The sequence below is a fragment of the Scyliorhinus torazame genome, chromosome 11, assembly GCF_047496885.1.
Source record: "Scyliorhinus torazame isolate Kashiwa2021f chromosome 11, sScyTor2.1, whole genome shotgun sequence".
Classification (NCBI taxonomy): Eukaryota; Metazoa; Chordata; class Chondrichthyes; order Carcharhiniformes; family Scyliorhinidae; genus Scyliorhinus; species Scyliorhinus torazame.
The window spans coordinates 58,566,219-58,854,576 of NC_092717.1; the positions used below are offsets into that span (position 1 = coordinate 58,566,219).

Consider the following 288,358-nt stretch of genomic DNA (forward strand, 5'->3'; position numbering starts at 1 on the left):
TTTATTGCTGATGATCATTACCTGGTAGTTATTTTGGGAAGAATCTTCCAATCCTGCCAGCAGCAGGAAAGGGGAGCATGCTTGGTCCTCACGATCTCACTCCAATCAGGTTCACATGGTTCACACCACTGCACATAAGTTGTGTGAACCTAGCAGGGTGGACATCTTCCATGATTAACATGAGTTGATACTGCACTGCCTTAGAATACCTAAAGTGGCGAAGGAGGCCATTCGGCCCATCAAATCTGCATTGGCCCTCCAAAAGAGCACCATAACTAGACCCACACCTCTAGCCTATCCCCGTAATCCTAATTAACCTTTTGCACAAAGGGGTAATTTTAGCATGGTCAATCCACCTCCCTTGCACATCTTTGGACTGTGGGAGGAAACCGGAGCACCCAGACGAAACCCACGCAAACACCGGGAGAATGTGCCACACAACTCCACACAGTTACCCAAGGTCGGAATCGAACTTGAGTCGGAGAAAGGTTAAAGGGATAGTGCCGGCTGTCTGGGTGTCCTTTACATGTGGAGCCCAGACCTTTGGCACCATGAGGTAATGGCGGGAATGGCATCTTTCTGCCTGCCCTCACCGCAAAATTCAGTGAGCTCCTCGCGGATGCATATGTAATGAGCTGAACAGCGCAAGATTACGCATGATCTTCCATTCCAGCCCCTCACCAGGAATCACTCCCATTCCCATCACTGAACTCCAGAACAGAAGATTCCAGCTTTTATGTGAATGTTACCCGTCACTTATCAGCCCAATCCTAGATGTTTTCCAGTCTCTGCTGGCAATTGGCATGAGCTGCCTCATGTTGAGATGATTGTACATGGAGCTAAATTGTTCACCCCACTTCCAACTTTATGATTTAAAAAGAGGTGGTTGAGGAAATATCTGAAGGGGGATGAGCAGAATGTTTGCCCTGAGAAATTGTTGCAACAATAACAATTAGCCTCCAGCTTTGTCTCAGCTTGATTCTAGTCATTGGATAGTTTTCTCCATCATTGTCTTGAGTTTGGCAGTGGGCCTTGCTGGCATATTCAGTTGATTGGTTTTGAAAGTAGCTACTCCCTCATATAACAAAATCATTCAGCTCTTGTCTATGTCTAAATTAAGGCTGCAATGAAATCTGGTGGTTCCAACAAACACAAATTGAGCATCGCTGATTTTAATACCCTGACTCTTCTTTCATTGCATCAGTGAATCAATGGTGCCATGATTTGATAATGTGTGTCGCTGTACAGGAAACATGCAAAGTTACCATGCAAGTACTACAAGAAATTGGGAAGAAAAGTGGTTTTGGCCTTTATTGTGCAAAAGTTGGAGTTCAAGAGTAAGAAGGTCCTGCTGCAATTGTACATCAGTGAGACCAGACCTGTAGAGGTGTGTAGGGTTTGGGCCTCCATACGCTTGATCATTCCTGATTTTCCACCACTGGAGGTCCTGCCTGAGTCCCTTCTGAGTCCTGAAGCTCTGGAATTCCCTCCCTAAACCACTCACTATTTCTTTAAGCCATTCCCTCAAACCTATCTCTTTGAGCAACCCATGGCCTTTCCTATCTCCTGCTGTGGCTAAGTGTCAAATGGTGTTTGATAACACTTGTGAAGGGCCCTGGAATATTTTGCTTGCTTTAAAAGTGCTCTATAAATGTAATTAGTTACTGATGTTGTATAGGATCTGCCCAACAGTCCAAAGATGTCAGGAAATTATGAAGAAACTATCATTTCCAACACTGATGTCGAAAACATGTTCATGAAATCATCTGTGGTCCTCTGAATGGCAACATTTAGAGGTTCTCTCAGTAGGAAGCATACCACTTTGCCAGTAATTGAAAAGGAAAGATCCAAGATTTCTAAAGATCCTAAGTATATTTAACATCTGAAGGTTGTTGCATGTTGTAACTGAAAGCAAGTGATGAGAATGTTTCATTTCCTTCATTTCCATTCTCTTAACGCCTGACAAGTTCATTCAATTTCACAGGATGGTTTAATTTTGAAGATTTCAAAATATGCTGCATTGGAATTCATTAAGATTCAATGTGAGTAATGCCAGTGGGTCACTGCCAATTGATCAATTACACACCCGTTGAACCCTATAATGATTTCACTGCCATTGATCAATTACCCAATGACTGAAATCATTTAGTCATTTCATCTCTATTAATAAATTGCAAATCCATTGAACCTGTTTAATGATTTCACTGCCCTGGTTCAATTATATGCCTATTTACTGTCATTTCTGCATGTTTTTTTCTCAGCCACCCAGCATTTTGGATGATGGACTAAGCACACACCACATGTGAAGGGTGAAGTACTGATTAAAGGTAAGTTAGAGAGGCAATTGCATGGTCATTTATGAAATTGAGGCATAAACAGAAAGCACTGCATATGAAGGTCAGTGCACCAGTCTTTAAGTTTAATGTGTTGGACCAACAATGGAATATACCTGGCTGTTTGGCCAGCTGTAGAGTAGCATGGAACAGAAATTGAAAGCAATGAAAGGATCCAAAGGATGAGACAAGATGCTCAATTTCTGCATGGACTTCATTGCCTTAGATACAGGGTGACTGAAAGAATAAAGGACTACCCAGCAATACATTCCAGAGAAAATGAATGGCATTGGAGGCAGGGGTGCAACATCACTTTTAGTAACTTATAAACAGAAATAGGTAGAAATTGGGCCTTGTTGCAGCCAGCTTACTGGAGTGAAATAGTTACAGCTAGGACTAATCTCCCACCTGTTCAGTGTAAGAGGCCCAGGAATGCCATATTAACATCGGCAGACACCTGTGGTGCTGACCTGAGACTGGCATTTGGCACCTTAAGGATGTAAGTGAGGGGCCTAATGTCCATTTTTGGACCTCTGCACTGAATTTATGATAGATGTATGGAGCAGAATTCTTCAGTTATTGCTGTGACCTATGCGATGAGGGCCTAAAGGTAAACATTTTAGCGCTTCTCCCAACACCAGGGTGTTTCTGAAGGCTTCTGCAGCTCTCTTTCCATTCCCTCTCCTAAGGACTTACCTGAGGAATGATGACAGTAAGGCAGGCAATGCAAAATTGGACCATGGCCCCACCTCTGGCTTCCAGATAACTATACGGTTGATTATGCACCCAAAACTGGCTTCAGGGCTGATGTCCAGCACCCTGCCTTCAACCAAGAACTAAAATACAGCACAAAATATACTTGTGACATTACCTCCTCTACATTCACCAGTTTATGATAATGATGTCTGCCTCTTCTATATAGTTTCATCCTTCAGAGCACAGAATGGCCTGAATTTTTTGGATGACGGGATCTGCCTTCCGAAGATTCCCCGCCAACTCTGAATGCCCCACAGCCATTTCATGGTTGAATGAGCTTTAAGTGGCTCCAGGCAGGACTTCCACCCCTCACTGGGTGGATGACCCGCCGTGGAGATCTGCTGGCCAATCAGATTGGCTGGCAGTTCTCTCGTCCCTGCAGCGACAAGACTGCAGTGGACTGAAAAGTCCCGGGAATAGAGGATAAAGTAGGTTTAAGGGATCCCAGGGCAGGGAAGGTAGGGAAGGCTTGAGGAGATGCAGAGCGGATGGTTGGGGGTAAGGTTCGGGAAGGCGGAGATCCAGTGGCCATCAAACCTTAAGGTGGGGACCCGACAATCAGAAGGGAGCTTCTGATGGAGGCAATTCTCCCCAGTCCGTCTCTCCACTCAAGATCTAAGCCCATCTTTTTCTAGCTTCCCCCACACTAGGTAAACCTTCCTGCTAGAAATCGAGGCAGGGCAGCAAACGGACCTTACCTGGATATTATTGGGCCACTTAAGTGCTTAATTGGAGTAAGGGCGGGCTTCCGGTCCACGTCCTTGCCTGCTCCAGCGTTAAATTGCTGCACGGTCGGTGGGGATGGGAAACCAGAGGGAGTTCCGTTTCTTCAATTTTACTACCCCCCTCCTAAAGTCCCGCTGGCGGGGGAGCATAACATGCTGGCAATGTGCCTACTGCTGAAAGCATAAGGAATAAGATTAGGTCATTCAGCCCCATCATTCAATAAGGTCATAGCTGACCTGATTGTGGCCTAAACTCCACTTTCCTGCTTGCCCCCGACCAGCCCCCATGAACTTGGCTCCCTTGTAAATTAAACATTTGTCTCACTCAGTCTTAAATATCTTCAACGATCTAGCCTCCATTATACCCGGGGAGGAGAATTCCAAAGATTAAGGACCCTGTGAGAGAAGAATACCTCCTCATTTCCGTCCCTTATTCTTAAACTGTCCCCTAGTTCTAAATTTCCCCATAAGAGGGGAATCCTCTCCGCATCCACCACGTCAGGCCTCCTCAGGTTATGTTTCAATAAGATCACTTCTCATTCTTCTAAACCCCAATAAGTATAGACTTAACCTGTCCTCATAAGACAAACTGTTCCTCCCAGGAATCAGTCGAGTGAATGGAACTGCTCCCAATGCAAGTATATCCCACCTGAAGTATGCAGACCAAAACTGTACAGAGTACTCTAGGTGTGGTCTCACCAATGCCCTGTAGCAAGACTGGTTCTAGCAACATTTCCCCAATTTTATACTCCATAAAACCATAGGAGCAGAATTAGGCCATTCGGTCCATAGATTCTTCTCCACCATTCGATTATGGCTGATACGTTTCTAAACCCCATTCTCCTGCCTTCGCCCCATAACCCCATATCCCATTGTTAATCAAGAGCTCTGTCTTAAAGATACTCAGTGACTTGGCCTCCACAGCCTTCTACGGCAATGGGTTGCACAGATTCACCCCCTCAGGCTGAAGAAATTCCTTTTTATCTCAGATGTAACGGAACATCCCTTCAGTCAGACTTTGCCCTCGGGTTCTAGTCTGTCCTACTCGTGGAAACATCTTCTCCATGCCCACTCTATCTAGGCCTTTCAGTGTGCTGTCTGTTTCAATCAGATCACCCCCTCATCCTTCTAAACTCCATTGAGTGCAGACTCAGACTCCATACTTATAATAAAGGCCATTTATCTTACTACTTATGTGCTGTACCTGCATGGTAATTTTTTGTGATTCCCACCAAAGTGGACAAATTCACAATTTCTCACATTACACTCCATCTGCCAATATTTAGTACATTCACTTAACTTATCTACATCTCATTGTGGACATTCGCATCTACCTATCTATCTTAGTATCAGCAGCAAATTTGCCTACAATGCAATCAGTCCCTTCATCCAAGTCATTATATAGATTGTAAATAGTTGAGGCCCCAGTGACTTCCGGTGGTGGCCATGGAGTGAGTGGTCGCACACAGGGAAGCTCCGGCTTGAAGGCGTAGGTTTGATAATTACCCCGTTAGTGGGGTAGCTCCGGCAGGAAAGGGGTGCAGTAGGTGTAGAGGGAGAGGTTCTCCCCAAAATTGGCATGTTTACTGGCTAGCAGACCTGGCAAAAACAGTCAAAGAACTGACTAAGGACATTGGAGGGGACCTGCGGCGGAGCAACAATTGCGAGAATGGCAGAGGGGGAAAGGTCGTCGCCAATGGAAAAGGCCCAGATGGAGCAGTTGATGGCCTACATCAAAGATGAATTTTGACAGCAGAGGAAGGAGATGCATGGGGACTGGTCGACGGCCGTCGAGGGAGCAGTAGCACCGCTGCGAGTGTCGATCGGCCGAGTGGAGAAGTGCCTCGAGGCACAGGAGGCGAAGATACAAGAGGTGTAGATGGTGTCTGACCAGAGCGACCGGATTGTGTCTCTGGAGGTGGAGGTGGGGGCCGTGGGGGATCTATGCAAGTCGCTGAGGGTGAAGGTGGAGGAGCAAGAAAACAGGTCCAGGCGATGGAACCTATGGATTGTGGGGCTGCCAGAAGGTGTGGAAGGGACGAGCGCCACAAAATATGTGTCAAGGTTGTTGGCCAGGCTGATGGAGCACAGAGTGTTGGACAAGGCCCCAGAGGTGGACAGCGCCAATTGGCCTGTAAGGCAGAGGCCCAGAGCGGGGGAGCCGCCGCAGACGGTGATTGTGCGAATGCACAAATTCGCGGAGAAGGAAAAGATCTTGCGATGGGCCAGGGAGAAGCGAGACTGTGAATGGGAGGGGAACCGTGCCCAAATATATCCGGATGTGATGCGGAGCTGGCGAAGAGGCGTGCAGGATTTAACAGGGTCAAGGCGGTGTTGTAAGGAAGATTGGGTCTGGGGTGCTGTACCTGGCATAGCTGTGGGTCAAATTCGAAGGCTGGGAGTACTGTTTCGAAATGCCAGTAAAGGCGAATGATTTTATAGGAGACCATATAGGAGACGTGGGGCAGCACGGTAGCATTGTGGATAGCACAATTGCTTCACAGCTCCAGGGTCCTAGGTTCGATTCCGGCTTGGGTCGCTGTCTGTGCGGAGTCTGCACGTTCTCCCCGTGTATGCGTGGGTTTCCTCCGGGTGCTCTGGTTTCCTCCCACAGTCCAAAGATGTGCAGGTTAGGTAGATTGGCCGTGATAAATTGCCCTTAGTGTCCAAAATTGCCCTTCGTGTTGGGTGGGGTTACAGGGTTTTGGGGATAGGGTGGAGGTGTTGACCTTGGGTAGGGTGCTCTTTCCAAGAGCCGGTGCAGACTCGATGGGCCGAATGGCCTCCTTCTGCACTGTAAATTCTATGATAATCTATGATAAACTGGGGGAGAACTGAAAGTCGGTGGGAGATGGAGGAGCTGCATCTGTAAAGGTTGGAGTTTATGGTTGCTGCATGTTGCCGGAGGGTGGTTTTTTTTTGTCCTTTTGTTGGTACTATTGTACTTTCGGGGGTTATAAGTTTTTAATTTTGTACGATGGTAGCTGCCCCAATCCTCATCCTCCTGCCGCCTGTGATGTTTGGTTGTTTTTTTTATCTGTGGGAGGGGGTGCAGGGGGGGCCTTCGAGTGGGAGCTGCTATGCTGGCAGACAATGCAGGTGAACGGAGGTGAGGAGGCAAGGAGAGAGGTGGACAGGTGGGGAGAGGGGTAGATGGGAGGGGCAGGGAGGGGGCATTGCAACGTGGCAGAGCTGGAGACTGAGCGCGATCATGGATGAAGAGGGGAGCCATCTTGGATGGGCCTGGCTTAGGGTGCTATTAGAAGGAATGATGGCGGAGGGTAGATGGGAGTGGAGGCATAAGCTTCCGGTTAAGAGTTCCCGGATTTATGCGCACCTGAGGTGTTTGAAGGCGGGGGTAGTCTTCTTACAGGAGACGCACCTCTGAGTGAAGGGCCAGGTTAGGTTGAGGAAGGGATGGGTGGGAAAAGTATTCCACTCCGGTTTTATTCAAAGTCGCGGGGGTCACCATTTTGTTGAACAAAAGAACGGGGTTTGTGGGGGCCAAAGAAGTACGGGACCCGGGGGTGCTGGAGGGGAATTTGGTTATGATATATGTATGCGCCAAATTGGGATGATGTGGGATTGTGAGGGGTTTGCTACGAGCAATCCTGGATTTGGATGCACAGCGATTGATTATGAGTGGAGATTTTAACTCTATGATGGCACCAAGGGTGGACATGTCGAGCCCCGAGTCAATGGGGAGGTTGAGCATGTCAAAGAAATTGGGAGGGTTTATGGAGTAAATGGGAATGGTTGCCTGTGGAGGTTGAAGAACCTGGGGGGAGGGGGGGGGGGGGGGGGGGGGGAGGGGGGGGGGGGCAGGAAGGAGTACTCCTTCTCACTCGTGTATAAGGAGTACTCGACAATTGATTTCTTCGTGGTGAGCCAGGTGGTGTGTTTGGGGATGGTGGAGGCAGAGTCTGCAGGAATTGTAATATCCGATCATGCACTGCATTGACTGGAGATGAGGCTCAGCTAAGGCAAGTGCAGAGGCCAGGATGGAGGCTAAATTCGGGTTTGTTGACGGACAAGTGGTTCTGTGAAAATCAATGTGTGGAAATCCATCGGATCGTGGAGGTGTCGGCAGCCACATTCTGGGAGGCGTTGAAGGCGGAGGTCCAAGGGGAATCATCTCATTTAAGGCACACAAGAGAAGGAGGGAGGAGCATGGACAGCTATTGGATGAGATAGTTTGAGGTGAACAGGTGCTTTGCAGGGGCCCCCAATAAAGAGTTGCTGGTGAAGTGGAAGAGGTTGCAGGGGCAGTTCGATAGGTTGACGACGTGGAAGGCAGTGGGGCAGTTCAGGAAGGCAAGTGGGGTTCAATAAGAATATGGCAATATGGGGGAGGTAGTGTCAGAGCCAGGGCAGATAAATGGTGTTCCGGGGGTACCATGAGAGGTTATATAGGGCGGAGCCGGGTGACGAGGAAGGGGATATGGGACGGTTTCTGGTTGGATTGGAGTTTCCAAGGTTGGAGGAAGAGAGGAGGCAGGCATTGATGAGCCACTGGGGCTGGGGGAGGTGATTGATAGCATTAGGGGGATGAAGTCGGGGAAGGATTCTAGGGCTGGATGGCTTTCCGGCGGAGTTCCAGAAGACGTTTGCAACAGAGTTGGCACCGCATTTGCTGGGGATGTTTAGTGAGGCATTGGAGAAGGGGGAGCTGCCAGAGACACTGACGCAGGCGTCGATTACGCTAATCCCGAAGAAGGGGAAGGGCCCATTGGAGTGTGGGTCATATAGGCCCATCTCGTTATTGAACACTGATGTGAAGGTGCTGACTAAGTTGGTGGTGGGAAGGATGGAGGGGTGTGTGCCAGAGGACCAAACGGGTTTTGTAAAGGGTAGACAGCTCTTCACTAATATCAGGAGGCTGTTGAATGTAGTAATGACGCTGTTGTGGGGGGGGATCAGGTGCGGAAGGTTGATGTATCCATGGATGCAGAGAAGGCTTTTGATCGGATGGAGTGGAGGTATCTATTTGAGATCTTGGGTAGGTTTGTGTTTCGCAAAGTTCATGGCATGGATGCGCTTGTTATATGCAGCTCTGGTGGCACGTGTAGTCATGAATGAAATGAGTTCACAGAGTTTTGGGCTGCACAGAGGTAGAGATGGGGTGTCCGCTGTCACCTAGCGATTGAGCTCTTGGTGGTGGCAGGGGATTGTGAGGTGGAGCAGGGAGCACCGGGTGTCACTGTATGCGATGATCTGTTGGTGTTTGTATCAGACCTGCTGGAGAGTATGGGTAGGATCATGGGAATATTGGAGAGGTTTGGAGCCTTCTCTGGGAAGAGCGAGGTGTTTCCGGTGAATGCAGCAGGATGGGGGGGACAATCTTGGGGTATTGACATTTAAGGTGGCTAGGGAAAGGTTCAGATATTTAGGAATCCAGGTGACGAGGGAATGGGCTACGATGAACAAGTGGGGCACACTACACCTGACATTGGCAGGTAGGGTGCAGGATATGAAAATGAGCATGCTGCCTAGGTTCCTCTTTGTTTTTCAGGCCCCCCTGATCTTTCTCCCGAAGTCTTTCTTTTGTGAACTAGAGATGGTGATCTTCGGGCTTGCATGGGCAAGGAAGATGCCGAGGGTAACGAGGCCCTGCTACAGAGGCAGAGGCACAAAGTGGGGTTGGCGCTCCCGAACCTGCTACACTATTTTTGGGCAGCAATTGTGCAGAAGATGAGGCAATGACAGGGTGGCTGGGTGGGGGTGCTGAGTGGGTCAGGATGGAGGAGGAGTCCTATCGGGGATCCAGTTCAAGGGCCATGGTGACGGCTCTGCTGCCGTTACCTCCGGGGAAGTACACGGAGAGCTCGGTGGTGCAGTCGACGGTCATGGTGCGGAGTCAGCTGAGGAGGCACTTTAAGTTGGAGGAGATGTCGGTGATGACGCCATTGTTTGGGAATCACGGGCGAGGTTCTCCGACCCCCCCGCCGGGTCGGAGAATCGCCGGGGGTTGGCGTGAATCCCGCCCCCGCCGGTTGCCGAATTCGCCACCACCGGATATTCGGCGGGGGCGGGAATGGCGCCGCGGCGGTTGGCGGCCCCCTGCCCCGCGATTCTCCGGCCCGGATGGGCCGAAGTCCCGCCGCTAAAATTCCTGTCCCGTCGGCGTAGATTAAACCACCTACCTTACCGGCGGGACAAGGCGGAGCGGGCGGGCTCCGGGGTCCTGGGGGGGGCGCGGGGCGATCTGGCCCCGGGGGGTGTCCCCACGGTGGCCTGGCCCGCGATCGGGGCCCACCGTCCGAGGGCGGGCCTGAGCCGTGGGGGCACTCTTTCCCTTCCGCCTTCGCCACGGTCTCCACCATGGCAGAGGCAGAAGAGACTCCCTCCACTGCACATGCCGGGAATGCCGTCAGCGGCCGCTGACGGCATTCCCGCGCATGCGCCGCCTGGAGATGTCATTTCCGCGCCAGCTGGCGGGGCACCAAAGGCCTTTTCCACCAGCTGGCGGTGCGGAAATTCATCCGGCGCGGGCCTAGCACCTTAAGGTTGGGGCTCGGCCCCCAAAGATGCGGAGGATTCCACACCTTTGGGGTGGCGCGATGCCCGACTGATTTGCGCCGTTTTGGGCGCCAGTCGGCAGACAACGCGCCGTTTCCGGAGAATTTCACCCCACATGTTTAAGCTGGAGGAGATGGATGGGATGTATGGAAGTGGAGGAGGCAGGGCTGGAGAGGGTCAGGGGCTTGTATCCGGAAGGGCAGTTTGCGGCTCTGGATGAGTTGCAGGAGATGTTGGAGTTGCCGAGGGGGAGTGATTTAGGTATGTGCAGGTGTGGGACTTCGCAAGAAAGGAGTGGAAGGCATTTCCCAGGCTGTTGGGGTGTACCCTACTGGACCAATTACTGCTCCCGGACCAGTCGGGAGAGGGTAGGATCAATTCCCGTACCGGCCTCCCCGAACAGGAGCCGGAATGTGGCTACTAGGGACTTTTCACAGTAACTTTGGGCAGAACGGTAGCACAAGTGGCTAGCACTGTGGCTTCACAGCGCCAGGGTACCAGGTTCGATTCCCCGCTGGGTCACAGTCTGTGCGGAGTCTGCATGTTCTCCCCATATCTGCCTGGGTTTCCTCCGGGTGCTCTGGTTTCCTCCCACAGTCCAAAAACATGCAGGTTAGGTGAATTGGCCATGCTAAATTGCCCTTAGTGTCCAAAAAGGTTGGGAGGGGTTATTGGGTTACGGGGATAGGGTGAAAGTGAGGGCTTAAGTGGGTCGGTGCAGAGTCGATGGACCGAATGGCCTCCTTCTGCACTGTATGTTCTATGTTCATTGAAGCCTATTTGTGACAATAAGCGATTATTATTATTATGGGTGGTTGGGGGAGCAAGGTGAGGATTAAATGCAAGTGGGAGGACGAGCTGGAGGGGGAATAGACTGGAGTTTGTGGTGTGAGGTGATGTGCAGGATGAATTCAACTTCCTCCTGTGCACAGATGAGCTTGATTCAGTTCAAGGTAGTGCATAGGGTGCATATGACTCGGGCGAGGATGAGTGGGCGGGGGCCAGTGCATCACGCACAAGTGTTCTGGGGTTGTGAGAAGCAGCAGAGATACTGGGAAGTGGTGTTTGGGACTTTGTCCAAAATAGTGGGGGTGGAGGTCAGGCTGGACTCAATGGTGGCGATTTTTGGGGAATCGGAAATGCCAGAGCTGATGGAGGGGAAGGGGGGGGCGATGTTGTGGCCTTCATCACTGATTGCCCAGCGAAGGATCTTGCTAAATTGGAGGTCGGATACGCCACTGAGAGTGGCGGCCTGGCTGGGTGATCTGTATGACTTTCTACGAGTGGAAAAGATCAAATTTGAGTTGAGGGGGTCAGATGAGGGCTTTGAGGCATGGCGGGGATTGTTCATGACAATGTTTGAGGAATTGTTCGTCCTGAAGGATGGGGTTGGAGGGAGGGTAGGAGGAAAAAGGGGTAAAAATTGTACAAACTGTAGATTGTGTGGTTGTTGAGTGTGTTGTTGCAGTGTTAATGTAAGCCTACTTGTGACAATGAAGATTATTATAGTATTATGTTACTGTTTTTACATGTTTGCAAAAAAATACATTCTGTAAATAGTTGAGGCCCCAGCACTGATCTCTTAGGCACTCCACTAGTTACAGTTTGCCAACCTGAAAATAACCCATTCATCCCAACTCTTTGCTTCCTGCTAGTTTGTCAATCCTATATCCTTTCAATATGTCATTCCCAACACCAGGAGCTCTTTGAAGTGGATTATAGTCCTCACCTCTTTTTGGAACAATTCCAGATCATGCATACTCTTTGGATGATCACTCACTTCTCACTTGAGAAAGACAAGCCTCACAGGCACTTAAATGGATCTGAAGAACTGATCCAACACCTCCCGAAGGAAAGGAACCACCAGAGAATATTACTGTCCCCCAGATAGCCTTTTTAACAAGTTTTAGCTAGATTATAACAACCCAGATATTACAAGGATCCGGGTACCTCTCTTCAACAATGTACCTCTCTAAAAAAGTGTACAAAGATTGTTTTTTGAGTTTAAATACAGAAGACTATATGAGACAATATATTTCCTAAATTATATAAGAATTTATTAAATAACTGAACATGCAATTCACTTTTGATGATAATTCAATCGCAACATTAACAGTTCTAGGAAAAGTAAGTTTAATTTTTTTCTAATAGAGAGCGAAGACCATATGAATGCTATAGAGGGATATTTAAAATATCCATATATATTTAAAGTAATATTTACCTTAAATCCCCAAATAGAAAACTACCGTGTCAACAAAGGATAGCTCCATATCAATTAAGGGGAGAACTACCATCATTACACTACAGCTGTATATTTTTACCTGGCAGATGCTAAAGTAAATCCAATGAATCGAAAAATCCTACTGTGTACTTCCAATAATACACCCTAAAGGAGCTAAGCCATACAGGAAGCCTGCTCAACATTCTTACTGGCCAACATCCTTTGTTCACATCAATATCCAGCAATCAAACAGGATAGTAAGAGGTGCAGATAGTGATCATTTCCTTGCAACACCCAGTTTCCAGGATTCAGTTAACAAGTTACTAGGTTCATCCTTAAGGGTATCCATTGTTAGATTGAAGTAACTTACAATTTATCAATGTCTTGCTGAGATGATTTAAAGGCCAGTGGCGGGATTCTCGCAGCCCGGGGCCGGGCCGGAGAATCCCCGCCACAGGGCCACGCCGCCCCGACGGGATTCTCCGCTCTGCGGAGAATTGCCGCCATTGGTACCGGCGCGTTTGGCGCGGCGCCGGTCGCGGGCCGCCGTACGCGGCCGGGCTGCTGATTCTCGGCCCAGGATGGGCCGAGCGGCCGCTCTAAAAAGACCGAGTCTCGCCGACGCCGGCCACACCTGGTCGCAGCCGGAGGTAACTCTGCGCACAGGGTCAGGGGGCGTCCTGTGGGGGGGGGGCTCCGATGGGGCCTGGCCCGCGATCGGGGCCCACCGATCGGTGGGCCGGCCTCTCGCTCCCCGGGCCTATTTTCTTCCGCGCCAGCCCCTGAAATCCCGCGCCATGTTGTGTCGGGGCCGGCGTGTTGAGGGAGACCACCGCGCATGTGCAGGTTGGCGCCGGCACCACTGCGCATGCGCGGATCCCGCGGAGCACTGTTCGCGCCAGGATGGGAGGCTGGAGCGGCGTGAACCGCTCCAGTGCCGTGCTGGCCCCCTGTAGGGGCCAGAATCGGTACTCCCACCGGGCCGTTCACGACGGCGTTTCCGACGGCGCGGACACTCTGCCGCCGAATGGGAGAATCCCACCCCAGGTTCCTTTTTTCAAAACTGTCTTGTGTTAATAGATATGTCTCAGGATATTGTATAATTATACCCAGGCATGTTTAAAAATGTTTTAACCTTTTGGGAGAATCACTCTTATTAATCTTATAACTCCATAATTATAGCTGAATTCTCTTATAACATTGTAGTTTTAGCTGCATTCCTTTACATCGTGTGCAGTAACCTTTGAATTGGCACCCTTTCAATTGGTATCCAGATATACTACATCTACTGGTTTCCCTTCATCCGCCCTGCTTTTTAATATCTTCAAAGGACACTAATAATTTTATCAAACATGATTTCCCTTCCAAAAAACCATGTTGACACTGTCTGATTGTATTATGATTTTCTAAATGTCCTGCTACTATTCCCTTAATAATGGATTTTAGCATTTTTCCAATGACATGTCAGTCCACCTGACCTATAGTTACCTGCTGTTGATCTCCTTTCTTGAATAGAGGTGTTAGATTTGCAGTTTTCAAATGCACTGGGGTCCTTGCAGATTCCAGGAAATTTTAGAGGTTTGCAACCAATCCATCCACTATCTCGTCAGCTACTTCCTTTAACACACCAGGATGTAGACCGATAAACTTCAATGCCTTTAGATTTCTCAGTATTTTTCTACAGTGTTAGTGATCATTTTAAGATCCTCCCAACCCTTTACCTCTGGATTTTCAATGCTCTTTTGTGTCTTCTAACATGAAGCCAGATACTTGAGTGCAATTGAACAGCCACATTGCGCCTGAAAGGCAGTGCGCCGCGGCACAACATAGCCGATAGAAACCGGGAGGCCCCGCTCACTTTAATATGCAGTTCCCCAAAGTGTTGGGATCTATCCCCTCCGCCTCAGAGACCACGGGCGAGCAGTGTTCAATGGGGACCATACAGAACAGCACTCATGGGAGTCTCCCAGGGGAATGGACGCCCCCAGGTGCATGCCCTCTGGGCAGGGTAGCACTCTGGCACTGCCAGGGTACCAGGTTGGCACTGCCAAGGCACCAAGCTGCACTTGGTGCCTGTTGGCAATCGGGTCGGGGGCGCCCTGAGGGTGCTGGGGGAGGGCCCGGGGGCCCCCACGTAGAGAGTTGAGGCTTTGGGGACGGTTGGGAGTTGCGTCGGTGGCTCTAGAGTCACAAATTAATAGTGCAGAAGAGGCCCTTCGGTCCATCGAGACTGCACCAACACATTAAAAACACCTGACCTGTCTACCTAATTTCATTTGCTAGCCCATTGCCTTGAATATTATGCACTTGGCCCATAGCCTTGAATGTTATGGCGTGCCAAGTGCTCATCCAGGTACTTTTTAAAGGATGTGAGGCAACCCGCCTTTACCACCCTCCCAGGCACCCCATTCCAGACCGTCACCACCCTCTGGGTAAAAAAGATTTTCCACAAATCCCCCTTAAACCTCCTGCTTCTCACCTTGAACTTGTGTCAAGGAGACCCTTTAACTAAGGGGAACAGCTGCTCCCTACCCACCCTGTCCATGCCCCTCATAATCTTGTGCACCTCGAGCAGGTTGTCCCTCAGTCTACCTATAGATGATTTTACTGTCTATTTTATATTTCTTTCTACGTTACTCACATACTCTTAATTTTTCCCTCTTTATTATTCTTCTAGTCATTCTTTTCTGGTTTCTAAATGTTTCCCAATCTTCTGGCCCACCACCAATCTTCGCAGCATTGTACTCCTTTAAAAAAAAATTGATGCCATCCTTAACTTTCTCAGATAGCCGTGAATTGTGCACCTTTCCCATATTCTTCCTTTCTCAATAGCTTTGCTGAGAGTTATGAATTATCTCCCCAGATCGTGGGCCGAAGGGCCTGTTCTGTGCTGTATTTTTCTATGTTCTATGTCTGCCACTGCTTCTCTACTGCCTTGTTTATTGACCCATTTTCTCAGTTGACTTTGGCCAACTGTGTTTTCATGCCCTTATCACTACCTTTATTTAAGTTCAGTGTGCATTGTTTACAAGTGAAGTTTTAAACCCTTACAATCAGCTGATTAAAAATAACCACCAACCAGTTCTCTACCTGGTGGCACTTTGTACCTTTCCAGCATTTGAAATTCCTTGTGGACGTTAAGAGCAATAGAAATGAAAAATGAAATGAAAATCGCTTATTGTCACAAGTAGCCTTCAAATGAAGTTACTGTGAAAAGCCCCTAGTCGCCACATTCCGGCGCCTGTTCAGGGAGGCTGGTACGGGAATCTAACCATGCTGCTGGCCTGCCTTGGTCTGCTTTCAAAGCCAGCGATTTAGCCCTGAGCTAAACAGCCTGTTAAAGCTGAACTGGATCAAAGACAGTATGTATTTTCAAGCCCAATGTAAAAGTTTGCCCTCTGCCTGCCACCGATTATCTTGGCATGACCAACCAGTAGCAGGTATTAGGGGAAGCAAGTCGGCAGTCACACCACTGTGATGACTAATTAACTGCAATTTATAAATGGCTCAACCCCAAAGCTCTAGGGCACACTTGGATCAGCTGAGGAGCTAAATGAAAGAATACATTAGTTGAGTAAAATATCAACTCAACAATGGTTACAATTTAAAAAAAACAAAAGCTTTCTCGACAGTAAATTTCATTTTATTTCCAAACGGACAAGAAAACATATTTGTCTTAAAAAAAAAGACACACTGCAATCATCATCGGTTCTCTGAAGTGAAATATCTACAGAATTATAACACATTGTATGCCATACAGTGACCATGATGAACTCATGCACCTGGTATCCAACCCTCAGAAAACGTTTCTTGATTATCCGACAAATACACATAAAACCTAATCTGAAGCAAGAATACAGTAGCTGCTTAAATCAAGAAAAGCCCCTAGAACAAATAAATGCCAGCACTCCAGAAGACTGAAAGCTGATCTTGTGCATGTTAAGCTAGTTGTTCCTATTTGTTGTGTATTTTTAAAACTCTGAACAGTTTAGACCCTAAATCAGGCTGTCGTATTTGATAATAGGGGCCGGTTTAGCACAGTGGGCTAAACAGCTGGCTTGTAATGCAGAACAATGCCAGCAGCACGGTTCAATTCCCGTACCGGCCTCCCCGAACAGGCGCCGGAATGTGGCGACTAGGGGCTTTTCACAGTAACTTCATTGAAACCTACTTGTGACAATAAGCGATTATTATTATTATAACATTGACGTCTAAAGTTTGGTGCGTTAAAATGCAACACATGAAATGTTTTGGCTGGAATTTAACAGTAGGACATTTCCGTTCCCATAAAGATACCCCACTGACATCAGCGTAATTTAGGTGATTAGCTTAAGAAAGGCCTCCTTTGGGGAGACGGGCTGAGAGGTGGCACTGAACATCAGGACCTCCATGACGAAACAGGCCACAGCAAGCTCACTACAGTATCAGAATTCCAGCTGCCTCTTAGCTGTTTTAAAAAGGCCAAAAAACATTTTAAGAAAAACAAATTCCAGCTTGTGCTTGTTTCCTCTAAAAGTTTTTTTTAAATTCATTCATGGGATTAGGGCCAGCATTTACTGCCCATCCCTAATTGCCATTGAACTGAGTGGCTTGCTAGGCCATATTAGAGGGCATTTAAGAGTCAACCACACTGCTGTAGATCTGGAGTCATATGTAGACCAGACCAGGTAAGGATGGCAGATTTCCTTCCCTGCGGGACATTAGTTATCATTCTTTTTGAGTATCACCAGCAATAAAGAAAGGCCGACCAAGAAGCCTTCGTCGTCAGCTCTAAAGGAGGGTGAATTCTTGATATCATTGTGTAAACAGGATGGGTGAAATGTGGCCCATGGTCACAGTGGTCTCTGGAAACTGTGTATTTGGGGGCGGGAGAGAAACTTTGCGGAATTCTTTTTGCATTGACTTATTTTTGGCGTGAACATGACAATAATTTTAATGGGGTTCGTGGTATGGGGTATTGGAGGTCATGATGCTTGTGGGATTGATTTGATGGAATATGTTTTTAATCCATAATTTTCATATGTTGCTTAAATGCCCTGAAATATAATCGAGGCTGCATTTACCTAGTTTAAATATTTTTCAAATGCTTCCTAGTCCATATGGTTGGACCTGTTTTTCCTGGAAGAGACCAATTTCAACTCATGCATTCCTCAGATGGGCTGGGAGAGATCTTCCCTCCGATCGCTATGACCAATGTTCATAAAGTACGACTATACAAAATTACAGAATTACCACAATCACATCAAAAAGGAGTGCAATTGTTTTATATATAACGCTTATTTATTTTGGCTACTCCAGATACATTCATTTCGGAATGTGGGAAAATCAAATGCCTGCAGCCATTTGAGCCATTACAGGAAGTTGGAACATGTCGGAGTTTCAGCCCAAGGATCGACTCTCTATGTTGCAGGGTTCCGAATCCCCTGACGACGGCAGTGCCTGAAATGTTGTCCGATGTTCATACTTACTTCCCGCTGCAAGTTGTGGGTATTCCTTTTGGCTGCTGATCGAATCCAAGAGTGGTGGAGGACCTGCTGTGCGGTGTACCGGTTTCTGGGATTCACAACCAGAAGCTTGCGGACAAGATCCTTGGCACCTAACCAAACAGACCACAAAACAAATAAGCATCTAAATTGTGTCACCCACCATTGAGGCACTAACACGAAGCCACATGAAACAGCGGCAATGCTACACGTATTACTGCTAACTGCAGAGATCAATGACCGCTTGGTTTTCTGTTCATTTTTCAGCCAAGACTTCCGATCTCGGCTCGAACAACAAAGACTCGGAGCAGCAATCCATGGAGAAGACAGGTAAAGTGCAGCAGCACAGAGGACACACCCCTTTTTACAATAGCAGCTGCCATATTCAGCTAAGTGTTTGAAGTCTTTCATTGGACTTAAGAAGTTGGATTGTGAGTGAGTGGATGGATGTGTGAGTGGGTGGGAGGGGATCAGAATGGGTTGGTGACTGAGTGGGTCTTAGTGGGTGAGCGCCTGAATGGGCAGGTGAGTATCTGAGTGGGTGGGTGTCTGAGTGAGGGGGGAAGTCTGTCTGATTGGGGAGGGGGGGGAAGACTATCTGACTTGATGGGAGAGTGTCTGAGTGGGTGGGAGAGTGTCTGACGGGGTGGGAGAGTGTCTGACTGGGTTAGAGAGTATCTGACTGGGTGGGAGTGTGTCTGACTGGGTGGGAGAGTGTCTGACGGGGTGGGAGAGTGTCTGACGGGGTGGGAGAGTGTCTGACGGGGTGGGAGAGTGTCTGACTGGGGGGGGGAAGAGTGTCTGACGGGGTGGGAGAGTGTCTGACTGGGTGGGAGAGTGTCTGACTGGGTGGGAGAGTGTCTAAAGGGGTGGGTGTCCGAGTGGAAGAGGGAGTTGTTGGATGGATGAATACTTGGGATGGGGTTATGTAGTCAGGCCGGGACTTATAGTGAGATCAGGGGATGGGTGAGTGGTTCTGGAAGAGTGGGTGGTCGGGTCAGGTGTACGCAACTACACTAGGATTCTAGCAAGCCATGAATGTACACAACTACACTAGGACCTGGTCAACACGGACTGAAAACAACTGGAACCGGATACTGGTCAGCACTGAATGTACACAATTACACTATGATACTGGTCAGCACTAACTTAACACGACTACACCAGGATACTGCTCAGCACTAACTGAACACGACGACACTAGGATACTGTTCAGCATTTACTGTGTACAACTACACTAGGATACTGGCCAGCACTGACTGAACAAAACTACATTAGGATACTGGTCAGCACTGACAGTCCACAATTACACTAAGATACTGGTGAGCACTGACTGTACACAACTACACTAGGTCACTGACCAGCACAGACTATACACAACAGCACTAGGATACTGGTCAGCACTGACTGTACACGACTACACTAGGATACTGGCCAGCACTGACTGAACACGACTACACCAGGATATTGGCCAGCACTGACTGGACACCACTACACTATGATACTGGCCAGCACTGACTGAACACAACTACACTAGGATACTGGCCAGCACTGACTGTACACAACTGCACGAGGATACTGGTCAGCACTGACTGTACACAACTACACTAGGATACTTACCAGCACTGACTGTACACAACTACATTAAGATACTGGTCAGCACTGACTGTACACAACTGCACGAGGATACTGGTCAGCACTGACTATACACAACTACACTAGGATACTTACCAGCACTGACTGTACACAACTACACTAGGATACTTACCAGCACTGACTGTACACAACTACATTAAGATACTGGCCAGTACTGACTGTACACAACTACATTAGGATACTGGCCAGCACTGACTATACACAACTACACTAGGATACTGGCCAGCACTGACTGTACACAACTACACTAGGATACTGGCCAGCACGGACTGTACACAACTACACTAGGATACTGGCCAGCACTGACTGTACACAACTACACTAGGATACTGGTCAGCACTGACTATATACAACTACACTAGGATACTGGCCAGCACTGACTGTACACAACTACACTAGGATATTGGCCAGCACTGACTGTACACAACTACACAAGGATACTGGCCAGCACTGACTGTACATAACGACACGAGGATACTGGTCAGCACCAACTGTACACAACTACACTAGGATACTGGCAAGCACTGACTGTACACAACTACACTAGGATACTGGCCAGCACTAACTGTACACAACTACACGAGGATACTGGTCAGCACTGACTGTACACAACTACACTAGGATACTTACCAGCACTGACTGTACACAACTAAACTAGGATACTGGCCAGCACTGACTGTACACAACTACACTAGGATACTTACCAGCACTGACTGTACACAACTACACTAGGATACTGGTCAGCACTGACTGAACACAACTGCACTAGGATACTGGCCAGCACTGACTGTACACAACTACAATAGGATAATGGCCAGCACTGACTGTACACAACTACACTAGGATACTTGCCAGCACTGACTGTACATAACTACACGAGGATACTTACCAGCACTGACTGTACACAACTACACTAGGATACTGGCCAGCACTGACTGTACACAACTACACTAGGATACTGGCCAGCACTGACTGAACACAGCTACACTAGGATACTGGCCAGCACTGACTGTACACAACTGCACTAGGATACTTACCAGCACTGACTGTACATAACTACACTAGGATACTGGCCAGCACTGACTGTACACAACTGCACGAGGATACTGGTCAGCATTGACTGTACACAACTACACTAGGATACTTACCAGCACTGACTGTACACAACTACACTAGGATACTGGCCAGCACTGACTGAACACGACCACTAGTATACTGGCTAGCACTGACTGTTCACAACTACACTCTGATACTGTTCAGCATTAACTGAACACAAACACACTAGGATACTGGTGAGCACTGACTGAACACAGCTACACTAGGATACTGGTGAGCACTGACTATTGACTGAACACAACTGACTGGGATAATGGTCAGCACTGACTGTACACAACTACACTAGGATACTGGTCAGCACTGACTGTACACAACTACACTAGGATACTTACCAGCACTGACTGTACACAACTACACTAGGATACTTACCAGCACTGACTGTACACAACTACACTAGGATACTGGCCAGCACTGACTGTACACAACTACATTAGGATACTGGCCAGCACTGACTGTACATGACTACACTACAATACTGGCCAGCACTGACTGTTCACAACTACACTAGGATACTGGTCAGCACTGACTGATCACAACTACACTTGTATACTGGTCAGCATTAATTGAACACGACTACACTAAGATACTAGTCAGCATTAATTGAACACAACTACACCAGGATAATGGTCAGCATGGGCAGTACACAACTACACTAGGATACTGGCCAGCAAGGGCAGTACACAACTACACGAGGATACTGGTCAGGACTTACTGAACACAACGACACTAGGATACTGGTCAGCACTGACTGAACACAACTACACTAGGATATTGGTTAGCACTGACAGTACACAACTACACGAGGATACTGGTCAGCACTGACTGAACACAACTACACTAGCATATTGGTTAGCACTGACAGTACACAACTACACGAGGATACTGGTCAGCACTGACTGAACACAACTACACTATGATATTGGTCAGCACTGACTGTACGCAACTACACTAGGATACTGGCCAGCACTGACTGTACACAACTACACTAGGATACTGGCCAGCACTGCTGGAATACGACTACACTAGGTTACTCGCCCGCACTAATTCAACACGACTATACTAGGATACTGGTCAGCAATGACTGTACACAACTACATGAGGATACTGGTCAGCACGGACTGTACACAACTACACTAGGACACTGGTCAGCACTGACTGTACACGATTACATTAGGATGCTGGTCAGCACAGACTATACACAACTACACTAGGATACTTACCAGTACTGACTGTACACAACTACACGAGGATACTGGCCAGCACAGACTGTACACAACTACACTAGGATACTTACCAGCAATGACTGTACACAACTACACGAGGATAGTGGCCAGTACTGACTATACACAACTACACGAGGATACTGGTCAGCACTGACTGTACACAACTACACTAGGATACTGGTCAGCACTGACTGTACACAACTACACTAGGATACTGGCCAGCACTGACTGTACACATCTACACTAGGACAATGGTCAGCACTAACTGTACACAACTACACGAGGATACTGGTCAGCACTGACTGTACACAACTACACTAGGATACTGGCCAGCACTGACTGTACACAACTACATTAGGATACTTACCAGCACTGACTGTACACAACTACACTAGGATACTTACCAGCACTAACTGTACACAACTACACTAGGATACTGTCCAGCACTGACTGTACACAACTACACTAGGATACTGGTCAGCACTGACTGTACACAACTACACTAGGACACTGGTCAGCACTGACTGTACACAACTACACTAGGATACTGGCCAGCACTGACTGTACACAACTACACTAGGATACTTACCAGCACTAACTGTACACAACTACACTAGGATACTGTCCAGCACTGACTGTACACAACTACACTAGGATACTGGTCAGCACTGACTGTACACAACTACACTAGGACACTGGTCAGCACTGACTGTACACAACTACACTAGGATACTGGCCAGCACTGACTGTACACAACTACACTAGGATACTGGTCAGCACTGACTGTACACAACTACACTAGGATACTGGCCAGCACTGACTGTACACAACTACACTAGGATACTGGCCAGCACTGACTGTACACAACTAGACTAGGATACTTACCAGCACTAACTGTACACAACTACACTAGGATACTGTCCAGCACTGACTGTACACAACTACACTAGGATACTGGTCAGCACTGACTGTACACAACTACACTAGGACACTGGTCAGCACTGACTGTACACAACTACACTAGGATACTGGCCAGCACTGACTGTACACAACTACACTAGGATACTGGTCAGCACTGACTGTACACAACTACACTAGGATACTGGCCAGCACTGACTGTACACAACTACACTAGGATACTGGCCAGCACTGACTGTACACAACTACACTAGGATACTGGCCAGCACTGACTGTACACAACAACACGAGGATACTGGCCAGCACTGACTGTACACAACTACACTAGGATACTGGCCAGCACTGACTGTACACAACTACACTAGGATACTGGCCAGCACTGACTGTACACAACTACACTAGGATACTGGCCAGCACTGACTGTACACAACTACACTAGGATACTGGCCAGCACTGACTGTACACAACTACACTAGGATACTGGCCAGCACTCACTGTACACAACTACACTAAGCCACTGGTCAGCACTGACTGTACACAACTACATGAGGATACTGGTCAGCACTGACTGTACACAACTACACGAGGATACTGGCCAGCACTTACTGTACACAACTACACTAGGATACTGGTCAGCACTGACTGTACACAACTACACTAGGATACTTACCAGCACTGACTGTACACAACTACACTAGGATACTGGCCAGCACTGACTGTACACAACTACACTAGGATACTTACCAGCACTGACTGTACACAACTACACTAGGATACTGGCCAGCACCGGCTGTACACAACTACACTAGGATACTGGCCAGCACTGACTGTACATAACTACACGAGGATACTATCCAGCACTGACTGTACATAACTACACGAGGATACTGGTCAGCACTGACTGTACACAACTACACTAGGATACTGGTCAGCACTGACTGAACACAACTACTCTAGGATACTGGTCGGCACTGACTGTACACAACTACACTAGGATACTTACCAGCACTGACTGAACACATACACACTAGGATACTGGTCAGCACTGACTGTACACAACTACACTAGGATACTGGTCAGCACTGACTGTACACAACTACACTAGGATACTGGTCAGCACTGACTGTACACAACTACACTAGGATACTGGCCAGCACTGACTGTACATAACTACACTAGGATACTGGTCAGCACTGACTGTACACAACTACACTAGGATACTGGTCAGCACTGACTGTACACAACTACACTAGGATACTGGTCAGCACTGACTGTACACAACTACACTAGGATACTTGCCAGCACTGACTGTACACAACTACACTAGGATACTGGCCAGCACTGACTGAACACAGGTACACTAGGATGCTGGTCAGCACCGACTGTACACAACTACACTAGGATACTGGCCAGCACTGACTATACACAACTACACGAGGATACTTACCAGCACTGACTGTACACAACTAAACTAGGATACTTACCAGCACTGACTGTACACAACTACACTAGCATAGTGGTCAGCACTGGCTGTACATAACTACACTAGGATACTGGCCAGCACTGACTGAACACAACTACACGAGGATACTGATCAGCACCGACTGAACACAACTACACTAGGATATTGGTCAGCACTGACAGTACACGATTACATTACGATGCTGGTCAGCACCGACTGTACACAACTACACTAGGACACTGGTCAGCACTGACTGTACACAACTACACTAGGATACTGGCCAGCACTGACTGTACACAACTACACTAGGATACTGGTCAGCACTGACTGTACACAACTACACTAGGATACTGGTCAGCACTGACTGTACACAACTACACTAGGATACTTACCAGCACTGACTGTACACAACTACACTAGGATACTTACCAGCACTAACTGTACACAACTACACTAGGATACTGTCCAGCACTGACTGTACACAACTACACTAGGATACTGGTCAGCACTGACTGTACACAACTACACTAGGACACTGGTCAGCACTGACTGTACACAACTACACTAGGATACTGGCCAGCACTGACTGTACACAACTACACTAGGATACTGGTCAGCACTGACTGTACACAACTACACTAGGATACTGGCCAGCACTGACTGTACACAACTACACTAGGATACTGGCCAGCACTGACTGTACACAACTAGACTAGGATACTTACCAGCACTAACTTACACAACTACACTAGGATACTGTCCAGCACTGACTGTACACAACTACACTAGGATACTGGTCAGCACTGACTGTACACAACTACACTAGGACACTGGTCAGCACTGACTGTACACAACTACACTAGGATACTGGCCAGCACTGACTGTACACAACTACACTAGGATACTGGTCAGCACTGACTGTACACAACTACACTAGGATACTGGCCAGCACTGACTGTACACAACTACACTAGGATACTGGCCAGCACTGACTGTACACAACTACACTAGGATACTGGCCAGCACTGACTGTACACAACAACACGAGGATACTGGCCAGCACTTACTGTACACAACTACACTAGGATACTGGCCAGCACTGACTGTACACAACTACACTAGGATACTGGCCAGCACTGACTGTACACAACTACACTAGGATACTGGCCAGCACTGACTGTACACAACTACACTAGGATACTGGCCAGCACTGACTGTACACAACAACACGAGGATACTGGCCAGCACTCACTGTACACAACTACACTAAGCCACTGGTCAGCACTGACTGTACACAACTACATGAGGATACTGGTCAGCACTGACTGTACACAACTACACGAGGATACTGGCCAGCACTTACTGTACACAACTACACTAGGATACTGGTCAGCACTGACTGTACACAACTACACTAGGATACTTACCAGCACTGACTGTACACAACTACACTAGGATACTGGCCAGCACTGACTGTACACAACTACACTAGGATACTTACCAGCACTGACTGTACACAACTACACTAGGATACTGGCCAGCACCGGCTGTACACAACTACACTAGGATACTGGCCAGCACTGACTGTACATAACTACACGAGGATACTGGTCAGCACTGACTGTACACAACTACACTAGGATACTGGTCAGCACTGACTGTACACAACTACACTAGGATACTTGCCAGCACTGACTGTACACAACTACACTAGGATACTGGCCAGCACTGACTGAACACAGGTACACTAGGATGCTGGTCAGCACCGACTGTACACAACTACACTAGGATACTGGCCAGCACTGACTATACACAACTACACGAGGATACTTACCAGCACTAACTGTACACAACTAAACTAGGATACTGGCCAGCACTGACTGCACATAACTACACGAGGATACTGGTCAGCACTGACTGTACACAACTACACTAGGATACTGGTCAGCACTGACTGTACACAACTACACTAGGATACTTGCCAGCACTGACTGTACACAACTACACTAGGATACTGGCCAGCACTGACTGAACACAGGTACACTAGGATGCTGGTCAGCACCGACTGTACACAACTACACTAGGATACTGGCCAGCACTGACTATACACAACTACACGAGGATACTTACCAGCACTGACTGTACACAACTAAACTAGGATACTTACCAGCACTGACTGTACACAACTACACTAGCATAGTGGTCAGCACTGGCTGTACATAACTACACTAGGATACTGGCCAGCACTGACTGAACACAACTACACGAGGATACTGATCAGCACCGACTGAACACAACTAGACTAGGATATTGGTCAGCACTGACAGTACACGATTACATTACGATGCTGGTCAGCACCGACTGTACACAACTACACTAGGATACTGGTCAGCAATGACTGTACATGACTACACTACAATACTGGTCAGCACTGACTGTTCACAACTACACTAGGATACTGGTCAGCACTGACTGATCACAACTACACTTGTATACTGGTCAGCATTAATTGAACACGACTACATTAAGATACTAGTCAGCATTGACTAAACACAACTACAGCAGGATAATGGTCAGCTTTGACTGTACAAAACTACACCAGGACACTGGCCAGCATGGGCAGTACATAATTACACGAGGATACTGGTCAGCACTTACTGAACACAACTACACTAGGATACTGGTCAGCACTGACAGTACATGGTTACACTAGGATACTGGACAGCACTAATTGTACACGACTACACTACAATACTGGTCAGCACTGACTGGACACGACTACACTAGGAAACTGGCAAGCACTGACTGAACACGACTACACCAGGATATTGGCCAGCACTGAGTGGACACCACTACACTACGGTACTGGTCAGCACTGACTGTTCACAACTACACTAGGATACTGGTCAGCTTTGACTGTACAAAACTACACCAGGATACTGGCCAGCATGGGCAGTACACAATTACACGAGGATACTGGTCAGCACTTACTGAACACAACTACACTAGGATACTGGTCAGCACTTACTGAACACAACTACACTAGGATACTGGTCAGCATTGACTGTACACAACTACACTAGGATACTGGTCAGCACTGACAGTACATGATTACACTAGGATACTGGACAGCACTAATTGTACACGACCACATTAGGATACTGGCCAGCACTTGCTCTTCACAGCCACACTAGGATACTGGTCAGCACACATTGAATACGGCCACTAGTATACTGGTCAGCACTGACTGTTCACAACTACACTCGGATACTGGTCAGTATTAACTGAACACAACTATACTAGGATTCTGGTGAGCACTGACTGAACACAGCTACACTAGGATACTGGTGAGCACTGACTACTGACTGAACACAACTAACTGGGATAATGGTCGGCATTGACTGAACACGGCTACATTAGGATATTGGTCAGCACTGACTGCACACGACTGCACTAGGATACTTACCAGCACTGACTGTACACAACTACACTAGGATACTGGGCAGCACAGACTGTACACAACTACACTAGGATACTGGTCAGCACTTAATTTTCACAACTGGGCTCGGATACTGGTCAGCACTGACTGAATAAGGGGCTGGTTTAGCTCAGGGCTAAAGAGCTGGCTTTGAAAGCAAACTAAGGCAGGCCAGCAGCGCGGTTCAATTCCTATACCAGCCTCCTCGAACAGGCGCTGGAAAGTGGCTACAAGGAGCTTTTCACAGTAACTTCATTGAAGCCTACTTGTGACAATAAGCGATTTTCATTTTAGGGCAGCACGGCAGCATTGTGGATAGCACAATCGCTTCACAGCTCCAGGGTCCCAGGTTCGATTCCAGCTTGGGTCACTGTCTGTGCGGAGTCTGCACATATTCCCCGTGTCTGCGTGGGTTTCCTACGGGTGCTCCGGTTTCCTCCCACAGTCCAAAGATGTGCAGGTTAGGTGGATTGGCCATGAGAAATTGCCCTTAGTGTCCAAAATTGCCTTAGTGTTGGGTGGGGCTGCTAGTTTTGGGGATAGGGTGGAGGTGTTGACCTTGGGTAGGGTGCTCTTTCCAAGAGCCAGTGCAGACTTGATGGGCCAAATAGCGTCCTTCTGCACGGTAAATTCTATGATAATCTATGAACACGACACTAGGATACTGGCCAGCACTGACTGTACACGACTACACCAGGATATTGGCCAGCACTGACTGCACACAACTACGCTAGGACACTGGTCAGCACTAACTGTACACAACTACACTAGGATACTGGCCAGCACTAACAGTACACAACTACACTATAATACTGGTCAGCACTAACTGAGCACAACTACACTAGGACACTGGTCAGCACTAACTGTACACAACTACACTATAATACTGGTCAGCACTGACTGAACACAACTGCACTAGGATATTGGTCAGCACTGACTGAACACAACTGCACTAGGATACTGGCCAGCACGGTCTGTACACAAATACACTAGGATACTGCTCAGCAGTGACTTTACATGACTACATTAGGATACAGGCCAGCACCAGTGACCCCTCCAGAATCTAGTTGCAAGTGACCCCTCCAGAATCCTGTACCAGTGACCCCTGTTAAGTAATGGGTTCAGAGACATTCCAATTAGTTGTCTGATTTATGTTAAGTATCCAATAATTGACACTGATTTGTAAAGGGGCTTCAGGAGGGCTTTGTGTCAGGTGATGTGATGTTAGAGTTTTGTGCAGAGGCTGTTAAAGTGAAATAAAGATGTTGGTGAAAAGGGGCAGAACCTTTGACTCTTTATACAACAGCAGCTAAACGTCTAACAAATGGTAGCAGATGATGGTTGCTGTGCAAATGTGAAGGGTTGAAAGATACAACTTTTCCAGACCAAACTAAGGAGTGAGTGGGAAGAAAAAAAAAATCAAAGATATATGGCTGAACCTAGGATAAAGATGGCCAGATATGACTGTCCCTCATTATTTTCTGAAAGGGGATCATATGACCAATGGAGAAGTGCAGTTCTTATGTGGACCAAGGTAACTGCCTTGGGAAAGAGAAAACAAGGTATGGCATTGGCTCTTTCTCTACCTTATGACAGTAAAATCCGGAGCAAAGTGTTTTCTGAGCTGGAATTGGAAGAGTAAGACTCAGAAAAAGGTCTGCAGACTCTATTCTGTTATATGGATAAGATTTATAAGAAGGATGATGTGTTAAGTGCGTATGAAGCATGGCGGATTTTGATAGGTTCCGGAAAATAGAGGATTTCTCCATTGAAGACTATATAATGGAATTTGGCAGACTATATAAAATGCTGCAGAAACACAACACTTCTGATGAATTAGAACAGGCCATTTTTCCAAAAGGACAACTGCCAAACGTTGGTACAAAAGTTACATAATTGCCTGAAGGATCTAGTCAATGGAAGGATGCAACTGTTATTAGTAGAGCAGGGAAGGCCACTGGAAAGTATAAACATTGGTTGAATGTACAGCATTCAGGGGAAGGAGTCAAGACAATGGATTGGGAACACGAAGTTCAAAAATGGAAGGCACAAAAACACAGTGCTAGTTCAGATAGTACATCAGACAGTGAACAGGTCTGCAGGAAAAGGTTGAGAACTATTGAAAGAACATCCCACAGCAGAAGGGAAAGTTCAAGCAGTAGCAGTACAGAACAAGATACCAGGCGAGAGAGGGGACATAGTTTATCAAGGTCTCGGAACATGAGTACGACTACGAATACTAATAGGAGTAGAAGCCCACATTCACGTGAGATTTTGGTGGCTTCCAATAAATTAGGTGAAAAAATTAACAAAGATGCCAAACAGCAAGAACTGCATAGTTGGAGTGAATTTGGGGTATATACGGAAGTACCAGATAGGGGACAAAGTGCTCTATCCCACAGATGGATTTGCATAGAAAAGGTTCTTCCGGGTGGAACTTATAAGGTTTGTGGCAAGGGGATTTGAAGAAAACTTAGATCAGGATTGAAGGGTAGATTCACCTACAGCAGGAAAGATTATTTTAAAGATCTTCTTGGCTCTATTAGCCACAAAGACATGGGAATGCAAATCTATAGATATAAAAGCTGCCTTCTTGCAGGGGCATCAGCTCCAGAGAGACATTTTTCTTCGTCCTCCTAAAGAGGCAGCTAACACAGAAGGGGTACTCTGGAAGTTGAACAAATGTGTATATGGATTAAATGATGTGTCGAGAACAATGTTCTTCAAACTCAGGGGCGCGACCCGTGAGTGGGTCGCGGGCGGGAGTCGGGAGGGTCACGGAGCCGTCCTTCACGGCCCTCCCGACCGCACAAATCCCCGCGCATCAGCCGGCTTTTAATAACGCCGGCTGCAAGCGGCCATTAAAATGGCCACGGACATGTAAAACAAATTTGGTCGCATTGCACATGATCATCGGCGCATATGTGCAAAACTATGCGCATGCGCACCGATGATCGGGCGCGCATGCGCAGTGCGGCCACTATTTTTTTTAAACGGTCGCAGCTTAATCGCTCACTTGTGCATGCACAATTTATCATTTCACTTCATTGTTCCTTGATTACCTGGAGTAATTTTAAAAGGTGCAATGAAGTAAGTAGTTTGTGTGTGTAATGTTCCTGTCTCCATCTATATGAGAATAAAAGGAATGCAAATCATGATTAGTCATACTCATTCTTGCATTACCTTTTTCACAATGATATTTCCATGCTAATCTGTGTACTGTTCCTCTGTAACCAGGGTTTTTTAATTCATTTATTAATTTTTTTTTTTTTTCATTTATTTTATTCATTTTATTTTTTATTTATTTTTACAAGTTCGGGGGGGGGGGGGTTTATTTAATAAAATGTTACGGAAGAAATGCAGAACTTTGGACAGATGGAGACTCCATACTTTCCGACACCGGAAGGCTTCACCCTCATCCAACAGGTTCCATTGGAGGAGCGTGTACGAGGGCCAAAGGGACCGAAAACCATTTCCTCCATTTTTATCAGCAGCAAACAAGGTAAGAGAAAATGGCGGGACGCTCAGGTCGGCCGGCGTGGGTCACGAAGGTCAGCTGGCGTGGGTCGCGAAGGTCGGCCGGGTTGGGTCCCGAAGGTCAGCCGGGTTGGGTCCCGAAGGTTGGCCGGTTGGTAAAAATGGGTCCCTGGAAAAAAAGTTTGAAGAACACTGGTCTAGAATCTGGTATTTTTCGGTAAGGTCGGTTTTGTTAAAGTTAGGCTGTTGCCAGTTGAAAGCAGATCCGGCAATGTTTTACTGGCACTATAAAGAAAATCTTTCTGGCATCTTTATGATGCATGTCGATGATTTTTTGTGGGTTGGGACTAGTGATTTCGAAGCTATTGTATTTTCTGGTTTGAAGAAAGAATTCAGGGTTGGAAGTCAGGATTCCGGTGCATTTAAATATATTGGACTGGAAATTGGACAGACTAAGTTAGGGGCAACTTTACGTCAGCAATCTTATTTGGAAAGCATCAGCCCAATAGCAATTAGTCATGGCCGGGTTTTACAAAAAGACGCAATGGTTCCAAAGATGGAAAATGAGCAACTGCGAAGTTTAATTAGGCAACTGAATTGGTTAGGTAGACAGACTAGACCGGACATGAGTTTTGATGTCTTAGAGTTGAGTACAAAAATGAATGATCCCAAAGTGGAAGACATAATAAGAGCAAATAAGGCGTTGGTCAAACTAAAAATGCAGGAGTGTGTTTTGAGGTTCCCAGTTCTAGGTGACCTTAGACACTTGAAACTCATAGTTTGCAAATTTATGTGATGGGGGTTCAAGCGCAGGAGGTTTTATAATTTTCCTTTTGGGGAACAATGGTAAATGTTGCTCTCTTGTGTGGGAAACAAAGAAAATAAGGAGAGTGGTCAAAAGCACTTTGGCTGCTGAGACGTTAGGCCTTGTAGAGGCGGTGGATATGGCCTTTTATATATCTCAGATATTGACAGAAATTTTGGGATTAGGGGATTTGGGTAATATACCTATTGAATGGCACATTGACAATAAATCCCTGTGGGAAAATGTGCACTCTACAAAAAGTGTCAATGAAAAAAGGTTAAGGATAGACCGCAAGTTTGAAGCAGATGTTGGACAGAGGGGAAATAGCAAAAATTAAATGGGTCGACAGTAGCTATCAATTGTCAGATTGTTTTACAAAAAGAGGGGCTAGCTCACAGAAACTTTTGGATATTGTTAATGAAGGGCGCCTGTTTCTGTGACTGTTTTTTTTTCTTCCAAAAATGAAAAAAAAAAAGGGGGGGGAAATTGCATGTGTGTTTTTGAGTTTCTTGTAATTTTGTTTTCAACTAATTATTTTTTTTCTCCAAGGAAGGGGAGACTGTTAAGTAATGGGTTCAGAGACATTCCAATTAGTTGTCTCATTGATGTTAAGTATCCAATAATTGACACTGCTATGTAAAGGGGCTTCAGATGGCCTTTGTGTCAGGTGATGTGATGTTAGAGTTTTGTGCAGAGTCGGTGGAAGTGAAATAAAGGTGTTCGTAAAAAGGAGAACCGTTGACTCTTTATACAACAGCAGCTAAACGTCTAACAACCGCTCCAGAATCCAGCTACCACTAACGCCTCCAGAATCTAGCTACCACTGTCAGCTCCAGAATGCATCTACCACTGACCCCTCCAGAATCCAGCGACCACTGACCCCTCCAGAATCCAGCGACCACTGACCCCTCCAGAATCCAGCTACCACTGACCCCTCCAGAATGCATCTATCACTGACCCCTCCAGAATCCAGCTACCACTGTCCCCTCCAGAATGCATCTATCACTGACCCCTCCAGAATCCAGCTACCACTGACCCCTCCAGAATCCAGCTACCACTGTCCCCTCCAGCATCCAGCTACCACTGACCCCTCCAGCATCCAGCTACCACTGACCCCTCCAGCATCCAGCTACCACTGACCCCTCCAGCATCCAGCGACCACTGACCCCTCCAGCATCCAGCGACCACTGACCCCTCCAGAATCCAGCTACCACTGACCCCTCCAGAATCCAGCTACCTCTGTCCCCTCCAGAATCCAGCTACCACTGACCCCTCCAGCATCCAGCGACCACTGACCTCTCCAGCATCCAGCGACCACTGACCCCTCCAGCATCCAGCGACCACTGACCCCTCCAGCATCCAGCTACCACTGACCCCTCCAGAATCCAGCTACCACTGACCCCTCCAGAATCTGCTACCACTGACCCCTCCAGAATCCAGCTACCACTGAACCCTCCAGAATCCAGCTACCACTGTCCCCTCCAGAATCTGCTACCACTGACCCCTCCAGAATCCAGCTAACACTGTCCCCTCCAGAATCCAGCTACCACTGTCCCCTCCAGAATCCAGCTACCACTGACCCCTCCAGAATCCAGCTAACACTGTCCCCTCCAGAATGCATCTACTACTGACCCCTCCAGAATCCAGCTACCACTGACCCCTCCAGAATCCAGCTACCACTGACCCCTCCAGAATCCAGCTACCACTGACCCCTCCAGAATCCAGCTACCACTGACCCCTCCAGAATCCAGCTACCACTGACCGCTCCAGAATCCAGCTACCACTGACCCCTCCAGAATCCAGCTACCACTGTCCCCTCCAGAATCCAGCTAATGCTGACCCCTCCAGAATCCAGCTACCACTGTCCCGTCCAGAATCCAGCTAATGCTGACCCCTCCAGAATCCAGCCACCACTGACCCCTCCAGCATCCAGCTACCACTGACACCTCCAGCATCCAGCTAATGCTGACCCCTCCAGAATCCAGCTACCACTGACCCCTCCAGAATCCAGCTACCAGTGTCCCCTCCAGAATGCATCTACCACTGACCCCTCCAGAATCCAGTTACCACTGACCCCTCCAGAATGCATCTACCACTGACCCCTCCAGAATGCATCTACCACTGACCCCTTTAGAATCCAGCTACCACTGACCCCTCCAGAATGCATCTACCACTGACCCCTCCAGAATCCAGCTACCACAGACCCCTCCAGAATGCATCTACCACTGACCGCTCCAGAATCCAGCTACCACTGACCCCTCCAGAATCCAGCTACCACTGACCCCTCCAGAATCCAGCTACCACTGACCCCTCCAGAATCCAGCTACCACTGACCCCTCCAGAATCCAGCTACCACTGTCCCCTACAGAATCCAGCTAATGCTGACCCCTCCAGAATCCAGCTACCACTGTCCCCTCCAGAATCCAGCTAATGCTGACCCCTCCAGAATCCAGCCACCACTGACCTCTCCAGCATCCAGCTACCACTGACACCTCCAGCATCCAGCTAATGCTAACCCCTCCAGAATCCAGCTACCAGTGTCCCCTCCAGAATGCATCTACCACTGACCCCTCCAGAATCCAGTTACCACTGACCCCTCCAGAATGCATCTATCACTGACCCCTTTAGAATCCGGCTACCACTGACCCCTCCAGAATGCATATACCACTGACCCCTCCAGAATCCAGCTACCACGGACCCCTCCAGAATGCATCTACCACTGACCCCTCCAGAATCCAGCTACCACTGACCCCTCCAGAATCCAGCTACCACTGACCCCTGCAGAATCCAGCGACCACTGTACCCTCCAGAATCCAGCTACCACTGACCCCTCCAGAATGCATCGATCACTGATCCCTCCAGAATCCAGCTACCACTGACCCCTGCAGAATCCAGCTACCACTGTACCCTCCATAATCCAGCTACCACTGACCCCTCCAGAATGCATCTACCACGGACCCCTCCAGAATGCATCTACCACTGACCCCTCCAGAATCCAGCTACCACTGACCCCTCCAGAATCCAGCTACCACTGACCCCTCCAGATTCCAGATACCACTGACCCCTCCAGAATCCAACTACCACTGACCCCTCCAGAATGCATCGATCACTGACCCCTCCAGAATCCAGCTACCACTGACCCCTCCAGAATCCAGCTACCACTGTACCCTCCAGAAACCAGCTATCACTGACCCCTCCAGAATCCAGCTACCACTGACCCCTCCAGAATCCAACTACCACTGTACCCTCCAGCATCCAGCTACCACTGACCCCTCCAGCATCCAGCGACCACTGACCCCTCCAGAATCCAGCTACCACTGACCCCTCCAGAATGCATCTATCACTGACCCCTCCAGAATCCAGCTACCACTGTCCCCTCCAGCATCCAGCTACCACTGTCCCCTTCAGCATCCAGCTACCACTGACCCCTCCAGAATGCATCTATCACTGACCCCTCCAGAATCCAGCTACCACTGTCCCCTTCAGCATCCAGCTACCACTGACCCCTCCAGAATCCAGCTACCACTGACCCCTCCAGAATCCAGCTACCACTGACCCCTCCAGAATCCAGCTACCACTGACCCCTCCAGAATCCAGCTACCACTGTCCCCTCCAGAATCCGCTACCACTGACCCCTCCAGAATCCAGCTAACACTGTCCCCTCCAGAATCCATCTACCACTGTCCCCTCCAGAATCCAGCTACCACTGACCCCTCCAGAATCCAGCAAACACTGTCCCCTCCAGAATGCATCTACCACTGACCCCTCCAGAATCCAGCTACCACTGACTCCTCCAGAATCCAGCTACCACTGACCCCTCCAGAATCCAGCTACCACTGACCCCTCCAGAATCCTGCTACCACTGTCCCCTCCAGAATCCAGCTAATGCTGACCCCTCCAGAATCCAGCTACCACTGTCCCCTCCAGAATCCAGCCACCGCTGACACCTCCAGAATCCAGCCACCGCTGACCCCTCCAGAATCCAGCCACCACTGACCCCTCCAGCATCCAGCTACCACTGACCCCTCCAGCATCCAGGTACCGCTGACCCCTCCAGAATCCAGCTACCACTGACCCCTCCAGAATCCAGCTAACACTGTCCCCTCCAGAATCCAGCTACCACTGTCCCCTCCAGAATCCAGCTACCACTGACCCCTCCAGAATCCAGCCAACACTGTCCCCTCCAGAATGCATCTACTACTGACCCCTCCAGAATCCAGCTACCACTGACCCCTCCAGAATCCAGCTACCACTGACCCCTCCAGAATCCAGCTACCACTGACCCCTCCAGAATCCAGCTACCACTGACCCCTCCAGAATCGAGCTACCACTGACCCCTCCAGAATCCAGCTACCACTGTCCCCTCCAGAATCCAGCTAATGCTGACCCCTCCAGAATCCAGCTACCACTGTCCCGTCCAGAATCCAGCTAATGCTGACCCCTCCAGAATCCAGCCACCACTGACCCCTCCAGCATCCAGCTACCACTGACACCTCCAGCATCCAGCTAATGCTGACCCCTCCAGAATCCAGCTACCACTGACCCCTCCAGAATCCAGCTACCAGTGTCCCCTCCAGAATGCATCTACCACTGACCCCTCCAGAATCCAGTTACCACTGACCCCTCCAGAATGCATCTACCACTGACCCCTCCAGAATGCATCTACCACTGACCCCTTTAGAATCCAGCTACCACTGACCCCTCCAGAATGCATCTACCACTGACCCCTCCAGAATCCAGCTACCACGGACCCCTCCAGAATGCATCTACCACTGACCCCTCCAGAATCCAGCTACCACTGACCCCTCCAGAATCCAGCTACCACTGACCCCTCCAGAATCCAGCTACCACTGACCACTCCAGAATCCAGCTACCACTGACCCCTCCAGAATCCAGCTACCACTGACCCCTCCAGAATCCAGCTACCACTGACCACTCCAGAATCCAGCTACCACTGACCACTCCAGAATCCAGCTACCACTGACCCCTCCAGCATCCAGCTACCACTGACCCCTCCAGAATCCAACTACCACTGACCCCTCCAGAATCCAGCTACCACTGACCCCTCCAGAATCCAGCTACCACTGACCACTCCAGAATCCAGCTACCACTGACCCCTCCAGAATCCAGCTACCACTGTCCCCTCCAGCATCCAGCTACCACTGTCCCCTCCAGAATCCAGCTACCACTGTCCCCTTCAGCATCCAGCTACCACTGACCTCTCCAGAATCCAGCTACCACTGACCCCTCCAGAATGCATCTATCACTGACCCCTCCAGAATCCAGCTACCACTGTCCCCTCCAGCATCCAGCTACCACTGTCCCCTCCAGAATCCAGCTACCACTGTCCCCTTCAGCATCCAGCTACCACTGACCTCTCCAGAATCCAGCTACCACTGACCACTCCAGAATCCAGCTACCACTGACCACTCCAGAATCCAGCTACCACTGACCCCTCCAGCATCCAGCTACCACTGACCCCTCCAGAATGCATCTATCACTGACCCCTCCAGAATCCAGCTACCACTGTCCCCTCCAGCATCCAGCTACCACTGTCCCCTCCAGAATCCAGCTACCACTGTCCCCTCCAGCATCCAGCTACCACTGACCTCTCCAGAATCCAGCTACCACTGACCCCTCCAGAATCCAGCTACCACTGTCCCCTTCAGCATCCAGCTACCACTGACCCCTCCAGAATCCAGCTACCACTGTCCCCTCCAGAATCCGCTACCACTGACCCCTCCAGAATCCAGCTAACACTGTCCCCTCCAGAATCCATCTACCACTGTCCCCTCCAGAATCCAGCTACCACTGACCCCTCCAGAATCCAGCTAACACTGTCCCCTCCAGAATGCATCTACTACTGACCCCTCCAGAATCCAGCTACCACAACCCTTCCAGAATCCAGCTACCACTGACCCCTCCAGAATCCTGCTACCACTGTCCCCTTCAGAATCCAGCTAATGCTGACCCCTCCAGAATCCAGCTACCACTGTCCCCTCCAGAATCCAGCCACCGCTGACCCCTCCAGAATCCAGCCACCGCTGACCCCTCCAGAATCCAGCCACCACTGACCCCTCCAGCATCCAGCTACCACTGACCCCTCCAGCATCCAGGTACCGCTGACCCCTCCAGAATCCAGCGACCACTGACCCCTCCAGAATCCAGTTAACACTGTCCCCTCCAGAATCCAGCTACCACTAACCCCTCCAGAATCCAGCTAACACTGTCCCCTCCAGAATGCATCTACTACTGACCCCTCCAGAATCCAGCTACCACTGACCCCTCCAGAATCCAGCTACCACTGACCCCTCCAGAATCCAGCTACCACTGACCCCTCCAGAATGCATCTATCACTGACCCCTCCAGAATCCAGCTACCACTGTCCCCTCCAGCATCCAGCTACCACTGACCTCTCCAGAATCCAGCTACCACTGACCCCTCCAGAATCCAGCTACCACTGTCCCCTCCAGAATCCGCTACCACTGACCCCTCCAGAATCCAGCTAACACTGTCCCCTCCAGAATCCATCTACCACTGTCCCCTCCAGAATCCAGCTACCACTGACCCCTCCAGAATCCAGCTAACACTGTCCCCTCCAGAATGCATCTACTACTGACCCCTCCAGAATCCAGCTACCACGACCCTTCCAGAATCCAGCTACCACTGACCCCTCCAGAATCCTGCTACCACTGTCCCCTCCAGAATCCAGCTAATGCTGACCCCTCCAGAATCCAGCTACCACTGTCCCCTCCAGAATCCAGCCACCGCTGACCCCTCCAGAATCCATCCACCGCTGACCCCTCCAGAATCCAGCCACCACTGACCCCTCCAGCATCCAGCTACCACTGACCCCTCCAGCATCCAGGTACCGCTGACCCCTCCAGAATCCAGCTACCACTGACCCCTCCAGAATCCAGTTAACACTGTCCCCTCCAGAATCCAGCTACCACTAACCCCTCCAGAATCCAGCTAACACTGTCCCCTCCAGAATGCATCTACTACTGACCCCTCCAGAATCCAGCCACCACTGACCCCTCCAGCATCCAGCTACCACTGACCCCTCCAGCATCCAGGTACCGCTGACCCCTCCAGAATCCAGCTACCACTGACCCCTCCAGAATCCAGCTAACACTGTCCCCTCCAGAATCCAGCTACCACTGACCCCTCCAGAATGCAGCTAACACTGTCCCCTCCAGAATGCATCTACTACTGACCCCTCCAGAATCCAGCTACCACTGACCCCTCCAGAATCCAGCTACCACTGACCCCTCCAGAATCCAGCTACCACTGACCCCTCCAGAATCCAGCTACCACTGACCCCTCCAGAATCGAGCTACCACTGACCCCTCCAGAATCCAGCTACCACTGTCCCCTCCAGAATCCAGCTAATGCTGACCCCTCCAGAATCCAGCTACCACTGTCCCGTCCAGAATCCAGCTAATGCTGACCCCTCCAGAATCCAGCCACCACTGACCCCTCCAGCATCCAGCTACCACTGACACCTCCAGCATCCAGCTAATGCTGACCCCTCCAGAATCCAGCTACCACTGACCCCTCCAGAATCCAGCTACCACTGACCCCTCCAGAATCCAGCTACCAGTGTCTCCTCCAGAATGCATCTACTACTGACCCCTCCAGAATCCAGTTACCACTGACCCCTCCAGAATGCATCTACCACTGACCCCTCCAGAATGCATCTACCACTGACCCCTTTAGAATCCAGCTACCACTGACCCCTCCAGAATGCATCTACCACTGACCCCTCCAGAATCCAGCTACCACGGACCCCTCCAGAATGCATCTACCACTGACCCCTCCAGAATCCAGCTAGCACTGAACCCTCCAGAATCCAGCTACCACTGACCCCTCCAGAATCCAGCTACCACTGACCCCTCCAGAATCCAGCTACCACTGACCCCTCCAGAATCCAGCTACCACTGTCCCCTCCAGAATCCAGCTAATGCTGACCCCTCCAGAATCCAGCCACCACTGACCTCTCCAGCATCCAGCTAATGCTGACCCCTCCAGAATCCAGCTACCAATGACCCCTCCAGAATCCAGCTACCAGTGTCCCCTCCAGAATGCATCTACCACTGACCCCTTTAGAATCCAGCTACCACTGACCCCTCCAGAATCCAGCTACCACTGACCCCTGCAGAATCCAGCTACCACTGTACCCTCCAGAATCCAGCTACCACTGACCCCTCCAGAATGCATCGATCACTGATCCCTCCAGAATCCAGCTACCACTGTCCCCTCCAGAATCCAGCTACCACTGATCCCTCCAGAATCCAGCTACCACTGACCCCTGCAGAATCCAGCTACCACTGTACCCTCCAGAATCCAGCTACCACTGACCCCTCCAGAATGCATCGATCACTGACCCCTCCAGAATCCAGCTACCACTGACCCCTCCAGAAACCAGCTTCCACTGACCCCTCCAGAATCCAGATACCACTGACCCCTCCAGAATCCAACTACCACTGACCCCTCCAGAATGCATCGATCACTGACCCCTCCAGAATCCAGCTACCACTGACCCCTCCAGAATCCAGCTACCACTGTCCCCTCCAGAAACCAGCTATCACTGACCCCTCCAGAATCCAGCTACCACTGACCCCTCCAGAATCCAACTACCACTGTACCCTCCAGCATCCAGCTACCACTGACCCCTCCAGAATCCGCTACCACTGACCCCTCCAGCATCCAGCTACCACTGACCCCTCCAGAATCCAGCTACCACTGACCCCTCCAGAATGCATCTATCACTGACCCCTCCAGAATCCAGCTACCACTGTCCCCTCCAGAATGCATCTATCACTCACCCCTCCAGAATCCAGCTACCACTGTCCCCTCCAGCATCCAGCTACCACTGACCTCTCCAGAATCCAGCTACCACTGACCCCTCCAGAATCCAGCTACCACTGTCCCCTTCAGCATCCAGCTACCACTGACCCCTCCAGCATCCAGCTACCACTGACCCCTCCAGAATCCAGCTACCACTGACCCCTCCAGAATCCAGCTACCACTGACCCCTCCAGAATCCAGCTACCACTGTCCCCTCCAGAATCCGCTACCACTGACCCCTCCAGAATCCAGCTAACACTGTCCCCTCCAGAATCCATCTACCACTGTCCCCTCCAGAATCCAGCTACCACTGACCCCTCCAGAATCCAGCTAACACTGTCCCCTCCAGAATGCATCTACCACTGACCCCTCCAGAATCCAGCTACCACTGACCCCTCCAGAATCCAGCTACCACTGACCCCTCCAGAATCCAGCAACCACTGACCCCTCCAGAATCCTGCTACCACTGACCCCTCCAGAATCCAGCTACCACTGTCCCCTCCAGAATCCAGCTAATGCTGACCCCTCCAGAATCCAGCTACCACTGTCCCCTCCAGAATCCAGCCACCGCTGACCCCTCCAGAATCCAGCCACCGCTGACCCCTCCAGAATCCAGCCACCACTGACCCCTCCAGCATCCAGCTACCACTGACCCCTCCAGCATCCAGGTACCGCTGACCCCTCCAGATTCCAGCTACCACTGACCCCTCCAGCATCCAGCTAATGCTGACCCCTCCAGAATCAAGCTACCACTGACCCCTCCAGAATCCAGCTACCAGTGTCCCCTCCAGAATGCATCTACCACTGACCCGTCCAGAATCCAGTTACCACTGACCCCTCCAGAATGCATCTACCACTGACCCCTCCAGAATCCAGTTACCACTGACCCCTCCAGAATGCATCTACCACTGACCCCTTTAGAATCCAGCTACCACTGACCGCTCCAGAATGCATCTACCACTGACCCCTCCAGAATCCAGCTACCACTGACCCCTCCAGAATCCAGCTACCACTGACCCCTCCAGAATGCATCTACCACTGACCCCTCCAGATTCCAGCTACCACTGTCCCCTCCAGAATCCAGCTAACACTGACCCCTCCAGAATCCAGCGACCACTGTCCCCTCCAGAATGCATCTACCACTGACCCCTCCAGAATCCAGCTACCACTGACCCCTCCAGAATCCAGCTACCACTGACCACTCCAGAATCCAGCTCTCACTGACCCCTCCAGAATCCAGCTACCACTGACCCCTCCAGAATCCAGCTACCACTGACCCCTCCAGAATCCAGCTACCACTGACCCCTCCAGAATCCAGCTACCACTGACCACTCCAGAATCCAGCTCTCACTGACCCCTCCAGAATCCAGCTACCACTGACCCCTCCAGAATCCAGCTACCACTGACCCCTCCAGAATGCATCTACCACTGACCCCTCCAGATTCTAGCTACCACTGTACCCTCCAGAATCCAGCTAACACTGACCCCTCCAGAATCCAGCTATCACTGACCCCTCCAGAATCCAGCGACCACTGTCCCCTCCAGAATGCATCTACCACTGACCCCTCCAGAATCCAGCTACCACTGACCCCTCCAGAATCCAGCTACCACTGACCACTCCAGAATCCAGCTCTCACTGACCCCTCCAGAATCCAGCTACCACTGACCCCTCCAGAATCCAGCTACCACTGTCCCCTCCAGAATCCAGCTACCACTGACCCCTCCAGAATCCAGCCACCACTGACCCCTCCAGCATCCAGCTACCACTGACCCCTCCAGCATCCAGCTACCACTGACCCCTCCAGAATCCAGCTACCACTATCCCCTCCAGAATCCAGCTACCACTGACCCCTCCAGAATCCAGCTACCACTGACCCCTCCAGAATCCAGCTACCACTGACCCCTCCAGCATCCAGCTAATGCTGACCCCTCCAGAATCCAGCTACCACTGTCCCCTCCAGAATCCAGCTACCACTGACCCCTCCAGAATCCAGCTACCACTGTCCCCTCCAGAATGCATCTACCACTGACCCCTCCAGCATCCAGCTACCACTGACCCCTCCAGAATCCAGCTACCACTGACCCCTCCAGCATCCAGCTAATGCTGACCCCTCCAGCATCCAGCTACCACTGACCCCTCCAGCATTCAGCTAATGCTGACCCCTCCAGAATCCAGCTACCACTGACCCCTCCAGCATCCAGCTAATGCTGACCCCTCCAGAATCCAGCTAACACTGTCCCCTCCAGAATGCATCTACCACTGTCCCCTCCAGAATGCATCTACCACTGACCCCTCCAGAATCCAGCTACCACTGACCCCTCCAGCATCCAGCTACCACTGACCCCTCCAGCATCCAGCTAATGCTGACCCCTCCAGAATCCAGCTACCACTGACCCCTCCAGCATCCAGCTACCACTGACCCCTCCAGCATTCAGCTAATGCTGACCCCTCCAGAATCCAGCTACCACTGACCCCTCCAGCATCCAGCTAATGCTGACCCCTCCAGAATCCAGCTAACACTGTCCCCTCCAGAATCCAGCTAATGCTGACCACTCCAGAATCAAGCTACCACTGACCCCTCCAGAATCCAACTACTACTGACCCCTCCAGCATCCAGCTATGAAACAGTATATCTGACAGTGCAGTGCTTCCTCAGTTACCGCGCTGAAATGTTGGACAAGGTTATATGCTTAAATATCCAGAGCATGGAATGAACCCATGACGTACATATGAACATATGAATACAAGCAGAAGGCCACTCGGCCCAATGAGATGCTGTGCCATTCAATATTGAAGCTGACCTGAGTTTACCTCAACTCCACATTCCCGCCAACTCCTGAATCTTTCCCTCCCTTGCTTATCACAAGTCTACCTACCTCTGCCTTGAATATATTGAAAGACTCTCATTCCACGGCCTTTTGAGGAAGTGAGTTCCAAAGATTCTGAACGAAAAATATTTCTCCTTATCTCCGTTTTAAATGGGCGACTTTTATTTTGAAACAGTGACTCCTAGTTCTAGATTCGTCCACAAGTGGAAACATCATCTCCACACCCACCCTGTCAAGAACCATCAGGATCTAATGGGCACGATGTAACAGGAAATAATGAGTCCAGTTTTGGAAGGGTTTAGCAGGTTACAAGCGCCGAGAACAACCCCGTTATCAAATGGGACTCCTTTTTCTGGCCTTGGCGGGGAATGTCCCACCACGGCCGCACTTACCTTAATTTTCGACACTAACGAATTCAGCTCATCAACACAGGAAGAGATCGGGGCGACATTTTTAAATGCTGCCCCAATCTCTCAACGTGGTCTCCAGACCCCACCACCAAATTCCCAACTTTTTTCTTAGGCGGTCTTCGAGCCCCCCTCGCCCCGTCTCATAAGGGCAGAGCACCCCTGGCCCGATCCCCGCACTGGTAACCTACCACCCAGGCACCAACCTGGCAGTGCCAAACTGGCACCCTGGCAACCTGGGCACCCATGTAGTGCTAGGGTGCCCATGTGGCAGTGTTAAGGTGCTCGGGTGGCAGCGGGAGTGCCAGAGTACTACCCCGACCAGAGCCCAACCAACCAGGTTCCTTCACGCCTCGTTCATATTTGTAGAGACCAGTGTTAAATGGCGCCACTGCAAGGTCTCCCAGGCAACGGCGTTCCATCCTGGGCCTTGGGATACTCCAGCACAGACATATTTAAGAAAGGCTGACTGCTCACTTAAATATGCAAATCTGGATCCCGCCCAGTGAGGATGACATTCAGATCGCGATGTCTCGCAAGATCTCATTAGACCTCACAAGACGTCCCGAGCACCCAGAGATCCTTCAGTGATTTAGACAAGTTGAGTGAGTGGGCAAATTAATGGCAGATACAATATACTTTGGAGAATTGTGAGGTTATCCACTTTGGTAGCAAAAATGAGACGACAATTATCTGAATGGCCAAAAATTAGGAGAAGGGAATGTGCAACGAGACCTGGTTATTCTGGTACACCAGTCACTGAAGGTAAACATGCAGGTACAGCTGGTGGTAAAAAAGGCAAATGGTATGTTGGCCTTCACTGCGAGAGGGTTCAAGTACAGGAGCATGGATGGCTTGCTGTAATTATACAGGACCTTGTTGAGGCCACACCTGTGCAGTTTTGGTTTCCTTTTCTGAGGTAGGATGTTCTTGCTGTAGAGGGAGTGCAGCGAAGGTTTACCAGACTGATTCCTGGGATGGCAGGAGTGACGTACAAGGAGACATTGAATCGGATAGGATTGTATTCGCTGGAGTTCAGAAGAATGTGGGGTGATCTCATAGAAACATACAAAATTGTAACAGGACGAGACGGGGTAGATGCAGGAAGGATGTTCCCGACGGTGGGTGCATCCAGAACCAGGGGTCACAGTCTGAGGATACAGGGTCAACCATTTAGGACACAGATGGGGAGAAATGTCTTCACCCAGAGAGTGGTAAGCCTGTGGAATTCATTATCACAGGAAGTAGTTGAGGCCAAAACATTGTCAGTGAAATTCTCCATCGGCGGGATCCTCCAGTCCGCCAGCAGGGCACCCACACCGGTGGGTTTCCCAACGGCGTGGGGTAGCCACAATGGGAAATCCCATTGACAGGCTGCGGGAACGGTGAATCCCGCTGTGGTGGGGGCGCGCTGCGCAGGAAAACGTGGCTGGCAGACCGAAGAATCCTGCCCTGTATGTTTTCAAAAAGTAGTTAGATATAGCACTTAGGGCGAAGGGGATCAAAGTATATGGGGGTGGAATGCGGAATAAGGCTATTGAGTTGGGTGATCAGCCATGATCATAATGAATGGCGGAGCAGGCTCGAAGGGCCGAATGACTTCCCCCTGCTCCTATTTTCGATGTAAACTTTCCTCAGAAGGCAACACACCCATTTCAGGTATTCGTGTAATGAGCCTTCTCTGAACTGCTTCCAATGCATTTACATCCTTTGTGAAATATGGAGACAAATACTGTCCACAATACTCCAGATGTGGTATCACCAATTCCCTGAATAACTGAAGTGTAACCGCACTACTCTTAGATTCAATTGCCCTCATAATAAACAATACCATTCTATTAGATTTCCTAATCACTTGCTGTACCTGCATACTAAACTTTTGTGATTCGTGCACTAGGACACACCGATCCCTCTGCATCTCCGAGCTCTGCAATCTCTCACCATTAAGATAAGTAGCTTCTTTTTTATTCTTCCTGTGAAAATGGACAATTTCACATTTTCCCACATTATACTTCATTTGCCAGATCTTTGCCCACTCATTTAATCTGTCAATATCCCTTTGTAGCCTTTTTCTGTCCTCTTCACAACTTACTTTCCTACTTATCTTTGTGTTATCAGCACAGTTAGCACCAAATTTTTGGTCCTTCATCCAAGTCATTCATATAAATTGTAAAATGTTGCAGCCCCTACTCTGATCCCTGTGGCAGACCATTTGTTACATCTTGCCAACCAGCCAATGGACCATTTATGCCTACTCTTGGTTTCCTTTAGCTGGTCAATCTTCTATCCGTGTCAATGTTACTCCTCCTTTCTGCAATAATGTTTGATGTGACACCTTATCAAATACCTTCTGGAAATCTAAGCATAGTACATCCACCAGTTCCCCTTTATCTACTCTATTACTTCTTCAAAGAACTCCAATAAGTAGGTTAAACATAATGATAACCCTCCTCATCTTGATTCTTTCTAAATAATAGCGTCCACTATTTCCCCCACGACAGATGTTAAGCTAACTGGCCTGCACACCCTGGCTTCTTGTCTCTTTCCCTTTTTGTATAAAGGAGTTACATTCACTATTTCCCAATGTAATGGATCTTTCACTGAATCGATAGAATCAAGTTGCCTTTAGTAACGGAGAACCAAAAATGCTAACATTAAACCAAGGTTGAAGTCTGAAGGTTTGGAAAGGGCTCTTGCCAAAATTGAATTCATCCACTTGAGGTCCTATATGTTCTACACTCCCCCAACAAAGTTTGCCAACCCTGTACAATGAAACAGAACTCCAAATCCTGCTGAGGGAGGGGAAAGAGTAAAACTCCATCTTCTCACACAGCTAAGTGCAGTGATAATCATGAAAGTCTCTACACCATTTTCTGATTCAAATGAAAAGCTCCAATGAAGTAATTAGAAAAAAATAATATAAAGGCACATCTCATCAGTAATCTGGGCAACATCTCGAAGGGAGCGCGGATCTGTGAACTCATTACCTTTCCGATGATTACACTGACAAGTCACAGCTTGAAATAAAATGAAGCTCACCATCAGAAATACTGTCCCAATACGGAGAGAGGAATTCATATTCTCCAAGCTGGATCATTTCAAATAATTCCTCTTGGTCTCGCTCTAGACTCCGGAATGGAGGAAAGCCACAGAGCAGGATGTACAGGATTACACCAGTGGCCCACATATCCACCTCTAGCCCATAGCCTAGCAAAGAAAATATGACCAAATATTAGTGTCAATATGGGCTGGCAATGCTCACTGTTCAACAGTATCACAAATACTAATTGTAGTTGAAAGCTAGTGCAGTAATCTATTGAACTAGACGTCACAAAAAAGGAGGTGGAGGATAAAGGGACAGGCTCCTTCTCTTCAGTATTTTAATGTAACGGCAACTGTATGTAATCAAATGTGAACAAAGCACATTTAACTCACTGCCTCAAAATGATGTCTGTAACTTAAAATTATAACCTTGCATAAAGTTGTGTATATCGTACATAATAAATGATTAAATGCACTCACTGGTGAAAGTCAACACTCTCCTGAATGCTAATGCACTGGCACAAAGAATAATCAAAATCAAAAGTTCAAACTATCCGACATCCAATCCAGAGATCTGGATTTAAGTCAGTGATGTACATTGGGACCCTGCGGGAAGTCCTGATTGTCCAGGAAGGTTAAGCTTCCAATGGGCTGATTTGTGCTGTCTGGGAGCCTCTGCGAATGACTCTAATTTCAGTCGGGTGGATGCGTGGGACTTACCTGGATAATTATACAGTTTAATCTCGGACAGATTCTCACCACCGTAACTGAAACGACCACCGCAAGTAATATTCCCCAATCACCAACTGTAATCATCCATTTTGGTCGGAGAAATAGAAAGGCAACTTATTATTTAATGGGGAGAGACTTTGGAGTGCTCCAGTCCATAGGGATCTGGGCATCCTGTGCATGAATCGCAGAAAACTAGCATGTAGGTACTGCAGGTAGTAAAGAAAGCAAATGGAATCTTGGCATTTATAGCTAAAGGAATTGACTATAAAGGTAAGAAAGTGTTGTTGCGACTATACAAGGCATTGGTGAGACCGCCCCTGGAGTATTGTGCACAGATTTGGTCCCATTATTTGAGGAACGATGTAGTGGCATTGGAGGCAATTCAGAGGAGGTTCTTTAAGTTGATTCCAGAGATGAAGAGTCTGTCGTATGAAGAGAGATTGAGCAGTTTAAGCCTATACTCTCAAGTTTTAAAAGAATGAGGGGAGATCAAGTTGAGGTATATAAGATGATAAAAGGTATGGATAAAGTAGACGTGGAGCGGATGTTTCCTCTTGTGGGGCATTCTAGAACGAGAGGTCATGGTCTCAGAATAAAGGGTAGTAAATTTAAAATGGAGTTGAGGAGAATCTAGTTCTCCCAAAGGATTGTGAATCTGTGGAATTTGCTACTCCAGAGTAGGTGGATGCCTGGATAATGAGTACATTTAAGAAGGAGTTCAACTGATTTTTAATTAAGAATGGGTTGAAGGGTTACGATGAATGGGCAGGATGGTGGAGTTGAGGCCAGGATGGGATCAGCCATGATTGTATTGAATGGTGGTGCAGGCTCGAGGGGCTAAATCGCCTATTCCTGCTCATAGTACATAGTACATAGTACATAGAAAATACAGCACAGAACAGGCCCTTCAGCCCACGATGTTGTGCCGAACCTTTGTCCTAGATTAATCATAGATTATCATTGAATTTACAGTGCAGAAGGAGGCCATTCGGCCCTTTGAGTGCACCGGCTCTTGGAAAGAGCACCCTACCCAAACTCAACACCTCCACCCAACACCAAGGGCAATTTGGACATTAACGGCAATTTATCATTGGCCAATTCACCTAACCCGCACATCTTTGGACCGTGGGAGGAAACCGGAGCACCCGGAGGAAACCCACGCAGACACGGGGAGGACGTGCAGACTCCGCACAGGCAGTGACCCAAGCCGGAATCGAACCTGGGACCCTGGAGCTGTGAAGCAATTGTGCTATCCACAATGCTACCGTGCTGCCCTTGAGAACAAATAAATCTACACTATATCATTTTACCGTAATCCATGTACCTATCCAATAGCTGCTTGAAGGTCCCTAATGTTTCCGACTCAACTACTTCCACAGGCAGTGCATTCCATGCCCCCACTACTCTCTGGGTAAAGAACCTACCTCTGATATCCCTCCTATATCTTCCACCTTTCACCTTAAATTTATGTCCCCTTGTAATGGTTTGTTCCACCCGGGGAAAAAGTCTCTGACTGTCTACTCTATCTATTCCCCTGATCATCTTATAAACCTCTATCAAGTCGCCCCTCATCCTTCTCCGTTCTAATGAGAAAAGGCCTAGCACCCTCAACCTTTCCTCGTAAGACCTACTCTCCATTCCAGGCAACATCCTGGTAAATCTTCTTTGCACCTTTTCCAAAGCTTCCACATCCTTCCTAAAATGAGGCGATCAGAATTGTACACAGTACTCCAAATGTGGCCTTACCAAAGTTTTGTACAGCTGCATCATCACCTCACGGCTCTTAAATTCAATCCCTCTGTTAATGAACGCGAGCACACCATAGGCCTTCTTCACAGCTCTATCTACTTGAGTGGCAACTTTCAAAGATGTATGAACATAGACCCCAAGATCTCTCTGCTCCTCCACATTGCCAAGAACTCTACCGTTAACCCTGTATTCCGCATTCATATTTGTCCTTCCAAAATGGACAACCTCACACTTTTCAGGGTTAAACTCCATCTGCCACTTCTCAGCCCAGCTCTGCATCCTATCTATGTCTCTTTGCAGCCGACAACAGCCCTCCTTACTATCCACAACTCCACCAATCTTCGTATCGTCTGCAAATTTACTGACCCACCCTTCAACTCCCTCATCCAAGTCATTAATGAAAATCACAAACAGCAGAGGACCCAGAACTGATCCCTGCGGTACGCCACTGGTAACTGGGATCCAGGCTGAATATTTGCCATCCACCACCACTCTCTGACTTCTATCGGTTAGCCAGTTCGTTATCCAACTGGCCAAATTTCCCACTATCCCATGCCTCCTTACTTTCTGCATAAGCCTACCATGGGGAACCTTATCAAATGCCTTACTAAAATCCATGTACACTACATCCACTGCTTTACCTTCATCCACATGCTTGGTCACCTCCTCAAAGAATTCAATAAGATTTGTAAGGCAAGACCTACCCCTCACAAATCCGTGCTGACTATCCCTAATCAAGCAGTGTCTTTCCAGATGCTCAGAAATCCTATCCTTCAGTACCCTTTCCATTACTTTGCCTACCACCGAAGTAAGACTAACTGGCCTGTAATTCCCAGGGTTATCCCTAGTCCCTTTTTTGAACAGGGGCACGACATTCGCCACTCTCCAATCCCCTGGTACCACCCCTGTTGACAGTGAGGACGAAAAGATCATTGCCAACGGCTCTGAAATTTCACCTCTTGCTTCCCATAGAATCCTTGGATATATCGCGTCAGGCCCGGGGGACTTGTCTATCCTCAAGTTTTTCAAAATGCCCAACACATCTTCCTTCCTACCAAGTATTTCCTCGAGCTTACCAATCTGTTTCACACTGTTCTCTCCAACAATATCGCCCCTCTCATTTGTAAATACAGAAGAAAAGTACTCGTTCAAGACCTTTCCTATCTCTTCAGACTCAATACACAATCTCCTGCTACTGTCCTTGATCGGACCTACCCTCGCTCTAGTCATTCTCATATTTCTCACATATGTGTAAAAGGCCTTGGGGTTTCCCTTGATCCTACCCGCCAAAGATTGTTCATGCCCTCTCTTAGCTCTCCTAATCCCTTTCTTCAGTTCCCTCCTGGCTATCTTGTATCCCTCCAATGCCCTGTCTGAACCTTATGTAAGTACTTATGTTCTAAGAAATAACTATTCTGTCTAATTCCACCTTCCAGCTCTTGGTCTTTAGCTCTGAAGGTAACAGCACCTCAAGCACACATCTGGTGTTCTTGATTAATAAGGGGATCAGGGGTTATGGGGAGAAGGCAGGAGAATGTGGATGAGGAATATATCAGCATGATCGCATTGCGGGGCACACTCAATATGCCGAATGGTCTAATTCTCCTCCTATATCTTCTGGACTCCCCCTGACCAGACTACTGGGGTTTTTTCCTATTTATTCCTTTATTTCTCCTTCCTTCTATTTTTACCGCTATCATTTTTGATCCATGGATGAATAATGGGAATGTAACTTTAAGTTAAACAGCAGAGAGAATGAGGAATTCATAAGTTGCAGGAAAGAGCACTCTATTAGTTTCTGCTAGTTTGAACAGAGCTTCAGATTTTTCGGCACCAGAGAGAGAGATGGGGTGGGATTCAGTTTGATTGAATAGTTGGTGGCCAATGAATTGGCCAAAAAGCCGTACTCTGCCCAGTAACAGGTGGCGATTGGATCCTATCCCAGTGGGATGGTTCTCAGAGACCTGAGGGCGCAGTTGAGTCCTAGAAACAGAAAGACAAGGACCTGCTTTCTCTCCCTCTCCAGAAAGGCAGAAAGGCAGAGATGAGGAGAAATATCTTCAGCCAGAGAGTGGTGGGTCTGTGGAATTCATTGCCACAGAGGGCGGTGGAGGCCGGGACGTTGAGTGTCTTTAAGACAGAAGTTGATAAATTCTTGATTTCTCGAGGAATTAAGGGCTACGGAGAGAGAGCGGGTAAATGGAGTTGAAATCAGCCATGATTGAATGGTGGAGTGGACTCGATGGGCCGAATGGCCTTACTTCCACTCCTATGTCTTATGGTCTTATGGTCTTATGCTACATTTCTGAAACTACAGAGACCTGAATGAATCTACAATAAAACCTCGAATTGAGGAAGAGTAAGGCGCTAACAACCACCGTGTGAAATAAAGACTTTGAATTTTTACCCTTCCCTCCCCTGTGTGGTCTCTCGTGCGTGTGTCGAGGGTAGTGGACAAGTTAAAGCGGGAATCTGGAATTAGACAATAGTTAAGGCTTTTGATAAGGTCTCACATGGGAGACTGATCGTGAAGGTAAGAACCCATGGGATCCATGGAAATTTGGCAAATTGGATCCAGAATTGGTTGAGTGGCAGGATGCAGAGGGTGATGGTCGAGGAGTGTTGTTCTGACACAAAGCCTGCGTCCAGTGGGGTCCCACAGAGATCAGTGTTGGGGCCATTGCTGTTTGTGATTTATATAAATGATTTAGACTTGAATGCAAGAGGGTTGATCAGTAAATTCACTGATGATACAAACATTGGTGGGGTGGTAAATAGTGAGGAGGATAGCCGTAGATTACAGAAGAATATAGATGGACTGGTCAGATGGGCTGATCCTTAACAAATGGAATTCAATCCGGATAATGAGATGATGCACTTGGGCAGGGCAAACAAGGCAAGGGAATACATAAAGAACGTTAGAACCTTGGGAAGCACCGAGGATCAGAGGGACCTTCGTGTGCATGTATACCGGTCCCTTAAGGTAACAGGGCAGGTGTATAAAGTGGTTAAGAAGCCACATGACATACTTGCCTTTGTTAGCCGGGGCATGGAGTTCAGGAGCAGGGAAGTTATGCTGGAACTGCATAAAACGTTGGCTAGGCTACAGCTAGAGTATTGTGTGCAGTTCTGGGATCCACATTATAGGAGGGATGTGATAGCACTGGGAAGGGTGCAGAGGAAATGTACAAGAAAGATTGGATAGAGTGGGGTTGTTTTCCTTGGAGCAGAGGAGACTGAGGGGGGAACAAGTTTGAGATGTATAAAATTATGAGGGGCATAGATAGAGCAGCCAGGAAGACACTTTTCCCCTTGGTGGGGGGGATAATTTAATCTTATCTTATGATAAGATTAAATTATCTTATCATATATTTAAGATAAGGAGCAGGAGGTTTATAGGGGATCTGAGGAAAAACCTTTTCCCCCCAGAGGGTGGTGTTTGCCTGGAACTCACTGCCTGAAAGGGTGGTGGAGTCAGAGACCCTCAACGTTTAAGTAGTATTGAGATGTGCTCTTGCTATGTGAAATGAAAATGAAAATCGCTTATTGTCACAAGTAGGCTTCAAATGAAGTTACTGTGAAAAGTCCCTAGTCGCCACATTCCGGCGCCTGTTCAGGGAGGCTGGTACGGGAAGTGAACCGTGCTGCTGGCCTGCCTTGGTCTGCTTTCAAAGCCAGCGATTTAGCCCTGTGTGCTAAACCGGCCCCATGTCAAGGCTATGGGTCAAGTGCTGGAAAATGAGGTAAGTGTTAGATGTTTTTTTTTAAACCAGCGCAGACATGATGGGCCGATGGGCCTTTTCTGTGCTGTAGACTGCTCTGGCTCTAAAGTAAGTGCTGGAACCTCATGAAGGATATACTGCCCCTGGAAGATGTACAGAGCAGATTCACCAGAACGGTACTTATAGAGTTAAATTGGGCAGTCAGATTGCATGAAACTGGCTTCTATTCCCTTCAATTTAGGACATTGAGGGGAATTCCCATTGGGGTGTTTAAATGTAAAGAGGTTTGGTAGAGTATATACAGAGAAATTGTTCCCTCTGGTGGAGGAATACAGAACGAGAGTACCTAGTCTTAAAATTAGAGTTTAAATCAAGTCATTTAGCAGTGAAATTGAGAAGCACTATTTCCCACAATGGGTACTTGGAAGCCTAGACCTCTCTCCCTGCAAAATCTGTGAATACTGGATCAAGTGAAATTTTCACGGCATATATTAAAAGATTTTTATTAGCCAAGGGTATAAGGTATATATTGATGAAATGGAATTGAGATACAGACCAGCCATGATCTGACTGAATTTCAGGACAGGCAGAATAGAGTTGACTGGCTTACTCCTGTTCCTACATTCCTATACCTGAACATTGCATGTGTTGAAGTAAATTTCAATTGGGCAGCATCAATGTGAGAAAGGAGAATAAAGGGAATTGGGACCAGGATCGGCCTGTGAATTTTGGAATTCCACTCTTAGGGGGAATTAACTCCAACTTGGATTGGTTGGGCCGGGAATCCTGTTTTCACATTAAATTTTCTATATAATTTTGACTCAATGTAATGCAAGCACTTGTTTGGGGCATGAAATATTGTACAACACCAAGGAGGATGCTTAATGCATACAATCAGGAAAGATGGTCCAAAATCAGAGATTTGCCAATCTGAGGTGAGGAGGGCTAGAGAGATATTTTCAATTTACAAGCATTCTTCCCAATAGCATTAGCATAAAAATATCTTGGTGTCCTTATACCTTTCTCATTGAAGGTGATGCTAAATTAAACCAATTAGTTGGGAATATGAAAATGATTAAAATCAGGTTAGGTGGATTGGCCATGATAAATTGCCCTTTGTGTCCAAAATTGCCCTTGGTGTTGGTGTTGGGTGGGGTTAGTGGGTTATGGGGATAGGGTGGAGGTGTTGACCTTGGGTACGGTGCTCTTTCCAAGAGCTGGTGCAGACTCGATGGGCCGAATGGCCTCCTTCGGCACTGTAAATTCTATGATGAGGATAATGATTAACACGATTGCTCAGTGAACTAATACTTTCTATTCCTGACATAAGGGTACAATTTTCCTTTGTCTTTAATACCTGTCTCAGAGAGGATTTCAGGAGCCACATATGTTGGTGTCCCACAGACGGTAAATATGGGGTTGGTCCCTTTCAGAGCGAGGCCAAAGTCAGCCAGTTTTAATACTGTGCTTCCATCCGCTTTGTGCTGGACCTATAGTTGGAGCATAAACCACCCAAAACCATTAGAATGATACAGTTCATAGTCACAGACAATTATTGTAAATATTGTTGAGTGTTCAATGTACAATTTGGTGGTATTAGGGAAAAAACACTTGCCATTTCAGACAGAATCAAATAGATGCTGATCAGGGAGTATACTTGGATGCAATGTATAACTCACTCCACATTGCGCTAACATGCCACAAATCCTAGTCTATTAGTGTGATTTTTCTGTTCCCTGAAGCAGCTACCTCTAGTCACTACAAGAGAGATTACTGATAATGTGCGAAAATTAGAAGCACTGGGCAAAATTCTCCATTTGGGAGACGATGGGCTGGATTCTCCAATTTTGCGGTTAAGTGGGGACGCCGGTGTGGGGACTGTGGTGTTTTACGACAGAAAAAACAGCGCAACAGCTGCACCGATTCAGCTTCTTAAATGGGCTAGCACAATCGCCACATGGAACGCAATCAATTCCATGGAGAACGGCGTCGGATTCGCCGGATCCGTGATTGGCGCACATGAGGCTCACACGCCGCTGCTGCACTTAAACGATCCATCCCCCCACACGCACCGTCCCAGCCAACAAGATGTCTGGAAGGAGAGCAGCACCACGGTTCAGGGACGCTGAGCTGGACAGCCTCATGGAGGCGAGGTGGATGACCGTGTACCCAGGCCCGGGAGGAAGGCCTCCAGGCGCCGCCATTCACCATATCTGGGCGCAGGTGGCAGAGGCGGTCAGCGCCATTGGCAACGTCCCCGTACTGGCATGCAGTGCTGAAAGAAACTTCACAACCTCCTCAGGGCAGTCAGGGTGAGTTGGCTGCTATATGCCCCAAGCACTAACCCCGCCGCCCCCACACATCTGTAACCCGGTCCCTCCCCCTGTGGGGACGGCCGAACCTCCACCCTGCCCCACATGCCAGCACCCATGCCAGCCGTCATGGCTGGATGCCCTGGCCACTGAGGCCACCATTTACCCAACCCCTGGGCAGCATGCGTCGAACTGTCTAACGGTGACGTTGTATGTGTTTCCCGGCCCCCAGGAGGAGGCCATGTGTAACCACCAGGAACGGGAGAAGACCGGAGGGGGACCAGCAGAACTGCGGCCCCTCACCATGCCCGTGCAGAGGGCACTGAACGTGGTCGGCGGCCGAGAGAAAAGGGAGGTTGCCGAAGCGGAGTTTGGCAGCGGGCAAGGAAGTGAGACCTTGCTTCGTTGCGGATCCCCATGACACACGTGTCCCCTGCCCCCAGCCAGTGCCAGAGCCGGTGCCCACCAAACGGCCAGCAACTGATGGGGAGAGCAGCCCGAACACCAGCCTTCCGCCCGAGACCCAGGATACCCGGAGTTCGAGTCGGAGAAGAACAAGGGGCGGGATTCTCCGAGCCCCGCGCCGGGCCGGAGAATTGCCGCAACCGCGCCCCGCCGTCACAATGCTAGCACCCGGTTCTCCGAGGAGCGGCGAATCAGCGCCATTGGCGCCAGCGCGATTGGCGCGGCGCCGGCCCCGGGTGGCTGTCCGCGGCTGGGCCGCCGATTCTCCGGCCTTAATGGGCTGAGCAGCCACGCAGAAAAGACAAGAGTCCCACCGGCGCCATCCACACCTGCTCGCAGCCGGCGGGAACTCTGCGCACAGGGTCGGAGGGCGGCCTGTGGCCGGGGGGGGGGTCTCCTTCACCGGGGGGGGGCCTCCGATGGGGTCTGGCCCGCGATCAAGGCCCACTGATCGGCGGGCCGGCCTCTCCAGCCCCGGGCCTATATTGTTATGCGGCTGGCCCCTGAACCCCTGCGCCATGTTGCGTCTGGGCCGGCGCGTTGAGGAAGTCCCCCGCGCATTTGCGGGTTGGCGCGGTGCGACTGTGCATGCGCATGTTGGCGCGGCACCCAGTTACCGCCAGGAAGGGAGGCTGGTGCGGCATGAACCACTCCAGCACCGTGCTGGCCCCATGTGGCGTTCACGACGGCACGGACACTCTGCCTCCATTACGGAGAATCCCGCCCACGAACTTTCAAACAACAAAGAAAAGTACAGCACAGGAACAGGCCCTTCGGCCCTCCACGCCTGTGCCGACCATGCTGCCCGTCTAAACTAAAATCTTCTCCACTTCCTGGGTCCGTATCCCTCTATTCCCATCCTATTCATGTATTTGTCAAGATGCCCATTAAATAAGAACATAATAAGAACAGAAGAACTAGGAGCAGGAGTAGGCCATCTGGCCCCTTGAGCCTGCTCCGCCATCCAATGAGATCATGGCTGATCTTTTGTGGACTCAGCTCCACTTTCCGGCCCGAACACCATAACCCTTAATCCCTTTATTCTTCAAAAAACTATCTATCTTTATCTTAAAAACATTTAATGAAGGAGCCTCTACTGCTTCACTGGGCAAGGAATTCCATAGATTCACAACCCTTTGGGTGAAGAAGTTCCTCCTAAACTCAGTCCTAAATCTACTTCCCCTTATTTTGAGGCTATGCCCCCTAGTTCTGCTTTCACCCGCCAGTGGAAACAACCTGCCCTATCCTATCTATTCCCTTCATAATCTTATATGTTTCTATAAGATCCCCCCTCATCCTTCTAAATTCCAACGAGTACAGTCCCAGTCTACTCAACCTCTCCTCGTAATCCAACCCCTTCAGCTCTGGGATTAACCTAGTGAATCTCCTCTGCACACCCTCCAATGCCAGTACGTCCTTTCTCAAGTAAGGAGACCAAAACTGAACACAATACTCCAGGTGTGGCCTCACTAACACCTTATACAATTGCAGCATAACCTCCCTAGTCTTAAACTCCATCCCTCTAGCAATGAAGGACAAAATTCCATTTGCCTTCTTAATCATTTGTTGCACCTGAAAACCAACTTTCTGCGACTCATGCACTAGCACACCCAGATCTCTCTGCACAGCAGCATGTTTTAATTTTTTATCATTTAAATAATAATCCCTTTTGCCGTTATTCTTACCAAAATGGATAACCTCACATTTGTCAACATTGTATTCTATCTGCCAGACCCTAGCCCATTCACTTAGCCTGTCCAAATCCCTCTGCAGACTTCCAGTATCCTCTGCACTTTTTGCTTTACCACTTATCTTAGTGTCGTCTGCAAACTTGGACACATTGCCCTTGGTCCCCAACTCCAAATCATCTATGTAAATTGTGAACAGTTGTGGGCCCAACACTGATCCCTGAGGGACACCACTAGCTACTGATTCCCAACCAGAGAAACACCCATTAATCCCCACTCTTTGCTTTCTATTAATTAACCAATCCTCTATCCATGCTCCTACTTTCCCCTTAATGCCATGCATCTTTATCTTTTGCAACAACCTTTTGTGTGGCACCTTGTCAAAGGCTTTCTGGAAATCCAGATATACCACATCCATTGGCTCCCCGTTATCTACCGCACTGTTAATGTCCTCAAAAAATTCCACTAAATTAGTTAGGCACGATCTGCCCTTTATGAACCCATGCTGCGTCTGTCCAATGGGACAATTTCCATCCAGATGCCTCGCTATTTCTTCCTTGATGATAGATTCCAGCATCTTCCCTACTACCAAAGTTAAGCTAACTGCCCTATAATTACCCACTTTCTGCCTACCTCCTTTTTTAAACAGTGGTGTCACGTTTGCTAATTTCCAATCCGCTGGGACCACCCCAGAGTCTAGTGAATTTTGGTAAATTATCACTAGTGCATTTGCAATTTCCCTAGCCATCTCTTTTAGCACTCTGGGATGCATTCCATCAGGGCCAGGAGACTTGTCTACCTTTAGCCCCATTAGCTTGCCCATCACTACCTCCTTGGTGATATCAATCCTCTCAAGGTCCTCAACTGTCATAGCCTCATTTCCATCAGTCACTGGCATGTTATTTGTGTCTTCCACTGTGAAGACTGACCCAAAAAACCTGTTCAGTTCCTCAGCCATTTCCTCATCTCCCATTATTAAATCTCCCTTCTCATCCTCTAAAGGACCAATATTTACCTTAGCCACTCTTTTTTGTTTTATATATTTGTAGAAACTTTTACTGTCTGTTTTTATATTCTGAGCAAATTTACTCTCATAATCTATCTTACTTTTCTTTATAGCTTTTTTAGTAGTTTTCTGTTGCCCCCTAAAGATTTCCCAGTCCTCTAGTCTCCCACTAATATTTGCCACTTTTTCCTTCAATTTGATACTCTCCCTTATTTCCTTAGATATCCACGGTCGATTTTCCCTCTTTCTACCGTCCTTCCTTTTTGTTGGTATAACCCTTTGCTGAGCACTGTGAAAAATCACTTGGAAGGTTCTCCACTGTTCCTCAATTGTTTCACCATAAAGTATTTGCTCCCAGTCTACCTTAGCTAGCTCTTCTCTCATCCCATTGTAATCTCCTTTGTTTAAGCACAAAACACTAGTGTTTGACTTTTTTCTTCTCACCCTCCATCTGTATTTTAAATTCCACCATGTTATGATCGCTCCTTCCAACAGGATCCCTAACTATGAGATCATTAATCAATCCTATCTCATTACACAGGACTAGATCTAGGACCGCTTGTTTCCTCGTAGGTTCCATTACATACTGTTCTAGGGAACTATCATGGATACATTCTATAAACTCCTCCTTAAGGCTGCCTTGACCGACCTGGGAAACCAATCGACATGTAGATTAAAATTCCCCATGATAACTGCTGTACCATTTCTACATGCATCAGTTATTTCCTTCTTTATTGCCTGCCCCACCATAATGTTACTATTTGGTGGCCTATGGACTACTCCTATCAGTGACTTTTTTGCCTTACTATTCCTGATTTCCTCCCAAATGGATTCAACCTTATCCTCCATAGCACCGATGTCATCCCTTACTATTGCCCGGATGTCATCCTTAAATAACAGAGTGTGGTGCACAAAGACTCCGTGAGACGAATAGAGTGAAGTCGATGAGGCTTTATTAAGCGTGTCTGTTCCCCAGCAGCCCGATAGTAAACTGGCCTGCGGGGGAAGGCACCGGCTTCTTATACTTCGCCTTCAGGGCGGAGTATGAGGTCAACGGCCAACCAGGACCCGGGATCTGTCAGCCAATGACATTAGGGCTTCCAGTCCCACATGACCCCCAATACATACTACCACATTCACCCCTTGTCAAAAGTGAACCCGGCGGGGTGATGCTTCGTATGGTGGTAAGGGTTTACAGGGCTGGTCCTGGGAGGATAGAACAGTTACATGGTAGTACAGTATTGGACAGTATCGTCCTCTTACAACTATTTACAGAGGGTATAGGAAAAACAAAATGTTCATTGGACAGTCCATCTTTGTTTTACATCGACGCCACGAGTCGGTCGGGCGGTCTGGTCGTCCGTGTCGATCGCCACGGCCCCGGCGGTGGTGGTGGTGCTTGTACCAGCGTTGTCGCCTCCGGGAGCCGCACGGTTTCAGCTGTCGGTGCAAAGGGGAGGGGGACTGATCCTCCTGGGAAGGGGGCGGTCGCGGGGTGCGGCGGTGGCAGGAAGGGGGGGGGGTTGGGTTGATGGTGTCAGGGGGGTGTGCGTGTTGCCGGCGGGCGCCAGGTCCCGCAGGGAGACCGTGTCCTGTCGGCCGTCGGGGTACTCCACGTAGGCGTACTGGGGGTTTGCGTGGAGGAGGTGAACCCTTTCGACCAACGGGTCCGCCTTATGTGCCCGCACGTGCTTTCGGAGCAGGATATTTATCCTTCTTCCGCACAGGAACATGCCGGTCCTGAATTCCTTTCAACTGACATTTGAAAGCCTCCCACGTGTCAGATGTTGATTTACCCTCAAACATCTGCCCCAATCTAGGTTCTTCAGTTCCCGCCTAATATTGTTATAATTAGCCTTCCCCCAATTTAGCACATTCACCCTAGGACCACTCTTATCCTTGTCCACCAGCACTTTAAAACTTACTGAATTGTGGTCACTGTTCCCAAAATGCTCCCCTACTGAAACTTCTACCATCTGGCCGGGCTCATTCCCTAATACCAGGTCCAGTACAGCCCCTTCCCTAGTTAGACTATCTACATATTGTTTTAAGAAGCTCTCCTGGATTCTCCTTACAAACTCTGCCCCGTCTAAGCCCCTAACACTAAGTGAGTCCCAGTCAATATTGGGGAAGTTGAAGTCTCCCATCACCACAACCCGCTGGCTGTTGGGAGGCCTGTAGTAAACCTCCAAAATTGTGACTGCACCCTTCTTATTCCTGATCTCTACCCATATTGCCTCGCTGCCCTCTGAGGTGCCCTCCCGTAGTACAGCTGTGATATTCTCCCTAACCAGTAGCGCAACTCCGCCACCCCTTTTCCATCCCCCTCAATCCAGCCTGAAACATCTAAATCCTGGAACGTTTAGCTGCTAATCCTGTCCTTCCCTCAACCAGGTCTCTGTAATGGCAACAACATCATAGTTCCAAGTACTAATCCAAGCTCTAAGTTCATCTGCCTTACCCATAATACTTCTTGCATTAAAACATATGCACTTCGGGCCACCAGACCCCTATTTTCAGCAACATCTCCCTGTCTGCTCTTCCTCAGAGCTATACTGGCCCTATTCCCTAGTTCTCCCTCAATGCTTTCACCTTCTGATCTATTGCTCCGGTATCCACCCCCCTGCCATACTAGTTTAAACCGTCCTGTGTGACACTAGCAAACCTCGTGGCCAGAATATTTATGCCTCTCCAGTTTAGATGCAACCGGTCCTTCTTATACAGGCCCCGGAAGAGCTCCCAGTGGTCCAGATAACGGAAACCCTCCCTCCTACACCAGCTGTTTAGCTGCTCTATCTTCCTATTTCTAGCCTCACTGGCACGTGGTACAGGGAGTAATCCCGAGATTACAACCCTAGAGGTCCTGTCTTTTATCTTTCTGCCTAGCTCCCTGAACTCCTGCTGCAGGACCTCATGCCCCTTCCTGCCTATGTCATTAGTACCAATATGTACAACGACCTCTACCTGTTTGCCCTCCCCCTTCAGGATGCCCGCTACCCGTTCTGAGACATCCTGGACCCTGGCACCAGGCAGGCAACATACCATCATGGAGTCTCTTTCACGTCCACAGAAGCACCTATCTGTGCCCCCGACTATAGAGTCCCCTATGACTATTGCTCTTCTGCACTTTGACCCTCCCTGCTGAGCATCAGAGCCAGCCATTGTGCCACTGCTCTGGCTGCTGCTGTTTTCCCCTGATAGGCTATCCCCCCCGACAGTATCCAAAGGGGTATACCTGTTCGAGAGGGGGACAACCACAGGGGATTCCTGCACTGACTGCCTGCCCCTTCTGGTGGTCACCCATTTCTCTGCCTGCACCTTGGGTGTGACCACATTTTCTAACTGCTGTCTATGACGCTTTCCGCCACCTGCATGCTCCTAAGTGCATCCAACTGCTGCTCCAACCGAACCATGCGGTCTGTGAGGAGCTCCAGTTGGGTGCACTTTCTGCATATGAAGCCATCCGGGATGCTGGAAGCCTCCCGGACCTGCCACATCTCACAGTCAGAGCACTGCACCCCTCTAATTGACATTGCGTTAATTAATTAGTAAATTAAATTAAAAACATTTATTTTTAAAGTTCCTGTTAACTATATGTTTCCTAGCACTAGATTACTATTATAAATGTGAAAGCTAAATACAGTACACTCCGATCTCTGGCTTAGATACCCCTCTAAATTATAATTAAGTAATTATGTTTAATTAGTTTAACAATGCTTAATTTTTAATTTAGTGTAGATTCCCAACCAATCAGGTCACAGCTTTACTTGTGATGTCACTTCAGTTTCCCCCCCCCCACACACAATCTGAAACGATAATAAAAATCATTTACCTTCCCAGGATGCTCTCTGGTTCTCTCCCTGCAGATCAACAGTTACAGGCCAGAAGAAAGAGAACAAAACGGTAGGGAAAAAATACCTTCTCCCACTCGGCACTGAATTACCTCACTGCACCAAATTATCAAGTTCCAATTCCCACCCTGGATGTGTCTCACTCACTCAGGATGTGTCTCCTTCACCTGCGTCATCCCAGGGACTATCACCTCAATTGGGCACATTAGTGAAGAGGCTCCTGGGACACTATCTGGTGCGCACCACACATCGCATCCGGCACAGGTGGAGGTAGGAGCAGCCGGCGGTTAGAGAGCAAGCCGGCTCCAGGAACCAGCTGCCACCCAGACAGGTCCCAGGCTCCTGTGCCAGCCACAGTGCAGATGCAAGCAGAGACACAGGGACCGCAAGAGGGGATGATGGCCAGCATCCAGCACCTGCAGGCGCACGTGGAGGAGTCCATCCGCGTGCAGAAGCAAGGGTTGGTGCCGGTCATCTGTGCCACCCAGGCCAACACTGCATGGGTGGTGTACGCGGTGGAGGCATTGGGGGCAATGATTTTGGCTATGGTTTCGGCTATGGGTCAAGGCCTGGGGCATTCTGTGCAGGCAGTGGCCGAGGCAAGGGACAGGGCTGCCCTCTCACAGGCAGCCATGTGCCAGAGCCACCTGGACATTGCAGCGGCTCACCTCAGCATGGCCCAGTCACAGCAGGCCATAGCTGGGAACCTCGGTGGCATTGTTCAGGCACTGGCTGGGGTTGCGCAGACACTGGGCAGGGTGGCCCAGTCCCAGACGGAGGTGGCCCAGATCAAGATGGAGGTGGTCCAGACCCACAGGGTGGTGGCACAGTCACAGCGTGATGTGATGCCGTCCCAGACGGAGATGGTCCACTCCCTGTGCTCCATGGCCTGGTCAACACCAGAGCGGGCGTCCAGGACTGGAGGGGGAGGGGGGGGGGCCTCAAGGGTTGGCTCCGCTTGCACCCCTGTCCCATGGAATACTCCGGGGCCCATCGGGCACCCCGAGGGAGGAGGAGGTGACGGGGCCCATACCGGTGAGTCCCGCAGAGGGGCCGGGACACCGCAGCACCTCAGACTCCCCCCCTCCCCTTTGTCGCTGGTGCATCTGGTGGGCAGTGGGCAGAACAGAGCGGCACTGCCCCACCCGGGAAGCCCGAGCAGTGGCCGGGCCCATCCAGGCCAGGTTGCCCCAGGAGATGCACGCCAACGGGCCTTGTCGCGGGGCAGAAGTCACAGCAGGCCGCCTACACTCCTGCTGTACCATCTGGGGAACTACCTCGGCATAGTGTTAGGGCCCGTAAGGCCAGAAAGTTAGACACCAGTTAGGCTAGCACGGGTGCAGGGCACAGTTTAGTTATAAGGGCTAGGGCACAGACTGCATATATTTCCACACAAAAAACACCCATTAACACCGTTAAAACCTGCCTCAGTGCTCTGTCTGATGGGTCTGGGCTGGTCCGGGCTGGCCGGTGGGAGGGGGGGGCCAGTGTAGGCCCTGTGGAGGGACCCTTCTCCCCCCCCCCCCCCCCCCCCCGTTCACCTACCCCCCCTGTGCCCCAACCGTTTCCAGCACCCGCACCCCAGGGATTCAACGGGGCGTGTGATGGACTGGCCGGCTCGCATGCAGAGATCACCCAGGTGGAAGATGCTAATGTGGGCATGAGTCAGACATTGTCATACGATGTGGAGCACCAGAGCTCTTCACACAGCGGGTAGTCATCATCCTCCAACCCATGGACCAGACCAGCTGACACTGCCAACCCAGGGCCAACGGAGGGATGTGCAAGCGGGTGGTTTGGCAGTGTGGGAAGTGCGACGGTGTGGGACTGGGATGTGGTGTCCATGCCCCTGGCCAGCAGCCCCCCCTCCACCCTCTCCCTCCTAGTCGGTGAACCTGGAGGCGATCAGAGCGGCCCATGCACGCTGACCCTGGCAATAACGTTGTGCGGCCTCCCCTGCCTGCCCAGGCCCCATGTCCTGCTCACCATCCCCTTCCCCCGCATCCTCCTCGTCGGACCAGGTCAGCTCTTCCTCCTCATCCTCCTCCTCCAGCACATCACCTCTCTGCTGCACGATGTTGTGGAGGATGCAGCAGGCCACCACGATGCAGGCGACCCTCTCAGCCTTGTACTGGAGGACCCCTCCAGTGCGGTCCAGGCACCTGAAGCGCAGCTTCTGGATGCCGAAGCACTGCTTGATCTCACTCCTGGTGGCTGTAAGGGAGTTGTAGCGGGTCTCCACGTCGGTCGCCTTCGGATTGGTGTCATCGGCCGCAGCGGCTAATCCCTGTCACCCAGGAGCCAACCCCTCAGCCGGGGGGCGGGGGGGGGGGGTGCCCCTCGAACATGTCAGGGATCACCGAGTGTGCCCGAATGAAGGAGTCGGGCACACTGCCCGGGTATCGGGCACAAAGGTGCACGATGCACAGCTGATGGTCAAAGACCAGCTGGATGTTCATCGAGCGATACCCCCCTTCGGTTAGTGTTGAGTGGCCTGTTATCCGCAGATGCCCGTAGGGCCACATGCATCCCATCTATCACCCCCTGGACCCAGGGCATCCCTTCACTGCCCAGGCATCCTGGTGAGCTCGGCCTACGTGGAACTGGATTTATTGAGGAGTCTGGGCATATAGGGCCTCCACGTCAGCGCGGATGCACCTGTGCACTGAGGTCTGTGAGACCCCGGACAGGTCCCACTCGGCGACTGGAAGGACCCCATCGCATGGACGTTCCAGACGACCGTCACCTTGACAGTCACCAGGAGCGGGTGTCCTCCCCCATACCATCGTAGTGCCAGGTGTGCCATCATCTGGCAGATGTGTTACACTGTCTCTCTGCTCAGCCGGAGTCTCCGATGGCATTAGACGACCTGCCGGACCGGGCATGGCAGACAGCACCGGTACACATAAGGCCTCATGCAGCGCCTCCTTGGCACCTCCTCCTCGGCCTGTTGGGCGGGCGGCCCTCCAGCCTGTGCGGCCGCAACCTGCCCCTCCGCAGCCCGGTCCTCCGCAGCCCGGTCCTCTGCAGCACTTTCCGCTGCTGCCTGCTCCACTGCTGCAGCTTCCCCCTCATCTCCGGGCAGCTGCCGCTCATGCGATCACAGGACATCTCATAGAGCTGCGACCAGCCTTGCTGTAATTGTCTGCAGGGGGTGAAAAGCCAACATGTTAGCATGGTGCATACTCCCATGCCCAGCCAGGTTCCATGGGCTACACTGTGGCCCCAGTTGGCACTGCGGGACCCGCACACGCATGTACCTCCCCCATCCCCCGCACTCCTGCCCCGTCAGTACCCAGCAATATGGCCACCGTAATGGCCACCGTAATGGTGCCTGGGCACCGCCCAAGTCCTGTGGGGGGTCACCCCGGCTGCTCAGCATGCCGTCCCCCGGCTCTGGCAGGGGGCCCCCACTGCAGCCAGCACGGTCTGTGTCCGGGTCGGCACCTACAGTCACTCCACGTCATTTCCTACTTCCTCTCTCTCTCGCTCAGCAGCCACGATGCCTACTCCGATTTTGGCATCGGAGGTTATTCTGCGCTCAATCACGTTTTGCGATTTTAGCGTCAGCAAGCGGAGAATCCCGCCCTACGTTCTCCTACCGGAGCTGTGTTGCACCTGATTTACGCTAAATCATGCATAGCAAGGAATTTTCGAGGGAATCCCGCTATTGGGCCATCATTTTGAGTGGGCGGCCTGATAGCGAGATCCTGTGGCTGGGTGCTTTCCGCTCACCTCCCTTCATGGTTGAGTGATTTTGAAGTGGTCAGCTAGAAATTGACAGCACTGTTTGAAGTGATCCAGGAGCTGTCAATCAAAGCTTGATGTTTATAAACATTACGATGAGAGTATTTCAGAGTTACTCAACCGTGAAGGAAGCTGAATGGAACAATGCTGACAACTGGGTTGTGTGGAAGCTGTCAATCACAGCCTAGTAAAATAAATATCAAAGAGAAATAAATGAATGGTTGACAGATCAAAGGTCTGAAGGGGTTGAAAAACAACTGACTGGCTTTCTCTTTGCAGGAATTGACAGGTGCTGCTTCCTGTGTCTGAGCCAGCAGGTTGCAAGAGTCCTTCCTGTTGATTCCCTTATTTCCCCTTTATTTACTTTTGCCATTAACATTTTTGATCCTTGGGTGCTTTATGGACATGTATACAAAGCAGCTGAGAGATTGAGGAATTCAAAACTTATAACATAGTACACTCTACGAGCTTTGGACAACAGGTTGCAGACTTTGTGTCACTCGGCAGATGGGGAGGGACTCAGTTTGATTGGTTGGCTGGAGGCCAATGAATTGGCCAAAAGTCCGTGTTCTGCCCGGTAACAGTTGGTAATTGGACCTTGCCTAAGTGCGATGATTTTCAGAGACCTAAGAAAAGCAGAGTTAAGACTTGGACACACACTGCTCTCTCTCCCTCGTATTTTCTTCATAAATGCTGTGAGCTGCTGTATTTCTGAAACTGCAGAGATGAATGAATCTACAGTGAAAACCATTACAGACTGGAAAGCAGAAATCTCAACCTGAAAGCCTGGTTTGAAGGACAGTGTACTAAAGAAAACCGTCTTTTTTCTTTTACTTATTTTATTCACCCCTCTCTTCTTCTCTGTTTGTGTGTCGTGTGTGTGTGTGTGTATATATAGAGGGGGAGCAAGTTAAAATGGGAGATTAGGAATTAGATGATAGTAAACCGATAGTATTTGCTATATCATTATAGTTCTTGTTATAAATAAAAAGTATTTGTGTTTATTACAAACTTGGTGACTCTAATGATTAGGCAGCCAAAGATGTTGGGTGTTTTTCTGAGAATTATTTGTTAATTCAATTGTGTTGCGACTTTGGTTCAATAGGGGCTGGAATTAACCACACCTTAGCCCAGGGTGTGGTAACAAGGTGTATTGCCCAGGTGAGTGTTAAAGCAGCAATTTCTTTCACTGCCTCAGTCTGAACTGCCTCTAGTTTCCTGACAGGGGTCTCTCTTCTGTGGGCTCTCTGAAAGGATCTTCTTATTTAGGGGATCTCTTTATTTAGGGGGTCTCAGGGGGCGTTCCTTATGTAGGAGGTCTCAGGGGGTTAGCACTGCTGCCTCACAGCTCCTGGGTCCCAGGTTCAATTCCAGCCGCGGGTCGCTGTCTGTGTGGTGTTTGCACTTTCTCCCCATGTCTGCGTGGGTTTCCTCTGGGTGCTCTGGTTTTCTCCCACAGTCCAAAGATGTGCAGTTTAGGTAGATTGGCCATGATAAATTACCCCTTAGTATCCAAAATATTAGGTGGTGTTACTGCGATAGGGTGGAGGCGTGGTTTTCAGTAGGGTGCTCTTTCCAAGAGTGGTGCAGACCTGATGGGCCGAATAGCCTCCTTCTGAACTGTAAATTCTATGATTCTATGACTTGTTGGGGTTCCTTATTTAGTGAGTCTAAGGGGAGGTTCCTTATTTAGGCGGTCTCTGGTAGGAGAAGCGGTGTGGGGGGGACGGGGGGCGGGGGGGGGGACGGGGGGACGGGACAGGCATTGCATTCTGGGGGGGTAGCCCTAAGATGGACTTTGGGCGCAACTCCCTTAAAGAGTTACCGCCTTGGCCCACCGCGAGGTCCACTGCATCAGGGCCATGCTAGTCAGGACCAGTGATTCTCACCCACGTGATTCCCAGCCCAGAGGACCCAGGGAATATGATGCCTGGCCCATTGGCACAGTGGTTAGCACTGCTGCCTCACTGCACCAGGCACCCTGGTTCAATTCTGACCTTGGGTGGTTGTATGTGTGGTGTTTGCACTTTCTCCCCACGCTGGGTGTTCCAGTTTCCTCCCACAGTCCAAATATGCGCAGGTTAGGTGGGTGATAGATTACTGATTTATTGGTTCACTGATTTATTGATTCATTAATTTGTTTGGTGCCTTTCAGAATTGATGCAGTACATTTCTTAATTCAGTGCATAGACAGAGAAGGGAATATCCTATGCAGAAAGATAGTCATTGTTCAGATAATGAATAAGAATTGCAGGAATATAACAATGTTTCATGAAATGTTGCATCAAAGCCCCTTGTGATAAATAAACCATTGTCCTTCAATACATTTAGTGATGAAAATGTATCACAGCCTCAGCAACAGCAACATTTAGTAATCAAATATTTTCTTCCTAATTTCTCGAATCATCTATTTCTTATACTTTTATGTTTAACGCTATATTCTGACCTTTTATGTATAATTTGATCTAAGTTGTGATTTAGATAATATGCAAATGTATTAAAGAGAATAATTAGCAATAAAGTTGTACCTTTGGACACATCCAATTAACCGGACCTTGGGCTCTTATTTGAAGATAAAATAAGAGATCATACAGTGGGATTACAGGGGTAGGGTGGGGGAGTGGGCCTAGGTAGGATGTTCTTTCAAAGGAGGTTAGTGAAGACATGATGGGCCTCTGCACTGGAGGGATTCTATGAAGTGGATGCAAATGAGCCTTAACGACCCATTTGTATCCACCCGCTGGCAGCGGTCACGAACCTCGAACTAGCGGGGGATGACTGGAGCATTGCAAACGGATCGGTGCCGTTTTCTTCACGATGTTGGATTTTCCGCCTCAATGGTAACTCTGCTACTGGCGCCGGAAGGCAGAGAATTTCGCCCACTGTTCTGTCGTGAGGTCATTCCTATTAGGAACTGGGTTGAGGTTACCCAAACTCATTTCATGTAGAAACTTTAAAGATGCTAGGAAGTGGAGGTTATTGGAAAAAGAGGCATACTATCAAAGTTTTCCGTCTTGTACTCATCAGGATAGCTTGCAGGAAATGACCAAACTGTAACAGGGAACGACAATTTATACTGCAGGGTAAGAGAGTGCTGGCCCATTTGCAAGTGGACTATAATTGGTGGAGGTGTTAGCATGCAACAATACCTCCCTTCAGCTTGCAACAGGTGAAGTGCTGGCCATACTCAGCTTGCAAAACTCAAAACATCGGATGTAATTCTTCAGCCCTTCCCACCGGCAGGATCTTCTGGTGCTGCCGAAGATGACCTCAATGGCAAGCTGCGCCTGACGTGAGAAAACCCGTCATGGAAGGATGGGGGTGGGGGAGGAGAGTGGGCTGGAGAATTCCTCCCTTTGTGTCCAACATTAGATGTGATTCCACGATTGGATAACACCTGTTGTCCAATCCTGATTGTGCTACGAAATTACACTGAAAACCAATCTAAGATTGACAATTGGGCTCACAATGAGGCTCTCTTGTGCGTATTAGAAGACACATATTTTCATGCACAGGGCCCTGTCCTTTGTACATAAAATCACAGAATGTTTACAGTGCAAGAGGAGGCCATTTGGCCCATCGAGTCTACACTTGCTCTCTGAAGGAGCATTCTACCTAGTCCCACTTCCCTACCTTATCCACGTAACTTTGCACATTCTTTCTTTTCAGATAGTAATCCAATTCCCTTTAGAACACCTCAATCGAACCTGCCTCCACCACCCCATCAGGAAGTTTTTTCAGACTCCAAACAACGTTTGAATGAAAGATTTTTCCCCTGACATCACTTCTATTCCTTTTGCCCATTATTTTGAATCTGTGCCCTCTAGTTATTGATTTACTTTTGAGAGGGAACATTTTCTCACTATTTACCATCATACCCCTCAGGATCTTGACTACCTCTACCAAGTCTCCTCTCAGTCCTCTTTTCTCCACGAAAACAGAGCGAACCTCTGCAATCTATCCACATTGCTACAAATCTTTATCCCTGGGATCATTCTAGTGAATCTCCTCTGTATTCTCTCCAATGGCTTTACATTCTTCCTCAAGTATAGTGCCCAAAACTGACACAGGCATGCACACACTTTGCACATTTTTCATCTGAACAAAAGCATCGGAAGAGCCATCCCCTGGTTTATTCCACTGGGCCATACTTTGAGCAATCAGAGTGGACCTGCCCAGTTTGAATTTGAGTAAACCTTGGCAGCTAACTGCTCCATGCTGCATTCTAGCATGGCAAAACCTCCACCAATAAGAGTCCACTTGCCAACCACTCTCTTCTCATGCGCTATAAATTGTTGTTCCCCAAACCCCCCATTCCAATTTGTTAATTATTGTAAGCTATCCTGCAAGATGAAAAGCTTTGATAACATGTCTATTTTCTCAGCAGTAGGTAGGTTATGTGGTTCTGTACAACTAAACGGCGACAGAAAGAGGAGACTTTAATCTTATCCGTCTAAGCTCAATGTGAACTTTAACCCATCTGTGAATGGTCCACTGCACGATTCATTTCTTTTTTCAAAATTGCTAAATGATTGGGCGGAATTCTCCCAATCTGCCGCAGCGGGTTTTGTGGTGGGTGGGTGCAGAGAATCTGGAGGGACGCAAAAATCTGGAAACTCAGCAGTGTAAAATTATGTTCCAATTATCCTGTTGGCAGGTTAATGGCTGGTTGATCATCCCGCCAGCAGGCACAAATGCTATTCGCATTCGTTTACGTCTCGTGAATGCTCATTAAAACAGCTCTCCACTGGCATCCCATCAGGCCTTTCAGTCTTGCCTCATGCCAGCGGGAAATCACATCGGCGTCAAATCAGAGTGGAAGGCACAAGGAGTCCCCAGTTGGCAAGAGACTTCGAGGTGAGTGCAACAAAGCTTTCTGCCTTAGTGCTGAGCTGTTCCTAGCGCGTGCTCCACCACCCTGCCAGGGTCGACCAGTGCCTGCCCTCCACCGCCATGACGAGCTGGTCTTCATAGACAGCACCGTGATGCTGGACTACTGGACCCTCCTGTGTCACTTTCTCGGTTCTGTACAGCACATGGGGTTGGGATCTCCTCCCCCCCACTGGTGGCACACACTTGTTGCCCATCTCAAATTGCCCTTGTACTGAGTGCATTGCTAGTCCATTTCAAGGCCACTAACAAGTCAACCATATTGATGGATTCACATGTGGCCACAACACATAAGGAGGGCAGATGTCTTTCCACAGAGAACTAGATGGGTTTCTATGACAACTGATTATAGTTTCATGGTCACCATTACCAAAACGACCTTTTCTCATTTCCAGATTTTATCAATTGAATTTAAATTCAACCAGCTGATGTGGTAGGGATTTGAACCCTTGTTCGGGATTTTGCACTCCCATTCCCAATGGCCGTGAGTGGCAGCAGGAGCGCAAAAGCTAGAGAGAGGCCCAAATCACGTTGTACATCGATGGGAAGTCCCGTCGCTATTACAACAACTGGTCTTGCTTACATCTTGCTTACCGTCCCCCCACCAGTGGTGTCAGGGGATTTCCAACACTGAACGTTGGGAAGGCCATTAGAATAAATTTAAATCTAATTATCAAGCCTTGACAGTGAATAATCCACCCCCTTGTTAAATTATCCGTTCACCTCGGTGTGAGGGCATGTCAACATGAATTGTGACCGGTCTCCCCCAGTGTACACCTGCAGACAGACACTCTGCAGAAAAGTGGACAAAATTCCACCCCTTGTTTCCAGAGCATTTGCCTGGGCCTCTGGATTACCAGCAACGCAACATGAACATTACACCACCTTCTCCCCAGAGCTATGGGAATGGCATGTAGGAAATGTGATCAACACTACAGAATTAGGTATATTAATGATAATAATCTTAATTATCATCACAAGTAGGCTTACATTAACACTGCAATGACGTTACTGTGAAAATCCCCCAGTCGCCACATTCCGCCGCCTGTTCGGGTACACGGAGGGAGAATTCACAATATCCAAATTACCTAACAACCATGCCTTTCGGGACTTTGGGAGGAAACCGGAGCACCCGGAGGAAACCCACGCAGACACGGGGAGAATGTGTAGACTCCACACAGACAGTGATCCAAGCTAGGAATCGAACCCGGGACCCTGGCGCTGTGAGTAGCTAGTGGTGTCCCTCAGGGATCAGTGTTCAGTAGCTAGTGGTGTCCCTCAGGGATCAGTGTTGGGCCCACAATTGTTCACAATTTACATTGATGATTTGGAGTTGGGGACCAAGGGCAATGTGTCCAAGTTTGCAGACGACACTAAGATGAGTGGTAAAGCAAAAAGTGCAGAGGATACTGGGAGTCTGCAGAAGGATTTGGATAGATTAGGTGAATGGGCTAGGGTTTGGCAGATGGAATACAATGTTGTCAAATGTGAGGTTATCCATTTTGGTAGGAATAACAGCAAAAGAGATTATTATTTAAATTATAAAATATTAAAACATGCTGCTGTGCAGAGAGACCTGGGTGTGCTAGTGCATGAGTCGCAAAAAGTTGGTTTACAGGTGCAACAGGTGATTAAGAAGGCAAATGGAATTTTGTCCTTCATTGCTAGAGGGATGGAGTTTAAGACTAGGGAGGTTATGCTGCAATTGTATAAGGTGTTAGTGAGGCCACACCTGGAGTATTGTGTTCAGTTTTGGTCTCCTTACCTGAGAAAGGACGTACTGGTGCTGGAGGGTGTGCAGGGGAGATTCACTAGGTTAATCCCAGAGCTGAAGGGGTTGGATTACGAGGAGAGGTTGAGTAGACTGGAACTGTACTTCGTTGGAATTTAGAAGGATGAGGGGGGATCTTATAGAAACATATAAAATTATGAAGGTGACAAATCCCAAATTTCTTTACCCGTCAGTCTGGCCTCAATAAAAGTCGAGATGGATTTGCAGGTACAGCATTAGTTATTTTATTTGACTTGCAAGCCTGACTCAGTTCACAGTGGTACAAAACACATCTTGCTTCGTACACCTCTGGAATCAAGTGAGTCTGTAGAACAAAGAAGTCTCTACTGATACATTCAAATGGCATCAAGTTTCACATACACGATTCCCATAGGTCATCCTATACCCCTCCTGACCTATCCATACACTCTAATTGGCTCACTTCCAATCCCTTCCTCTGGCCCCTATTACCCAGCATCCTTTTCTCCTCCTTTGGTGGACACACCTCTTCCTTTGCTTTGCCATGCGGTCTGAAATCCTTTGTCTGTGAACTCACCAGGATTAGATTGGCCTATCTCTACATTACATTAACTAATATCTCTAAAGTAACTATTTTATATCACATTCGTCATTCCCTCCTATTATCATTCCATGATAACCGAATTATCCAATCCATAGCTACGGTCCCTCATCTAAAAAGATCCGTCGCTGCATTTCCAATTCCTGGCGTAGCCCCCCTTCATCTGCTGCACCCTCATGGATTTTGACAGCTAAGATTTTAGGGGCGTTGATGTGTTCCAGTGTACCCCGCATTCTACCCATCACACATTTAAGGATGGCTGGGCCCACAAAGATGCAGCCAATAGCCACTGCTAAATACATGGCCATATTTATCAACCAGTCCTTCCAACCTCCAAATTCCCAGTTACCCCAAGAGCCAGGATCCTGCATTCCGTCCAGGTGATCCCGTATGTGATCCATAAATTTAGTGATGTTAGCGGTTAAGTCTTGAACTCCCATGAGACACTTGCCCTGTACTATGGCGCATACCCAACCCTCACGGGCCAGAAGATAGTCAAGAGCATACGGGTTCTGCATTGCAAACAACCACAGCTGAGACAATTCCTTGGTTATTGCCCCGAGGGCTCCCAAGGTTTCATTTCCCAAGATGGTAAGGCCACAAATAAAATAATTTGTATCACTGACAGCCAAGGAACCCCCATACCTCCCAGTGTCAAGACGCTCCGCACCAAATGACAAATCCCAAATTTCTTTACCCGTCAGTCTGGCCTCAATAAAAGTCGAGATGGATTTGCAGGTACAGCATTAGTTATTTTATTTGACTTGCAAGCCTGACTCAGTTCACAGTGGTACAAAACACATCTTGCTTCGTACACCTCTGGAATCAAGTGAGTCTGTAGAACAAAGAAGTCTCTACTGATACATTCAAATGGCATCAAGTTTCACATACACGATTCCCATAGGTCATCCTATACCCCTCCTGACCTATCCATACACTCTAATTGGCTCACTTCCAATCCCTTCCTCTGGCCCCTATTACCCAGCATCCTTTTCTCCTCCTTTGGTGGACACACCTCTTCCTTTGCTTTGCCATGCGGTCTGAAATCCTTTGTCTGTGAACTCACCAGGATTAGATTGGCCTATCTCTACATTACATTAACTAATATCTCTAAAGTAACTATTTTATATCACATTCGTCAAAGGGAATAGATAGGATAGATGCGGGCAGGTTGTTTCCACTGGCGGGTGAAAGCAGAACTAGGGGGCATAGCCTCAAAATAATGGGAAGTAGATTTAGGACTGAGTTTAGGAGGAACTTCTTCACCCAAAGGGTTGTGAATCTATGGAATTCCTTGCCCAGTGAAGCAGTAGAGACTCCTTCATTAAATGTTTTTAAGATAAAGATAGATAGTTTTTTTGAAGAATAAAGGGATTAAGGGTTACGGTGTTCGGGCTGGAAAGTGGAGCTGAGACCACAAAAGATCAGCCATGATCTCATTGAATAGGGAGCAGGCTCGAGGGGCCAGATGGCCTACTCCTGCTCCTAGTTCTTATGTTCTTATGTGAGGCAACAGTGCTAACCACTGTGCTACCGTGTGCCCCAAAGGACACGTTTTAAAAGTAATGGCTCTCCCATTTAAGATGGAGATGGGAAGGAAGTATTTCTCTGTGGTAAATGTTTGGAACCCTCTTTCCCTGAGACTGGTGGAGGCAGGTTCAATTAATATTTTGAAGGCAATTGTTGATATATTCTTGACTAACAAGGGAGTCAAAGGTTATTGGGGGTGGTCAGAATGTGGAATTGAGACCACAATGAGATCAGCCATGATCTTCATAAATGGCACAGCATGCTCTAGGGGCTGAATGGCCTCCTCCTGCTTCTAATCCGTTCGTACGTATGTATCTTAAAGGAGAGATGGAGAGGTTTGAAGTGGAAATTCAAGAGCTTAAGAGCTAAACCATTTGAGGTAGCAACTACCAATTGTGGGGGTGAAGGAAATTGTGGATTTAACACCGCAGAGTTCACTGGTCACAGATAAATTAAGAAGAAGGCAACATTGAGAAGACGTTTTCTATAATGTAAAAGCTTGTTTGTACTTACAAGAAGATTTTCTGGTTTCAAATCTCTATGTACGATGTTCTTGCTATGGATGTATGCTAAAGCATCACAAAGGTTGTTCATCATCAGGGCAGCATTGTTTTCAGTAAATTTAACACTATCTGTAATTGCATCAAACAGGTCTCCTCCATGAATGTACTCCATAATCAGATATATCTCCTCTTCTGTCTCAAACTCTTCAATGAACCTCACAATATTAGGATGAGAAAGGCTCCTTACGATTGCAATTTCATTTTCAATCATAATCTCTTTTCCTTTTAACTTTGATTTATCAATGATTTTCACTGCATACTCATATTCTGTATTCTTAAGCCGACATTCCTTTACTAAAGCAAAGTTCCCATCTCCAATAGTCCTGCCAATTTCATAATACCGTTCAATTTCTCTGTGAGGTTTTGCTTGTTGATGTCTCGACAAAAGAAGCTCCGATTCTCTAGTGTGAATGCTATTGTCTTTTCTGATTAGAAGTTGCTCCATTCTGATAGTTTTCACAGGAATTTCTTCCACTCCTTTACCACCCCATATTTGTCCTTCCTCATTCTTTGCTGTTTCATGACCACAGTGACATTTTCTCGGGTCCTCTTGCTTTGTATTTTTACAGACTTCATATCTTACACTAGGCAGTTTATTTTCTGTATCCCATTGATGGTCCTCTATTTGTCCTTGTTTCCTTTCAGACTTTACTTTCTCCGAGTGATCCAATCCTTTTTCCTCTTTAATTTTCTTCTGTCCACTCCTTATATTTTTCACTGGCTGCTCTCCTCCAATATCTATGTACGATTTATCTTCTTTCCATCTACTTATCTTTCTTGCTTCCTCTCTCCTTTCCATTTCCTTAACCCCACAAGCCATTTTTTGTTTACCAGAGGCTTCTTCGCACTCAGATCCTCCTGTCTGCAACACCTTTATTTCTTCTGTTCCTTTCCATTCCTGTTCACCCTTTCCTACATCCTTCTTCATTTCTCGGTTATTCTCTTTTTGTTTATGCCGCTTCTCATTTTTGTTGGTTTGCCATTTCTCCATTTCGTCATCTTCCCTGTCAAAGCTTCTCTCCTCCTGTTGCCTTGCTTTCTCCTCCAGCTCTCTGTTCTCTCTTTCCCACCTCTCCTGCTCCCATTTACGAGCTTTCTCTCTTTCTTGTTGTCCCACTCTGGTTCTGACCTCGTCCATCTTTTTTGTAATTTGTCTTTCAGAAGGGGCAAGCTCGCTATACTCAAACTCAGTAGTTGCTTTTAATCCCATCTCGTAGTATCTGTGATGTTTCTCCGAATGACACCAGTGTCGCTGGATCAAACTTTGGGCATATGGATTGTTGGGGTAGAGTTCTCCTAAGACTTTCTGTATATCGTTCAGAGTGAGCTGCCCTCTCCCAGCAGCAAGAAATACATCATCGCCTCTGTAGAAGTCAGAAATACTTCTCACTTCTTTCCCTTTCAAAGTGTAGAGTTTCTTCACACATTCCCTTTTGCCACGGAGGTGCCCCAAAGCTTCTGCAATATCACTAACAAGTTGCTCGAATGTCTGTGTGCAGCGTCTATTCAAAAGAATGGTCACCTTCTTATGTGATTGCCCATCTGCTTTTATTACCGTCATTATCCTAGGCTTTGCAGGGCTGGGCTTAGAATGGACAGCGTGACAGCAGCTCCTTTTATGAATGACTGTATTGCAATTAGTTGCATCGGACAATGACTGTCCAAAGGTTCCTCGCCCTATGGGTGGATAGGTGGCTTGCAGGTTAACTTCCCGGTGCTCCCTGCTTAAGTCACTAAACAAGGCTTGTTTCTCTGGAAAAGAGAAGATTAAAAAATTTAGTCTTGAATATTACACCATCCGTTTTCAAAATTTAGAATCAGAGGAACTCTACAAATGAACACGCCCTTGCATGACTGTACGATATAGAAGTCCCTTACATATGAATGAAATTTTCCTTTTTCTGTGCTCATCGTCTGTGGATGGGAAGAAAGGTTACGCGATAGCTGTTTAGAGTTTTAGTTCATCCATTTGTCATCAAATGCAATTTATAAATTAACCTCAAGTGTCACACCAGCAATCATTCATGGAATTTAACGCACAGTTCTGAATCTTAAGCAAGCCTCTTTATCTTAGCAGTAGAAATTTTGCACCAACTCAGAAGCTTAAAGTGACCGATTTTTGATTACAATTGCTGGGAACTGCAGCCTTACCACAAGGCCAATGGTATCAATGGGAGGCCAGATCGATTTTCATAACTGGGCTTCAAGTAAACACCGGAGGCAAGGTTATCCTTCATTGCCATTTATAGGCTCACTTGAGAGGGTGAGAAATCGTGTGGACTGGCTGTTTCTTAAACCCAGTTATCAGCTCTTCAAGATGAGGGAGAATTCTCTGTGACGGTGAGGAGGCAGTGTCACTGCGACAGCAGGAAGAATGATGATTGATTGATTAATTGATTGATTTATTGTCACATGTGCGTCACGTACAGTGAAAAGCATTTTTCTGCGGTCAAGGGAATGTACACAGTATGTACACAATAGACAAAAAGAATAATCGACAAAGTACATCGACAAATAGTGATTGGAACAAGGAACAAACAAAGCAAATACATGAGCAAGAGCAGCATAGGGCGTTGTGAATAGTGTTCTTACAGGGAACAGATCAGTCCGAGGGGGAGTCGTTGAGAAGTCTAGTAACTGGGGAAGAAGCTGTTCCTATGTCTCAATGTGCGGGTCTTCAGACTTCTGTATCTTCTGCCTGATGGAAGGGTCTGGAAGAGGGCAAAGCCTGGGTGGGAGGGGTCTCTGACAACGCTGTCTGCCTTCCTGAGGCAGCGGGAGGTGTAGACAGAATCAATGGTAGGGTGGCAAGCTTGTTGATGCATTGCGCTGAGTTCATCACACTCTGGTTTCTTGCGATGTGGGTCGAGCAGTTGCCACTAGACAACCACTAGACTCAGATTATCAGATTCTGCTGAGGAAGTTATCATGTAGATAATAAGGACCAGGAAGGAAGCAATGTTTCCTTTAGATGGACAATGGGTAAGTTAACCAGCATTAATGGAGGGAGGTGCCTGGACATATCAACACCATCTGGAAGAAACTTATGATCATACCAGGATTATTGAGGCGAGTCCTCTCCACATCTTCCTTGCTTTGTGGACAATTCTACAAACATCAGACTTTGGCCCCATCACAAGCAATGCCTGCCTCCTTTGCCTAACTAATCTCCCCTTCATTCATAGTGGAAAAATTCATTACACCTCCTTCAGGCTCCACTCAAACGCAACACCTGCCCTCACAATAGCTTCTCATTCTTCCTTTCATTTGTTACATCTTTTCTTCTAAACATGTACACAGTGGGAAATGGTTCAACATTGCACACACCAACTGACTCACTGTTCTTGCAGAAGAAGCTGGCACAGAATCAGAGTGTCCTTAGAATAGGAAGTGGTCCTGCCTCTTTGCAAGCTTTGACCCTAATGGAGTAAGCAGCCATCAACATCATTGGCAGACAGGGCCTGTCACATTGTGTAGACTGCAAGCTTTGAGATATTCCACAACAGGGTATTTGGGGATTAATGCTTCCTCTTCTCTTTCAATTTAACTCTCTAGCTTACATATTGTTGGACTCGAAAAAGTAGTCAAGGATCAGGCGTAGGTAGTTCTGTTCACGAGCTTAATTGAAGATCTTATACAGCCAGGAGAGGAGACTGCCTATCCTTAACTCAAGGAGTTGGTCAGTCTCGTCATACAAGTGCAAAACCAGAGGTTATATACATTTAAGACCTTTATTAAATCATAGAATTTACAGTGCAGAAGGAGGCCATTCGGCCCATCGAGTTTGCACCGGCTCTTGGAAAGAGCACCCTACCTAAGCCCACACCTCCACCCGATCCCCGTAACCCAGCAACCCCATCTAACCTAAGGGCAATTTAGCATGGCCAATCCACCAAACGTGCACATCTTTGGACTGTGGGAGGAAACCAGAGCACCCGGTGGAAACTCACGCAGACACGGAGAGAACATGCAGATTCCGCACAGACAATGACCCAAGCGGGAATCGAACCTGGGACCCTGGTGCTGTGAAGCCACAGTGCTAACCACTATGCTACCGTGCTGCCATTACCCCTCCCACTGTCCTGTATCCCATTTTTTCATTAACATTGGCCGATGACGTTATTCTTCCAAATATTCAAGGAGGCTTTGTAACTTATAGGAATGATAAAAGGTCACGTATGCCAGACACCTCTGTTAGCCTGTCAGTCCTTTGAAACTTCGAAGACATTTATGGCTCCTAACCCCTTAAATGGCTGAAGCTAGCTGCCTAGGTTCCAGAAAACAGGATACAACAGTGTCTCGTTCCCTACTCAGTTATCTCGCTATGTGGATGTTGGAAATTGGAATCAGTCACTTCACATTTAAAACAGAATACTACACAATACCAATACAGAAAGACTAAAATGCAAATTGTACTTAAATCTTTGTAGTGAGTATAATATAAGCCAGAGCAATAGGCACTGCTTAAAATGCATACATAATGTGGAACAATAATGATATAAAGAATTGTACTATTTCGAATTAATCACATCCTGTTCCACATTTAGTTCTAATACAAAGTTAAAAGGTAATTGCTTCTGCTTAGCATTTATGGAGTAAACTGTGGTGTTGGGTGCTCTGAGGTACAGATGAACCAACACGGTTGCGATTGGTACAACGCAGTTTTATTCCAGCTAGTTATTTACACATCTGTCTTGGTACTCAGCACGTGGTGACTGTATAAGTGTCTTGTTAATGAGGTCCTGGCCTTGTCCTGTCTCCAGATGGACTGGCCACCAGGTGTCGTGTTTCTTGTCTTATACTGTGTCTGCTCTTGTCTGTGATTGGCTGTCGTGTTATGTGTGCTAATTGGTCTGTTGGTCTGTCTATCATGATGTGTGTGTTGTGATGTGTGTTTGAATATCATGACATCCCCCCTTTTTTACAAGATTATGTGCCTACGTGGTTATAAATATGAATGTGTCCTGAGTGCAGCTAAAGGTGTGTGTGCGTGATATTTATAGCATGTACATGTGGCGTAACTATATACAAGGGGCGATGTCAGGTGTGGCATGCTAACGAGGTTGTACCATAACAAAAGAAGAAAAACGTTGAAATGTGGTCCAATCAAACGAGACCTGGAACGATAAAACAGTGACATGTTACAATACAGTAGTTGCTAAAACTTGACGTGTGAACAGTCTCATAAGTCCAGTCTAGTAGGTGGGCGATGAATTTGGGTTGACCGCCTCAAGGGTGGGTCGAGAACCACCGGCTGAGGTGCGAGCCTGGCCACGGGCGGCGACAGAAGGAGCATGGTATATGGCAGCTCCACGAAGTCGCTATCAGGAACCAGTGGAGGACACGGCGTCTGTGTATGGTTCCGTTGAGAGCGTGGAAGTAGGCGAAGGGCTCGCCGATTGCGCCTACGCACAGATCCATCCGGCATGCGTACCAGGAACGAGCGGGGAGAACTTCGGCAGGTGCTGACCAGCCACCGTCTGGTAGATGAATGCGGATGTTGTCTCCAGGGGCCAGGGAGGGAAGATCAGTTGCCCTTGTGTCGTACGATCTCTTCTGGCGATCGCGCTGCAGTTGCATCTTATGCAGTACCAGAGCATGGTCTATTGTTGGTGCCAGGATGGAAGGCACAGTGGTTCTGAGGGCGCGACCCATCAGCAGCTGTGCTGGCGAGAGACTCGTGGCTAGTGGGGCCGAGCAATAGGCCAGCAGGGCGAGGTGAAAGTCCGATCCGGCAGCAGCAGCCTTGCAGAGGAGCCGCTTGGCAATGTGAACACCTTTCTCCGCCTTTCCATTGGACTGGGGATGCAGAGGGCTGGACGTCACGTGTGTGAAGACATATGAGGCTGCAAAGGACGACCATTCATGGCTGGCAAAACAGGGCCCATTGTCTGACATGACAGTCATCGGAATGCCGTGGCGAGCAAAGGTGTCTTTGCAGGCCCTGATGACAGCAGACGACGTCAGATCGTGCAGGCGTATGACTTCTGGGTATTTGGAGAAGTAGTCCATGATGATGACATAGTCCATGCCAAGCGCGTGAAATAGGTCGACACCCACCTTCGCCCAGGGGGATGTCACCAGCTCATGGGGCAGAAGCGTCTCAGGAGGTTGCGCCGGCTGAAACCTTTGGCAGGTTGTACAGTTGATCACCATGTTGGCAATATCGTCACTGATGCCCGGCCAGTATACCGCCCTCGGGCCCTCCGTCTGCACTTCTCGACCCCCAAGTGGCCTTCGTGTATTTGATCGAGAACCAGCTGGCGCATACTGTGCGGAATCACAATCCGGTCCAGCTTCAGAAGGATCCCATCAATGATGGCTAGGTCGTCTCGTACATTATAGAACTGCGGGCACTGCCCTTTGAGCCATCCACCCGTCATGTGGCGCATCACTTGCTGTAAAAGGGGGTCGGCCGCTGTCTCTCGGCGTATGCGGGCCAGACTGGAGCCGTCAGCCGGCAGATTTGCCGCTGTCAAGGCCACCTGTGCCTCGACCTGACATACGAACCCCTCCGCATCTGGTGGCGTGCTCACTGCTCTGGATAGGGCATCCGCCACGATGAGGTCCTTCCCTGGAGTGTAGACCAGTTGGAAGTCATACCTCCTGAGTTTAAGTAGGATGCGCTGGAGGCGAGGGGTCATCTCGTTCAGGTCCCTGTTTATTATGCTGACCAGGGGGCGGTGGTCAGTTTCGACCGTGAACCGTGGAAGACCATAGACATAATCGTGGAACTTGTTTAAACCGGTTAGCAAGCCCAGGCATTCTTTTTCGATTTGCGCGTAGCGCTGCTCTGTGGGGGTCATAGCCCGCGATGCATAGGCAACCGGGGCCCATGACGACGTGTCATCCCTCTGCAGGAGCACTGCTCCAATGCCGGATTGGCTGGCATCAGTTGAGATTTTGGTGGGACGAGACGTGTCGAAGAACGCCAACACTGGTGCCGTGGTGAGTTTGCGTTTGAGCTCCTCCCATTCCAGCTGGTGTGTGTGTTGCCACTGGAACTCTGTAGATTTTTTGACGAGGTGGCGCAGAGTCGTTGTGTGGGAGGCAAGGTTGGGAATGAATTTCCCTAGGAAGTTGACCATGCCAAGGAATCGTAGGACAGCCTTCTTGTCGGCCGGCTGCGGCATGGCTGTGATGGCGCTCACCTTGTCTGCATCTGAACGGACCCCTGACCGGGAGATGTGGTCCCCCAGGAACTTCAATTCGGTCTAACCAAAGGCGCACTTGGCTCGGTTGAGGCGCAGGCCGTTTTCCCGTATGCGGTCAAAAACGCGTTGGAGACGATGTATGTGCTCCTGCGGTGTGGTGGACCAGATGATGACATCGTCCACATATATGTGCACCCCTTCGATGCCTTCCATCATCTGCTCCATGATTCTGTGGAAGACCTTGGATGCCGAGATGATGCCAAATGGCATCCGGTTGTAGCAGAATCTGCCGAAAGGGGTGTTGAAGGTACATAGCTTTCGGCTGGACAGGTCCAGTTGGATTTGCCAAAATCCTTTAGAAGCATCCAGTTTCGTGAATATCTTCGCTTGGGCCATTTCACTGGTGATCTCCTCCCGTTTGGGTATGGGATAATGTTCCCGCATAATGTTATTATTGAGGTCTTTGGGGTCTATACAGATGCGGAGCTCGCCAGAGGGCTTCTTGACACACACCATGGAGCTGACCCATGGCGTGGGCTCCGTGACCCTGGATAGGACCCCTTGGTCCTGGAGATCCTGCAGCTGCAGCTTGAGGCAGTCTTTAAGTGGCGCAGGAACCCTGTGAGGTGCATGAACGACCAGGATGGCATCCGGTTTGAGGTGAATTCGGTAGGTGTATGGCAGTGTTCCCATGCCTTCGTATGTCTCCTGGTTGTGGGCGAGGAGCGATTGGAGCTGTGCGTTGAACTCTGCATCCGGGAAGTCAGACATGCCGTCTGGAGAGAGAGAGAAAATTTGTTGCACAAGGTGGAGAGCCTTACATGCCTGTGCGCCCAGCAGGGAGTCCTTCAATGAGCCAACTATCTCGAACGAGAGTGTGGCCGTGTGTGTTTTGTGTGTCACCTGGAGCTGGCAGGATCCCATGGCCGGGATAACGTTCCCGTTGTAGTCGACCATCTTGCACCGGGATGGCTGGATTGGTGGTCTGACCTTCATGGCATAGAATGCTGACCATGCTATGAGGTTGGCGTATGCGCCAGTGTCCAGGCGGAAAGTGATCGGCGATCGGTTGACCGTCAGGGTGGCACTCTATTCATCGGCCGGATTGATGGTGTTGACCCGGTTCACATCAATGACTGCAACCCGGAAGGCGTCTTGGTCATCTGTGTCGTCGGTTTGGATGTCCTGATGTGGAAGCTGGATGGTCCGCACGTGTCTGCGAGGTTGTCGGAGATGTGGAAGATCCACAGGTTGAGCCACTCGACAGTAGGCAGCGTAGTGGCCCATCTTGCCACAGCGTAGGCATTGTCGGGTTTTTGCAGGACATTGCCCTTTTAAATGTGCAGCTCCACAGTTGCCGCACGTCATGACGTCATGGCGTTCGTTATGCCACTGCGCATGCGCAGTTCGGTCTTGCGTCGGGCGCGCCTGCGCAGTGCGTCCCTCAATGTTGCCGTTGGTTTTGGTGCGCACAAACGCGGGAGGCCTCAAAAAGCGCGCGAAACGGCTGCCCTCGTCCGGGCCGAGGGCCGGGAGAAACTCGATTGCCTGGATGCGTTCGGCCTCGTCGGCGGCCTGGCTTGCCGATTCGATCGCTTGGGACCCCCTCCGTGCCGATTCAGTCGCCTGAAATTGGGCATAGCGGCTGGTCGCATTTTCATGCAGGACACAGGCTTCCACTGCAGATGCTAAGGTCAGGCCTTTAATTTTTAGAAGCTGCTGTCGTAGGCCACTGGAGGCAACGCCAAAAACAATCTGGTCCTGGATCATAGACTCTGAGGTGGTGCCGTAACCGCAGGACTGCGCGAGTATGCGGAGGTGCGTCAGGAAGGGCTGAAAGAGCTCGTCCTTACCTTGGAGGCGCTGCTGAAAGATATACCTCTCAAAGCTTTCATTGACCTCAACGTTGAAGTGATGGTCGAGCTTGAGGAACAGTTCGAATCGCTGCTTGAAGAGCTTCCAGTTGGTGCCCAGGTTCCCAGCGACTTGCAACGGCTGCGGTTTGTTGTGGGTGTCCATGGCTCAGGATGGCAGATTTGCCGGTAAGTATCGATTTATTCACTGGTACCATGTGGTGTTGGGTGCTCTGAGGTACAGACGAACCAACACGGTTGCGATTGGTACAACGCAGTTTTATTCCAGCTAGTTATTTACACATCTGTCTTGGTACTCAGCACGTGGTGACTGTATAAGTGTCTTGTTAATGAGGTCCTGGCCTTGTCCTGTCTCCAGATGGACTGGCCACCAGGTGTCGTGTTTCTTGTCTTATACTGTGTCTGCTCTTGTCTGTGATTGGCTGTCGTGTTATGTGTGCTAATTGGTCTGTTGGTCTGTCTATCATGATGTGTGTGTTGTGATGTGTGTTTGAATATCATGACATCCCCCCTTTTTTACAAGATTATGTGCCTACGTGGTTATAAATATGAATGTGTCCTGAGTGCAGCTAAAGGTGTGTGTGCGTGATATTTATAGCATGTACATGTGGCGTAACTATATACAAGGGGCGATGTCAGGTGTGGCATGCTAACGAGGTTGTACCATAACAAAAGAAGAAAAACGTTGAAATGTGGTCCAATCAAACGAGACCTGGAACGATAAAACAGTGACATGTTACAATACAGTAGTTGCTAAAACTTGACGTGTGAACAGTCTCATAAGTCCAGTCTAGTAGGTGGGCGATGAATTTGGGTTGACCGCCTCAAGGGTGGGTCGAGAACCACCGGCTGAGGTGCGAGCCTGGCCACGGGCGGCGACAGAAGGAGCATGGTATATGGCAGCTCCACGAAGTCGCTATCAGGAACCAGTGGAGGACACGGCGTCTGTGTATGGTTCCGTTGAGAGCGTGGAAGTAGGCGAAGGGCTCGCCGATTGCGCCTACGCACAGATCCATCCGGCATGCGTACCAGGAACGAGCGGGGAGAACTTCGGCAGGTGCTGACCAGCCACCGTCTGGTAGATGAATGCGGATGTTGTCTCCAGGGGCCAGGGAGGGAAGATCAGTTGCCCTTGTGTCGTACGATCTCTTCTGGCGATCGCGCTGCAGTTGCATCTTATGCAGTACCAGAGCATGGTCTATTGTTGGTGCCAGTATGGAAGGCACAGTGGTTCTGAGGGCGCGACCCATCAGCAGCTGTGCTGGCGAGAGACTCGTGGCTAGTGGGGCCGAGCAATAGGCCAGCAGGGCGAGGTGAAAGTCCGATCCGGCAGCAGCAGCCTTGCAGAGGAGCCGCTTGGCAATGTGAACACCTTTCTCCGCCTTTCCATTGGACTGGGGATGCAGAGGGCTGGACGTCACGTGTGTGAAGACATATGAGGCTGCAAAGGACGACCATTCATGGCTGGCAAAACAGGGCCCATTGTCTGACATGACAGTCATCGGAATGCCGTGGCGAGCAAAGGTGTCTTTGCAGGCCCTGATGACAGCAGACGACGTCAGATCGTGCAGGCGTATGACTTCTGGGTATTTGGAGAAGTAGTCCATGATGATGACATAGTCCATGCCAAGCGCGTGAAATAGGTCGACACCCACCTTCGCCCGGGGGGATGTCACCAGCTCATGGGGCAGAAGCGTCTCAGGAGGTTGCGCCGGCTGAAACCTTTGGCAGGTTGTACAGTTGATCACCATGTTGGCAATATCGTCACTGATGCCCGGCCAGTATACCGCCTCTCGGGCCCTCCGTCTGCACTTCTCGACCCCCAAGTGGCCTTCGTGTATTTGATCGAGAACCAGCTGGCGCATACTGTGCGGAATCACAATCCGGTCCAGCTTCAGAAGGATCCCATCAATGATGGCTAGGTCGTCTCGTACATTATAGAACTGCGGGCACTGCCCTTTGAGCCATCCACCCGTCATGTGGCGCATCACTTGCTGTAAAAGGGGGTCGGCCGCTGTCTCTCGGCGTATGCGGGCCAGACTGGAGCCGTCAGCCGGCAGATTTGCCGCTGTCAAGGCCACCTGTGCCTTGACCTGACATACGAACCCCTCCGCATCTGGTGGCGTGCTCACTGCTCTGGATAGGGCATCCGCCACGATGAGGTCCTTCCCTGGAGTGTAGACCAGTTGGAAGTCATACCTCCTGAGTTTAAGTAGGATGCGCTGGAGGCGAGGGGTCATCTCGTTCAGGTCCCTGTTTATTATGCTGACCAGGGGGCGGTGGTCAGTTTCGACCGTGAACCGTGGAAGACCATAGACATAATCGTGGAACTTGTTTAAACCGGTTAGCAAGCCCAGGCATTCTTTTTCGATTTGCGCGTAGCGCTGCTCTGTGGGGGTCATAGCCCGCGATGCATAGGCAACCGGGGCCCATGACGACGTGTCATCCCTCTGCAGGAGCACTGCTCCAATGCCGGATTGGCTGGCATCAGTTGAGATTTTGGTGGGACGAGACGTGTCGAAGAACGCCAACACTGGTGCCGTGGTGAGTTTGCGTTTGAGCTCCTCCCATTCCAGCTGGTGTGTGTGTTGCCACTGGAACTCTGTAGATTTTTTGACGAGGTGGCGCAGAGTCGTTGTGTGGGAGGCAAGGTTGGGAATGAATTTCCCTAGGAAGTTGACCATGCCAAGGAATCGTAGGACAGCCTTCTTGTCGGCCGGCTGCGGCATGGCTGTGATGGCGCTCACCTTGTCTGCATCTGAACGGACCCCTGACCGGGAGATGTGGTCCCCCAGGAACTTCAATTCGGTCTAACCAAAGGCGCACTTGGCTCGGTTGAGGCGCAGGCCGTTTTCCCGTATGCGGTCAAAAACGCGTTGGAGACGATGTATGTGCTCCTGCGGTGTGGTGGACCAGATGATGACATCGTCCACATATATGTGCACCCCTTCGATGCCTTCCATCATCTGCTCCATGATTCTGTGGAAGACCTTGGATGCCGAGATGATGCCAAATGGCATCCGGTTGTGGCAGAATCTGCCGAAAGGGGTGTTGAAGGTACATAGCTTTCGGCTGGACAGGTCCAGTTGGATTTGCCAAAATCCTTTAGAAGCATCCAGTTTCGTGAATATCTTCGCTTGGGCCATTTCACTGGTGATCTCCTCCCGTTTGGGTATGGGATAATGTTCCCGCATAATGTTATTATTGAGGTCTTTGGGGTCTATACAGATGCGGAGCTCGCCAGAGGGCTTCTTGACACACACCATGGAGCTGACCCATGGCGTGGGCTCCGTGACCCTGGATAGGACCCCTTGGTCCTGGAGATCCTGCAGCTGCAGCTTGAGGCAGTCTTTAAGTGGCGCAGGAACCCTGTGAGGTGCATGAACGACCAGGATGGCATCCGGTTTGAGGTGAATTCGGTAGGTGTATGGCAGTGTTCCCATGCCTTCGTATGTCTCCTGGTTGTGGGCGAGGAGCGATTGGAGCTGTGCGTTGAACTCTGCATCCGGGAAGTCAGACGTGCCGTCTGGAGAGAGAGAGAAAATTTGTTGCACAAGGTGGAGAGCCTTACATGCCTGTGCGCCCAGCAGGGAGTCCTTCAATGAGCCAACTATCTCGAACGAGAGTGTGGCCGTGTGTGTTTTGTGTGTCACCTGGAGCTGGCAGGATCCCATGGTCGGGATAACGTTCCCGTTGTAGTCGACCATCTTGCACCGGGATGGCTGGATTGGTGGTCTGACCTTCATGGCATAGAATGCTGACCATGCTATGAGGTTGGCGTATGCGCCAGTGTCCAGGCGGAAAGTGATCGGCGATCGGTTGACCGTCAGGGTGGCACTCTATTCATCGGCCGGATTGATGGTGTTGACCCGGTTCACATCAATGACTGCAACCCGGAAGGCGTCTTGGTCATCTGTGTCGTCGGTTTGGATGTCCTGATGTGGAAGCTGGATGGTCCGCACGTGTCTGCGAGGTTGTCGGAGATGTGGAAGATCCACAGGTTGAGCCACTCGACAGTAGGCAGCGTAGTGGCCCATCTTGCCACAGCGTAGGCATTGTCGGGTTTTTGCAGGACATTGCCCTTTTAAATGTGCAGCTCCACAGTTGCCGCACGTCATGACGTCATGGCGTTCGTTATGCCACTGCGCATGCGCAGTTCGGTCTTGCGTCGGGCGCGCCTGCGCAGTGCGTCCCTCAATGTTGCCGTTGGTTTTGGTGCGCACAAACGCGGGAGGCCTCAAAAAGCGCGCGAAACGGCCGCCCTCGTCCGGGCCGAGGGCCGGGAGAAACTCGATTGCCTGGATGCGTTCGGCCTCGTCGGCGGCCTGGCTTGCCGATTCGATCGCTTGGGACCCCCTCCGTGCCGATTCAGTCGCCTGAAATTGGGCATAGCGGCTGGTCGCATTTTCATGCAGGACACAGGCTTCCACTGCAGATGCTAAGGTCAGGCCTTTAATTTTTAGAAGCTGCTGTCGTAGGCCACTGGAGGCAACGCCAAAAACAATCTGGTCCTGGATCATAGACTCTGAGGTGGTGCCGTAACCGCAGGACTGCGCGAGTATGCGGAGGTGCGTCAGGAAGGGCTGAAAGAGCTCGTCCTTACCTTGTAGGCGCTGCTGAAAGATATACCTCTCAAAGCTTTCATTGACCTCAACGTTGAAGTGATGGTCGAGCTTGAGGAACAGTTCGAATCGCTGCTTGAAGAGCTTCCAGTTGGTGCCCAGGTTCCCAGCGACTTGCAACGGCTGCGGTTTGTTGTGGGTGTCCATGGCTCAGGATGGCAGATTTGCCGGTAAGTATCGATTTATTCACTGGTACCATGTGGTGTTGGGTGCTCTGAGGTACAGACGAACCAACACGGTTGCGATTGGTACAACGCAGTTTTATTCCAACTAGTTATTTACACATCTGTCTTGGTACTCAGCACGTGGTGACTGTATAAGTGTCTTGTTAATGAGGTCCTGGCCTTGTCCTGTCTCCAGATGGACTGGCCACCAGGTGTCGTGTTTCTTGTCTTATACTGTGTCTGCTCTTGTCTGTGATTGGCTGTCATGTTATGTGTGCTAATTGGTCTGTTGGTCTGTCTATCATGATGTGTGTGTTGTGATGTGTGTTTGAATATCATGACAAAACTATTGTGAAGAACATCTGTTCTTATACTTCTCGCTCTTGCACCCAGTCTCCTGTTGATTATTCCTTCTGTTGCTAACAAATGTGCATAGTCCAGTCACCTTGAAGGACCGAGACTCTTCCAGTGATTGTTCGTGCTTCGTTAGCCAGGTCTCAGGCCTTAAATCAATGATTATCACAACCGGTATTTTGTTTTAGAGGAGGCGTCGTTTAGCTAAGCCATTTGGGGAACATGTGCCACAGAACAAATGTTAACAAAGCAGAAGTTAATGAGGTTTCTGTCAGAGAGCCATGGGTTATGTCTGAAGGTGACTGGGATAAATGTTAACAAAGCAGAAGTTAACGTCAGATGGCCATGAGTAATATCTGGGAGCGAGCATGGCAAATAAGGGGCAAATCTCCTACGGTTATATGAGGTTCTCATGTGTTGTCCAAGATGGGAGTTCTGCCGAATTGACAAAATCTCAGTCTGTTCGGACCAGCCAAGAGATGGCCACTTAAACTTTGAATCCTTAAATACTCACACGCACCCTGTATAGCAACTGCATTTAAAAATCATCGAATGGTTGCATTTGACACATCATGTCCATACCAGCTCTTTACAGGAAACACTCCGCTAGTCTTACTCCCTCAGCTTTTCCCCATAGCTTGTATATTTTGTCTCTTCAAGTTCTTTGCCAGTTCCCTTTTGAAAGCTGTGATTGAATGGGCCTTCACCAAACCGTCAGGCAGTGCGCTCTATTTCATATTGTGTTCGGGCACTAGATGGAGATCTTAAAAATTTGACTGCTTCCCTAAGAAAGCTACTTAAGACTGATTCGCAATACCATTATTATTTATTTACAGCTCTATGCACATCTCAGTAACTCGACACAAGATTGTATGTCTCCTTCCTTCCAGATCTGTTACTTAGTCATGTGACAATGCATCATAATTACAACGGTTTCAGGTGCTTCTTATGTTAACCCTTCACTCTACATTCCGCCCCACCCCCCATCCATCCCAAGTCTTTATCACAATTATATACTGTTATAGCCCCCACGAGACCCACGGGGATGACCCTGGGCCGTGCCTGGCTACAATACCTCCGGTTGGACTGTCAACAGATCTTTCGGATGGGCACTGGAGGACTTTACGAAGTATTGGGGAAGTATCCTGAAGCCTTCCAGCAAGGCCGGGGCAAATTAAGGGAGCTGTGGCCAAAATATATGTGGACCCGGAGACCCAGCCCAAGTACTTCGGGGCCCCCTCGGTCCCTTATGCACTGCTGGTGAAAGTCGAGGACGAACTCAGCCAACTGGAAGGCCTCGGAATCATCCAACGTGTACCTTTTGCTGATTGGGCAGAGTCGGTAGTCTCTGTACTAAAACCTGACAAAACTGTACGCCTGTGCAGTGACTATAAGTTGACCATCAACAAGGCCTCCCGTCTGGACAGGTACCCAATGCCGCAGGTAGAAGACATGTACGCGAAGTTAGCTGGGGTTCATTCCTTTTCTAAGCTCAACATGAGCCACGCTTAACTCCAGCTGGAGCTGGACGCCGATTCCAGGTGTTGGGTAACTAATAATACCCACAGGGGCCTCTACAAATAAACAAAACAGCCATTTGAAGTGTCATCAGCTTGTGCAATTTTTCAGCACGTTATGGAGAACATACGGAGAGGGCAATCGCGTGTGGTGTCTACTTGGACGACATCCTAGTTACTGGAGCCACGGAAAGGGAGCACCTGAGCAACTTGGAGAAAGTCCTCCGCCGATTTTCCAAGACGGGCATCCACCTCAAGAGAAGTCCAAATTTTATGGCAAGGAAGTTACATACTTGGGGTATCGTGTGGACCTGGATAGCCTAAAGCCAGTAGATGAGAAGGTAGATGAAGTAAAATATATTGCCGTACTAGTGCACAGGTCCCTAATTGCAGCAATTTAAGTCGACAAAATTGTTTTAAAAAAAGCATATGGAATGCTGTCCTTCATTATCAGAGGTATGGAATCTAAAAGTAAGAATATAATGTTGGAATTGTATAAAACACTGGTGAGGCCACAACTTGAGTATTGTGTGCAATCCTGGTCACATTACAGGAAGGACGTGATTGCTCTGGAGAGAGTGCAGAGGAGGTTTACCAGGACAAGAAAAGCTTTGAGGAGAGATTGGATAGGTTGGGGATATTTTCCTTGGATCAAAAAAGGCTGAGGAGTGACTTAATTGAGATGTCTAAAATTATAAGGCGAACAGATAGAGTGGACAGGATAAAATTCTTTATTTTGGTAGAGAATTCTAGAACCAGAGGATATAGATTCAAGGGGCGGGGTTCTCCGCAAACGGCGCGATATCCGCTACCCGGCTGCAAAAACGGCGCGGATCAGTCCGGCGTCGGACCGCCCCAAAAGGTGCGGAATTCTCCGCACCTTTAGGGGCCAAGCCCTCACCTTGAGGGGCTAGGCCCGCGCCGGAGCGGTTTCCGCTTCGCCGGCTGGCGGGAAAGGCCTTTGGCGCCACGCCAGCCAGCACCGAAAGGACTTCGCTGTGCGACGCATGCGCGGGATCGTCAGCGGCCGCTCACGGCATCCCCGTGCATGCGCAGGGGAGGGGGTCTCTTCCGCCTCCGCCATAGTGAAGACCATGGCGAAGGAGGAAGAAAAAGAGTGCCCCCACAGCACAGGCCTGCCCGCAGGCCACGCCACTATGGGGGCACCCCCCCAGGGCCAGATCGCCCCGCACGCCCCCCCCCCCCCCCCCAGGACCCTGGAGCCTGCCCATGCCGCCTTGTCCTGCCGTTCAAAAGGTCTAATCCACGCCGGCTGTTGAGGGTTGACAGCGGCGGGACTTCGGCCCATCTTGGGCCGGTGAATCGCCGGGGGTGGTCCCGCCGACCAGCGCGATTCCCGCTGACCGGTGCGGCGCGATTATCGCCCCCGCCGAATCTCTGGCGGCGGAGAATTCGGGACACAGCGGGGGCAGGATTCACGCCATCCGCCGGCGATTCTCCGACCCGGTGGGGGGTCGGAGAATCACGCCCAAGATAAGTGGTGGAAGGTGTAGAGGGGACGAGGAAGAACTATTTTACGCAGAGGGTAGTGGATTTCGCTGACCAAGTTGGTGGTAGAGGCAGAGACCCTAAACTATTTTAAAAAGTACCTGGATCTGCACCTTAAGTGCTGTAAGATACAGAGCTATGGACAGGGTGTAGGAAGGTGGGATTAGAAAGTGCACCCGGGTGTCCTTGGGGCTGGCATGGACAAGATGGGCTGAATGGCCTCCTTCTGTGCTGTAACTTTACTATGATACGGGCAATTAGGCAAGCCCACTTCAGAAAACACGGCAGAGTTACAGTCTTGTAAACTATTACAGGAAATTTATTCCTGGCCTAGCAACCATCCTCGCCCGCTGCACGCATTCCTGAAGAAGCACCAAGAATGGGCGAGGAAAGTGCCTCAGGAGGAAGCTTTTGCCAGGGTGAAGCAGCAGCTAACGTCATCCGGATTATTGTGACATTCTGACCCCATAAGCCTTTGTTGGTGACGTGCGACAACTCGCCTTATAGAATCAGAGCTGTGTTATCCCATCACATGGCTGACACAAGACAGAGTCTGATAGCATTTGCATCAGAGACATTGGCCTCTTTCGAGTATAATTATGCCAAGAAAAAGAAGGATCGGCCGTCATTATTGCGGAGAAGAAATTTCATCAGTATGCGTATAGGTGCCGATTCACCATTGTGACAGACCACAAGCCATTGCTTGTGCTTTTTAAAGAGAACAAGGCGATCCTGCCAATCGTGTCTGACCAGATTCAGCGTTGGGTCCTGTTGCTAGCAGTGTATGAGTAAAACCTCAGGCATCGCCCAGGCATGCAAATTGCAATCGTGGATCCGTTAAGCAGGCTCCCACTGCCGAGGTACCCCTCCACCCCCCTTCTCCACCGAGAGCCAACAAAGACGCTTCAACACTTACCTTTATGGACACCTTGCCGGTCACCGCCACCCAGATTCTCAACTGGGCGCAAAAAGACTTTGTATTGGCGAAGGTACACCACGTTGTTTTACACGGGGGGGCCAGCAAAGGGAGTCACCGGAAGAACTACGGGCCTTTCAAGCCAAAACGCAGGAGCTCAGTGTGGAAGACGGCATCCGTCTGTGGTCACACGCCAGGACAGAGGTGCCATTCTTCAGGATCTGCACAACAGACACCCAGGGGTGTTGAAAATGAAAATGCTAGTCCGCAGCTACGTGTGGTGGCCAGGTCTGGAGGGCACGATCGAGCGACTGGCCCACAATGCACCACATGCCATGAACAGCAGAAGGACCTGCCAGCCGCCCTGCTGCATCTATGGGAATAGCCAGGTAGGGTACTCCTACATGCCAATTTCGCCGGGCCTTTCCAAGGGTCAATGTTTCTCTTCATGATTGACGTCCATTCCAAGTGGCTGGAAGTCCACCAGATGTCACCACCACATTGGAGGCTATGGCTGAAAAGCTACAGCTCTCCTTTAGCACCCATGGCATTCCGGAGGTGTTAGTCACTGACAAAGGCACCCACTTGACCGGCGATGAATTTGGAGGGTTTATGAAAACGGCGATGGATTTGGAGGGTTTATGAAAGTCAAAACTCACCTGGCCAAGGTTTCTGTTCAGCTGTTGGACCCACACCACATGCCACGACCGGCGAAGCACCGGCAGAACTGCTAATGGGCCGGAGGTTCAGGATCCGCCTCAGCCTCACGTACCCTGATATTGGCGGGAAAGTACAACATGGCCAGGACCTGCAGAAGCGAAGCCAAGGCAGGCAAATGCGGACCAAGAGGTTGAAACCAAGGGACCCAGTATACGCCGGAAACTTCGGGGACGGTGCCTGATAGATCCCAGGGACAGTGGTACAGCAGACTGAACCAGTTTCATACCAGGTAAAGACACGGGAACGGACAGTGCGGAAGCACCTTGGGCACCTCAGGAGCAGGGGCCCAGCGTTAGGCCAAGCCCCAGCAGAGGAACCATCTTCCAGAAACGCCCGACATATGGGGGCCGTTGTCCCCCTGGGGACCCCGACACCGAGATGCGAGAGGTGGTAGACTCTGACTCGGAAATGGAGACCAGGCGTCCGGGTTGTTCGACGGCGACCGGGCCAAGGGTCAGTTGCCATGGTTGTAGCCCCCCCACATGGTCATTGAGGAAATGGCATTCCCTGACACGCTATACGCCCACGACCCAGCACCGCAGCACTGGAAGTGCAGTCACGGGCAAAAAGGAGCTGACGTCCTCCAGTTCAACCTTCTTCGGAGGAACTTAAGGGCTGGGGGAGGAGAATGTTAGAGCCCCCACATGACCCACGGGGACAATCCGATTAATCTTCCTGTAAACCTCGCGGAGTACAAGCTTACCCACCGAGGGGAGGAGGCACATCAGCGAGACAGTTAACTCAGGACCTTAAAAGCCGGTCCAGGTAGGAGCCAAGCTGCTCCCCATTGGAACTGTTACTTGTACATACTTTACTTTTGGTGATAAATCATTTGTTTGGCTGTCCTTTCCGGATTCTCCTTGACTCCTAAGTATACATCCTCCTACATCCCATCCCGAAGTCTCCGACTTCACAGGGTGAGTCTCTGTGCTACCTTGATCAATCTCCCTGATCGCCTTATTTCCATCGCCATTTCATTTTGTTTCATCTCCATTTCTTTTGCTCTTTCTTTTTTGCATCTCCATTTTTATTATTTTTAATTTTCATGCTCTAACTGCAACTAAACTCCAGCTCAACGACCCCATCAGAAAATGTTTCTGATGTTACACTACCTCGTGGGCTCACCCGTGTTCCTAGCACCTCTTTTAAATTGAAATGTTGACCAATCACTTCAATTAACTCCAGCTTCTTAGCTCTAGCGGGTACATCTATTTTTAACTCCCCTGCTAATTCAACTAGCTTGTCTTCTCAACGCTCTTTTAAATAAACCAAAGATAGAACATAGAACATAGCACATAGAACATTACAGCGCAGTACAGGCCCTTCGGCCCTCGATGTTGCGCCGACCTGTGAAACCACTCTAAAGCCCATCTACACTATTCCTTATCGTCCATATGTCTATCCAATGACCATTTGAATGCCCTTAGTGTTGGCGAGTCCACTACTGTTGCAGGCAGGGCATTCCACGCCCTTACTACTCTCTGAGTAAAGAACCTACCTCTGACATCTGTCTTATATCTATCGCCCCTCAATTTAAAGCTATGTCCCCTCGTGCTAGACATCACCATCCGAGGAAAAAGGCTCTCACTGTCCACCCTATCTAATCCTCTGATCATCTTGTTTGCCTCAATTAAGTCACCTCTTAAACTTCTTCTCTCTAACGAAAACAGCCTCAAGTCCCTCAGCCTTCCCTCATAAGATCTTCCCTCCATACCAGCCAACATTCTGATAAATCTCCTCTGCACCCTTTCCAATGCTTCCACATCCTTCCTACAATGCGGCGACCAGAATTGCACGCAATACTCCAAATGCAGCCGCACCAGAGTTTTGTACAGCTGTAACATGACCTCATGGCTCCGAAACTCAATCCCTCTACCAATAAAAGTTAACGCACCGTATGCCTTCTTAACAACCCTCTCAACCTGGTGGCAACTTTCAGGGATCTATGTACATGGACACCGAGATCTCTCTGCTCATCCGCACTACCAAGAATCTTACCATTAGCCCAGTACTCTGTATACCTGTTATTCCTTCCAAAATGAATCACCTCACACTTTTCTGCATTAAACTCCATTTGCCACCTCTCAGCCCAGCGCTGCAGCTTATCTATGTCCCTCTGTAACTTGTAACATCCATCCGCACTGTCCACAACTCCACCAACTTTAGTGTCATCTGCAAATTTACTCATCCATCCTTCTACACCCTCCTCCAGGTCATTTATAAAAATGACAAACAGCAGTGGCCCCAAAACAGATACTTGTGGTACACCACTAGTAACTGGACTCCAGTCTGAACATTTCCCATCAACCACTTGTCTTCTTCCAGCTAGCCAATTTCTGATCCAAACTGCTAAATCACCCTGAATCCCATGCCTCCGTATTTTCTGCAATAGCCTACCGTGGGGAACCTTATCAAACGCTTTACTGAAATCCATATACACCACATCAACTGCTTTACCCTCATCCACCTGTTTGGTTACCTTCTCAAAGAACTCAATAAGGTTTGTGAGGCACGACCTACCCTTCACAAAACCGTGTTGACTATCTCTAATCAAATGATTCCTTTCCAGATGATTATACATCCTATCTCTTATAAACCTTTCCAAGACCTTGCCCACAACAGAAGTAAGGCTCACTGGTGTATAGTTACCGGGGTTGTCTCTACTCCCCTTCTTGAACAAGGGGACAACATTTGCTATCCTCCAGTCTTCTGGCACTATTCCTGTAGACAAAGGTGACTTAAAGATCAAAGCCATAGGCTCAGCAATCTCCTCCCTAGCTTCTCAGAAAATCCTAGGATAAATCCCATCCGGCCCAGGGGACTTATCTATTTTCACACTTTCCAGAATTGCTAACACCTCCTCCGTCTAGTCTAGTAGCCTGAATCTCAGTATTCTCCTCGACAACATTGTCTTTTTCCTGTGTGAATACTGACGAAAAATATTCATTTAGCACCTCTCATATCTCCTCGGACTCCACGTACAACTTACCACTTCTGTCCTTGACTGGCCCTACTCTCACTCTAGTCATTTGTTTATTCCTGACATATCTATAGAAAGCTTTAGGGTTATCCTTGATCCTACCTGCCAAAGACCTCCCATGTCCCCTCCTGGCTCTTCTTAGCTCTCTCTTTAGGTCCTTCCTAGCTAACTTGTAACTCTCGAGCGCCCTAACTGAACCTTCATGTCTCATCTTTGCATAAGCCTCCTTCTTCCTCTTGACAAGTGTTTCGACTGCTTTAGTAAACCACGGTTCCCTCGCTCGACCACTTCCTCCCTGTCTGACAGGTACTTACTTATCAAGGACATGCAGTAGCTGTTCCTTGAACAAGCTCCACATTTCCATTGTGCCCATCCCCTGCAGTTTTCCTCTCCATCCAATGTTGCAGTGTCTATCCAAGGTTGCCTAAGTCTTGTCTCATCGCATCATAATTGCCTTTCCCCCAGATATAACTCTTGCCCTGCGGTATATACCTATCCCTTTCCATCACTAAAGTAAACGTAATCGAATTATGGTTACTATCACCAAAGTGCTCACCTACCTCCAAATCGAACACCTGTCCTGGTTCATTACCCAGTACCAAATCCAATATAGCCTCGCCTCTCGTTGGCCCATCTACATACTGTGTCAGGAAACCCTCCTGCACACATTGGACAAAAACGAACCCATCTAAAATACTCAAACTATCGTGTTTCCAGTCAATATTTGGAAAGTTAAAGTCCCCCATAACAACTACCCTGTTGCTTTCGCTCCTATCCAGTATCATCTTTGCAATCCTTTCCTCTACATCTCTGGAACTTTTCGGAGGCCTATAGAATACTCCCAACAGGGTGACCTCTCCTTTCCTGCTGTTTCTAACCTCAGCCCATACTACCTCAGTAGACGAGTCCTCATCAAACGCCCTTTCTGCCACTGTAATACTGTCCTTGACTAACAATGCCACCCCTCCCCTTCTTTTACCACCTTCCCTGAGCTTACTGAAATATCTAAACCCCGGCACCGGCAACAACCATTCTGTCCCTGCTCTATCCATGTCTCCGAAATGGCCACAACATCGAAGTCCCAGTTACCAACCCATGCCGCAAGTTCACCCACCTTATTCCGGATGCTCCTGGCATTGAAGAAGGCACATTTTAAACCACCTTCCTGCCTGCCGGTACACTCCTGCAACTTTGAAACCTTACTCATGACCTCATTACTCTCAACCTCCTGTATACTGGAGCTACAATTCAGGTTCCCAATCCCCTGCTGAACTAGTTTAAACCCTCCCGAAGAGCATGAGCAAACCCCCCCCCCCCCCCCCCCCCGCCCCCAGGATATTGGTACCCCTCTGGTCCAGGTGTAGACCATTCCGTTTGTAGACGTCCCACCTACCCCAGAATGAGCCCCAATTATCCAGGAATCTGAAACCCTCCCTCCTGCACCATTCCTGAAGCCACGTGTTCAACTCCTCTCTCTCACTATTTCTCGTCTCGGTAGCACATGGCACGGGTAACAACCCTGAGATAATAACTCTGTTTGTCCTAGATCTAAGTTTCCACCATACCTCCCTGAATTCCTGCCTTACATCCCTATCCTGACCTATGTCGTCGGTACCTATGTGGACCACGACTTGGGGCTGCTCCCCCTCCCCCTTAAGGATCCCGAAAACACGATCCGAGACATCACGGACCCTGGCACCTGGGAGGCAACACACCAACCGTGAGTCTCTCTCGTTCCCACAGAATCTCCTCTCTATCCCCCTAACTATGGAGTCTCCAATGACTAATGCTCTACTCCTCTCCCCCCTTTTTTTTTTTAAATCAAGCCACAGTTCAATTCTCTGGGTGCAATTTGGTCATTGTTTGGGCAGCAAGGTGGAGGGCAGCCTGCCAACAGCACTGACAGCTTTTCTGCCGCATTTCTAGATACCTTGCCAAAAAGAATTAGGAGCTGATCCTACGACATCATGCCGGTGGGAAGAGCCCTCCCAGCATCTTAGGCTTTTAAACAATCTTAAAGGGCATCCCGATGTAAATGAAAAAAAGTGAACCCCCCGACACCCCTCTACACAACACCCTCATCCCCACGGTACATCCCTCCTCTGCCACCCCTCCCTACCAGCACAAAACACCCCCACCCCCATGCAACAACCCCAGCACTGTCCCATCAGGATTCCTGTTGGCGGGGAGCAGGGACAATCACAACAGGAACTCCCGGCAGTATAAAAGCCATTTTGGGACCCCCCATGCAATTCTCTGCCCCCAGTGCCATTCCTTTTCCCTGAAAACAGGAGAACAGGAGCAGAAAATGCTACCCCCCCCCCCCCCCCACCCCCACCCCCACGCGTTTCTCTCTCCACAGATGCTGGCAACCTGCTGTTTTCAGCACCTTCTGTTTTTATTCGTATTGAAATAGGAGATCTGGTCTAAAGAGTAATGACGTCAATCTCTTCACTTCAGTGCTCTTTGATGTAATCAAAGAAGTCTGCCTTTCATTTTCTTCACAGATTGATTTGGAGAAATCTTCTTTCTCCAACAAAGGAGTATTATGTTAGCCCCCTCAGTATTTATTATCGCTCTAATTCAATACCCCTTCAACATCTAGTACGTTATTAAATGGTGCTTTGAAGGTACTTTCACTTTTGCGTGTGCTCTCTCAAAGTGTGAAGTGTGGGTCTTAACCGTTACCAACATCAAGGCTGTGCGTCAGCCGGCTGTTTCGTGGGAAGGTTCCCAGCTGATTAGTTAGGGGTGCAGACAACATAATGTCCCAGAAAATCCAACCCACAGGAATAGGAGTCGGCCATTTAACACTTCAAGCCTGTTCCACCATACAATCAAATCATGCTGAACTATTCCGCAGCTTAATCTACCTTTCTCCATCTAAAACAAATTTAAATGTGTCCAATATGCACAGCCATTTTGGTGGCAGTGTTACACAGCAAGGTCTGTGGCATCTTCCTCGATTTCCCCATTGTTGGTGATTTGCAGAACTGCTGAGTTGAACACAGTGTATCTGCAGCTTGTCCCTAAGTTTTGAATCCTTAACCGTTACCAATATCAAGGCATTAGTCACTTCCCAATAGTGTGGAGCAGACTTTTGTCCATTGTTCCTGGGCGGAGTGCAAAGGGAGAATGTTCAGCAAAGATATCACAGGGTGTATTCTCCAACACCACGATCGGAGAATGGAGCAGCCCCCCAAAAATGGGTTTGGCAGTCCCGCGGGTGGCTTCAGCATGCGACCCCCCCCCCCCCCCCCTCCCCTCCCCACCAAGCCGATTTGCATCTATTTCAATTTAATTAACGGGCTGGAATGCCAATTTACCCCCACTCCCACCCCGTTATTCACCAACCCCCACAGGGGTCAATAAGGTAATGGGCAGGAGATTTAGAGGGGATTTGAGGAAAAATCTTTCCATCCAGAGGGTGGTGGGAATCTGGAACTCACCGCCTGAAAGGGTGGTAGAGGCGGGAACCCTCACAACTTTTAAGAAGCATTCATTTGAGTACTTGAAATACCATAGCATACAAGGATCTGGACCAAGTGCTGGAAAATGGGATCAGAATAGATCGGTGCTTAATGCCCAGTGCAGACACAGTGGGCCGAAGGGCCACTTTCTGTGTTCTATGACTCTCCTGATGCTGTCTCGGGGGCGTGGGTTTGGAGAATTCACTGTGTCATGTCTGACTCCTAACAGTGTGAGGGAAACACATGCACTGAGGTGACATTGTCGCATCGAGGGGATGGAGGTGACGCTGTAAGTCCGATCCCATCCCGAATATTCGATGCGCCATTGCATTTACAAATCAGTGGAGATCAGACAGCCAAAAGGTGGTTAACAAATGTGCGTTTTAATACATTGGGAGATTAAATATAAAAACACGTCAGTGCTCTATATCTCGAAGTGCCTAACATCACCCGTGTCCATGCTGTGCGGCTACAATCCAACCTTCCGAACCCTCCTGCTACGTCTAGGTGACTTCCCAGGATCCATGTCTGAGCTTGAGACGGCCTGTGGTCTGCCATGCCCTGCGACCAAAGATGACCTTGGTCCACATCTGCTGGAAGGACCTTAAGGGGCCTGGCCTACTTTTGGGTGGCACAGGTGAAGTTGCGTCACCCTTTCTGTCTGCTGGACAGAAGGTGTCTCGGTCTCTGGAAGAGGGTAGTCAGATGGACTGGATACTCCCAGGGTCTTCTGGGTGGAATTCCGCAGGCTATGCACCAGGAGATCCTCCTCCCTATCGGTGCTTGTGGGCCTCTGCGTCCCTCCATGGGATATAAAGGCAGCTGATGGGAGATCCAGAAGCTCCACCCTCCTTGGCCACTGGCATCCATTGATGCCCACCTGTAACTCTACACCATGTAGTTGATGCCCTCAACTATCGAGCTCATGCCCTGGACCATCAGGTTCAAGTCTGAACTGTGGAGCTGATGGCCTGAGCCATGCACTGGACACCTCCCGCCCTGCAGCAAGGGTCAAGCCCCTGGCTCTGCACACAAAATGTAAAGCTTGCAGTTGTGGCCTGGGTGCCTCGCATTGCCTGCACCATCTCCTGCGAAAGAAGGCTTGGGGCTCCTCCAGTCGGCCTTACAATTCCAGGAGTGAGCCGAGCACACTTTCCTGATATTCACAACTCTGCCTTTGCATCGCCAGAAGTTGAGGGACAAAACAATGCCAGAGGCTCCTAGCTGGCACAGCAGAGTCCTGAGTTCGAGCAGACTTCCGGCTGTCACCAGATTGTTACCCAGAAGCCCGCCTGCTATGATCCCCCACTGAAGTGTGTATCTCTGCTGAAGCACGATCAATTTGGCTGGAGACGAAGTTGAATTCAAACTGAGGCTTTATTCGTATCAGATGTGTGGCCTCCTACAGCAGCTGACGAAATGGCTGCTAGCTGAAGGCCACGCATATTTATAACCCGGCTCCTCGGCGGAGCTAGCATGCGGGGGCCCAGGTGAACCTGTAGTGCAGGTTCTACCGTACAACCCTTAATATAGGAACACAGTGGTTTACCGCATCGGCGCTGGTGGAGTGTGCAGGTTACAGCTGTAACACCTCTTCAGTGTCCTCCTCGGACATCTCCTCTGAACTGTGATGTGGCTTGGCGTAGGATTCCTGCTGGTGGATGGACCTGGCTGCTCGAATGATTTTCCCGCAAGTGAAGGGTACATGGCATGAGTGAATTGCAAGGGCAAAGGTCTGGGAGAGACAGAACTCATGTGAGATGGTGGAAATGGATGGAAGTGCAGAGGCTCCTCACTTTTCTCTCTGCCACCCAACTCCCTCTCCACACAAGCTGCTCTTGTTTCTCCTTTGTGAGCTCCAGTGCGCTGGCCTTGAAAGATATGAGGATCCAGAGTTCAGCCATCCCATGCCAGTTTTGGGTCTTTTGCGTCAGTTATCAGCCAGCTTCTCCTGCAGGGAGACGGATGGGGTGGTTGTAAGCAGACTGCATGCCGGGTCAGATGGCAATGATGCTGGACATGTGTAGGCAGTGCACGTGAGCAGAGATGAATGCTGAGGCGAGGAATCCCAGCAAGATGAGGACACACGTGGGAGTTCAGCTGGGTGGGTCAGCGAGGTGGCAGCAAGTGGGGTCCATGTGGCATAGTGAGGGGCACGTGAATAGGAGAGTGGTGAGAAGAGACAAGTCGCACTGACCCTGGCAGCATGGAGGAGGTCATTCAACTTCATCTGGCAATGCAACCCCGTTCTCTTCTAGAGAGTGCTGGCACCCAGCAGTGCTGCCCCCTCTCGCAAGTGGGGATCATGACCTTACTGGTGGGTTTCCAGCCTGCCTGCGGGTACAGAGCTCCTCTCCTCTCCTCCACAGCATCTAGCATCTAGGTCAGGACTCCCTCAGTGAACTTCGCTGTCAGCTTTCTTGATGCTATCCTCTTCGCTAGACTGTAAGCAAGTGCTGTAGAGAAGTTTAAATACAGCGCCCGCTTGATTTACCTAATCAGATGACACCGAGGTGGGCGAATCAGACACAATAGCAACTTTTTTCCTGTTTTCTTATCTCCAAGTGTCACATAATTCCAGTCTAGATCATGCAGTTTGGGCCTGGGGGCTTCGCTCCGATTTTCGTGCCAAAAATGACACCGAGCCACATTTTGGGAAAAACGTGCCCACAGTCTGGGGTGAAGCTGATCAATATTTTCTAAATCGGCAGGTTTACGATGTAGGTTGGATTATATAATGAACAGCTACTCTCTCACATTGATTGGGTCACATATGCCAGTCTGGAAACCAGAGTTTAATTGAAGCTGTCTAGGTTAATGGATAATAGATGAGAGACCAGATTATGTGAGTTGATGCACTATCAATTACCACAAAGACGAGAGTAGTGGAATAATCGAGGCTTTATTGAGCAAAGATGTTGTGCCTCCTGTAGCTGGAACCAGAATGGCTGCAGCACCGGTGAGCACACACATTTATACGCCGCCTACTGGGCGGAGCCAGAAGGCCGGGATTTACCCATGTACCTCGAGTATATGTGTCTTACTGTACTACATATACAGCTAGTGGTGACTACCACAGTGAGCTTAATTTCACGTTTGGCGAAATGAATTGATTGTTCAGATAGTTTATGATCTAATCCTAGACTTGAAAGCTATGTGCATCCTCCCTGCTCTTCTTGTATTTCATCTCCTGGAAGTGCAAGCTCGTTTGTCAAGAAAGGAAAGCTCACAGTCCAGGTGTGGGAGGGAAAGGAGAGGGAGCATGGAATGGATATGAGGAAGATCAGTAGGATGGGATGGATGAGAAACGGAAACAATCAGTGAATTAGAATGCGACATCAGCAGCCAACAAAAATATGGGAAGAGGGAAGTACAGTCTGATCCTGGGAGTAGGCTTGGGCCTACTAGTTTATTAACCAATTTAGCTCAGTTATCAGCATTCTCCGATAAAGGCGGGCAATATGACAGACTGTTTTTAAATGCCACATTCTCCACAATTTCCTTTTTACATCTTTCAAGCCATAAAGATACACGGCATTAAGGGGAAAGTAGTAGCATGGATAGAGGATTGGTTAATTAATAGAAAGCAAAGAGTGGGGATTAATGGGTGTTTCTCTGGTTGGCAATCAGTAGCTAGTGGTGTCCCTCAGGGATCAGTGTTGGGCCCACAACTGCTCACAATTTACATAGATGATTTGGAGTTGGGGACCAAGGGCAATGTGTCCAAGTTTGCAGACGACACTAAGATAAGTGGGAAAGCAAAAAGTGCAGAGGGTACTGGAAGTCTGCAGAGGGATTTGGATAGGCTAAGTGAATGGGCTAGGGTCTGGCAGATGGAATACAATGTTGACAAATGTGAGGTTATCCATTTTGGTAGGAATAACAGCAAAAGAGATTATTATTTAAAAGATAAAATATTAAAACATGCTGCTGTGCAGAGAGACCTGGGTGTGCTAGTGCATGAGTCGCAAAAAGTTGGTTTACAGGTGCAACAGGTGATTAAGAAGGCAAATGGAATGTTGTCCTTCATTGCTAGAGGGATGGAGTTTAAGACTAAGGAGGTTCTGCTGCAACTGTATAAGGTGTTAGTGAGGCCACACCTGGAGTATTGTGTTCAGTTTTGGTCTCCTTACTTGAGAAAGGACATACTGGCACTGGAGGGTGTGCAGAGGAGATTCACTAGGTTAATCCCAGAGCTGAAGGGCTTGGAGTACGAGGAGAGGTTGAGTAGACTGGGACTGTATTCGTTGGAATTTAGAAGGATGAGGGGGGATCTTATAGAAACATATAAGCTTATGAAGGGAATAGATAGGATAGATGCGGGCAGGTTGTTTCCACTGGCGGGTGAAAGCAGAACTAGGGGGCATAGCCTCAAAGTAAGGGGAAGTAGATTTAGGACTGAGTTTAGGAGGAACTTCTTCACCCAAAGGGTTGTGAATCTATGGAATTCCTTGCCCAGTGAAGCAGTAGAGGCTCCTTCATTAAATGTTTTTAAGATAAAGATAGATAGTTTTTTGAAGAATAAAGGGACCAAGGGTTATGGTGTTCGGGCCGGAAAGTAGAGCTGAGTCCACAAAAGATCAACCATGATCTCATTGAATGGTGGAGCAGGCTCGAGGGGCCAGATGGCCTACTCCTGCTCCTAGTTCTTATGATCTTATCACTTACTACTGAAAATACTATGGGTGGGATTGTCCAGCTCCCATTTCCACCAGTGTTTTCTGGTGGGATCTCTTCTGTTCCCACATGCCTATCGTGTTTTGCCTGGCTCACTTGTCCTGCCACCGGGAAACCCGCTGGAGGGGGTAGGGGGGGTCCTTTGGCCAGACTGGAAGATCCCGCTGGGAGGAAGGGATCCCAACAATCATAAACCCGATGACCTTCAACAAATGCAACATATTTCACTAAATCAACATGCTGGATTTGCTGGGGTGCAATAAGGAATATTCTGCACAACAGTAATTAGAACATAGAACATAGAACATAGAAAATACAGCACAGAACAGGCCCTTCGGCCCACGATGTTGTGCCGAACCTTTGTCCTAGATTAATCATAGATTATCATTGAATTTACAGTGCAGAAGGAGGCCATTCGGCCCTTTGAGTCTGCACCGGCTCTTGGAAAGAGCACCCTACCCAAACTCAACACCTCCACCCAACACCAAGGGCAATTTGGACATTAAGGGCAATTTATCATTGGCCAATTCACCTAACCCGCACATCTTTGGACTGTGGGAGGAAACCGGAGCACCCGGAGGAAACCCACGCAGACACGGGGAGGACGTGCAGACTCCGCACAGACAGTGACCCAAGCCGGAATCGAACCTGGGACCCTGGAGCTGTGAAGCAATTGTGCTATCCACAATGCTACCGTGCTGCCCTTAAGAACAAATAAATCTAAACTATATCATTTTACCGTAATCCATGTACCTATCCAATAGCTGCTTGAAGGTTCCCAATGTTTCCGACTCAACTACTTTCACAGGCAGTGCATTCCATGCCCCCACTACTCTCTGGGTAAAGAGCCTACCTCTGATATCCCTCCTATATCTTCCACCTTTCACCTTAAATTTATGTCCCCTTGTAATGGTTTGTTCCATCCGGGGAAAAAGTCTCTGACTGTCTACTCTATCTATTCCCCTGATCATCTTATAAACCTCTATCAAGTCGCCCCTCATCCTTCTCCTTTCTAATGAGAAAAGGCCTAGCACCCTCAACCTTTCCTCGTAAGACCTACTCTCCATTCCAGGCAACATCCTGGTAAATCTTCTTTGCACCTTTTCCAAAGCTTCCACATCCTTCCTAAAATGAGGCGACCAGAACTGTACACAGTACTCCAAATGTGGCCTTACCAAAGTTTTGTACAGCTGCATCATCACCTCACGGCTCTTAAATTCAATCCCTCTGTTAATGAACGCGAGCACACCATAGGCCTTCTTCACAACTCTATCCACTTGAGTGGCAACTTTCAAAGATGTATGAACATAGACCCCAAGATCTCTCTGCTCCTCCACATTGCCAAGAACTCTACCGTTAACCCTGTATTCCGCATTCATATTTGTCCTTCCAAAATGGACAACCTCACACTTTTCAGGGTTAAACTCCATCTGCCACTTCTCAGCCCAGCTCTGCATCCTATCTATGTCTCTTTGCAGCCGACAACAGCCCTCCTTACTATCCACAACTCCACCAATCTTCATATCGTCTGCAAATTTACTGACCCACCCTTCAACTCCCTCATCCAAGTCATTAATGAAAATCACAAACAGCAGAGGACCCAGAACTGATCCCTGCGGTACGCCACTGGTAACTGGGATCCAGGCTGAATATTTGCCATCCACCACCACTCTCTGACTTCTATCGGTTAGCCAGTTCGTTATCCAACTGGCCAAATTTCCCACTATCCCATGCCTCCTTACTTTCTGCATAAGCCTACCATGGGGAACTTTATCAAATGCCTTACTAAAATCCATGTACACTACATCCACTGCTTTACCTTCATCCACATGCTTGGTCACCTCCTCAAAGAATTCAATAAGACTTGTAAGGCAAGACCTACCCCTCACAAATCCGTGCTGACTATCCCTAATCAAGCAGTGTCTTTCCAGATGCTCAGAAATCCTATCCTTCAGTACCCTTTCCATTACTTTGCCTACCACCGAAGTAAGACTAACTGGCCTATAATTCCCAGGGTTATCCCTAGTTCCTTTTTTGAACAGGGGCACGACATTCGCCACTCTCCAATCCCCTGGTACCACCCCTGTTGACAGTGAGGACGAAAAGATCATTGCCAACGGCTCTGCAATTTCATCTCTTGCTTCCCATAGAATCCTTGGATATATTCCGTCAGGCCCGGGGGACTTGTCTATCCTCAAGTTTTTCAAAATGCCCAACACATCTTCCTTCCTAACAAGTATTTCCTCGAGCTTACCAATCTGTTTCACACTGTCCTCTCCAACAATATTGCCCCTCTCATTTGTAAATACAGAAGAAACGTACTCGTTCAAGACCTCTCCTATCTCTTCAGACTCAATACACAATCTCCCACTACTGTCCTTGATCGGACCTACCCTCGCTCTAGTCATTCTCATATTTCTCACATATGTGTAAAAGGCCTTGGGGTTTTCCTTGATCCTACCCGCCAAAGATTGTTCATGCCCTCTCTTAGCTCTCCTAATCCCTTTCTTCAGTTCCCTCCTGGCTATCTTGTATCCCTCCAATGCCCTGTCTGAACCTTGCTTCCTCAGCCTTACATAAGTCACCTTTTTCCTCTTAACAAGACATTCAACCTCTCTTGTCAACCATGGTTCCCTCACTCGACCATCTCTTCCCTGCCTGACAGGGACATACATATCAAGGACACGTAGCACCTGTTCCTTGAACAAGTTCCACATTTCACTTGTGTCCTTCCCTGCCAGCCTATGTTCCCAACTTATGCACTTCAATTCTTGTCTGACAACATCGTATTTACCCTTCCCCCAATTTTAAACCTTGCCCTGTTGCACGTACCTATCCCTCTCCATTACTAAAGTGAAAGTCACAGAATTGTGGTCACTATCTCCAAAATGCTCCCCCACTAACAAATCTATCACTTGCCCTGGTTCATTACCCAGTACTATATCCAATATTGCCCCTCCTCTGGTCGGACAATCTACATCCTGTGTTAGAAAAGCTTCCTGGACACACTGCATAAACACCACCCCATCCAAACTATTTGATCTAAAGAGTTTCCACTCAATATTTGGGAAGTTAAAGTCGCCCATGACTACTACCCTATGACTTCTGCACCTTTCCAAAATCTGTTTCCCAATCTGTTCCTCCACATCTCTGCTACTATTGGGGGGCCTATAGAAAACTCCTAACAAGGTGACTGCTCCTTTCCTATTTCTGACTTCAACCCATACTACCTCAATAGGGTGATACTCCTCAAACTGCCTTTCTGCAGCTGTTATACTATCTCTAATTAATAATGCCACCCCTCCACCTCTTTTACCGCCCTCCCTAATCTTATTGAAACATCTATAACCAGGGACCTCCAACAACCATTTCTGCCCCTCTTCTATCCAAGTTTCCGTGATGGCCACCACATCGTAGTCCCAAGTACCGATCCATGCCTTAAGTTCACCCACCTTATTCCTGATGCTTCTTGCGTTGAAGTATACACACTTCAACCCATCTCCGTGCCTGCAAGTACTCTCCTTTGTCAGTGTTCCCTTCCCCACTGCCACATTACACGCTTTGGCGTCCTGAATATCGGCTACCTTAGTTGCTGGACTACAAATCCGGTTCCCATTCCCCTGCCAAATTAGTTTAAACCCTCCCGAAGAGTACTAGAAAACCTCCCTCCCAGGATATTGGTGCCCCTCTGGTTCAGATGCAACCCGTCCTGCTTGTACAGGTCCCACCTTCCCCAGAATGCACTCCAATTATCCAAATACCTGAAGCCCTCCCTCCTACACCATTCCTGCAGCCACGTGTTCAACTGCACTCTCTCCTTATTCCTAGCCTCGCTATCACGTGGCACCGGCAACAAACCAGAGATGACAACTCTGTCTGTCCTGGCTTTTAACTTCCAGCCTAACTCCCTAAACTTGTTTATTACCTCCACACCCCTTTTCCTACCTATGTCGTTGGTACCAATGTGCACCACAACTTCTGGCTGTTCCCCCTCCCCCTTAAGGATCCTGAAGACACGATCCGAGACATCCCTGGCCCTGGCACCCGGGAGGCAACATACCTTCCGGGAGTCTCGCTCGCGACCACAGAATCTCCTATCTATTCCCCTAACCATTGAATCTCCTACAACTATTGCTTTTCTATTCTCCCCCCTTCCCTTCTGAGCCCCAGAGCCAGACTCAGTGCCAGAGACCTGGCCGCTAGGTCCTTCCCCCGGTAGGTCATCCCCCCCAACAGCATCCAAAACGGTATACTTGTTTTGAAGGGGAACGGCCACGAGGGATCCCTGCACTGTCTGCCGGTTTGTTTTTTTCCCCCTGACTGTAACCCAGCTATTCTTGTCCTGTGCCTTGGGTGTGGTTACCTCCCTGTAACTCTTCTCGATCACCCCCTCTGCCTCCCGGATGATCCGAAGTTCATCCAGCTTCAGCTCCAGTTCCCTAACACGGTCTTTGAGGAGCTGAAGTTGGGTGCATTTCCCGCAGGTATAGTCAGCGGGGACACCGGTGGAATCCCTCACCACCCACATCCTACAGGAGGAGCATGTAACTGGCCTAGCCTCCATCCCCTCTTACCTTACAGAATATAGCTGCTGTGTGGACTAGCTAGATCTCCGCCCTCCGACTCTGCTCCCAGTCAGCTACACTTTCTGTAAACTCCTGGCTCTCTTCTCACTCTTTGCGGAAATGTTGGAAACAAAATGAAAGGAGCACCTTACTCCCTCCTCACCTAACTCCCTCGGTCACCAAACTCTCACTATCGCACTCAAATGCACCAAATTCAGCAGTCCCTCGGTCACCAAACTTTCACTATCGCACTCAAATGCACCAAATTCAGCACTCAGTGCAAACAAAGTCTGCACTGTAGGGGATCACTTTTATACTGTGAATCTAGCCTCTGAAAAACTGGCCTAATCCAATTAACTAATTAACAAGCTCCAGCTGCAAGTGCCTACAAGTAGAAGCCTGTTTAAAGCTGATTGAAAATTCACCTTCTTCTAAACCAAACAGCAACTTTTAAGTTAATTAACTAAATAAAAGAAAGACTAAACTTTAGATAAAAATGAAGCCTTTTCCTCCCTCGGTCACCAAACTCTCACTATCGCACTCAAATGCACCAAATTCAGCACTCAGTGCAAACAAAGTCTGCACTGTAGGGGATCACTTTTATACTGTGAATCTAGCCTCTGAAAAACTGGCCTAATCCAATTAACTAATTGACAAGCTCACTAGGTGTAATTATACACCTTGAATCTTAAACGTTGCATTTGTTGACACAGATTCACGACATGAACTATATTTGTCTGATAACTTTCTTAGTGCATTTTGCAGATTGAGCAGGCTTCCCTTGATTGCACTATTTTACTCACTTTAACGAATGATTGGGAAAAAGGTTGTTGGATAATATTTCCTTCGAAAACATTGGGAAATTATGTACCCTTGGGTTCCCAATCCTACTGCCAGTTGTTGGTGTCCCTGTTCATTTGCCCAGGTGCAAAACATATCAGTTTGGATTTGGTGCCATCTTAATTCCACCGTTGTGATTTGGTGATTGTGGTAGCACAATTAATTAACATGGCCCCTGCATTGTATTACCTTATGCCAAGATATGAAGCGAAACCGGTTAACCGCTGTTGTAAGGGTGATAGAAGCTACTTACAGCAGAGATCAGTAATACTGAACCTGAAAGAATATCCATCACAGACCTGAAATCTGCAACCAGCAGGTTGATTTAGTGAAAAGTATTCAATCTTACTTCACTGGTGCTGAAAGCCTATCCTTGCAAAAGAAATCCCAAGACATGAATATTTTATTCAGGCCATGTAGTATTCCTGTCAGAATTAAGCTCCAATGGTTATCCTACTATAATAAGATCAACAGGATTTGTAAGACATCTGCTCTGTAAACTTTAAACATTAAATAAATTGCATTATTTGGTGTATTTTTTGTTTTCAGAAAAAACATCTTTTGGTGCCCTCATTGCCTGGTTTGGGGGGGGTGGGGTTTGCTGGACGTGGGAGCAAGGGACATATTCACATCTAACAATTTTATGAGGTATGCTCCAAGGCTGTGGAATAAATGTTTTTGACGGTGGCATAGTGGTTAGCACTGCACTCTCACAGCGCCAGGGACCCGGGTTCAATTCCGACCTCGGGTGACTGTCTGTATAGACTTCTCCCATTCTCTCCGTATGTGTGTAGGTTTCCACTGGGTGCTCCGGTTTCCTCTCAGTCATTGCATGTTATGGAGGACACAGCAGCCTCTGGAATCTCACGGTGCACAGGTGCATCCAGGCCGTCACAGAGGCCCTATGTGCCCGGTCGGCACAATATATCAAATTCCATGTTGACCGAGCCCACCAGGATGCCCAGGCAGCGGGGTTTGCCGCCATCGCTGGGATGCCCCAGTTCCAGGGGCGATTGACAGGATGCTTTTCCCCCTCTGAACACCGGCCATGGTGGGCCCACCTTCACAAACCGAAAGGGGCCCAATCGATGATCATGCACATCATATATGTCTCCGCCCAATACCCGGGCAGTGTGCATGACATCTTCATACTGGCACACTCAACGCTTCCTGACACCTTCAGGGCCCACCCTCAGGCGACAGGGGTTATCTGCTCCGGTCGTGGCTGATGGCACCTATTTGGAGACCACAGACCAACACGGAGACCCACTACAGCAATGCCCATGATGCGACCTGTGGCGTGCTTGAGCGGTGCTTCGACACCCTGAAGATGCGGTTCAGGTGTCCTGGCCGCTCTGGAAGGGCCCTCCAGTAAAGAACTAGAAGGGTCTCCCACGTCGTGGTGGCTTGCCGAGTCCTCCACAGAACACCAAGCCTCGTCCGACGAGGAAGATGTGGAGGGCGGCCAGGATGGGGCCCGGGCAAGCACAGGAGACATCACAACTTGTGTACCAGGGCCGGCGCACACGGGATGCTCTAATCAACTTCAGGTTCACCAACCAGGGGGCCTGCCGATGGCACGAATATCCCATCCCACCCCCATCCCATGTCTCTCCACCCCCCACCCCATCCCATGCCCCCACCCCCCCACTCCCCCGCCCCACCACCACACTGGCGAACCACCCCTTCACGTGACCAACCTCACTGCACCATACTCCACCGCCCAAGCAGCCCCCTCGGTGATTCCTACCTGCCTCAGTATGGGGTGCGGATGCTGGGTTGGCAGTAATAACAGGCCTGATCCATGGGATGGAGGATGATAATGATGCGCTCTGCGATGAACTCAGGTGCTCTGCGTCATTTGACAATGCCTGACTCCCGCCCATGGTAGCACGTTCCACCGTCCATCTGGGTAATCTCTGCATGCGAGCTGGCCATTCCATTACTCAGTCCCACTGAACTCTTGGTGTGGCAGAGGTGGGGGACGTAGTGCCGGGGTGGGTGGGATTGAGCGGGAGGGCTGGGGTACCGGGCGATGTGCAGTGTCCGGCCTCGGGACCCCGGCCCATGTCCACCTCCAACGTCCGCCCATCTACAGTCCTGGAGGCCCGCTCTCGTTTCGACCAGGGTCTCCATGCTCACGGCCATGGAGCACAAGGACTGGGCCACCTCCCCCTGGGACTGGCTCAGGTCAGCCAGTGCCCGGTGAATTACTCAACATCCTCAGCCATAACCCATTGTGACTGGGCCAAGCTCTGGAGTGCCGCTGCAAGTCCAGATGGTCCTGGTACATAGCTGCGTGTGATAGGGCAGCCCTGTCCTGTGCCTCAGCCACCACCTGCTCACTGTGCCCCAGGCCTTGGATATCCTGACCTTCACCCCCAAAGCCTCCACCTCGGAGGCTCTCATCGCTATCCCTCACCTCCTCATCTCTGGAATCTAATTGGGGTGGGGGCAGGGGCGGGTAACACCAGAAGGGCCTACCTCGTCACCAGCTGATCCTGAAGATACAAGACATGACGCATGAAGGGACGGCACGTTAGCACTGTTGTTTCACAGCGCCAGGGCCCCGGGTTCGATTCCCGGCTTGGGTCACTGTATGGAGTCTGCACATTCACCCCGTGCCCGCGTGGGGTTCCTCCGGGTGCTCCGGTTCCCTCCCACAAGTCCCAAAAAACGTGCTTGTTAGGTGAATAGGACATTCTGAATTTCCCTCTGTGTATCCGAACAGGCGGCGGAATGTGGCGGCTATGGGATTTTCACAGTAACTTCATTGCAGTGTTAATGTAAGCCTACTTGTGACACTAATGATAAAGATTACTATGATTGGATCGCGGGTTGGGGTGGTGGGTGGTGAGGGGGAGGCGATGGTGGTGTGGGGGTCGGGCCACGCATGCCATACGGACACCACAACTCAGCAGGGGCTCACTTGGTTGCTCGGTGTCAACCCCGCCTCGGCAAGTGCCCTTTCTCTGGGCCCACCGGCCAGGTCCAGTGCCTGCTGCTCTGCGAAGGTGAGGGGGCCACGGGTTCTGTGGTACCCCTGCAGTCTTCTCCCTCTCTCTGCGATAATGTGGTGTCTTCTCCTGGAGGGGTGGGGGGGGGGACAGAGAGCGCATGGTGTTAGGCAGTCGGACGCATGCAACACAGAGTAGACAGCTGATGACCTTTATGGCCAGGGCACACGGCCATTGTGGGCGGTATTGGCGCTGGCATGTGGAGCAGGGTGGGGAGTGCGCACACTGCCGGTGGCTGGGGTTTGGGTGCCCTCCAGGTGCAGAGTGGGGTGGGGGGGGGGTTACAGGTGTGCGGGACGGGGGTTGGTGCCAGGGGCATGGTGCTGGTTACTCACCCTGGCTGCCCTGAGGGGGTCGTGTAACCTCTTCCTGCACTGCTGTCTGGTCCTGGCGGTGGAGCCCATGGCACTCACGGCCTCTGCCAACTGCGCCCAGGCCCAGTGTACTGCGGCAAGTGGCAGCCTCCTTCCAACCCCGGGAACAGGATGGTCCGCATCTCCTCCACAGCATCCAGCAGGGCCTCAAGTTCTATGTCCGTGAACCAGGTGCCGCTCTCCGTGCTGCCATCTTGTTGGCTGGGATGAGTGTGTGTGTGGGGAGTGGAGTGCTCATATGCAGCTGCAGCATGTCAGCCTCTCGAGTGGCAATCCCGACCCCAGCGAAGTAGACACCGTTTTTTATTGGAAGCGATCGTGTCCCACGTGGTGCCGGTGCTAACCCATTAACGGATCCTGAATTGCTCTGAATTTAGTTGTGGAAATCCACCGAATCTGTCCCGGCGTCAACACCTGTTTCTGAAATGGAGAATTCCGCCCAATGACTTTGACAACAACTTGAAGCAGAATGGCAGACCTTAAACGTGTTTGCAGATATCAGCTATGACTCAGTTGGCAGCATTCTTGTCTCTGAGTCAGAAGGTTGTGATTTTCAATCCCACTCCAGAGACAAGGGCACATAAACCTAGGGGAGTGTTGGTCTAATGGAGGTGTTTGATTCAAATATTAAACCAAGACAGGACCTCTAGGGTTGTAATCTCGGGATTACTCTCTGTGCCACGTGCCAGTGAGGCTAGAAATAGGAAGATAGAGCAGCTAAACATGTGGCTAAACAGCTGGTGTAGGAGGGAGGGTTTCCGTTATCTGGACCACTGGGAGGTCTTCCAGGGCAGGTGTGACCTAGATAAGAAGGACGGGTTGCATCTAAACCGGAGAGGCATAAATATCCTGGCCGCGAGGTTTGCTAGTGTCACACGGGAGGGTTTAAACTAGTATGGCAGGGGGGTGGGCACGGGAGCAATAGGTCAGAAGGTGAGAGCATTGAGGGAGAACTAGGGAATAGGGACAGTGTGGCTCTGAGGCAGAGCAGACAGGGAGAAGTTGCTCAACACAGCGGGTCTGGTGGCCTGAAGTGCATATGTTTTAATACAAGAAGTATTACGGGTAAGGCAGATGAACTTAGAGCTTGGATTAGTACTTGGAACTATGATGTTGTTGCCATTACAGAGACCTGGTTGAGGGAAGGGCAGGATTGGCAGCTAAACATTCCAGGATTTAGATGTTTCAGGTGGGATAGAGGGGGATGTAAAAGGGGAGGCGGAGTTGCGCTACTGGTTAGGGAGAATAGCACAGCTGTATTGCGGGAGGACACCTCAGAGGGCAGTGAGGCTATATGGGTAGAGATCAGGAATAAGAAGGGTGCAGTCACAATGTTGGGGGTTTACTACAGGCCTCCCAACAGCCAGCGGGAGATAGAGGAGCAGATAGGTAGACAGATTTTGGAAAAGAGTAAAAACAACAGGGTTGTGGTGATGGGAGACTTCAATTTCCCCAATATTGACTGGGACTCACTTAGTGCCAGGGGCTTAGACGGGGCGGAGTTTGTAAGGAGCATCCAGGAGGGCTTCTTAAAACAATATGTAGACAGTCCAACTAGGGAAGGGGCGGTACTGGACCTGGTATTGGGGAATGAGCCCGACCAGGTGGTAGATGTTTCAGTAGGGGAGCATTTCGGGAACAGTGACCACAATTCAGTAAGTTTTAAAGTACTGGTGGACAAGGATAAGAGTGGTCCTAGGATAAATGTGCTAAATTGGGGGAAGGCTAATTATTACAATATTAGGCGGGAACTGAAGAACATAGATTGGGGGCGGATGTTTGAGGGCAAGTCAACATCTGACATGTGGGAGGCTTTCAAGTGTCAGTTGAAAGGAATTCAGGACCAGCATGTTCCTGTGAGGAAGAAGGATAAATACGGCAATTTTCGGGAACCTTGGATAACGAGAGATATTGTAGGCCTCGTCAAAAAGAAAAAGGAGGCATTTGTCAGGGCTAAAAGGCTGGGAACAGACGAAGCCTGCGTGGAATATAAGGAAAGTAGGAAGGAACTTAAGCAAGGAGTCAGGAGGGCTAGAAGGGGTCACGAAAATTCATTGGCAAATAGGGTTAAGGAAAATCCCAAGGCTTTTTACACGTACATAAAAAGCAAGAGGGTAGCCAGGGAAAGGGTTGGCCCACTGAAGGAAAGGCAAGGGAATCTATGTGTGGAGCCAGAGGAAATGGGCGAGGTACTAAATGAATACTTTGCATCAGTATTCACCAAAGAGAAGAAATTGGTAGATGTTGAGTCTGGAGAAGGGTGCGTAGATAGCCTGGGTCACATTGAGATCCAAAAAGACGAGGTGTTGGTTGTCTTAAAAAATATTAAGGTAGATAAGTCCCCAGGGCCTGATGGTATCTACCCCAGAATACTGAAGGAGGCTGGAGAGGAAATTGCTGAGGCCTTGACAGAAATCTTTGGATCCTCACTGTCTTCAGGGGATGTCCCGGAGGACTGGAGAATAGCCAATGTTGTTCCTCTGTTTAAGAAGGGTAGCAAGGATAATCCAGGGAACTACAGGCCGGTGAGCCTTACTTCAGTGGTAGGGAAATTACTGGAGAGAATTCTTCGAGACAGGATCTACTCCCATTTGGAAGCAAATGGACGTATTAGTGCGAGGCAGCATGGTTTTGTGAAGGGGAGGTCGTGTCTCACTAACTTGATAGAGTTTTTCGAGGAGGTCACTAAGATGATTGATGCAGGTAGGGCAGTGGATGTTGTCTATATGGACTTCAGTAAGGCCTTTGACAAGGTCCCTCATGGTAGACTAGTACAAAAGGTGAAGTCACACAGGATCAGGGGTGAGCTGGCAAGGTGGATACAGAACTGGCTTGGTCATAGAAGGCAGAGAGTAGCAATGGAAGGATGCTTTTCTAATTGGAGGGCTGTGACCAGTGGTGTTCCACAGGGATCAGTGTTGGGACCTTTGCTGTTTGTAGTATATATGAATGATTTGGAGGAAAATGTAACTGGTCTGAGTAGCAAGTTTGCAGACGACACAAAGGTTGGTGGAATTGCGGATAGCGATGAGGACTGTCAGAGGATACTGCAGGATTTAGATTGTTTGGAGACTTGGGCGGAGAGATGGCAGATGGAGTTTAATCCGGATAAATGTGAGGTAATGCATTTTGGAAGGTCTAATGCAGGTAGAGAATATACAGTGAATGGTAGAACCCTCAAGAGTATTGAAAGTCAAAGAGACCTAGGAGTATAGGTCCACAGGTCACTGAAAGGGGCAACACAGGTGGAGAAGGTAGTCAAGAAGGCATACGGCATGCTTGCTTTCATTGGCCAGGGCATTGAGTATAAGAATTGGCAAATCATGTTGCAGCTGTATAGAACCTTAGTTAGGCCACACTTGGAGTATAGTGTTCAATTCTGGTCGCCACACTACCAGAAGGATGTGGAGGCTTTAGAGAGGGTGCAGAAGAGACTTACCAGAATGTTGCCTGGTATGGAGGGCATTAGCTATGAGGAGCGGTTGAATAAACTCGGTTTGTTCTCACTGGAACGAAGGAGGTTGAGGAGCGACCTGATAGAGGTCTACAAAATTATGAGGGGCATAGACAGAGTGGATAGTCAGAGGCTTTTCCCGGGGTAGAGGGGTCAATTACTAGGGGCATAGGTTTAAGGTGAGAGGGGCAAGGTTTAGAATAGATGTACGAGGCAAGTTTTTTATGCAGAGGGTAATGGGTGCCTGGAACTCGCTACCGGAGGAGGTGGTGGAAGCAGGGACAATAGTGACATTTAAGGGGCATCTTGACAAATACATGAATAGGATGGGAATAGAGGGATACGGACCCAGGAAGTGTAGAAGATTGTAGTTTAGTCGGGCAGCATGGTCGGCACGGGCTTGGAGGGCCGAAGGGCCTGTTCCTGTGCTGTACATTTCTTTGTTCTTTGTTGTTCAAAGTTCTGGCTTGGGTGCAAAATATACCATGGCAACTATTTCAGAAAAAGCAGCGTAGTTCTCCCATGTGTCCTGTCCACAATATATCCCTCAATTAATATCACTAAGAAAACAGATGGTCTGGCCATAATTACATTGTTGTTTGTGGAAGCTTGCTGTCACCTTTCATGCTTTATAACAGTGGTTGCACTTCAAAAGTAGATCATTTTCTGCACAGTACTCTGGGATCCCAATGTTGTGAAAGGTGCAATATAAATGGAAGTCTTTCTATTTTATCTTTTGGTAAAGGCACAGCTGCTGCAAGAAATAGAAGCAGCAGAGAACAGTCTCATGGAATGTCGACAATCCCCCTTGTCCAACTCTTGTAAGAATTTAGGTGCAAAGACAGCCTGTCCAACTTTCCCCTAAATTGAAGTTCTGACCTGCAAAATAGTCGTTGTTTCAACACAACCAGCTTTTGGAGTGTTACTGAGCTGAATCAAAGGCACGTTGTTCAGGGATCTGCGGGATACAGGCCACAGTGGAGCCAAGCCCAACACTGGAAACTTGGACAAGGAATCTTTCAGCCACAGTTTACATAAATTATGAGGCTCGCATGGTGCAAGGCTCCAAAACAACTCACAATCTAAAATTGGGCATGGGTTGGTCATGGCACTCAAGGCCTATGCCTGATTCTCTGAAGAACGGTGGTACTGTTTGAGGCCCTAGCACCAAATTAGAAGAGGTGGGCAGGAACTGGAAGAGAAAATGGCGAGAGTCTCCAGACTCTGGGTCTGACCAGGGGAGCAAGATTTCATAGAAGGAGGTCTAACCCTGCTTCAGTACCAATTCAGAGATTCACACCCAAGATTTACAATCCTATCTTGGAGTCAGGGTAAAGCAGTGTTGGCTTCATTAATCAATGCCAAACTTGAAATAGCGTAACTAAACAAATGACGTCAGTGCCAGAGGTTCCATAATAATTTTGGTTTCTTATCAAGTTAATTCTTGAAATAACAACTCTTTGGCATGAGGGCAAAATCGGAGGAAACTTAAATTGCATCATAATTCAGTCAGGAGGTTTTGGATTGGACTTTGATAACTTTCTGTTTTTTAAGTGTTTTTATCCACATTTTTACATTTTTACATTTGATACTCATAACATAATAACACAAAATAAATCCAACACCAACCCCTGAAACTGCACCCCGCCAACAGCCCAACAACCTCCCCCTCCCCACCCTCCCTAGTTAACGGGAGCCAGCTCCCCAAAATGTACTATAAACGATCCCCATCTTTTATGGAACCCCTCACTCACCCCTCTTAAAGCGAATTCCACGTTTTCAAAGTGCAAGAACTTAATTAAATCTCCCAGCCACACACAAGCACCGGGTGGAGAGACTGGACGTCCATCCCAACAGAACCGGCCTGCGAGTGATAAAGGAGGCGAAGGCTAAAACATTTGCCCCGCTCCCGTCTGCAACTCCTGCAAGTCCGACACCCTGCATGTGGCCCCCAGGGGACTCGGCTCTAAATCCACATGCAAGACCGCCAACATGGTGCCAACAAACGACCTCCAAAATTTCTCCAATTTCGGGCTGGACCAGAACATGTGTATGTGATTAAATGGCCCCTCCCACACCGCTTACAAATATCCTCCACCCCCTCAAACAGCCAGCTCATCCTCGACTTTGTCAGGTGCGCTCTGTGTACAACCTCTAGCTGTATCAACCCCAGCCTCGCACGAGGTGGAGGCATTTACCCTCCCCATCTCACACCACAATCCCTCCTCCAGCACCATCCCCAGTTCCTCCTCCCATTTAGCCTTCACCCCCTCCAGAGAGGCCTTATACTCATCCAAAATCCTCCCATAGATCACTGGGATGACTCCCTCCTCCAACTCCATCACTGACAACACCCCCTCCAACAACAAGGAGGGTGGTGCCACCAGAATTGTGGGAAAAACCTTTTTGGCAAAATCCCGCACCTGTATGTATCTGAAACCCTCCCCACGTGGGATCCCAAACTTCTTCCCCGCCTCCTTCCGACTTGGATTCGGATTACTTATTGGAAAATTATCTTTATAATTTGAACTGACTGAAACATGATCACAACTAATTGAAGTAATTTATTTTTGATCCCTTATTTTTTTTTTTAAACTGTGCGACTTGGCGCTTTGTAAAATTGAAATCCTGCAGTTATGGTAAATCCTTATAACTCCCAGAAATTGCTCTGGGGAGATTATCAAAATTTCTGCAGTTGGCAAGCAAATTCCTCAATCCCACATTTAAATTTGTTTAGTTTCAGCAAACTTCAGAAACATGGCAACGTGGACTCGTACTCCGGCAAGACGCCAAAAGCAAAAATCTCACTCACAAGATCTTGCGATGCGATCGTCCGTCCATCTCCCCCCGCTATTGACACAGTGAGATGCCTGCCCAGGAAAGTCAGGAACTTCATTTAAAGGCATTTTCATCTCATTAGCGGACTTCCCTGCTGTATCGTCCCCCCACATTGGGATTTCCACCCCCATCGTCTACATGACGTCATATCAGCGAGGTTTACAACAGGTCTGGAGCAACGTGAAGCGGAGAGACCACGCCAGGGACACAGGGAGAAGAGAGGAATGCCCAATTTCCAGGAGGTAATGTCAGAGGAAGATTCCTCTGGAGAGCTCTATGGAAGGCGGCCAGGAGTGTTCCCCGTGTCCATGGGGTTTCTGTGTTCTTACTTTTAGAGCTTGATATGGTTAAAAACAGTGCCTCAATCTCAGGAAAGCCAGCATTGGTGGCGTAACGGGCTCTTTTAGAGCTTTCAGAGCCCATCCTGCCGGCGTGACAACATGGGACCCACCAGCATGTGTTGTCTCAGGTGTTGGAAAATATGGCGGAAAAGTCAGCTGTACAGCCGGCGTTTTGCTCACCGCTTTTCCCGCGCGAGCCAGCACTCAGACTGTAGCCATCTGGGATGGCCACTTCCAACTAGATACAGAGCAACTCGCAAAGACTGATGGGTAAAATGGGCAAGCCAAGAATCAGGCAGACTCAGAGCCTGAAATGCGTATTTGTCAGCAAAGTCCAGACGGCATCGAAACTCCGTCCCATTAGCACGTTAATCAGGCCGATTAGCAGGTGATGGCCCATCACCCCCAACACAAAGGACTGGTACTCCAGCAACCGGGACAGTCCCAGACATTTCGGCGCCACTCCCTGTCCAAGGGAAACGCAAACAATGGGGTCAATGACCGCTTGGGACACGCCCAGCCATCCAAATCCCCGCCCACTGATTGATTAAGGAATCAAACGGCGTGATCGGGGATCACCCAATTAGTAAGGCCCAAATCGAAGGACTGCCCAAAAGAGCGTGAAAGCCCCCCCCCCCCGAATATAAAGGAAGAGTTTGCCATATGTTCGCTCTCTTTTGGCCTTGGTACCCCGGTCACGGCCATTGCCGACTGCAGCAACACCACAACGAAGTTCGAGTTCAACGCCCACTACCAGACGAATAAGCCCAGCTGAGCAGCAGCTACCACTTCAAACCCAAGAGATCCAGAATTGAACATGGCCACTGTTTTCTGACCTAAACCGGGTGCCCGAAGTTAAGTACAGGTTGTCTTAGTATTAGGTGTGGTTGACTAGTAGTATTTATGTTGCATGACTAATTGTGTGTAAATAAAGTACCCTTGACCTTAAACTAACTAACTGGTGTTTGGCTCTTTGATCGATAGCCGGTTGAAACTTGTGGTGGTGTTGCCAACTTTTGGTTGGTTCAATTGACTTGGTTTTATAACCTTTGTTCTCGAGTCGTCAGGTATCTTTATGATACCGCCACAAGGTTCAAGTTCAAGTAATGATCAATAACTCAATACACCGATAGTAAGATTCAAATCAAAGCACATTCATTATACACAGTAATCGCTACTCATGCACAAATTCTACGTCTAAGCTACTTCTACGCCTAACAGGCCTATACTTAGCTTCGGACTGGCTCACCAGGACAGGGGAACAAATGGCCTTTCGTTCGGGTTCTGAGTCTGCGGGATTCGAAGTTGGTATGGACTGGTAGCTAGGAGCGCCTATCTCGTAGCGAGCGTTGACTCAAGACTTACTGGATCGCGGCGGCAGTTGAACCGGTCACGGTCAAGGGTTGGTTCGCGTTGCTGAGTGACCTGGTCAACTCAGTGAACCTGGGAGCTTAACTTTAAAGTCCCCAGGGGCTTCCCGCCTTTCGGGGTGGACCCTGTGCCTGGTTCCAGGTGATTGGACTTTGTTCCAATCGCTTGGTTCGATTTCTCCAATACTGGAGCGGTTCCCTGATCGATGGCCGGTCTTGAGGTATCCGTTATTTTGTGTTGGCTCCTGCTGGCGCCGGGGAGTCTGGCTTAGCTTTGTTTGTCCCAAATGTTGCGATTGTTCCCGGGGATCGCTCATCAGTATGTAGATGGCTGCTACATTATTATGCAGATGGCTGCTTGTATCAATGCTGTCTGGGCTTTTGCAGAGTTTAATACACAGTAACTTGCACCGGCTAGTTTCTGCCTGTTTTGGCTGAATTTCCCTTCAGCCTTTGCTGTTCTCCATTTTACATCGCGAGTTGGGCAACCCAGGTGGCTACAGTGGTATCATTCGATACCTGGCAACTCTAAGCATTCGGACATAGACAATATAGAAAGAAGGCAAATTCACTGATTGCCCTAATTGGACCAGAGCCACAGAAAAGACCAAGTAGTAGTGATAAATCAACAACAGTTATTGGCGACATCTGACGGGACTCGACCCAGAAGTGACCGTGTCACTCCGAGAGAACCCACAAAAGCATTTGAATTAGAATCCAAATTGGCAAAGTAAAAGAAACCACAAGCGAAACCAGTATCGATCAAACCTCCAGAATTCGGAAGTGTGTAATTTGCATGTGTACTAACAAAGGGATAGAAGGTAAACTCGATAGATTTTGTTGTGTGAAACTTCGGGAGTTGCGTAAACCGGAAAATAGCTTAAGCCGTACCCGTGTTTGCACCACCGCTTTATTCCCCCTTGTTCCAAATTTCTGGTAAGAGACAGAAGTAATTGTAGGGATGGCCATGAAGGCAATGGAATGCCTTCTGCATCCACAAGAGCTCGAGGTCGCAGTGACCAATAGATCAGAACAGTGTCCCGTATGGGAAGAAGAGATCAGGAAGTACCTAAAGGGAAAAGGATGGCCCCTATGGTCTGAGTTTTGCACGAATGAATAGACAGGTCCTGGCAGCATAGGACAGACTTGGTGGGACAGCCTGACTGAGATCCATAAAAAGAGTTTGACTAAGGTTCGTAAGCCGATGGCAATCGTGTCCTGTCTGGCACAATTGCGAGGCACAGAGGAGGTCGTGAAGACGCTCCTCAAGCAGCTAGAGGAGAAAGAGAAAAGTAGAGAGGGAGATTTAAGTGAAAGCGAGAAATTAAATATACAGCTCCGGGAGCAGTTAGCGGCGAAGGACAAGGAAATAAATGGATGATGTCAAGAGGGCACATCAATCCTGTCTCGCCCACCTTAGCAGCTTCCAAATCCAATACGATATGGCCTACCAGGACACACGGCGTGCTGTAATGGTGAGAGAAGAGACAGAGAATTAGGTACAGATCTGAAAGAAACAATGCGATCATTTAAAAGCAGCCCTCCGAGCCTTCCACAGTTCCACCACGGAACAGAGGCAGAGTTTGGTGGACCATGCCAAATGCAGGCAGCAAATTGCAAGGTTGCAATCCCTGCTGTCAGTTCAGAATGGGTTTAGAGACAGCTTTGGGCCACAGCTAGACCAGGGAGACGGCCCCGATTGGCAGGAACTCAGTGAAACAGCCCAACGGTACGTAAGCGAGACCGAGAATCAAAATAGAGCCCCCGAGGCCCCGAAGAGAAAAGCACCTGCACCAGCGACTGCACAGGCAGCACCCAACCCAATGCACCCCATTACCACACAGCGCAGGGTCACCACGGAAGACCAACCCGATTTTGTGTACACCACCCCATTATCGATCACCCAGTTACGAGACGTCCGCGAGAAGATAGATACTTTCCACCCCACATTGGACCCACATCACTTTTTCGAGTTAGTAAAACAACAAACCCGATGTATGGTTTAGACGAGCCGGAGCAGGTTAAGCTCATAGTTATGTGCTTAGACCCCTCAGTTAGTTCAGCCCTTCCCGACCCACAAAATGTAGGAGGAGGTAGCCTCCAAAAAATGAAAACGGCCAATTTAGACGTCATAGGGTAGAACAGAGGAGATCCGGTAGACGGACTCAACCGGTGCAGGCAGAAAAAGTGAGAGCATCCAACAGTGTTTGCTGGATGCCTTTGGATCCATTTCACTTCGGTATTCGGTGAGTTAGCACGCGCCCATTTATCAGCAGACAATACGGCCAAATGGACCCGTACGTTAGTGTCCTATGCCACAGAGGCAGGACAGAAGGCTTGCGCCAATTATGACTCCCTCAGACCCAGCGCACAATGAAGTGTGGGTTCTGAAACAATTGTCCAGAGCTTGGGAACACTCGGTACAGAAAAAGACAGAGCATGAGAGAGTCGACGCCACCATGAACCCAGTAAAGGCACACCAAGACCCCGCATGGGTAAATGAAGGCAGAGGTACAGCGCAGCACCCCAAGACACAGGAATGCTATAATTGCTGACAGAAAGGACATTACGCCCAAGAATGTCAAGCCCCCCCCGAAGCAGCAAAGTAATGAGCACCCAAATGCCCCCCCCAGAAACAATACCCGACCCATTCACAGCGTTAGCACCGACCAGATAATTCGGCCATGAGTGGCACTGATTAACGTTGTTCGGGCTCCCCAACTTGGGTCTGCGATACCCTTTGGGATAAGTCCAGAAGGCCAGTAGTCACAGGCACAGTCCGGGGACACCCCGTTGTTGCTCGTTTTAGCCTTAATTTATTTGCTCTGATTCTGTCACCGTTGCTCTTTTTTAAAAAAATATATTTTATTGAAAATTTTTTCCAAACAACAATTTTTTCCCTCTTACAAAGCAAACGTAACAGTAAAGAAATTTTTAACAATACACAAATAACTAAACCCCATAATCTTTTGACATAAACTAAACTAAAGCCCCCACCCCCCTGGGTTGCTGCTGCTGGTCATCTGTCTTCCCTCTAACGTTCCCCTAGGTAGTCGAGAAATGGCTGCCACCGCCTGGTGAACCCTTGAGCCGATCCTCTCAGGGCAAACTTTATCTGCTCCAATTTAATGAACCCCGCCATATCATTTACCCAGGCCTCCAGTCCGGGGGGTTTCGCCTCCTTCCACATGAGTAGGATCCTGCGCCGGGCTACTAGGGACGCAAAGGCCACAACGTCGGCCTCTTTCGCCTCCTGCACTCCCGGCTCATCCGCAACTCCAAATAGAGCTAACCCCCAGCCTGGTTTGACCCGGGCCTTCACCACCTTCGAAATCACTCCCGTCACTCCCTTCCAATACCCTTCCAGTGCCGGGCACGCCCAAAACATATGTGCGTGGTTTGCCGGGCTCCCGCCACACCTCCCACATCTGTCCTCCACTCCAAAGAACCTGCTCAATCTTGCTCCCGTTATGTGTGCTCTATGTAGCACCTTAAATTGAATCAGGCTAAGCCTGGCGCATGAGGAAGAGGAATTTACCCTGCTTAGGGCATCAGCCCACATACCCTCCTCTATCTCCTCCCCTAGTTCTTCTTCCCACTTTCCTTTTAGTTCGCCCACCGACTCCTCCCCCTCTTCCCTCATCTCTCGGTATATCTCTGACACCTTGCCCTCTCCGACCCACACCCCTGAAAGCACTCTGTCCTGAATCCCCTGTGTCGGGAGCAACGGAAATTCCCTCACCTGTTGTCTGGTAAACGCCCTCACCTGCATATATCTCAAGAACTTTCCCCGGGGCAACTTATACTTTTCCTCCAATGCTCCCAAGCTCGCAAAAGTCCCATCTATAAATAAATCTCCCACCCTCCTAATTCCCAACTGGTGCCAGCTCTGAAATCCTCCATCCATTCTTCCTGGGGCGAACCTATGGTTGTTCCTGATTGGGGACCCCACCAGGGCTCCCCGCACCCCTCTCTGTCGCCTCCACTGTCCCCAGATATTCAATGTTGCCGCCACCACTGGGTTTGTGGTGAACTTTTTAGGCGAGAACGGTAGCGGCGCCGTCACCAGCGCCTCTAAACTCGTCCCTTTACAGGACTTTCTCTCCAGTCTTTTCGACGCCGCTCCCTCACCCTCCATCATCCATTTACGTATCATTGCCACATTGGCGGCCCAATAGTAATTGCCCAAGTTCGGTAGTGCCAATCCTCCTCTGTCCCTACTATGCTGAAGGAACCCCCTCCTTACTCTCGGAACTTTCCCTGCCCACACGAAGCTCGTGATGCTCCTATCTATTTTATTAAAAAAGGTCTTAGTGATTAGTATAGGGAGACATTGAAATACAAATAAGAACCTCGGAAGGACCATCATCTTAATTGCTTGCACCCTGCCTGCCAGCGACAGAGGCTGCATGTCCCACCTCTTGAAGTCCTCCTCCATTTGTTCTACCAGCCGTGTCAGATTAAGTCTGTGCAAGGTTCCCCAGCTCCTAGCGATCTGAATCCCCAGGTATCGGAAGTTTCTTTCCACTTTCCTTAGAGGCAAGCCTTCTATCTCTCTACTCTGGTCCCCTGGATGTATCACAAATAATTCACTCTTCCCCATGTTTAGCCTATACCCCGAGAAATCCCCAAACTCCCTCAACATTTGCATAACCTCTATCATCCCCCCCCGCTGGGTCCGACACGTATAACAATAAGTCATCTGCGTATAACGAGACTCGGTGTTCTTCTCCCCCTCTAATCACCCCTCTCCATTTCCTGGAGTCTCTCAACGCCATGGCCAGAGGTTCAATTGCCAACGCGAACAACAGTGGAGACAGCGGGCATTCCGGTCTTGTTCCCCTATATAATCGGAAATACTCCGATCTTTGCCGACCCGTGACTACACTTGCCGTTGGGGCCCCATAAAGAAGTTTGACCCAGCTAATAAATCCGTTCCCGAACCCAAACCTCCTGAACACTTCCCATAAATACTCCCACTCCACCCTATCAAATGCCTTCTCTGCATCCATTGCCGCCACTATCTCTGCCTCCCCCTCCACTGGGGGCATCATTATCACCTCTAATAGTCGTCGCACGTTAACATTCAGTTGTCTCCCTTTTACGAACCCTGTCTGGTCTTCGTGCACCACCCCCGGGACACAGTCCTCTATCCTCGATGCCAGTACCTTTGCCAACAATTTGGCGTCCACGTTCAATAATGAAATAGGTCTATAGGGCCCGCACTGCAACGGATCTTTATCCCTCTTCAAAATTAGCGATATCGTCGCCTCCGACATCGTCGGGGGTAAAGTCCCTCCTTCCCTGGCCTCATTGTACGTCCTCACTATCAACGGGGCCAACAAGTCCACATATTTTCTGTAATATTCCACCGGGAACCCGTCTGGTCCCGGAGCCTTCCCTGCTTGCATGCTTCCCAGTCCCTAAATAACCTCGTCCACCCCAATCGGTGCCCCCAGGCCTACCACCTCCTGCTCCTCCACTTTCGGGAACCTCAATTGGTCCAGGAACTGCCGCATCCCGTCCTCTCCCTCTGGGGGTTGAGACCTATACAGCCCCTCATAGAAGGTCTTGAACACCTCATTTATCTTTCCTGCTCTTCGCACCGTGTCTCCCTTTTCGTCTCTAATTCCTCCTATCTCCCTCGCTGCTGTCCTCTTTCGCAATTGATGAGCCAACAGGCGACTAGCCTTTTCCCCATATTCATACCTCCTCCCCTGTGCCTTCCTCCACAGTACCTCCGCCTTTCTGGTGGTCAGAAGGTCAAACTCCGTCTGGAGTCGTCTCCTCTCCCTGTACAGTCCCTCCTCCGGGGTCTCTGCAAATTCCCTATCCACCCTTAAAATCTCCCCCAGTAATCTTTCCCTTTCCTTGGCCTCTGTTTTCCTTTTGTGGGCCCCAATGGAGATCAGCTCTCCTCTGACCACCGCTTTTAGTGCTTCCCATACCACTCCCACAGGGACCTCGCCGTCGTCATTGACCTCCAGGTATCTCTCAATACACCCCCGCACTCTTGCACACACTCCCTCATCCGCCATCAGTCCCACATCTAATCGCCAGAGTGTTCTCTGCTCCCTTTCCTCTCCTAATTCCAGGTCCACCCAATGTGGGGCATGATCCGAAACCGCTATGGCTGAGTACTCCGCTTCTTCCACCCTAGAGATCAACGACCTTCCCAAAACAAAAAAATCTATCCGGGAGTACACTTTATGGACATGGGAGAAGAAGGAAAACTCCCTTGCCCTAGGTCTAAGAAATCGCCATGGATCCACTCCCCCCATTTGGTCCATAAACCCCTTAAGTACCTTGGCCGCTGCCGGCCTTCTTCCGGTCCTTGAGCTGGATCTATCTAGCCCCGGGTCCAGCACCGTATTAAAGTCCCCTCCTAAAATCAAGTTTCCTACCTCCAGGTCCGGTATACGCCCCAGCATCCGTCTCATAAATCCCGCATCGTCCCAGTTTGGGGCATACACGTTAACCAACACGACCTCCATTCCCTCCAGCCTGCCACTCACCATTACATATCTACCTCCGCTATCTGCTACGATGTTCTTTGCTTCAAATGCGACCTGTTTCCCCACCAAAATGGCCACCCCTCTATTCTTTGCGTCCAGTCCTGAGTGGAACACCTGTCCCACCCATCCTTTCCTTAGCCTAACTTGGTCCGCCACCTTTAGGTGCGTCTCTTGGAGCATAACCACGTCTGCCCTTAGTCCTTTCAAATGCGCGAGCACTCTGGCCCTTTTTATCGGTCCGTTCAGGCCTCTCACGTTCCACGTGATCAGCCTCACTAGGGGGCTACCTGCCCCCCTCCCGTGTCGACTAGCCATTACCTTCTCTAGGCCAGTCCCATATCCCGCCTCCGCGCTCCCACTCGCTCCCCCAGCGTCACATACCATCCCCGTCCACCCACTCTTTATCCATTTCCTTTTGGATTTCCGCAGCAGCAACCCAGTTGTCCCCCCGCCCCCCCCCCCCCCCCCCCCCCCCCCGGTAGATCTCTTTCTAGCGTGATTGCTCCCCCCATATTACTTCCGTAAGTCAGCTGACTTCAACTGCTCCTGCTCACTCCTCGACCCCCCCCGTGTGGGGAACTCCCATCCGCCTTGCGCCTGTCTTCCCGCCTTATTCTTTCTGGCGCGGGAACATCCCTTTACCTGACCCGCCTCTTATGGCGCAGCTGCCTTTCCCCTCCCCCTCCCCTTCCCCATTCTCCAACTATGTCCCGTCTTTCCCCCCTCACCAGCGCCCACATTTCCCAATGTCTCCCCCCCTTCCCAATTTACTTCTCTATTAACTTCAACCATAACATTAACAATAATATTTCCTGCAGCATCAGTCCCTCAGTTCCGATCCAATTTCTCCTCTTTGATAAAGGTCCATGCTCCCTCCGCCGTCTCGAAATAATGGTGTCTCTCCTGATACGTGACCCATAGTCTTGCCGGCCGCAGCATCCCGAACTTCACCTTCCTTTTATGCAACACCTCTTTGGCTCGGTTAAAGCTCGCCCTCCTTCTCGCCACCTCCGCACTCCAATCCTGGTACACCCGTACCACTGCATTCTCCCATCTGCTACTCCGCACCTTTTTAGCCCATCTCAGGACCTCTTCTCTATCCTTAAGGCAGTGAAATCGCACGATTATCGCCCTGGGTGGTTCTTCCGCTTTTGGTCTTCTCGCCGGGATCTGATGTGCCCACTCCACCTCCAAGGGGCCCGTAGGGGGCCTCAGCACCCATCAGTGAGCTCAGCATCGTACTTGCATAAGCTCCACAGTCCACTCCTTCCACACCCTCAGGGAGACCCAGTATCCGAAGGTTCTTCCTTCGCGCTCCGTTTTCTAGGGCCTCGATCCTTTCAGTACACTTTTTATGAAGTGCCTCGTGCGTCTGTGTCTTAACCGCCAGGCCCAGGATCTCATCCTCATTATCCGTCACCTTCTGCTCCACCACGCGGAGCTCTGTCTCCTGGGTCTTTTGTGTCTCCTTGAGCCCCTCAATTGCCTGTAGCATCGGGGTCAGCACCTCCCTCTTCAGCAGCTCCACGCACCGTCTCAAAAATTCATCCTGCTCAGGCCCCCATGTCGCCTGCGCTTTCTCCGCCGCCATCTTGTGCTTCTCCCTTTCTGACCCTTTGGTCGACGATTCCTCGCGCTGCAGCCGCCGCCGCCGGTTTTTTCCTCCGTTGGGGGGGGGGGGGGGGGTTCCCTTCTCACACACCCCACACCGGGTTGCGTCGTCAAAAAATTTCCCGTTGGGGCTCTTAAAAGAGCCCGAAGGTCCGTCGGAGCTGGAGCCGCCGAAACGTGCGGCTAGCAAGGCATCACCGCAACCGGAAGTCCGTCACCGTTGTCTTGAGTCGCCAGGTATCTTTCTGATACTGCCACGTGGTTCAAGTCCGAGTAATGATTAATAATAATCAACTGCTTAGTAAGAGTTAAATCAACGCTCATTTATTATATACAGCAATTAATACTTATACGTTGATTCTACTTCTAAACTACTTCCTACCACTAACAGGCCAATACTTAACTTTGGAAATGGCCCACCAGGTCAGGGAAATGAATGGCCTTTCGAATGGGTTCTGAGCCTGCGGGATTCAAAAGCTGGTACAGGTCGATAGTCAGGAGTGTCTAACTGGTAGCGATTGTTGGAGTAAAACTTACGTTCTCTTGCAGAAGGGTCTCGAAGGGTGCGGAGCGGAGAAGAAGGGTCGATGTGAACTTGGCCCCTATTCTTATAGTCCCCAGGGGCTTCTCACCTCTCGGGGCGGACCTTGTACCTGGTTCCAAGTGATTGGACTTGGCCCCAATCACTTGGTTCGATATTCTCCAATACTGGAGCGATTCCTTGATCGAGGGGTGGTCGTTTACCTTTCTTTCTGTCAGCTCCTGGGCCGGCTTTGTGTGTCTATTCTGTATCAATTGTTCCCGGGGATTGCTGATTAATATGCAGATGGCTGGGGTGTTGTCATGTTGATGGCTGCAGGTATCGGTTTGGTCTGGCTTCTCCAGAGGCGAATACACAGTTTTACCTGCAGCTGTCTGTTTGAGTCCTGTTGGCTGATTTTCCCATCAGCCTCTTCTGTTCGCCATTTTAAATCGGGGTTTGGCCATTCTAATCGAGAGTCAGCCATTTTACATGGCTACACCGTAGAGTTCCTTTGGGACACAGGAGGGTCCCGAACCACGTTAAACTCCTCCATTATGTTCCAGAAAGAGATTTGGCCCACTACGGATACCATTACCCTTAGTGGCTTTACAGGTCACCTCCAGCAGGGACACATCACAGCCCCTGTGGACGTACAGCTCGGTAATATTCAGACAAAACATTCGGTTGCTTTAATAGACTTGCCCCAGGCAGCAGAACGCATTCTAGGTATCGATTTCATGAGTACACACAACCTCTCATTCGACGCAGTTAACCGATGCATCTGGAAAATGGCTAGAGCAGCGCGAGCCCCCGCCACGCTCACAGTAGGAGATTATGCCCATAGAATCAGCTCAGTAGGAGAATACTGGTTTGATCCACAAACCATTACCAGAGACAAAGCAGTTAGAGAGGTCTTGAAAAGACATAAGACAGCATTTGCCCAGCACAAGCACGACTGCAGCAAAATCCCAGGTGTTAGAACAAAGAACATAGAACATTACAGCGCAGTACAGGCCCTTTGGCCCTCGATGTTGCGCCGACCTGTGAAACCACTCTAAAGCCCATCTACACTATTCCCTTATCGTCCATATTCTATCCAATGACCATTTGAATGCCCTTAGTGTTGGCGAGTCCACTACTGTTGCAGGCAGGGCATTCCACACCCTTACTACTCTCCGAGTAAAGAACCTACCTCTGACATCTGTCTTATATCCATCTCCCCTCAAATTAAAGCTATGTTCCCTCGTGCTGGATATCACCATCCGAGGAAAAAGGCTCTCACTGTCCACCCTATCCAATCCTCTGATCATCGTGTATGCCTCAAGGTGTTGTAAACATTACAGGTCCCAATCCCAAGCCCAAGAAACAGTATGGCTTCCCCCAGCAAGCCGAGGGAGAGATAGCCAAGGCAATTCAAAGCTTATTGACGCAAGGTGTGATTCGACCCGTTGCATCGACAAATAATGCCCCGATTTGGCCCGTAAGAAAACCCGATGGATCATGGCTACTGACCATCGACTACAGAGAATTGAACAAAGTGACTCCCCTAGCAGCCCCCACCGTTACCACAAGGCCCATGTTGAGACAGGGACTCCAGTATTTTGGTATTAGACATCAGTAATGGCTTTTGGTCTATACTACTGGATAATGCATGGCAGTATAAATTTGCGTTCACCTTCCAGGTACAGCGGTACACGTGGACGTGCCTTCCACAAGGCTTCCACAACTCCCCCTCCATTTTCCACAGACAATTGGAAACGGATTATCTAAATTTTCCCGCCCTGAGTGCCTTGTTCAGTATGTGGACGACTTGCTCCTACAGACTGACACCAAGGAAGAGCACATCTCGCTCCTTTCTGAATTATAGGAACTCCTTATAACGATTGGATGCAAAATTAACCCCAAGAAAGCCCAAATTCTTCAGGAGAAGGTCACTTATTTAGGTACGGTCATCACGCATAGGAAGCGTGAAATAGAACTCAAACGGATTGATTCCATCGTAAATTTGCCCTTGCCCCAAAACGTTACAGCCCTCCGATCATTTTTAGGACTGGTTGGCTATTGTCAAAACCATATCGACGGATTCGCCACAAAGGCAGCCCCATTCTCCGATTTACTAAAGAAACAGGCACCATGGAAATGGCTTCCACAGCACACGGACGGCGTGGATGCACTGAATCGCGCCCGGAGCACAGCCCCCGCTTTGCAAGCCCCCGATCCCCACTCCCCGTATGCGATAGAGGTAGCGACCACAGATCGCACCCTTTCGACTGTACTCCTGCAGGAAAGGCACAATCGTCTGGGACCCGTAGCCTATGCCTCACGTGTCTTAGATCCGGTCGAACAAGGATTTTCAGCCTGCAAGAAGCACCTATTAGCAGTTTTCTGGGCGGTACAGTACTTCTCGTACATAACCAGACTCAACCCAGTAATCATTTTGACCGAGCATACCCCGACACAGCTTTTATTGGACAGCAGACTAAAAGACGGCACAGTAAGCCAGATTCAAGCAGCGCGATGGACCCTACTCCTACGGGGACGCGACATCACGGTCAAACGGACCAAAATCCACACGTTTCTGGCCGATAACTTGCATTATTCAGGGCCCCCACATGAGTGCGAGATCATAGCCCCAAAACACACCACAGGACCTTTGTTCCAAAGTCGGTACCAAGAAAAACAGGTATCGGACCCTAGCCCACAGACAAAGCCCTGAGAATTTATGTAGATGGATCCTCCACAGTCCTTGAGGGAAAAAGGATAACAGGCTGTGGCATTTATGTAGAGGACGCCCAGGGACGCGCTTTAGAAGAGATATCTTTAAAGTTGCCTGCACACTTAGGTTCGCAGGCAGCCGAGTTAGTGGCCATTGCTTACATTGTCCAGCACCCCGATTCATTCCCCACCCCTGCAGACATATATTCGGACAGGTTATACGTCTGCAACAGCCTTACGGAATTCCTACCCCTGTGGGAATCGAGAAGATTTATTTCTGCGGACGGAAAACCTCTACCCTCAGCCCCACTACTAAAGCAGATCCTCCAGACAGCTAAAGGCAGAGAATACGGCATCATTAAAGTACAAAGTCACCATCGCTCCTCCCCACCCGGTAATGTGAAAGCTGACGCCCTAGCGAAGGCAGGCTCGCGACATGGCCACTTTTGGCAATGTTGTGCCCCAGTACACGCAGTTCAGGTCTCACAGACAAACATCCGAGACCTAGCCCAGGCACAAAAAGAAGACAAAGCATTGAAGGAGATTTTAAAAGGAACCTTCCCAGCCCCCTATGAAATATTTAAATATTTAGAAATTCTTTGACGGTCCATGAGGGAATCGTTTTAAAAGATGGAGTTTATGTCATCTCCACCCAGGACAGGAACAAGATAATCTGTAAGTTCCATGACGGACATGGACATCAAGGGATTGAATCCACCCTTGCCCACCTCAGACCCCTCTGTTGGTGGCCCGAGTTGAAAACCAACGTGTCCCACTATGTCGAAAAGTATTTAATTTGTGCTCAAAACAACCCCGATAGGTATGCGAGAAAAGCCCAGCTCCAACACACCCGCCCTGTAAATGGCCCATGGACAAACCTTCAATTAGATTATATTGGTCCCCTCCCCCCCCTGCAGAAATGGATACACGTATGTGTCAGTGGTGATAGACACATTTGCGAAATGGGTTGAAGCGCTCCCATTGAGAACAAACACAGCCAAGGTCACCGCAAAGGTTTTAACAGAACAGATTTTTACAAGATGGGGACTCCCCCGTAGTATTGAATCGGACAAAGGTTCCCACTTTACGGGAAGGGTCATGAAAAATGTTATGACAATATTTGGAATTAAACAAAGTTCAACATTGCCTATCACCCGCAGTCCAGCGGCATTGTGGAACGCATGAAGCATACGCTAAAAGCCACCCTTAGGAAAATGGTGCAGCAGCACAACACAACATGGGACACAGTGCTCCCATTCGCACTGATGTTTATCACAGGAACACAGTGTCGAGCTCAACAGGATATACCCCGCATACCCTCATGACCGGACGATCCATGAAGGGTACCGAATACTTATTCGGACTTGATTTGGCCAGCCCCGCAGTCACCCATGAGAAAGCAGTCCAGGGACCTCCGGTTGCGAGCAAAAATAATGATGTTTAGAATGTTAAATACATTGAAGAAGGAGCTTTAGAGAATAAAAATATTGGACCAACAGTTTGATAAGAGAATTACTAGCAGTATAAGGAAATGAGAATATGATGGCAGGGAAAGATTTGATAAAAATTGATGCAGGAATACTTAAGATATTAAAGCAATTGATAATAGAGAGGACATTTGGGTGAAGCTACCAACTAAGACCGCAGGGAAAATAATCAGTGAAGCTGTAAAATGTAAAGACAAGATGGTACAGAATTTGGGTAAACATACAGTTGACTTAGAGAAGCACGGTGTCTGGAGCAAAAGAAATTGTATCACAATTTAAACACACAACCAACTGGTGGGAAGACAGTGAATTAAAACCCGTTAGCAGCATTGATTGGACAGATGATAAAGTTAAAATGTCATGTTTGGAACTTACCTTCATAAAAATCCGGTCGTATTCAAAATAAAGTAATTAAAGTAAATGCAGTAGCAATATCAGGAATGCATCAGGGTTAGGTTTCAACCTGATTGGATCACTGAGTGAGCAAAAGGGGAGGAGTTTGAGATTCTTCGAATCTCACTAAGGGGTGCAATGACAGAAGGAGGATGCTTAACAGGGTTTAATTGTATGATGTATATCAAGGATAAGGAAAATAAACCAGTTCAAAAAGAAAAAAGAAAGAAATGGTGGCAAAAGAAATCCGGAAGTCCTGGAGAGGGCACTTCTGGAATCCAAACGAAGATAGAAAGTACAAATTAAAGAATAGGGCCCTCTCCACCCTTGACCTGTTCATTTGATTTTTCAGATGGAAAAAATAACAGACAAACCAGTTCACAAGAAGGAAGAGAACTACACTCCAGCCAAGAATGTTTTAGACAGGATTGGGGGAAAACTAATGATACAATTGGCTACATGTTTGAGGGAATTAAATGACGGAGCCGGGAGGAAAACTTTACGGGTTAGAAACAAATCAAAATATCAAATTATTACTGAGTAGTGAAACCTCCGGTCAGACATCTGTAATTGGACATCAGCTGATGGATGATCTGAGGTCTCCACGGGGTACGTACTATGTGGTGGAGTTATTAAGGTCTCGGCAGACAGCAGTGACTGACGAGAAACCCCAATATGATAAAAGATAATAGTTTAAGAATTTTTGTAGCTTGATGCCACGGCAGGAAAATTATTACCAATGCAGCAAACAATATTGCATTGAAGAGCTGTAATCGTTATTGAAGAAGAAATGTCATGTAAATTGTAGGGACTGTTATGTATGTATGACAATGGGGGTATGTGTGCCGTTCGAGAACTTGATCAGCATTTCTAAACTGTGTGAATGTTTTAATAGAGGGGGAATAGTGGTAGTTTAGTGTGTTTTCTTGATTTAACTACATAGAACATCACAAATAATATTGATGTTGTTTACACGCCATATTTAGTATGTAATGACTATTGGTCCCAAAGCCACGAAGGGATGTGTCGATATTGTACTTTATTTTTAGTATTGAAATTGTGATAACAGTTGCAAATATGTAAAGTTGTAACACACGGTCTATTTGTGTGGTTAGGTAATGAGTAATGTGTTAAGATAAGACTTAATTTTTTTACCTGTGTATTTAACAATAGGGAGAATTTATTTGGAAATAGTGATAGTTCGATATGGTTTTGCGAATACTGTGGGCATATTATATTGCAAATGTTGTAAGGGAAATGATAACAGACGAAAGAGATTTGAAGGAAATTTGTCAGAAAGATAATCTCTCATGTACACCAGGGGTTGGCAGACATACATGGTTCAGGACAATGTTAGACATTAATGTGGAGGAAGTCAGGGATAGAAGCAGGATCAATTGAACCTTTAAATTAATGAAGCAAGGGGTGGTACATGATATCATAATTTACCATTCCGATGAGAAACGGAAAGCAATTTGGATGACAGAAAAATGGGACCCTAGACAGCCAGTGATGGACAAATGACCTTTTTGGTTACTGATGGACTGAGTTGTGTGCTGTTTCTAAGGGACATGAGGAAGCTTCTACGGTGCTGCTACCCCAAGGAAGTAAAATGCTTTGGAGGTGGTGGAACATGGATATAGCTATTGTGTTACCTTCCTGAGCAACTGCGGCAGTGGTTCACGGTAATTGGACTTGAGGAAAGAATGAAAAAAACACTGTTCAGAGATATGGATACATTTACGAATTGATTTCGGTGCACAATTTAAAATCACAAAACATGTGCATACAAATGAGAGAGATCGGGGATAAATGTTAGTCAGTACAATTAGATGGGGGGGTAATTGACCAAAAGATATAGTAATGTTTCAAATGTCAAGACGGGGTGTTATTGAAAATATGGAAAGATGTGTCATTTGAAACATGGAAGTCTGGCAATATCTGGTCTGAGAGAAACATGAGAGAATACAGGGAAAGATCCCGCAAAGGGTTAATAGCAGCTGTCAGGGGAGGATTGTAAAATGCAGATAGCCTTGTTCATCAGGCTTAGCAAACAAGACAAACAGGATTTTGAATGAAGCCAAAAACAATGGCTCACACCTTCATTGCAAGGAACTATCTTAGTAAGGATCTGGAAAAGAATGGCTGAGGTTCAGTTGAATTTGGTGATAATTCTAGGTGTGAACATTTGCAAAACCAGGTAAATTAAAGAAAACTGGAGACTATCAGTCTACGAGAAACATAATTCAAAGCCAAAATCAAAGTCAAAATTATGAGCTGAGGCCACAATTGGAAAATAAAACTATAGAAATTACAGGAATTAAAAGTAACACCTCTTTAAACCAAAGCATTTTGAACATCACAAAGGATACAATGTAATCATATCTATGAGATCAGGCTATGTCAAAATGAATGTTTAGATCAAAGATACTTTTTACAATCAAAGAAAATAAGAGTTACTTTACAATAATGTCATAAGAATGTAACTGTTAGAAAGAGAATATAAAGCCGAAGAAAGGGGATAGCAGGCAGAACCAGAAGCAGAACTCAGAGGGAGAGAGAGTGGGTGGAGAAGCAGTTCAGAGTCTGATTACAGTCAGCTCGGTCATGGGAAAGAGACAGGGCAAAGCAGCCGAGCTAAATAGCTAATACATCTAAGGAAGACTAGAATTTAAAGAGTAGGCAGAGTCAGCTCAGAGCCAGCTCTCACAGCTCGGTACATGGGAAAGATAGGACACAGCAACTGAACTAACCAGCGAATACATCTAAAGAAGACCAGACTTTAAAAAGAAGATTGATTGTCAAGTTGGGCCTGAAGGTCCCTTCAGCCAACAAGAAGGATTCAGAAGCAAGATCTTTGCACCTTTCTGTAAAGACAGTGATTGCATCTTTTAAAAAGAGGAAAAAAAGTATATTATAATAAAATAACTTAAAAGTTTTAACCTGAAACAGTTGTTATTAGTCTACTTTACTTACTTAGGAATGCGGGACCCAGGATCGATGCTACTAAGTGGTAAGTAGCTGAAATCTTCGGTGAAGGTATGGGTTATACCGGGGGATAACTTGAAAATATAGTTTGACCTGAATAGCACCCACTGAAGCCTGTATCGGAGTCAGGGAGTGAGAATCCCTGATCACCATTTAGAATGTCGGCCCTTTTTGGTATAGGGGGAATTCTAAGAATAGTGGTGAGTTTTCAAAAACAGTGGAGAGGATGTTTCACTTGTAACAAAAACTAGAAGCAGGGGACACAATCTCAGACTAAAGGGACGATCCTTTAGAACAGAGATGAGGAGGAATTTCTTCAGTCAGAGGGTGGTGAATCTGTGGAACTCTTTGCTGCAGAAGGCTGTGGACACCAAGTCACTGAGTGGCTTTAAGACAGAGTTGGACAGGTTCTTGATTAATAAGGGGCTCAGGGATTATGGGGTGAAGGCAGGAAAATGGGGATGAGAAAAATATCAGCCATGATTGAATGGCGGAGCAGACTCGATGGGCCGAATGGCCTAATTCTGCTTCTATGTCTTATGGTCTAAATCTATCACCTATTGTTTCCCACTCTTTATTCCCAGACCAACCAACTTCTCTGCTTCACCTCTTTGCCCTCACAAAGTGCAACAACTCACTTTAGGTTATTATTATTATTTAATCCCAAATCATTTTTAAAAATTCAATATTTAAGTCTTGCCCTGCAGGAACTCACCAAGGCGCCGAAGGCAGCACCTTCTAAACCCACAATTCCGAGAATGGCAACGGCAGCAGACACATGGGAACACCATCACCTGTATCTTCTCCTCCAAGCCACTTTTCACAATCACTGGATCTAAATCCTAGAGCTTCCTCTCTAACAGCACTGTGGGGGCGCACCTACACCACATGAGCTGCAGTGGTTCAAGAAGGCCACCACCTTCTCAAGGGCAATTAGGGATAGGCAATAAATGCTAACCTAGCAAGCAACGCCAATATCCCATGATTTAATTTTTTTTAAATTCCTCTGTGCTTAAACCAGATAGCTCTGGCTCTGCATTCTGAAGGAAAATACAGGTTGAGAAATTCAGAGAGCAAGAAGGATAAAATAATGAGGATATCTATAGTTGTCATCTTTGTCGGAGAAATTCGGTTTGGGGACGATACAGTGGCACAGTGGTTCGCACTGTTGCCTCACAGCGTCAGGGACCCGGGTCAATTTCAGTCTTGGGTGACTGTCTGTGTGGAGTTTGCACGTTCTCCCCGTGTCAGCCTGGGTTTCCTCCGGGTCTCCAGCTTCCTCCCACAATCCAAAGATATGCCAGATAGATCCCCCATGGCAGACTGGTACAAAAGGTGAAGTCACACAGGATCAGAGGTGAGCTGGCAAGATGGATACAGAACTGGCTCGGTCATAGAAGGCAGAGAGTAGCAATGGAAGGGTGTTTTCTGATTGGAGGGCTGTGACTAGTGGTGTTCTGCAGGGATCAGTGCTGGGACCTTTGCTTTTCGTAGTGTAGATATAAATGATTTGGAGGAAAATGTAACTGGTCTGTGATGTGTTATCTGAGTTGGTTTAACGTTGACTGCAACTGGATGCAGTGAGACTAGAAACAGGCTTCCGACACAGGAGATGGTCCAACATTGTTTTATTGAACCTGCTGGTTGCTGTACATAATCTGCTGTGGGTTGACACTCTATTAATCAAACTGATAACCTCCTACTGGCTTGACCAGACTGGCTCTCTGTCACATGGAGACGGTGCTCATGGCCTTGTGCACTCTAACTATCTCTGTAGCTGTATCCTGTAAGAGGGAGAGTCTTAATGCCTTGTGTTTTTTATAGTGGTAGTGTCCAGTCTGGTGATTGGTTGTTCTGTGTCGTGTGTGTTCATTGGTTATCCTGGGTGTCAAGCACTGCCTGTCTGCATCTCATTATATACGAGTGGATATTATGACATCTCCCCTTTTTGAAATAGATTTTGGAATGTGGCTGTATATACTGTATGACTATGTACACGTGGTGAGTGAATAAACATATGTAAATGGGAAGGTGTCTATCGTGCAGATACAGAGCAAACTGAACAAAATTTACAGGATTCAAGTCTATAGATTCAGTCTTTGTGGTGGCCGACAAATTCTTGTCGATCGCCTCAGGAGGTGGAGGGGGGGACGCCGGCACCCGGACAGGTGGGATTGCTGCCAAATCGGTGGCCTCGTGGACAGGCGGGATTGCTGCCATGTCGGTGGCCTCATGGAGAGGCGGGATTGCTGCTAGATCGGTGGCCACGTGGTGCGAGATGTCCTGAGACTGCATGATGACATGTGGAGAAGTGCGGTCAGGTGGTGGGCAGGCAGCTTTGCGCAGCGCCCTCCTGTTGCGCCGTAGAATGGAGCCATCAGCCATTTGAACAACGAAAGACCTGGGGGCGCCCTGTCTGACGACAACAGCTGGGGCTGACCAGCCTCCCTCAGGCAACTGGACACGAACAACATCTTCTGGAGCCAGCGCAGGCAGATCAGTGGCATGAGCATCATATGTGATCTTCTGCTGGTCCCTGGATCGCTGCACTTTCTGCAGCACTGTGAGGTGGTCAAGGTCTGGAACATGGATGGCTGGAACAGTCGTCCGCAGGTTGCGGTTCATGAGCAGCTGCGCCGGAGACAAACCAGTCGACAGAGGGGTTGCCCTGTATGCCAACAGCGCTAGATTAAAATCAGAGGCTGAGTCTGCAGCCTTGCAAAGCAGCCGCTTGACAATATGAACCCCCTTCTCGGCCTTCCCGTTTGATTGTGGGTAATGGGGACTGGATGTGATATGCCGGAATGGTAGACTCGTGCAAAGTCGGACCACTCTTGGCTGTAGAAACATGAACCGTTGTCACTCATTACTGTGAGTGGTATCCCGTGCCTGGCAATCGTCTCTTTGCAGGCTTTGATGACTGACTGGGACGCGAGGTCCGACAGTTTCACCACTTCCGGGTAGCTGGAGAAGTAGTCGACTAAAAGCACGGAAACACACCCATTTGCGTGAAAGAAGTCTATCCCCTCCTTGGACCATGGAGAGGTCACGATCACCTGGGCCGGATGAGATTTATCCTAGGATTCTCTGGGAAGCTAGGGAGGAGATTGCTGAGCCTTTGGCCTTGATCTTTAAGTCATCTTGTCTACAGGAATAGTGCCAGATGACTGGAGGATAGCAAATGTTGTCCCCTTGTTCACGAAGGGGAGTAGAGATAACCCCGGTAACCTAGACCAGTGAGCCTTACTTCTGTTGTGGGAAAAATCTTGGAAAGGTTTATAAGAGATAGGATGTATAATCATCTGGAAAGGAATAATTTGATTAGAGATAGTCAACACGGTTTTGTGAAGGGTAGGTCGTGCCTCACAAACCTTATGGAGTTCTTTGAGAAGGTGACCAAACAGGTGGATAAAGGTAAAGCAGTTGATGTGGTGTATATGGATTTCAGTAAAGCGTTTGATAAGGTTCCCCATGGTAGGCTACTGCAGAAAATACGGAGGCATGGGATTCAGGGTGATTTAGCAGTTTGGCTCAGAAATTGGCTAGCTGGAAAAAGACAAAGGGTGGTGGTTGATGGGAAATGTTCAGACTGGAGTCCAGTTACTAGTGGTGTACCACAAGGATCTGTTTTGGGGCCACTGCTGTTTGTCATTTTTATAAATGACTTGGAGGAGGGCGTAGGAGGATGGGCGAGTAAATTTGCAGATGACACTAAAGTCGGTGGAGTTGTGGACAGTGCAGAAGGATGTTACAAGTTACAGAGGGACTTAGGTACGCTGCAGCGCTGGGCTGAGAGGTGGCAAATGGAGTTTAATGCAGAAAAGTGTGAGGTGATTCATTTTGGAAGGAATAACAGGAAGACTGAGTACTGGGCTAATGGTAAGATTCTTGGCAGTGTGGATGAGCAGAGAGATCTCGGTGTCCATGTACATAGATCCCTGAAAGTTGCCACCCAGGTTGAGGGGGTTGTTAAGAAGGTGTACGGTGTGTTAGCTTTTATTGGTAGAGGGATTGAATTTAGGAGCAATGAGGTCATGTTGCAGCTATACAACACTCTGGTGCGGCCGCATTTGGAGTATTGCGTGCAATTCTGGTCGCCGCGTTATAGAAAGGATGTGGAAGCATTGGAAAGGGTGCAGAGGAGATTTACCAGAATGTTGCCTGGTATGGAGGGAAGATCTTATGAGGAAAGGCTGAGGGACTTGAGGCTGTTTTCGTTAGAGAGAAGAAGATTTAAGAGGTGACTTAATTGAGGCATACAAGATGATCAGAGGATTAGATAGGGTGGACAGTGAGATCCTTTTTCCTCGGATGGTGATGTCCTGCACGAGGGGACATAGCTTTAAATTGAGGGGAGATAGATATAGGACAGATGTCAGAGGTAGGTTCTTTACTCAGAGAGTAGTAAGGGCGTGGGATGCCCTGCCTGCAACAGTAGTGGACTCGCCAACACTAAGGGCATTCAAATGGTCATTGGATAGACATATGGACAATAAGGGAATAGTGTAGATGGGCTTTAGAGTGGTTTCACAGGTCATCGAGGGCCGAAGGGCCTGTACCGTGCTGTAATGTTCTATGTTCGTCTTGTCTTCGCCATCAGCAAACGTGAGCGAGTTAAAGATGTGGATGGCGTGATCCCCCGCAGTCGACAGGAACAGCGCGATCGTCCTGGCATCCGATGCTGCCTCAAGGTCGGAGGCCTCGATATACAGGAGGAACTACTGTTTGAAGTCCTTCCTGTTGGCGCCGAGGTTGCAGGAGATCCGAAGTTGCGGAGGGGGCTGGATCTTTTCCATGCCGCTGGATGATTGCTTGCTTGGCGTTGCAGATTCACTCGAGGTAGGTTCGTTAGAGTTAATAGTTCCCTGGTACCTTGATGTGTTATCTGAGTTGGTTTAACATTGACTGCAACTGGATGCAGTGAGACTAGAAACAGGCTTCCCACACAGGAGATGGTCCAACACTTGTTTTATTGAACCTGCTGGTTGCTGTACATAATCTGCTGTGGGTTGACACTCTATTAATCTAAACTGCTAACCTCTGACTGGCTTGACCAGACTAGCTCTCTGTCACATGGAAACAGTGCTCACGGCCTTGTGCACTCTAAATATCTCTGTAGCTGTATCCTGTGAGAAGAGGTAGAGTCTTAATGCCTTGTGTGTTTTGTAGTGGTAGTGTTCTGTCTGGTGATTGGTTGTTCTGTGTCGTGTGTGTTCATTGGTTATCCTGTGTGTCAATCACTGCCTGTCTGCATCTCATTATATACATGTGGATATTATGACAGTCTGATTAGTAAGTTTGCAGACGACACAAAGGTTGGTGGAATTGCGGATAGCGATGAGGACTGTCAGAGGATACAGCAGGATTTAGATTGTTTGGAGACTAGGGCGGAGAGATGGTAGATGGAGTTTAATCCGGACAAATGTGAGGTAATGCATTTGGAAGGTCTAATACAGGTAGGGAATACTGTCACGTGAGAGTACCTTTAAAAAATGGATGTTTAAGCAATGTACCTTTAACAGATGAAGCTGATCATATTACTGAAGTGATGTCACAGGGGGGAGCTGAGCTCACTTCTGCTTTTGGTTTCAGTTTGAGAAAGCAGCTTGGGTGTGTCTGTGTGTTTCCAGAGAGTTGCAGGAAGAAAAGCAAGGTGCTGGAGCTGAAGTCAACCAAGCTGATATATCTCTGCCATCCAACAGAAAATATATATTAACTGTGACCTGGTGTGTTACTGTTTTGAAGGTTTGAAGCCTTTTGGATGTTTGAAGGAACATTTTGAGGGATTAATTAGTGTTATATTATTTTCGGGGTTATCTTTGAAGTAAGGGTTGTTAAGGGATCCAATGTTTATTCAAAAGGTTAAGTTGAATTTATAGAATAAACATTGTTTTGTGTTAAAAACCACGTGTCCATAATTGTAATATCACACCTGGGGAACAAGCCGCGTGCTTCAAAAGCAACAATCCATTAAAGGGGGAGGTTGGTTGAACTCCATGATACATTTTGGGGTTCTGAAAACACCTCGCCCATAACAATTGGGGGCTTGTCCGGGATAAAAGTCTATCTATTGGATTGGCTTTTGTGAACTTAAAGACAGTGAAGGTTTGTTGCTTTTCCGGTGGGGTATTTTAGTTTAAGTGGGGAGAGTGTTGTGAACAATGGCTCTTTCGGAGGCTCAGAAGTTTTTGGGGTTGGACGTGGTAATACATGATACCTTACGGTCAGAGACTAAAAACAGACTGTTAGGTTTGGCGAAAGCATTGCAGTTAACACTGCCAAGCTTTTGTAAGGGCCACGAAGAATCCAGCACGAGTTTTAAGGATACAAAGTAATAACATTTATTTACTATCACATATATACATAACAATAGCAGTAACTTCCCTTGCTACATACTCCTTCCTGCTGGTTCCTGAACTGGCCAGCTTTATTTATACTAGGAGTTTACTAGTGGTTTCTCCGCCCCCCTCATTGGGGAAGCTCATACTCCCACAGGATTGTGGGATAGTCATTAGTCCCCAGCCAATGATAAGTAGGCAGGTTATAACACAAGCAAAATCCGAAAAGATGAGGTACTTAACGCGGTATCTGCGCATTTACGTTTGCCTGTGATACATTCTGACTCATTAGATATGGCAAAGCTCCAGTTGCAGATTAAGCAATTTGAACATGAAAAAGAATTAAAGCAACATGAACATGCAAAAGAATTAAAGCAGCTTGACTTTGCAATGAAAGAAAAAGATAGAGATAGAGAGGAAAAAGAAAAGGAGAGAGCAGAAAGAAACAAAGAAAGAGATCGAGAGGAAAGGGAAAAAGAGAGAGAGTCTGAACATCGGAAAATGGCTCTGAAACATGAAAATCAGTTAAAATTGGCAGAGGCACAGGGACACGCACAGTTGGAGGAGGTGGATGAGGATAATGAGACAGAGCATCATACACGAAGACATGGTGGGGATCTATTTAAATATGTCCAAGCATTGCCAAGGTTTGACAAGAAGGAGGTAGAAGCCTTTTTCATTTCTTTTGAGAAGGGAGCTAAACAAATGCAATGGCCACAGGACATGTGGGTATTACTGATTCAAACAAAGCTGGTTGGTAGGGCTAGTGAAGTGTTTGCATCAGGAGGTGAAGAAATCCATCTTAAGTGCATATGAGCTAGTGCCTGAAGCTTACAGACGAAGAAATTTAAGGAAAGAATTTGGTCAATCATACATGGAGTTTGAAAGGCTCAGAGTAATTTTGATAGGTGGATAAGGGCTTTGAAAATAGACCAAACGTATGAAGCTCTCAGAGAAATTATACTTTTGGAGGGAGTTAAAAATTCAATTCCTGATGTAGTGAGAACTCGGTGGAAGAACAGAGGGTTTAAACTGCGAGATTAGCAGCAGAAATGGCAGATGATTGTGAATTAGTTCATAAATCAAAGCTTGGTTTCCGACATCAGTTTCAGCCTGTGAGGGATAGAAACTGGGGACATGAGAAATACTCAAGTGGTAAAGGTAAAGGTGATCTGATGGGAGATAATAAGGAGAGTGTACCTCAGATTAAAAAAGAAATCTCGGAGGCTGGAAGAGATATGAAAAATTTCAAATGTTTTCACTGTAATAAACAAGACCATGTAAAGTCGCAGTATTGGTGGTTGAAGAAAAGCACTGGGAAGGCTGATGTGGTAAAAAAAACAGGATAAGACAGTGGGGTTTGTTAGAGTGGTAAACGAAAGCCCAAGGGAAACGAAGGAGGTGAAAATGATTGGACAGCCTGTTCAAGAAGTGATTGTTAAGAAGGTGCCAGATGTCTTTAAAGAATTTACTTGTGTGGGTAAAGTTTACTCATGTGTATCAGGAGGAGCAGGTAAAGAAGTCACAATTTTAAGAGATACATCGGCTACTCAATCTTTAATGGTAAGAGATGAGGAATTATGCAGTTTGGGAAGAATGTTGCCAGAAAAGGTGGTGATATGTGGAATTCAGGGTGAGAGGAGTAGCGTTCCATTATATAAGGTAAGGTTGGAAAGTCCAGTGAAGAGTGATGAAGTGGTAGTAGGAGTAATAGATAAACTATCTTGTCCAGGAATATAGTTTATCTTGGGTAATGATATAGCTGGATCGCAGGTGGGAGTGATGCCTACTGTAGTTGATAAGCCAGTGGAAAATCAGACAACTGAAGGGTTGAAGGACGAATATCCTGGGATTTTACCGGATTGTGTAGTAACAAGGTCGCAAAGTCACAGGTTAAGACAAGAGGAGAAATCAAAGAGTGAAGATGAAGCTGAAGTGCAATTATCAGAAACGATTTTTGATCAGATGGTTGAAAAAGAACAACAGGTGGAGGATGAGGCGGATATTTTTAGTTCAGGAAAAGTGGCAGAGTTACAACAGAAAGATGTAGAAATAAAACGGATATATCAGAAAGCATATACGGAAGAAGAATCCGAGAGTATACCAGAGTGTTATTACCATAAAAGTGATGTCTTGATGAGAAAATGGAGACCTGTCCATTCCAGCATTTGAGGAACATTTTACGAGGGTCCTATTTGATTGTGTAGGACCGCTTTCTAAAACAAAAAGTGGGAATCAATATCTTTTGACTTTAATGGATGAGTCTACTAGGTTTCCAGAGGTCATTCCGGTACATAATATTACAGCTAAAAGGATTGTGGAGGAGTTACTTAAATTCTTTACTAGATATGGACTACCCACAGAAATTCAATCGGATCAAGGATCAATTTTTACTTCAAAGTTATTCAAAGAAGTTATGGATAGCTTAGGAATAAAATAATTTAAATCAACTGCGCACCATCCAGAATCGCAGGGAGTGTTAGAAAAGTGGCATCAGACATTAAAGACAATGTTGAGGGTGTATTGTCAAGATTATCCAGAGGATTGGGATAAAGGAATCCCATTCGTATTGTATGCAATTAGGGATGCACCTAATGAGTCTACCAAATTTAGTCCTTTTGAACTAATTTTTGGTCATGAGGTAAGAGGACCACTTTAATTGATTAAGGAAAAATTGGTGGGTGAGAAATCGGAAATTACATTATTGGATTACGTGTCAAATTTTAGGGAACGATTAAATAGAGCAGGTGAATTGGCTAGACAACATTTGAAAGTTGCACAAAATGTGATGAAACGGGTAGTGGACAAGAAATCCAAAGTTGTAAAAATGAAATGAAAATCGCTTATTGTCACAAGTAGGCTTCAAATGAAGTTACTGTGAAAATCCCCTAGTCGTCACATTCCGGCGCCTGTTCGGGACGTCCGGTACAGGAATTGAACCGTGCTGCTGGCCTGCCTTGGTCTGCTTTAAAAGCCAGCGATTTAGCCCAGTGTGCTCGTAGTTTTGTCAGTGGGGATAAAGTATTAGTGTTGTTACCAGTGGTAGGTGAGCCTTTAAAAGCTAGGTTTTGTGGACCGTATCAGATTGATAGGAAATTAAGTGAGGTGAATTATGTGGTAAAAACACCAGATAGAAGGAAGACTCACCGAGTGTATCATGTGAATATATATGAAAGGGAAGGAGAGAAAAAGGAGGTGTTAATGATTCTAACTCAAAGCGACGAACAAAATCCAGATGACTGAATTTGACATACCTCAAATTAAATTGGAAAATGAGGATGTTCTTAAAAATTGGGATGAATTGTTAAGTTACCTTCCAGAGGAAAAACAAACTGACCTGAAAGAGTTATTGATATCACATGGGCAAGTTTGTAGAGATAAATTGGGAAATACTAAAATGGTATGATGTAGATGTGGGAAATGCTGTTCCTATCAAACAACATCCATATAGACTTAATCCTTTAAAATTGGCACAGGTTAACAGAGAGATTGAGAGTATGCTTAAAAATGGCATAATTGAAGTAGGTTGCAGCCAATGGAGCTCACCCATCGTGATGGTACCTAGACCAGATGGTACCCAACGGTTGTGTGTGGACTATAGAAAGGTGAATGCAGTTACAAGAATGGACTCTTATCCTATCCCACGTTTGAAGGATTGCATTGAGAAAGTGGGACAATCTGCTTTTATTTCCAACTTCCAGACATGGAAAGACCATTTAAAACATCGTATGGAGTTCTTCGATCGACTTCAGGTGGCGGGTTTGGTGATGAACCTAGCCAAAAGTGAATTTAGAGAAGCCCAAATCACTTTCCTTCCAGAGTTTCCGATACCCTCAAGACGAAGGGAAATAATGCGATCTCTTAACATGAATGAATTTGATCGAACCTTTGTGCAAAAGTTTTGTGGCGTGATTACTCCACTGATGGACTTGGTAAAGAAGCGTCAAAAATTTCAATGGTCAGCAGACTTTCAACAGGCATTTGACTGCCTGAAAGCTGTGATCACCAATGCTCCTGTATTGGAGAATTGCAAGGGGCTCTGTGGTCAGATTGAACTAAAGTATCTGATTCTAAAGAGAAATGCCGAGGAGTAGAGGAATGGATGGATCGCGCAGAGACTTTGTTCCAAGAGACTGTCAATCGAGAAAGATTTCTGTTGGAGGAAGAGGAACAAAGGAAAATGGACTATATTATTATACCTGTTTGCGTGTGGTTTTTTTTAAAAACGAAAAGGTATATTTACTGTGTACATTTCTTAGTGGACGGTGCAAAAGTGAAAAATGAAACCATCTTGAAGTTGATGGTTTATTTTTTTTTTCTTGGGGGGTGGTGTCATGTGAGAGTACCTTTAAGAAATGGATGTTTAAGCAATGTACCTTTAATAGATGATGCTGATCATATTACTGAAGTGATGTCAAAGGGGGGAAGCTGAGCTAACTTCTGCTTTTGGTTTCAGTTTGAGAAAGCAGCTTGGGTGTGTCTGTGTGTTTCCAGAGAGCTGCAGGAAGAAAAGCAAGGTGCTGGAGCTGAAGTCAACCAAGCTGATATATCTCTGCCATCCAACAGAAAATATATATTGACTGTGACCTGGTGTGTTACTGTTTTGAAGCCTTTTGGATGTTTGAAGGAACATTTTGAGGGATTATTTAGTGTTGTATTATTTCCGGGGTTATCTTTGAAGTAAGGGGTGTTAAGGGATCCAATGTTTTTTTAAAAGATTAAGTTGAGTTCATAGAATAAACATTGTTTTGTGTTAAAAACCACGTGTCCATAATTGTAATATCACACCTGGGGAAAAAGCCACGTGCTTCAAAAGCAACAATCCATTAAAGGGGGAGGTTGGTTGAACTCCATGATACATTTTGGGGTTCTGAAAACACCTCGCCCATAACAATATACAGTGAATGGTAGAACCCTCAAGAGTATTGACAGTCAGAGAGATCTTGGTGTACAGGTCCACAGATCACTGAAAGGGGCAACACAGGTGGAGAAGGTAATCAAGAAGGCATACGGCATGCTTGCCTTCATTGGCCGGGGCATTGAGTATAAAAATTGGCAAGACATGTTGCAGCTGTATAGAACCTTAGTTAGGCCACACTTGGAGTATTGTGTTCAATTCTGGTCGCCACACTACCAGAAGGATGTGGAGGTTTTAGAAAGGGTGCAGAAGAGATTTACCAGGATGTTGCCTGGTATGGAGGTCATTAGCTATGAGGAGAGGTTGAATAAACTTGGTTTGTTCTCACTGGAACAAAGGAGGTTGAGGGTGACCTGATAGAGGTCTACAAAGTTAAGAGGGGGCATAGACAGAGTGGATAGTCAGAGACTTTTTCCCAGGGTAGAGGGGTCAATTACTAGGGGGCATAGGTTTAAGGGGCAAGGTTTAGAAGAGATGTACGAGGTAAGCTTTTTACACAGAGGATAGTGGGTACCTGGAACTCGCTGCCGGAGGAGATGGTGGAAGCAGGGACGATAGTGACGTTTAAGGGGCATCTTGACAAATACATGAATAGGATGGGAATAGAGGGATACGGACCCCAGAAGTGTAGAAGATTTTAGTTTAGACTGGCAGCATGGTCGGCGCAGGCTTGGAGGGCCAAAGGACCTGTTCCTGTGCTGTACTTTGCTTTGTTCTTTGTTACGGGAATATGGTGGGCTGGGAGTTGGCCTAGGTGGGGTGTTCTTTGGGAGGATGGTTGCAAACACAATGGGCCAAATGGCATCCTTCTGAACTACAGGGACTCTGTGATTCTAACAGAAACTCGTTACAAGCAAGTTTCTCTATCTGCTTGTTTCATAATCCCATGAAACAGTTTACAGACTGGTACTGTGTTCTTGGAAGAGGCACAAAAGGAAGAGAGAGAATAAAAAATGAAAAACAGTTGAACTACTCCCTTGAAGTAACCACTACTCATTCGGCACAGATGTGAGAATTGCGTGACCTGCATCACCAGCGGGGCAATTAGATTAATCTATAACCAGTTGCACCAAACTCCTATGCAACAATTAACCTATACATGAACTCTAAACTCTAAACTATTTGTTACAAGTGCAAGTGAATATTGAACTAAATACAATATCTATTTAAATTTAACAAAACCAAGTCAGTCAACCCAATTAGTCTGTGTCAGTATCATCTTCTACACTAGTCATTATTCCCTGTTCCCATGCTGATGTCAATTCCCTTTATTTGCTTTCCTAGCCAACTCTGAAATTCCACGATGGATCCTACATCAATCATTCAATCTGCTCGTGCATTCCACAGCTACACGTCCCTCTGCAAAATAAATCTATTCCTGCTCCATCCTACACACAATATTGTCCTTTGTTTCTAGATCCCCTCAATCACTGTACAAACATTTGCTCCCACCAAGTCCGTCTGAGTCCTGCATGATTTAAGCACCTCATTTCAAATCACCCCATAAACTCCTTTGTAAACACCAGCCAACTGCGAGGATCCTATGATGGTCATATCCTGGAGGAGTATTTAGTGGTGTCATGTTTCTGGGAATGGATGCATCTTAGTCAGCTGGTTTGGCAGCATTCACTAATCTGTATTGTCCCGAGTTGGAAGAGCATCGAAATGAATAGCAGAAACAACCTCCAAAATGGATCATCAGCTTACAAATTTGGCTTGGCTTTCTGCACGGGGATGAAAAAAGCTAGTTACATTTTTAAACACAGTTGTGGATGTTCACAGTGCCTGAAAGGGTTACACATTCTGAATAAATGCTCCGCTCCTAGACAGAGTACAGGGTTTTGTCCAGTTGAAGTAAATATCTGGTCAGTTCAATGAATGGTCCCCCACTGATATTTATCTAACAAACTGTTGCTTAGAAACTGGGCCTTTCCTTGTGTGCTTCTTCTCTGGGGCAGTGATCACTAGACTAAACTGATCGGTTTTGTCCTCTCGGAGGTTTCTCCCCTGGGTAACAATGACTCCCTTATTGGGATGTAGCACCACAGGTGGCCATGTCTTTTGTTACCTCTCCGGAGTGGGTGAGTGTCCACAGACGACCCATTAAAATGTCATTATAGGCAATTCTGGCTCTGTTCTTATTTCACACAGAATTGAGTAGGGTCACTGGATAGGAATCAGAGATGAGCAGTCTAATCCATTACGGGGTAATGTAGTTAATCGTGGACTCCAATGAAATTCAATGGACTCGAGACCTTGACTTTTCACCTTTCTGGTCTGTATGATTCAGACACAATCCCCACTTCAGCCTATTTTGCACCCTTCAATTTTCTTTAACATCGATTTCAATGGATACAAATTTGAATGAGTGTAAAATGGGTCACCATTTTACTCAGGTCCGTCCTGTGGCACAGCCTGAGTCAAAATTCACCTCCAGTATTAGTACCGCTAAATATTGTAAGAATTCTGCATCAACTTTTGATATGTTTTACAAAAAATGATGCCTTGCTACATACAATTAGGACAGAATTGTATAAATAGTACTTATTTTTAAATATTTGCTTTGAATTCAAGTTCAAAGCCTATTTTCAAAAATCAGACTAATTTTACAATTCAAAAGAGCTCACACCTAATTAGTACTTGATGCCTTTCTGCCCTAATTCACTTCCATTCTAATGAATTATTCTGAAGAGATAATACTGTTGTTGCACAGGTTATGAGTGTCACTTTGCCAGCAGCAAGTTTGCAAAAACATCATATTGCATTGATCTTTCGGGATGTTGGTTGAGGGATAAATATTGATCAGGTCACAAGAAGAATCCCCTGCTCTTCTTCCAATAGATCGTTAATCTGAACTGCTGGGCAGGACCAGGGCTACGTGGAGACACTAGAAAAACCAAGATTGTTATCCTTGTGACAGAAGAATAAGTGGGAATGAATAGGTATTCAAATTTATGAAGGGATTTGATAGGGCAGGTAGAGAAAAGCTACTGGCATGAGGTTAGATAACCGGGGGAGACATAGATTTATAATTGGAAAAAGGATGAGGAGATATTTAAAAATTGCAGCCAGTTATTATCATCAAGATTGTATTGTATGAAATGATGCAAATTCAACGTTCAATTGTAAAAGAGAGCTAAATGTAGACTGTAAAAGGAACAGCTTGCAGAGGTAGGGAGTTGAAAAAGCAAGAGAGTGGCACTGGTTAGGTAACACTTGCAAAGAGCCAGTCCAAGCATGATGTCAGGAAAAATAGGTCATTTTAACTACTCTATATGTGTATTGTTGGATATTAGAAATAAGAGACAGATTTGAGTGAGTTTAATTTCATGTTTCTGTGTAAGAAAGGGTTCAAATTCAAGTTAGATTCATGTTAACCAAAGGTATGTATACGGGTTTTGGTTTCATTTCAAACTATGTCTGCATTGCGATCTGAGAGTTTATGACGTGAAAACCAAACAAATGTAAAGAAGGAATAGGCTGTTGCTTAGTAACCAGGGGTTACCTTTAGGTTAGGAAGGATTCTTGAGAGCTGATGAAGAGGTAGTGTGCTCCATGGAGGAGGTCAGGTACAAGTGGGAGGAGGAGTTGGGGGGGGGGGGGGTTTGGGGGCCGGAGTGTCAAGGGAAACTCTGCAGAGGGGATATCAGAGTAGCCAGAGCTACACATGGGGAAGAGGGCTGACGCCCTAACTTTCCCTTCCCTAATCGCCTGACGGAGAATCCTGCTCGGCTGGCGATCAGCAGCACCACCCAAAGCTGCAGATTGGCTAGCTGACCTTTTGGAATTTCTCCATCTGGAGAAGATAAAATACGCCATCCGAGGGTCGGAGAAAGGCTTCCTTACTGCATGGGGGCAATTTATCGGTCTGTTCCAAAACCTGTTTGAGGCCAGCAACAACCAACAGAGGGAGACATGGAAGGAGTAGAGAGGGGAAAAAAAAAAACAAGGAGCAACGTCAGGGACACAAAACAGGGGTGAGGGGGGTGGGGGGGAAAGGGGGCAGAGAGTCTGATATGGGCAAAGAGGGACAATAAGGGGGGGGAAACCCGCCCTCCCCCCACTCATCCACCAAAAAAAGTTGGAAAGCCCCCGTATCGACCAAGGAGGATAGCAAGAAGGTGGGAGAGGGGAGAGAGGGAGGGGTTAGGGAAAGGGTGGCTGGGAGGGCTGGGGGACAGCAGCAATCTGTAAATAAAGTAAGACAAAAGCCATTTTGCGTTACACTGTACAATAAATAAACACGAACTTCAATGGACATAATGTTGAAAATGCCAAGAAAAAAAAAATATATTTTTTTAAAGACTCTTTAGAGGGTGAATGCATCCCTCGTAGTGTGCACCAATTTAAGGTGGTGCATAGAGCCCACATGACGGTGTCCAGGACGTGTCGGTTCTTTCTGGGAGTGGAGGATAAGTGTGGGTGGTGTGCAGGGAGCCCAGCAAACCATGTACATATGTTTTGGGTGTATCCAAGGTTGAGGGGGTTTCGGATGGGATTTTTGGACTAAATGTCAAAGATTTTGGGGGTAGAGGTAACTCCAAGTCTGGAGGTGGCAATATTTGGGAGTGTCGCAGGGTCCAGGAGGACAGTTGTGGCGAGAGGCTGATGTCTTGGCCTTTGACTCCCTGGTAGCCCGGAGATGGATTTAGTTGCGTTGGCGGGACTCGGAGCTGCCAAAGGCGGATGTATGGGTGAATGGTTTGGCAGAGTTCCTGCATTTGGAAAAAATGTAGTTCGTCATTCGAGGGGTGGAGGAAGAGTTCACCTTGAGGTGGGGGGTTGTTTGCTTTTTTTTGGAGGGGGGGGGGGGAGGATGTTGGAAAAGGGAGGTGAGTACCGGGATAGTGAGATGAGTGGGGGCTGTTTTGGGGGGGGGGGATGCAAGAAGGGGGGTGGGGGTTGTTACTGGCTTTTGTATTTTTGTGATTATGAATATATTTAAAATGCCATAAATAAGTTGTTTTTCAAAAAAAGGATTCTTGAGTTTAGTTTTAACTGGACAAAAGACAGAGAGAGAAGACAGTTGTCACAGCTCGACCAGAAGCAGAAGTAGAACAATGGAGTAATGGGCAAGAAAACAAATCCCAGAAACTGAAGAACGGATAGTTATAAAACCAGGGAATGTAGAGAAGTTCCTGGATGTTTGAAGTCAAAGGAACAGAAGGGAATTGTAATTTGAACAAGGTACTGTTCATTGTAGTTAAAAACAGAACTGAAAAGTACAATCCTGGTGAAGTTGGCTAGAGAGAAACCAAATATATGAAGCAATCCAAAGGTTGGTGATCTTAGTACAGCCTGTGAAACAGTAGTGTACTATTGGTGGCTGAGTACCTGAGAGATAAAATGGAAGCTTGAATGCACATGGAAATTCAAGACAAGGGAATGTTCAAAGAACAAACAAAGAACAAAGAAATGTACAGCACAGGAACAGGCCCTTCGGCCCTCCAAGCCCGTGCCGACCATACTGCCCGACTAAACTACAATCTTCTACACTTCCTGGGTCCGTATCCTTCTATTCCCATCCTATTCATATATTTGTCAAGATGCCCCTTAAATGTCCCTATCGTCCCTGCTTCCACTACCTCCTCCGGTAGCGAGTTCCAGGCACCCACTACCCTCTGCGTAAAAAACTTGCCTCGTACATCTACTCTAAACCTTGCCCCTCTCACCTTAAACCTATGCCCCCTAGTAATTGACCCCTCTACCCTGGGGAAAAGCCTCTGACTATCCACTCTGTCTATGCCCCTCATAATTTTGTATACAATCATTTCAAGGAAGAGTTGGAAATCCTGGAAGTGGATCATTGCTGAAAACAGCTGGGGGAATGTGTTATTTAGATAAATACTCTGAGGCGGGTCTTTTCGAGAGTCGAGTTTGGAAACACCTGTGTGATAATCATCTGGGGGAGAAAACGTCTACAGAAGTTCAATTGGCTTGCATCTGCCACTTGGTTTCAGAGTGGGGTGTGTCTGACCACAGTGGGTCAATGGTTTACAGGGACTGTGTGTTTACTAACAACATTATAGCACAAGATATATTTTGCAACTGTGTGTTACTTTTTCAAATCTGAACATGTTTGTGAAGGTATAGGTGGGATGAAGGAGTATTGTATTATAGTCACATTTTTAATGTTTAATAATTGTTTTTCTGTTGTTAAAAGCTAATTGGCAGTCCCGTGACTCTATTCATCCACTTTTTCCCCCAAAAAGTAAAAGTTATGGGCCGGGATTCTCCCCCAACCGGCGGGCGGGCCGTACCGGTGCCAAAGAGTGGCGCGAACCACTCCGGCGCCAGGCTAGGGGGGTGCGCTGGAGTGGTTGGCACCACGCCAACTGGCGTCAAAGGTCCTCCACCGACCAGCGCGAGTTGGCGAATGCGTGGGAGTGCCAGCGTGTTCTGGCGCATGCGCAGGGGGTTTCTTCTCTGCACTGCCAAGGCAGAGCTTTAAAGAGGCCGGTGCGGAGGAAAACACTGCCCCCACAGAACAGGCCCGCCCGCAGATCGGTGGGCCCCGATCACGGGCCAGGCCACCGTGGGGGGCACCCCCGTGGCCGGATCCCCCCACGGCCCCCCCACCCCGGGGTCGGATCCCTCCGCCCCCCCCCCCCCCCCCCCCCCGGGGCCGGATCCCCCCGCGCCCCCCCCCCCTCCCTCCAGAAGGCCGGATCCCACCCCCCCCCACCCAAGGACTCCGCAGGCCATCCTCAGAGCCAGGTCCCTCCAGTATGGACCTTGTGTATTTCACGCCGGCGGGACTGGCTGAAAACGGGCGGCCGCTCGGCCCATTGGGGCCTGGAGAATTGGCAGGGGGGCCACTGCCAACGGCCCCCGATCAGCGCGGCATGATCCCCACTCCCGCCAAAAAACCGGCGCTGGAGAATTCGGCAGCCAGCGTTGGAGAGGGATTCACGCCGCCCCCCGGCGATTCTCCGACCCGGCGGGGGGTCGGAGAATCCCACCCATGATCTTCCCAGGACATTGCTGAAGAAGTTCCTCAGGGTAGTGTACTCACAGCTCCTGAGGTACTAAAGCAGTCCGTGCCCATATGCACCAAGACCTAGACAACATTCAAGCTTGGGCTGATAAGTAGCAAGTAACATTTGTGCAGGTATTTCTACAGTGCTGTGAAGAAGAATGGCCGTCTGTCATTTTGAAAGGTTCTGTCTAAGGAGACTTGGTGAGTTGATGCAGTGCAATGGCCAGTTCCAACAAAACAAAATCTAACCATTTCCCCATGACATTTAACAGCATCACTGCTTAATTTTCTCGGTATCAAACTGAACCGGCCAGCCATGTAAATACTGTGGCTACAAGAGCAGGTCAAAGACTGGGAATTATGTGGTGGGTAACGCAACTCCTGTCTCCTCAAAATTTGTCCATCATCTTCAAAGCACAAGTCAAGGGTGTGATGGACTGCTTTCCACTTGCCTGGACTGTAGAAGCTTGATACCATCCAGGATGAGTCAGCCTGCTCCATTTGCAGCCCATCTACCACTTTCAACATTCACTCCCTCCATGCAGCAGTGGTTAGCACTGCCGCCACACACCGCCAGTGCCCCGGGTTTGATTCCGGCTTTGGATGACGGTGTGGAGCTTGTACGGTCTCACCGTATCTGGGTGGGTTTCCTCCGGTTGCTCCGGTTTCCTCCCACAGTCCAAAAGATGTGCAGCTTAGGTGGACTGGCCATGATCAATGCGCTGGATTACAGGGATAGGGTGGGGGAATGGGCCTAGGCAGTGCGCTCCTTCGGAGGGCGAGAGCAGACTTGGTGGGCCAAATGGTTCCCTTCTGCATTTTAGGGATTCTATGGATTCTAAGAGTGTACCAGCAACAATGTGCACTGCATCAACTCACCAAGTCTCCTTAGACAGAACCTTCCAAAATGACAGACGGCCATTCTTCTTCACAGCACTGTAGATGTACCTGCACCAGGTGAGCTGCAGCAATTCAAGAATGTGGATCACCACCACCTTCTGAAGGGCAATTAGGGATGGGTAGTAAATGCTGGCCTTGCTATCAATAGCCAAATCCCATAAAATAATTTTTTTAAAGATTCTATGATTCCAGGATTTCAGGTTAGCTGCTCGAAAGAAAATAAGAACTAGGAGTAAGTAATCTGGTCCTTCGAGCCTGCTCTGCCATTTAATGAGATCATGAATGATCTTTTGTGGACTCAGCTCTACGTTCCCGCCCAAACACCATAACCTTTAATCCCTTTTTTCTTCAAAAAACTATCCATCTTTACCTTGAAAACATTTAATCAAGGAGCTTCAACTGCTTCACTGGGCAGGGAATTCCATAGATTCACAACCCTTTGGGTGAAGTAGTTCCTCCTAAGCTCAGTCCTAAATCTACTTCCCCTTATTTTGAGGCTATGCCCCTTAGTTCTGTTTTCACCCGCCTGTTTTCAAACAACCTGTCCGCATCTATCCTATCTATTCCCTTCATAATTTTATATGTTTCTATAAGATCCCCCCGCATCAAAGAGATATGCATGGCATTTATATGCATTCTTGTCTGCGCTATTTACTTTCAAGAGAAAAATCTTGCAGGACTCAACTTTAATGAAGTTACAACTAAGTACATAGCAATATTCACATCTCATGAATTAATTAAAAAAAATAAGACTCAGGTATGTTTTCAGGATGGAAGACAGACGTATACCCAAGGATTCTCTGTATGGCGAGGAAGCCAGAGCACAAAGGCCAATCGGATGTTCAAAGTCCCATTTTAAGGATGCTTGCAAATGTGACCTGAAGGCCCTAAACCTCAACTTTCACACGTGGGAGACGCTGGCTGATGACAGAGGAAAATGCTGAAATCACCTTTGGGCTGGCGTGTGCCACCATGATGATCAGTGTCTGCAGCCGCTCGGCAATGTAGCCATCTGGGATGGCCACTTACAACTAGGTACAGAGAAACTCGCAAAGCCTAGTGGGTAAAATGGACAAGCCAAGACTCAGGCGGGCTCAGAGCCTGAAATGCATATTTGTAAGCAAGAAGTCCAGACGATATCGAAACTCCGACCAATTAGCATTTTAATGGGGCCGATTAGCATTTGATGGCCCATCTTCACCAAAACAAAGGACTGGTACTCGAGCGACCGGTACAGTCCCAGACATTTTGGCGCCACCCCCTGTTCACGGGAAGTGTAAACAACGGGGTCAGTGACCGCTTGGGACACGCCCAGCCATCCAGATCCCCACCCACTTATTAGTTAGGAATCGAACAGAGTGATCAGGGATCACCCAATTAGTGGGGCCCAAACTGAAGGACCGCCCAAAAGAGCGCAAAAACCCCCAAGTATAAGAAGAAGAGCCCGCCACATGTTCTTCCTCTCTTGGACCTGGTAACCCGGTCACGGCCATCTCCAAGTGCAGCAACACCAGAAGCAAGTCCAAGTTCAACGTTCGCTACCAGACGGATGAGCCCAGCTGAGCAGCAGTTACTCCTTCGGACCCGATAGATCCAGAATCGAACAGCGGCCACTGTTTTCTGACCTAAGCCGGGTGCCCGAAGTTAAGTACAGGTTGTCTTAGTCGATAGGTGTAGTTAACTAGGAGTGTTTATGTTGCATGACTAATTGTGTGTAAATAAAGTACCCTTGACCTTGAACTAACTAACTGGTGTTTGGCTCTTTGATCGATAGCCGGTTGAAACTTGTGGTGGTATCATTTGATACCTGCCAACTTTAAGCATCAGAATATAGATAACACAGAAAGGCAAACTCACTGATTGCCAAAATTGGAACAGAGCCACAGAAAGGACAGAGTAAAAGAGTAAAAGAAGAAAACGCAACATTTATTGGCGACATCTGACGGGATTCGACCCAGAAGTGACCGTGTCACTCCGAGAGAACCCACAAAAGCATTTGAATTAGAATCCAAATTTGACAAAGTAAAAGAACCACAAGCGAAACCAGTATCGATCAAACCTCCAGAATTCGGAAGTGTGTAATTTGCATGCGTACTAACAAAGGGATAGAAGGTAAACTCGATAGATTTTGTTGCGTGAAACTTTCAGGAGTTGCGTAAACTGGAAAATAGCTTGAGCCGTACCCGTGTTTGCACCACCGCTTTATTCCCCCTTGTTCCAAATTTCCAGTAGACAGAAGTAATTGTAGGGATGGCCATGAAGGCAATGGAACGCCTTATGCATCCACAAGAGCCCGAGGTCGCAGTGACCAATAGATCAGAACAGTGTCCCGTATGGGAAGAAGAGCTTAGGAGATACCTAAAGGGGAAAGGATGGCCCCTATGTTCGGAATTTTGCACAAATGAGGAAACAGGTCCTGGCAGCATAGGACAGACTTGGTGGGACAGCCTGACCGATTTCACAAGAAAAGTTTAAGGAAGGTTCGTAAGCCGATAACAATCATGTCCTGTCTGGCACAATTGCGAGGCACAGAGGAGGTTGTGAGGACGCTCCGCAAGCAGCTGGAGGAGAAGGAGAGAAGTAGAGAGGGAGATATTAGTAAAAGCGAGAGATTAAATGTACAACTCTAGGAGCAGTTAGCGGCAAAGGACAAGGAAATGGATGATGTCAAGAGGGCACATCAATCCTGTCTCGCCCACCTTAACAGCTTCCAAATTCAGTATGATAAGGCCTACCAGGACATACAACGTGCTGTAATGGTACGAGAAGAGACAGAGAACCAGGTACAACAGTTAAGGAAACAGTGCGATGATTTGAAGGCAGCCCTCCGAGCACTCCACAGTTCCACCATGGAACAGAGGCAGAGTTCGGTGGATCATGCCAACTGCAGGCAGCAAATTGCAAAGTTGCAATCCCCGCTATCAGTTCAAAATGGGTTTAGCGACACCATTGGCCCACAGCTAGATCAGGAAGACGGCACCGATTGGCAGGAACTCAGTGAAATGGTCCAACGGTACGTAAGTGAGACCGAGAATCAAAATAGAGCCCCCCAAGCCCCGAAAAGAAAAGCACCCGCATCACCGACTGCACAGGCAGCACCCAACCCAATGAACCCCATCACCACACAGCGCAGGGTTACCACGGAAGACCAACCCGATTATGTGTACACCACCCCATTAACTATCACCCAGTTAAGAGATGCACGCGAGAAGATAGAGACTTTCCACCCCACATCAGACCCACACCACTTTTTCGAACTGGTAAAGCAACAGACCCTCATGTACGGTTTGGACGAGCAGGAAGAGGTAAAGCTCATAGTGATGAGCCTTGACCCGTCTGGTTAGTTCAGCCCTTCCCGACCCACAAAATGTAGGAGGAGGTAGCCTCCAAGTGATGAAAACAGCCATTTTAGACGCCATAGGATATAACAGAGGAGACCCGGTAGACGGACTCAACCGGTGCAGGCAGAAAAAGGGAGAGCATCCAACAGCGTTCGCTGGACGCTTTTGGATCCATTTTACTGCTGTATTTGGTGAGTTAGCCCGCACCCAGTTATCGGTAGACAATACGGCCAAATGGACCCGTACTCTAGTATCCCATGCCACAGAGGCAGGACAGAAGGCATGTGCCAGTTGCGACCCCTCAGATCCAGCACACAATGAAGTTTGGGTTCTGAAACGCTTATCGAGAGCTTGGGAACAGTCCGTACATAGAAAGACAGAGCAGGAGAGAGTAGATGCCACAATGAATCCAGTAAGGGCACACCAAGATCCCGCATGGGTAAATGAAGGCTGAGGTATAGCGCAGCACCCCAAGACACAGGAATGCTATAATTGTGGACAAAAAGGACATTACGCACGAGAATGTCAAGCAAAGGAATCAGCACCCAAAGGCACCCCCCCCCCCCCCCCCGAAACAATGCCAGACCCATCCACAGTGTTAGCGCCCGACCAGATAATTCGGCCATGAATGGCACCGATTGACGTTGTTCGGGATCCCCAACTTGGGTCTGTGATACCCTTTGGGATAAGTCTGGAAGACCGGTAGTTGCAGGCACTGTACGGACACACCACGCATAGTTCCTTCGGGACACCCGAACCAGGTTAAACTCCTCCATCATGTACCAGAAAGAGATATGGCCCACTACGGACACCATTACCATTAGTGGCTTTATAGGTCACCTCCAGCAGGGACACATCACAGCCCCTGTGGACGTACAGATTGGCAATATTCAAACAAAACACTTGGTCGTTTTAGTAGATTTACCCCAGGCAGCAGAACACATCCTAGGCATAGATTTCATGAGTACACACAGCCTTTCATTCGGCCCAGTCAACTGATGTATATGGAAAATGGCTAGAGCAGCGTGAGCCCCCGCCACGCTCACAGTAGGAGATTATGCCCATAGAATCAGCTCAGTAGGAGAGTACTGGTTTGATCCACAAACCATTACCACAGACAAAGCAGTTAGGGAGGTCTTGAAAAGACATAAAGCTTTGCCCAGCACAAGCACAGCTGCGGCAAAATCCCAGGAATAGTAAACATTACAGGTCCCAATCCTAAACCCCAGAAACAGTACGGCTTCCCCCAGCAAGCCGAGGGAGAGATAGCCAAGGTAATCCAAAGTTTATTCAATCAAGGTGTGATTCGACCCAAAGCATCGACGAACAATGCCCCGGTTTGACCAGTAAGAAAACCTGATGGTTCATGGTGACTGACCATCGACTACAGAGAGTTGAACAAAGTGATTCCCCTAGCAGCCCCCACCGTTGTCACGAGTCCCGAAACCATGTTGAGACAGGGACTCCAGTCAAAATTTTTTACGGTATTGGACATCAGCAATGGCTTTTGGTCCATACCACTGGACAAAGCATGCCAGTATAAATTTGCGTTCACTTTCCAGGGACAGCAGTACACGTGGACGTGCCTTCCACAACTCCCCCTCCATCTTTCACAGACAATTGGCAAACGGCTTATCTAAATTTTCCCGCCCGGAGTGCCTTGTTCAGTATATGGAGACTTGCTCCTACAGACTGACACCAAGGAAGAGCACATTTCGCTTCTTTCAGAGTTATTAGAACTACTCACAACAATTGGATGCAAAATTAACCCCAAGAATGCCCAAATCCTCCAGGAAAAAGTCACATATTTAGGTACGGTCATCACGCATGGGAAGCGTGAGCTAGAACACGAACGCATAGATTCCATTATCAAATTGCCCTTGCCCCAAAACTTTACCGCACTCAGGTCATTTTTAGGACTGGTTGGATATTGTAGATACCACATAGACGGATTCGACACAAAAGCAGACCCACTTTCCGAGCTCCTGAAGAAACAGGCCCCATGGGAATGGCTTCCACAGCACACGGATGCCATGGATGCATTGAAACGCGCCCCGAGCACAGCCCCCATTCTGCAAGCCCCAGATCCACACTCCCCGTACGCGATAGAGGTAGCGACCACCGACCGAACCCTTTCGGCCGTACTCCTGCAGGAAAGGCACGATCGTCTAGGACCCGTAACCTGTGCCTCGCGAGTCTTAGATCCATTGGAACAGGGATCTTCAGCCTGAGAGAGGCACCGAGCAGTTTTCTGGGCGGTACAGTACTTCTCGTACATAACCGGACTCAACCCAGTAACCATTTTGACCGAGCACACCCCGACACAGCTTTTATTAGACGGCAGACTAAAAGACGGCACAGTAAGTCAAATTCAAGCAGCGCGATGGACCCTACTCCTACAACGCGACATTACTGTAAAACGGACAAAAACACACACGTATCTGGCCGATAATTTGCACTATGCAGGAACCCACGTTAGTGCGAGATCATAGCCCCCAAGCACAGTACAGGTCCCTTTGTTCCCAAGTCGGTACCAAAAAAGGTATCCGACCACAGACGACACAGCCCACAGACAAAGCACTGAGAATTTATGTAGATAGTTCCCCCACAGTCCTTGATGGAAAAAGGATAACAGGCTGTATTTATGTAGAGGACGCGCTTTAGAAGAAATTGCTTTAAAATTGCCTGGACACTTAGGTTCGCAGGCAGCCGAGTTAGCAGCCATCGCTTACATCGTCCAGCACCCATATTCGTTCCCGACCCCTGCAGACATATATTCGGACAGTTTGTACGTCTGCAACAGCCTAACAGAATTCCTACCCCTGTGGGAATCTAGAGAATTTATTTCTGCCAACGGAAAACCTCTACCCTCGGCCCCGTTGCTCAAACATATCCTTCAGACAGCTAAAGGCAGGAAATATGGCATAGTCAAAGTAAGAAGTCACCATCATTCCTCCCCCCCCCCCTAGGTAATGTGAAAGCTGACGCCCTAGCAAAGGCAGGCTCACGACATGACCACTTTTGACAACCCCCCCCCCCCCCACCCGCCCGAGAGTGCCCCAGTACACGCAGTTCAGGTCTCACAGACCAACATCCAAGACTTAGCCCAGGCACAGAAGGAAGACGAGGCATTAAAGGAAATATTTTAAAAGGAAACTTCCCAGCTCCCTGCGAAAAGTTAAAAAATGTCTTAACGATCCATGAGGGAATCGTTTTAAAAGACGGCATTTATGTAGTCCCCACCCAGGACAGGAATGAGATCATTTGTAAGTTCCATGACGGACATGGACACCAAGGGATTGAATCCACCCGTGCCCACCTCAGACCCCTCTGCTGGTGGCCTGATTTAAAAACCGACGTATCCCATTATGTTGAAAACTGCTTGATTTGTGCACAGCACAACCCGGATAGATATGCGAAAAAAGCCCAGCTACGACACACTCGCCCTGTAAATGGCCCGTGGAAAACCTTCAGTTAGATTATATTGGTCCCCTCCCCCACTGCAGAAATGGTTACAAGTATGTGTTAGTGGTAATCAACACTTTACAAAATGGGTTGAAGCTTTCCCCTCGAGAACAAATACAGCCAAGGCCATGGCAGAGATCTTTACTGAGCAAATCTTTACTAGATGGGGACTCCCCCGTAGTATTGAGTCAGACCAAGGTTCCCACTTTACAGGCAGGGTTATGAAAAATGTTATGACAATTTTTGGTATTAAGCAAAAGTTCCACATTGCCTATCACCCGCAGTCTAGCGGCATTGTGGAGCGCATGAATCGGACACTAAAGGCCACACTTAGAAAAATGGTGCAGCAGCACAACACAACATGGGACACAGTGCTCCCATTCGCACTGGTGTTTATTAGGAACACAGTGTCGAGCTCAACAGGAGATACCCCCATACCCTCATGACCGGACGACCCATGAAGGGTACCGAATACTTATTCGGACTTGATTTGACCAGCCCCGCAGTCACCGCCCTGACCCATGAGAAAGCAGTCCAGCACATGGTAAAGAATATTAAAGCAGCACAGCTCGCTGCAGCTGTTTGACTAGGCGCTAAACGAAGAGTAAGGCCTGCTTTGTACACCCGACGGTGTATACAGTCGGTCAGCAAGTAATGATCACCTTATACAACACCAGCTCATTCCTCGCCGCTAAATTTGCAGAACTCTATTCAATCTCGGACAAAGTAAGCCCTTCGGTTTATAAAATCACGTTTCCAAACGGAAAGTCAGGATGGTTCCATGTAAATCAGCTTAAAGTTTATGGAACGCAGGGAAGCCACTCGCACCACCTCTCATTGGCGATGGCAGACAATGAGGACCCGCCCACTGACAACCCAAGTTCCCCCTCCCCCAGCAGCACGTCCACAAACACGATCTTGACCACTCCCCCAGAATCACATTTCACCCTGACGCTTGATTCGGCTGCTAGCAACAGTGACAGCACAACTGAAGCCCCTGCGAACACCGAACAAGACCAGGCCCCAGTCGCTACAGCCCCAGAGACACCGACCAGGATATGTTCAGCCCCTTTGAGACAATTTATTTGCCCACACCAGAACCTGACCCGCCACCCGACGATAGCGACAGCCCCCTTGCGACCGCCCTATGGAACATGAAACACTGGCACTGTGATAATTCTTGTCGTCTGACAAGGAATGATGAAATGGACCCCACATTGGCACAAGCCGTACTAGCACGCAAACTCCATGAACGAGTTTGGCACCCAGGAGACGGTGAGGACTCCAAGTCTGACTCCCACCATGGTAACCCCTTTGAAACCCTTTTTGGGCTGGAACCTTGAGGTGTCCAGATGATGAGAGTCAGGAACCGATTGAGATTTACGGTGTCCTATACTCTGATGGAACCTGCCTGCTTTATGTTTAGTTTGTTTTAAATGTTGTATGTTCCCTCTTGTACGATTTTGTGTGTCGGCCTCACGGATACGGTCTTGATACAGTCATAACTACACTTCAGATGCCACATGGCAGTTAAAAAAACGAGATTGTTGGAGTACATATATTTACAAATTCTTACTGCTCTTGGAAGGTCACTCAGGTAGTGGAGTAACGGCACTTATCCCCGCCCTGCCTGAGGACCCCCTATACATTTGGTCAGCCAAGCTCGGGTAGCGGAGTAACGGCACTGATCACCGCCCTACCCGGGGATTCCACCCATTCTTGCCCTGCCGCGGATCATACACACCACCCCATTCGGAGAATTGTTTTCAAAACTCTTTTGCTGTTCTTTTTCTTTCCTGTGGCTTAAAGAATGCACTTTGCCACAACTTTTGCCGTTTCCGGCAACCCTTCGGTTGCTATCCTGTAGCCACCTAAAATGGCTGATTCCCGAGTATTTGACAAAACCCCGATGTAAAATGGAGAACTGAAAATGCTGATGGGAAAATCAGCCAACAGGACTCAAAACGGACAGCTGCAGGCAGAAGAGTGTATTCGGCTCTGGGGAAGTCGGCCCAGAACGATACCTGCAACCATTAACAGCACATCAACCCAGCCATCTGCATTTTAATCGGCCATCCCCGGGAACAATTGCTACAAATTAGCAATTGAAAGCCGATCCAGACCTTTCGGGGCTAGCAGTGGACGAGACAAAGAAAGGTGAATGACCACCCCCCGATTAAGGAATCGCCCCATTATTGGAGCATATCGAACCCAGTGATTGGGACCAAGTCCAATCACTTGGGACCAGGGTCAAGGTCTGTCCCGAGAGGCGGGAAGCCCCTGGGAACTATAAAAATAGGGGCCAAGTTCAGATCGATCCTTCTCTTCCTGCTCGCAACCTTCGAGACCCTTCGATGAAGAAACAAGTAAGTCTTACTCCAGTGATCGCTACCAGATAGGTGTTCCAGACTATCGACCCGTACCAGCCTTTTTGAATCCCGCAGGCCAGACCCAATTCGATAGATCATTCGTTTCCCTGACCTGGTGGGCCATCACCAAAGTTAAGTATTGGCCTTTAGTGGTAGGTAATAGTCTAGAAGTAGGATTATTGTATAAGTATTTATTGCTGTATATAATAAATGATCGTTGATTTAACATTTACTAAGCGATGTGCTGCATTATTAATCATTACTTGAGCTTGAACCACGTGGCGGTATCAGAAAGATACCTGGCGACTCGTGAGCAAAGGTGACAGAATTAGAGCTAATAAAACTAAGGCTAATAAGAGCAACATTTTGGCGACATCCTGACGGGACCCGATCTAGAAGTGGAAAACCACTCCGGGAGAACCCATGAAATTTTGAATTAGAATCCAATTGGAAACAAAACAAAAAAAAACCCACAAGTGTTCAAGCGGTTCTGATTAATAATTCATAATTCGGAAGTGTGTGTATGCATGCGAAACTAACAGGGCTATAAGGTAAAACTGATAGAAATTTATTGCGTCAAAACTGTCGGAAGTCTGTATTTTCGGAAATTAGCGCAAGCCGTACCCGCATCTACGACACCACCTTAGCCCCCTGTTCCAAATTTAACCGAAGCAAGCAGATAGGAGAGATGGCCATGCAGGCAATGCAATGCCTCATGAACCCAGAGGAATTTGCGGTCGCAGCGACCAGCAGCAGTAGAGTGGGACAGTGCCCCACTTGGGAAGAGGAAATTTGGAAATACCTCAAGGCCAAAGGATGGCCCATGTGGAATGATTTCTGTAATAATGACGACTCAGGTCCCGGAAGTATAGGGCATACGTGGTGGGAGAACATGAGTGAAATCCACAAAAAGAACTTAACTAAAGCTCGCAAGCCGATGGCAATTGTGTCCTGTCTGGCACAATTGCGAGGCACAGAGGAGGTCGTCAGGACGCTCCGCAAAGAAGTAGAGGGCATGCATTGTATGAGTAAAGTCGATGTATGCGAGGTGGAGAAAGAGAATCTGGAATTAAGGCGGAAATTAGCAGCAAAGGACGAAGAGGTGGCTGACGCCAAACGGGGTCACCAGTCTTGTCTGGTGCATTTGAGTAGTTTCCAGTCCCAGTACGAAAAGGCTTATCAGGACACGCAGCGTGCAGTCCTGGTAAAGAAAGAAACAGAGAAGCAGGTGGAGACGCTACAGAAGCAATCCCACCACAGCCCACCTCAAACAGCTTTGTTGGTGGCCAAATCTCAAGGAAGATGTAAGCCACTACATTGAGAATTGCCTTATCTGTGCGCAGAACAACCCCGATAGATATGCCAAAAAGGCCCAACTCAGCCACACCCGATCCATTAACGGCCCCTGGACTAACCTCCAGATTGATTTTATAGGTCCATTGCCCCCTTGCAGGAATGGCTATAAATATGTTCTGGTGGTCATTGACACTTTTACAAAGTGGGTGGAAGCATTTCCAGCCCGCACCAACACTGTGAAAACCACAGCCAAGATCCTAACCCACCACATCTTTACAAGATGGGGACTCCCCCGCAGAATTGAATCGGACCAAGGTTCTCACTTTACGGGACGGGTCATGCAGAACGTCCTCACGATATTTGGCATTACCCAAAAATTCCACATTGCGTACCACCCACAGTCGAGTGGTATAGTGGAGCGCATGAATCGGACCCTAAAAACCACCCTCAGAAAAATGGTCCAGCAGAACAACACCACTTGGGATTCGGTCCTCCCCTTTGCGCTGATGTTTTTGCGTAACACTGTTTCCACCTCCGCAGGTTACACCCCACACACACTCATGACCGGACGCCCCATGAAAGGGACAGAATACTTGTTTAGACCTGACCAGCCCTGAAGTTACGGCTCTCACCCAGGAGAAAGCCGTGGAGCAATTAGTTGCTAATGTAAAAACGGCTCAGTTAGCAGCCGCAGTTAAATTGGGCACCAAAAAGAAACAGAGCAAGGCCTGTTTTGATAAGGCAGTGCATGCAACGGAGTATGATATAGGACAGCAAGTGATGTTGTCTGTATATAACCCCAGCACATTCCGGTCTCCAAAATACTCAGGTCCGTACTCCATTACGGATAAAGTAAGCCCATCGGTATATAAAATAAAATACCCAAATGGTAAGACTGCGTTGTTTCATATCAACCAGTTGAAGGTTTATGGAGCACAGTCAAACCACGCCCACCACGTCATGCTTGACGCAGCAGACCACACCCCGCCCACAGCCAACGTAACCCAACCAACCCCAACCACGTCCAGCCCAGCCACGGACTCGCCCTCGACTCCGCCCCCAAAATCTACACTCCGCCCCGGAACGCCCACAGACTGCAGCAGCAGAGACAGCGACTGTGACTCGGACAATCGCCACAGCACGCCGCCCTACTATCCCCATACAACCGGACCCACACCCAGCGACTCCGATTTTGACTCCAGTGATCCCTTCATGATCACTTTTCTAAACAAATCCCACCACCGACCACCGAACCACACGGACGACCCCGACCTTGTCCCCACACAACTCGACACAACTCATTGGCACCGCGACAACTCCTACGGACTCGTCCGCAACGACGAAAGCAACCCCAACTCACACCACGCAGCCCTTTCAGCCTTAATTCACTCCAGAGTTTGGCACCCGGGGGAAGGGGATGACCTCGAGTCTGACTCCCAAACCGCCAACCCCTTTGCGACCCTGTTCGCAACAGAGAACTGAGGTGTCCACATGATGTTTAAAGGAAACGCTTGGGAGAAGTGTTGTCCTTCCTGATGGAACCTGCAGGATGTTTTATGTTGTTCGTACGTTTTTTTTAATGTTGTTCGTCCGACAGGAGAATTTTTCTCACTGTCACACGCCCAGTCACCTGAAACTTCTGAGCTCTTGCCCTCAGAAACCCATCGCGGCCAGACGCTTGTTCAGTGGAACTAGCTTGTCTGCAGACACTTCACCTGATACCGGTTCGGGTACCAGACGCCCGATCATAACTGCTCTTCTGATTCAAGGATAGAATCACTGTAGCAACCACACCACGATGACTACATTTTTGCCCGTTCTTGTCGGTTGCTCAGGCAGTGGAGAAACGGCGTGAGACCCGCCCTGCCTGGGGACCCCCCCGTTGGTCAAACACGCTCGGGTAGGGGAGATACGGCATTGGTAGCCGTCCTACCCGGGGACTCCATCCAAATCTTACCCGTTGCGGCCATACGCAACTCATTTGGCATTTTTCATTTCAAAAAGTTTTTATTTGTTTAGGCGACCTTTATGCTGCCATATGCTATTTACATCCTGGAACATTTGGATGGGAAATCAGCACTGGTCCATCATTGGGAAGTGTGCCGTGTCCTAAAATTTGTTTTGAAAAAAAAAAATGAGGGAGTCACACATAGTGACCAATTATAAGGGTATAATTGGCCCCAAAAGGACAGACACACTAACACACCGGATATTAAACCAAGGTAGTTACAGATACTATGCTTGTTTTCACAGAACTCCAGAGGCTCCAGGACCGGAGAAAACAAAAGAACACAAGAAGGAAAAGGAAAGAGGACAGCCATGAGGACTTCTTTCATCGTGCTCAACACTTTTTTTAAATGGACATTTGGTTGCGCGGGAACGCGGGCCCCATGACTTCAAACCTCCCTGCCGTTAATGTTTCACTGCCCCGCAGTACCCAAAGCCCAGTCACCAGCGACACTGCATCTACGTGATTGAAGCACTGTTAGCGTTGGCGATACTCTGCTGTGTAGTGCAGACTATGCGCCTCCGCAAATGGAGGAGAGCGTACCGCGCTCGAACCCCGGCATATCGGATCCGATCCCCTATATTCGGTTATGACCAGACCCCCGACCCCCACGACATATAACACAATAATAAAGAACATGCACTTGCGTTTTTACTGTAAATAAAAAAGATGTACAAAACTTTTCATGAACAAAAAAATGTATGATCCTGAGCTTGACTGCCAAGCCAGGAAAGAGTATATTAAATGTTGTGATTGTTGTTGTATGTTTTAGGAAGATAGGATATTGCAACGTTTAGTGAGTATAGCGTAGTTAGGTAAAATTAGAGGTTCCAAGTTTGTTATTTTGTAAATGCATGCCCCTGCCTGACATAGCGCCCTGAGAATTGTTTTGGTAAAAATGTTTCTGCATAGCTAGGGTCAGAGCAGTGGCCATGTAGGAGGTGTCCCCCCCCGGTCAGGGAATGGAAAGACCAAATTTATGTGATCCTTCATGCTTCGCGTTAGGATCACAAGGAGGGGATGTAGCCACCTAAAATGGCTGATTCCCAAGTATTTGGCCAAACCCAGATGTAAAATGGCGAACTGAAAATGCTGATGGGAAAATCAGCCAACAGGACTCAAAACGGACAGCTGCAGGCAGAACAGTGTATTCGGCTCTGGGGAAGTCGGCCCAGACCGATACCTGCAATCATTAACAGCACATCAACCCAGCCATCTGCATTTTAATCGGCCATCCCCGGGAACAATTGCTACAAATTAGCAATTGAAAGCCGATCCAGACCTTTCGGCGCCAGCAGTGGCCGAGACAAAGAAAGGTGGACGACTACCCCCCGATCAAGGAATCGCCCCATTATTGGAGCATATCGAACCCAGTGATTGGGACCAAGTCCAATCACTTGGGACCAGGGTCAAGGTCCGCCCCGAGAGGCGGGAAGCCCCTAGGAACTATAAAAATATGGGCCAAGTTCAGATCGACCCTTCTTCTCCTACTCGCAACCTTCGAGACCCTTCGACGAAGGAACAAGTAAGTCTTACTCCAGCGATCGCTACCAGATAGGTGTTCCCGTACCAGCCTTTTTGAATCCCGCAGGCCAGACCCAATTCGATAGACCATTCGTTTCCCTGACCTGGTGGGCCATCACCAAAGTTAAGTATTGGCCTTTAGTGGTAGGTAATAGTCTAGAAGTAGGATTATTGTATAAGTATTTGTTGCTGTATATAATAAATGATCGTTGATTTAACATTTACTAAGCGGTGTGCTGCATTATTAATCATTACTTGAGCTTGAACCACGTGGCGGTATCAGAAAGATACCTGGCGACTCGTGAGCAAAGGTGACAGAATTAGAGCTAATAAAACTAAGGCTAATAAGAGCAACAATCCCCCACATACTATTTACAGTCAGAATCACTTGGTTGGAAAAACGAGTTCGCAGAGGACAGAGAAATTGTCCACCCACTCAGCCCATCAGACACGGGCTGCGAGAGTGCTCGCACTGTGACAGAATTTTTTTTTGGATGTCTTGTCTCCGCAAATGGTTGTTTAAAAAAAAAAAATATGGGAGTCACATATGGTGACGATCCTAATGGGAAATTGACTTGAAGGAGAAACAGACAGACAAACGAGATATTAAACACCAAGATTATAACAGACACTATGCTTGTTCCCCTAGACAGATACAAAGATACTCAACGACGAAGGAAAGCCTGAACAAGATGAAGACGACCCTGATGATCTACATCATGATCGTCGCTGGAACAGTACAGTTGCGCGCGTTACCTACCTCCACCTCCCTCACCACACAGGCCCCGAACACGAATACCCAACGCAACACCCCCAGCCCGGACACTACACCACACATAGCCCCAGCCACCGATACCCCCACATGCTGTGAGAATCTCGTTAAATGGTATTCCCTGTCCTACACGGTTGAAGCCTTACTAGAGATAGCCACATTGTGCAGTGTCATCCAGACAATTAGATTGCGGAAATGGCGAAGGAGAGGCTCCTGCCCTCCAGTATACACCTTTAGAGCCCCTTTCCTTGGACTCCAGTAAACCCCACATTCTTTCTGAACCTTTCTCTTTAATAAATTCCGCGGTTGTTGTTTCGTTAATAAAGCTTATTTTTCTGTGTATGAATGTTAGTGATAAGAAGAAATGTGATGCTGCCATCGGATTTTTTGTATTGTAAGATAAGTTCTTTGATTGTTAAATAGCAGCATGAGTGTAGTCTAGTTAGAGACAGTTAGAGGTTCCCTTTTCTTATTGAATGTTAAATGTCCCCTTAGGAATTTTTAGATATGTGTTGTATTAGGGAAATTTAGGTAAATGTTTTGACCCATAGGACAGAGTAGGGTAGAACCTGTCCTTGGTTGAGGGTACCCAGCATTTCAGAGAACAAAGACCCAGTATTGTGATCCTTCATGATTCACGTTGAGGATCAAGAGGACGGAGTGTAGCCATCTGGGATGGCCATTTAAACTAGGTACAGAGAAACTCGCAAAGCCTAGCGGATAAAATGGACAAGCCAAGACTCAGGCAGGCTCAGAGCCTGAAATGCATATTTGTAAGCAAGAAGTCCAGATGGTATCGAAACTCCAACCAATTAGCATTTTAATGGAGCTGATTAGCATTTGATAGCCCATCTTCACCAAAACAAAGGACTGGTACTCGAGCGACCAGACATTTCGCCGCCACTCCCTGTTCAAGGAAAGCGCAAACAACAGGGTCAGTGACCGCTTGAGACACACCCAGCCATCCAGATCCCCGCCCACTTATTGGTTCGGAATCGAACAGAGTGATCAGGGATCACCCAATTAGTGGGGCCCAAACTGAAGGACCACCCAAAAGAGCGCAAAAACCCCCAAGTATAAGAAGAAGAGTTCGCCACATGTTTGTCCTCTCTTGGACCTGTTAACCCGGTCACGGCCATCTCCAAGTGCAGCAACACCAGAAGCAAGTCCAAGTTCAACGCTCGCTACCAGACGGATGAGCCTAGCTGAGCAGCAGTTACTCCTTCGGACCCGATAGATCCAGAATCGAACAGCGGCCACTGTTTTCTGACCTAAGCCGGGTGCCCGAAGTTAAGTACAGGTTGTCTTAGTCGATAGGTATAGTTAACTAGTAGTGTTTATGTTGCATGACTAATTGTGTGTAAATAAAGTACCCTTGACCTTGAACTAACTAACTGTTGTTTGGCTCTTTGATCGATAGCCGGTTGAACCTTGTGGTGGTATCATTTGATACCTGGCGACTCCAAGCATTAGGACATAGATAACATAGAAAGAAAGGCAAACTCACTGATTGGCATAATTGGAACAGAGCCACAGAAAGGACAGAGTAAATGAGTAAAAGAAGAAAACACAACAGCAACAGGCACCAACACTGAAAAAATCAACCCACAACACTTGATAACCACTTTCTATGTGGCAGAACCGACTTCTCATAGATTGGTCTCTTTGAGCCATCAGTAAAAATGCACCGTGTGAAGCTAACCCATCTCCAATAGATTTGATTTGCTGCCTGCCCAACACCTTATGCAGAAGGGAGGATGCCAATGAGTAAGGCAGCCCAGTCAGATCATCTTATTTCTTCTTTATTTTAATCCATGCTTTGTAACTTTCAGACTTGCTGATAAACGTGCTAAATATGTAGCTCTATTATTATTATTAAAATGAATGATGGGGACGCAAAATCCATACAACAGCTGCAATATGCCTAGATGTTGAGCGCTTGATGACGAAACAAAAATGAAAGGCAGAAATAAAAGGGGCAATTTCAGGTGTGCTGCCTATTAATTCTGAAACGTGGAATTTGGACAAAAACAAAAGCCCGCTTCTCAATGCTGGCTCTGAAATAAAAGACTGCGTGCAAGCTGAAAACAGATGCAAGAAAGAGGAATGTTCAATATTTATACCAGGATATTAAAGTGAGTCATATTGTATTTTATGAATATTTACTATAGAAATTTAGTCTGAACCAAACTCAAAATGCTTACTTGTTTCTGATCTTTTGTCAGCTTTGAACGCAAGTTTAAACATCGTGATGTGCCATAAAGTTCAATTGCAGAATTTTAACTCGATAAAATTAAATTATGTAACCCCTTAAAAGGAGATAGAAATCACTGGTGCAGGTGTAAGGGGTCTTGGAATTTACAAAAACCGAACAATAAGTCCAATACATCTGTGGTGTGAAGCAGGTGTTCCCTTTTTTATTTTAATTTCTTCTTTATTACACTGAAAATGCACGATGGCCAGGCTCAAGCAAACTAAGCTAACTCACTCCTCAGCATAAATTCCACTAAGGGGGTTAGGGGAAATTAAAAATGTTTTTAAACACAGATAATGTTGCAGCTGCAGACAGTGAGGACTGGTTTCCCAGGGTGTCTGGCAAGTCAACTGTAAAGAATGTTGACTGAGTAACTAAGGCGCATCAACCCTGACAGTGAGGGACATTGGCATTCAGCTCCTCTTTCCATCTCTTATCACTCCACCCCAACAAAGCCAGTTGAAAAATACAAATGCACCTTGCAAAACCAACTTTCATTTATTCAAAAAGTGTCCTTAAAGAGCGTAGGCTCAGTGTTTTTACAACCTTAACTTCCATTTTAAAGAAGCAGACAGCTTCACGCAGCATTGGCTTCCAATATCAGTTACAACACACCACAAATCCGGGAGATCTTTCTTCATAATTTATACAGTATCTGGCACTTACTGACTCGTTAAAGAGCCCTGTACTGGAAAGAACATTACATACATCAACACTTAAGGGCAAGTTCTGTGCTGATTTAAAACCTTACATATTTCTTCAAATTTATGCAGATCGAATGACTCAATTTGCAATAAAAAAAAGTTGTGCTTTGCTTCAAGATTGGGAACTTTTGTATTTCCTTCTTCTATCAAAAATTTGGAAAGAATGCAATCTGCAGCTATGATGATATATGCCGAAACGGAAACAGCAAGAGAGAACAGGACCACAATGAGTTCAAATCTGGATTGCTTTCAACACACTACTGCTACTAGACTGGAGTAAATGTTTCTTGCAGAGAAATTGCAAGCTATTGTGGAGCATAATACGGGTACTGTTTGAGTCTAAATCTGAAAATTGTACAAAAATTCCGATAGTCACAGTGACAACATCACCATTTTGCAAAATAAAATAAACTGCTGCTCAGGTGTAAGAGAGATACCAAGAGATGGTATTTGATGTTTGGCAATCAATGTATAAGCAGTCTGCTTGTGATCATTCAGGTCATAGAGTTATCATGTCAGAGAAGGAGGCCGTTTGACCCATTGAGTCCATGCTGGTTCTCGGTAGGGCAATCCACTCACTCCCATTCCCCTGTTCTATCCCGTTGTCTCTGCAAGTTTAATTCGCTGAAGTGCATATCCTATCATTAATGTCTTTGGAACACTCTTTGCAGCGTGATCCAGGTCATTCTATAAGTCTTCCTCACAACCATTCCCCTCTCTCTCCATTCCAAAGCCTTAAATCGGTGTCTCCTAGTCCTTGTATAATCGGCAAATTGGAACAGCTTTCTACGTCTAACTCATCCAAACTGTCGTAATCTGGTACTTGGTAAGTTTTTCTTCTGTAATTTTCGACTCAGGAATTTTCACAGGAGATGCACAATTATTGCAGTTGATGGGGACATTCTTAAAGGGAATGGAGATTTGTGGAAAATTGTTCCAGTCTTCACTTTGGGGCTTAATGTACTGCTTAGAAATATTTAATTGCTCATTCAAAATTTTATATAGGCCCGTGGGCTTTTCTTTGGTTCCGGAAACTGTGCTAACCTAACGACCTGACCAAATGGAAGACACGAGAATTTCATGAATAATTGTAACAAAGCAAGCTGCCCAGCATTGAGCTTTCTCAAGGAGGGTAATGTTTTTAACGTGTATGGGTGCCAAGCAACTCCGCCATTGACTATATTAAGTGTGGTTTAGCCAATATCTGGTGCAGCATTTCCTTCACATAAATAGAACACAAGAACTCGGAGCAGGAGTAGGCAATTCAGCCCCTCAAACCTACTCCCTCATTCAATACCATCATGGCTGATCTCATCTCGGCCTCATCTCCACCTTCCTACCCTCTCCCCATAACCCTTCATCTCGCGACTAATTAAAAACCTATCGATCTCCTCAAATATGTTTAGTGTTCCAGTGTCTACTGCATTCTGGGGTAGAGAGTTCCACAGAGTCACGGCCCTTTGAGTGAAGCCATTCCTCTTAATTTTGGTTTTAAATCTGCCATCACTTAACCTAAAACTATGGCCTCACTGCCATTGAAAAATGATGGAAGCTTCATTTCACAATCCCAAACACCTTGTACGCCAATATTAAGTTTGAACATTCCACTGCAAATTATTTTGGATGTGGATTCCTAATTAATCGCATTCTTAGTAACTTCAAACGGGAATTACACATTGCAGAGTTGGCTACTGAAGGACATGGGGTATTTTTGATTTGCATGAGGTTACATTTTTCTAGATGGAATTTCATTCCCCATATATTGGTTCATTTGATAAGATTATGTAGATCAGCTCTCCTTAATCTCCTTTCCTCCGAGAACATTCCCAGTTTCTCTAACTTAACCTTGGAGATGAATTACCTCACCGTTGGAACTATTCTAATATATCTCCTCTGCTGCCTCTCAAGGATACACACATGCTTTCACATCACACTTTACATGGTGACTAGAGCCGGATGCAATACTCAACAACACATTTTTCATTGTGTGAAAGGTGCCAAGACTAACATCGTTGCTCTGCTGCCAGCTGTGCCAACCCTCACCTGCGCTGCCAGCTTTGCCCTTCCTTGCCTGTGCTGCCAGCTGTTTCCACACTCACTCTGCTGCCAGGTGTGCCCTCTCTCACCTGTGATGCCAGGTGTGCCCACTGTCATGTGAGAGTACCTTTAAGAAATGGATGTGTATATAAATATCTGTAGTGAGAGTACCTTTAAAAATGGGTGTTTATGTGCATTTTGGTATGCTGTACCCAGCGAAACTCTGGGTCACACACCAAGGAAGGGAATATTTCTTCACAGCCCCCGCCGAAGCAAAAGCAAACAAGTTTATCGAGGAACACGGGCTGGAAAACCAACAGCGAGGGTAGAAACCTGGCGAGGGGCAACAACACGCCGACGGGGGGGGGGGGGGGGGGGGGGGGGGGGGGGAGGCAACGCCAGGCCCCCCCCCCACCCCAGCGAGCGCACCCTGAACAAAAAGCAAACTACTACCCGAGGGACCGCCACAGGTGGGAGACCAGGCCCCAGCACGAGGGAACGAGAGTAGCGGAGAAGGGACAGCAAACGAGGGGAGCGCAGGGTAGGACGGGGGAAGAGCGGGCAGAAAAACGCAGAGGCTGGGCAAGGGTGAAGCGAGACAGTAACTCCCGAGAGGGGGGTCACCGCACTAGCAAGAAAGCTAGCACCGGGGACAGGCAACAAAGCAGGGCCACAGCGTGCCCCCAACAAGGGGGAAGGCGCCAGACAGAGGGGGGGATGGGACCACTCAACAGAGGCAGGAGAGCAAACGGGGATAGGAACAGGGGAAAGAGGGACAAAGGAGAGATAGGCGGGAGAGGGGGAGGAAAGGGGAGGAAAGAGAGGGACCGGGGGGGGGGGGGGGGGGGCACAGTCAGGGAGGGATCAGGGGTGGGGGGGATCACAGGGACGGAGGGACAAAAAAACAAGGCTAGAAAAGAAACAGCAATAGGGCTACAAAGTGCCACAACCAAGGGCTCGGAACAAGGAATCACTGCAAGCATCCACCCAGTCCGGTCTCTGGGCTAAGGGAGACCCTAAAGTGCAGGGGGCTACCTGCATGGCGGTCGCAGAGTGGGCGGCCATGTCGGGTGCCCCCTGGACGAAGGGAAACCCCAGAGCGCAAGGGCCCGACCGCATGGAGAGAGCAGTGACAACGGCCATCCTGGACGGCCCCCTAACAAAGGGGAACCCCGGAGGACAGGGGCGCGTCCACCAGGTAAATATGGTTAATCCCACAGGAGTGAGGGGACAGAGGCCCCCCCCAACAGGATAGTCACCTGGAACGTAAGGGGATTGAGTCCAGTGAAAAGATCCAGAGTCCTCACCCTTGTAAGAAAGAAGAAGGCAGACATAATCTTCCTCCAAGGGACGCACCTGAGAGAGCAGGACCGACTGCGGTAAGAAAGGGCAGGGTGGGACAGACCTACCATTCCTGTTACGGGACGAGGGCCAGCGGGGGTGGCGATACTGATCAGCAAATGGACGATGTTTAGGGTGACAAAGACGGTTACGGACCCAGGGCACCGATAGTACTAGTTAACGTGTACACGCCCAACTGGCACGACACGAGCTTCATCAAGAAGACCATGGCAGAAATCCCTGACATAGCGACGCACCAGCTAATCATTGGGGGGGGGTGGACTTCAACTGTGTACAGGATCCAGCGACTGACAGGTCAAACCCCAAAACGGGGAAAACCTCAAGCATGGCAAGGGAACTCGGTCACTTTATGGAACAGATGGGAGCGGTGGACCCCCACCCAGGGAAGAAGGAGTTTTCCTTCTTCTCCTCAGTACACAACGTATACACCAGAATTGACTTATTTGTGGTGGGGAAAACGGTGCTCCGGGGATAGACAAAGTGGAATACCCCGCAATTGTGATATCAGACCACGCTCCACGCTACATGGACGTGAGGCTGGAGACAGGCAGGGTCCATCGCCCCACGTGGAGGTTGGACGTTGCCCTACTTGCTGACAAAGCCTTCAACGAAAAGATATTGCGGGCCATAGCAGAATACACAGAGAACAACCAGAACAGGGTGGTCTCACCCTCCATGTTCTGGGAAGCGCTAAAGGCCGTGCTGAGAGGGAACTCAGCGCTTTCAAAGCTCAAAAAGATAGGGAGGAAAGGGCAGCTAGGCAGCAGCTGGTCGACTCCATACTGGAGGTAGACCGTAAATACTCCGATACCCCGACTGTAGAGCTCCTGGTGGAGAGGAAAGAGTTACAAAGGAACTTTGATCTGCTCTCCACCAGGAACGCAGTGCATCAACTCCGTCAAGCACGTGGGACCCTATACGAACATGGAGACAAAGCCAGCTGCCTGCTGGCACACCAGCTGAGAAAGCAGGCAGCCACCAGAGAAATTGCACAAATCAGGGATACTAGAGGCACATTACAAACAGAGCCAGAAACGATCAATAAAACCTTCAGGGCCTTTTACCAAGGGCTGTATATCTCAGAGCCCCCAATGGGGGAGTCCGGGATGAAACGGTTCCTTGATAGACTGGACATACCAGTCGTGGGGGAGGGCAGAAAACGGGGCCTGGAAGCACCACTAGCACTGGGAGAGATCATGTTCAGCCTTAGCTCCATGCAGGCGGGGAAGGCATCGGGACCAGACAGGTTCCCGGCGGTCATCTACAAAAAATTTGTGACAGCACTGGCCCCGCACCTGCCGGAGATGTTCACAGACTCGCTGGCTAAGGGCACACTGCCACCCACGCTAGCACAGGCCTCAATCTCGCTGATACACAAGAAAGATAAAGACCCAAAGGAATGTGGGTCATACAGACCCATCTCACTGCTGAACGCAGATGCCAAAATACTGGCCAAGATTCTAGACAAAAGGCTAGAAGACTGCGTGCCAGAGATGGTCGCAGAGGACCAGACGGGCTTTGTCAAAGGTAGACAGCTTACTTCGAACATTAGGCACCTGCTGAACGTGATAATGACCCCATCCGGGGAGAGAACACCAGAGGTGATCGTCTCCCTAGACGCAGAAAAGGCCTTCTTGAGTCGAATGGAAATACCTCATAGAGGAGCAAATATGTAAGGAGATTACAGATAGCTGCAAGAATAATAGGGTGGTAGTAGTAGGGGACTTTAACTTTCCCAACATTGACTGGGACAGCCATAGCATTAGGGGCTTGGATGGAGGGAAATTTGTTGAGTGTATTCAGGAGGAATTTCTCATTCAGTATGTGGATGGACCGACTAGAGAGGGGGCAAAACTTGACCTCGTCTTGGGAAATAAGGAAGGGCAAGTGACAGAAGTGCTAGTGAGGGATCACTTTGGGACAAGTGACCATAATTCCATTAGTTTTAAGATAGCTATGGAGAATGATAGGTCTGGCCCAAGAGTTAAAATTCTTAATTGGGGCAAGGCCAATTTTGATGGTATCAGACAGGAACTTGCAGAGGTAGATTGGGGGAGATTATTGGCAGGCAAAGGGACGGCTGGTAAATGGGAGGCTTTTAAAAATGTGTTAACCAGGGTGCAGGGTAAGCACATTCCCTTTAGAGTGAAGGGCAAGGCTGGTAGAAGTAGGGAACCCTGGATGACTCGAGATATTGAGACTGGTCAAAAAGAAGAAGCAGGCATATGACGTACATAAGCAACTGGGATCAAGTAGATCCCTTGAAGAGTATAGAGATTGTCGAAATAGAGTTAAGAGGGAAATCAGGAGGGCAAAAAGGGGACATGAAATTGCTTTGGCAAATAATGCAAGGGAGAATCCAAAGAGATTCTACAGATACATAAAGGGGAAAAGAGTAACTCGGGACAGAGTCGGGCCTCTTAAGGATAAACAAGGACATCTATGTGCAGAGCCACAAGAGTTGGGTGAGATCCTGAATGAATATTTCTCATCGGTATTCATGGTGGAGAAAGGCATGGATGTTAGGAAACTAAGGGAAATAAATAGTGATGTCTTGAGAAGTGTGCATATTACAGAGGAGGAGGTGCTGGAAGTCTTAAAGCGCATCAAGGTAGATAAATCCCCGGGACCTGATGAAATGTATCCCAGGATGTTGTGGGAGGCTAGGGAGGAAATTGCGGGTCCCCTAACCGAGATATTTGAATCATCGGAGGCCACAGGTGAGGTGCCTGAAGATTGGAGAGTGGCGAATGTTGTGCCATTGTTTAAGAAGGGCAGCAGGGAAAAGCCTGGGAACTACAGACCGGTGAGCCTAACGTCTGTAGTAGGTAAGTTGCTAGAAGGTATTCTGAGAGACAGGATCTACAAGCATTTAGAGAGGCAAGGACTGATTCGGGGCAGTCAGCATGGCTTTGTGCGTGGAAAATCATGTCTCACAAATTTGATTGAGTTTTTTGAGGGAGTGACCAAGAAGGTAGATGAGGGCAGTGCAGTAGACGTTGTCTACATGGACTTTACAAAGCCTTTGACAAGGTACCGCATGGTAGGTTGTTGCAGAAGGTTAAAGCTCACGGGATCCAGGGTGAGGTTGCCAATTGGATTCAAAATTGGCTGGACGACAGAAGGCAGAGGGTGGTTGTAGAGGGTTGTTTTTCAAACTGGAGGCCTGTGACCAGTGGTGTGCCTCAGGGATCGGTGCTGGGTCCACTGTTATTTGTGATTTATATTAATGATTTGGATGAGAATTTAGGAGGCATGGTTAGTAAGTTTGCAGATGACACCAAGATTGGTGGCACAGTGGATAGTGAAGAAGGTTATCTAGGATTGCAACGGGATCTTGATCAATTAGGCCAGTGGGCCGACGAATGGCAGATGGAGTTTAATTTAGATAAATGTGAGGTGATGCATTTTGGCAGATCGAATCAGGCCAGGACCTACTCAGTTAATGGTATGGCGTTGGGGAGAGTTATAGAACAAAGAGATCTAGGAGTACAGGTTCATAGCTCCTTGAAGGTGGAGTCGCAGGTGGACAGGGTGGTGAAGAAGGCATTCGGCATGCTTGGTTTCATTGGTCAGAACATTGAATACAGGAGTTGGGACGTCTTGTTGAAGTTGTACAAGACATTGGTACGGCCACACTTGGAATACTGTGTGCAGTTCTGGTCACCCTATTATAGAAAGGATATTATTAAACTAGAAAGAGTGCAGAAAAGATTTACTAGGATGTTGCCGGGACTTGATGGTTTGAGTTATAAGGAGAGGCTGGATAGACTGGGACTTTTTTCCCTGGAGCGTAGGAGGCTTAGGGGTGATCTTATAGAGGTCTATAAAATAATGAGGGGCATAGATAAGGTAGATAGTCAACATCTTTTCCCAAAGGTAGGGGAGTCTAAAACTAGAGGGCATAGGTTTAAGGTGAGAGGGGAGAGATTCAGAAGGGCCCAGAGGGGCAATTTCTTCACTCAGAGGGTAGTGAGTGTCTGGAATGGGCTGCCAGAGGTAGTAGTAGAGGCGGGTACAATTGTGTCTTTCAAAAAGCATTTAGATAGTTACATGGGTAAGATGGGTATAGAGGGTTATGGGCCAAGTGCGGGCAACTGGGACTAGCTTAATGGTAAAAACTGGGCGGCATGGACTGATTGGGCCGAAGGGCCTGTTTCCATGCTGTAAACTTCTATGATTCTATGATTCTAGGTACTGGAGCGGTTCGGGCTTGGAACAGGATTCACCTCCTGGGTAAATCTCCTATACAACGCTCCCATGGTCAGCGTACGGACAAACAATACCAACTCCCGATACTTCCAGCTGCACAGGAGCACCAGACAAGGATGCCCACTGTCCCCACTGCTGTTCGCCCTAGCGATCGAGCCACTGCAATTGCGCTCACAGCGGCAAAAAGCTGGAGGTGGATCTGAAGGGGCGGCAGAGAGCACAGAGTCTCACTCTATGCAGGTGAGCTGCTCCTCTACATTTCGGACCCACAAAGCAGCATGGACGGAATCATCGCGCTCCTGAAAGAGTTTGCCGCCTTCTCGGGCTACAAACTCAACATGAGCAAAAGCGAGATCTTCCCGGTACACCCACAAGTAGGTGGGGCAACACTAACGGGACTGCCGTTTAAACAAGCCCGACACAAATTCTGCTACCTGGGGACCAAATAGCCCATGACTGGAAAGGGATCCACAAATGGAACCTCACCAGTCTGACAGAGGAAGTAAAACAGGACCTGCAAAGATGGAACAGACTCCCACTCTCCCTCCTAGGGAGAGTCCAGACGATCAAAATGAACGTGCTGTCCAGGTACCTCTTCCTATTCAGAGCCATCCCGATCTACATCCCCAAGGCCTTTTTCAAACCACGGTCAAACTAATCATGGCGTTCGTATTGAGGGGGGGGGGGGGGGGAGAGAATGCTAGGATCCCAAAGAAGGTCTTGCAAACAACAAAATCCAGGGGGGGGGCTAGCCCTCCCAAACCTACAATTCTATCACTGGGCGGCGACGGCCAAGCGAATAAGGGCTTGGATCAAGGAGCCAGAAGCCGAGTGGGTGGGCACAGAAGAGGCCTTCTGCAGGGGGACCTCCCTTCGGGCCCTCGCCATGGCGGCACTCCCTTCCCCACCCAAAAAACACTCCAGCAGCCCAGTGGTGATAGCCACCGTTGAGTTCTGGAACCAACTACGGCAGCAATTTGGCCTGACCAAAATGTCAGACAAAGCTGTCTGACACCACCTTCAAAAGGTGGGGACAGGACGGAGGGACACTGACTGTCAGGGGCCTATACACGGACGGCAGGATCGCAACAATGGACAAACTGACAGAGAAATTCCAGCCAGCCAGAGGGAACGAGCTAAGGTATCTGCAACTCAAAAACTTCCTACGAAAGGACATACCCACAACCGTCACGACAGACATTACTGGAAGAGTTACTGCACGCAAGCATACTAGAGAAAGGAAACTGTAGCGACATGTATGACTGACTGGTAGAAGGGGCCAACACCGTACTGGACGCAACAAGAATGAAATGGGAGGGGGGCCTGGGGATCGAAATAGGGTGGGGACTCTGGAGCGAAGCACTGCACAGGGTCAACTCCACCTCCACGTGCGCAAGGCTCAGCCTGACGCAACTAAAAGTGGTACATAGAGCCCACTTAACAAGAACCCGTATGAGTAGGTTCTTCCCTGAGATGGAGGATAGATGTGAACGGTGCCAAGGAGGCCCGGCCAACCACGCCCACATGTTCTGGTCTTGCCCCAGACTTGTGGAGTACTGGACTGCCTTCTTCGAGGCAATGTTCAAAGTGGTGGGGGTGAGGGTGGAGTCCTGCCCAAAAGTGGTGGTCTTCGGGGTTTCAGACGAGCCAGATCTATTCCTGGAGAGGAGGGCACATGCCTTTGCCTCCCTGATCGCCCACTGATCGGCTGGCGGTCAGCAGCATCACCTAAAGCTGCAGACTGGCTGTCCGACCTCTCGGAATCTCTCCAAATGGAGAAAATCAAATTCGCCATCCGGGGGTCAGACGACGACTTCCACAGAACGTGGGAGCCATTCACCCAATTGTTCCGGGACCTGTTTGTGGCCAACAAACAAGCAGAATAACCAGGTAGCCAGAACCAGGGGAAAGTAGCCAAAGTATGAGAGGGAGAGATAGACCAGGAGAGGGGGGGGGGGACTGCTAAATCTAAGAGGAAGGAAAGGCGAAACACAGGGGTTGGGGGGGGGGGGGGGGAAGAGGGAAGAGACAGGGAACAATAGAGGGCCAGGGAGGTAGGTGGGGGGCGTGATGGGGGTGGGGGAGGAGTTAACAAACTTGGCATCCACAGGAACAGAGAAAGAGGAGAATGCGGGCGGAAGACGGGAGGGCCGGCTGAGGCGGAGGTGGGTGCGAGACGACAGCGGCGGCGTGGTCCGTCCGGGAGAGGCAAGGGACGGCACCAGCACAGGACCCATTTGAGTATTGCCCTCAGTGGTTGTCTCTCCGGCACCCAGATGTACATCTGCCCCCCACCCCAGTCTCTGCCCCCTCCCCCAGTCTCTGCCCCCTCCCCCCCAGTCTCCGCCCCCTCCCCCAGTCTCTGCCCCCTCCCCCAGTCTCTGCCCCCTCCCCCCCCCCCAGTCTCCGCCCCCTCCCCCCCAGTCTCCGCCCCCCTCCCCCCCCAGTCTCCGCCCCCCCCCCCCACAAACAGATGCCTACTTGTGTGTAAATAATTGATTTTGTATTTCTCTCGTGTTGTTACCTTTTTTTCTTTCCCTTTGTGATTTGTGTGTGTGTGCACTTCTCTTCTATATATATATCATATCCTATGTACATAACGGCAAATACACTTTGTTCAAAAACCCAATTTAAAAAAATTTATAAAAAAGAAAATGGGTGTTTATTACTGCAGTGATGTCAGAGAGCGGGTGGAGCTGGGCTGTCTGTCAGCTTTTTACTTTTGTTTTAGGCTGTTTGCTGCAGTGTGTGTTTTAGTTTCGTTTTCAGAACTGGATAGCTGCAGTCACAGCCAGAAGGTGTACGAGTTTCTCTCTGTAATCTAAAGACTGTAAATCGATCCTGGTGATTTAAAACTAATAACAGTAGTGGCTTTAACCTGATGTGCTTCTGGTAAAAGGTGTTTTAAGTCTTATGGATGTTAAAAGGAAAGCTTAAAGGATTACTTAGTGTTGTATTCTTTGGGGTTGTATTTGAATTGATGGTTGCCAAGATGTTCACTGTATGTTTTAAAAAGGTAAACTTGAGTTCATCGAATAAACATTGTTTTAATTTAAAAGTACTGTAAAGCTCGGTTTGTATCACACCTGTAGAGTGGGCCGTGTGCTCCCCATACCACAATCTATTAAAAGTTGTGGGTCAGGTGAACTCAATGACACACTTTGGGGGTTCTCTAAACCCTGGCCCATAACACCACCCTCACCTGTGCAGCCAGCTGTACCCTCCCTCACCTGTGCTGCTAGCTGTGCCCTCCATCACCTGTGCTGCCAGCTGTGCCCTCCATCACCTGTGCTGCTAGCTGTGCCCTCCATCACCTGTGCTGCTAGCTGTGCCCTCACTCACCTGTGCTGCTGTGCCCTCACTCACCTGTGCTGCTAGCTGTGACCTCCCTCACCTGTGCTGCTAGCTGTGACCTCCCTCACCTGTGCAGCCAGCTGTGCCCTCTTATCACCTGTGCTGCCAGATGTCCCCTCCCTCACCTGTGCTACCAGCTGTGCCCTCCCTCACTCTGCTGCCAGGGTGGTACGGTAGCACAGTGGTTAGCACTGTTGCTTCACAGCTCCAGGGTCCCAGGTTCGATTCCCGGCTTGGGTCACTGTCTGTGCGGAGTCTGCACGTTCTCCCCGTGTCTGCATGGGTTTCCTCCGGGTGCAGGTTAGATGGATTGGCCATAGTGTCCAAAAAAAAAAGTTGGGTGGGGTTGCGGGGATAGGATGAAGGTGAGAGCTTAAATGGGGTGCTCTTTCCAAGGGCTGACGCAGACTCGATGGGTCGAATGGTCTCCTTCTGCACTGTAAATTCTATGATTCTATTCTATGAGGTGTGCCCTGCCTCACCTGTGCTGCCAGCTGTGCCCACCCTCACTCTGCTGCCAGCTGTGCCCTCCCTCACCTGTGCAGCGAGCTGTGCCCTCCCTCACCTGTGCTGCCAGCTGTTGCTCCTGGCTGCTCCTGGCCATACCTGCCGCTGCGGAAGGGCTCGAAGGCAGCGCACACATAGCCGTGGCCGTCCCTCAGCTCGGCCAGGGTGCGCACAGTGCGACCCCCGCGGGGGCTGTACAGCCGCCTCACTCCGTTCGCCAGGGGGATCCAGCGGCTCAGCTCTCCCAGCAGAGCCTCCAGGGACAGGTAACGGTGCGGTGTGATTCGCAGCGCCTTGCCCCGGAAATAGCGGTCGCCGTTTTTGTAGAAAGTGACGAGCCGGGGCCAGCGCAGCTCCCCGCCCTCAGGCTCGCTGAGATCCCGCAGCTCCCGGGTCAGGGCTGGGCTGCAGTGCTGGAGTGCCAGCCCCGACATTGTAGCCCCCACTCCGGCTTCCAAACTGGAAATGCAAACCCTTCCTCAATTCAGCCGCATGCGCCATCCAAACCAATGCTCATCTTCCACTCAACAACTGCTCTGAGCCATTCACTGCCCCGGCAAAGTGACCAGGATTTGGGGCTGCAAAAGTTTTCTTGAGGTTAATTCGTTTTGCAAAATCGATTGCTTCTTGGATGCAGAAATTTCGACTTAGAAACAAAACTTTTGCATTCTTGTCCCAGGAGCACAGACGGTTCAACCACAACCACGTGTGTTTCATCCAACAGCGCGACCACATTGGGTAGAAACGCCTCTTGGTGGATTTAATAATCTCTCTCTTGCTGCGTGTTGCACAAGGTTGTGTTTTTGCACCATGTAAGTTGTGAAGCAGTCACTGCGCTGAGTGGAGCCCAGTCCATCTCCAAATGAGCTCCACCCTCCCCACACGGGGTCTGTAGTTCAGCTCCCTCCTGCCACTTGCTAAAGCTGTTCTCAAGGGCGGGCGGGGAAAGCAGTCATATCAGCTGGCACCAACTTTCACGCTCTCATTTAAATGCCGTCGTTTTCCTGGGGGCGAGGAGTGAATGGAGGCGTGTTGCTGAAATAAATGAGATGCCACTTCGCAGGGGATCCTGATCTGCATTCAGCTCCCAGGAGCACGGATTCACCCCACACACAACACGACTTTGTAACAATGTGCCGGACTTCACCTCTCGCTGTGGATATAAGTGCTGGTTTGGGGGGGGGGGGGACGATGGTCCGTCCGCTTTTCCCTGGTGGTTTGTTTGAAACGGTTTCCGGGGTAACTAAGAATACAGATTTTGAAAGCAGAGGTTTTCTTGCGGTAGTTAGCAGCAGAGAGAACACATTTTCCCTGGATCGGCGCGTTTCAGTTAACATCCCCCCCCCCCCCCCTCCCGCAGAGACTCACCCTGCACATCTTTAATTTTAATGAAACATATTTTCCGCCCAGTCAGTTTCAACCCCATTAATTGTGTCACATCAAACACCTCATGCTCCAAAAGACAAACTTGTTGGGACCAGACCAAGGGCAAGTTTAATGCGCAAGTTATTATTAATATATATATTTTTTCGAATCAGCAATTTGTGGCGAACAAGAGATCTCGTGGGAGTTGAGAATCGCCACTGGGACGGTTTCCCACATCTCACCTCCAGCCTGGCAAAAGAGGGACTTACCGCACAATCTCCACGGGGCTGTAAGCGAGTTGCTGCATCTGCGCCTTTAAACACACATTTAATTCGGGGCAGAAAGTTGAGCTGTTTCTTTTTTTATATAAATTTAAACTACCCAATTCTTTTTTTCCAATTAAAGGTCAATTTATTATGGACAATCCACCTACCCTACACATCTTTGGGTTGTGGGGGTGTGCAAACTCCACACAGACAGTGATCATGGATAGAACCCGGGTCCTCTGCACCGTGAGGAACAGCTATTTCAGGACACCGGTTTCTGAACCTTTACATTTTTTATTTTCCTTGATTCAAATCTCTCTTTATCCACAATTCCTTCCCTTCTGTTTCTCTTTCCGCTCCTAAGTTAACTCTAATGCGCCTTATTTACTTCGCCATCACTTACAGATTCTTTTGATAGATTGTTGGCCCCGTCACTTGCCAAAGTCGCAGAGAGGCGCTTCCAGCAATTTGCAACGCTGAGCTGGAGTTTAACGGTGGCAAAAAGATTCACCTCAGGGCGCTCACTTTGAAATGCTTCACTCCAGCAAATGCTGGTGCTTGTGTTTTCCCAGATTGTAATCAATGATGAACGATGGTATCCAACTGCTGCTTTTTAATAAAATATATATCTTTGTGTTGTGATTATTGAGAGGCTTCTTCACAGGATACTGTTGGATATTCCACAAGTAAAAGGTGAGTACCATTCACTATCCTATACAGTGCTAGTGTGGTAAACCACCTTATTGTCTTATATTCACTGTGCTGTATTGTACATGCCTTGGTTAGTCCAGGCTGGCTCCGCCCCACAGGCTTCTGTATAAAGGTGGCAAGTCTCCGCCTCCGGACCCAGTTCGGGTCCAGAGGCAGGAGGCTTGCTGTTTAGTGTATTAAAGCCTCAGTTACGTTTATCACTCGTCCTCTATTATTGATGGTGTATCAATTTAATACACTAAACTTCTGAAGATGGACTCTTCACTCAAGCCTGATCACTTGCAACTGGACCCACAAGCAGCTGACGCTACAGAGACTTTTGAACACTGGCCAAGCTGTTTTGAGGCATACCTCGCATCTTTCAACAAAGACTTCACAGACCTCCAGAAGAAGCAGATCCTCCACGCACGGGTGAGCCCAAGAGTCTTTCTCCTCATCAGGGACCCCCCCTCGTACGCAGAGGCAATAATGCGGCTAAAGGGACATTACGTGAAATCTGTTAACCAGGTATATGCTAGGCACCTCCTCGCCATGAGACGCCAACGCCCTGGGGAATCACTCGCGGAATTCCTGTGTGCCTTGCGCATCCTCTGCCGGAACTGTGACTGCCGGGCGATATCGGCTACCCAGCACGCGGAGCTGCTGATCAGGGACGGCTATGTCGCGGGCATGCACTCGAACTATATCCGCCAGCGATTACTAGAAGGGGGGACACTCGGCCTCCCAGAGACAGTACAACACTCCAACTCACTGGAGGTGGCCTCCCAGAACATGGGGGCCTACACCTCCGACCGATCGGCACCCTCGTGGGCGCAGCCATCAACCGACCCAGGTGCGATGCAAGCCTGCGCCGTGCAGCGGCCCACCAACGCTTGAGGCCTGAAGTGCTACCTCTGTGGCCAGATTAATCACCCCCGACAACGCTGCCCAGCACGGAACGTGACCTGTAATGGCTGTGGGAAGAAGGGAAAAGCCTGCCAGGCCCGACCCCCCCAAACCTTCTAGCTCCAGCAGTGCTGCCTGCTGCCTGTCGGGGCCAACCCCAGCTGCCGCGCCACCCGCCATGTGCGAACCATGGGTGCCGCCATCTATAATTTCGGCCAACACATGCAATCCACGGGGGCCGCAATCTTGGATGCCATCTTACACCTCACCCACGGGGGCCGCCAGCTTGGACGCCATCTTACACCCCACCCGCCACATGCGACCCGTGGGGGCCGCCATCTTGGACGCCATCTTGGGATCACTCCGCGGCCTCCCAGGAGCCCTGCTCACCCGATCGTACACTGGCCACCGCCACCTCCGACCGGCCTACCGACCGCCTTCCAACACTCGCCTCCATTACACTCGACCAGTCCCGGCCGCACCACCTCGCGAAGTCCACAATGACCGTCCAGATTAACGGGCTCAAGACGGCCTGCCTGTTTGACTCCGGGAGCACAGACAGCTTCAGACACCCAGATACAGTAAGGCGCTGCTCCCTCCCCATCCTACCCGCGACCCAGAAAATCTCCCTGGCTTCCGAATCCCAAGCAGTGGAAATCCGTGGGTACTGTGTCGGGACCCTCACTGTGCAAGGCATAGAGTACACCAACTTTAGGCTCTAAGCCCTCCCCCATCTCTGCGCTGCCCTATTGTTGGGGCACGACTTCCAGTGCAACCTCCAGAGCCTTACCCTAAAGTTCAACGGACCCCAGCCCCCCCTCACCGTCTGTAGCCTCGCGACCCTTAAGGTCGCCCCACCCTCCCTCTTCGCAAACCTCACCCCGGACTCTAAGCCCGTCGCTACCAGAAACAGACGCTACAGTGCCCAGGACAGGGCCTTCATCGGGTCAGAGGTCCAGCGACTCCTGCGAGAAGGGATCATCGAGGCATGTAACAGCCCCTGGAGAGCCCAAGTGGTGGTCGTCAAGACTGGGGAGAAGCACCGGATGGTCATCGATTGTAGCCAGACCATCAATCGGTACACGCAGCTCGATGCGTACCCCCTCCCCGCATATCTTGACAGGGTCAATCAGATTGCGCAGTATCGAGTCTTCTCTACAGTCGGCTTGAAGTCTGCGTACCACCAGCTCCCTATCCGCCCGGGGGACCGCCAATACACTGCCTTCGAGGCAGACGGCCGCCTCTATCACTTCCTCAGGGTTCCCTTCGGCGTCACCAATGGGGCCTCGGTCTTCAAAAGGGAAATGGACCGAATGGTTGACAAGTATGGGTTGCGGGCCACGTTCCTGCATCTAGACAACGTCACCATCTGCGACTGTGACCAGCAGGACCATGACGAGAACCTCCGGCGCTTCCTCCACACCGCAAAACTCCTGAACCTAATTTATAATAGAGAGAAATGCGTCTTTCGCACAACCCGCCTGGCCATCCTCGGCTACGTCAATGAACACGGAGTCCTAGGGCCCGACCCCGACCGCATGCGCCCCCTCCTGGAACTCCCCCTCCCCCACTGCCCCAAGGCCCTGAAGAGATGCCTGGGGTTCTTCTCTTACTATGCCCAATGGGTCCCCAACTACGCGGACAAGGCCCGCCCACTGATCAAGTCCACCACATTTCCCCTGACGACTGAGGCCCGACTGGCCTTCAATCGCATCAAAGCAGGCATCGCCAAAGCCGCGATGCACGCTGTGGACGAGTCCATCCCTTTCCAAGTGGAGAGCGATGCGTCGGACTTTGCTCTGGCCGCTACACTCAACCAGGCGGGCAGGCCCGTGGCTTTCTTCTCCCGTACCCTCCAAGCCTCCAAAATTCGACATTCATCCGTCGAAAAGGAGGCCCAAGCCATAGTAGAAGTCGTGAGACATTGGAGGCATTACCTGGCCGGCAGGCGATTCACTCTCCTCACTGACCAACGGTCGGTTGCCTTCATGTTCAATAACACACAGCAGGGCAAGATTAAGAATGACAAGATTCTGAAGTGGAGGAGCGAGCTCTCCACCTATAGCTATGATATCTTGTATCGACCCGGGAAGCTCAATGAGCCCCCAGATGCCCTATCCCGCGGTACATGTGCCAGTGCACAAGTAGACCGACTCCGTGCGCTTCACAACGACCTCTGTCACCCGGGGATCACCCGCTTTTTCCACTTTATCAAGGCTCGCAACCTGCCCTACTCCATCGAGGAGGTCTGGTCCGTGGCCAGGTTTGCGCGGAGTGCAAACCGCACTTCGATGAGGTCAGGTCCGTGACCAGGTACTGCCAGGTTTGCGTGGAGTGCAAACCGCACTTCTATCGGCCAGACAGAGCACATCTGGTAAAGGCCTCCCGCCCTTTTGAGCGCCTCAGCATGGACTTCAAAGGGCCCCTCCCCTCCACTGACCGTAACGTGTACTTCCTCAACATCGTTGGCGAGTACTCCAGATTCCCCTTCGCCATCCCCTGCTCTGACATGATCTATGCCTCCGTTATCCAGGCACTGCACAACCTTTTCACCCTGTTCGGGTTCCCCGCCTACATCCACAGTGATCGGTGCTCCTCCTTTATGAGCGACGAGTTGCGACAGTTCCTGCTTAGCAAAGGCATCGCCTCCAGCAGGACGACCAGCTATAACCCCCGGGGAAATGGACAGTGGAGAGGGAGAATGCGACGGTTTGGAAGGCCGTCCTCCTGGCCCTACAGTTGAAAAGTCTCCCAGTCTCCCGCTGGCAGGAGGTCCTCCCCAATGCGCTCCACTCCATCCGGTCGCTTCTATGTACGGCCACTAACGAGACTCCTCATGAGCGTGTGTTTGCCTTCCCCAGGAAGTCCACTTCCGGGGTCTCGCTTCCGTCCTGGCTGACAGTCCTGGGGCCCGTCCTTCTCTGGAAGCATGCGAGGAGCCATAAAACCAACCCCCTGATCGAGAAGGTCCTGCTGCTCCATGCAAACCCCCAATATGCCTACGTGACGCACCAAGACAGGACACGGTCTCCCTTTGGGATTTGGCTCCTGCAGGCTCCCCGGCGACCATCACCACCACACCCCACCCTACACCGTCTTCCACCCACCTCCCTCACAAACTGACTCCCGCAGGCCCACCGAGGACAGGCACCACCACCTCCGCCCATACACCGTCCCCCCTTCGCCGACTCAACATCTGGGTGAAGAAGAAGTCAACACGCTCCCGGACGCGCAGGTCTCGACGCCGGCGGCCACACCATAGCCGGGACTGAGGCGGTCACAGCGGAAGGTCAAGGCCCCCGTCAGGCTGGACCTTTAAGAACACTTCACCCCCGCCGGACTTTTTTTAAACGGGATGAATGTGGTAAACCACGTTATTGTCTTATATTCACTGTACTGTATTGCACATGCCTGGGCTTGTCCAGGCTGGCTCCGCCTGTGGCTCCCCCCCTCAGGCTTCTGTATAAAAGTGGAACGTCTCCGCCTCCGGACCCAGTTCAGGTCCAGAGGCAGGAGGCTTGCTGTTTAGTGTATGAAAGCCTCAGTTACGTTTATCACTCGTCATCTATTATTGATGGTGTGTCAGTTAGTTCATATATATTTTGGGCGCCAGTGTGGTTAGCAGTGCTGCCTCCCAGCACCAGGGACCCTGGTTTGATTCCGGCCTTGGGTGACTGCCTATGTGGAATTAGCACTTTCTTCTCATGTCTTTGTGGGTTTCCTCTGGGTGCTCCAGTTCCCTTCCACAATCCAAAGATATGCAGGTTAGGTGGATTGGCTACGCTAGAATTGCCCCTTAGTGTCCAAGGATGTACAGGTTAGCTGGGGTTATGGGGATAGGGTGTGATGCTCACAAAAGTGCATGCTATATGGAACTGTTAATACATGATAGACTGTATAATGTGTATTAGATTGTAATGCACATTAGATTGAAAGATAAATTTGCTTGAATACATAATAGATTGCAATACTTATGAGCATGTTTTATTATATAATATGGTTCAGCATTTTAGTGGAAAGCTGTTTTGTAAGTTTGCAATTACTCTAATCGTCCCTCTTCTCATGAGATCAAATGTAACTGGCTGCTGAATGAAAGCCTCCCTGGTGTCCTTGTCTCCATGAAGGTTTCTGATTTCAGCCTCTTTGGCATCACCATCTGTATGTCCAGGCTCTGCATCCGAGTTAATGGGTCAATGTTGTAAGGAACCTTCCTGTTGATTCCCTTATTTCCCATTTATTTTACTTTGTCGTTATTTATTTTTGATCTGTGGATTTTGAATGGAGGTTCGATTGCCGACTTGGGTCACTGTCTGTGCGGAGTCTGCACGTTCTCCCCATGTCTGCTTGGGTTTCGTCCAGGTGCTCCGGTTTCCTCCCACAGTCCAAAGATGTGAAGGTTAGGTGGATTGGCCATGCTAAATTGCCCCGAGTGTCCAAAAAGATTAGGTGGGGTTACTGGGTTAGAGGGATAGGGTGGATGTGTGGGCTTAAGTAGGGTGCCCTTTCCAAGGGCCAGTGCAGACTCGATGGACCAAATGGACTCCTTCTGCACTGTAAATTCTATGATTCTATGATACATCCTTAATTCGAGAAGAGGAAGTGAGGAACTCAAAGTTGCAAATAGTAAACTGTGCTATGAAGATTTAGATTTTGAACACAAGAACTCAGACTTTCCAGCACCTGAGAGATCGGAGGGATTCAGTTCGATTAGTTGGCTGCTGGCCATTAGATTGGTAAAACTGTAATCTGCCCGGCAACAGACTGTGATTGGCTTCAGTCGGGAGAAGAACCTGTGTGAGTTGCTTTCTCTCAAAAAAGGTTTCCTGCCTGCTGTAAATTCAAACAGAAGGGGTGTTAATTTAAACAAGAGGGGTGTTAATTTAAACAGGAGGGGGTTAATTTAAACTGGACGGGGTTTACTTTAAACTGGAGGGGGTTTAATTTAAACTGGAGGTTAATTTAAACAGGAGGGGTGTAGATTTAAACTGGAGGGGTGTTAATTTTAACGGGAGGGGGGTTAATTTAAACAAGAGAGGTGTTAATTTAAACTGGGGAGGTTAATTTAAACAGGAAGGGGGGGTTAATTTAAACTGGAGGGGGGTTAATTTAAACAGGAGGGGGGTTAATTTAAACTGGAGGGGGTTTAAATTAAACGGGAGGGGGGGTTAAGTGAAACTGGAGAGGGGTTAATTTAAACAGGAGGGGGTTTAATTTAAACGGGAGGGGGGTTAACTGAAACTGGAGAGGGGTTAATTTAAACAGGAGGGGGTTTAATTTAAACGGGAGGGGGGTTAATTTAAACGGACGGGGTTAATTTAAACGGGAGGGGGTTTAATTTAAACGGGAGGGGGTTAATTTAAACGCGAGTGGGGTTAATTTAAACGGAAGGCGGCTAAATTTAAACGAGAGGGGTGTTAATTTAAACGCGTGTGGGGTTAATTTAAACTGGAGGGGGGTTAATTTAAACAGGAGGGGGTTTAATTTAAACGGGAGGGGGTTTAATTTAAACGGGAGGGGGGGTTAATTTAAACGGGAGGGGGGGTTAATTTGAACGGGAGGAGGTTAATTTAAACTGGAGGAGGTTAATTTAAACGGGAGGGGGGGTTAATTTAAACGGGAGGAGGTTAATTTATACAGGAGGGGGCGGTTAATTTAAACGGAAGGGGGTTTAATTTAAACATGAGGGGGGTAAATTTAAACTGATGGGGTTTAATTTAAACGGGAGGGGTGTTCATTTAAACCGGAGGGGGGTTAATTTAAACTGGAGGGGTTTAATTTAAATGGGAGGGGGTTAATTTAAACAGGAGGGGGTTAATTTAAACGGGAGGGGGTTTAATTTAAACGGGAGGAGGTTAATTTAAACGGAAGGGGGTTTAATTTAAACAGGAGGGGGGTAAATTTAAACTGGTGGGGTTTAATTTAAACGGGAGGGGGTAAATTTAAACAGGAGGGGGTTAATTTAAACGGGAGGGGTTTAATTTAAACGGGATGGGGGTTAATTTAAACAGGAGGGGGTTTAATTTAAATGGGAGCGGTGTTAATTTAAACGGGAGGGGGGTTAAATTAAAAAGGAGGGGTGTTAATTTAAACAGGACGGGTGTTGATTTAAACTGGAGGGGGTTAATTTAAACTGGAAGGGGGTTAATTTAAACAGGAGGGGGTTAATTTAAGCTGGAGAGGGGTTAATTTAAACGGGAGGGGGTTTAATTTAAACTGGAGAGGGGTTAATTTAAACTGGAGGGGGTTGATATAAACAGGAGGTGGGTTAATTTAAGCTGGAGAGATGTTAATTTAAATGGAGGGGGGTTAATTTAAACTGGAGGGGGTTAATTTAAACTGGAGGGGGGGTTAATTTAAACGGGAGGAGGTTAATTTATACAGGAGGGGGCGGTTAATTTAAACGGAAGGGGGTTTCATTTAAACAGGAGGGGGGTAAATCTAAACTGATGGGGTTTAATTTAAACAGGAGGGGGGTTCATTTAAACTGGAGTGGGGTTAATTTAAACTGGAGGGGTTTAATTTAAATGGGAGGGATGTTAATTTAAACGGGAGGGGGTTTAATTTAAACAGGAGGGGGTTAATTTAAACGGGAGGGGTTTAATTTAAACGGGAGGGGGGTTAATTTAAACAGGAGGCGGTTAATTTAAACGGGAGGGGTTTAATTTAAACGGGATGGGGGTTAATTTAAACAGGAGGGGGTTTAATTTAAACGGGAGCGGTGTTAATTTAAACGGGAGGGGGGTTAAATTAAACAGGAGGGGGTTAATTTAAGCTGGAGAGGGGTTAATTTAAACGGGAGGGGGTTAATTTAAACAGGAGGAATGTTAATTTAAACTGGAGGGGGGTTAATGTAAACGGGAGGGGGGTTAATTTAAACGGGAGGAGGGTTAATTTAAACAGAAGGGAGGTTAATTCAAACAGGAGCGGTGTTAATTTAAACGGGAGGGGGGTTAATTAAACGGGAGTGAGGTTAATTTTAACTGGAGGGGGTTAATTTTAACTGGAGGGGGGTTAATTTAAACGGGAGGGGGGTTAATTTAAACCAGAGTGGGTTTACTTTAAACCGGAGGGGGGTTAATTTAAACTGGAGGGGGTTAATTTAAACAGGAGGAATGTTAATTTAAACTGGAGGGGGGTTAATGTAAACGGGAGGGGGGTTAATTTAAACGGGAGGAGGGTTAATTTAAACAGTAGGGAGGTTAATTCAAACAGGAGCGGTGTTAATTTAAACGGGAGGGGGGTTAATTAAATGGGAGTGAGGTTAATTTTAACTGGAGGGGGTTAATTTTAACTGGAGGGGGGTTAATTTAAACGGGAGGGGGGTTAATTTAAACCAGAGTGGGTTTACTTTAAACCGGAGGGGGGTTAATTTAAACTGGAGGGGGTTAATTTAAACGGGAGGGGGGTTAATTTAAACGGGAGGGGGGTTAATTTTAACTGGAGGGCGGTTATTTTAAACAGGAGGGTTGTTAATTTAAATGGAAGGGGTGTTAATTTCAATGGGTGGGGGGTTAATTTAAACTGGAGGGCGGTTAATTTAAACTGGAGGGCGGTTAATTTAAATAGGAGGGTGGTTAATTCAAACAGGAAGGCGATACATTTAAACAGCCATAATTTCACCTCGCTTTATCCATCCGTAAACAGAAAGGTGTTCTTTTGATTTTTGAATTCCCCATTTGTATGTGCTTTCCCCAACCCTTAAACTTGGAGTGTTCCAATCCTATATGAATAATTTGCATGGCAAACTTGATTTAAGATAAAATAAAAGGGTTGGTTTATTTCACACACACACAAAAGGCAGGAAAGGGGTTTTGCCACATGCAAAAAATGAGAGATAAGGGAAAGAAAGGAGTACAGGACAGACCACAATATAAATATAAGTGATGGTTTTACGTGAGTCCAGAATCAAAGATTGGTTTGAGGGTTTCGTCCAAGGAAGGCTGGTTGATCATTACAGGATGAACCTTCTTTCCAGAAGTGTGACTTCCAGAAGGGAGAAGGTACATAAAGTTGAATTAGGCTTGTAGGCACCAGTTCCAATGTTCCCTTAATTTACAAGGTAGATGAGGGCTAGGCAATTTTACCCAGACAGGGCTCATTCTGCTGCCACCTCGTCAATGATAAGATTGTAGACAGCAACTGGCTGTGCCTGGAGTTACTGTTTTCTTTAGCGGTCAAACAGAAAACTGACTATAAGAAACCCAGACAGCTCAAGTTTCATTCATGCGGTGGCATGGTTTCAGTTTGTGTTATTCGGCTAACAAGGTCAATGATTGAAACCCATTGTTTTTTTAAGCAGATTATGGTCAGGCCATGAACACCACATTGGATATTAAGAGTTAAAGCATTTATATAAACAGTAAATACATAAACAAGAGCAAGCACAAACAGGAACATTACAATAAATAACTAGCTAATCAACACCCACCCCTGTGAATAGCAACATTTGTAACACTTTTGGGGAGAGAATGTTTTAAAGTGTACTTCTCCCTAAATCTCTACAAAGAACAGAAAAAAAATGATAGCAATCTTGAAAACCTAAAAGTATGCTTTGAATCCCAAGTGAATGTAACTTATGAACGATATGTGTTCAAAATCAGAGCTCAAGATGAAAAAGATTTATTGATCAGCACGTGACTACAGTAATACTGTAGTCCTTTAGGTAACTAAAAAATGATCTCATGATTAAAAGAATTGCCTTAGGCATAAGAGATCTCAACATGAGAGCAAGTCCACTGAGAGAGGAGAAACTTACTCGCAAGAAAGCAATTGACTTATGCAGAAGCATTGAACTTGCAAAACATCAGCTAGAGCATATGTTTGGCAAAACAGACTAGGCATTATGCTGATAAACATAGCATAGCATTTACAGTGCAGAAGGAGGCCATTCGGCCCATTGAGTCTGCACCAGCTCTTGGAAAGAGCACCCTACCCAACATCAACACCTCCACTCTATCCCCATAACCCAATAACCCCACCCAACACTAAGGGCAATTTTGGACCCTAAGGGCAAATTATCATGGCCAATCCACCTAACCTGCACATCTTTGGACTGTGGGAGGAAACCGGAGCACCCAGAGGAAACCCACGCACACACGGGGAGGATGTGCAGGCTCCGCACAGACAGTGACCCAAGTCAGAATCGAACCTGGGACCCTGGAGCTGTGAAGCAAATGTGCTATCCACAATGCTACCGTGCTGCCCATATCAGATCAAAAGAGCAGAATGATCACGGACAAAGGGCAGGATGTAAATGCTCTAGAGGACATCACACAAAGGAAAAGATTGATTGTCCAGCATGGGGAAAGTGATGTACTAACTGCTGGAAGCTGAATCATTTTACACACACGTGCTTGGCTAGAAAGAAGCAAATAAGTCAATACATATATCATGGGAGAGATCTCAGCTGAAGAGTCTGATGAATCACAATACATCACAATGCAGGTTGGCTCAGTCAAGTCTATAGATCAGTGTTCTTCAAACATTGTTTCCCATGATCCACTCCTGCCAACCAGCCGACCTTCACGGATCCACGCCAGCCGACCTCATGTGAAGGGGAGCCTGCTTGGTCCTCACAATTTCACTCCAATCAGGTTCATAGGAGGAGAGGGCAATGTGCATATCAGGTGCAGATTCCACCAGTACCTTTGTGCCACCTTGTGATAACAGAAAATCCAAATCGTGGTTTCCCACCCACTGTGATTGACAGGGCTCTCAACCGTGCTCGACCCATCTCCCGCATCTGTGCTCTCACCCCTTCCCCTCCCAGGACCAGGATGAGGTCCGCCTTGTCCTCACCTTTCACCCCCACCAGCCTCTACATTGAAAGAATCATCCTCCACCAGTTCCACCAACTCCAGTATTAAGAAGACATCAGCCAGGTGTTACGTTTTTAAAAATTCATTCTTAAAGATGTGGGCATCGCTGGCTGGGCCAGCATTTGTTGCCCATCCCCAATTGCCCTCAAACTGAGTGTCTTGCTGGGCCATTTCACTGGGTGGCAGTTAAGTCAACCACATCGTTGTGTGGGTCTGGAGTCACATGTAGGCCAGACCGTGTTTTCTTCCCTGAAGGACATTAGTGAACCAGCTGGGTTTTTACGATAATCAACAATGGATTCATGGACATCATTGGACTTTTTAATTCTAGGATTTTAGTCAATTCAAATTTTACCATCTGCCATGGTGGGATTCGAGCCCGGGACCCCAGAGCAGTACCCTGGGTCTCTGGATTATTAGTCCATTAACAAAACCATTACGCCACCTCCTCCCCTGTGACTCTCGCACCCCAAAAATGGGGCTACCAATTTCTAGTTTGATGTATACAAAGCCCAGCAGAATCCATTTTTAAAAAAAACTTTCATAATTAACATATATTCAATACTTTCTCCAGAATTAGCTCATAGAAATATGAGCAGTTTCTCTGACTTAGTTAAAATAATTATCCCATTGGTATACTATGTTTAGGTAAATCTTGGTATAGCACTCCAGACTACAAAATGTGCTCATTATTTTACATATCTTCTCAAGATGGCACCGGAGCATGGCGACTCTTTGAGCTCTCCCCCTCTGATCCTCTTCCTATATCTCTTCTAACCGTACTAGCCTTTTAAAACTTGATTATGTCTATGTATTTACTTTGTGTAGTTATTGTATGTTCTATGTTTTTCACGTATGGAACGATCTGCCTGGACTGTACGCAGTCGGTACATGTGGCAATAAATCTACATCTCAAAAGTTATTTAATGCCCCTTGCCTTTGATTCTATCACAGATGTGAGGAATGTTGTATCAGCCATGATCCTGTTGAATTTCGGAGCAGGCGCGAGGGCTTTTGTGGAACATTTTCAAAAGTTTTATGAAACTACTTCTACGTCAGGTAGCGTATCACTAGTTGTTTAATCTGTAACATCCTCAAGGAATCAACACAATTTGACGAGCCTTGTCTTAATCCCTGAAGGTAGTTTCTTACTAATGTTTGCTGTGTAGCTTGCGGCTGAGGATTTATTTATTTTCCTGTGCTGTAATTAATTTTGACTTTATGGGTCTGTATTTGTCTGGATTCACCTGTCATGGTGAATTCTACTATCATTTCAGAATCTCTTTTAGTTGCCCAGCATATATAGCATTTGGTTCAGAGGATGTTTTAAATTTCCCTAAGCATCACAGTATCTATGCTGCACTGACTTCTAACCCCATCAGATGCTAATATACTATAGATGCTGCGAACAACTTGATTTAGAAAATGCACATTTAACATTTTAACTGTTAATGCCTTCTTTAACTGCCCTGACTCTTTCCAATTATAATTTTTCCCCATGTACTTCTTTATGGCTATATAAACATCATAAGACATTTGTTGCTTGTGAAAGCTTATTTGGATCTTGTACTCATTTATTCGCTGTTAGTTCTGCAGTTGCTTTACCTTTTAAATTCCCATTTTAACTGATCTATTCACCCATTTTGTTCTGTATCGTGTATATTATAGCTTTCAATATAACCATTTTTCATTTTCACAATATTTTTCCACAATTTTCCCAGTTAATTTGCTTGTTATTCCATTCTGTGGAGCCTCGAGACAATACTAGGGAGACTTCTGTCGTGTTAGGTACACTGATCTAAAACTGGCTGCAAGTGGTTGCAGCTTAGATCAGAAAGATACACCAGACCTTGAAGTTAGTTCAGTCAGGTTCATTGAACTAATAGCACAGTTATCTGGGAGTTTGACTCTCTGCTAACTTAAGTGTGGTTACTCTGTCTGACTGAACCAGACTAGCTCTTAGCCACGTGGTGGAGGTGGTGAGATTGTAACAACACCCTTGACTGACTCTCTAGATGTTCATCAGTGGAAAGAGGGGGAGTGTGAATGCCTCATGTCTTTTATAGTCAGATCCCACCCCTGAGTGTCCTGCCTGCTTATTGGTCATGTCCTGTTCTCTGTGTCCATTAGCTGCTTGTCTGTATATCATTGTGTGTGTGTCTGCATATCATGACAACTTCCACCATAACGGAACAAGGGTTTATTTATTTTTTTTTTAAATAATATTTTATTGAAAATTTTTGGTCAACCAACACAGTACATTGTGCATCCTTTACACAACATTGTAACAATACAGATAATAATGACCTTTTTTAATTTAAACAAAAACAACAACAAATAAATAAATATTAAATAACAAAAAATAAAAACTAGCCCTAATTGGCAACTGCCTTGTCTCAGGCCACACCCCCCCCCCATCCACCCCATCCCTCCCCCCCCCCCCCCCCCCCCCATTTGACGAACGGTTGCCACCGCCTAGTAAACCCTTGAGCCGACCCCCTTAGGACGAACTTAATCCGCTCTAACTTTATGAACCCCGCCATATCATTTATCCAGGTCTCCACCCCCGGGGGCTTGGCTTCTTTCCACATTAGTAATATTCTGCGCCGGGCTACTAGGGACGCAAAGGCCAAAACATCGGCCTCTCTCGCCTCCTGCACTCCCGGCTCTTGTGCAACCCCAAATATAGCCAACCCCCAGCTTGGTTCGACCCGGACTCCTACTACTTTCGAAAGCACCTTTGTCACCCCCATCCAAAACCCCTGTAGTGCCGGGCATGACCAAAACATATGGGTATGATTCGCTGGGCTTCTCGAGCACCTCGCACACCTATCCTCCACCCCAAAAAATTTACTGAGCCGTGTTCCAGTCATATGTGCCCTGTGTAATACCTTAAACTGAATCAGGCTTAGCCTGGCGCACGAGGACGACGAGTTTACCCTGTTTAGGGCATCTGCCCACATCCCCTCCTCAATCTCCTCCCCTAGCTCTTCTTCCCATTTCCCTTTTAGTTCGTCCATCATAGTCTCCCCTTCGTCTCTCATTTCCCTATATATATCCGACACCTTACCGTCCCCCACCCATTTCTTTGAGATGACTCTGTCCTGCACCTCTTGTGTCGGGAGCTGCGGGAATTCCCTCACCTGTTGCCTCGCAAAAGCCCTCAATTGCATGTACCTGAATGCATTCCCTTGGGGCAACCCATATTTCTCGGTCAGCGCTCCCAGACTCGCAAACTTCCCATCCACAAATAGATCTTTCAATTGCGTTATACCTGCTCTTTGCCACATTCCATATCCCCCATCCATTCCCCCCGGGGCAAACCTATGGTTGTTTCTTATCGGGGACCCCCCCCAGTGCTCTGGTCTTTCCCCTATGTCGTCTCCACTGTCCCCAAATCTTCAGTGTAGCTACCACCACCGGACTCGTGGTATAGTTCCTTGGTGAGAACGGCAATGGGGCTGTCACCATAGCCTGCAGGCTGGTCCCCCTACAGGACGCCCTCTCTAATCTCTTCCACGCCGCTCCTTCCTCCTCTCCCATCCACTTACTCACCATTGAAATATTAGCGGCCCAATAATACTCACTTAGGCTCGGTAGTGCCAGCCCCCCCCTATCCCTACTACGCTGTAAGAATCCCTTCCTCACTCTCGGAGTCTTCCCGGCCCAAACAAAACCCATGATACTCTTTTCTATCCTTTTGAAAAAAGCCTTCGTGATCACCACCGGGAGACACTGAAACACAAAGAGGAATCTCGGGAGGACCACCATCTTAACCGCCTGCACCCTCCCTGCCATTGACAGTGCTACCATATCCCATCTCTTGAAATCTTCCTCCATCTGTTCCGCCAATCGCGTCAAATTTAGCCTGTGCAATGTGCCCCAATTCTTAGCTATCTGGATCCCTAGGTAACGAAAGTCTCTTGTTACCTTCCTCAACGGTAGGTCTTCTATTTCTCTACTCTGCTCCCCTGGATGCACCACAAACAGCTCACTCTTCCCCATGTTCAATTTATACCCTGAAAAATCCCCAAACTCCCCAAGTATCCGCATTATTTCTGGCATCCCCTCCGCTGGATCCGCCACATATAGTAGCAGATCATCCGCATATAAAGATACCCGGTGTTCTTCTCCTCCCCTAAGTATTCCCCTCCATCTCTTGGAACCTCTCAGCGCTATCGCCAGGGGCTCAATCGCCAGTGCAAACAGTAATGGGGACAGAGGACATCCCTGCCTTGTCCCTCTATGGAGCCGAAAATATGCCGATCCCCGTCCATTCGTGACCACACTCGCCACTGGGGCCCTATACAACAGCTGCACCCATCTAACATACCCCTCTCCGAACCCAAATCTCCTCAACACCTCCCACAGATAATCCCACTCCACTCTATCAAATGCTTTCTCGGCATCCATTGCCACTACTATCTCCGTTTCACCCTCTGGTGGGGCCATCATCATTACCCCTAACAACCTCCGTATGTTCGTGTTCAGCTGTCTCCCCTTCACAAACCCAGTTTGGTCCTCATGAACCACCCCCGGGACACATTCCTCTATTCTCATTGCCATTACCTTGGCCAGGACCTTGGCATCTACATTGAGGAGGGAGATTGGTCTGTAGGACCCGCATTGTAGCGGATCCTTTTCCTTCTTTAAAAGAAGCGATATCGTTGCTTCTGACATAGTCGGGGGCAGTTGTCCCCTTTCCTTTGCCTCGTTAAAGGTCCTCGTCAGTAGCGGGGCGAGCAAGTCCAAATATTTTCTGTAAAATTCAACTGGGAATCCGTCCGGTCCCGGGGCCTTTCCCGTCTGCATGTTCCTAATTCCTTTCACCACTTCTTCTACCGTGATCTGTGCTCCCAATCCCATCCTTTCCTGCTCTTCCACCTTGGGAATTTCCAGCCGATCCAAAAACTCCATCATTCTCTCCCTCCCACCCGGGGGTTGAGCTTCATACAATTTTTTATAAAATGTCTTGAACACTTCATTCACTCTCTCCGCTCCCCGCTCCGTCTCTCCATCTTCGTCTCTCACCCCCCCTATTTCCCTCGCTGCTCCCCTTTTCCTCAATTGGTGTGCCAGCAATCTGCTCGCCTTCTCTCCATATTCATACTGTACACCCTGCGCCTTCCTCCATTGTGCCTCTGCAGTGCCTGTAGTCAGCAAGTCAAATTCCACATGCAGCCTTTGCCTTTCCCTATACAGTCCCTCCTCCGGTGCTTCCGCATACTGTCTGTCCACCCTCAAAAGTTCTTGCAGCAACCGCTCCCGTTCCTTACTCTCCTGCTTCCCTTTATGTGTCCTTATTGATATCAGCTCCCCCCTAACCACCGCCTTCAACGCCTCCCAGACCACTCCCACCTGAACCTCCCCATTGTCATTGAGTTCCAAGTACTTTTCAATGCATCCCCTCACCCTTAAGCACACCCCCTCATCCGCCATTAGTCCCATGTCCATTCTCCAGGGTGGACGCCCTCTTGTTTCCTCCCCTATCTCCAAGTCTACCCAGTGTGGGGCATGATCCGAAATGGCTATAGCCGTATATTCCGTTCCCCTCACCCTCGGGATCAATGCCCTACCCAACACAAAAAAGTCTATGCGTGAATAGACTTTATGGACATAGGAGAAAAACGAGAACTCCTTACTCCTAGGTCTACTGAATCTCCACGGGTCCACCCCTCCCATCTGCTCCATAAAATCCTTAAGCACCTTGGCTGCTGCCGGCCTCCTACCAGTCCTGGACTTCGACCTATCCAGCCTTGGTTCCAACACCGTGTTGAAGTCTCCCCCCATTATCAGCTTTCCGGTCTCTAGGTCTGGGATGCGTCCTAGCATTCGCCTCATAAAATTGGCATCGTCCCAATTCGGGGCATACACGTTTACCAACACCACCATCTCTCCCTGTAATTTGCCACTCACCATCACGTATCTGCCCCCGTTATCCGCCACTATAGTCTTTACCTCGAACATTACCCACTTCCCCACTAATATAGCCACCCCCCTGTTTTTCGCATCCAGCCCCGAATGGAACACCTGCCCTACCCATCCTTTGCGCAACCTAACCTGATCTATCAGTTTCAGGTGCGTTTCCTGTAACATGACCACACCTGCTTTAAGTTTCTTAAGGTGTGCGAGTACTCGTGCCCTCTTTATCGGCCCGTTAAGCCCCCTCACGTTCCACGTGATCAGCCGAGTTGGGGGGCTTCCCACCCCCACCCCCCTTGCCGGTTAGCCATCATCTTTTTCCAGCTTCTCGCCCAGTTCCCACGCAGCTGTATTTCTCCCAGACGGTGCCCCCCCGCCCATCCTTTCCCGTACCCACTCCCCCCTTTAGAACAAGGGTTTATTGGTATCAAGTCAAGTCAAACTATACACAGGCACAGAGTCACTTAACAGGGCTTCACTCTCTGGCTCCAGGATCCACTCTGCCCGGGACCTCATGCTTTCCCCCCCATTGGTTGGGGTTCATGCACTCCTGCACGATAGGCCCCAAGCTGATCACATGGACCATGAGGGCTCACCCTTAAAGGGACTGTGCTACCACATCCCTCCCCAATTAAGTCTCTCAAGAACATATTTACAGAACAGGCTATGTACAGTAACTATATGAGAAACACAAGGGGAGAGTCCATAACAGTTCATCACAATGTCAATCTGTCTGTGGAATTTTGGGTCTCATATACTGCCTTAGTTACCCAACCAGCTCCTCCAACTCAGAGGTAGCAACGTTGTCATCCATGGAAGATTGTCTCTGAGATTGGCCTCTCTTTTCTCTTTTCCAGATCGCTCCTGGATCGTCGATGGGAGCTCTTCAGAACTCTTAGATTCTCTCTGTCCTGGCTCCACCTTGGGAGCACTGGTGTTGCTTGCTGGCTCTAACTGTTCTGAGATTGGGATTGTGGACACCCGGTTTCTGACGTGGTCAATGTGCTTCCACATGGTCCTGCCGTTCAAATCGACAGACTGGATCTGACTTTGATACAATTCTGTCTGGTGGCCAAAGTGGGCCTGCGGCAAAGGTCCTGACGAGTGGCAGGTCACCTTTGTGCCGGTCTCCTTTGTCCGAAACATGTTGTTGCCTCAGGAAGACCCAGCGTGCCTCCACCTTCTTCGTCAAATTCGGGAAATCTAAGTCCAATCGGGCCTGGGGCAACAGCCCTTGAATAATTCCGCCAGTGTGACCTCTGTGGTGGCATAGGGGTTCATGTTACAAGATAGAAGAAATCTAAGGCGTAGCAGTCTGCTGGACTTTTTCTCCTTGGCTCTTTCAAATATCTGCACAGCTCGCTCCACTAACTCACTTGAAGCAGTGTGATAGGGGGTCGTTCGAGTATGGCAAACACCATTCATTCAGACAAATGCTGAACCTCTTCTCCAGTGAACAAAGTGCCATTGTCAGACACCATGGGTAGAAAAAATGTGCTGGGTGGGCCTCTTCTGTGGTCGCCGAGGTTATTGTCCCAATCCCTTGGACATCAAACCATTTTGAGTGTGTGTCAACCAAGGCAAGGAACGTTCTGCCCAAGAAAGAGCCTGAAAAGTACACATGCACCCTCATCCATGGACAACCAGGCCATTCCCATCAGTGAGGTTGGTGGCAACATCTGCTGTTACAGGCAAGGGAACTGGCACCATGTGTTCATTATCCTTATCTATGCTGGGCCACCAAATGTAACTTTGAGTTCGAATGTTCATTTTTGTTTGGCACAGGTGGGCGCTGTGCAATTCCTGCAACAGTGACTCGCTTGCTGGGGGTGGTATCCCCACTCGGGAACCCCAGAGTATGACTCCATCCTCACAAATAAGTTTGTCTTTGTGAGAGAGGTAAGGCCTTAACTGGTCATATATATCACAGTGCCATCTGATCCAGATCATGGGCTTCAGTTTGGATAGGACTGGGTTGCGTTGTGTTCAGTTCTTTATATTGGATTCAACAATTATAGAGTGAGTCCTTTCAGCGAATTAGCCAAAATATACTGGAAAATAAAATGATTGTTGAAAATTACGGAATCTGCAGAAATATGACCAAATTGGCTGAACTTTTGAATCCTGACATGACTGTCTCAAATGTTGCAAAAGATGTACTGTACAGAAAAGCGATATGAGGATGCATTCAATGAATGTGAAACAATTTTGTAACTGAGACCAGACGTGACGTAGGGAGTTTGATTGCAGGACAGGAGGCATGAGAATCATACGATTTCAAAGAAAGGATAATTAATTTGGAGTAATTGATTAATGTCTAATCACCTGTTAAGTCACTGATACTTTCCTGAATGAATCAAGGGGGTCTCAGCTGAGAATTAGAACCAATTAAAGTTAGTAAGGGGCTAAAACCACAGATAAGGATTCCCTTAAGAATGCGATCTGTATAAAACTCTGTACAGACTGTATAGTTGATTGTTGGGAAGTATGTTACCCGGAGTGTTCATTTGTTATAACCTGCTTTGATACATGTTTGTAATAAAATACATTTTTTTAAATGTGATCTGTATGACTAATAAGTGAGAAGAATTTTAGCCTTCCGAGATTCTTCAAGCATTCGTGAAAATTATTTTTTAATAAACCTTTGTTGAAATTACTTTTAATTTGTAAATCTGGAGTTACTTTTATCTTGAAGCTTTTTGATTTCACTCTTCAGTGTCTCAAGGACTTTCCAATGTACTCTCAGAATGTCTTTCGATTTAATTTTGTGCAACTGTATTAAGTCAATTCTTGAAAAATAAAGAGTGTTTGCACAGCTCAAACCAGACTGAGTACCTTATCCTGTGTACAGATAAAAGGATCTTTCATTTATATGGCCTGATGGTACTGGCAAGGTGTCAAGAAAGTTTAGTGCTGCAACTTCTGGTGGAGGCCATGGGGTGAGTGGTCACATATTTGGTGGCTCCCGCTTAAGGTGGATTTTTCAGTCCTTCCCCACCCAAATGGTTTAGTATTTGAGGGCAAAGGGTATATGAGTGTCCAGAGAAAGTATGTGGCGAACATGATGGAGAAGTTGATGGAGGAGGGAGCCTTTGACAGATCCCTTGAGGTGGATTGGGTGCACAGGGTGCTGAGAAGGAGACCACAGGTGGGGGAGCTGCTGAGGGTGATGGTGATGAGGCTGCATCAAATTTTGGACAAAGAAAAAAATTCTGAAGTTGGGCGAGGCAGAGCAAGAAATACATTTGGGAAGGGAGTGAGCGGCGGATTTACCAGGACCTGGTGTGGAGCTGGCGAAGCAAAGTGCTGGGTACAACCAGATAAAGGTGACCCTCTATAAGAAGGGGGTGAAGTTAGACCATAAGACCCAGGAGCAGAATTAGGCCACTCGGCCCATCGAGTCTGCTCCGCCATTCAATCATAGCTGATATTTTTCTCATCCCCATTCTCCTGCCTTCTCCCCATAATATCTGATCCTCTTATTGATCAAAAACCTATCTATCTCTGTTTTAAAGACACTCAGTGATTTGGCCTCCACAGCCTTCTGTGGCAAAATGTTCCACCAATTCAGCACCCTCTGGCTGAAGAAATTCCTCCTCATCTCTGTTTTAAAGGATCGTCCCTTTAGCCTGAGATTGTGTCCTCTGCTTCTAGTTTTTCCTACAAGTGGAAACATCCTCTCCACGTCCACTCCATCCGGGCCAGGCCACGCTGTATCCTGTAAGTTTCAATAAGATTCCCCCTCATCCTTCTAAACTCCAACGAGTTCAGACCCAGAGTCCTCAACCGTTCCTCATACGACAAGCTCTTCATTCCAGGGATCATTCTTGTGAACCTCCTTTGGATCCTTTCCAAGGCCAGCACATCCTTCCTTAGATATGGGGCCCAGAACTGCTCACAATACTCCAAACGTGGTCTGAGCAGAGCCTTATACAGCCTCAGAAGTACCTCCATGGTCTGGTATTCTAGCCCTCTCGACTTGAATGCTAACATTGCATTTGCCTTCCTAACTGCCGACTGAACCTGCACGTTAACCTTAAGAGAATCATGAACAAGGACTCCCAAGTCCCTTTGTGCTTCTGATTTCCGAAGCACCTTCCCATTTAGAAAATAGTCTATGCCTCCGTTTCTCCTTCCAAAGTGCATAACCTCACACTTTTCCACATTGTATACCATCTGCCACTTCTTTGCCCACTCTCCTAGCCTGTCCAGGTCCTTCTACAGCCCACCTGCTTCCTCAATACTACCTGCCCCTCTATAGGTCTTTGTCTCATCTGCAAACTTAGCAACCGTACCTTGAGTTCCTTCCTCCAGATCATTAATGTATATTGTGAAAAGTTGTGGTCCCAGCACCGACCCCTGAGGCACACCACTAGTCACCGGCTGCCATACTGAAAAAGACTCCTTTATTCCCACTCTCTGCCTTCTGTCAATCCTCTATCCATGCCAGGATCTTACCCTGAACACCATGGGCTCTTAGCTTATTTAAGTCTCCTGTGCGGCACCTTGTCAAAGGCCTTCTGGAAATCTAAATAAATCGCGTCCACTGGTTCTCTTTTGTCTAACTTCCTTGTTACCTCCTCAAAGAACTCTAACAGATTTGTCAGACATGACCTCCCCTTGACAAAGCTGTGCTGACTCAGTTCTATTTTACCATGCACTTCCAAGTACTCCATGATCTCATCTTTAATAATGGACTCTAAAATCTTACCAATGACCGAAGTCAGGCTAACCGGTCTATAATTTCCTGTTTTCTGCCTCCCTCCCTTTTTAAACAGTGGTGTTACATTAACCACTTTCCAGTCCTCTGGGACCCTTCCTGCCTCCAGTCATTCCTCAGCTATCTCTTTTAGAACCCTGGGGTCCAGGTGACTTATCCACCTTCAGGCCTTTCAGTTTCCCCAGAACCTTTTCCTTAGTAATGGTCACTGCACTCATCTCTGCCCCCAGATTCTCCTGGAGCTCTGGCATCCCATTGGTGTCTTCCACCGTGAAGACTGATGAAAAGTAACTATTCAGTTCATCTGCCATTTCTTTGTTTCCTATTATTACTTCTCCAGCCACATTTTCTAGTGGTCCAGTGTCTATTTTTGCCTCTCTCTTACCTTTAATATATTGAAAAAACTCTTCCTATCTTCCTTTATATTATTAGCTAGCTTGCACTCATACTTCATCTTCTACCCCCTTATTGCTTTTTTAGTTGTCCTCTGCTAGCTTTTAAAGGCTTCCCAATCCTCTGGCTTCCCACTAATCCACTTTGTATGCTTTTTCTTTAGCTTTTATGCTGTCCTTGACTTCCCTAGTCAGCCATGGATGCCTTGTCCTCCCCTTAGCATGTTTCTTCCTCCTTGGGATGAATTTCTGTTGTGCCTCCCGAATAACCCACAAAAACCCCTGCCACTGCTGTTCCACTGTCTTCCCTGCTCAGCTCCTTTTCCAATCAACTCAGGCCAGCTCCTCCCTCATATCTTTGTAGTTACCCTTATTTAATTGTAATACCTTTACATCTGATTGCAGCTTCTCCCTCTCAAATTGCAGGGTAAATTCTATCATATTGTGGACACTGCTCCCTAAGGGTTCCTTCACCTTAAGTTCCCTAATCAAGTCTACCTCATTCCATATCCAGAATTGCCTGTTCCCTCATAGGCTCTGTCACAAGCTGCTCCAAAAATACATCTCTTAAGATATTCCACAAATTCCTTTTCTAAGGATCCACTCCCAACCTGATTTTCCCAGTCCACCTGCGTATTGAAGTCCCCCATGATTATTGTAATATTGCCTTTTTTATCTCCTGATTTATTTTCTGTCCCACATCCTGACTACTGCTAGGGGGCCTGTACATAACTCCCATCAGGGTCTTTTTACCTTTGTGATTTCTCAACTGTACCCACAGAGATTCTATGCCTTCTGATCCTATATCGCTCCTTGCTATCAATTTAACTTCATTACTTATGAACAATACAAACCCGCCCCCTTTGCCAATCTGCCTGTCCTTTCGATATCCTTTCACATATCCTTGGATATTTAGATCCCAGCCTTGATCCCCTTGCAGCCACGTCTCTGTGATGCCCACAACATCGTACCGGCCAATTTCAATGTGTGCAACAAGCTCATTTACCTTGTTCCGTATACTGCGCGCATTTAGGTACAACACCCTCAGTCCTGCATTGACCACCTCCCTTTTCACACTTGCCACCTTTTTTGCTTTGCCTGAGGGTGATGTTCTTTTATTTTGGTTTTCTATTTCCCCTTCAGTTATTATACCTTCTATGCTCACATTCTGCCCCCCCCCCCCCCTCCCCCCGCCATACTAGTTTAAGTCCTCCCAAGTGAATTTAGCAAACCTCCCAGCCAGGATGTCAGGGTTTTGTACCGTGCCCACTTGTGGTGACACATCAGAAGCATGAATTTTATATTGACTCGCCAGAGGTAACAATGGACTTTATGAGAGGCCATGGACTGGGATAAGTGTGAGGACATTGAACTTTGGAGAGTAGTTTTGTTTTCATTGGCACATGGGGTGGGCAATTTGGGATGGGTTTTGACGGCGGAGCGGTGATGGTGAGTGTGCCTTTTGTTTCTCTTTGTTTGTTGGTGGTTGGCAGGAATGGAAGAGGGGTGAGCTGGAGGGAGGGGTGGACTGGGAGTGAAATGGGGGTTTCCAGGAGGAAGGTGTGGGGGGATGGGGTTGGTATTTTGTTTAGTGGGGGGCGGGAGGCAGGAGTAGGGTTGCTGACATGGGTGTGGCGCAGTTGGGAAGGGAGAGATGGCTGTAACATCTGAGGGTGGGCCTGGAGGGGCTCATTGCTCGGGCTGGCTTAAAAAAGGGGATGGGCTGATCGGCTGGGGGGGGGGGGGGATGGGAGCCCCCCAACCAGGTTTGTCACATGCAATGTGAGGGGGCTGAATGGGCCGGTTAAAAGGGTCTCGTATTGTCATGCGACTGAGGAGGCTGAAGGCGAGCGTTGTATTTTTGCAGGAGACGCAGCTGAAGCTGGGGGAATCAGACGAAGCTGAGGAAGGGATGGGTGGGGCAGGTGTTCCACTCGGGGCTGGATATGAAGACGAGGGGTGTTGGCGGTGTTGGTTAATAAGAGGGGCAGCATGGTGGTGCAGTGGTTAGCACTGCTGCCTCATGGAGGCGAAGACCCAGGTTCGATCCTGGCCCCAGACCACTGTCCCTATGGAATTTACATGTCGGCGAGGGTCTCAGCCCCACAACCTAAAGATGTGCAGGGTAGATGGATCGGCCACACAAAAATTGCCCCTTAATTGGGAAAAAAGAATTAGGTACTCTAAATTTAATAAAAACATTTTTTTAAATTAAAAAAAGTAGAGGGGAGCTTTTGAAGGGGGGTGGAGGGAGCATTGTGGCCGATCCGAGGGGTAGGTAGTCAGTGGGAAGTTGGAGGGGATGGCGGTGATGCTGGTGACTGTATGCGCCCCAAATTTGGACGACGTGGACATGGCCTTTATGAAGTGGTTGTTAGGGAAAATTCCGGACTTGGACATGCATAGGCTGATTATGGGTGTGATTTCAATACGGTCCTAGGTCCAAGTCTGGATCGGTCGAGTCCTAAGTCACCGAGGGTGTCACCGCTGGTGAGAGAGTTGAGGGCGTTCATGGAGCGCATGGGGGGTCACAGAACGTGGAGCTTTGGGAGGCCGAGGGCGAAAGAGTTTTCATACATGCAGCGGGTTTACTCCCGGATTGAGTCTTTTCATGATGGAGAAGGCGCTACTGGCTGGGGATGGCCGACTCAAGAATATTCGGCGATTGTGTTGTCTGACCACGCGCTGCATTGGGTGGATTTGTGGATGGTTCAGGGGGAGGCTCAATGGGCGCAGTGGAGGTTAGATGTGGTTTTGCTGGCGGATGAGGGCGTTTCCAAGCGGGTGAGGGCGTCTGTGATGGTATGTATTAGGGGTATTACGGTACCCTGTGATGCCGAGAGGCTGTTGGTGGATAGACGCTGGGTCCCGATTGGATCAGCCGCCTACTGGCTCCACCCAGTAAGGCAGAGTATAAGAGCCTGGGTTCTCCCAGCAGCCGCATTCTGTAACTGTGCTGCTGGGGAACAAGTCTGCGTAACAAAGCCATCGTTTGACTCCTTCTCATCTCGTCTCGTGAGTGATTGATTGTGCTACAATTTATTACACAGACTTAAAGGACATGGAGCTCAAAATCACTCCGGAGTGTCTGCGAATCAGCCCCCACGCGGCAGACTCAGCGGCCACTTTTAAACACTGGCTAGCGTGTTTCGAAGGATACCTCCGAACGGCCACCTGCATGACTACAGACCAGAAAATGCAAGTCCTGCATTCCAGGGTGAGCCCGGAAATCCACACTCCCATAGAGGATGCGGAGGATTTCCAGTCGGCGCTCGCCATGCTGATGGGAATCTATGTTCGGCCCAGCAACCAGGTCTACGCACGCCACCAGCTCGCGACGAGACGGCAGATCCCCAGGGAATCGCTGGACGAATTCTAGAGTGCGCTGTTGATACTGGGGAGAAACTGCAACTGCCCATCGGTTTCGGCTAATGAACACACGGAACTACTAGTTCGGGATGCCTTCGTAGCATGTATGCTCCCGTCCCAAATTCGGCAGCGATTGCTGGAGAGAGGTGCACTAGGCCTCAAGGAGGCACGGGCCCTCGCTGCCTCGCTCGATGTGGCGTCACAGAAAGCCCGTGCCTACGCCCCCAACCGTGTGGCTGCCCCTTGGGCACCGTGGAAACCCGCCATGACCAACCCCCCGGCACCCCCCACCCCTCCACAGGCCTGTGCTGCCAGAGCACCAGCCCACCCGGGGGGGCCCCACTGCTACTTTTGCGGGCAAACAAAACACCCCCGGCTGCGCTGCCCGGCCCGCTCAGCACACTGCAAAGGGGGCGGCAAAAAAGGGCACTTTGTAGCGGTGTGCCAGGCCCGGGGGGGTCGCCATAAACTACCGGGGAGAACCAGGACCCCAAACTCAACCCCCCCAATGATCCATGAGCGGCCAAAGGGTGTCGCCATTTTGGGTCCATATGCCCCCGACCGCGCGGCTGCCCCTTGGTACCGTGGACTGCCACGACCGACCTCCCAGCACCCCCCCCCCCAACGATCCATGTGTGGCCAATGGGCACCGCCATTTTGGGTCCCGGCCTCCATGCGGGAGGGAGGGGCGCCGCCATCTCGGGTCCCGGACTCCATGCGGGAAGGATGGGCGTCGCCATTTTGGGTCCCGGACTCCATACGCCCCCGACCACGCGGCTGCCCCTTGGGCACCGTGGACCCCCGCCACGACCGACCCCCCCCCCCCCCAACGATCCCCCCCCCCAACGATCCATGTGCGGCCAACGGGCGCCGCCATTTTGGGTCCCAGACTCCATGCGGGAGGGAGGGGCGCCGCCATCTCGGGTCGCCGACTCCATGCGGGAAGGATGGGCGCCGCCATTTTAGTCCCGGACTGACAGCCAAGGAACCCGGAATGGCCGACTTCACAGGGCCTGAAGAAAACGCCTTGATGCAGCAACAGCGACTAGCTTCGGTGACCCTGGACCAGTCGCGGCCCCGAAGGCTCCAAACGGCAATAACGACGGTACTTGTCAATGGGTACGAGACGCCTTGCCTGATCCGACTCTGGGAGCACGGAGAGTTTTATACACCCCGATACGGTAAGACGCTGTTCTCTTCCGATCCACCCGAGTAATCAAAAAATTTTCCTGGCAGCAGGATCCCATTCCGTAGAGATCAAAGGGTTCTGCATCGCGAACCTCACGGTGCAGGGGAGGAAGTTTAACAACTACCGGCTTTACGTCCTCCCCCACCTCTGCGCTGCCACACTCCTGGGGTTGGAATTTTAGTGCAACCTCCAGAGTTTAACGTTCCAATTCGGCGGCCCTATACCCCCACTCACTATCTGCGGCCTCGCGACGCTCAAGTTCGACCCGCCTTCCCTGTTTGAGAACCTCACCCCTGATTGAAAACCCGTCGCCACTAGGAGCAGACGGTACAGCGCCCAGGACCGAACCTTTATCCGGTCGGAAGTCCAGCGGCTGCTGAAGGAAGGCATAATCCAGGCCAGCAATAGTCCCTGGAGAGCTCAGGTGGTAGTTGTAAAGACCAGGGAGAAGCAGAGGATGGCCATTTGGTGTCACTAACGGAGTCTCGGTCTTCCAACGGGAGATGGACCGAATGGTTGACCAGTACGGTTTGCGGGCTACGTTCCCGTACCTTGATAACATCACCATCTGCGGCCACGATCAGCAGGACCACGACGCCAACCTCCGAAAACACCTCCAGACCGCAAACGCCCTGAATCTCACGTACAACAGGGGAAAATGCGTGTTTAGCACCGACCGTCTAGCCATCCTTGGCTACGTAGTGCGAAATGGAGTTATAGGCCCCGACCCTGAACGCATGCGCCCCTTATGGAGTTCCCCCTCCCTCACTGTTCCAAAGCCCTGAAACGTTGTCTGGGCTTTTTCTCTTATTACGCCCAGTGGGTCCCCCACTACGTGGACAAGGCCCGTCCGCTAATCCAGTCCACAGTCTTTCCCCTGTTTACAGAGGCCCGGCAGGCCTTCAGCCGCATCAAAGCGGATATCGCAAAGGCCACGATGCACGCAATCGATGAATCCCTACCCTTCCAAGTCGAGAGCGACGCATCCGACGTAGCTCTGGCGGCCACCCTCAATCAAGTGGGCAGACCTGTGGCCTTTTTTTCACATACCCTCCACGCTTCAGAAATCCGCCACTCCTCAATGGAAAAGGAGGCCCAGGCCATAGTGGAAGCTGTGCAACATTGGAGGCATTACCTGGCTGGTAGGAGATTCAGTCTCCTCACTGACCAACGGTCGGTGGCCTTCATGTTCGATAATGCACAGCAGGGCAAGATCAAGAACGACAAGATCTTGCAGTGGAGGATCGAACTCTCCACCTATAACTATGAGATCTTGTATCGTCCCGGAAAGCTGAACGAGCCTTCCAATGCCCTATCCCGCGGCACATGTGCCAACGCACAAGTTGACCGTCTCCGAACCCTCCACGAGGACCTCTGCCACCCGGGGCTCACTCGGTTCTATCACTTCGTAAAGACCCGCAACCTGCCCTACTCCATCGAGGAGGTCAGGACAGCCACCAGGAACTGCCAAATCTGTGCAGAGTGCAAGCCACACTTCTACAGGCCAGATAAAGCGCACCTGATAAAGGCTTCCCGTTCCTTTGAGCGCCTCAGTCTGGACTTCAAAGGCCCACTCCCCTGCACCGACCGCAACATGTACTTCTTGAACGTGATTGACGAGTACTCCCGGTTCCCTTTCGCCATCCCCTGCCCCGACATGACCGCGGCCACGGTCATTAAAGCCCTCTGCACCATCTTTACACTATTCGGTTGCCCCGCCTACATACATAGTGATAGGGGGTCCTCCTTCATGAGCGACGAACTGTGTCAATTCCTGCTCAGCAAAGGCATTGCCTTGAGCAGGACGACCAGTTACAACCCCCGGGGGAACGGTCAGGTAGAGAGGGAGAACGGAACGGTCTGGAAGAACGTCCTGCTGGCCCTACGGTCCAGAAGTCTCCCAGTTTTCCACTGGCAGGAAGACCTCCCGGACGCCCTCCGCTCCATCCGGTCACTACTTTGTACAACAACGAATCAAACACCTCACGAACGCCTCCTGGTCTTCCCTAGGAAGTCCTCCTCCGGAACGTCACTTCCGAACCGGCTGGCAGCCCCGGGACCCATCCTGCTCCGAAAACATGTGCGGACGCACAAATCGGACCCGTTGGTTGAGAGGGTTCATCTCCTCCATGCGAACCCTCAATACGCCTATGTGGCGTACCCCGACGGCCGAGAGGACACGGTCTCCCTGCGGGACCTGGCGCCTGCCGGAGCTCCACACACCCTCTCCCTCCCACCGGCGCACCCCACAGCCGCCCCCTCCGGAGCTCCCCCCCCCCCAACACCAATCACCCCCTCCCTCCCACTGGCGCACCCCACATCCACCCACTTCCCGGGTGGATCAGTCCTCCCCCAGTCGCGGTAGTGGACCAGGAAGAGGCGTCGCTACACTCCCAGAGACGATGGTGCCCGAGCCAGCGCCTGCATCACCACCGGGGCTGAGACGGTCGGCAAGGACGACCAGGGCACCCACTCGACTCATCGAATCCGTATAACAAAGCAAGAAATGCCTCTGTAAATAATTCAGTTGCCCAGTAAAAGTGGCATTGTAAATAGTCCTGGTAGTTTGATATCGGAGCACAGCCGCCATGTTAGCGGCATCCTAGGTACTGTCTCTGTAAACCCCTACCATCATACGGCCCACTACCCCCGCAGGGTTCTTTTTTAACAAAGGGTGAGTGTGGTGGTATGTATTAGGGGTATTACGGTACCCTGTGATGCCGAGAGGCTATTGATGGATAGACGCTGGGTCCCAATTGGATCAGCCGCCTACTGGCTCCACCCAGTAAGGCGGAGTATAAGAGCCCGGGTTCTTCCAGCAGCCGCATTCTGTAACTGTGCTGCTGGGGAACAAGTCTGCATAATAAAGCCATTGATTGACTCTATCTCTTCTCGTCTCGTGAGTGATTGATTGTGCTACAGCGTCCATTCAGGGTTATGTGCAGTTACGGGGGAGGTCACAGCCGCCATGCTGTGGGAGGCGCTCAAAGTGGTAGTTAGGGGGAATTTGTTTAAATTCAGAGGCAGAGGGAGAGGGTGAAGCGGGAGGAGATGGCAAGGCTGGTGGATGAAATTCTGAGCGGAGCGCCGGAGGAGGGATTGTTAAGGCAGTGTCAAAGGCACCAGTTGGAGTTTGGATTAGGATCCACGGGAAGGCGATGGGGCAGTTGTGGAGGACCAGAGGGGCAGTGTATGAGTGTGGGAAGAAGGTGAGCAGGATGCTGATCCACCAGTTGAGAAAGCAAGCACGGCGAGGGAGAACGGTAGGGCGAGGGACGAGAGGCTTAAAGTGGTGACGGGGCCAGAGGGGGTGAATGTGGCATTTGAAGAGTTTTATATGAGGCTGAATGAGTTGGAGCCCTTGATGGGGAGGGGTGCAATGGCATGGGTGCGATGCAGGCAGGGAAGACCCCATGTCCAGATGGGTTCCCAGTGGAGTTATATAAAAAAGTTTGATGCAGAGCTGGGGCCGCTGCTGGTGAGGATGTACAAGGAGGCGAGGGAGAGGGGGGACTCCTCCCCACATTGTCACAGGTGTTCATCTCCCTGATTTTAAAGAAAGATAAGGACCCGGAGCAGTCGTCCTGCTCGATATTGCTGCTGAACATTGTAGCAAGGCTGTTGACATCTGGGGGGTTAACCCATTTTCTTTCCTGACCGCTGACGACGACCCTGTTCCTGGGATTGTGACTGAACCTCCTCTGTGTCTGTTGACCTGGCTGCGCGCCTTACAGCCATACCTCCCCACAGCTGGTTCACCTCGCCCTCTTGCACACTTTGAAGCTTTGACACGCCATTCTCGGCGCACTTGGTTGCCTGAGCAATCTTGATCGCCGTCTCGGGTAATCTTCATTTCAGCCAGAAGCTTGTTTTGCACACTAATGTTGTTCATACCGCACACTAAACGATTGTGCAAAATGTAATTGAGCGCTGTGCCGAACTCACAATGCTCGGCCATTTGGCGGAGTCTGGCAACCATGGCAGAGATCACCACTCCTGGGTCCCCCGGTAGCCGAATTAGACTATTATTGCTGGTATATGATTCAGGGCCTGGGGTTGAAATGCTCCATGACCAGAGTTCCCAACCAGTTGAATGACTGTCGGGAGCCTCCAGAGACGACATATTCCTTATAAGGTTGTAGGTTGGTGGCCCACAAACCGTTAAAAATCATAACGTCCCAGAATTCCTGCCAGAAGGTGCTGTTGAAGGAACCTTGGTGAGTTCCTGCGGTGCATCTTGAAGCTGGTACGCTCTGCTGCCACTGTGCATCGGCGGTGGATGGGGTGTCAATCAAGCAGGCTGCTTTGTCCTGGATGGTGCCATGCTTGAGTATTGTTCGAGCTGCACTCATCCAGGCAAGCGGAGGGTATTTCATTACACTCCTGCCTTGTGCCTTATGGAATTCCCAGCCTCCGATTGGTCCCGTAGCTGCAAAAACTTATTTTCATTGTTCTTGGGATGTGGGCATCGCTGGCTGGGCCAGCATTTGTTGCCCATCCCTAATTGCCCTTGGTGAGTGGCTTCATAAACACTTCATTGACAGTTTCGGCATTTTGCTCTCCAGGTAAGTCTTTGCCAGTTGGAGATATTCATTCTGAATTTCCCTGGAAAAAGAGAAAAAAAAACCTTTATTGTAAAAATGCTTTGACATTTGTAAAAGAAACCCTTCAGTAATTTGTGAGGTTTTTAAGGGAGGCTGCCCTCCAAGTCTACATTGTTTCTCAGAGCTCACGGTTACTTCATACCAAAACTTCAAGGTATCGATTTAGCAAATGAGGAATACTAATCAGTCGTGTAGTGCTTTACCTGATTATATACAGCTTTGTGCCCAAGTGTTGGTAGATGTGTTTCAGCTTGTAACCTAGTGGCCTCAGTTTCCTTCCGAGTTTCCTTCTTGCACCTGAAATCCTGCATCTCAAATCAAGATGTGTAGCATGGTTGGTCCACTGATGGACTTACTAATGAAACGTCAAAAATTTCAATGGACAGCGGACTTTCAACAGGCATTTGACCGCCTGAAAGTTGTGGTAACCAATGCTCCTGTATTGGAGAATTGCAAGGGACTCTGTGGTCAGGTTTAACTAAAGTATCTGGTTCTAAAGAGAAATGCCGAGGAGTAGGGGAATGGTGGATCGTGCAGAGACTTTCTTGTTCAAAGAGACTGTCAATCGAGAAGGATTTTGGTTGGAGGAAGAAGAACGGGAAAAATGAACTATATTATTATGCTTGTTTGCGTGTGTTGCTTAAAAAAAACCGAAAAGGTATATTTACTGTGTACATTTCTTAGTGGATGGTGCAAAAGTGAAAAATGAAACCATTTTGAAGTTGATGGTTTATTTTTTTTTCTTGGGGGGAGGTGTCATGTGAGAGTACCTTTAAGAAATGGATGTTTAAACAATGTACCTTTAAGGAATGAAGATGATCATATTACTGAAGTGATGTCACAGGGGGGGGGGGGAGCTGAGCTCACTTCTGCTTTTGGTTTCAGTTTGAAAAAGCAGCTTGTGTGTGTGTGTGTGTGTGTGTTTCCAGAGAGCTGCAGGAAGAAAAGCAAGGTGCTGGAGCTGAAGTCAACCAAGCTGATATATCTCTGCCATCAAACAGAAAATATATATATTCTGTGACCTGGTGTGGTACTGTTTTGAAGGTTTGAAGCCTTTTGGATGTTTGAAGGAATATTTTGAGAGATTATTTCATGTTGTATTATTTTCAGGGTTATCTTTGAAGTAAGGGGTGTTAAGAGATCCAATGTTTATTTAACAGGTTAAGTTGAGTTCATGGAATAAACAGTGTTTTGTGTTAAAAACCACGTGTCCATAATTGTAATACCACACCTGGGGAACAAGCCGTGTGCTTCAAAAGCAACAATCCATTAAAGGGAGAGGTTGGTTGAACTCCATGATACATTTTGGGGTTCTGAAAACACCTCGCCCATAACAGTATATCATCTGGAGTCACAAAAGCTGAAAACTCCTTCGCCCTGTCGGATAAAGGTACCTGCCAGTAACCTTTAAGTAAATCCAGTTTGGAAATAAAAGCTGATTGTCCCACTTTCTCAATGCAATCCTCCAAATGTGGGATAGGATAAGAGTCCATTCTTGTAACTTTTCTATAGTCCACACACAACCGTTGGGTACCGCCTGGATTAGGTACCATCACTATGGGTGAGCTCCATTGGCTGCAACCCACTTCAATTATGCCATTTTTAAGCATACTCTCAATCTCTTTGTTAACCTGTGCCAATTTTAAAGGGTTAAGTCTATATGGATGTTGTTTGATTGGAACAGCATTTTCCACATCTACATCATGTGTAGCCATTTTAGTACTTCCCAATTTACCTCTACAAACTTGCCCATGTGATATCTATAACTCTTTCAGGTCAGTCCATTTTTCCTCTGGAAGGTAACTTAACAATTTATCCCAATTTTTAAGAACATCCACATTTTCCAATTTAATTTGAGGTGTGACAAATTCACAGTCATCTGGATTTGGTTCGTCACTGAGTTAGAATCATTAAAACCTCCGCCTTTTTCTCCCCTTCTCTTTCAAAATACCTTTTAAGCATATTCACATGACACACGGTGTGTCTTCCATCTATCTGGTGTTTTTATGACATAATTCACCTCACTTAATTTCCTTTCAATCTGATCAGGTCCACAAAACCTTGCTTTTAAAGGTTCACCTACCACTGGTAACAATACTAAAACTTTATCTCCACTGGCAAAACTACAAATTTTGGATTTCTTGTCCGCTACCTGTTTCATCGCATTTTGTGCAACTTTCAAATGTTGTCTAGCCAATTCACCTGCTCTATTTAATCGTTCCCTAAAATTTGACACATAATCCAATAATGTAATTTCCGATTTCTCACTTACCAATTTTTCCTTAATCAATTTAAGTGGTCCTCTTACCTCATGACCAAAAATTAGTTCAAAAGGACTGAATTTGGTAGACTCATTAGGTGCATCCCTAATTGCAAACAGTACAAATGGAATTCCTTTATCCCAATCCTCTGGATAATCTTGACAATAAGCCCTCAACATTGTCTTTAATGTCTGATGCCACCTTTCTAACGCTCCCTGCGATTCTGGATGGTACGCAGTTGATTTAAATTGTTTTATTCCTATGCTATCCATAACTTCTTTGAATAACCTGGAGGTAAAATTTGAATCTTGATCCAATTGTATTTCTGTGGGTAGTCCATATCTAGTAAAGAATGTAAGTAATTCCTCCACAATCTTTATAACTATATTACGTACCGGAATGGCCTCTGGAAACCTAGTAGACTCATCATTTTCATTTCATTATAGTCAAAAGATATTGATTGCCACTTTTTGTTTTAGGAAGCAGTCCTACGCAATCAATTAGGACCTTTGTAAAAAATTCCTCAAATGCTGGAATGGGTATTAAGGGCGCTGGCTTTATCACTGCTTGAGGTTTCTCCATCACTTGGGGCTGGTTTAGCACACTGGGCTAAATCACTGGCTTTTAATGCAGACCAAGGCAGGCCAGCAGCACGGTTCGATTCCCGTACCAGGCGCCGGAATGTGCCGACTAGGGGCTTTTCACAGTAACTTCATTGAAGCCTACTCGTGACAATAAGCGATTTTCATTTTCATTTCATTTCACTTGACATGTGTGACATGATTGACAAAATGTAACTACATCTTTATATCGTCCAGGCTAATAAAAATGTTTCTAGATTTTAGCTTAAGTTTTCCTTATTCCCAAATGACCTCCCACTGGTACCTCATGTGCAACTCGCAACACCACCTTTGTATACCTTACTGGCAATACTACTTGATGAACTTCTGCGCACTTTTCATCTGCCTGCATATGTCAAGGTCTCCATTTTCTCATCAAGACATCACTTTTACGGTAATAACTCTGGTATACACTCAGATTCCTCTTCCGTGTATGCTTTCTGATACATCCGTTTTATTTCTACATCTTTCTGTTGGAACTCAGCCAATTTTCCTGAACTAAAAATATCCGCCTCATCCTCCACCTGTTCTTGTTCTTTTTCAACCATCTGATCAAAAATCGTTTCTGATAATTGCACTTCAACTTCATCTTCACTCTTTGATTTCTCTTCTTGTCTTAACCTGTGACTTTGCAACCTTGTTACTACACAATCCGGAAAAATGCCAGGCTATTCGTCCTTCAGTTGTCTGATTTTCCACTGGCTTATCAACCACAGTAGGCATCACTCCCACCTGCAATCCAGCTATATCATTACCCAAGATAAACTGTATTCCTAAACAAGATAGTTTCTCTATTACTCCTACTACCACTTCACCACTCTTCACTGGACTTTCCAACCGTACCTTATATAATGGAACACTACTCCTCTCACCCGGAATTCCACATATTACCACCTTTTCTGGCAACATTCTTCCCAAACTACATAACTCCTCATCTCTTACCATTAAAGATTGACTAGCTCCCGTATCTCTTAAAATTGTGACTTCTTTACCTGCTCCTCCTGATACACACGAGTAAACTTTACACACACAAGTAAATTCTTTAAAGAGATCAGGCACCTTATCAATCACCTCTTGGATCAGGCTGTACAATCTTTTGCACCTCCTTCGCTTCACTTGGGCTTTCCTTTATCACTTTAACAAACCCCACTGTCTTATCCTGTTTTACCACATCAGCCTTCCCAGTGCTTTTCTTCAACCACCAATACTGTGACTTTACATGGCTTCGTTTATTAGTGAAAACATTTGAAATTTTTCATATCTCTTCCACCCTCCTAGATTTCGTTTTTAATCTGAGGTACACTCTCCTTATTATCTCCCATCAGATCACCTTTACCTTTACCACTTGAGTATTTCTCATGTCCCCAGTTTCTATCCCTCACAGGCTGAAACTGATGTCGGAAAGCAAGCTTTGATTTATGAACTAATTCATAATCATCTGCCATTTCTGCTGCGAACCTCACAGTTTTAACCCTCTGGTCTTCCACATGAGTTCTCACTACATCAGGAATTGAACTTTTAAACTCCTCCAAAAATATAATTTCTCTGAGAGCTTCATACATTTGGTCTATTTTCAAAGCCCTTATCCACCTATCAAAATTACTCTTTTTGACCCTTTCAACCTCCATGTATGTTCGACCAGGTTCTTTCCTTAAATTTCTCAACCTTTGTCTGTAGGCTTCAGGCACTAGTTCATATGCACCTAAATGGATTTTTTCACCTCCTCATACGTCCCAGATACCTCCTCCGGTAGTGATGCAAACACTTCACTAGCCCTACCTACCAGCTTTGATTGAATGAGTAATACCCACATGGCCTTTGGCCATTTCATTTGTTTAGCTACCTTCTCAAATGAAATGAAAAAGGCTTCCACTTCCTTCTCGTCAAACCTTGGCAATGCTTGGACATATTTAAATAGATCCCCACCAAGCCTTCGACTGTGACGCTTTCTCGCTGTCCTCATCACTATCATCCAACTGTACGTTTCCCTTTACGCCTGCCAACTTTAACTGACTGTCATGCTTCATGGCCATTTTCTGAAGTTCAAGCTCTCTCTCTTTATCTTATTCCCTGATCTGTATCTCCCTTTCTCTTTCTTTTTCCTCTCTCTCTCTTTCATATTCAAGTTGCTTTAATTCTTTCTGATGTTCCATTTGTTTAATTTGTAACTGAATTTTTGCCATTTCCAATGAGTCAATCTGTATCTCAGGCAGCTTTAAGAGCTTAGCCACCGCCATAATTACCTCATCTTTTCGCATTTTGCCAAATCTAACAGTCTTTTAGTCTCTGCCCGTAAGGTACTGTGTGTGACCGTCTTCACCCCCCAAAACTTCTGAGCCTCTGAAAGAGCCATTGTCCACAACACACTCCCTACTTAAACTAAAATACCACACCTGAAAAGCAACCACAATATGCTCACCCCTCACTGTCTTTAAGTTCACTAAGCCAATCCAATAGATCGACTTTTATCCCGGACGAGCCCCCAATTTGTTATGGGCCAGGGTTTAGAGAACCCCAAAGTGTACCATGGAGTTCACCTGACCCACAACGTTTAATAGATTGTGTTATGGGGAGCACACGGCTCACTCTACAGGTGTGGTACAGCAGAAATGGAAAAAGTATTTTTTTAAAGCAAAACAGTGTTTATTCTATGAACTCAAGTTAACCTTTTTAAAACATACAGTGAACATCTTAGCAACCATTAATTCAAATACAACCCCCAAAGACTACAACACTAAGTAATCCTTGAAGCTTTCCTTTTAGCATCCATAAGACTTAAAAACAAAACCTTTAACAGAAGAACAGCAGGTTAAAGCCATTACTGAGAGCAGTTATTAGTTTTAAATCACCAAAGGATCGATTTACAGTTTTTAGATTACAGAAAGACTAATACCCTTCTGGCTGTGACTGCAGCTATCCAGCTCTGAAAACAAAACTAAAACACACCCTGCAGCAAACAGCCTAAAACAAAAGTAAAAAGCTGACAGACAGCCCAGCTCCACCCACTCTGTGACATCACTGCAGTAATAAATACCCATTTCTTAAAGGTACTCTCACTACAGATATTTATGTACACACCCATTTATAAACGCCCATTTCTTAAAGGTACTCTCACATGACAATGGTCATTGCCTGGCACTTGTTTGGCGTGAATGTAACTTCAGTATAGGCTGAATATTTGAAAAGGAACTCTAGATAGCACCTTTCACATCCACTTGCCTCAAACAATTTTTACAAGCAATGAAACTATTTTGAAGTTTATTCTGTTCTCATGTAAGCTGGGAACTTGTGGAGTGGAGAGGAGCTCAATAGCAACCAGGCTATCTCAGTTGGATTCAGTGTTCACTCCCTCAGCCACTGTCACAGTGCATGTAGTCCACTACATAAAAAACATACAGATTAGGAGGAAGAGTGGCCTCTGAAGAATGCTCTGCCATTCAATAAGATCATGGCTGATCTGATTGTAACCTCAACTCCACATTCCCACCTACCCCCGATAAACTTGCTTATCAAGAATTTATCAACCACTGCCTTCCTTGAAAATATGCACTCTGCTTCCACTGCCTTTTGAGGGAGAATTCCAAAGACTCTCAACTCGCTGAGAGAAAATAAAATGATCTATTCTGGATGAGCGACCCATTATTTTTAAACAGTGGCCCCCAATACTAGATTCTCCCACAAGAGGAAACATCTACCCTGTCAAGCCTCTCAGGTTCGTGTATGTTCCAATCAAGTCACCTCTTACACTTCTAAATTCCAGTGGATATAAGCCTAGCCTCTCCAACCTTTCAACACAGGGAGAGCACAGGGGAAGACAACAGTGGCAGCGACCACAGCACGGTGAGAGAAGGCGAAGAAAGACGGGAAGGAGAAACGAACAATGGCCGATGCCGGGCAACTGCACAAAAGAATGTGAAAAGCATGAGGGGGCACCACCCATGTGCCCCCTCCACCCTAGTTAGATGATCTGTAAAAAGGAGAGAATAGAGCCTGTGTGTTTTGCTTTGCGAGGTATATACCTGTATTTATAACTTGTACAACGCCCAATTAGAAAAAATTATGCTTTATTATTTTTCCTGCAAAATGGACAATTTCACATTTTCCTACATTATACTCCATTTGTTAGGCCTTTCACTCACTTAACTTTTGTAACCTTCTTATGTCCTCTTTACATCTTACTATCCTTTGTGTCATCAGCAAATTTAGCAACCATAACTTTGGTCCAGGTCATTTAAAGAAGTTGTAAAACATTGAAGCTCTAGCACTAATCCCTGTAATATAATACTCATTACATCTTGCCAACCAGAAAAACAACCCATTTATGCTGGTTTCCTGTTAGATAACCAATCTTCATCAATCTGTGCCAATATGTTACCCCTATACAATGAGCTCTTATTTTTCATAATAAACTTTGAAGTGGCACCTTATCAAATCCCTTCTGGAAAACAATACTGGTTCCCCTTTTATCCTTAGTATATGTTACTTCTTCAAAGAATTACAATAAATTGATTAAATGGCACGGTGGCACAGTGGTGAGCACTGCTGCCTCACAGTGCTAGGGACTCAGGTTTAATTCTGGCGTTGGGTGACCTTGGGTGTGGAGTTTGCAGGTTCTCCCCATGTCTATGTGGGTTTCCGCCAGGTGTTCTGGTTTCCTCCCACAGTCCAAAGATATGCACGTTAGGTGGATTGGCCATGCTAAAATTGCTCGTGTCCAAGGATGAGCAGGTTAGATGGGGTTACAGGGATGGGGCAGGGGGGGGGGGCCTAGATGGGGTGTTGTTTCAGAGAATTGGTGCAGACTCAATGGGCTGAATGGCCTCCTTCTGCACTGTAGGGATTCAATGATTTCCCTTTCACAAAACCATGTTGACTCTGCCTGATTATCTCCCCCCCCCCCGCCCCAAGTGCCCTGCTATAACATCTCAATGGCCGCAAACATTTTTTCTATGACAGATGTTAAGCTTTTACTGGCCGGTAGTTTCCTGATTTTGGAGTCCCTGACGAGTTACATCTGCAATTGTCCAATCTAATGGAGCCTTCCCGGAATCTATGGAGTTTTGAAAAATTGAAATCAATGCATCAACTAACTCACCAGAATCAAGATTCGGGAACTTGTCAACCTGCAGCTCCAACAATTTTCTCAGTACCATTTCCCCGGTGATTATAAGTTCCTCCCTCCCTTTCCCCAATTTACAGCTATTTTCATAGAACATAGAACGATACAGCGCAGTACAGGCCCTTCAGCCCACGATGTTGCACCGACATGGGAAGTCAAAAAACAAAAGCCATCTAACCTACACTATGCCATTATCATCCATATGCTTATCCAATAAACTTTTAAATGCCCTCAATGTTGGCGAGTTCACTACTGTTGCAGGTAGGGCATTCCACGGCCTCACCACTCTTTGCGTAAAGAACCTACCTCTGACCTCTGTCCTATATCTATTACCCCTTAGTTTAAGGCTATGTCCCCTCGTGCTAGCCATTTCCATCCGCGGGAGAAGGCTCTCACTGTCCACCCTATCTAACCCCCTGATCATTTTGTATGCCTCTATTAAGTCTCCTCTTAACCTTCTTCTCTCTAACAAAAACAACCTCAAGTCCATCAGCCTTTCCTCATAAGATTTTCCCTCCATACCAGGCAACATCCTGGTAAATCTCCTCTGCACCTGCTCCAAAGCCTCCACGTCCTTCCTATAATGTGGTGACCAGAACTGTACGCAATACTCCAAATGCGGCCGTACCAGGGTTTTGTACAGCTGCAACATGACCTCATGACTCCAGAACTCAATCCCTCAACCAATAAAGGCCAACACTCCATAGGCCTTCTTCACAACCCTATCAACCTGGGTGGCAACTTTCAGGGATCTATGTACATGGACACCTAGATCCCTCTGCTCATCCACACTTCCAAGAACTTTACCATTAGCCAAATATTCTGCATTCCTGTTATTCCTTCCAAAGTAAATCACCTCACACTTCTCTACATTAAACTCCATTTGCCACCTCTCAGCCCAGCTCTGCAGCTTATCTATGTCCCTCTGTAACCTGCTACATCCTTCCGCACTGTCGACATCACCACCGACTTTAGTGTCGTCTGCAAATTTACTCACCCACCCTTCTGCGCCCTCCTCTAGGTCATTGATAAAAATGACAAACTGCAACGGCCCCAGAACAGATCCTTGTGGTACGCCACTTGTAACTGAACTCCATTCTGAACATTTCCCATCAACCACCACCCTCTGTCTTCTTTCAGCTAGCCAATTTCTGATCCACATCTCTAAATCACCCTCAATCCCCAACCTCCGTATTTTCTGCAATAGCCTACCATGGGGAACCTTATCAAACGCTTTACTGAAATCCATATACACCACATCAACTGCTCTACCCTCGTCTACCTGTTCAGTCACCTTCTCAAAGAACACGATAAGGTTTGTGAGGCATGACCTACCCTTCACAAAGGCATGCTGACTATCCCTAATCATATTATTCATATCTAGATGATTATAAATCTTGTCTCTTATAACCCCCTCCAAGACTTTACCCACAACAGACGTGAGGCTCACCGGTCTATAGTTACCGGGGTTGTCTCTACTCCCCTTCTTGAACAAAGGGACCACATTTGCTATCCTCCAGTCCTCTGGCACAATTCCTGTAGCCAATGATGACATAAAAATCAAAGCCAAAGGTTCAGCAATCTCTTCCCTGGCTTCCCAGAGAATCCTAGGATAAATCCCATCAGGCCCCGGGGACTTATCTATTTTCAGCCTGTCCAGAATTGCCAACACCTCTTCCCTACGTACCGCAATGCCATCTATTCTAATAGCCTGGGTCTCAGCCTTCTCCTCCACAACATTATCTTTTTCCTGTGTGAATACTGACGAAAAATATTCATTTAGTATCTCGCCTATCTCTTCAGACTCCACACACAACTTCCCATCCGTCCTTGACTGGCCCTACTCTTACCCTAGTCATTCTTTTATTCCTGACATACCTATAGAAAGCTTTTGGGTTTTCCTTGATCCTACCTGCCAAATACTTCTCATGTCCCCTCCTTGCTCGTCTTAGCTCTCTCTTTAGATCCTTCCTCGCTACCTTGTAACTATCAAGCGCCCCATCTGAAACTTCACTCCTCATCTTCACATAGGCCTCCTTCTTCCTCTTAACAAGAGATTCCACTTCTTTGGTAAACCATGGTTCCCTTGCTCTACGCCTTCCTCCCGGTACATACTTATCAAGAACACGCAGTAGCTGATCCTTGAACAAGCTCCACTTATCCAGTGTGCCAAACACTTGCAGCCTACTTCTCCAACCTATCCCTCCCAAGTCATGTCTAATGGCATCATAATTGCCCTTCCCCCAGCTATAACTCTTGCCCTGCGGGGTATACTTATCCCTTTCCATCCTTAACGTAAACGTCACCGAATTGTGGTCACTGTCCCCAAAGTGCTCAGCTACCTCCAAATCTAACACCTGGCCTAGTTCATTACCCAAAACAAAATCCAATGTGGCCTCTCCTCTTGTTGGCCTGTCAACATATTGTGTCAGGAAACCCTCCTGCACACATTGTACAAAAAACGACCCATCTAATGTACTCGAACTAGATCTTTTCCAGTCAATATTTGGAAAGTTAAAGTCTCCCATAATAACTATCCTGTTACTTTCGCTCTTATCCAGAATCATCTTCGCCATCCTTTCCTCTACATATCTAGAACTATTTGGAGGCCTATAGAAAACTCCCAACAGGGTGACCTCTCCTTTCCTGTTTCTAACCTCAGCCCATACTACCTCGGAAGAAGAGTCCCCATCTAGCATCCTCTCCGCCACCGTAATACTGTTTTTGACTAGCAGCGCCACACCTCCCCCTCTTTTGCCTCCTTCTCTGAGCTTACTAAAACACCTAAACCCCGGAACCTGCAACATCCATTCCTGTCCCTGCTCTATCCATGTCTCCGAAATGGCCACAACGTCGAAGTCCCAGGTACCAACCCATGCTGCCAGTTCCCCTACCGTATTTCGTATACTCCTGGCATTGAAGTAGACACACTTCAAACCACCTACCTGAACACTGGCCCCCTCCTGCGAAGTCAATTCTGTGCTCCTGACCTCTATACTCTCAATCGCTCGTACCCTAAAACTACAATCCAGGTTCCCATGCCCCTGCTGTATTAGTTTAAACCCCCCCCAAAGAGCACTAACAAATCTCCCTCCCAGGATATTTGTGCCCCTCAGGTTCAGATGTAGACCATCCTGTCTGTAGAGGTCCCACCTTCCCCAGAAAAAGAGCCCCAGTTATCCAGAAATCTGAATCCCTCCCGCCTGCACCATCCCTGTAGCCACGTGTTTAATTGCTCTCTCTCCCTATTCCTCATCTCATTATCACGTGGCATGGGCAACAACCCAGAGATAACAACTCTGTTCTCGTTCTGAGCTTCCATCCTAGCTCCCTGAAAGCCTGCCTGACATCCTTGTCCCCTTTCCTACCTATGTCGTTAGTGCCAATGTGGACCACGGCGTGGGGCTGCTCCCCCTCCCCCTTAAGGACCCAGAAAACACGATCCGAGACATCACGTACCCTTGCACCTGGGAGGCAACATACCAAACGTGAGTCTCTCTCGCTCCCACAAAATCTCCTATCTGTGCCCCTGACTATCGAGTCCCCAATTACTAATGCTCTGCTCCTCTCCCCCCTTCCCTTCTGAGCAACAGGGACAGACTCCGTGCCAGAGGCCCGTACCCCATGGCTTACCCCTGGTAAGCCATCCCCCCACAAGTATCCAAAGCGGTATACTTGTTACTCAGGGGAACGACCGCAGGGGATCCCTGCACTGACTGCTTCTTCCCAGTCCCTCTTACAGTTACCCATCTATCTCCAATCTTTGGTGTAACCAATTCCCTGAAGCTGCTATCTATGACCCCCTCTGCCTCCCGAATGATCCGAAGTTCATCCAACTCCAGTTCCCTAACTCGGTCTTGGAGGAGCTGGAGATGGCTGCACTTCCTGCAGGTAAAATCAGCAGGGACACTAACGGCATCCCTCACCTCAAACATACTTGTATCCTCTATAGTGAAGACCGATGCAAAATTAATCTGCCATCTTAAATTTCTTTAGGACCACACTCATTGTTAAAATATCTATAGAAACTCTTACTATGTTGTTATATTTCTACATAGCTTTCTCTCGTACTCTAATATTTCCTTCTTATTAATCTTTTATTCTTTGCTGTTTCTTATATTCTGGCCAATTTTCGGATTTGTTTTTGCGCAAATCTTATTCTTTAAATTTAATATCTTTAACTTCTTTAGTTAACCACATATGGTGGGTCCTTCCCTTGAACTTCTTCCTTCTCATTGAAATATATCTGTTCTGAAATCCCCCCCCCTTCAATGTCTGCCACTTCAGTGTGTTTTATCTGTAGGATGCACGACAGCAACTCACCAAGATTACTTCAAAAGCAATTCTCTCTTCCACTGAGAAGAGCAAGAGCATAAATGACATGTAAATACCTCTAAATCACATCCAATCTGACATGGATGTGCAATACCATTCCTTGATGATCGGATCAATGTGTTGAGATTCCCTAACAGAAGCACCCTCGTAAGGACTGTAGCGTCTCAAGAAGGTCTATTATTGACTTCCCAAAGCAATATAGGTGGCCTTGCCGGTGTCGCTCAGAGCGACAAAAATAAAGAGAAACAGCCAAATGAGAAACTGATCTGTTAATCTGTACGTGGTAGTGTTCTGAATGTTGGTCACTGCACAGGGGAACTTTCTTATGTAAGTACTGCCACAGGAGTGGGGCAGCATTATGGCACAGTAGTTAGCACTGCTGCCTCACAGCGCCAGGGACCCGGGTTCAATTCCGGCCTTGGGTGACCGTGTGGAGTTTGCACGTTTTCCCCGCATCTACATGGGTTTCTTCCAGTTTCCTCCCGCAGTCCAAAGATGTGCATGTTAGGCAGTTTGGCCACGATAAAATTGCCCAAGGTGTCTTACAGTACTGCTATTTCTAAGCTGGTGTCAATGTTGCTGGGTCTGGTGTTGAGTGTTGAACCCAAGGAGATGGAAATGATAAGATTCTAGCATTTTGTTTTTTACCATCGACAATGTACCCTCCATGTCTTTTCCATAATAGATTAAATGGGTCAAACAGAGTCAACAAATGTTTAGATGGTCTATCCAGAGAATAGACTTATAGCATAAACTCATAGAATTTCCAATGTAGAAGGAGGCCATTTGACCTATCGAGTCTGCACCGCCCTTGGAAAGAGCACCCTGCTTAAGTCCACACCTCCACTGGCTTGAATGTCAAAAACTTTCAAAAGGTAAACAAATCAAATATAAATTAATCCTGTGACGTTTCACATTTTTTGGGAACAAATCTGTGGAACATTTAAGATCATTTAACCCCTTGTGCTCTTCCATTGGAACTATCGACCCTGCCCCATTTCGCAGTTTCCTTAGCAGTCAGTTTGGCTCAGTGTCTGCACTCCTGCCTCTGAGTCAGGAGCTCATAGGTGCACGTCTCATTTCGGGATGCGCACGTACTCAAGAAAATACAGATGCCGCTAAAATTAAACTGTACACTCACTGACCTATAAAAGAACACAAAATGAAATCTGAATCACATTAAAAGCTTTGGAAAAAATAATACAAGAGATCAAAAAAAACAAGATTGTTACTCTACTGGCTTTTGAGTCCATCATTGGATTGGGTCCCTTTTTTAAACAAATGAAACAACTACGAAGTTACAGTGTGGAAGATGATTTATTCGGAAATACAGACCGAAAACATAGAATTCTTAGAACAATTATTACAAACTTGTTGCCACAAAAGGCATCTCAGTAAAAATAATGATTGAGATTAAGTTCTCCTTTAGTACTCTTTCATTCATGTATCTAAAAAAACAAAAGCTTCAGACAATTGCTAAAACATTATACACAATTTTCTAGTAAAACAAAAATAAATTGGGTAAAATGTAAATTGTACGTATTTCAACGTATATGCATAACTCAGCAACTTATTTATTAATTTCTTTGTTCTTGAAAATGTCTAGTTTTATGGCCAAAGGAAATTTCACATGTTGTACAGAATTATTTTTGTCTCGGAAGGCAGATTCTTGCAGAGCAAGCAATGCAACTCGGACATTGATTCGGACTCTTGGTTTCAAATTATCAAATAGGTAAAGGACTGTTCAGTTTAGTTACAGTTCATTTCAAATGACAAGAAATTGATGTGTATGCAAAATGACAGATTTGCATCTGCTGATTTAAGAGTTTCTTATTTCAACAATAATGGATAAAATAGATAAATAAAACCCTAAAATCTTAAACGTAGATTAGAAATCTCACAACCCGCGTACATTCTTAAAAAGTTCCAAACTTTCAACAGAGGTAATTATCTGGAAGGATTTTGTTACCTGTATCAGTCAATTCTCAATTAAAACAGAATCGGCCAAGCTGTTCATTCAAGTTCAAATCTTGCAACAATTAAACAAATGCCTCTTATCGGCTATTTGAATCGCTTAATTCAAATTACTGAGTCGTGCAGATTTCTTTTCCCCCCCAAACCAAAATGTAACTTTGTTTTAACAGGAGTAGAATGCAATGCCTTTATTACACATTTTGTATGAAGAGAATGAGCTTTAAGTTGATTTTAGTTTTTTTAAAAATTGGTCCAGAGTAAGCATGTATCTGTAAACAAGTATTGTAAATTAAACAAAAAACATGAAATCTTATTGTTCAACTTCATGAAAAATACAGGTAAACTAAATTCACATAGATAAATCAAATATTACAATCATTTCACAATGTTTTTGTCTTTGAATTATTTTTGTATACCATCAAATCAAAATAAAATGTCAAATTCGACAGCCTCCGGTAAATTGAGGTGCAATAATCATGATAAATAAAAACGTTTAAACGACCAGAAAACATCTGCTCTGTGTTACCACTGGGAGGCACTGTCATAGTAGGAATTTGAGGAGAAATCAGTTCCTGATTTAAAATAAATGATCAAAGTTAAAAATGACCTTCTGATTATGTCGCGAGATGATTTTGTTTAACAATGAGCATGCAAAACCTCATCAATAGTTCTGGTTAAAAGGAGAGTTCCACCAACTCCTATCAGCATAGTCTCCCATCTAAACAGCACCCCCTTTTCCAGGATGAGAAAGAACATGCTGATATAAATAGATGCACTATGTTTTTTCTGATTCCAAGGGCAATTACCAAATGATGGAAAACAAATTAATTTGTTGTAAAAGGAATGGAAAAATAACCATGCTCTCTTGGAAAAGGGACATTGTGTCATATTGTCAATAGATTCAAAAAGCTGGTTTTCGTGAAGGACTCATCTGATGCAGACACTGGAGGAGTTTAGTTTCGAGCTAGTGCTTGCGTTTTTTTTTGCCGCCTTTCCTTTTCTTCCTGGAGCGTAATTCATCAAAGTTTTCTTGTCCATCTTCTAGGCCTTCTTCAAAATCAACTGCACTCTGGTTCGCTTCAACTCCTGGCAGAAAATTGTGGACATATGAGAAATTTAATTGAGCCATCAACTCAGTAGTAATATAGTTAAATATGCCTATTGGGCAGTTGGACTATGCCTATTGGACTCTGACTGGGTTGGAAATATTCAGTACAGCGACCTGTTCCCCACCCTCCATCTGTCTGCCCACTTATACGCTCCCCTTCGCCCATCCCCTGCCTCCAAACAGCCCCCCCCTCCCAACGCACTTCTGAGGGAGCGTCAAATTCCATCCATGCTTTCAGCTGAAAGTTTCACTTGGTGGAATTATTGCAATTAAAAGTAATAAGAGCAAAATGATTAATAAGTAAGGGAGTTATACTGATTGTTTGTTAGCAAAACAAACCCAGCTTATCAACTGAGGTCAAGGCTGGTTAGCTTCGCCTTAAATTAAATAGTATTTTTATGTTTAGTATAATTAGCAGACTGGATAAAGCATCTGGATTTAAAATGATCAGCTAAAATATTATAGTCTGAACTATAGTGTGCTTAAATTCCCATCCATTAATTGTGGTTGAGAGTAATAACTTTTAAGAATGTTTCAAGTACTAGTACATGTACTGTACCCTATAGATTTTAATCTCGCCATTTCAAGAATGTTATTGATTTTGAGGATCATCTAAATCATAATAAAAATATCCTCAGCTATAATAATTTGAAAAGAAACGTATTTTACAATGGTCATTGTATAGCAATGGGCCATAACAACCATTATGGCAGTGTTAGAATTACATGCATGATTAAATGTTGTTAGCTATTTAAACATACCATCAGTTAGGCAGAGGGTTTGCTTCTGTCGCATGTCAGCATCATTTACAATTTCCTGAAGTAAATCAATTTTCTGTGATAATATTTCCTCACCTAAAGAATTAAACACAAACAGCTCAATGAAGTAAATGTCCAATACTGAACTGATAATCTTCTGGCTTAATTAACAGACACAATTAAGGGAGATATTTTGGCATTATCTTTCCCCATTGCCATGCATCTATTCCAGCTCAGAGGAATGAGTAGAAATCAATCCCACATCTGTCCATTACTACTCCAAAGATGAGTGTACGGGTGATTGGCGACAGTCCCCAGGGTGACGGGCTCTTTTTTGCTTTCCTTCCCCACTTCTCCAATTATGCTACAATTGAAATGGAGGACTCTATAAAACACTGCTCTGTGGTGCAGTACATTGCAGTTCTTGTCTGACCGTGTGTCACGAATATGGGGAAATGTGGAATCTTTCCTGCACTGACGAACTCCAAACTGGATTCACAATTGTGATGACCTTTAAATCAACTTACAGTAATTCCAAGCTGACCTTGGAGGAAGGAGGCTGCCACTTTGTGACACCGCAAATAAAACAGCAATCTGTCTTTTTAAACGCACCCCTTTGTTGCTCCTTCCAGGCCCTTTGGCTGTTAACTCTGCTGAGTGCCGTCTGTCTCCTTTGATGCTCAGGGAGCTCTGGTCAACTGGGAGCCCACCCAGGCCGCCCCTCTGGACACCATCATCCCCAGCTGTTTTAGCAAGGGGATAGGTGTTTGCACTCTTCAGAAGTGCTGCCCCACTGCAGGGGATCGGCAGAGCTCACCCCAACCAGAGGACACCTGCACCATGGCCTTCGGAGCCCTCCCTGGTTAGCTGCCTCTCAGGGCAGAAACCCCAACAGTGACCCCACCCTTCGGGATTACCAGCTGTCTCCTCCTGGTGAGGCTGGCAGTACTAACTCCCTCTGCCACCACCTCCCAGGTGGTGTTCATGAGGGCAGACTTGAGTCTGCAGCCCACCCTGGGGAAGAAGGTGTCCCTCCTCTCCTCACTGGCATGAAAGCATGGGCCCACCTTGGCCTCCTGACCCTGGGGGGGTCCTTTCTCTGAGCTCTCTCTCCATGGCTGCAGTGAGTGTGTGGTAAGTGGAAAGCTTAACAACAGCTCCCGTGGCCAGGCAGTTTAGCATTAACTCTAACCCCAGTGGTTAGAACGCCCACTGGGCCGGGAATTGCTCTAAACTCGTGCCAACAGAATGCTGGCCAATTTGCATGTCTTGGCTCACTTTATGAATAGCGCCCCCTTGGAAACGCGATTTGCACGCAATTTAGTCCCACGGCAACACTTAGAAACATTTTGTCATTTCAGGCGGGTTTGACTGGGAGTTTCTCCCCAGCTCTGTTGGCGAGTCCCCAGCGTTCTCGAACCACACAGTCACTGTATCAGGCTGAGGGAGTTTCTCACTGGGCTAGTCCACACAATTTTTGTCGTCACTGGGAAGCTGAACTCACTGGCCAGACCAGCTTCTCAGACATTGGGCCAACCAGCACGAGGGGACATAGCTTTAAATTGAGGGGAGATAGATCGAAGACAGATGTCAGAGGTAGGTTCTTTACTCAGAGAGTAGTAAGGGCGTGGAATGCCCTGCCTGCAACATTAGTGGACTCGCCAACACTAAGGGCATTCAAATGGTCATTGGATAGACATATGGACGATAAGGGAATAGTGTAGATGGGCTTTAGAGTGGTTTCACAGGTCGGCGCAACATCGAGGGCCGAAGGGCCTGTACTGCGCTGTAATGTTCTATGTCCTGATCTCAGTGAGCTTGAGGGGCCCCCACCCATGGGCAATGTCACCCCCTACACACATGGGCACTACTCCAAACCACCACCCCCAAGTGAGGACACCCCGCTATGGGTCGCTGAGGCCCCCCCCCCTTTTTGGGACCCCCACCCTTCACCCCCCAAAACCTTCATACCCCCCGATTCCTCCTTTCATGGGCATGGCGCCCCCCCTCAGGCCGTGGCCCTTGGCAGTGCCAATATGCCAGCCTGGCAGTGCGAAGGTGCCCAGCTGCCAGGAGGGAGCCATGGTGCCACCCTGCCCTGTCCCTGACCACCCAGGCGCCTCCAATGGCCTGGGAGACCTCCCCAGATAGCATTCCACCTGGCCCACGTTTGCATGGACCAGTACTAATCAGCGCCCGACTGGGGTCATCTTTGGGAGTACGATAGATGCCGGGAGCCGGTTAGATCCAGCATCAGCATGGTTTAAGTGAGTTCTGAGTGCTCGGCATTTACCAGCCACGTCCTGCTCAGATTCCAGCGGGACAAGGCCGGTAAATTGCATTCTTAATCTACCAAACAGAGAATCTTGCCCAAGATTTTGGTGAGTTTTCACGTGGAGATAGGTTTTGCTCCTTTCCCCATTTCCATCTCAAGGAACATTAACTTACAGAGGCAACTAAGATGATCCTTGGCCTACATGCTTTCTGAGGAGATGACGTCTCATTAGGAAAGGTTGGATAGATGGGCCTGTGTCCATTTGCGTTCAGAAGATTGAGAGATGATCTCATTGAAGCATACAAGATCCTGAGAGACAGGGTGGATGCTGAGAGAAGGTTTTCCCTTGTGGGGGAACCTAGACCCAAGGGACAGTTTAAAAATAAGGGGTCTCCAATTTAAGGTGGAGGTGAGGTTTTGTTTTTCTCTCCAGGATAGTTAGTCTGTGGAATTCCTGTTCCCAGAGCGAAGTCGAGGTACGGTCACTGAATATTTTAATGGGCGAGTTCGACAGATTCCTGGCAAACACAAAGCCCAAAGATGCATTTGCATCATAAATGAATACAAGCCAAAGGATGTGCCCTGAATGATATGAAAAATGAAAAAAAACGTTTGGCCTACCTGGTGAAAGTCTTGTGTGGTGTGTCAAATATTATATGGGAGTAAAATATTGTATGGGGTAGGCAGTAGAGTAGAGGCCACAATAAGATCAGCCACGATTGTATCAAATATCAAAGCAGGCTTGAGGCACTCCTAATTTGCATGTTTGAGTGAGGGCCTGTGCTTTGGGTTTGGATTCTCTGGAGACTATAGTTGGAGAGAATCCAGTTCAGGCCCTTAAAATGATCAAGGGCATCAGCAACAGACAACTTGATAGATCGAGATGAGGAAGAAGTGGAACCCATTCATTTAAATTAATAAAGGAAGTAGAGGTTGATTGACCTTTGGACTCCAGAAGTGATAGCGAGCACTGACCCCTGAAGTTCTTCCTGAAAACGTGAAATGGGTTTATTTTGTTTAATTTAATCAAAGAACGATACAGAGCAGGAGAAGGTCATTTGGCCCCGAGTGTTTGCGTGGATTGTTGGAAAGAGCTAACAATTAAGTGTCAACCCAGTGCTTTCTGCGTAGCCCTACAAATCTTTCCCTTTTAACATATATATCTGGTTTTATTTTGAAAGTTGATATTGAATCTGTTTCCACCAAGCTTTCAGGCAATGCATTCAAGATCGTAGCAACTTGCTGAAATGAAAAAAAGATTTCAGCTCACTTCCTCTCTGGTTTTTTTTGGTAATTACTTTACCTCCTCCTCTGCTTACTGACCCTCCTCCTCCTCCCAGTGGAAGGAGTCTATCACTACCCAATGCTATCAAAACCCCTCTTTTAATTTTGAGCACCTCTATCAAACCTCTCCTTTATCTTCTTCGCCCTAAGGAGAACAATCCGAGCTTCTTTCATCAAATAAAGAAAAATTGTTTCCCTTCGCAAGAGGGTTGATGGCCTAAATCCATGGTACAGGAACAAAAGGACCTGGGGGAATGAAGTAGAGAATTCTTTTGATGCAGTGAGTTCTCTGGAGCACACTGTCTAAAAGGATGATAGAAGTAGATTAAACTCAAAATGAATTGCATGTTTCCTGGGGGGGGGGGGGGGGGGGGGGCGCGCGGGGGAGAGAGTGAGAGAGGGAAGGAAGGAAGCAGGGGAATTGAATAGCTCTTTCCATAATGAGCCATGCTTCACCTCTGCCCTGTAAGGTTTAGCTGTCAACTTTAAATAATCAAACTACAATCAAACTTGGAAAATCAAAGTTGATTCTTTAAAAAGAATCCAAATTACTTTTCTTGAAGATGGAGGAGGAGAGAAAGTTACCTAATTCGAAGAAGAAATACATTACCTAGTATCCAGGTCTTTTGATTATAGATATTGTCTATTGAATGTACAATTATATCAATGCTGCTCTGTAGTTTTTCATACAGCACTTTTGATAGTTCCTTAGATGTCAAGTGATCTGTTGCCATTTCCTCAAGGCAGTGCAGCATTATTCTGCCTTTGCTCATGATGGGCTCCACAGATCCTCTGAAGTAAATCAAATAAGCATTGTAGGCATTTTCTTTCTTTATGTGCTCTTCAAGTCTGATGTGGGTTTCAAAGCATTCTCGTGAGCATAACGTTTCAATTTCTTCTTCATTTTCAGTCTCTTCCCAGTTTTCTGAGATACGATTAGCAGTTTCTTCACATTCCTGTTCCTGACAAAAGTCAGTGTAGTTTATAGAACCTCTGAAAAATTTCACTCCACAAATATCGCACTGCGTCTCATCTGTTTGGGCCTCTCTGAAGTTGCTGGGAACCTCAGTTTTTGGTTGGGTAGCCTCTGAAATGGCTTGTGTCCAGAGTGTTCGCAGGTAATTGCACACGCTAATTACATGTAGCAAACACTGCCATTTCCGTCTCAAGTTTGCTTTCTGCAACTCAAAAGCCATGTCCTGGAGATGATCATCTTTTTCTTCAAGGTACTGAGCTACTTCAGGAGAACCATGTTCTTCCTCTGGCATGAGTACAATTTCATCAGTTTTTATTTGATATTCATCAGTAAATCTTTCAACATGAATGCTCTGGAAGTAAATACCCCGCACTGAACCAGGGCCAAAGGGGTAATCCCATTTCCAGATGCAGTCGTGCAAATACTCATCATCTCTCTTACTCAGTAACTCCTGAAGGCTGCTCACCACATCTTTAACACTTTGTGCTCGATTAACTTGTTCAACAAGATCAATGAGTCTCGCTGGAACCTTTGATTCATGGTCTTGGGTGATTTTTCTCAATTTGTTCTCTACCTCCCTGAAATTACATCGGATCACCTTTTCCATTCGAGGTTCGAGAACATATTTTGCATTTATCAACATCACCACGCATAGAACCACTGTCCTCTCTGCCTCTCCTGAAGAAGTATAATCTGGATCATTGAAAGCATCCAAGAGAACATTGAAGTCACTGGTCTGCACACCACACAAGACTTTGACCAGGTAGGACAAATGTTTTTTCATCTTGTATATCGTTTTGGGCACATCCTTTGGCTTGTAGTCATTTATGATGCTAAAGGCATCTTTGGGCTTTTTGGGGTTGACTTGAAGTTTGAACATGAAGTTCCAGTAATGAAGAAGAGCTATAAAGCTCCTTGGGAGACAGACAACAAGGTTCTTTATGAAATGCATAAGGACGGAACAACACAAAATAAACTGAAATTCAAGCACTGTGACAGTGTTGGCTATACTTGGAATGAGGGGATCAAGACATCTCCGAATTAATACATTCATGAACCGGTAGAAGTTGTGAATGCATTGCTCTGGGTCCGAGTCTTCATAAAAACTCTTCATAGACTTAACGAGAAGCCTGAAAATACATAAATGCAATGATTTGGTGCTCAACATCCCAAGCTTGCCTTTTGGGATTCTCGGTCTCCTCCTTTTGTCTTGAACATCTGAACCTTTTTCAGATTTCCTTCGTTCAGAGTCATATGCCTGTTCTTCTTTTGTGAGCAGGTCTTCAATTTTTTTGGGGTAGTCGCAAGTTAGAAAGTAAACCTGTTGGGCCTGCATCCACAGGTCTGTTGACTCTCTTCGTTTCTGAACTGAAGAACATTCAAAACAATGAGATATGTACTCTCTCAGCACAGGTTTGAAACTCTGAAATGTAATCTTCTTCACCAATCCCAAGACATCCCAGCAAGCACGAGGGCTCTTGGATATAACCCATTGATGAAAATGTTTTGGGTAAAAAGCATTCAGCAGAGAGGTGCATGATGCATATGGGTCTCCTGTCAGAATATCTTCAATTCTCTCAACTTCTGGAAAGGTCTCTTTGCAACAGAAACGTTTGGCTTCCAGCAATATCCCATTTAGTACGGTCAGATACAGCTTGGCGTCAAGTGAATATTTTGCTTCATACCATTTCAAAGTCCTGTGATGATCTTGACAGGCAGGAGACTCACAGGGCAACCCACAGATAAACTTTGGACAAATATCTGGAACACTCTGTCCTGCTGACTTAATTTTATCAGCAAGGTCACAAAGCTGAAGCAGTAGGTACTTCTGTAGCAAGATCCTAACTGGCTTTATTTCACATTTGTAAAAGCTTCCTTGTTTTTCATTCAGATCTAGGTTAAAATCCAGCTGCAAAATTCTCGCCCCTTCGAACAGTGGAATTCTGCCATACTTGGCATTCACTGGGGAGATTCCAAAAAATTCATAGCAAGCTTTGACCATCTCTTTCTCAGCATTGTTCTGGGGATTCACAAGTGCTTTCACCAACTGCATCAACATTTCAAGGCATGTCAATGATCGTTCAACAATTGACCAGGCCGCAGCATCTTTCTGCAGTAAACAAAAAAGGCTCTCCACAGCTCCAGCACTGTTATTTTCACGAACAAAAATGTCAAAAGCTTTTCGGAGCACATTGGTCTCTTTACTTAGAAGGCCTTTCAGTAACATGGCTTCTGCTATATCAGAGGAATTTTGCTTTCTGATTTTGAAGAGTTTGGTCGCTTCATCCAGCATTCCTCGGATACTTTCTTTGTCTATCTCTTCTCCTTTGCTTTCTTTGAGTAGACTTACTCGGGCTGCAGCAACAAGACACTCAGCTTGAAATTCCTTCTTATTTGAAAGTCTTGCTGCTTCTTGGAGCTTTCCATGTTCCCGCATCAAAAGAGCAGCTTCCTCTTCCCGCCTCTGACTTTTCAGGAGATCAGCTGCTTGAGATAAACACTTGTTTGACTTGAGGAAAACCAGCCGGTCTTCAGGGTCAAGGAAAGACAGGGAGTCCATCATTTCAGTGAGTTTGTTCTCCCTCAGACACATGGCAGCAGCCTCCAAACGGAACTGATCCGCAGAGTATGGAAGCTTTGTGAAAAGGTGATTCTTTTGACGAAGAATCTCTTCAAATCTAGAAATAAAAAACATTTATATGTGTAAAGCAGAAATAAGATTCAACAGCAGTATCACTTTTTTAAAAATTCAAGTGCATATATTTGTATTCAGAAGAATGAAAGTTACCTTTCCACAGCCAGGGCAGCTTCGTTATATAATCCACCACGGCAGAGCATTTTGAGCGCCAATTCAAATTTGTGCACTTGCTCAAAGCATCTCGCTGACTGTCTGTAACACTGAGCTTTTCTGTAGAAGCAAGCTGCATCACCCACCTAATAGGGGAAGAAAAGAAAATTAGCCTGAACATTTAAGTTGGGAAACTTAATTGTCAATGATTGTTGAAATTAATTCTAAGACAGGGCAGGCATTTATTATGATCCCTAGTTGCACTTGTGGTGTGGTGTTCTTCTCGAGCCTGTGTTGTGAAGATCCTCCCACAATATAGTTACAGTAGGGACTTCCAGGAGTTTAACCAGTGACAATGAAAGAACAAAGATTTATGTTTAGGATGGCATGAAACCTGGAAAGGCCGTTGGAGGTGACTGTATTCCATGCACTTGCTGTGCTTATCCTTCTAGGTGGTAGAAGTCATGGGTCTGTCAGGTGCTGCTGAAGATGCCTTGCTAAGTTATTGTAGTGCATCATATAGATAGTTCCCGCCGTGGCCATGGCACTCTCACGGTGGGGGACAGCGGATATTAAAGGCAGTGGATGTTGCACCTGACATGTCAACGCTAATGACTTTCAATCCAGGAAACTGAAAAACACAGTCTCCTGACAACGCATGATGGTTGTTGGTACCGACGCACGAGAACTTGTCAGTGCCTGTGCAAAAAAAAAAAACAGAATTTGCATGAGACATAATGCTGGTTGGATCTTATTCGGATCCTTAAGTTGTTCATCTAGTTTCTGATCCCTGCGGCAGACGAGCAGTTAAGGCACAGCCTCCTGCAGTTTCCAGGGATCGGGATGGGATGATCGGGGGGGGGGCGGGGAAGAGAGGAGGCTTCCAATCCAGCTGGTGATGGCCACAATTCTGCAGTACAACTCCATATCCCGTGTTTGCACCTCAAGATAGTAGACGCGGGTTGAGGGGAGATTCAGAAACAGCGGGGAGGCCACACCCGGATCAGAAGATTCCCATTCCGATCCTTGGTGTCAATCCAGCCCTCCGCTCCACCGCCTTGGCGAAGGCGAGGCCCTTTTCAATCATGGGTCCATATAGCTATTTGATAAGCATCTCTTGATCCTCTTGCTGCTGCCTACTCCATTGCCCAAAATGACGTTGCAGAGTAAAACAATTGCATATGCACAACGTTAGCAGCAAGTACAGCAGAACAGAAATGAAGCCCCATGTGCAAGAGTTTCATTCATTATATAATGGGAGAAAGCGGTAATAAAATCAAACGGTGGCTTGGAAACTATCACTGTTAAGTAAACGAAGAACAATTAGTACAGATACAATGATCACATGCCTTTCCCAATTTCTCAAGCAGTTCTGCACAGAGCTTGTATTCTTTTGCATTTCTTAAACACTTCATTGATAGTTTCGGCACTTTGCACTCCAGATAAGTCTTGGCCAGTTGGAGATATTCATTCTGAATTTCCCTGGAAAAAGAGAAAAAAAAACCTTTATTGTAAAAATGCTTTAACATTTGTAAAAGAAACCCTTCAGTAATTCGCGAGGTTTATAAGGGAGGCTGTCCTCCAAGTGCACATTGTTTCTCAGAGCTCACGGTTACTGGGTGTCTTCATACCAAAACTTCAAGGTATCGATTTAGCAAATGAGGAATACTAATCAGTCATGTAGTGCTTTCCCTGATCATATACAGCTTTGTGCCCAAGCATTGGTAGATGAGTTCCAGATCGTAACCTGCTTGGCCTCAGAATATGCTTCCGAGTTTCCTTCTTGCACCTGAAATCCTGCATCTCCTCCTCTCTCCTATTGGCACAGTGACAACCTCAGCTCCCAGTAACATTCTTAACTGTTTTGCCAGAGGGCAAGACTTGCAAAGACTAATATAATGGGTGAGGGACAAGGAGTTGTCTTGAAAGACGCAGAGGATTGGGGACAATTATCTGGGACTGGTTTAGCACAGGGCTAAATCTCTGGCCTTTAAAGCAGACCAAGGCAGGCCAGCAGCATGATTCAATTCCCATACCAGCCTCCCCGAACAGGCGCCAGAATGTGGTGGCTAGGGGCTTTTCACAGTAACTTCAATTGAAGCCTACTTGTGACAATAAGCGATTTTCATTTCATTTTCATTTCATTTCAATTAATCACATCAGGAAGCCTCATAAGGGGCAACTCTTGAGGTTTGTTGAATCCCACATGGAAAATAAAAGACACCAGAACATCTTTAGGAGACACAAAGTTGCTGGAACCAAACACACCAGTGAAGGTAGTGAGTCAGAGCTTGCTTGTAGATTTCCAACCTGTGTTCCTGGCTGGCATGCTCCATGTTACAAACGCACATTCAAAAAAATTGAATCAATGCATTACCAAAGTTGTGACAAAAGTTCATCGATTTGAAAAGTTGGCCAGGATTTTCTGACCCTGACACTGCGGCGGGCATCGTCATGGACGGGATAGGACTTTTAACGGAACACCAAATTTTCCCGTCCCTCCCATGACTATGTCCGCAGGTGTCGGGTCCAGAAAATCCAAGCCATTAACTCGCTTTTTCTCCTTCTTCCAGTGTTTTCAGTCCTTATTTCAGATTTCCAGCAGCCAACAGTATTTTGATTTTGGACTACCAAGAGTTTGGGTGAGCTCTGCAATTTTTTATTTCTAGTTTGCTTCAAAAATGCATTGGGTTGCCAAGTCAAACCAAAGAACCATGCGGTATTGCAAAAGCTGGACATTAAGGGAATCTTACCTCTGGCTTCTTTTTTTGACCTGTACATTAAGAACAGCATCGTGTGCGAGCGCCAGTTTTTCTTTTTCCAAATCTCCACCTTTCTGGTAGCATTTGGCAGCAACCTAAAAAATTAAAAGACATTTACAAAGAAAACAGAAACAATATAATTTGTGGCTTGTTAGAATGCAGCATGAGTCATAACATTTATAGTTAATTAAATAGCTGTGTGCATCAACATACCCACAAACACCTATCTGCCTCAATGGAATACTGGAGATATTACTTCCTCAGATAGACTTTGGCGGAAGGTGATGAGGGTCTAAATAACCAGCTGAGCAGCCGGTGAGACTCCCGTGCCATCTCATTTCAGGAAGTCCGGCAACATCTTGTGCCACATGGCACAGAGGCCAGCAGCGGACCTTGTCCTGGGATTCAGGACCCCGGGGGCAGAAGTCCTGCCCACCGAAAGCTGCCAGTCAATCAGAGGCCAGCAGCTCTTTTGTACTCTGCAGTGCCATCAGTGAGGTGGTGGCTGCACTAATCCACAGTCCCAGATCGAGGAGGCCCTAGGCACCGATGAGTGATGCTGGGAAGGCAGGGGTTGGCACTCAGCGGGTCCCTTCTTCCTGATGCAGGCCCCCTCGATCAGTCACCGCGTCCCTTTTAACGAGGCGCACCCCCTTCCCATCAGCCCGCAAGCAAACATGCCAAGGTTTGCTGGTCATGATTCCTGCATGGCAAGCCCTCATCTGCCACTCAGATGATGCCAATGATGCGGGACGAGGTCCTTAACTGAACATTAATTTCCCATTTAAAGGTCTCAACTGCCAGCACGACAGAAAGGCCATCCATGGGAGTTCTTGTCCTGGACTTAATCAGGGCGGGGATGGAATTGGGTGACCAGACGTCCCGCTTTAGCTGAGACAGTCTGGGTTTTTCACTAAAGTGTCCTGACAATTTTCTCGAAATTGCTCAAATGTTCTGTTTTTCAGCTCTGTTGAGGCCCCTTCCCTTTATTCCACCCCTCACATTCCATTATCTATCCATCATTAGCATATAGGAGCGTCGAATGTAACCTTTTAAAAAAATAAAATAAATTGTTTTAAATTATAAATTGTTAATAGGGCCAGGCTGATATCTGGAAATCGACCAATCAGCAGGTCCATATTGAAAGTCATTGAATTGAAATTAGCTTCCTAATGTCCATTGGACCTTGAATCACTTTGATTAATAGTTTAAAGATTCCCACTTTGACTTAACACTTGCATTGCATACTTTGTCTCTGTTGCCTGTCTTCAATAATTGGTTGCCTTAATAGTGTTGCGTACTCTGTCTGGACATATTGTGGAAGATATAATCACATGATACATAACTGCCCTGCCCACAGACTCCTGCCATTGGTCACTCAACATGTCAATCATCAGGAAGGAAGCCGCACCGTCCCAAGATATTTCAACATGTCTGAGTTTTGACTTTTCAAAATCTGGTCACCTTCCTGCCTCATTAAATGTAATCCCCTCCCCGGCGACTCCCCACCATTGAACTTGTCACAAGGAACGCACAAGCCTGCCCTTTCACTCACTGATCGAACAAAATTTGCATTTATATAGGCCGGTAATGTAGAAAAATATCCCACGCCATTTCACAGGAGCATAGAACATAGAACATTACAGCGCAGTACAGGCCCTTCAGCCCTCGATGTTGCGCCGACCTGTGAAACCACTCTAAAGCCCATTTACACTATTCAATGACCATTTGAATATCCTTAGTGTTGGCGAGTCCACTACTGTTGCAGGCAGGGCATTCCACACCCTTACTACTCTCTGAGTAAAGAACCTACCTCTGATGTCTGTCTTATATCTATCTCCCCTCAATTTAAAGCTACGTCCCCTCATGCTAGACAGCACCATTCGAGGAGAAAGGCTCTCACTGTCCACCCTATCCAATCCTCTGATCATCTTGTATGCCTCAATTAAATCACCTCTTAACCTTCTTCTCTCTAATGAAAACAGCCTCAAGTCCCTCAGCCTTTCCTCATAAGATCTTCCCTCCATACCAGGCAACATTCTGGTAAATCTCCTCTGCACCCTTTCCAATGCTTCCACCTCCTTCTTATAAAGCGGTGACCAGAATTGCACGCAATACTCTAAATGTGTCCGCACCAGAGTTTTGTACAGCTGCAACATGACCTCATGGCTCCGAAACTCAATCCCTCTACCAATAAAAGCTAACACACCGTACGCCTTCTTAACAACCCTCTCAACCGGAGTGGCAACTTTTAGGGATCTATGTACATGGACACCGAGATCTCTCTGCTCATCCACACTGCCAAGAATCTTACCATTAGCCCAGTACTCCGTCTTACTGTTATTCCTTCTATATTGAATCACCTCACACTTTTCTGCATTAAACTCCATTTGCCACCTCTCCGCCCAACACTGCAGCTTATCTATGTCCTTCTGTAACTTGTAACATCCTTCCGCACTGTCCACGACTCCACCGACTTTAGTGTCATCTGCAAATTTACTCACCCATCCTTCTACGCCCTCCTCCAGGTCATTTATAAAAATGACAAACAGCAGTGGCCGCAAAACAGATCCTTGTGGTACACCACTAGTAACTGGATTCCAGTCTGAACACTTCCCATCAACCACCACCTTTGTCTTCTTCCAGCTAGCCAATTTCTGATCCAAACTGCTAAATCTCCCTGAATCCCATGCTTCCGTATTTTCTGCAGTAGCCTACCGTGGGGAACCTTATCAAACGCTTTACTGAAATCCATATACACCACATCAACTGCTTTACCCTCATCCACCTGTTTGGTCACCTTCTCAAAGAACTCAATAAGGTTTGTGAGGCACGACCTACCCTTCACGAAACCGTGTTGACTATGTCGAATCAAATTATTCCTTTCCAGATGATTATACACCCTATCTCTTATAAAACTTTCCAAGATTTTGCCCACAACAGAAGCAAGGCTCACTGGTCTATAGTTACCGGGGTTGTCTCTACTCCCCTTCTTGAACAAGGGGACAACATTTGCTATCCTCCAGTCTTCTGGCACTATTCCTGTTGACAAAGATGACTTAAAGATCAAAGCCAAAGGCTCAGCAATCTCCTCCCTAGCTTCCCAAAGAATCCTAGGATAAATCCCATCTGGCCCAGGGGACTTATCTATTTTCACCCTTTACAGAATTGTTAACACCTCCTCCTTATGAACCTCAAGCCCTTCTAGTCTAGTAGCCTGAATCTCAGTATTCTCCTCAACAACATTGTCTTTTTCCTGTGTGAATACTGACGAAAAATATTCACTTAGCACCTCTCCTTTCTCCTCGGACTCCAAGCACAACTTCCCACTACTGTCCTTGACTGGCCCAACTCTTACCCTAGTTATTCTTTTATTCCTGACATATCTATAGAAAGATTTAGGGTTATCCTTTATCCTACCTGCCAAAGACTTCTCGTGTCCCCTCCTGGCTCTTCTTAGCTCTCTCTTTAGGTCCTTCCTAGCTAACTTGTAACTCTCGAGCGCCCTTACTGAACCTTCATGTCTCATCTTTACATAAGCCTCATTTTTTCTCTTGACAAGTGTTTTGACTGCCTTAGTAAACCACGGTTCCCTTGCTCGACCGCTTCCTCCCGGCCTGACAGGCACATACGTATCAAGGACACGCAGTAGCTGTTCCTTGAACAAGCTCCACATTTCCATTGTGCCCATCCCCTGCAGTTTTCCTCTCCATCCGATGCATCCTAAGTCTTGCCTTATCGCATCATAATTGCCTTTCCCTCAGATATAACTCTTGCCCTGCGGTATATACCTATCTCTTTCTATCACTAAAGTAAACATAATCGAATTGTGGTCACTATCACCAAAGTGCTCACCTACCTCCAAATCTAACACCTGTCCTGGTTCATTACCCAGTACCAAATCCAATACAGCCTCGCCTCTCGTTGGCCTATCGACATACTGTGTCAGGAAACGGACCCATCTAAAGTACTCGAACTGTAGCGTTTCCAGTCAATATTTGGAAAGTTAAAGTCCCCCATAACAACTACCCTGTTGCTTTCGCTCCTATCCAGAATCATCTTTGCAATCCTTTCCTCTACATCTCTGGAACCTATCGGAGGGCTATAGAAAACCCCTAACAGGGTGACCTCTCCTTTCCTGTTTCTAACCTCAGCCCATACTACCTCAATTGACAAGTCCTCATCAAACGTCCTTTCTGCCACTGTAATACTGTCCTTGACTAACAATGCCACCCTTCCCCCTCTTTTACCACCTTCCCTGAGCATACTGAAATATCTAAACCCCGGCACCTGCAACAACCATTCCTGTCCCTGCTCTATCCATGTCTCCGAAATGGCCACAACATCGAAGTCCCAGGTACCAACCCATGTCGCAAGTTCACCCACCTTATTCCGGATGCTCCTGGCATTGAAGACGACACACTTTAAACCACCTTCCTGCCTGCCGGTACACTCCTGCAACTTTAAAACCTTACTCATGACCTCACTACTCTCAACCTCCTGTATACTGGAGCTACAATTCAGGTTCCGAAGCCCCTGCTGAACTAGTTTAAACCCTCCCGAAGAGCATTAGCAAATTTCCCCCCCCAGGATATAATCCATCAAAAGAAGTCAGACCCAGCCACATAAGGGGACATAGAACAAATGACGAAACAAAAGCTTGGTTAAAGAGATCTCAAGGGAGGAATAGAAAATCGGGAGATTTATGGAGAGTCCAGAGCTTGGAGCATAGACTGCTGTAGGAGATAATATTTTAATATTGCTGATAGTGTTTCTTCAGTAGCCTTTTTATATGGCAAGAAAATATGTCTCAGCAGTGATATTTATCAATGAGTACTTGGTAGTAAAGCTATCAAGGGATTACATTCATTGCACAGAGTCAATTAAACAGAGTCTGATGACAGAATTTAGAGGAAAGAATGGGATCACTGAATCTACAGTGCAAGCCTGATAGATTATTGATTTGATTCATTGATTTATTGATGTTTTAGGTGCTAATTGAATGCATAGCTAAAAACTCGAATTATTCAAGATGCCATGACTGTGAAAAGACAGTCATTGTTTCAGATAATTATTAATTATTAAACTCTAGTGTCTGGTCTGTAGAAACCTAGACATTGTTTCAACGGATGTTTCATACAATGAATAGACTATCGTATTAAGAATTAAGAATGCATCAACTAATTAGTTACAGCAAGGTCTATGGCCAGCAGTGGAATGAGAAACCTATTCTCATGAGGCTGTTCACGGAGACACAGAATTATTCCTGATGGAGACCAGTCAATCTTAAGTAATGGCCAATGTTTGATTAATACATCATCCTCCAAGTAACAGACATCTATTTGAACAAATCAGGAGGTCTCAGCTGAGAATGAGAAACCAATTAGAGTAAATGAGGGTTTAGACGATCGATAAGGATTCCCTTAAAGTAAGACCTCGTGGCAGAGGTCGGCCTCTTGAGTTCCGGCCTTCCTGAATCTTTGAATCATCCTATTTGTTTATTTTAAAAGTGATTTCTTTATGCTTTTATGTTTAATGATTTCCTTTGCCATGGATTTGACCAACTCATGTATTGTTTGATATTTTGTTTCTAAGTTTTGATTTAGCTCGTATGCAAGTGTATTAAAGTGAATAATTAGCAATAAACTTGTATTTTCGACTCCTCGAATCACCGGACAATCGACTCTGATTAGAAGATAAAATAGGAGATCCAATAAAGTCCTAAAATTGTAACAAGAACCGTTTGATGTTTTTCAGGCCCCAAGTTAATTGAAAATGCTGTATAAACATTTTGGAATACAGTATTCAAATCATTCCAGACATGATGTGGTGATCATTATAGCAACCTTGGGAGGAACACATGACATTTCACCTACAGCTCCCAAAGCTCTCCATCACAGGGGTTCTCACGCCATGTCCTATGGTACAACATTGACAAAATACTTGTTGAGCGCAAAGCATTTTGACTATTCATTGCAAGTTTTTTTCCTTACATTTCCTGGGTCTGTTAGAGACAGAGAATGATTGTGGAAATTATGCAATAATTCCACTATCGTTGCATCACTTGACTACCCAGTTTGGAGTTGTCGAACAAAATGGATCTCAGTCTTTTGTTCAGTAAATATGTTCCAGTGCAAAGGATGTTATAATAATAATCTTTATTATTGTCACAAGTAGGCTTACATTAACACTGCAATGAAGTTACTATGAAAATCCCCTAGTCGCCACACTCCGGCGCCGGTTCGGGTACACTGAGGGAGAATTCAGAATGTCTAAATTATCTAACAGCACATCTTTCAGGACTTGTGGGAGGAAACCCGAGCACCTGGAGGAAAGTACAAGCTACTGGGGGCATTTGACTTTGAACTCGGTCAAGGGATTTAAAGCATTCTGAACAGGAGCCAGAGCTTTGTTCCTAAAAGAGTTTGCTTTTTATTTGCAGTAACCTACCAAACCACAGAACTTCACTCTGGCTGAAAGGAACAGCAGGAATCAAGATTTCTTTTGTGTTCTCTGGCAACATCATTCTATAATTATTGGTGGCATGTGATTGTCTAAACTGACCATGGTTCCATGCCAAAATGCCAACATTTTGCCTTCAATTAGAGTTGCCCAAAGCCGATGTACTTGCAGTGGAAGAGAGGGAAGTTCATATACAATATTTAGAAGGTTTTCTGTTAAAACCCCCACGAGGACTATGGGGAAACTATTATTGATCTCCCCGTAGGACTGGTGCAGTATGAGCTGCCCAGATAGGGGGCAGAGGCCACCCAGCTGGAGCTCATTACAGAATATACATAAAAGCCGGACCAAAGCAGGGCCTGGTGTGGTTAGTTCTCCCAGTAAGAACTGTAGTGGGAGCGTATTACTGCTGTGAGAATACTACATATAGTTAAATGATCTCTATTCTATTACGGCTGGCTTCCACAAGTTACAACAGTCTGTTTCTTGAGGCTGAGGAAACCTAGCTTGATGAGCACCAACAGGTTTGACTTGAGCATTCCAGTCTCATTGACACGTTTAAAATCCTTAGTCAGATTTATATACATACAATCCACAAATTAGGTTTCGTAATTCAACTTCAATTTCTACCTCTCACCTTCCAACACTGATGTTTTGCAAAGTAGTCACCTCTTTCTGCCCATTCGTGCATTGTTGAGGTTTTAACAAACATGCTGTCATCAAGTTCTGGAAAAAAACACATTTACTTCTAATAAAGGTCAACTAACTTTATTCCGGTAAAACTCAAGACTTCTCTCTAAATGAGTACAAATATAAATACAAGTTGGTGTTGTTTCAGATCAGCCAGGGAATATTGCACAATCGCATGGGGAACAAAAGTCTCACTTTTTTTTTTATTCGTCCAAGGGATGCGGCCGCCATCACTGTCTGCACCAGCATTTGTTGCCTATCCCGGAGGGCATTCAAGAGTCAACCACATTGCTGTGGGTCTGGAGTCACATGTCAGCCAGGTAAGGACGACAGATTTCCTCCCCTAAAGAACATGAGTGAACCAGATGTGTTTTTACGCCAATCAACAATGGTTTCATGGTCACCATTTGACTTTTCTTCCCCCCCCCCCTCCCCAAGAGGAAAATGAAATGCTTCATTTCCTCTCTGTACAGCCAGAAATTTACCATTAAGTGCCATAAAATCAGCCGGTTCATTTAATAGGTCTGTCTGAGGTAGATGTTCAAGTCCCACTCTAGGATCTGAAAACACCCTGGTTGACAAAGCAGTACAGAGCCAAAAAACTTACATTTTTGACCATTTTACCTTATGAAGACCATCCAAAACTTTCAAAGCACCGTGCAGTTATTTATTTAGTTCACCCATGTTCAGAGAACTGAAGTTAGAATGACTGAGAATTTGACATATGGAATGATTGAAAAGCAGATAAAAAATGCCCCAATAATGACAATCAAAATCATGCGATTAAGGCTTTCCTCTCTCTCCACTGCCCCCCCCCCCCAAATTTCATAAGTAATATTAAAAATTTGGTTGAATAAGCAGAGTCTTCAGGTGCCTGTATTGCTGACTGCATTGGTTTCAACACTACAAACAAGCAAAAAGTTTTGGCTTTGGTGTTATTTGCGTTGTCTACCCCTCTACTTCCCTACCTTTGTTCTCATCGGTTTTGACGACTCTGACTAAATCTCTGTTGATGAAGTACTTGAAGGCTGGTTCACGTTTCCCTTTGTTTTCATCAAAGATCCACAAGTTCACCCTTGCTCTTGTAAAGGCAGTGTACAATTGTTTGAGTTCACAATTGAGCAGCTGTTGCACAGAAATAAAGAAGCATTTTGATGAGAATTGACCACTGACATTCATTTTAGGTTATGAATGCAGGAAATATTTGCCATTATTTTTATCCAGCTGTGACAATGGCAATTTAACATTTTAGCAACTGGTTTAAATTAAAAATAGGTACTAAAGTTTGTCAAACATTTGAAACTCGGGTTCGTTGAGTTTTCCTCCCTGAACCATGGTGTATTCCTGAGTGGCTCAATATTTACAGGAGGTATAAATAAGGAAATTTAACTGGCATCTGTTGCTAACTTTGGTTGGCTCTTAATTCGTTGCCCGTTAGGTCTTTACTGAATTTGCTCTGTTTCTATAACCTTTGCTCTAGAGTCGCCAAGTATCTTTATGATACCGCCACAAGGTTCAAGTACTGATCAATAACTCAACACACCAATGAGTAAGATTCAAATCAAAACACATTTATTATACACGGTAAATCACTACTCATGCATAAACTCTACTTTCTAGACTATTCTCCATCACTAAAAGGCCTATACTTAGCTTCGGAATTGGCCCACCAGGTCAGGGGAACAAATGGCCTTTTGTTCGATCTGAGTCTGCAGGATTCAAAAGCTGGTATGGACTGGTAGCTAGGAGCGCCTATCTCGTAGCGAGCGTTGACTGGAGACTTACTTGGTTGATGCGGCAGCTTAGACAGTTCACTCTCAAGGGTTGAGTCGAGTTGCTGAGTGACCCTGCCAAGAAGGACGATTTGAACTTGGGGACTCTATTTTATAGTCCCCAGGGGCTTCACGCCCCTTCAGGGCGGACCCTGCATCTGGTTCCAAGTGATTGGACTACATTCCGATCACTTGGATCGATTTCTCCAATACTGGAGTTGTTCCCTGATCGCTGGGTGGTCCCTAGGTGTCCATTGGCCTTCCTTTGTCTTGGCTCCTGCTGGCGCCGAGGAGTCTGGCTTGACCTTATTCACCTTAAATGTTTCGATTGTTCCCGGGGATCGCTCATTAGTATGCAGATGGCTGTGAGTTTCAGTGCTGTCTTGGCTTTTGCAAGTTCTAATACACAGGATTTCTGCACTTGCTAGTTTTTGCCTGTGTTGGCTGAATTTCCCTGCAGTCTTTGCGGACCTCCATTTTAAGTCGGGAAGTGGCCAACCCTGGTGGCTACACATCTTCTGATAGTTACATCTTTTAAAACTAATTTGAGAGACTCAAATACATCACAAATACTCATCATTTATTTGCACAAAGGCACAATGCCTGCTGTCATACAAGGGCACCATTTCCAATAAAAGAACATGCAAAGGAGTGTGTTACTAGCCAGAATTTTGAAGGATGCAGTCAGTCTATAGAGAACTCGCCCCCCCCACCCCCAACCACCACCACCACCACCACCACTACCGCCACCCCGGCCAAGAACTTGCACTTATGGGATGAGCTATCTCGGTAAAATCTGCTACAACCAGCGAATTTGCCATTCTTCAACTAATCTGGTTCCACCTTGTTACTTTCCCAGTCTATTTACCTCTCCCCACTTGCAACATGCTTTGTCCCATACATGGATGGGTACTTTCTTCAAGACACAGCATACTATACTACACAGGTTCAACCCTTCTGGATAGCAAGATGTAGCTAAAAGAGACTGAAAAACATTAACACTGCAATGAAGTTACTGTGAAAATCCCCGAGTCGCCACACTACGGCACCTGTTCAGGTGCACAGAGGGAGAATTCAGAATGTCCAATTCATCCAACAAGCACGTCTTTGGGGACTTGTGGGAGGAAACTGGAGCATCAGGAGGAAACCCACGCAGACAGAGGGAGAACGTGCAGATTCCGCACAGACAGTGACCCAAGCTGGGAATCGAACCCGGGTTCCTAGTGTCATGTGAGAGTGCCTTTAAGAAATGGATGCTTAAACAATGTACCTTTAAGAAATGCAGTGATGGCAGAGAGTAGTAAGGGTGTGGAATGCCCTGCCTGCAACAGTAGTGGACTCGCCAACACTAAAGGTATTCAAATGGTCATTGAATAGACATATGGACGATAAGGGAATAGTGTAGATGGGCTTTAGAGTGGTTTCACAGGTCGGTGCAACATCGAGGGCCGAAGGGCCTGTACTGCGCTGTAATGTTCTATGTAGTGCGGGTGGAGCTGGGTTTTAGATCAGCCATTTTGCAGTTTTTTAGTTTCAGCTTGAAAAGAGCTGGGGACGTCTGTGTTTGCAATGAGCTGGATCTGCTGTGATCTCTGCCATGAAAGACTATCTCTGGATCATTTGGGTGATTTAAACTCATAATAGTAAAGCCTGACGTGTTTCTGTTTAAAGGTGTTACGTCTCTCTTGGATGTTGAAAGGAATAAATGAAGGATTATTTAGTGTTTTAATATTTTCGGGGTTATCTTTGAAATAAGGGGGTGTTAAGAGATCCAATGTTTATTTAACAGGGTTAAGTTGAGTTCATGGAATAAACATTGTTTTGTGTTTAAAAACCCACGTGTCCATAATTGTAATCCCACGCCTGGAGAACAAGCCGTGAGCTTCAAAAGCAACAAATACATTAAAGGGGGAAGTTGGTTGAACTCCATAATACATTTTGGGGTTCTGAAAACGCCTCTCCCGTAACACTAGCACTGAGAAGCAACAGTGCTAACCACTGTGCTACCGTGCAGCCAAAGATACTGAGATCGGAGAAGTGCCTTTAAAAACTACCTGCATATGAAGCACCTTTTTTATCATAAAAGGTCCTAAGGCATGAAATCAGACTCCAAGCCAAAGGAAAAGACATTGGTACAGCTGGTTAAATTCTTGAAAGGTTTTAAGTAGCTGTTAAAGAGAGAGGTGGCAAAATGGTTCGGGAGGGAATTTCAGAGCTCAGTGCCAACGGTTGAAGGCACAGCCACTTATCGGTGGGCTGAAATAAATGGTGGGGGGGTGTATATACAAGAGGTCAGCTACTTTCCGAACAGTGTTGCTCCATTTATTTTGAAGTAGTTAAAAACCCTGACATCAGATTAATGGGCAAAATACTCAATGACCAAAATCGCCTGTAGTTACTTGTGGCTCATGTTATTAAACAAGAACATGATTAAAGATATACCAGAGTTGGGAAGGAATTGCATGCACTTTTAATCATGCGGTGAATGAATATTTAATAAGTTGAACTGAAATGAAAATCGCTTATTGTCACAAGTAGGCTTCAATGAAGTTACTGTGAAAAGCCCCTAGTCGCCACATTCCAGCGCCTGTTCGGGGAGGCTGTTACGGGAATTGAACCATGCTGCTGGCCTGCCTTGGTCTGCTTTCAAAGCCAGCGATTTAGCCCTGTGCTAAACAGCCCCTGAGAGCAAAACGAGTTGCTCTCGTTGCAGGTGTCACGATCACTGTAGTGGGTATTCAAACTTCGAGCATTAGGTGGTGAGGTAAGAGTAGAACATTTATTTTGCCGATTTATCAAAGATAATTAGCATAATTATAAAAAATTGTTTCATAAACTCTAAACTCTCTACAGAGCTTCAATGTTTTAGTAATGCTTGCGTAACAATTGAATAAGCTGCTGGTCAGGTTAAGGGTTGTGGAGTATACACCTCCCCTCCCATCCACAGGACAACATGGGAGCACATTCAGCGTAGATCCACCAGCATGATGCAAAAGGTCAGGAAATATAGCTGTGAAGGCAGAATGATGCGAGGTACCAGTATTATTTGGGAAAAGAGTATAGTGGAGATCCACCAAGATGTGATAGGAGATCAGAAACTATGATTATGACAGATGTATAAAATATTTGGAATAGTATAACATACTTAGAAAAGATAAGGTGGAGAAAAAGGAGATGGAGGAGCTGTACTTATTAAATCTATCATAATGGAAGTAGAAACACTAATGAGGCCAAGAGCAAGATATAAATAGATTCCATATGGATAGAGACATGGGGCAGAAATTTCTGTTCTGGAATCCAAGTCAGGTGGCTGAAGCAATGTCGGAGTGACTTCCGCTGGAGACGGGATGGCTGAACATGTGAGGTCTTGCATTGTAAAATTTATTACGCAGCATCAAATCTTATAACGGGGCAGGCAGAGGGTGGCCCACCTGGCTGTCACCTCAGAGGCTCCAACTTCTGGGCTCCATGCTTGAACAGCACCCACCACTCTGCTGCCACCCATCCCCAGCAGTCCTGGCTCGGTCTCAGTCCTCCTCCGCCCAACCTTGGCGCTGTGTGTGAGGCAGGCAGCTAACATCTCTCATTGACGGTGCAAAAGGAAGGCGAAAGCAGCAACTACTGACATGAAAGTCCAGGAAGAAGTCTCCCTCACCAGGTGCACGCTACTTTGTACCATCATGAAACAGAACATTCTAAATTCCTGCTAAATTTGGAGGGGGACAAGATTCTGGCGTGTTTGACTTTTAATGAGTGTTCATGAGATGCAAATGGGGTTCCTCACATAGCTCAGCGGGACATTTACCTTGCCCTTTAGCCCACCATGAAAGTTGGGAGAACAAGATTCCAAACTAATTTCCCAATGTCGGCAAACTGATTTCGTATTTAAATCTGTCAAATCCTGCTTCCCTCCCTGCCATGATTCCGCTGTTGACAAAGAGCAGAAAATTCAACACAAGTGATAAAAAAAATAATCACACTTACAGCCTACTCTATAAACCACCTGATAATAGTGGGAGGGAGGTAGAGGATGAAATATGTAAAAAAATAAGGGAAATGAATAATAAACATAAATTAATAATAATGGAGGATTTCAACTACCCCAAAATTAATTGGCCAAAAAGGTAAAAGGGGAGAAGGGACTTACGTTCCTACAATCTGTATAGGACTCCCATTACGTAAGTAGCCCAACAGGGAGGATTCACTACTGGGTCTGGCATTATCCAGAACAAATAAGAGAAGTGAAAGGGGTACATCTATGCAAGCGAGACCATACAATTATTAGGTTTAGGGTAATAATTGAGAAGGACATTTATGTATTGTCATTAATTCTTATTTGATCCAGTAGAGCTCTGTTGTATGAATGTATTCACTGGAAGAGACATCATAAGTCCTAGCGTGGGAATCAGAGAGAAGAACAGCATGAGATCACACGCTGTAAATAAAGATCTGGGGCGGGATTCTCCGCAATCGGCACAATGTCCACCGACCGGTGCCAAAAACGGCACGAATCAGTCCGGCATCGCGCCGCCCCAAAGGTGTGGAATTCTCCGCATCTTGGGGGGCCGAGCCCTCACCTTGAGGGGCTAGGCCCGCGCCGGAGTGATTTCCACCTGGCCAGCTGGCGTGGAAATGACTTTGCCGTGCGACGCATGCGTGGGAGCGTCAGCGGCCGCTCACGGCATCCCCGCGCATGAGCAGTGGAGGGGGTCTCTTCCGCCTCCGCCATAGTGAAGACCATGGCGAAGGCGGAAGGAAAAGAGTGCCCCTACGGCACAAGCCCGCCCGCGGATCAGTGGGCCCCGATCGCGGGCCATGCCACCGTGGGGCACCCCCCGGGGCCAGATCGCCCCCCCCCCCCCAAGGACCCCGGAGCCCGCCGTGTCGCCTTGTCCCGCCATTCGAAAGGTGGTTCAAACCACGCCGGCTGGCGTGGGTTGACAGCGGCGAGACTTCGGCCCATCGCGGACCGGAGAATCGCCGGGGGGTGGGCCCGCCGACAGACGTGATTTCCGCTGAGCGGCGCCCCCGACGAATCTCTGGTGGCGGAGAATTCAGGACACAGCGGGGGAGGGATTCATGCCAGCCCCCGGCGATTCTCCGACCCGGTGGGGGGTCGGAGAATCGCGCCCCTGTTGTTTTAAACCTCTATACTCCCTGGTATCGCACCTCCAAAGCACCATATAAAATTGGCGATGAGGACTCCCAGGAAGAAAAAATTTACTAAGAAAAGTTGGGGGGAAAAACAAAGGTAAAAAGGAAAACTTTTCACCTGCCGCAACACGTGCCACAGGGAACAAATTGTCTGCAGAACAGATTACACTGTTATGTGATAAATGAGAGGCTGAAGCTCGGGTTGTGACTTTTGTGTGAGGGAGCTGCTGAAAACGTGGTTGTGAAATGTGCATACGGGAACCTTCATTAGTAAAAAAAAAAAATGGCAGGAGCTTTTGGTGTCATGGGATGAAAATATGTGAAACCATGGAGCTCCATGTTGAGCATTTTGACTATTTTGTGCACGCGAACAAAGATATTATGGTGCCCACTTTCCTGGGCATGTTGAGGGTGTTGATTATAAAGTGTTTTAGATTCCATAAAAGAAACCGTGTGTAAAGGGGGAGTTGATCACACAATTTGTGCCTGTGCTTAAAAGACTTGCAGAATATTGAGTGTTCGGAGATGTGCTGAATGACATATTTGGGACAGATTAGTTTGTGATCTATGCAGCGGAGCGATACAGATATGTTTGCTAACGGAGTAATTTTACTCTGTAGATATCTATGGAAATTGCTGATTCTATGGTGCTACTGCAAAGGAAGCTCAGCAATTGAGTTTCTGTGGTCAAATACACAAAATGGCTACTGAAATGACACCCAAGAATGTCGAGATTCACACATGTTACTGATGTGCAAAGTCGGGGCATTCTGCCGCTGAATGTTGGTGCAGAGATGTAGTATGCTTGAAAAGTGGAAGTGGTCGGATCAAATATGCTTTCATGTAAACTAAAGAAGCGTTACTTAAATTTGAAGTTCTCATGCACTTTGATCCTGCGTTACCCTCACAGTTAGCTTGTGATACACCACTTCTGGTGTAAGGGTGGTGGTCTCTCACATCAGGCCATCGGGTGAAGAAAGACCCATTGCTTTTGCTTCACGAACCTTGAGAAAAGCTGGAAGTAAGTATACTCAGATTGAAAAATAAGCAATAGGGATCATTTTTGGTGTAAAGAAATTCCATCAATTCCCCTGTACTGGAGAAAGTTCACGTTGTTGATGGACCACCGTTCACTGCCTACCTATTTTGGGCCACACACGGGAATTCCGGCACTTGCCCCAAGTTGAATGCAATGGTGGGCATTGCTTTTGTCTGCACATAATTATCCCATTCTGTACCGACAGTGAGTCTACACAGCAATGAGGATGGGCTCTCAGGATGACCACTGCCAGGTAGTTCATCAGGCTGTTCACATGGGAATATTTTCTACTTTGAACAAGTAGGCAACACACCAGACACTTTTAGGCAAGTGAGAAAGCACACTCGGAGTGATCCGATACTGACAGAAGTGATGGATATGCTATTATGAGGGAAAACTTCGGAACTAGCACCTAACCTGAAACCTTACTACCCCAGGAGATTGAAGCTGTCATTGCAATCAGGATATCTCCTATGGGGGCTCAGAGTGATTATTCCGCCACCATTGAGAAAGCGGATGCTAGAGAAGCTACATGAGGGTCATTGCAGGGTCGTACACATGAAGAAATTAGCGAGAAGTTGTTTCTGGTGGCCTGGATGCAGAAATTAAACAGGAAGTCAAACCATGTTCCTCCTGTGCGAAGGTAAGAAACCTGCCACTCTTAGCACTGCTGGATCCATGTGTCATGTGAGAGTACCCTTTAAGAAATGGGTGTTTAAGAAATGTACCTTTAAGAAATGGAGCTGCTCATGTTACTGGAGTGATGTCAAGAGTGTGGGTGGAGCTGTGCTATACTTCTGCTTTTTGAGTTTCAGTTTGAGAAAGCTTGGGTATGTCTGTGAGCTGCACTGCTGTTGATCTCTGCCATGAAGGACTATCTCTTAATCATTTGGTGAATTCAGAAGAATTATAAATGTTTTCAGTCTTGAATGTAAACCCTAATGTGCTCCTGTTTGGAGGTTTGTTAAGTTTTTGGATGTTAAAAGAACAGCATCCATTATTAAAAGTTGTGGATCAGGTGAACTCCATGATACACTTTGGGATTCTCTAAACCCTGACCAATAACACATGGGAATGGGTTTGAAGAGGTTTGGCACGTGCATGTGGATTTTGCAGAACCTATTGAAGGATATATGTTCTTGGTAAAGCTCGACGCTCAAACCAATGGCCAGAGATCACTGTGATGAAATCTACCTTATTGGAGAATCTAGAAGTGTTTAGTCATTTTGGATTCCCTGAACAACTGATAAGTGACAACGGACCTCAATTTGTCTCTCAAGAATTCAGAAGTTTCTTAAAAGAGAATAGTATTCACATGTTGTGTTCGTACCGTACCACCCTGCAACTAATGGACCAGCAGATCATTTCATCAAAACTATGAAACATACCTTGAGAGCGACTAGGGAACAAGGTTCGTTGGTCAAACAGCTTAACAAGGTCCTATCAGTCAATAGGAATCCTGCACATTCCATGACCAAGACCTTGCCTGTATTACTAAGGATGAAAAGGCAACTTTGTTCCGCGTTCAATCTGCTGAAACCTCAGAAAACTAAAGAGATCATACATCAGTAACAGCAAATAGAACGGCAGGAAAGCAAGGCAAAGCATATAGTTTTCCACCAAGGGCGAGAGTTTTGGCTAGGAATTACTGCACAGGTAGAAAATGGGTTCCTGCCACAATTCTTGCACAGACTGTACCTGCCTCTTATACCGTCCAGACCGGAGATGACATTATCTGGAGGAGACATGCAGACCAGTTTCTGGCTGGAAGAATGGAATTGGGGCCGATGGAAAATCCAGGTTCAACCCTACAAAGCCATGGCTTCACCCTTCCTACAACACCTATATTAATAAGACATTGTTGAGGAAAGCATCACTTCACCTTCTGATCATATACTTGGTCAGCTCTAGTTCCTACGTCAACACTGGTTAAACCAAACACATGCCATTAGTGCAAAGATGGAAAAGCCAGAGGTTATCAGTGTGACAAAGAAACCAGAGATTCACAGTCAACCATTCCAAGTGCAACGACCTCCAGACCGTCTGACTTATTGGCCGGGATTCTCCGACCCTGCGCCAGGTCGGAGAATCCCCCGGGGGGAGGCGCGAATCTCGCCACGCCGTCTGCTTCCCTATTCTCCGGCACCGTTTTTCGGGCGCCAGCAGGATTCCCGCCATGCCGGTCGGGGGCTGTTGACAGCAGCCCCCCTGCAATTCTCTGGGCCCCGATTGGCTGAGTGGCCGACACGTTTTTCGATTAGAAAAAAGCTGAGTCTGAAGGGCTGAGAATAGAACTTGGGAAAATAAAATGGAAAATACTGGCAAACAATGATGCAGCATAACAGCAACTGGAAACATTTTAAAGTTGTGTTCAACAGAGCTCAGGGAAAACATATTCCGCTAAAAACAATATACTAAATACCATTGAGACACCAGGAATGAATAAAGACACAAGGGAAATACTGAAAGTAGAGGAACATACATCAAACACACAGACAGCAGAGGAGAACATGACAAGGAAGGCTATGAAGAGTTGAGGGCTGCAGAATTGGACCAGGCCCCAAAAATGGGTTTGCAATGCAGAGTTATCCCATGCTGAGGCAGTGAGGCCAGCAGCATGGGTTCAATTCCCTTACCAGCTGAGATTATTCATGGCCCCACCTTCTCAACCTCACCTGAGGTGTGGTGATCCTCAGGTTAAATCAAAGGGGAAAGCAGCCTATGGTCATTGGGACGATGGCGACTTGACGTTTGGTGCGGCATGGTGGCACAGTAGTCAGCCTCACAGCGCCAGGGACTCCGGTTCAATTCCAGCCTTGGGAAACCGTCTGAGTGGAGTTTGTACGTTCTCCCAGTTTCTGCGCGAGTTTCCTCCCACAGTCCAAAAATATCCAGGTTAGTGGATTGGCCATGATAAATTGCCCCTTATAGTCCAGGGATGTGCAGGTTAGGTTATGGGTATCGCACGGAGTGGATCGGTGCAGACCCGATGGGCCAAATGGCCTGCCTCCTCCTGCACTGAAGGAGCTGGTTTAGCACAGTGGGCTAAATCACTGGCTTTTAAAGCAGACCAAGCAGGACAGCAGCACGGTTCAATTCCCGTACCAGCCTCCCCGAACAGGGGCCGGAATGTGGCGACTAGAGGCTTTTCACAGTAACTTCATTGAAGCCTACTTGTGACAATAAGCGATTTTCATTTTTTTCATTCATGAAGGGATTCCAAAAGGAGGTGAAAATCACTGGACAACTGATTATGATCTTTGAAAGACAGAAGAATGGCACAACATGGCAAAGAGCCGGCTCCAAGATTTTTAGACAATGGACTGGAAACCATGGTACAGGAGGTGGAGAACAGAGATATCATCTGTCCACAGGGGGCCAGGAAGCTGTCCAGATAATATTTACAGGGACCCAAATAGTCATGACCGTGAATAACAAGATGTTTCGGACATCGATGTGGTGTTCAAGGGTTCATAACCTGAAGGTCAATGAAAGCACAGGTTGAGCATCCCTTATCTGAAATTCGAAAAGCTCTGAATTCTGAACTGTTTTGCGAGCGCCGACATGATGCCACGAGTGGATCTGGGAAGGTTCCTGGGCAATGTCACGTACGGTTACAAGCCCGAGGTGGGCTGTTTTGGCGCCAAAGTGTCAGATTGTTTACAGCAGTCATTATTTATTGATTAAAAATATTGCATATTTAATTTCCTAAACCTTGCTTGACTTAAGCAGAATTAATTGTGGTTCAATGTACATATTATTTATTGATTAAAAATGTTTCATACTGAATTGTGGTGCGTTGTCGAATCTGTAAATAAAATAAAAATGAATTTTGTGCTTAGACTTGGGTCCCATTCCTGCTGGACGAGCTACCTCATTATATAGTAAATTACAAGAATTCCAAAATTTGAAACATTCCGGAGTCCGAGACACTTTCGGCCCCCAAGCATTTTGGCCCCTAAATGATGCTCAGCCTGCATCTTCTAATGCCAAATTCCACCTCGGGCGACTCAGCGTACCACACCCACATTACTCACTAACCAACAACCTCAAATCAATCGTGACTCATGTTTTACATTCATATCCTCACCGCACCCTCACACACTTAGCACTGCTACAAGTCTCACACTCACATCTCACGCTGGTGGATTAATGCAGCCACATCAGCCAGATGGATTGCATCACACTCATTGCCCCTATTCACTTGAGCACTACCTAAGGCAGCAGCAGCTAACCACAAGGGGACAGGCACAGCTACATGTCCTTACAGTGGCCATGACTGAGACCATAGTCAATTGAGAGGCTGAAACCATCAAAGATGACAGTATGCTCATTTTAAAATAAATTTAAGAGTACCCAATTCATTTTTTTCCAATTAAGGGGCAATTTAGTTTGGCCAATCCACCTACCCTGCACATCTTTTGGGTTGTGGGGACGAAACCCACGTAAACACAGGGAGTGTGTGCAAACTCCACACGGACAGTGACCCAGAGCCGGGATGGAACCTGGGACCTCAGCGCCATGTGTTCATGCCTACTCCTCCTCCTCGCATCCCAATTTCCCACAGCCACAATCTCCGCTGATTTAGAAGCTACAGATGGTGCAAGCATGCACCTCTCGGTGCCCCCTCTACTTTCACCGCAATCCTTTAATTATGCTTTTTTAAAAAAAGATGTTCCGGTTCAGCAACATAGTCGGAGAATGTTGGGAGAGGAAGAGCAGGAAAAAGTGAAGAAGAATCAGCATTATTTGCTCTCTCTCTTTCAGCCGCCAATACAGAGACTGGCACGGTGTATATCATGGAGGACAGATTAGAAGCGGGACCTTCACATGGCAAGACAGCAGGCTCCAGTGACCTGTAGCTAGGCTGGGGAGATGGGAGCCAGGTTGCCAGAGGGACAGGTCACACACACAATTACTTGTGGGCCCAGCCTCTTAAAGATTTAGTGCAGCACCGGCCAGTCATCTGGATTCTGCATAAGAAACTCAGAATCCAAGTCATGCCAGCCCAGCCTGTTGTCATGCAAGCTCAATTTGCTACCATCATGGCTGCAGGTATCAAAGTTCACAGCAACAACCTGCCCTCCAAATGATTACCAGGAGGGCTGAGGCACTGCCCCTGGGGGGGGTGACAGTAGCTCCACTGAGCATGAACCTGCTGTTCTTTCTTAGGATGGCAACATTTATCCTCTCACCACTGCCACTCTGCCAATGTCCTTGTGCAATCAGTCAGCCAGACAGCCAAGACGAACGCTGCCCATGCAGTCTCCAGCCACGCCTTCTAGACCATGAGCTGCTCAAGGGGATCCTCCAAGGCCATTATCATAATATACACCAGTATATCATGGTGCAGACACACACACACTGATGGACATGCAGTGGGACCAATCAGCATACACAACACCGCAGCCAATCACCAGTGAGAGCACACGCACTATAAAGACAGGGGACAGGAGAGTTCCCGCTCATTCTAGTAGCAGCCAGCTCGGAGCACAGAGCTCACAGCCTGCAACACAGACATTCACCATGTGCTGAGTGCATCACCTGGTTAGGACTAGGCAAGGGTCAACAGTTAAAGCTGGAATTGCATTTACCCACAGTTCAAGTATGTTAATATAGTTAACCTGATAATAAAATAGAGTTGCACCACTTCCAGTGTTGGTGACCTGTTTGTGATCCAGAACACCCAACACATCAGCCATCTGCAATCTCCCCAACTGAAAGGCAACAGCTTTTTATTTGCCATGCTGGAACCACTGGGATAGCATTGTGTAGGAAAGCTAGGAGAGAAGACACATGGAAGAGAGGTATTAAGGACGATTATTTGTAGACATGTGTATACAGCGTGGTATGATTTCAATAATAAATTTGGTTTGAAATACTTATTTTGTGGTGTTTTTTTATTTTTGCATTGTGGCCACTCGTCTGATTTGCAAAGATGGAAAGTAAATCTGGGCCTTTTGAGAATGGGGAATTATAGTTGATTTGCTAGTATTTCAGTTACACGAATGGACCACAGCGAGTCCAACCAGAAAGTGACTATGTCAGTTACCTCCTCCCATCCCTTTCCTCAGCTGATTGTTGTTTAATTGGTAATAAGTGCTGTGCTCCCATGATGACAAGATTTTCTGCTATATGCTGCACAATCACAAACCTTGACATCTGCTCTACCAAATACACCAGGTCTTCTCCAGAGCAATCTAGGCAGAGGAAACACCCCACTGATCTGCTCTATCACATTTCATTTGGCCCTCAGGCGAGGGGAAAGGTTGAGAAAGCGAGGTCTTCATGAATAACCTCAGTCAGGTAATCACGTTGTTGGCCTCACTCTGCATCACGAACGAGCTGTCCTGTTTAGCTCAGTTGGCTGGGCAGCTGGTTCGTGATGCAAAGCCACGGTGGCTCAAATACAGATGGCGCAGCGGACTACCGCAGATTGAAGGAATCATTACAGCTGCCAAGGTACAGAGCACTGACCTGCATGATGTACTGAGCACATCCATACACCAGCTGGAGGCCAATGTAGTCGAGTCCTTAATGGTTGAGGTACACATCAGAGCTGACATTCTGTGTCAGCAAGTCAGAAATTCTGGTCAGACTATGCACTTGCTTTTCCAGCTTCTCTCTCACCAGCGAGAATGAAAAGGTATTCAGCTCTCTTAGAATACAGAACCTCGCCAATGTGATGTTTCTCCAGGAGACCCACAGGGGCAAGTGGGACCAGGTGTGTCTTCTGAAGGTTCGGTAAGCCAGGTTTTCCACTCGGGATGGTAATCCTTGTTAATAAAAGGGTCTGGTTTCGTTCGGAGACGGTAACAGCAGATGCGTGCAGTATGTTATTGTAATGGGGGTGTCAGAAGGGAAGCAGGTGGTGTTGGTGAATGCATATGTGCGGAATTGGGACAATACAATGTTTGTGAAACAGCTGCAGGATCAGGACACACACCAACTTATTATGGGAAGGACATTGAACAGCGTGCTAGTGTAGCCACCTGGGATGGCCACTTCCCGATTACAAAATGGACACTTTGCAAAGATTGCAGGGAAAATGGACAATACTGAGAAAGCAAGCAGGTGCAGGGTTTGTCTGTTGATTGGAGTCGTAGCTCCCAGACAAGACCGATACTGCAAAATCATTACCATACTAATGAGCCATCCCCAGGGACAAAAGAGTAACATTTAAGTAAACGATACCAAGGCAGACACCCCGGCGCCAGAGGAGATCAGAACAAAGCAGGCCAACGGCCACCTAGGACACGCACAGCCATCAGGGCACCCACCCCTCTATTGGAGGAAATTATGGGCAGCACAGTAGCATTGTGGTTAGCACAATTGCTTCACAGCTCCAGGGTCCCAGGTTCAATTCCTGGCTTGGGTCACTGTCTGTGCGGAGTCTGTACGTTCTCCCGGTGTGTGCGTGGGTTTCCTCCAGGTGCTCCGGTTTCCTCCCACAGTGTGTGTGCAGGTTAGGTGGATTGGCCAAGCTAAATTGCCCTTAGTGTCCAAAATTGCCCTTAGTGTTGTGTGGGGTTACTGAGTTATGGGGATATGGTGGAAGTGTGGACCTTGGGTAGGGTGCTCTTTCCAAGAGCCGGTGCAGACTCGATGGGCCGAATGGCCTCCTTCTGCACTGTAAATTCTATGAAAAAAAAATCTAAGATAGCAACGATTGGGAAATGGCCCAATTAATTGGGGCCAAGTTCAAGGCCCGCCCAAAAGCGCGTAGCCCCTTTTGGGTATAAGAAGAATCTCCCAAGAGAGAATCGCTCTCTTGGCTCCGGCTTTCACCAAGGAGACCTGCCAACGCTGCATCAGAACAAGTAAGTCCAAGGTCAACGCACGCTATGAGACAAATGCTCTTAGCTGCTATTCCATAACAGTTCGACCCCAGCAGCCTCAGCACCGAACAACGGCCATTGTTCCTCTGACTGAGTGGGTGCCGGAAGCTAAGTATAGGCTTTAGCAGTAGTGATAGTTTAGTTTGTGGAGTTTTATGCATGAGTATATTTGACTGTGTGTGTGTAAATAAATGAGCATTGAGTTTGAACTAACTAACTGGTGTACCGAGTCTTTGATCAGTATTCGGTTTTGAACCTTGTGGTGGTATCGAGAGATACCTGGCGACTCTAGAGCGAAACGTAATTAGAATTAAGGAAGGTGACCATATTGGCCGCCATCTTCAGAGCCAAATTAAGAGAAACACAATTAGCAACACGAGACCAAAGGGTGGATCATTGTAGGTCAAGATCACTGATCCTGGGCGGTATGTCAAAAGTGTTAATTGCTTTTGTGGCAGAAGTGTGTGTGGGGGGGGGGGGGACAGACCTATTGCTGTTCGAACATTCAATGGGGGGGGGGAAAAGAGAGAGGAAGAGAGAATGTTTTTTGTTCTTCTCCCCGCTACAGAATACATTCTCCGGGATTGACCATTTTGTCATGAGCCTAGCGCTATTGGCAGGGGGAAAGAAATTGGAGTACTCTGCGGTGGTCATTTCTGATAATGCCCAACATTGTGTGGTCCTGGAGTTGGAGGTAGGCAGCTGACATTGCAAGGGATGCAAGTCTGCTGGCGGACCTGGGGTTCTGTGCAAGGATCTCATGGGCTACCCGGGATTATATTTTGAATATTGATAATGGGGAGGGCGGCACAGGGGATTCAGGACAGGGTGATTTCGGGTGTATGGGTTGGAGAAGGCAAAGTTTCGGTGATTTACCAGCTGAAGGAAGAGGAGGAAGCCTTGATGGAGGAGTTAAAGGGCAAGTGGGAGGAGGAGCTGGTGGAGGCGATAGATGAGGGTCTGTGGGCTGATGCCCTGAGTAGGGTTAATTCTTCCACCTCTCGCGCAGGTTCCGCCTAATACAGTTCAAAGTTACTCACAGAGCGCATATGACAGGGGCGAGGTTGTGTAGGTTCTTTGGGGTGGAGGACAGATGTGGGAGGTGCTCTGGAAGCCCGGCAAATCACGTCCATATGTTCTGGTCGTGCCTGGCACTGGATGAGTTTTGGAGGGGTTTTGCGAGGACTATGTCCAAGGTGGTGAAAGCCCGGGTCAAGCCGAGCTGGGGGATGGCATTATTTGGGGTAACGGACGAGCCGGGAGTGCAGGAGGCGAAAGAGGCCGGTATTCTGGCCTTTGCGTCCCTGGTAGCCCGGCGGAGGATTTTGCTATTATGGAAATATGCAAAGCCCCCTAGTGTGGAAGCTTGGATCAATGACATGGCAGGATTCATCAAGCTGGAGAGGATAAAGTTTGCCTTGCGAGAGTCTGTGCAGGGCTTCCTCAGGCGGTGGCAACCGTTCCTAGACTATCTTGCGGAGCGTTAGGAGGAGGTCAGCAGCAGCAGCAGCCCAGGGCCGGGGGAGGGGGGGGGTTCTTTTGGAGGGATGCTTGGGTGGGTGGCGGCGTTCCCTATTGGTGTTTTTAAATGTCATATGGGGGGTTATTGTATATGGGGGAAATCCAATGTATAATTTTTGGTTGTGGTGTTCTTGTTTCTTTCTTTTTGTTGGGGGGGGGGGGGGGGGGGGGGCTTTGGTTGAAAATCTGTTGAAAAATTTGAATAAATATATATATTTTTAAAAAAAGATAATGGGGAAGGCTCACCCTTGTTACTATGGGAAGTGCTGAAGGGAATAATTGGGGAGAAATGATCTCTTTCTAGGCGCATGTAGAGCTGGAGGCAAGGGGGTGCAGGAAAAACTGGTAGATGGTATTATACAGGTTGATTGCATGTATGCGGACAGCCCATCCCCAGAACACAAGAACAAATGAACTAGGAGGAGTAGGCTATCTGGCCCCTCGAGCCTGCTCCGCCATTCAATGAGATCATGGCTAATCTTTTTGTGGACTCAACTCCACGTACCTGCCTGCTCACCATAACCCTTAATTCCTTTACTGTTCAAAAATCTATCTATCTTTGCCTTAAAAACATTCAACGAGGTAGCCGCATCGGCTTAAGATTCACAGCCCTTTGGGTGAAGAAGTTGCTCCTCAACTCAGTCCTAAATCTGCTCCCCCTTATTTTGAGGCTATGCCCCCTAGTTCTAGTTTTAGTGGAAACAACCTCCCTGCTTCTATCTTACCTATTCCCTTCATTATTTTATATATTTCCGTAAGATCCCCCCTCATTCTTCTAAATTCCAATGAGTATAATCCCAGTATACTCAAGTCGTTCCTCATAAGCCAATTCTCTCAACTCCAGAATCAACCAAAGCATCCCCTCGTCAGTGCCAGTACATCCTTCTCAAGTAAGGAGACTAAAACCGTACATAGCACTCCAGGTGTGGCCTCACCAGCACCTTATACAGCTGGAACAAAACCTCCCTGTTTATAAACTCCATCCCTCTTGCAATGAAGGACAAAATTCCATTGGTCTTCTAATTACCTGCTACACCTGCAACCAACTTTTTGCAATCCATGCACAAGGACACCCAGGTCCCTCTGCATAGCAGCATGCTGCAATTTCTGTACCATTTAAATTATAGTTCATTTCGCTGCTATTCCGACCAAAATGGAATACCTCACATTGACCAACATTGTACTCTTATCTGCCAGACACTTGCCCACTCAAACTATCTATATCCTCTGCAGAATTTCAGTGTCTTCGGCACACTTTGCTCATCTTAGTATTACCTGCGAGCTTTGATACATTACACTTAGTCTCCAACTCCAAATCATCGATGTAAATTGTAAACAATTGCGGTCCCAACACTGGACCCTGAGGCACACCACTAGCCACTGATTGCTAACCAGAAAAACTCATTTATCCCCACTCTTTGCTTTCTGTTAGTTAACCAATCCACTAACAATAGAGGGGCTGCCAGGTCTACGAATTCTTTATAAAATTCCACTGGGAACTCCGGAAGTTGAATTATACAAGTCTGGTGGAGAAGGTCAAGGCCGAACCTACAAAAATGGAACGGTCGCCCGAGTGCAATCGGTTAAGATGAATATCTTGTTGAGATTTTTATTTTTATGTGCCTTCCAATATTCCTGTCCAAGGTGTTTTTTTTTTTTTTTTAAGAGAGATCGGCCGGCTGGTGACTGGGTTCATTTGGGCGGGTAAAGGCCCTGGGATCAGGTTGACGGTGCTCCAGAGCGAGAGACAAATAGGGGGCACGGCCCTGCCAAACTTTCAGTACTACTACTGGGTGGCTAATGCTGAAAAAGTGTGAGAGTGGTGCGGGGACTCGGAAGAGCTTTGGGTCCGTGTGGAAGGAGAGTCAGTGAGGGGAGCACGCCTAGCAGCACTGGTAATGTCTCCGTTACCAGTGGTGCCAAAGAAAGAGTCGACTAACCTGGTGGTAGTGGCCATTTTAAAATTTTGCAGGCAACTCCGTCAACATTTTAATTTGAGGGCTGCCTCAAGGCTAACCCCTCATCTGTGGGAACCAGTTATTTGAGCCTGCTAGGTCGGGTGTGAGGTTTAGGGAGTGGAAGAAAAAGGGTTTAGAGAAAATGGGACACTTAGAGAGTTGGTTTGCTAGCCTGAGGGAACTGAAAGGAAAATATGTGCTTATAGACGCTGATGGGGTCAGGTATCTCCAGGTGTCTAGCTGGGTCAAAAAGCACTTCTTTGCCTATCCGGTGAAGCAGCTTTCTACCTTGCTCGAGAGGATCTTATCCTGCTTGGGCTCGAAGGTAGCCAACACGTCTGGTATGAAACAACTGATGGTGGGGGAGGAGACGTGCACGGTTGAGAGTATGAAGGCAAAATGGACAGAGGAACTATTTGGAGGAGGAAGTTTGGAGTGAGGCACTGAGGAGGGTGAACTCGACCTTGTCTTGTGTGAGGCTGAGTCTCATCCAGCTAAAGGTGGTGTTCCGGGCTCACCTCACGAAGGCTAAGTTTTTTTCAAGGGGTGGATGTTCAGGTCCCCGGTGCACCACATGCACTTGTTCTGGCCGTGCTTAAAGTTAGTGGACTTCTGGAAGTCCTTTTTTGAGACTATGTTGGCAATCCTGAACATTGGGTTGGAATCTTGCCCATTAGCTGTGCCGCAACGCCGGACGGAGGCAGGGGCAAACATCCTGGCCTTTGCCTCAATGGTGGCAAGGAGGCGGATCCTCTTGGGCTGGAGGTCGATCACACCGCATAGCGCCTCAGCGTGGCTGGGTGACTTTATGGAGTTCAGTCACTGTTAGCTGTTGAGGGGGTAACTAAGTTAGACTGTGCCAGAAGAAGGCAGGGGATGGAGGGAGGGGTCCTTACTGTAAAACTGTTATTCTGTGTTATTGTATGATTTGCATAAATTGGGAAAAATCATAATAAAAATATTTCCCCCCCCAAAAATACAGAACCTCAGAAATCTTCCTTTGTGCAACAGTGAATGGCAAACTGGGAGATGCTGCAAATCTCATCTGCTCCATCCTGGCATCGTCCACCATCCCAGCCATTGGTGATGTCTCCCTTTCCCTGCTCTGAGACCATGCTTCTGGCTGCAACCGTTAGCAGATTTCAGTGAGGATGACCTCAGTGAAGTTGGACACAGTTAATACCAACAGCGTAAGAGAATTCCTACCTGAACATCCCAAGCAGAAATGCCACCCCCCTCCCCCCACTGAGAGCCGTTCCCCTCCCATCTATTCCAGAAGCATGGCTTCTTCTACTCACTTCCCTTTCATGCAGTGATGCACCCCTGCATGAAAGCTCGTGGTTCAAGCAAAATCTTTAAAGTTAGGACAAAGTCTCACAGCACATGTCACAGCGCTATCTGGAGACTTCAAATTTAAACAAGTGTAGAGAAAGCAGAGGCACTATTGCACATTTAATAATTCATTGGAGACTTCCGGGTGCGGCGATGACCAGCTAAGTCGCACGTTTCGGCAGCTCCCGGTGGAAAGGACTTTTGGGCTCTTAATAGGAGCCCCAACGGCAATTTTAACGGCTAAAAACACTGTGCAGTAAACCAGAAGGGAATCCCCCCTGGACACGGATGGAAAAAGGAGAGGAAAGTGGCCGGATTGCGGTGGATCCTCTAGAGCAGCGGCCAGGAAGGCAGGCACAAAGCAAGATGCTTGTTGTGGAGGAGAATGCTGAGCCCCAGGCTAATAGATTAGATGGCATTGAGGTACGTAGGGACAAGGTGTTGGCAATTCTGGACAGGCTGAAAATAGATAAGTCCCCGGGACCTGATGGGATTTATCCTAGGATTCTCTGGGAGGCCAGGGAAGAGATTGCTGGACCTCTGGCTTTGATTTTTATGTCATCATTGGCTACAGGAATAGTGCCAGAGGACTGGAGGATAGCAAATGTGGTCCCTTTGTTCAAAAAGGGGAGCAGAGACAACCCCGGCAACTATAGACCGGTGAGCCTCACATCTGTAGTGGGTAAAGTCTTGGAGGGGATTATAAGAGACAAGATTTATAATCATCTAGATAGGAATAATATGATCAGGGATAGTCAGCATGGCTTTGTGAAGGGTAGGTCATGCCTCACAAACCTTATCGAGTTCTTTGAGAAGGTGACTGAACAGGTAGACGAAGGTAGAGCAGTTGATGTGGTGTATATGGATTTCAGCAAAGCGTTTGATAAGGTTCCCCACGGTAGGCTATTGCAGAAAATACGGAGGCTGGGGATTGAGGGTGATTTAGAGATGTGGATCAGAAATTGGCTAGCTGAAAGAAGACAGAGGGTGGTGGTTGATGGGAAATGTTCAGAATGGAGTTCAGTCACAAGTGGAGTACCACAAGGATCTGTTCTGGGGCTGTGGCTGTTTGTCATTTTTATCAATGACCTAGAGGAAGGCGCAGAAGGGTGGGTGAGTAAATTTGCAGACGATACTAAAGTCGGTGGTGTTGTCGATAGTGTGGAAGGATGTAGCAGGTTACAGAGGGATATAGATAAGCTGCAGAGCTGGGCTGAGAGGTGGCAAATGGAGTTTAATGTAGAGAAGTGTGAGGTGATTCACTTTGGGAGGAATAACAGGAATGCGGAATATTTGGCTAATGGTAAAGTTCTTGGAAGTGTGGATGAGCAGAGGGATCTAGGTGTCCATGTACATAGATCCCTGAAAGTTGCCACCCAGGTTGATAGGGTTGTGAAGAAGGCCTATGGAGTGTTGGCCTTTATTGGTAGAGGGATTGAGTTCCGGAGTCAGGAGGTCATGTTGCAGCTGTACAGAACTCTGGTATGGCCGCATTTGGAGTATTGCGTACAGTTCTGGTTTATAGGAAGGACGTGGAGGCTTTGGAGCGGGTGCAGAGGAGATTTACCAGGATGTTGCCTGGTATGGAGGGAAAATCTTATGAGGAAAGGCTGATGGACTTGAGGTTGTTTTCGTTGGAGAGAAGGTTAAGAGGAGACTTAATAGAGGCATACAAAATGATCATGGGGTTGGATAGGGTGGACAGTGAGAGCCTTCTCCCGCGGATGGAAATGGCTGGCACGAGGGGACATAGCTTTAAACTGAGGGGTAATAGATATAGGACAGAGGTCAGAGGTAGGTTCTTTACGCAAAGAGTAGTGAGGCCGTGGAATGCCCTACCTGCTACAGTAGTGAACTCCCCAACATTGAGGGCATTTAAAAGTTTATTGGATAAACATATGGATGATAATGGCATAATGTAGGTTAGATGGCTTTTGTTTCGGTGCAACATCGTGGGCCGAAGGGCCTGTACTGCGCTGTATTGTTCAATGTTCTATGTTCTATGGCGTCGGAAGGAGGCAGTTTAATATGGGGCCCTTACCAACAAGAGTTCCTGCAGCGTTGCGTGGAAGAACTTAAAAAGGAGATGAAGAAGGAGCTGTTGGCCCCGATATTACAGGCGATTGAAGGGCTAAAGGAGGAGCAAAAGACCCAGGAGCAGGAACGTCGGGTCGTGAAGGCAAAGGCTGCTGAGAATGAGGACGACATACAGGGCCTGGTGGTGAAGACAGAGATGCACGAGGCACAACACAAAAGGTGTGTGGAAAGGCTGGAGGTGCTGGAGAATAATGCGAGGAGGAAGAATTTAAGGATTCTTGGTCTTCCCGAAGGTGCAGAAGGGGCGGACGTCGGGGCATATGTGAGCACGATGCTGCACTCGTTAATGGGATCGGAGGCCCCGACGGGCCCGTTGGACGTGGAGGGAGCCTATCGAGTTATGGCGCGAAGACCGAGGGCTGGAGAAATTCCTCGAGCCATAGTGGTGAGATTTCTCCGATATAAGGACAGAGAGATGGTCCTCAGATGGGCAAAGAAAACTCGGAGCAGTAGGTGGGAGAAAGCGGTGATCCGCGTATATCAAGATTGGAGTGCGAGAAGGAGGGCAAGCTTTAATCGGGCCAAGGCGGTGCTGCACAAAAGGAAGGTTAAATTTGGAATGCTGTAGCCGGCAAGACTGTGGGTCACACATCAAGGGAAACACCACTACTTTGAAACGGCAGAAGAGGCGTGGACATTTATTGTCGAGGAGAAACTGGAATAGGCGGGCTAGAAAAAGAACGTTTGGGACAAAGTGGTGGGGCGAATATGTGGGGTGAAGAGGGGGAAAAGGGGGAAGAGATGATTTCCCAAGTTGTTAATCCTGCGACCCTGTAACTTATCTCTCTTCCCCATGTCGTGGGGGAGGGGGGGGAGGGAGGATGAGGAGCTGGGGGCGCCGGCCATTGGGGGCGGGGCCAAACAGGAAGCACGGGCTTTGTTTCCGCGCTATGGTAATCATGGTGGGAACAGGGAAGCAGGAAGGAGGGGGCCTCGCACAGTGGGAGCCGAGGTCACGGGGGGAAGCCGAGGTCGGCCAGAGTTTGCTGACTTCTGGGAGCAACATGGGGGGTGCAATTACGCTAGTGAGGGATCTAGCGGGGGGGGGGGGTTAACTGGGTTGCTGCTGCTGGGGAGAAGGGGGAGCTGGTATGGGGTGGGGTGGTCGGGGCGGGAGGGCGCCGTTGGGGGGAGATACGGCTACGTGGGAACCGGGTGAGGAGCTGGATTGAAAAAGGAGATGGCTAGTCGACAAGGGGGGGGGGGGTAAAGAGCCCCCCAACCCGGCTGATCCCGTGGAATGTGAGTGGGCTGAAAGGGCCGATAAAGAGGGCACGGGTACTCGCACACCTAAAGAAACTTAAGGCAGATGTGGTTATGCTGCAGGAGACGCATCTGAAACTGATAGACCAGGTCAGACTACGCAAAGGATGGGTGGGGCAGGTGTTTCATTCGGGGCTAGACGCAAAAAACAGGGGGGTGGCTATATTAGTGGGGAAGCGGGTAATGTTTGAGGCAAAGACCATAGTGACGGATAGTGGGGGCAGATACGTGATAGTGAGTGGCAAATTGCAAGGGGAGGCGGTGGTCTTAGTGAACGTATACGCCCCGAACTGGGATGATGCCAACTTTATGAGGCGTATGTTAGGACGTATCGCGGACCTAGAGGTGGGGAAGTTGGTAATGGGTGGATATTTTAATATGGTGCTGGACCCAGGGCTGGACAGATCGAAGTCCAGGACCGGAAGGAGGCCGGCTGCAGCTAGGGTGCTTAAGGACTTTATGGAGCAGATGGGAGTAGACCCCTGGAGATTTAGTAGACCTAGGAGTAAGGAGTTTTCGTTTTTCTCCTATGGCCACAAAGTTTATTCACGGATAGACTTTTTTGTTTTAGGAAGGGCACTGATCCCGAAGGTGACGGGGACGGAGTACACGGCTATAGCTATTTTGGATCACGCTCCACATTGGTTGGACCTGGAGATAGGGGAGGAAAAAGAACAGCGTCCACCCTGGAGGATGGACATGGGATTATTGGCAGATGAGGGGGTGTGTTTAAGGGTGAGGGAGTGTATTGAAAGGTACTTGGAACTCAATGATAATGGGGAGGTTTGGGTGGCAGTGGCCTGGGAGGCGCTGAAGGCAGTGGTTAGAGGGGAGCTGATATCTATTAGGGCACATAAAGGAAAGCAGGAGGGTAGGGAAAGGGGGCGGTTGTTGAAAGAACTTCGGAGGGTGGACAGACAATAGGCGGAGGCACCGGAGAAGAGACTGTACAGGGAAAGGCAAAGGCTAGATGTAGAATTTGACTTGTTGACTACGGGTAATGCAGAGGCACAATGGAGGAAGGCACAGGGTGTACAGTACGAATATGGGGAGAAGGCGAGCAGGTTGCTGGCCCACCAACTGAGGAAAAGGGGAGCAGCGAGGGAGATGGGGGGGGTGAGAGATGAGGAGGGAGAGATGGAGCAGAGAGAGTGAATGGAGTGTTCAAGGCATTTTATGAAAGATTATATGAAGCTCAGCCCCCGGATGGGAAGGAGAGAATGATGTGCTTTCTGGATCAGCTGGAATTTCCTAAGGTGGAGGAGCAGGAGAGGGCGGGACTGGGAGCACAGATTGAGACGGAGGAAGTAGTGAAAGGGATTGGGAGCATGCAGGCGGGGAAGGCCCCGGGACCAGACGGATTCCCAGTTGAATTCTATAGGAAATATATGGACTTGCTGGCCCCGCTACTGATGAGAACCTTTAATGAGGCGAGGGAAAGGGGGCAGCTGCCCCCGACTATGTCAGAGGCAACGATATCGCTCCTCCTAAAGAAGGAAAAAGACCCGCTGCAATGCGGGTCCTATAGGCCTATTTCCCCCCTGAATGTGGACGCTAAGATTCTGGCCAAGGTAGTGGCAACAAGGATAGAGGATTGTGTCCCGGGGGTGGTTCATGAGGACCAAACTGGGTTTGTGAAGGGGAGACAGCTGAATACAAATATACGGAGGCTGTTAGGGGTAATGATGATGCCCCCACCAGAGGGGGAAGCGGAGATAGTGGTGGCGATGGATGCCGAGAAAGCATTTGATAGAGTGGAGTGGGATTATTTGTGGGAGGTGCTGAGGAGATTTGGCTTTGGAGATGGGTATATCAGATGGGTACAGTTGCTGTATAAGGCCCCGATGGCGAGCGTGGTCACGAATGGACGGGGGTCTGATTATTTTCGGCTCCATAGAGGGACGAGGCAGGGATGTCCTCTGTCCCCGTTATTGTTTGCACTGGCGATTGAGCCCCTGGCCATAGCATTGAGGGGTTCCAGGAAGTGGAGGGGAGTACTCAGGGGAGGAGAAGAACACCGGGTATCTCTGTATGCGGATGATTTGTTGCTATATGTGGCGGACCCGGCGGAGGGGATGCCAGAGATAATGCGGATACTTGGGGAGTTTGGGGATTTTTCAGGGTATAAATTGAACATGGGGAAAAGTGAGTTGTTTGTGGTGCATCCAGGGGAGCAGAGCAGAGAAATAGAGGATTTACCGTTGAGGAAGGTAACAAGGGACTTTCGGTACTTTGGGATCCAGATAGCCAAGAATTGGGGTACATTACATCGGCTTAATTTAACGCGGTTGGTGGAACAGATGGAGGAGGACTTTAAGAGATGGGACATGGTGTCCCTGTCACTGGCAGGTAGGGTGCAGGCGGTTAAAATGGTGGTCCTCCCTAGATTCCTTTTTGTGTTTCAGTGCCTCCCGGTGGTGGTCACGAAGGCTTTTTTCAAAAGAATCGAGAAGAGTATTATGAGTTTTGTGTGGGCCGGGAAGACCCCGAGAGTGAGGAGGGAATTTTTGCAGCGTAGTAGGGACAAGGGGGGGCTGGCACTACCGAGCCTAAGTGAGTACTACTGGGCAGCCAATATTTCAATGGTGTGTAAGTGGATGGGAGAAGAGGAGGGAGCGGGGTGGAAGAGATTGGAGAGGGCGTCCTGCAGGGGGACTAGCCTACAAGCTATGGTGACGGCACCGTTGCCGTTCTCACCGAAGAAATACACCACAAGCCCGGTGGTGGTGGCTACATTGAAAATTTGGGGGCAGTGGAGATGGCATAGGGGAAAGACGGGAGCCTCGGTGCGGTCCCCGATAAGAAATAACCATAGGTTTGTTCCGGGGAGAATGGATGGGGGATTTGGAGCATGGCAAAGAGCAGGGGTAGCACAATTGAGAGATCTGTTTGTAGATGGGACGTTTGCGAGTCTGGGAGCGCTGACGGAAAAATATGGGTTGCCCCAAGGGAATGCATTTCGGTATATGCAACTGAGGGCTTTTGAGAGGCAACAGGTGAGGGAATTCCCGCAGCTCCCGACGCAGGAGGTGCAGGATAGAGTGATCTCAGAGACATGGGTGGGGGATGGTAAGGTGTCGGACATATATAGGGAAATGAGGACGAGGGGGAGATCATGGTAGATGAGCTGAAAGGGAAATGGGAAGAAGAGCTGGGGGAGGAGATTGAGGAGGGGCTGTGGGCTGATGTCCTACGTAGGGTAAACCCATCGTCCTCGTGTGCCAGGCTAAGCCTGATACAATTTAAGGTGTTACACAGGGCGCATATGACTGGAGCACGGCTCAGTACATTTTTTGGGGTAGAGGATGGGTGTGCGAGATGCTCGAGAAGCCCAGCGAATCACACCCACATGTTCTGGTCATGCCCGGCACTACAGGGGTTTTGGGTGGGGGTGGCAAAGGTGCTTTCGAAGGTGGTGGGGGTCCAGGTCGAACCAAGCTGGGGGTTGGCTATATTTGGGGTTGCAGAAGAGCCGGGAGTGCAGGAGGCGAGAGAGGCTGATGTTTTGGCCTTTGCGTCCCTAGTAGCCCGGCGCAGGATATTGTTAATGTGGAAGGAAGCCAAACCCCCCGGGTGTGGAGACCTGGATAAACGACATGGCAGGGTTTATAAAGTTAGAACGGATTAAGTTCGTACTAAGGGGTTCAGCTCAAGGGTTCACCAGGCGGTGGCAACCGTTCGTCGACTACCTCACAGAAAGATAGAGGGAATGGAAAAGAAGAAGACAACAGCAGCAACCCAGGGGGGAGGGGGGTGGAATCGGACGGACTCTCAGGGATGTTATTGTATATGTATAGGCACTTGTTTTAGGTAATGTATATTGGACTGTTGGATTGTATCTTTGGAGAGTATTTATTTTTGACAAGGCAGTTGCCATTCAGTTTGGTTTTTGATTCTGTTCATATATTATTTATTTATTTGTTTAAAACAGGCCACTGTTATTTATATTGCTTTATTGTTGTTTAAAAGAAACACTACGCACTGTTATGTTTGGCCAAAAAATCTTGAATAAAATATATTTAAAAAAAATAAATAATTCATTGGAAATAGTGTAGTAACAGAAGATCTAATATTACACCTAAAGAACAGTACAGCACAGAACAGGAGGGAGACAGAACATGTCTAGGGAACTATAGGACGGTTAGTTTAGAATTGGCAGCAGAAAAATAAAGGAATCCAAAAATTGCAGAACGTAAGAGTCCACAGACAATTTGCAGAATGGATAACCAGGTGGCTGAAAGACAGAAGGCAGGGAATGGCAGTAAAAGCTAGTTATCCAGACGTGGGTAGTTGAGTTCTATTAGAATCAGTGTTGGGACCTCTGCCAATTCTGGAAGCCAGGACTCAATTTTACATTGAGCAGAGTGTGCGGCAGTTGGCACTGAGGACCTGGGTTGGATCCCGGCCCCGGGTCACTGTCCGAGTGGAGTTTGCACATTTCGCCCCCGCCCCCCGTGTCTGCTTGCGCTTCACCTCCACAACCCAAAAATGTGCAGGGTAGGTGGATTGGCCACGCTAAATTGCCCCTTAATTGGAAAAAAATTATTGGGTAATTTTTAAAAACAGGGAATTCATTCCCTGTACTCGTGGCTTCCGTCCATCCAAGAGCTGCTGGTTGTTCAGTTCCAGCAGTGTCACTGAAACATGTCGTTACGTTGATTCTTGGAGCCAGGAATAATTTGAATGGTTGAAGTCAAGTAGATTATCAGCTGGATTCTCCGTTCCTGAGACTAAGTGTTGACGCTGGTACGGAATCATGGACAGCAAGACTGGCACCGAACCAGGATCGATTCAGCGACTGTGGAGGGACTAGCACTGGCGCCATGTGGAACATAATCGATGCGGGATTCGCCAGGTCCATGATTGGCACTCGGGTGACTGACAAGCTGCAGCCGCATATGCACATCACAATCCCCACACACACTCATCTCAGTCAACATGATGGCACTGGTTGCACTGGAATGTGCCCATCCCATTGATGGGGCGGCTGTGGCCAGAGGGCACCTAGGGAGAGTGGCCTGGTTGTTGGGGGGGGGGACACCCATACGGCCTGTGGCCCTAAGTTCACAGTAGGCAGTCAGCAGCGTGCAAAGTCACTACTACCCTGTGACTTCTGCACCTTTCCAAAATCTGTTTCCCAATCTGTTCCTCCACATCTCTGCTACAATTGGGGGCCGATAGAAAAGGTGACTGCTCCTTTCCTATTTCTGACTTTAACCCATACTGCCTCAGTAGGCAGATACTCCTCGAACTGCCTTTCTGCAGCTGTTATACTATCTCTAATTAACAATGCCACCCCCCCCCCCCCCCACCTCTTTTACCACCCTCCCTAATCTTATTGAAACATCTATAACCAGGGACTTCCAACAACCATTTCTGCCCCTCTTCTATCCATGTTTCCGTGATGGCCACCACATCGTAGTCCCAAGTACCGATCCATGCCTTAAGTTCACCCACCTTATTCCTGATGCTTCTTGTGTTGAAGTATACACACTTCAACCCATCTCCGTGCCTGCAAGTACTCCCCTTTGTCAGTGTTCCCTTCCCCACTGCCTCATTACACGCTTTGGCGTCCTGAATATCGGCTACCTTAGTTGCTGGACTACAAATCCGGTTCCCATTCCCCTGCCAAATTAGTTTAAACCCTTCCGAAGAGTACTAGAAATCCTCCCTCCCAGGATATTGGTGCCCCTCTGGTTCAGATGCATCCAGTCCTGCTTGTACAGGTCCCACCTTCCCCAGAATGTGCTCCAATTATCCAAATACCTGAAGCCCTCCCTCCTACAACATTCCTGCAGCCACGTGTTCAGCTGCACTCTCTCCCTATTCCTAGCCTCGCTATCACGTGGCACCGGCAACAAACCAGAGATGACAACTCTGTCTGGCCTGGCTTTTAACTTCCAGCCTAACTCCCTAAACTCATTTATTACCTCCACACCCCTTTTCCTACCTACGTCGTTGGTACCAATGTGCACCACGACTTCTGGCTGCTCCCCCTCCCCCTTAATGTTGCTCCGTATCTGTTCACCCCGACCCCACAGCCCACCTCCTGGCCACCCCTCGCTACTTCCACCACCCCCGGCCATGGCAGAAGCCCCCCAGCCAGCAGCACAACTGTCAGCAAACTATGGCGATGTTGGCACACTTTCCGTACCCTTTCTCTCTCTCCTTCTTCAGCCACGATGCCGGTTTCACAATTTTTAAAATCACAAGTGGGTGGCACGGTGGCCCAGTGGTTAGCACTGCTGCCTATGGCGCTGAGGACCTGGGTTCAATCCCTGCCCCGGGTCACTGTCTGTGTGTAGTTTGGATATTCTCCCCGTGTCTACGTGTGTTTCACCCCCACAACCCAAAGATGTGCAGGTAAGGGGAATTGGCCATGCTAAATTGCCCCTGAATTGGAAAAAAATAATTGGATACTATAAATTTATTTTTAAAATAAATAAATCACAAATGAACCTCGCCATCGGGAGCTTGGCACATCGGAGGCCCCAGAGAATATTGGGTCAGGCCCACTAATGATGTGCCAACAGCATTTACTGTACTGTTCAGGAATGCATTGTCGCCATGTCGAGGTGACAGAGAATTGCAACTTGGCGTAAAATTGACACCTGTCGCGATTTCCGGGTCTGCCGTCGGAGAATGTATCTGTCCAATCATGTACAGGTAAAAACATACCTTTGGAGACTAAACAAATCCCACCACCTTCCCAAAGTCAATTAGGTATGGGCAACAAATACTGACCTTGCCAGCACATTGGGGGGCGATTCTCCGATATTGAGGCCAAGTGTTCGCGCCGTCGTGAACGCCGTCGCGTTTCACGATGGCGCAAACAGGGCCCGGACACGACCTATTCTGGCCCCCATGGGGAGCCAACACGGCGCTGGAGCGGTTCCTGCGCATGCGCAGTTGGGCCGCGCCATCCTGCGCATGTGTGGGGAACGTCTTCCGCATGCCGGCCCCTCACCAACATGGAGCCGGTGTTCTGGGGCTGCACGCGAAAGGAGGCCGGCCCGCTGATCGGTGGGCCCCGATCGTGGGCCAGACCCCATCGGAGGCCACCCCGGTGAAGGAGCCCCCCAATAGGCCGTCCCCCAGCGTTCCTGCAGAGTTCCCGCCGGCAGCGACCAGGGGTGGACGGCGCCGGGGGGAACCTTTCGTGTCGTAGCGGCCGCTCGGCCCATCCGGCCGGAGAATCACCGCTCGCCGGTTCTCCTAGCGGCCCGGTGCGAATCGCGCGCTGCTGGTTTCCGGGGGGTGGGAGAATCATGTGCAGGGGTCGGGGCGGCATGGCGCGATTCGCGCGGCACCCCAGCTATTCTCCCAGCCGGCGTGGCGGGGGGGGTGGGCACGGAATAGCGCCCATTATTTTTATTTCCTTCATGAGTAAAGTTGTTTCACTTTACAAAAATTACATTGCAATAAACAATGAGCCAGTTTTACCTTGTGCAGTTCCACATTGAACTCAAGAGTCCTGCTTTGTGAAATTGCGTCATCCATTGATTGCTCCAGCAATGGTGCATAGCTGTCATTTGACTGAGGGGAAGGTTGAAAAGAGGAGATGACCCTCCATTCCTTATCAGCCTGAAGAACGACAAAAGCATAGCACATTCTTCATGGCAATTCACAATTACAGCATTCAAAAACATGGTAAAAATTTACTAATTCTATTCTCCTTGCTTCCCAAATTAGGTCCACACGGTTTACTCTCCAGACCGATTCAATCCAGGTACATTAGCCTGGATTTTCACCCTGGAGGCGGGAAGCAGGAGTTGGGAAAATTTACAGCTCAGCACACCGGCCTTGGGAGAAAGTGCCTGCGTGCACGCATGGTGTTTTCATTGCGAGCGGCGGGTTCAGGCTGCAGTCAGGCCAGCCGACCCAGGGAGAAGTACGGAGGCAGCCACAGGGGCTGCCGGATGTGGAGGTGGGCTGTTTAAAACGTCAGCCTTCGTTCCATGGAACTTCATCCAAGTTAAAATAAAAACACACAGGCCCTCCAGCCCTCACCCCCCAATCAACCTCTATACACTTCCCATGTTCTATCCACACTTCCACATGCAGGAGAGGGGGTTGCGTGTGGCGGGGCAGAGCTTAGCATGGGAGCAATAAGACTGTGATATTGTGAACCAAAACTCACTGAAACTTGGACCGGCTCCAGGAAAATTGAGGAGGACTAGGTCATGTCTATCCTCGCAATGGAACCAGCCAGATCAGGAGTGCAGGGGACGAGCTTTTGACTCAAACCAGCCCGCGCCCATAAAAGACACCCCCGAAAAAGAGTGACCCAGGAATGGAATCACAATCAGGTCCCGGCCACCATTTTTGAAGGGCTTCCAAGTCATCCCCCCTCCCCTCCACCACCACCACCATACAGAGCCTTCTCCCCATCAAAACCTCCCTTGTTTCTGAGCTGTTACCTCAGAATCCGTGAAGAAATTATAGAGGAGGACATCATCGAATTCCAAACCTTTGGCTTCGTATATTGTCAGAACTAGGGCCAGATTAAGCTCTTCTGGTATTGTATCCTTCACCTTCTCATTCGTAACAAGAATAACCTGCAATGCATAGTGTTAAAAAAAAATTAGAACAAAGAGTCATTTGAACATGGTCAATGCTGATGACTATACAATCGCAACAATCTTGCACAACTCACTCATGTGGCATGAAAAGGCAGATGGAGTCTTCTTGATTCTTCAAACTGCAGTCATGCTCCAAAATAAAAGAACATACTATAGCTAGATAGAATCCACATCATGGACACTTTCAAGGGACAGATAGGCAGTGATACTTGCAGTTTCTCATTCCTAAGCACCTAATTTCAGGACCTGTATCACAGAAACAGTTTGATCTGATTTAAAACTGCCCACTCAACATTAATACCACTCCTCCCTCCCAAGATCATTGGCTAAGTAAATTCAGCTTAAGTGTTCGCATAAGATAGGGGCTGAAAATTGCAAAGATGGAGTTGTTACTCAAATCATTTTCCTCTGGGATTCCTGATCCTTCCTGTAGAGTGGGTATCAGATTCCCCCATCCCCTCAATACTGAAAAGGAAGCAAAGAATATTTGGGAGGCACAAGCAAATACTCTTAAGAATTGTCCTCTATGCCTCGGATGTTCTCGTTACTGGTTACTAATGCCAGTCCTTGTACACTCTACCACACTGCTGAATTATCAGCATTAAAAGGTCCAACCTGTAATGATATTTTGAGATTTGTTGCTCAGCACCAACACCTTTGGTTCTTAGGAAATCTGAAGATTACAAACCTTAAGGCGGACAGGCCTGAATAATTATCAGAACTAATCTGCTTTCATTGAGAGGTTTAAACCTTCCTCGCAAACTGATGTCAATGAAGCAAGTTAACCATGTGAGAAGAGGCCATGAGTAACAACGTTAATCTATATCCTATATCACCGTGAAGATGCACATCCTTTTCCACGGCCTACTGAACCAGGCTATCCTGCCACTCAGTATGGATGTTGTGGGATGCAGAAGAACCTGCTTTATAAGTTATGCTTTGCTATTCTTTTTATTAAAGGGAAAATCAAAGCTTTTACAGCTGGATGAGAGTTAACAAAAATTAAAGCTGATAGGTGTAGCTTTGAAACCAACACAACTAATACATGGGATAGGCTATCCCTATAGACTGTATCTGCAGTCGTCCATTCATGTTCAATATTTTCCTTCCTTCAAATCATATTAAGCACACATATTCAGCACAGAGGCAGTAATCTGACTGTCCAATTGTTACTCCATTAATTGTAAACAAATGGCAGTCAAGTCTGAAAGAACGGATGGAGCACTTCACTAATTTAACACCTTTAGAGTGAAGATGGAAGTTTATTCTGATGTGGGCCATTTGCATTGCCCCATGGTCCATTTGTATGTTCAGACGCAGTGCTACTGCACAGTTGAGGACCATCCAGTGTTGTCATGTGAGACGACCTTTAAGAAATGGGTGTTTGTAAATGGGTGTGTACATAAATATCTGTAGAGTACCTTTAAGAAATGGGTGTTTATTACTGCAGTGATGTCAGAGAGAGAGTGGAGCTGGCTGTCTGCCAGCTTTTTTACTTTTGTTTTAGGCTGTTTGCTGCAGGGTGTTTTAGTTTAGTTTTCAGAGCTGGATAGCTGCAGTCACAGCCAGAAAGTGTATGAATCTCTCTGTGTAATCTAAAGACTGTAAATCGATCCTGGTGATTTAAAACTAATAACAATAGTGACTTTAACCTGGTGTGCTTCTGGTAAAAGGTGTTTTAAGTCTTATGGATGTTAAAAGGAAATCTTAAAGGATTACTTAGTATCGTATTCTTTCAGGGTTGTATTTGAATTAATGGTTGCTAAGATGTTCACTGTATGGTTTAAAAAGGTTAACTTGAGTTCATAGAATAAACATTGTTTTGCTTCAAAAAATACTTTTCCATTTCTGCTGTACCACACCTGTAGAGTGGGTCATGTGCTCCCCATACCACAATCTATTAAAAGTTGTGGGT

General features: G+C 47.8%; 2 protein-coding genes across 6 annotated transcripts in view; both read right to left on the reverse strand.

Moving 5' to 3' along the window:
- Positions 1-16,175: 16,175 nt before the first annotated feature.
- Positions 16,176-188,362, reverse strand: LOC140385298 (serine/threonine-protein kinase DCLK3-like). 2 transcript variants are annotated; one of them, XM_072467317.1, is made up of 5 exons: positions 187,293-188,362; positions 75,857-77,658; positions 54,861-54,993; positions 47,298-47,465; positions 16,176-18,150 (listed from the first exon to the last, which is right to left on the reverse strand). In XM_072467317.1, exons 1-5 carry the CDS (start codon positions 187,666-187,668, stop codon positions 17,954-17,956), a joined length of 2,676 nt encoding a protein of 891 aa, XP_072323418.1. In that variant the 5' UTR covers positions 187,669-188,362; the 3' UTR covers positions 16,176-17,953. The 2 variants fall into 2 exon arrangements, with proteins under 2 accessions (XP_072323418.1, XP_072323419.1); XM_072467318.1 differs by having other exon boundaries at positions 187,334-187,511.
- A 45,746-nt stretch (positions 188,363-234,108) lies between these two features.
- The window catches only part of LOC140385300 (TPR and ankyrin repeat-containing protein 1-like), a 218,146-nt gene continuing 163,896 nt past the window's right edge, over positions 234,109-288,358 (reverse strand). For all 4 annotated transcript variants that reach the window (XM_072467321.1, XM_072467320.1, XM_072467322.1 and 1 more), the window contains 10 exons: positions 286,282-286,419; positions 285,305-285,445; positions 254,856-255,012; positions 253,835-253,923; positions 246,727-246,830; positions 245,323-245,455; positions 243,974-244,119; positions 240,820-243,863; positions 236,654-236,746; positions 234,109-235,870 (listed from right to left, as the gene is read on the reverse strand). In XM_072467321.1, coding sequence (XP_072323422.1) covers positions 235,749-235,870; positions 236,654-236,746; positions 240,820-243,863; positions 243,974-244,119; positions 245,323-245,455; positions 246,727-246,830; positions 253,835-253,923; positions 254,856-255,012; positions 285,305-285,445; positions 286,282-286,419 — 4,167 coding nt within the window. In that variant the 3' untranslated portion in view covers positions 234,109-235,748. The remainder of the gene's footprint in view (positions 235,871-236,653; positions 236,747-240,819; positions 243,864-243,973; positions 244,120-245,322; positions 245,456-246,726; positions 246,831-253,834; positions 253,924-254,855; positions 255,013-285,304; positions 285,446-286,281; positions 286,420-288,358) is intronic.

Excerpts from the sequence above, each read along its gene's own strand:
- LOC140385298 (XM_072467317.1), bottom strand. The coding sequence starts at position 187,668 with ATGTCGGGGCTGGCACTCCAGCACTGCAGCCCAGCCCTGACCCGGGAG. Across the intron at positions 47,466-54,860 it reads TGAAATCCTCTCTGAGACAG|GCTATGGGCTAGAGGTGGAT; the intron begins GTATTAAAGACA and ends TTTCTTTGCTAG. Across the intron at positions 18,151-47,297 it reads TTGGGACAGTATTTCTGATG|GTGCCAAGGATCTTGTCCGC; the intron begins GTGAGCTTCATT and ends CTGTTTGGTTAG.